The sequence below is a fragment of the Pyrgilauda ruficollis genome, unplaced genomic scaffold (assembly GCF_017590135.1).
Source record: "Pyrgilauda ruficollis isolate IOZ18807 unplaced genomic scaffold, ASM1759013v1 scaffold5, whole genome shotgun sequence".
Lineage (NCBI taxonomy): Eukaryota > Metazoa > Chordata > Aves > Passeriformes > Passeridae > Pyrgilauda > Pyrgilauda ruficollis.
Genome location: NW_024526599.1, coordinates 15195107 through 15475009, shown reverse-complemented (window position 1 = coordinate 15475009; position 279903 = coordinate 15195107). Strand labels below are relative to the sequence as shown.

Sequence of the window (279903 nt, the reverse complement as noted above, 5' to 3'; positions counted from 1 at the left end):
TTGCAACCTCAAACTTTGGAGTCATCCAACTCAAACTCCTCAACTTTGGAGTCATCATCCCTGCAGATGTTTGAGATAAGATTGAACAAGGTGTTTAGCGCTGCGATCTAGTTGACAAGATGGTAATCAGTCAAGAATTGGTCTTGATAATCTTAAAATTCTGTTCCACCCTAAATTATTCAGTGACTTCACAAGCAAAGGAAGCAGCAGACAGGGCCAGTGAACCTCCAGAAAAGGAGGCAAGGAAATAATGCCAGGCAGTGTAGAAAGAGACCGGCTGTGGGTTTTTCTAAAGTATAGAGGAATTTTAAGGAGTAACTGGAGAGATGCCAGGAGATTTGCAGGATTCTGCCCTAGAACATCATCCAAATGGGAGTGGCAGCTGGGAAGAAAGTGGAGGAGCACCTGCTGGGCAGTGGGGAAAGGATGGCTTTGGTGGGCATGGGGTCCAGGAAAGGCCTTGAAAACAGACAAGCAAGCTGTGTCAAAAAGCTGTGTTTGGAAGAGAACAATGAAGCAGCAGAGAGATGCAAGAGGAATAGAGCAATGACCAGTGGTGGGCTGGGAACACCACCAGCACAGCCACCTCCAGAAAGCTGTTCGTGGGAAAACCAGCTGCGGGAGGCCCAGCCCAGCACTGGCGGCAGCCGGGATGTGGAGCTCTTGAGCAGGAGCTGTAGCTGCGAGGATGCCCTGCAAACGCCGCTCACGGACCCTCTGCAGGCAAGTGTGTAGGGAAGGTGAGCTCTGCTGGTGCCCAGCACAGGCTGCTCCCACCTTAGGAAAGGTGCTAAGGTCTCCCCGTGCTGTTTCCCTGCCAGCTCACGGTGCAGGCAGACCGATAGAGACAGAGATTATTCAGGACAGACTGACCTGGAAGCTTCAGCTATCACTCTGTCCTGCCTCTAAGTACAGCCTGGGCTTCAGTTTGACAGGATCATGGATCAGCAGCACATGGTTTGTGTCTGTGAATGAAGAAATCCCTGAGGAGAGGTGAGTCAGGACTAAAGGAGAAAAGTATGGAGTGTTCCTCATTCACTGCTGAAAGTTGGGAGTATTTGGGAGTAAAACAGCTCATCTATGAGATTCATAGATTGGAGAATTTTGCTGAGAGAAGCAGAAGTAAAGGATTAGAAAGAGCGCTCTGAGACATGCTACAAAGCACATATCTTTTCCCCCCTTACTTCAAAACAAAATAGTAGTTATCAGCCTTGTCCTAGTGAATGAAACAAAACCTGCAACTGAAGGCTGTCTCATTACTGACACTGAGTGCATGCACCAGTGACAGCAGCAACATTCACAGGTGCTGAATGTTAAAACCCATTTAAATCAATACGACATTCCCATTGATACAGTCTTCACAAGTTCTGGCTGAAGCTGTGTCCCTGTGGCTGGGTTTCAGCATTCCCTGGTGTGAATCTTTAGAGCTTGGTAATACCAGGTTGTAACACTACAGGAGGCAGAACAAAAAGCAATCCAAAACCTAAAGGGATAATACCTTGGATATGTTTCTTACCCAATGTCTAAACAGAGTGAGAAAGCAAATACTCTTTACTGACACAAGACATAGCAATAGAACTAGAAAAAACCCAAACCCTATGAACAGAGAAACTTCAGTTGTCAAATTTCCTGTGGTTTTACTTCCTGTTTATGATCCATTCATGGCACACATACGAAGGGTTGAGGTCTCATCACGGTTTTTTGGGTGCCTGTGACTGTGGCAAAGGACTCTTATGCATGTTTCTTCACCAGGGAAAAGGTGAGGGGCAGCTGCTGAAGGTGATTTGTTCTTGCACTGATCATCACAGGCATCTACAGTGGCCCAGAGACTAACAGGATGTTGAAACCTGTGTGCAGCTGAGCAGAATGAAAGCAGTGCAAAGACATTGTGACCTTCTACTATTCCTTCATTTTAATGATGGTGGTGATTTTAAAAGAATATACATTTCACAGGACTAATAATTACCCCACTAAACTTGCCACTACCTTGCATTTAGGTTACAAGTATGAAGCTTTGGGGAAATTTGCTGGGAGCCAGTACACTCATTGGCCTTACTCTGGATTTGAGTAAACCATGTCCCTTGGAATCACACCTGCAGTTGAATCATGATAGCAAGGAAAAAAAAAAAAAATCAAAAAAAAAACCCCCATGGTGGTATCACACTTAAGCTGGGAAACAAGATTCCAGCATGGATGTACATGTAGATGTGGCACTGAGCAACAAGATATTTCTGGGCAAGGGCCCTGCAAAAGATTGGAGCAAAATGCCATGAACCTCTGCAACTCAAAGAGCTGAAAAAGTGTAAAAATACAGAGGCAAGTTTCCTCTACTTCAGGCTTCTTTTTTCTACTGTGTCCTGGTCACTCCATAACTGCAAGAGATAAGGTATCTGTGGTGGAGTTCATAATTTACCTCCTTTCTAAAACAGAGGGTCATTTGTTTTGCCATCTTGAAAAATATTGCAAAACACTCCAAACACTGATTGCAGCCATAAGTCAACAGCATTACAGGTGCCACCCATTTCCAGGCTGATTTTGCTCCACATCTCTCAGGCATATATGGGAGAGAGTAGCACAGCCACAGCCAAACTCTGCAACTCAGCTCACTGAGGTCTTGTGGGGATTTTGGTTGGGAAATGGGAAAACTGAAACTCGGATCTAATGAGATAAAGTGAGATCCTGAGTGGGGGCTGGGAGGGGATGGGGATTTTAAGGCACAGGCAGCCCTGCCAGCCTCAAAGGCACAGTGTTGGGCAGCAAGGAGAGGACTTACCTGAGCTCTTACCTGTGTGCCCCCATTTACTGCTGCGGTACCTGGCAGTGCATCAAGCCCTGCTGTCTTACAGAAATTTAACTTCCAGCAGGGATTAGCTGGCTTTGGCCTGGTAAAATCCAGGCAGCCATGTTGGGTCAGGTGGGCTGGGGGCTGTGCATCCGCTATTCCCAGTTTTCCACAATCACAGAATAATAAAGGCAGGTGGACAGCAGTCCTGTGATAATGGACACACAGTGAGCCCTCCAAGTCCTGTGGGTTTTGTCCTTTATGCATTTCCTTTAAGTTGATAAAATAACCAGCCTTAGTGTGCGAGCAGCAGCATTGAAGTTCTGGCACAAAGTGGAAGATGAGGATCTGAAGAGCATGGGCTTTTAGGGAGAGATCATGTTTTCACCAGAACCATGGACAAAGGGGCATTTTGAGCAACCTTTCTTTTTTTACCTTCCTCATATCTTCAGCTCATCAGGGCTATCACAGCTACTGCATCAAAAGCAGTGTGGCCAACAGAGCAGGGGAGATCACTCTGCCCCCCTATTCCACTCTGGTGACACCCCACACGGAGTATTGAGTCCAGCTCTGGGATCCTCAGCACAGGAAGGACATGGACCTGTTGGAATGACTCTATAAGAGAGACACCAGGATGTTTAGAAGGACCAAACACTTCTCCTATGAGGAAATGCTGAGAGAATTTGGGTTGTTCAACCTGGAGAAGAGAAGGCTTCAGGGTGACCTATCTGAGGCCTTCCAGTATGTGAAGGGTACCCACAGGACAGATGGAGAGAGGCTTTTTACAAGGACATGTAGTGACAGGACAAGAAGGACTGGCTTCAAACTGAAAGAGGGCAGGTTTAGATGAGATGGTATGAAGAGATTCTTTACAGTGACGGTGGTGAGGCACTGGAACAGGTTGCCCTAAGCAGTTGTGGATGCCCCATCCCTGGAAGTGTTCAAGGCCAGATTGTATAAAGCTCTGAGCAATCTGGTGTAATGAAAGATCTCCCTGCCCATGGCAAGTGTGTTGGAACTAGATGATCTTTAAGGTCCCTTCCAACCCAAGCCATTCTATTGATTCTATGAATCCTGACCCTGTGACTTCAGGAGAAAAAAACAATAGTGCATCTTGATGGGCTTTTTTTGGTGTTATAGTTCAGCTGTGCTGTCAGGTTGAGGGACAGGAAAGCAACAGTATAGCTGAAGTTCTTGACATGAGTAATCAGATGTGATGATAGGCCATGTAGTGAAGCTCTTCTCAGAGATATCTTCCATGTCTCCTCCCTTTTGCACATGAAACCATTTAATGCACTGGTATTTGGCTCTGGCCAAGGAAGAGAAGTCTTTGACTGGACAGGCTGTGACTTCTCAACTGGTGAAGTGAAATAATGTTGCTGAGAGTGCCAGGTGCTAAAAGTCACACTGCTTTGGACAACTGGTGATGAACCAGTACCAGCAGATGAGCAAGTACTTGCAGATGAGCTGAAATGCTCTTCTTTCAAGAAGAACAAGATTCCCCAGGTTGGGAAGAAAGGGGAGAGAATGTGATGAAAACCTTAAATGTGCAGTTCAGTTGGAAAAGAGTGGGGAAGTCTGCACAGACACTACCAGCAGATCTTCTAACAGCTTTTGTGTAAATGTTCTCTGTAACTACTCCACAAACTATTTACAACAGGTTTATGTGCATTAAGATTTGGCTTGCCAAGCAGTGAAACACTACCCTTTCTTTGAAGCTGATTGGGAACTATTAACACCTGCTTATCAGACTTTTACGAATCCAGCCCAAGGTATATTTTATAAGGCTTTCCCATAAAGAGAACTCTTGGCTCTTCAGCCAGATCCACTCCACAAGTGAAATGGCAGTGCGGGAGGAAAAGAAAGGCGTTGAAATCATACATAATTGCTTTTTTTCTCCAACTCTATTATACAGGGAGCAGGTGAGTCAGCATTCCCATGGAACTACCTTACTATGAAAGAAGGAACTCTGCCTCAGCCTGGTGGCTGTTCACTCTTGCCTCTCCTTTTGGTATCTGCATACTAAAACTTTCCTGCAGGGTTGGTCACTGCTTATAAGCATCATAACATGCACACCTGTGGAGTACTCCTTTCTTGAGAAGGAGGATTTGCCACCCCACATGTAATTACTGAAAGCAAGGTGCAAACAGTGACCACAAGCACCTGAGTTATGTTTTTCAAAGCAGTCCCACTATCATAATGTACTACTGAAATCCAGTTGGGTTCATGGGTCCAGGTGTCATGCCATGACTTACAGAGCTAAGGAAGCAACCCTTCTCCTAGGTTTAAATTGCCTAAATTGTTGCTTATGATTGTTGTTGGTTTATTTGAAATTCTAAAAACACAAGCACAAATTAACTGTGCTACTGGAGAACCACCATACAAAGCAACATTATTTCTTGTAGCACGGCAGGAGAGCAGGGCTCCTGAGACAGACACTTTTGTATAAGATACTGTAACACTGAGTAAGAAGAGACAGCTGTTATCTCTGGGAACTTATCGTCCACATAGTCTGAGAGAAATAAAGGTAATGAGGAAAACTCACAGCAGACAGGTAAGACTGGGAAGGCAACTTAAATTTCCTGAGTCTGAGCTGGCACTGACTCCACTAGCCTACCTTAAGAGACAGTCCCTCTGAAGATCAAGGCTGATTGATGTCCTGGTTATTTTTTAATTTGGGCATTTTATCTTGGCCTATTCAAAACTCCCCTGCATGGCAATGGTCTTTTATCTGTCTGCCTCTCTCTGATCTGCGCTTGGGAAGTCAGCAGGTAGAGTGCATCATGAGCCTTGCTTCTGTATTGCATGTCACTAATTAAAGAAGCCTTTCAAAATAAAGCTCCTACTCATGTTCTCTATTAATAGGCAGGAGTTTTCCTCCACCCTACCCTCCCATGACCTCTTTCTTTTAAAGTGATAAAGCAGTCCTGTCCATGGTTTTGAGATCCCTTGCACTCGGATACCAACTCAGCATTTTCCCAGCTGCATTACAGCAGTTCTCTGCAGAACTCAAGGCAGTTTTCTCAAAAATATGCCACAAAATGCCCCTGTAACCCTCTCAAGATACCAATGTATCTTGACGGCAAGATTCTGACAAGATGCTTCCATTGAGTAGCAATGGAAGATTCTGGGAATAGATTACTTAAAATTGATGTCAGCTTTTACTGTGCCATGAAAGGTTTTGTATTCAGACCCTGACACTGTTTATCCACTCACTTCTGAAAGCCTCGGTTATGTGGGCTTAGCAAACCTGAGAGCAGGGCAACGGCCAGAGTGGCAGAAATGACTTGTCAAAAAAGAAGTGCAGCAAGATGGGCTGCAGGAGACATGAGTCATGGATGAGCTGCACTCCAGAAACAGCTCAGCAGGGCCAGCTGCTGCCTTTCAGAAAATTAACTTGCTGGACTTGACAAGCCAACACTGAAGGTGCAGCAGAGGAGCTCAGCTTCAGCTAGTACAGTGCATCCAAAAGATGCTACATCTGCTCTTGCTTTGAGAGGATGGTCAGTTGGATGTGCAGAGGGTATGGAGAAGCACTCTGGAGATCAGTGTTGCCAGGCCACATACATGAAGGCAGTCAGCAGACAGGACTTGTTATCCAAAAATTACTCTTTTGTTAATAATTAAACACTGATTAGGAAAGGTAAAAGAGCCAAAGCTTTAAAGAGAGTGGTGAGTTGGAAACAGATTTGTAACTTGTAGCGACCATTTTAACTTCAGATAGAAAAGCCTTAAATTAACTGCTTGTAACTGGGTCCCTCTTTTTTCTCTCTTTCTGTGGTTGGGTGGTGTTGCAGTATGAGCTGGAGAGTGCACCAAGGAGGAAAGGCTGGAGCTGTATTTAAATAGCCCCCCAAAGTTAAGAGGCTGCTGCAGGGTCAGACAAGCTGGGGGGCACACAGAGAATTTCCTGTTTTGTCAGCAGGAAACCTCCTGAGGAGGACCCCCCTTTTTGACACCCCTATGCCTCCCTCACCATTGAGAGATCAGTGAGGTGGCCACATCCCAGCACCTCTTGCCTCTCCTTCTGACATGGGCAATGGTCCCTGACAGCCCCCATCGCCCAGCAAAGGGGTGCAGTGGCATGGACCATGACAAGTGGGGATGGGAGTTGGGATGCTGCTTTGTCCATGTGGGCAAACATGAACAAACCTGTCCAAGTCAGGGGGTGCCCAGCAGAGTCTGGGGTAAGTCCAATGAGTGGGTTGGCTCCCTTTGTCCTCCCGTCCTCCAGTTTTGTAGGGGAAGAAAGCACGCCCATCATGGGGTGGAACTTTTCTCCCCACAAAGCCATGGGACCATGGCAGGATTTAAGGAAGAATATAATCTCTTTGGGAAAGTGATTGATGGGGCAATGTGCCTGGTGAACATTTCTGCAACTGATATCTCTGGAAAGTCTTCTTTTAATATGAAAATCCACTACAAACAGGAAGGTGAAAAGAGAAAAGTGTCTTTCCCCTCTACAAAGAGAATCGAGCTATTTCTAACAATAAATAAGTTTTGAATTAATAAATCAAAGGATGTGTTCATACGTAACATGAAGCAAAGCTCCTAATACCTGATTATTATCCTGAAGAAACATATTTATTCTGCTTTGTCAAGCCAATAGGCAACATATCACTTTTCTTTGTATTCTACCTCAGTTTCACTGGGAAAATTGCCATAAAAGCTTCCACTTCTGTGAAACACTCTATTGCAGCAGGGCTAAGCAGGATCACTTTCAGGTGTGATCTGCTGAAGAGGCCTGCCTCCCATCCAGGCTTTCTCTGCCAAACTCCTCTCCAGCCCTGAAATGTCAACATGCTGTATGTGTTTTTAAATGACTTCTTTTGTCCCTAAATTTTGCTTTGTGGGTCAAGAGATGTGAGTAACCAAAACTATCTCACAGTGCTGTTAAGCAAATTCCTGGTTCCCTTTCTTCTCTCCTATTAAATAAAGGGAATTGTGTACAGCAGCTGACCTGGCAGAGCCATGGGCTGAAGTGCTGCAGCCAAATAAAAGCAGTGACAAGTAAAATGAACAGGCTCTCTAGTCCTCAATAGTGTTCTGCTACGTCATGTGTTTGGTTTGGGCTCAGGAGACTGGCTTTTCCCAGTTACCTGTCCTCCTGCAGCACCTGGATGCAACAAGACAATATGATTGGGAAGGCATAACATTTCTTAGTAGAATAATGTCTGTCACAGGTTATTGTTTCATCTCTTGGCCCTTTGTGAACAAATTTGCTAAGGGCTGGATAGAACAACACCTTCACCTTTGTGAAGACACTTAGCTTTCCTGAAAGTACAAGAGGCTTTGAATTGCAATGTAAAAGTTTTACTTTGCAGTTTAGAGAAGCTACTCTTTAGAGATCTGGTCTGAGCAAATAGATTTTTCCATCTGGAACAGTTTTCTGTAATTATTACCAATAAAAACAAAGCCACACTCCCACCATCTCATTTCTTAGCAATCAGAAGAACAGCACAGCCGGAATACAGAGCTGAGAAGTACTCGTAGGTACTCGTAGGTAGGTGTCCCTGCTGGCGCAGCCCAACCAAAAACCAAAGGAAATATCCCAGGATGGATCTGCTGCGAAAGGCGTGCAGGGAATTCCCTTTGTGCCGTGTGAGCAGCCCCGGGGCGGTGCTGCCGGCGCTCAGTCCCGCTGCCCCGCGGCTCCCTGCTGCAGCCGGCCAGCGGGGCTCAGCCGCGCCCTGCCGGGAACGGCATCCCCGGGAGCAGCCCCAGCGGGCTGCACTCTTTCCTGCAGCCATTAGAGTGGAGCGAAAAGGGGGGGAAACACCACAAAAAGTTTGAGTTGAGGAACCTGGATTAAATGAAGCAAAGAAGGAGGGGTGGGTGGCTCTCCCCATCCACACTCCTGGGGGCACATTAACTTCAGATGCGCTAAGGCTCTCGCTGTACTCCAGAGGAATTGCTCATGTCCTTGTATTTAAGGGCCTATTTGCACAATTGGGACTGAAGTGAGTTATTTTTTTTTTCCCTCCAGAGGCTGGGTAAGAGACTTAGCTGTATCTCCAGGGTTCTAGCAACAAGCCTTAGTTTCTGTGAATTTTAACATGAGCATAAATACTTTTAGAACACTGCAGAAACACCAAAGCCTTTTATTCACAACAGTATACACACAAAGTAAATGAAACAAAAAATCCCAAACAACCAACCCTCCAACAAGTGAAACTGATATCAGAGGACAAATTAATTAGAACTTCTTAAAAGGTTAGTCCACACTTTTCCATCATACTTCGAGTGATTATTTGTGTTACAGTAATATGCAAATACTTAAACTTCTTAGCCCTAAAAATCTCATGGCTTTTTTGTTTGTCTATTTTTTGCTTTTTTAGTAAAAAGGTGTCATTACTATCTAGTATCTAAAAATGTCAGTGCAAAAGGTTACATCAGCATCGGAATATTTTTCACAGGACAAATTAAAACTGAAAATAAATTTAACTGTGCATCATGTTTAAAAATGGATGTAGGCACTCAGGAAGATGTGGGTAATATTATTAAAGTAAGAATTATGACTCTTGCAATTTATTTATTTTCTTGATACTGGCCTGTAACATAAGTTAACTTTCCCACTTTAATGTAACAGAAAAATAAACAGGTCAGCTGTAGGTGGGTAGGTAAGCTTGAGTCCCAGCTCCATGAGAAAATTCATCTTCTCCAATTCTACATACGAATAGTCCCAATGCCTGTGACAGTGATTTTAAGAACCAAAATGATGGTATAGTCAGCTCCACATAAAGACAGGGTAAAACCCACAAGAAAAGCAGCAAAAAGGGAAGATGTAATAAATGTTATTTAACTTTTCAAAAACATTATTAAACTTACAAAACAAAACAACCAAAGAAAACAAAACAAATACAAACTAAAAAAATACACACCAAAATGGCTGGCATATTGCATATTTATTTACCTTCTGGAACTTAAGGGATTCCCAGTCTGAAGTTTTTTCTCACAGAAATGAACTCCAGGCTAGAAAAAGAGACTTATTTGTGAAGGAAAGGCAGGATGCTAATGGAAGCAACTAATTCCAGTAGCCAGATCCCTAAAGAAGGTGGTTAAAAGAATAAGTCGCAAACTCTGGCAGTTCTGCAGGGGAAAGGCAGTGGATATGTGATGCTTCTGGGTTAAATTCTCTGATTTTAAAGCTGCCATATCTCACTGAAACAGTAAAGTCACAAGAGGTTAAAGTCTCTTTTTGGAGAGAATGAGTCACTGCTGAAAGTTTAGAAAACTAAAGCTGCCCATTCCCATTACTTTTCAGCATTAAAAAAAGGAATCACAACAGAAGATTTAACTTCTGGTATAACTTCTGATTTTTTAGTGCCAGGAGCTGTGTAGGGAAAGACCTTTGTCAATACACAGAATGCATCAAGGTCCTTGAATGTGCTCCACTGAGATCAGGTGAAGGTGGTAGGAGGCAATGGCAAGGGCAAGCTGCAAATTCTGCTCAATGGCTTGGCCAGTGCTTCTCAGGGAAGCCCACTGTTTCCTGTGACCAAAACCAACTCATGTAATCCATAGCAATGCCACTTAATGAATAGTGTCCTCTGAATGAGACATCAAAGTATTAAAATGATGGTATTTTTTCTACACAATATTTACTGATACATAAACTACAGTATTTTTCACAGCTGGCTCATTCTGCAAACAATTTAAAAGCACATACTAGAAAAAATAACAGCTACTGAGTATCGCAAAAGCCAGCCCAAGTCACTCTACTCTTTGCTTGGAGGGAGGTGTTGGAGTAGCATTCCTGCCCTGAACCATCTGCAGGCATTTCTATTCAGGACTTTTTGAAGGGTACCAAAGAGGTTCTAGCCCCTAGAAATGTGGGGCTTTGGGGGCTGTTTGAGGCAGAGTTGGTGTCTTTACATTTAATAGACCTCATGGTGGTTTTTTGCTTCTGTGAATGTGTACAGGTGCTTTTTTGGGATCCCCAGAGAACTACTGGCACCTCAAAGGAAGATGTCCTACTGTTTAATTACCTGCTGCATGAAGATCCACCTCCTTCTGTTTGCTTTAAATTGGACACCTGCTAGTTTCGCTTGATGCTCTCTAGTTCTTATATTAGAAAAGAAAGCAAATAATCCACCCCTACTCCTCTCTACTCATTATTCTCTCTGGTCTGACTGTTTTCTGTTGTTTATCACTTCTCCATCCTGTATAATCTCAGTTACTCAAATCCTTGTGTCCCTCTAACATCAGGGTGGCTCCATATTTTTCTTTATGTTTGTTGCTTTTCTCTGGATCTTTGCTCTTCCTGTTACACATGGGCCAGAGCAATCCTCAGGAGGCATTGCAGCCCTCCCCATTCTGTTCTTAGTGTTTCATCCTGCCATCTTCCACCAGCTTTGGGACAGTTTCTGAGTGCTGAAACAATTCTTCCATGAGTTATTGCAACTGTTAGACCTTATTTCTGAGTGGGAGCAAGATGGTTAGAAATTTCTCATTTTCAATCAGTTTACTCCTCTGTAATCCAACCTGGCCATAGTAACCACCTCCAACCTGCTCAGAAGGCACTAATACTCTACAGTTATCCTAGTTAGACCTTCAGTCTGTGAAAATTTGGCTTTAGTTATTGGAGTTTGCTGATTTTGCTGTTCTTTTGTCATAGAGTTCATAGCCCCTTTCCCTATAGCCACGGCCTAGTCTGACCCTCCTACATAAGCCGTGGTCTGTCACTACCATGTCTTGCTGAATATTTCCTTTTTCTGCACATCTATTCAGTCAAAATGCCAGTTTGAGCCAGGTGTCCCATATCCCTCATTCTCCTTTCACTGTGGCTTCATGGAAATCAGTCTCTTCTGGAAGTATCTGGAGTATCAATCATGTGAGTAGGACTTTCCTTGCTTCTCTTGTGCAGCTGCTCTGGGAACCTGTGTCCCTCCACACAAATGTGGACCTCTCCTTACTGCTGGGAATGTTTCTAGAGAAGTTTAGAAGGAGATACTTGATTTTACTGTCCTGCCTGGCACCCTATGTCTTGCTTCCTCTTCCTTGATCTTTCCTACTTCACTGGACCACAGCCATCTTCTAGACCTCAGTGATTTTTTTGGAGGGGGTAGATTGCTGACATCCGTGGTCTCTGCCAACCTAATTTGTTTTGTGATTGTGTTCTCAGTGCAAGGAAAGCCTTTTCACGGCAGGAGGTCTTGTCACCCACAAGGCTGGACTCCCTATCTCATTGCTAGCTCGGTGTCCTCTGCACGTCCAGGGATGCTGCCACAAAGGATCCTCAGAGCCCACAGCACCTGGAGAACAGCTTCCCCTCCATCTGCTGTACAGCTGGAGAGCTCCTTAACCACTCCCCCGTGCCACTCCTTGCACAACCCCCGGTGGCCCGGCACTTCTCCCACCGCTGCCGGCCGTGCATCATGTGTCTGCACAGGGACACATTGGCTACCCCAATACCTCGTATGCATGTGCATACAGCACATATATAGATAGATATGTGTGCGAGGGAGATGTACACACCTATCTGTCCCCATATACAGCCCTTTGAAACGACTACATTTCATATCTCCTCCAGCCTCCAAGTGCTCTTTTCCTTTCTCATTTATGGCTAGGGCTAGGAATGGCACATTGCAACCTCAGTGAATTTTATTTACTGTAGTTTGAATCGGGATTATCAAAATCCCGTAGAAAGCTTTGGTCTCTACAGTGACTCCATAACTAAAGGCAGTTTGTAAAATCTGTTGAAATCCAAGAGCTCTCTCTTGAAGTAAGCCAGCCGCTCGAGCCTCGCTGGGTTCAAAGGATCTGATCTGTAATTGTCCTCGTTGTGGAACTACGACATTGTACTTTTCCAAAGGCAATGACAGCTCTGGCATGCGCGTGTGCCAGACCGAAACCAAGACTCCCACCTCAGCAGGGGGGCTAGAGACGCAAGGAGCGATTCAGTCCGTGCTGGTGGAGCTGAGCGGCAGGGATTCCTCCCTGGTCTCCGTGAAAACCTGCTTTGAGCGCTGTGTTTGTGCGTCCCAGAACAGTGCTCCCTCGCTCCTCGCTCCCCGGGGCTGGCTCCAGCTCTCGCTGCAGCCCTGCGGGCCCAGCGCGTGTTGCGGGAGGCGGGGGATCAGCGGGAGCCGGTGCCGGGCGGGGGTCGGTGGCGGAGCCCCGGGCTGTGCTGTGCCCCTGCGCTGTGCTGTGCCGTGCCGTGCCCCGGCGCTCTGCCGTGCTGTGCCGAGCCGTGCTGTGTCGTGTCCCGGCGCTGTGCTGTGCCGTGCCCCGGCGCTGTGCTGTGCCGTGCCGTGCCGTGCCCCGGCGCTGTGCTGTGCCGTGCCGTGCCCCGGCGCGGCGGTGACGGGCTCAGCGCTTCCGCGCCCGCCGCCGCAGCCCTGCCCCCGCCGCCTGCGCGGCCGGCCCGGCCCGGCGGAGAGGCGGGGGGATTTCCAAGCGCCGGCGGCCTCGCCGCTTCCTCTCCTTGTTTTGCTTTCGATCTGGCCCTCTCTCCGCCCGGGCGGAGGCACTGAACTTTTAGTTTTGCTCCCGCGATTATTCAGCGCCTGTTTTCATTTCCATTTCGTGTCCCCTGGCAACGGCGGTAACCTTGAGGAATTATATAAGGGCCGCGAAAACGGGCCGGCAAGGTAATTTTGAATTATTTTCTAATTTTTTTTCCTATTTATTCTTTTCTTCGTGTTTAATTTTCATTTTATTTTTCCGCATTGCTGCCGTTTCCGTGTGCGGGGCAGCGGGGGCTCCCGGGCAGATGCGCATCTGTTTTAAAAACAAAAGGTCGGGCTGCAGCGACCGGGGCCGAGCCCGATTCCGCCGCTACATTTGAGAAGGGGCGGGGGGGAAGGGAAGACGCGGCCGCGGCGGAGATGGAGCGGACGGGGGGTCCCCGCCGCTTCCCGGGTGCGGAGGGAGCTCGGGCGCACAGACAAAGGCGGGGGCGTTGGGTCGGGAGGGCCGCGGCGCGGGCCGGGCCGGGCCGGGCCCGGGCGGTGGGGCCCCGCACTTGTTGCGGGTCTGGCGGCTGCGGTGGCTCCGATAAGGGAAGGGAAGGGAAGGGGAGGGGAGGGAGCGGCGGCGGCGCGGGCGGAGGGGCCGCGGGCCGGGGGCGGGAAGGGGCGGGGCCCGGCCCGCCTCGCGCAGGGCCCGTTACACAAGCGGCGGGGCGGGGCCGCCCCCCGGCCCTCAGCGCCGCCACCCGCCGGGCCGGGGGCGAGCCCCGGGGTCCCGCCCTCTGAGGGCACGGCAGCGGCTGTGCGGAGGGGCAGATGCGGAGGGGCCGCGGTGCGCGGGCGGGTTCCGCGGGAGCGGCGGAAGGAGGAAGTGGCGCGGCCGCTCGGTTCCCTGCGGGAACGGCCTCCCGTGCGGGCACGGCGGCGCGGCCGCCCTTGCAGGCGCTGTCCTGCCCCGCGGCAGGCAGCAGAGAGCCCAGCGCTGCACGGCTAACCCCAGAGGGAAGTTAGGAACAAGGATTTCCTTTGTGCGCAGTACGCCGGGTCAAATTCCCAGCGTCTTGCGATGGCTGGGATCGAATTTGCAAGTGCCTGAAGGGTTGGATCCCTCGGCCCAGAGGTACTTAGGTCTTTAACTCTCGTTTTGATTAGTGTGAGCTCCTAAGCAGCAGAATCTGTATCTTAACATTAATTCTTTAGACACAGAGCTGAGATAAAGGAATTCCGGAGTGCAGGACTTTCCTTCCGGTAAGTGTACGGCTGTAATTTATAGCCCATCTTACCATGCTAAGGTCTTGCTGACAGCATTTTCTTGAAGGTATGAACAGTTGTAAATGAAAACCTCCGTTTCTGGAGATGAAATACAACATGTTTAAGTTTACAGTTATTTTATTTAAGTCTTAACAATCTTTGCAGAATGCCTGTGTTAGTACCATAAAAAGAGAGTGGAGCAGCAACATTTAGATTCACCCCAACACAGAGACAGCCACACAAAAGTAGCAGAATTGATCTGTGAGGCAGATGGTATCAGTCTGAAGCACAGTCTTTCTTTGCCGCCAGCCCCTTCAGATGTATCGGTATTCTTCTTTGGCCCTGTCGGTAAAATGCTGCCAGGGAATTCCTTCATGAGTCCCTTTCTTTTTGCTGGCAAACAATGATGAAAGGTGTGAGAGCTCCAACTCCTTAGGCACAGTATCACTTCATGTGCCACTGCAGCTCTTCAGTGAGGTACAGGCACGGCAGGGTGTCAGCCTGCTGAGCCCTGTGTTGTCTCCCTGAGGCTGGGGGTCCCAGCAGGTTGGCAGATGCAGGTAGAGCAGTCAGTCACTATTACTGTTTGGCACATATATTAGCACTGCTACCCACTTACTTGCTGATGACAGAAGTGACAGATTTTAGGAGCTGTCAAGTCAGTCTCTAGAGGAGAGCTGTTCATCACAGGCCACGCTGTGTGGAAATGGGTAGCCAAGAGGTATGAGAAGCAACATGCAGGCTGTTAGGAAGGGGGGGGTTAAAGGCCCCTTTCTCCATTGAGAAAGGTCTTTAATGTATGGGACCAAGTGGAGTTAGGGGCAGTTTTAATGCACAGTTGAGAAAATTATGAAGAAAAAACGGTGCTGAGATTCAAGAGAAAATAAAAATCTTTTTTTTGAGTAAACACAGTCTACATTAGAAGAATAGGCTTTTATGTAAATGAATTTGCAGCCAGTTTATGTATGCCTTCAATGAAAACACATGCTTATATATACTGTATATATAATAATATGTATTTAAAAACCAAACAGTAGGGAAAAGCTGATGGATAAGGATTGTAAGGTTTGCCATGACACTCTCTCTCTTGAAGTAGTGCATCACCTTCATGGTGTTAAAATATCTCCATTATAGAATACTTGGAATATCAAAAACTTTGTGAATGCATAGAGACTGAGTAGCTTGTACATGCATAATGTGGGAAACTTTTTGTTAAAGAGGAAATAACTATTTGGGGAAGTAACAGAGGGTCCCATGTCTTGATGTTCTAGGCCTGTGTAGGAAGAGTAGAGAGATTAGGGCTATGTGACTGCCCAACCTAGATGTTGACAATAGCTGTCATATATTAAGGGAGCATAGTGAGACTCCAAAGTAGGAAATACGATTGTTAATGAGAGGCCTCAGTTGCCCCCGTGTAGATTTTGTCATGGCCCAACATGAAATACGCCCAGGTGCCAAAACCCCTGCTTTCTGTGTGTAGCTTGTACAGATACACTGGGGGAAACAACTCTGGACAAGGTACAGGCCAGCAAGAATTAAGTTCAGAATTTTGCATTCAAAATCCAAGCCAGTTCTGACATGACACTGGTCATAATGTCCTTAAACTCAATGTTGTTTCAGGAGCTGCAAAGGCAAGAGTTGTTGTGGCAGTGTTTACTCTTCCAAAGTAGTTCTTCATACAGGGAGGAAAGAAGTTAATCAAATGGTGAGAGGCAGCCAAAAGTGTAAAATAGTTGCAAGTAGCATGTAATTCTTCAAAGACACTAATAGTAAAGGCTCAAAGCAATTGTATGTCATCTGTCAAAAATACCAGAAAAGCTGGGCAGGCTGACAAGCAAAGCAAATCAGCTCAGTATAAGTAAAAAGACCTCTTTCAAACCTTAAGGTTTTGTCTTCAGATGGGAAAGGTGGAAAAGAACATAAAAAAATGTCAAACACAATTAGGTAAGCCAAAGAGTCATGCTGCTAAAGGCATGAGAACAATTAGAATATACTCTTTGCAGCTCATCAAACCCAGGAAGCTTGCTGATAAGTTATCCATGCGTAGAAGGAGTGCCCAAGGAAGATAAAGTCAGTGGAAGAGTGAAACAAATTCTCTGAGCCTTGCTTCACCAAGAAAGAGTTTAAAGAGATTCTTTTGCAAGAGGCTTTCTATTTTTTTTAAAGGAGAGAACATGTCAGGGAGTTTTCCAAAGTGAAATGTCGGTGAGAGACAGTATAAGACCAAACCATTGGGAAGATGAAGTATAAGGCAGGAGGTGATACTTGTTGCAGAGTTTTGAAACAACCTAAATGGAAAGTTGCTGATATGTTGCCTCTTGTGTGTAACTCCTTGAGTAGGCCTGCTTTGGTGCTCCAGAAATAGAATGTAACAAATGAGCTGTCCGTTTTTCAGGGTTTCTGTGGAGACTCAGAGCTCGAGGATGGGCATTTTTGTTTGGTTGGTTGGTTGGTTGCCAAGGGTTAGTGAATGGGACTAGTGAACATGGGTATAAATGTGAAACAGTGACTAAGACTAGGCCTGACTTTTGTTGCCAGGGAGTTGAGTGTCATGACTCTTCTGGCGTTCTCTAAAGGTATTGCTGAGCTGTTGTCTGGTTGATGCAGTCCTTACTAAAGCAGGGCCAGTTTCAAGGTGGGAGCAGTTTGCTTTGGGCTGTGTAGTCATGGCCAGTTTGCTCGGTGAAAAGAGGTTGTACCCTTCACCCCAAGTCTGCCCAGGGCCTACGCCATTCAAGGGATGGAGGAAGGGATAGGTGGGAATGTGACAAGTTTGCTGGTTGTATTAACTTATTTGGAGCATGAAAATCCCAAAGGCTGAACCACAGAGTCTGCAAAAAAATCTTATTTTGAAAGTGTGGATGTAAGTTTGCAGATGAAGTTCAGTACAGACCAATTTCAGTGTAATATGCATGGAAGGGATTGCAATCCTAATTTTCTGTACACAAAAATAAAGCATGAACTGACTTTCTACTCAGGAAAAAAATGTTACAGCTTGTATAATCCAATGAAAAGACAAATTCTGTGCCAAGATGTGCCTAATAAAGGACAGGACAGATTAGGAATTATTAGGAAGGAGTTAAAAAAAGAAATCAAAAGCACCATCATGCCACTACAAATCTGTGTTGCTCCCCTCTCCTGATTCAGGGAGTAGTGAAATTTGCTGAGCTACAGAGGAAAATGTCAAAGATGATGAAGGGTAGGAAGTAGCTTGGAAAAGAAGTGACTGAAGGGACCATGGGGATATTCTTTAAAATCATTAGTGTCATGAAGAAAGTGAAGAGGCAAGATAAATGAGACCCAAATAAAACAATTGGGAGGCTACTTCAAAAAACCAGATGCTTGTCCTGCAGTACGCAAATTGTGGTGCTCACAGCCACTGTGTGTATGTCAGGAGTTTACTCGGGTTCACGAGTGATTAGTCAGTCTTTTGGAGAGAAACTTGCTGTGCAACTTTGCAGTCAGGACAGTTCAGTATCAAATTTTGGGCACTGACTGCTGACAGAGAATTACTGCAGATGCTGATCAAGAATCATTGCTGAAAACTGCTAGTAGAAATTTCCACTGAGAAGCATAAGCTACCATCCATTTGCAGATAACAGAGAGAAGCAAGGCCACTTATTGTCCTTTGTTATATGAAACTTGTAGCATAAGATTTTATCAAACTTCCAGGAAAAAAAATAGCCTATGATAATCCTGTTTAATTTGGGCTTGCTACCCCAGCCCTCGTTAACCTGATAGCAGTTACAGTCAGGTTCAGTGTATCCTGTATGCATTTAACACTGCATTGGAGCGGTACCCCTGCAAAATTCCTCTGACATTTGCAGGATTAGAACTTCAGCTTGTATTTTGTGCATCATATATTAAAAGTCATGGTCTGTTTCTAGGTAAAGATACAAAACTAATCACGTATTACTCTTGCTTATCTCTGTGTCTCATTTGTTAAGATTGCTCTTTTGAAACCTGATTCTTCAAAGGCCTGCAATTATTGTGATATTGAGGGCATAAAGCATGAGGCAGTGTTTACAGAAGTTTTATTGTAGCTAGTGCTGCTACAAACTGTGGTTAGTGCAAAACATTTTCTGGTTTGTCCTTTGAGATCTCAAGTGCAAAACAAAACAAGTAAGCTTAAAAGATTCTGGATACAGTGAATGAGAGGAACAGATTTGTTAAGTTGCATATTCCTCGCGAATGAATAGCGTTATGCAAAATATGATTCAGTTTAATTAAATACGTTCCTCTTGGGTTTTTTTGGTTTTGTTTTGGTTTCATATTTTTTCAGAAGTTTTATTGGTATGTATAAAGGTTCTTCTTTGTATTGACTGTGTGTAAACTCTTGTGTTAAGATTAAAATAGCCACTAAAAAAAAGTGAACTCAACAATTAACAGTTAGTGGAATGGAATCCATGAGAACAGTTTAGAGTTTAATATCAGCCTATGTGTATGTAAATATATATATACAGATGTACATATCTACGTATCTACGTATATATAAAATTAAGATATTTTGTATACAGCATAGATAATACATTATACAGTACATACTTTTTATTAATAAACTGTGAAAAGGTTTTAAAACTTGCTCTTACAGTTAGTGCTGGATATGTTTGCAATTCCTTGGAAGTTCATGTAAAATTTCTGGTTTTTTGGAATGACCTAGAGAAGAAAGAAAAAAGTGGTAAGCAGTACAGTAATGTCTGATTTCTTAATTTGTAATATATTGCAAGCCCAACTTTCTGTATGCCGGAAATCTTCTGATCCCTTTGTTTGCTTGGGAGTAGATTGCGTTAAATCAAGTACAGCAGTCTTTAGGACAAAGCAAACATTTTATCTTGTTGCAGCTTGGACACACATCCAGGAGCAAATCTGCCTGCATGTGGCATATTGTTTCACCCCAGGTGCAGAATTTAAATTTTAACTCTTAAGTTATTTTAACATTCCGTTGTTGCTATATAGGTTGCTATCTTTCAGGATAAGCTTGGAAGAAATAATTTCCATATTCCTGTCTGTTAAAGAGTAGGGCAGATTTCTGTTTGACGGTTTTTCAGCTAATGTTGACAGGTTTGGTGTGTAGCTCTGAGAATATTTCTGGTGTTAGAAATGGCATTAAGGTGTGTCAAAACTGGTTAAATTTGTCCTTTGTTCTGAACTGCATGTGACAGTGGATGTTGTCCAACCATTTCCCTTTTACTGTAAAATTATTTTAAGTACTTTTAAAAGACTTAGATACTTAAGATTAATGCAGCACAAAAGAAGGAAGGGTTGCTTACGCATTTGGTTTTGAAAAGTGTGACCTGTGGTTAAGTTCTGCTTTTTGATACGTATGGAGGGATATATGCAACTTGAAGGGCCTGATAAGTGCACAGAAGACAAAGCGTGGACTGTAGTATTTCTATTGATGCATGTTGCTTAACAGCATTCCAGACAAGCCTCTTACAGCTTTATCTAAGCAAGATACTGCCTTTGTCGGTTAATAAATTAAGGTAGCAATAAAGGTAGCTCTTTATGTGCATTTTATGTGTATATGTATAACACATTTGGTGCATGGTGTGGGCTTTTGTGCATTTGGTGTGCTGACTGCTTTTTTAAGGTGTTTTGTTGAATCTTGTATTCAGGATTTATATGCCACTGAGACATTAATCAAGTGGAAAATAGTGAAGTATTGAATTTAATTGGATGAGGCATATAAATCTGTAAATTCAAAACTAAACAGCTCCACCCCAAAACACTTTCTAAAATTGTGACAGCATCTTAAAAAGTTTATCTAAGATAAAAATAATTCTGCAATAAGAAAACAGGCAGGATAGGAGAATAATGTTTTTAAATTACTGAGAGCTTGCCTGCAGTATTTGAAATCCCAACAGTGTTACATGAAAAAGATGAAAGCAAAACTTGAGGATAAAATTGAAACCAAATATAAACAAAAGTGAAACTGACTCCGTTGGTTTTCATTTCCCAGTTGGCAAAAATGAAATAAGCACAGAGGAAAGAAGCATGGGAGCTTGAAAAATTAATTCAGTTTTACCATTTATTTAATCTGTCATCTAAATTAGACTGCTGCATGGCAGCACTCCTTTAGCAAACTACACAATAGAGGGTAGGGGCTGCACTCCTGGTTTATCCAGGTATCACTTCTCACAGGCAGAGGTCTGGGCAAAGGCCCTGCAATATGGGAAGTGGTGTCTTCTTCAGTCACAGAAGTGCTGTTCTGAAATGCTGTGGCAAACATGTACACGGAGTACAGTGGAAGTGATGGCATCCAGGATGATGAAAGGGAGTCAGTAACTCAGCTGGCCAGAGCGCTCGAGCTTTAGTCATGTTGACGTTCGACTTGCTAATAGAATTGGGTATAAATACATGGTTGGCTTTTTTTTTTTTTTTTTTTTTTTTTTTTTTTTTTTTTCCCTTCCACTTTTGGGGTCCTCCACTTAGACTGGGGGCAGATCAACGGTAACCAAAAGATGTAATCCAGTATCAGCTTTTCTGATGGCATGAAATGACTGTGAATGGTTTCACTCAGTTTCCACAGATCAGTCAACAGCTAGAATGTGCTTTGTGAACTTGAGAACTGCCTGGTGAATTAGTCAAAAGATGATCAAACATTGGATGGCTGTCTAATCTCAAATATATTCATTTCTCCTTCTTCTATTTGGATTTGAGATTTCATTTGCCCTTCTCCTATTTAGAGATGCATGCTCCTGGGCTGTATTGAAAAAACGGTTGGATGTTAACAAGAAGCTTGGACAATTTCTGCTCTGCTAATGCTGTTCTGGGGTGAAATGAAAAACTTTAATTCCAGAGGTCCAATTCTCACACATATGAACACATTGCATTCAGGCATATAAAAACTAAATTTTTTGGATGCCAAAACAATTCTGAGATTTGAGATTGTTGAGAGAATATGAAGAAGTCTAACTTTGTTTAGTATAATAATATTTATGCAGCTTAGATGAGAAATGAAGATGAGTTGAGTTGTCTCACTCTAGTTCAGTAGTATTTTAGGAAGCTTCTGAGATAGAAGTAGTTGCTGCAGATCACAAAGTGAGGCTAATTGCTGTTGGCCTGTGGTCAACACAAAAACTTTAAATTAAAAGCACATTTTGTAACCAATCCTATTAACTATTCATATCCTGTATGTCCTGTGGCCTAGGAAAGAGTAGCATTTTTAGAAACAGGAGCATTAGATCATATCATTTCAACAAGCATAAGTACAAGCATTTAATACGAAGTACACTTTTAAGTGCACATATTTCAATTGCGTGTACAAGAGAAAGATATTTCTTTCTTAAATTCTCCAGTGTCAAGCGGTATCTCTGTAATAACTAATTCAATTTCTTTTTTTGTGCTCAACACATCTGTGTCTTCCATGGTGCTATTTTTGTAACTGTAAATAAGTTCATGTGACAGACATGTTACCAGTTCACAGGGGGTGATTCAGAGGATCCCAGTCTCCAAGTCTGTGCCTGCCATGATCTGTCTGTAAAGAAAGTGTCTATGTAATCATAAGAGTGTTTTTTACAAATCTGAAATAGTGTATACTTTTCTTAGAAGTATAGGAGAAATTGCTTTGCTGAAAGGGCTACTTTTGCTTCTCTTGGTGAGGTCAGGCAGAGGTAGTTTATGTCTTTTGCTGCTGGAGCTGGGTGCTGCGCTAACAATTACAACTTTGGGTACCAAAGGTGTAGTTGTGGGTTAGCTATTAACTTCAGTGGTAGAAACTGCCCTTGCCCAGACAATAAAATGAAAGCTTTAAGCAAATATTAAATCACACTTTAGTGTAGTGTGCAAATAGTTCTTGCTGTGTGTTGCAGAACATTATGTTATACAAACAAAGGTAGCTGTGGGAAACAAGCCCAATCCAAGCAAGGTGGATTATATCAGGTGCAGGTCATGGCCAGTGAATGTGAAAACTCTTCCTTGAACACATTTCTCAGTGTTTGCTATCTGGAATAATTTTTCTTTGCATCCCTGAGTGCCTCTAAAATATCACTGACTTCTTGCAATCCTGTCTGAGCCTCACAAGCCATCAGTGTGGGAACAATGAGATTAAGCACTTTTCTTTTACAATGGCTATTTTCTAATATATAGCACCCTATAAAGCACTCACCCTGCACTTAGGCAAAGGAATGTTAGGCAGGACACTGAGATAAAGACTGCCCAGGCTCTAAAAGGTACTCTCACAGTTTAGGATTCTGATCCTGCAGGTACGTGCATGCATAATTTCCCACTGCTTTCAGAGGGATCCATGTAGTAAAAGTGCTTGTTAAAAGTTTTAGGGATGTCTCCTGTAAACCTAGTCATGGAGCTCATGAGAATGTAGTGGTCTAACAGAACCAGGCCTTGAGTTGCAGTAGTGAAGTGATTGTTTATAATTGTTTGAACATTAATAGCCTTCTAGTTTTCACCTTGGTGGAAAATTCTTTATGAATCAGGTGTCAAATGCTGAGTTTTCCTGGCAACTTTAAAGAACACACAGAGTTTGGCTTCCATGGATTCCAAATGACACAGCTAAACAGCAGCAGCAATTATGTGTGGGTATTCAAGAGTGGATTTGCATGTGAGTGCTTCCTTCCAGAATAAAATTGATTATTTTGAGGATAACTGCTCCCCAATGCAAGGAATTAATTACTCCCTGACAACCATGACAACAAATCTCTTGTTGTAAACAAGCCCCTCCCAGACTTGTCTGAGTGAAGTACAGGAAAGTCACCACTTCTCTTTTAGGCAGCATTTGAGAGAAAAATAATTAGAAATCCCAGATACTGAGGACAAATCATGGTCAGTCATCATATGTAACAAAAAGTTTAAGAAGAAACCAAATCAGATATTGGACTGATTATAAATAATCGATTTATGGTTGCTTTTGAGACTCCTGGAGGAGGTGGCAAGATGTGTTGTCATCCTGATGCCAGCAGATTCTGGCATCTCCCATCTTTACTCCCTGCAAGACCTGAGAAGCAAAAGGAAAGAAACCACCAGGAAACAAAGTATTCTTTTAAAGCTGAAACTGAAGTAATCATTTTGTATTGTCACCAGACTAGCAGACATCCATGCATGTGCAGATGAGCATTGTGGCAAGGCTGCTGTGGAGATGATCTTTAGCAATCTGTTAAAAGCCTGGCCCAAATTCCCAGCTGATGTAGGTTGCTGCAATGCCAGAGAAGTGGATGTGCTCATCCACAGACATTGTATTCTTCAGGTGTTGTAATGAAGTTCCTCAAGTGTTGTGATAGACAGAGCCATCACAAGGGAAATTTCAGTGTGGGTATTGAGAGGCTTAAGCCTAATTATGGCTAAGTCCAGAAGCAAAAAAAGGGCAACCTTCTGGGTTTATTGTAAGATGGATTTTTTTTCAGTGAACTTCTAGTGTACAAATCCAAGGGCTAACTTTAATGAGGCCTGAGATCACTGCGAAATAACAACTCATGTTTTTGCTGCTGCGGGAGAATAAGCTCTACATGGAAACCAAAGGAAAGAGTGTGTTTTGATGTGTAACGTCTGAATCCCAGCCAGGGCCTGTTAACACCCTTTGGGTGGAACAGAGATGCTATAGGGCTGATGAAACACACTCCATATACAGTATGAGTTCTCACAGCACATTTTCCTGGGCGTGTTTAACATGCAGTCTGTAATGCTGATTTCAGTACATGTTTGAGTTACTTTTGCCTTTGTTTTCTTTGGGTTTTGTTATGTTTTCAGGGAAAGACAAGTTCGTTGTTTTTTGCCCTCTGTTGCTTGAGGATAAAAGAGCTTCTCTTCATTCTACTTTGTGTATCATTCTTGGGTACAGCAGCAGGAGAGGAGTGCATACCATCTGCCTTGCAATGAGGTGGGCACAACCTGGACACTGCATTGCAGGGCTTTGTAAGGTTGGGTAGTTGTTGCTAGCATGAATCTATCATGCAGCAGTTTGATTTCCCAGGTTTTTCACCCCACAAAGCTTTCCCCTTAGCAGCTATAGTCCTGTTGTAGCCCTGCCACATTTTGTTTGGGAACCTAGGGAAGCAGGTGAAGTATTGCCCGGTGCTTGCCTGTACAGGTTCTTCTTAATGGCCAGGGCATGCCTTACACCACTCTGCCCAGGACCTGTGCTCTCCCACCCCGCCTGCTCTCCAATTCTTGCCTTTCTGACCTTTCTTGATGAAGTTCCCTCCTTCCTGCAGGCACCAGAGTAAATAAGGTACCACCTTTGCTGGCTGCAGTGAATTCTTTCTTGGGGAAGGACAGGAAGGACATAGTCTTTTCTGCTGCCACCAAAACATTAGGAAAGAGCAGGAAAGATACTGCTGTTGCTACAATGTGGATCAAAATGTTACAGCTAACACAGGAGCTGGGTCTGTGGAACGGTGGTGAGTACTTTAGCGGAGCTCACAGTAAGAGGTGCTTAGTGAGAAACAAATCTGCCAGTGATGTCTCCCCCATCCCTCCCTGTTAACAGGGCATCACTGAAAGAATAAGGAAATGGTAAGGAAAAGGAGGCACCATTACATGCAATTGAAAGACCAGAGAGCATTTGCTTTCTAACTAGCTATAAGTCCAGAAAGTCTGTTGCTGGTTTTTATGGGTTTTCTTGCGTGGTATTTAAGTGAGGATTTCACTTTGAATCTGTAACCCTTATACCTCTAAGAATGGCAGTGACCACTTTTCATCATTTACTACTCTTTAATGAAGTGTTTTGCTGTTGATTCCAAAAAAAGATGTGGGATAATTTGGGATTATGAGAAAGAAGGCATGTTCTGCAGCACCTGTGGTAAGATCCTCCTCTACCTCATGGCAGATAGGAAAGGTACCAGGCACACACTGTGGGCAGGGGGAATTCAGGTGTCCACAGTCAAAGCAGCTGAGTAAAGAGCACTTCTGTTTTCCTTTCAGTGTCAATCTCACATTTCTGAAGTATTTCTGGGCAGATGAGTCTAATAGGTTTTTTTACCTGAGAGAACGCTCTATCCCTCTGATGAGTTTGACCTCTAAGCAGGGCTTTTCTCAGAGTATAGATGGTGAAATCTTTGAAAGTGGTATTTACAGCAGAACAGCTGAAAAAGGTGGTCATACTGCAAAATCCTGTGTGAAGACAGAGTTCAGTCTGTGACCAAAGAGCAGAATTTTGCTCCAAGTACTGTTCTTTAAAAAAAGATCATGTTTCCGTATATGCTGGAACAGTCTTGGCACAGATGCAAATACAGAACCCAGTTCTCTGAATCCTAAATTTAGCATATGGTCTCATTTCAGCATATCTCTTTGGTCACACAGGATGATTGATGCTTTTCTTAACTGCATCAGCCTTAGTAAACAAAGAGAGTAGTTTAAAAGTTTATCAGCAAAGCACAGGTAAAGATAACTTCTCAAAAAAATAATATTGCCCATTCTGTATTTGCAGAGAAAACATAAATTGATACTGTGCAATATTCTGCACATATCCTCTGAGGAACATATGTTTTTCCACAGCTTTGAGCAAAGGCTGTGACCTACTTCAGAAATGTGCCTCCAAGATCTTATCCCACCTTAACTTTTCACAACCAATATTTCCATATACTGGCAAATCTTTTAACTAGGTATTTTGTGACAGGGAAAAAAAGAATTGCTTTTCCAGAGGTGTTTTTTTTGGTTCCATAGGAATATACTTTTAAGAAAGTACCCACAGACACAGAGTAGCTTGTGGTTTTGGGATAACCTTTGTGCCTTTTCAGTTATCCAGATGCTGCCAGAGTGAAACTGAAGGAAAGAGAACATCGTGTACTGCTCAGATGTAATGCCTGCCATGCCATTGCTTTCACTTTCTGTCTACAGCTGCTGTAATTCTAGTGAAGAGCTCTTCATTCTCAAAGGTTACACTTTCTGTATGGCAGGAGTGTAATCTCTGTGAAGGAAAAAAACAAGTCAGACTTACTAGAATGTTCTTGTGGCGAGTAGGGAGGGACTACAAGCTCTTTATCAATCATGGAGTGAAAATATATGTATATGCATATTGCAACCAGTTTATACCTTGTTGGGGAGTAGCCTTCACCATGTTCTTGAAGTTTCTCATTGCAAAAAATAGGCTGAACTAACCACAGGACTAGCATGAATAGTGCAGTAATTAAAGTTTCAAAGGAGATCAAAATAATCCCTCCATAAACTGTGGTGGCAGCCAGTCCATGGGCCATGCTTCTTGTGTGGGAATGGCTCTTCACAGGCTCCCCCTCTATGCAAATCCCAGTGAGCTGGGGCTGATGTCTTGCCCACTCACCACTGGTTTGGGAATAATTTTATTGATGTCTTCATGTCCATCAATATATTTAAGCTCCTACCTCTGAAACAGCAAATGCCCCAGACTGTGCTCCCCTCTAATATTAAGACAGGTGGTAAAAATAGAGCTAGAAAGTGGAGCTACCAGTCTTAATACATTTGTAGGAGGCATGATAAAAATAGTGATTGTTGAAAACTAGCTGTATTACTAAGAATGCCTTACTAAGAATCATAGAGTGATATCCTAGCAGGTAGTCCTACTTATGGCATCTAAATGAGCTCCTTTTCTGATAGGGTGGAAAAATGCTTTCTGAGGTCCCCTCTGCACTGACTGTGTTTCTTGGTGATTAGTCTTCCTTTCCTCCACCATGAGAAACCAAAAGAAAACACAAAAAGGAATTATTTTCAACATGATGCCAGAAAGCATTCAGCTTTGGATCTCTGGGAATATGAATCATTTTCCTGTGAAGCCTGCTAAGTTCCTGGACTTCTTCAGAAAGCTGACTATGCGAAGAGTAGTGTTAGCATGCAGCAAAACTGGGATGTGACTGAAGGGTGATGGAGTGGTGGAGTACCATGTGCTTCTTTGCCACTGGTGGAGCTGCTGCTGCTCCTTCCGTCTGCTCCTTCCTTTCTCCCAGCTGGCTCTATTCCTCTCCCTGGCTCCATCCATTGTCTCTGCAGTGTGGAGGAAAATGGTGTCAAGTGACCCAAGGCAGGCATTAAGCCATTTTTCTCCTGATTAATCAGAGTGTGAAGGTTCAGGCAGCCAAAAGTAACCAGGCTTCTGGAGAGGTTTCCTTAGGCCAGCAGATGGGTACCTACAGCTCAGGAGATCATGGTAGCAGCGAAGCCAGTGGGACCTGGATGCCTTGGCAGCTCTGAAAATACTGTTACCTGCCCCAGCTACAAAACATACCAACAGCTGCGTGTAGCTTCTTCTAGGTGCTAATATGCAGGGGAAGTGCAACATTGAGGCTGACCAGGAGTAGGAGATAGGTGGGTAAGTGCTTCTAGTTTTACAGCCAGCTCCACATTATAAATGTTGATATTTTGTTGTCCTTAAAAGGATTGACTGTTTCTACTTTTTTTCTTTCAGCTGGGTAAACACTGGAGAGAGGCTGGCAAGAAACTTGGCATACCTAGGGCTCACCTTAGTTTCTGACTTTGTAGGTTTGTTTTATAATTGATATATTCTGATGAATGGTGAAGCTGGTGTGGTATTAGGCAATGGCCCCTGAAACTTTACATGTGTTTGCTGCCTATTTTGGAGCATTTCAAATGTCTTTACAAAGTGGAATGATTCTTAAAGTCAGGTGATTTAATCTGTACTCACTGATGGACAGACTCCAGATCCTCCCACCTGGAGCCAGTGGAATAAGGCTTCAAGTGCGCCCAGTAATGCCATTTATGGACAGACAGGAACTACTTTTAAGGCACTGTAGATGCTGATGTTTCTTTCTGTAAAAATAAATCATGCATTTGACAGCTCTGGATGGAGATATGGCACCTTCATTTCTCACAGGCAATTACTTGGTAGAGTTGACTTGGTATTTTCATCCAAAGAATGTTGCTGACATGCAACTGACAAAAAACCCTGCTACATTTTAGTACCATTGTGGTCATTGCTGTCCTGAGGCAGACAGGTCTGGGAATGTCTTCTGAAGACATCCAGCTTTATTTTCATCAGCATGTGCTCTAAAAGGAGCATGGGGTAGGGGTTGTGTTTTGATGAGCAAAAGCACGGCTGTGCTTGCTCCTTTGTGAAGGACATAACTCCGGGAGATTCCCACTGTTCCCTCCAGCTGAACATCATTAGGATTTGAATTTACTGGGTCTGAATTTACTTTCAGATGAACAGGTCTTGGGAGCCACTCCTCTTTTCTCACAAGCCAAACTTCTCTCTTGATTACCTTGGATTAATTTGTCTTGGTGTGGGTGATGGATGGGAAGGTGTGTGCTGACAGCTGCAGTTGCTAATCCCAGAGGAATCCCATGGTGCCAAAAAGGAGATGAGCACATCACAGCAGCATCTACAGGGGAGCAGCTGGGGAAGCCCCCAGGGATGTGGGAGGGAAAAGACAGGTTGGCTCAACTCTGCTGTTTTGGGCTAGACTGGCTTCCTTGTAGTAGCAATTGTTGACAGCTTTCTTGTTTCCTAGATGTATTACTTTTGTACAAAGGCAGCTTCTGTTTCTTCCATGTTGCCTGTCCCAAGTGGGATTCATTGCTGCTGCTTTCAATATGACTTTTTTGCCTTCTGTCTAAGTTGTTCATTCAGATGGGCTTGAAATTTGTCTTAGGGGCTCATTACCCAGAAGATAAGGCGAGTCCGACTGCTAAATGGGAACGCTCATATTGAGTGTTGAACCTAATGCACAGTGTTTCCAAGAATTGTCTCAAAGTGCATGCATACTCAAAGATGCCTTACAAAGATATGCATCTGTTGTACATAATTGTTTCTTCATTGTCAGACAAATAAAAATTTGCTCATGTTTTTAGTACATTGCCATTTGCATTTTTCAGCTTTGACTCAAACTGTAGTAGGGGAAGATGGTAGAGATCTCCTGTACACATTCTGCAACCCGGAGAGGATTGTTGGTTCCAAGGGGAGGGAAACTGGCAGCTAAAAAATTGAACCCACATCACCCTTGCCCAGAAAACAGCTTTCCTCTTACACAGAGAGGGGATATGCACAAGGGCTTGTCTGCTCTTGGATTCCTGGGGTTGGCTGTTTTTTCATATCTGAAGTGAACTTGAAAGGGAGCTGGGCAGTTGCAGCCGTTTTCTGAGCTATTTTAGAAATTCGTAGTTTACTGTAAGAGGCTGCAGCTGAAGCACGAGTGACCAGCTTCACACAGTAGTGAACAAAATACTAATATGTATGCTAAGAGATTAGTGTGAGCATGGCTGCTGGTAAATTCTCTGAACACATCAAAGAACCTTATTGTTACATTCAGATTTTAATTCCTTATTAGTTTCAAGGAAATACATGTCCTCAGAGCAATGAGAGGAAACTTTGAACGTTTTTCTTCCTCTTGTGTTGGGTGTGGGCTTGGTACTGCCTAATTGTTAGTCTGTCCCGTGCCTGTACTCCCATAGGAAGCGAGAACAAACCCATTTACATTTGTGCCATTCCTGTGTGCTTTCAAATTTTTCTTTCTCTTTTTTATTTTTAAGATCAAAGGTGACAAGAATAGTGGAGCAGAGAAGTTAAGAATGATGCAGAGAACACAGATGTGAAGAGCAAAAGAGAGAGAAAGGAGCTGAGCCCGGTGCAGAAGGGACAAGGAGAAGCAGCAGCCTAAATGCAAGTACTTGAATGTGGAAATGATGGGTTCTAGGGTACTTAACAGGCATTTAATGTGGTGCTTTAATCTGCATCTAGTGCCAGTTGGTTAATGTTTTTAAAATTTTCTGCCTCAGGTTCAAGACTTTGGACTCTTATGTCAATAATTTACAGCTCTAAACAGGGAAGTGGCATCAAGGTCATGTGTGCGTGTGTGTGAGAGAGAGAGACAGAAAAAGAAGTCAGTTTAAGTCTTAACTGGATAATAGAAGGTGGCATGGTGTAGAGGGGTGTGTGAAGCACTCACTTCATAGCTGAACAGCATTGAAATGTAAAATAACAGCTAAAAAATCAGTGAGTGGATTGATCAGAGAAAGCTGGACAGAGGGGGTCAATCTACTCAGCCAGAATCAAAGTGGTCTGCTAAATTGCTGTGATGTAAAATGTACTTTTATTAATTCTAGTCAAGTTCATGGTACTGAAACTGCCATTTGAAAGCCCTTTCATTAGCAGAGGCATCATTTTAGCTAATACAATGATGCCTCCTGCATGTGTTATTTTTTCATTACATATTTTTGTCTTGGCAAAGTAAGGTCTTCTGCAAATGCAGGTATGTGGACTGAAAAGAGGTGTCTCCAAGAGTGTAAGTGTTTTTCTATGTGACTTCCGTTATCCCACCTGTATCAGCAGACAAACTTTTGCTGATATCCTATGTCATCTTTAGACGAAGGTTTTCCTAGTACAAGTGTACCAGAAGAATATTTTCTGCCATAAAGAAGACTTTATCTCAGTTGCATTTAGGGGAGGCTCGCACGCTGTTCTAAAATAATGTTTATATTTATAATCATTCAGTGCCTGCAAAGCTTTAATAAGTGCACTGTGTAGAGGTGGAGGAGCTGCCTGGGAGTTCTGCCTGGCAAACAAGTAACCTTGTCCCTTGTTCCCTGCAGCTCCTTCCCAGGTGGGTGACAATGCCTGTCGAAAGGATGCGGATGCGGCCCTGGCTGGAAGAACAAATCAACTCTAACAGAATACCGGGGTTGAAATGGCTAAATAAGGTAAGGGGGGTGTGCATGCATGTGCTGAAGGGGAACTCGATAGCAGTGGCTGTGGTCTGCATAGGTAAATCAGCTCATTCCTGGCTTTCAAAGGGGGTGACAGGGAGGAAGGGCAAAGCTGAATGCTTCCTGCTGAACCTGTTCCTCCGGTCTCACCTGCCAGATCTGAAGCGTTCTGCTTTGGCCTGGTGGATTCATGGCTCATTTAAAAGCATTTTCCAGCTCTTTGTTGTTGAAGTGAGTGTTTCTGGAGACTCTGCTTGGACTTATTTTTTACCTGGGAGCACACTGTTCAATAAGTAGCATCAGAGGGATGTGTTCAAAATACTCTCTTGAGGAGGAAGACTATATTTTGTGTTAGACTCTGAGTTGAAGCAACAATCTGCTGTTTCAGACTTGTGTGACTTCTCTGACACTTCTCAACTCTGGAGAAAATAGGGTGACTTTTCCCCTGCCAGACTCAAACCTAATATCCCTGGTCCTGAGCTCTTACTAAGTGCTCAAGACACTTTGAGAGCACAATCGTGAGCTCAAAAACATCAGTGCCCAATTTGAATTTAAATTGATTGGTTGAGTAAAATCTAGGAGTGTGTTTGAGACTTTGAATAGTAATGAACTGTGGAAATGTGGCATGCTTTCTGCACTATGCAGGAGAGTAATTCACCACACTGAAAAGCATGAAGCTGTTTTTGCTACAGAGGCTACTGTATTATCAGAATGGGTGCAAAATGCAAAAAATCAGGGACAGAAACCTGCCTGTCTGGTTAAGTCACTAAGACAAATAGTCTGGTATCCTCCCTATAGCAGTAGTAGTTGTGGTACTCAGGTGCTCATTTTTAAAGTCGAAGAATGACAATTGAAATTACTACCTTTTCTTTCAGTTCCAAAAGCTAGAAATGCTCATGACTATGAAATTATCAGGAGCACTTTAAATTTCATCTATGAACCTTGTTTCTCAGTAGCTTCCTGCATCAGTGACTCTCATGCTGTGGCTGGGTAAATAAATATTGCTTTATCCATTCCCTTGTTAGTTGCACTGTGAATTTGAGTAGGTCCTTGTTCTTGCATAATGGGGTCACAGCTGAAGAGGAGACTGGTTTTTACTGTTGTCTTTGTAATTTGAGTCCCATGTTCAGGTCCTTCTTCTTGAATATCTCTATTTTGGTGTTAGGTTTCCTACTGACAGTCTATGTCTGCTGTCCTTTGCTGGGTGTTCCTGCCTAATCCTGAAATAATTTCTCTGCCTTGACATTTATTAAACTCTGATTCCCCATTTCTACCCTCTGATTTGGCATCAACCTGGATTGCCTTTCCTCCAAAAGAAATATGCAAGAAAATTGCACTCCTGAGCATTTCTGTGTAAAAGTGTTTGCACATTCATTCCAACAATGGATCATTAAACCAAAAATATTTATATTTTTACTGTAAATCCTGACCATAAACAAAGCCATGCATGGAATTAATGAAGTGTCATGTGTATCACAGCTTGTTCTATACCCACAGAATCAACGTTATAGGCTGTAGTATTTTAATCAGAGTTTGGTAAAGGATAGTTCACAGTTTAGATAAGAAGGTGTGTCAGATTATCAAGGGAATGAAACTCATGTGTATGCACAGCTCTTAAGGAAATAAGGTTTAAATATTAAGGAAATTATTACCATTCTGGGTTGTCATTGGCTCTCTGTTCTTGGGGATGGGACTTTTTCTGAACTGAAGAAAGAATTAAATTTCTCTCAATGAGAAATGACAAATCAGGTACAGGTGACACATAATTCTTTCCCCTACTGTCAGTTCATCATTATACCTCCAGAACGAACCCCTCCTTATAAGGCTTAAAGCATAAATACTTGTGTACCTCTTTGGTGAAAATGTTGTCCTCCTGAGTGGCATGAAGGAGAAAGGGAATTTCTTTACCTTCCCAGAGAGACAAAATTGGGAGGTGTTAACGAAACAACATAGTTCGGATGTGAGGAGTATGAGAGGTCAGTGTTCCTCATGGATCTGGAAAAGGAAACATTCCGAGCTGTAACAGAGAGGCAACCTACTGCTTTGATGGATGCTTGGAGTATTGCCTTGGAGATGGATGCTGCTGTTTAAGATTTGTCCTATGACTTTCTAGCTAATATAAGGTCTCACACTCAAGCATTGCTCCAAGCATTTTGCAGTGCCAGAGTTCCAAGTGATCAGAGAATATTTTGAGTTGGAAGGGATCCAGGAGGATCACCAAGTCTTACTCTTAAGTGAATGGCCCCATCACAACCTTGGCATTAGTAGTACCATGCTGCTGTAACCAGCTGAGGTTTGATCTAGTTTACTTTTCATGCCTCTTTCTAAGAATGTCACAGCTTTTCCCTTTTGGTATTCCCACTGGAGTTTGGTAGCAATTCCTGTTACAGTGCAAAATTTTTGTGGGTTGTGTTTTTGACTTTAGGTAAGGCTAATTTTTTAACAGAAACACAAGATTCCTACACCAAAGTCCTGTGATGGAATGCTGGACCAGTCAGCACATGGCTTTCCAAGTCTAAGAGAAAGCACTAATGACCTCTTACTGTTAAGGGTCATTATTAGACAGCACTGGCTGAAGAAGAATATAGGTAAGGTTTGATAATGTGTGAAATATAGAAGTATTATTTAAATAGAAAATACCCAGGTAAACTAGAGCAGAGCACTCAACTACATTGTATTGATGTAATCAGCTATCTTTGCAGGATTTCAGGGAAGATTAGATATTTTGTAGTTGATGAGAAAATCTATAATTTCTGTATAGGTGTGCAAACTTATATATGTATTATAAAATTATTATACACATAGCTTCTATGATTTTGTTATTTGTGTTATAATTTGGTATAATTCTTGTGCTTCAAGACATCTGGGATTGGGAAGAACTTTCTGTAATGAACAGAAGCACTGTAATGACCACTTAGACTGCTGTTGAGTGTTCTTGCTGCTTCTTTTGAGGCAGTAAGTACAGTTGATGATGACAGGATGCTATGTCTGGAGTCTTGTTCAGTCTGCTAAGCTTTGAATTATCATATGGTCTATTTTAATCTGGTCTATTCTTAAAGTTCTTGTTGATAGAAACTGTTTTCCGTTGAAGTGATGATTTTTTTCCCATGCTTATTATAGTCTATGAAAGAGTAAAGGCAGAGAAGCTTATTCTAGGTCTGATGAATACAGTGGTGTTGTGGACCACAAATAGTGGCTTTGAGGCTTTCTTTTAATTGCTTTGAGTTGGGGAAAGTGTTGATGATTTACTTATATGTAGAGGGAAGAATAAAGAGGCAAAAGACATGTGACAGAAGTGATGTAACTGCATTAAGAGGAATATTGAGTGTGAGGTCTTGAGGGGAATGAGGAACATGTTAAATAACTGCTTGCACCAAATTAAAGATGAAGCCAAGCAAGAAGGGAAGAATGCAGTTCTGAACAAGCAAATATGACAGAAAAGATTAAAGATAAATTGAAGGACAAAATGCAGGCTCAGAAGAAGAAAAGATCACATGGAAGGAAGGGAAATAAACCTAACCTTGGCATGAGTGAAATATTAACCAGACAGTCGGGAAAGAAAAGTGATTGTTGGGGGAAGGGGAAAAAGGATTCATCTCACCCGGCCAGATATCTACAATGCAGTCGTTTAAATGAGAGCTGCCTGTCTAGGGTTGTAGGTAGTCAGTAGAGAGAAACAGGCTCTTTTAGGGTGAAATTCAGGCAGCACAGCTCAGGTGGCTGCTGCAGGAGGAGGGTGCATTTTGCCCTGGAAGTACTTTTCTCTTCATAGACTGATAATTGGATGTGAACCTGCAGTGACAGAGTTTATAGTGCAAGATATCTGCATGTGAAGCCAGATAAGTATTCTTCCTAACAGGGGAGAAAAAACAAGTGTTGTGGAATGAGCTTGGTTTGTATGGCTTTGCAGAAAACAGCATGAAGAGTTCTGAAGCAGCCCTCTAGGTCAGGACAAAGGAATTCATTACCATGTTGTATGACATAAAAGCACATCTGATCCAGCATCCTGTGTGCTAAGTGCTTGTGGAAGGGGTGTAGGAAACATGTTATTCAAGCTCTGAAAGTCATTTGGCCCCCAGAGCTGGAGCTACATCCTAAAACTATATCTTTAGTAGTTGCCAGGGATCTTCCATGATCCCTTGGGGAATCCTTTTATACTGACACCATGTAAGGCATGATTTAGCTGTGTGTTAAAAAACCAAATTTTTAAAAAACCTTCCTTTGCATTTCTTTAAGTGCACTTTTCTTTAGTCGAAAGTTTTGGAACTAAAATGTGTTTAGGTATCTTCAATGCACTTCTTCATATGAGTGTCTGGGGTTTTTTTATCCTCACTGGAGAGATGTCTACTGCTGATATATTCTTTAGCTTGGCATACAAATTAGCAAGATCTCTTTTCCTTACCATGCTAGTATTTATTGCCTGAATTCTAAATCCCTTGATTTTGCTCTGTTCCTATGGTTGTTTAGTTTCAGATATATTTTTGTTAACCATAAAAGTGTCTGTGCTGACAAAACTACCCTTTGTATGAAAGCTCAGAAATATGTAGTACTGCATGTTTTTTCCATGTGTCAGCTCAGAAAGCTGCCAGGCTCATCTTCCATGAAGTGGCTTCTGAGTATTTCATACACTTGGACTGTGTTCTGCTTTGGTGATGCCAGTGGATATTTTCCTGCTGATTTCATTGATAGTGACAGTGGGCTAGAAGGGAGCAAAACACTTGGAGATGCTGAAACTGTGCTTATAAATTAGTGACTTAAAATCATCAGAAGACTCCTCAAGTCTTTCAGTGTTGGCATTTCCTGTTTGTTTTCCCTTCCAGGAGAAGAAGATTTTTCAGATTCCCTGGATGCATGCCGCAAGACATGGTTGGGATGTTGAAAAAGATGCTCCCTTATTTAGAAACTGGGCAATTCACACAGGTATTGGAACTCTCTTTTTGCAGGACAGATTTTCACATTGTTTTCCCTTTTAAAGTTACATTTTCCTTCTTTCTTGTCTTTGCTTTTACTAACACAGGGTGAGCTTAAGTTTCCAGATTTGTGGGATGCTAAGTGTTTTTTCAAGGCCTATGATACTCTCTAGCTTAATTGAAGTGCCATAACTCTTTTACATTGAGGAACACAGTAAAACTTAATTGATTTAAATGTTAGCAATTGGGTTCAAAACTGTCAGGAGTAGAACACACTCAGCACTTTGTAGACATAGACCCTTAGGCTTTTTATGCCTTTCTATGGATTTGAGCCAGACATAATAAAGGTAAATACTGTGCAAGCTTTTCCATGTTGTTATGGAGTCACATCAGATCTGCAGTGCCCTGGGTCTTCTTGAGCACAAACCATTCATCATCTGTTCTAGAAATGTGCCTGAGAATGAGATCACAGCACTCTCTTGCAACCTCAGCTATTGTTAGAACATTTGTCATGGGAACCAAAGGCTGATACCTTGAAGCTAACCTACGCTGTTATTAATTTGCCTTGAATCTTCAATCACATGTCATATGTGCCTAACTTTTCTTTTCTTGCTCAGGAAAATACCAGTCAGGAGTAGATAAACCTGATCCAAAGACATGGAAGGCAAACTTCCGTTGTGCTATGAACTCCCTGCCTGACATAGAAGAAGTGAAGGACAAAAGTATAAAGAAAGGAAACAATGCCTTCAGGGTGTACCGGATGCTGCCCTTATCTGAAAGACCTTCCAAAAAAGGTAGAGGGGAGAGCTTGTCAACATGAAATGCTGTTGAGGGCATTGTGTTGAGAAAAATACCTACTGCAGGTAGCTCAGTATGCAACAAGCCACCAATGCAAGCTGCCCATGGTGCCCTGGCTGGGAAATGACTGGAATTTAGGAACAGCTGAATGAAAAATGGGCTGCATTCAGAAGAGAGGATCAATGAGATGTGATACCCCCAAGCTGTTGATATTTGTCTGTTAAAGCTGATGGAGTTGTGTTCAGATTCTAGTCCCGGGTCTCCTTCAGTCAAGGAATATGATTAGGCGGTATTACAGCTCAACACATTTAACTCAGTAGGGGTCATTCAGAATATGGTGGTAGACATTTTGGTATATTTTTTCAAGCAAGGCTACAATTAAACTGGCTCTGTCTTGAGCTGAGTGAGAGCAGTACACTCACTCAGAACACTAAGCCACGAAACCACATTGTTAGTTACAAAGAGCATGAAAAACCAACCCACAGAGCACAATAACGGTGAAATGGGAAAGCATCAGAATCCCTAAATTTAGGAATTAATTCTCCTGCCTGCCAGAAACTACCAAGTCAATCTCATGAGTATTTGGTTTCTTTCAAAGTAGAAACATTGCCTTATTTGGGGCTCATTAACTTTCATATGGCTTCCTTACTGGTTTATGCAGCAGAACAATGGTTTCCTTAGTCCTCTGGTATCCTGTGTTGTCTAGAATTTTGGATTAAAAGATAACCTGCAAACCAAAAACACAGTGTTCCAATAAAATCCAATTCAATTCACCTGTAGCTACAGTTTGCTGCTTTCTTAGATTGAGAAGCAAAAGGCAGATTTTCAGTTTAAGGTCAGTGTGACTGGAAATGATGAACCATGGCATTTTTGGGGCAGAATCATACTGTGAAAGGAAGATCAATGTGCAAAAGGTAGAACACTTAATTTGAAACTCTTTCCAGTCTCTTGTCAATAGTGTATTCTGTATGTTTAGACACATTCCCCTGGACCATAACATGCCCCTTGGCAGTAGATTCGTGTAGGAGCAACAAAAGTTCATCTTTGAAGCTGAGAGTCTGGGAACAGGGGCTGTAGCAGGAGAAGATTCTGCAGAAAGTCCAGTTACCGTAAAACCCTGTAAAACACATAGTTTGGGCCTCATATATATTTTCACATGCCCTTTTTTTGTGTCATGTGGCTAAACATATGTGGGAGCAAAATAATCTGGTTGCAAACATTTCTAATTTTCTGTGGTATCATGTAGTAGAGATGGGAAAAGCTCCTGGGACACGTCTGTGTTGACACTGGGGCAGAGCTGAGCTTGCACCAGCAAGTCTGAGCTTCTACATCAGGTCAGAGCAGGGGCAGCAGCATTGGGGTCTGCCAAGGTGCATGACATTTTGTGAGGGTCACACTTTGGGATTCCCAAGCCAATCATGATTGCATAAACCACTTTTGCATGAATTATAATATGTATTTCCCTACCAGGTTGCAACTATTTACAAAAAATACCGGTTGAAGTTTATTGTGATCTCTTTTCACATTAAATCAATTAACAATCTCCCTTTTCCTGTAGCTACAGAGAAAGCATCAGAAATGTGATGAGGAATATATTTTGATTTTTCTTCCCTTTAGGAATATTTTTCTCCCCCTTTCTTTTTTTTAACAGGTCTTGTTTTTTAATTTGTCATTCTTCCATATTTTCACTTTGATTTTTTGACTGTGGTTGCTTTCCTTGGTCCCAAAGTGGTTCTCTTTTGTAGCCTTTTAAAAAAGAAACACAAAGCCAGAGCATTCAAGGTGAATTTTTTGCTGCCCAGGCCTTAAGGGAAGGGTAAAATTAAGCAAAATGTGTTCTCCCTTAACTGAAAAGTCCTGCCATTTTGAGGCTCATTTTGGGGCTATTTGTTGGTGAATATAGAAAGTGTGATGGATAGCTCATGGCACACAGGGCTTTATGAAATCTTCCTTCTGTTGTTGCAGGAAAAAAGACAAAATCTGAGAAGGATGACAAATTCAAACAAATTAAGGTAAGAAGTGTCTGTTTAATGGTGCAAGAGCTTGTGAATACAATCTGTTGCAAATATTTTTTAACAGCCCCAACAGTATATTGTGGTGGTACTTGCAAATGCTTGTGGTTTGGTTAAGTAACTACAGTTACCCGGGATGTTCGGGGTTGTTTTTTTTGAAAAGGCTGTTAAAGCCCTGACTTACGTCATCAATGGACACAGCCCTTGTGTTACAATGCCTGGAGGTTGGAAAACTGGCAGTCTCAGCAATACATTAGCCATTTGTTTGTCTCTGTAAGGAGAAATACAGTAATTAGGGAAGGAATGCTTCTGAACAATAGAGTTACCTTTTGGAGCAATTAATTTCTGTGTGTAAAGCACTGGAAATTCATTTTCATTTAGGCAGGAGTCAGAGCTGCACCTTGTTCTCATGTTTTGTCAGTCAGAAGGCCTCAGCTGTAAAGCTCTTCAGTTGCAACCTGAGATTTGTGCTCGTTCAGAGCATGGGCCCAGACTGATGTCTGCTGTCCCTGCGAGGCATGGTGTTTCCTTAGCTGTCACACCTCTGCCAAGGGCCTCTGCAAGGCGGTCAGTATTACACACCTGCAGGAGTTAGTCCACCTTCAATTTTTTTAACAAAAAAGCAAATCTCAGAGATTTCAGACTCTCAGCTTTCAGTAAAATTGATGTCCCTGGGCTGTGTGTAGCAGCTGTGTCTACAATGCAAAGGCAGCTTGGTCCCCTGCTGCTCACCTGTGAAGGACTGTGCCACCCGTGCCTGGGCTCAGGCTCTGCAGCCTCTGGCCAGGAGATTCCCTGGGCCAGGTGAACCCAGAAATGTGGGAAAAATTGGAATGGTTTGGAAAGCGGGTGCTGCTGCAGCACTTGTGACTTGTGCAGTTACACATCAGAATGCTATGACTTTTAAATTGTCTTAAAAGAACCACTTGGTAACTATCCTGTGTGGCTCATACAGCCACGTGTGCTTGTTAGCAAGTGACTCTGATGGTAGCTGATGTTCAGAGGGAGCCAGTAAAACTGCTTTGGTCAGAGCAGAGCAGTGTGCCAGCACATACACCTACTACCAGTGATACCTGCTGTTAGTTCTTGTGGCTCTGAGCTGGGGCCAGGTAGTATTCTTGTCTGTTCCCCCATCTGACAGATGTGTGCAGTGGCTAGCCTGGATTTGAAGAGGTGCTCTTCCTGTACTCTTAGGCTGACTGTTGAATGTTGAAGGCTGTAGTAATGAAGAAGGGTAGTAGGTGAATTAAAGCAAATGCACATTTCTGGGCATGAAAGCTTCTTATAATTGCTTTGCTTGGTGATGAGAATTCCTGAGATCCAAGTTGCATATTTTGAATTGAATGCCTTACAATTACCCTGAAAAATGTCTTATAGTGGAGCCCAGTGGGAGGTTACTTCACGATTTGCCTGGTAACTGCAGTGGGGTGATAGCAGCAGGGGGAGAAGCTGAGAATCTGAGCAGATCTGCAAAGGGACTTCAGCACAGCAAGAGCCTTGCAGTGAGCTTCCCATTGTTGGCACTGCTGGACCCTGTGGGCACCCACAGCAATTGCTGGTGGGCTGAGCTTGAGCATGGTGCTCAGGGCAGTCACTGTTTGTCCCTGTGCACGTGAGAGTCTTGGACCTTACCAAATCCCTGCTCCACCTTAGCAAAAGGGCAAGGAAGTCTCCCACCCCACAGGTAGGTCTCTTATCACTGGGCTTTTGGGCAAACAGAGTCTGTCATTACAATTCATTAAATTCTTTAAAAAGGAATTCTCAATAATGGGAAGGAAACGGAAATGTCAGAGCAGTCTAGATAAAACCACTCTCTTTTGAAACAAAGGACTGAACTGAGGCTTAATTTCTACCTTATCCTAGATGTATCCTTTAGACCATGCAGTTCCACATTGAGAGTTATTTTTAAAATCCTAGTGACAGCTTTCTCCATGCATTTAGCTTAGGCTAGACATCTGAACACTGACAATTTAAGCGATTTAACACCAACTGTGCCAGTATCCAAGTCTCTTTGTGGATCTGGCATCATCACCTGAGTTCTAAGATGCATATTTGTTTCTGAAGCTTGAAATGGGCTACTAAATAAACTTCTCTGTAATCAAGCCTCAGTAAAGTCGAGCAAGTGCTGCATGCACAGTGTTTCCATGGGGGCTGCTGTGTTTGCTGTGAATTAAAGCAAACAGCACCAGATACTCAGGGCTCCAGTGTGCAGTTCCAACCTATCTCTGCAGTTGTGACCCTCAGTGGATCAATAGCGGCTAATTTTATCTTTTCAAGCTCTCCAAGTCTTTGGCCTATGGGGCCAGCATAACTGGTGCATCTCATCAAAGACCTGGTTGCCATTAACACTTAACTCTCCATCCTTCTGATGTGCCAGGAATGTTGCGACAGGATGCTTGTTTGCCTTGCTTTAGTGTCTGGGGAGGTGCTTGTGTTGAAGTGACAATTCTTTTTGAGTAGATCACAATCACAGCATGTGACATCCAGAAAAAAACCTATCACAGTGCCCCCAGTATTTTGTCCCAAAGATAACAGTTCAACAGTACTGGGATGGGCTGGCACTGCAGGTCCTGAGGCTTACCTTTGCCTGCCTTTGATGAGATGCTTTAGAGCAGTGAAAATGAGCATGGTGTGGACAGCTCTGCACCTCTCTGTGGGCGTCTCTGGCTCAGCAAGCAGGGGACAGATTGCAGCCTTGCAGGGCTGGTAGAATAGGAACAAAAGACTTTAGACATTGCAACCAATAAACAGGGCTGGAAAAACTAAACTGGGAGGAAGTTGCATGTGTAGAACAATCCTTTTAAAGAAATCCTGAGTTAATGGAATTAATTTTTTGGTGTCTACTCTGAAGGGATTTTTTTTAGATTCCCACTCGAGTATATGAAGCTTACAGAGAGGCATCTTGTGGAAAGCTCAGTCTGTGTAGAACAGGTGGTGTTTTCCAAATGCTGTTGCCCTGTGGTAATGTTTATAATGTGATCTAAAAGGCTGTATTTAGTGTAAACACTTTGGTTTGCTTTCAGGCTTGCTGTAGAGAAAAATTAAGGCTAGAATTTAGTAATTGCTGTACAGAAACTAAGACTTCCTTTTAGAGAGTGCAGAGATAGAGCATATTTGGAAGGGACTGAGGATGAATACTAAATAGAGTACTGTTTTAAAGCAATGTTTCTTCCTTGTTTGTTTCAAATGTTAATCTTTTGTAGTAAATAGCTTACTGCTTCTTTGCTCTCTGAAGGCTTACTCTAAATTTGAAAATTAAAAATAGTTTTCCTTTCAAAGCACAAGATTTGGAAATTAATTAGGCTTGGGCTTCTCCTCAGAGAGATATTTGTTCTAAGACATTGTCTTGCAGAGAGCAGGGGGTATATGGCAGGCAGAAGTGATGGGATTTATTACCACCTCAGAACAGAGAGATGAACTATCTCCTAAAATAAAGTAATCCTGACCCAACTGTACTGTTTTCATTTTAGCAAGAGCCAGTCGAATCATCTTTTGGGATGAATGGGCTAAATGCTGTCACTTCTGACTATTTCCTGTCCTCCAGTATAAAAAATGAAGTTGACAGTACAGTGAACTTTGTAGGTAAGTACTCCTATACTTTTTTTTTACATACTAAGTACACAGGTGACTTCTAAAACCCTTCTGGTCTGCCAGACTTATCTTTCCATCAGCACTTTGCACTTCAGGGAATGCCATATTTGCAGTCAGGTAGCCCCATTTCTCAGTAGCCTAGGCCATGAAAGATTGTGGATGCAGGCCAGCCCCACCACCTTGCAGAGACAGTGAGCAGTACTGTGCCACTGGGGTGGCTCCCTTGAGAGTAAAGCACTTACAGGCACTCTTAGCTGGCTTCTCATGGTGGGGATTTATTCCACAGGATAGTCCTCAGCCTTGAAGAGACTGTAACCAATGTCACATGGGAGTTAAACTGCAGTCAGATGGCAGTTTGCTATTGCTTAAAGCAGAGGTTTGTATAGAATACCATTTTATTTGGGAGTTCAAACCAGCAGGCAAACTGTAGAAACTTGGTTCTTTTCACTGACACCTCAGTAGCAGAGGCACTTTTTAACATCACTGAGCTAACAAAAAGGATCATCAAAGACTGCATTAGAAACCAGTACATTAGAAATTAGCTGTCATCTCAGCATGTGAATAATTGGTCCTCAGTAGAATTGGACTGGGTTTTTGACAGCTCCTTTTTGGCTAAGGTTGTCATTGCAGCAAGAGCTCCTAGTAATATGACCCACATACCATTTTGTCTAGAATTCCACTTTTAAATATGACAAATATGTTAATATTCTGCTTGGAGAGATGGCAGAAATCATGTGCAGTGACTATTTTTGATCCCCATTTCTTAGGTCACAGGGCTTTGCATAGTCATTCCCCTGAAGTACTTGTGTGGCTGAGGAGTTTATGAGTAGTTTTGCTCTCTTTATGGCAGTTCATTTAATCAGCTGTTTCTTTGTAAGAGTATTAGAACATGCTCCTACTGTTAAAGCTTGAAGGAGTAGCACCATAGTGCTATTATTGCTTCCTGTTCACTGACTGAGGATCAGTAGGTAGGAAACTGTCATCCAGTGTTGTTTAATTATTGAGATGTGAGGTGTGCTGCTTATCCAGACTGGAGAAAGAAGCTGTTACTTAGGATTGCAGGAAGAATTTTAATGTAAACAGGGAGGAAAAGGTAAAATAGAATTGTTCTGCAGAAAGACAGGAAATCAGCTGGAGGAGATGAAAGACAAACAGCACCTGCAGAGTTCCTGACATACATGCAGCTCACTGGAAACTGTGGCATATTGCTCAAGTGAGCAGTAGTTTTTGCTGTGCATTTTATCTCTCAGGGTGGGTAAGAATTTGTCAGGTATTGAGGAAAGAGATAAAACAGTGCAGATGGCCTGCTCATTCCCTGAGTGGGTTGCGCAATATTCGTCTCTCCCAGATAAAAAATTAACTGTGTGTGCTCTTGCGCCACTCTCACCACACTCAATAAAAGCTGGTTGTTTCAGAACCAGGAAAGGGGAAATAAAGGGGAAACAAAATATCTGAAACATAATTGTAGTAATTGTAGTGATCAACTTTAAGAAAGTCTATCTGGTATGTATGTAATTTTCTTTATGCTGGCATTGTTTCTTAAAATACACATCTAAGTTTTGAAGATTTTCCAGTGGTTACCTGGCACTTCATGAAGCAAAATAAAATGCAGCTTTTCCCTGGGAAAAATACTTGCCACTTTTCTTTTTCAAAAAGCTCTGTGTAAAGATAGAATGCAGGAGTGGATTGTGTGTACAGACATGTGCATTCATGTTTATCTTAGTTCATGCAGGAATAGATGCTATCTTTTGACTTTTTCAAATTTAATAATTAGTATATTCAGGTTACTTTACTGGAAAATTGCAAGATCTGTTGTATTTCATTGCCTACATGTTTTCCCCTCATGGGTCAAGAAAAAAATGGACTGTTAGAACAACGCAGCATTGTGTTTGTACAGAATTTAGCCTTTTGTTCCTTGTGAAGCTTTATGTTCAGTGAAAAAATATCTTTAGTCTTTCTCTTGGGTAACCGTGGTTTCTGGTTATCCATCCTCTGAGATGGCTCCATCCCTGTGCATTCTTCTGATCTAACTCATTGGCTTTCAGTTCTGTGCTGGATTAATGCATTTGTCATGTGTTCATACAGCTGGGATTAAAGGAGGAGTTGTACAAGACAGAGGAAATTCTGTCAAGCAGCCTCAGATGAGTGAGATTCTGGCTTTTACCATACTTTTGCTTTGCTCAGTAACTTCTTGGTACCTTGGTTTTTCAACCTTTTTCAAAAGGTTGTAGTGTAGAACAACTAATATCTGCAAAGCATTTCAGGACATTTGGAAAGCATCCATGGTTTCTTCACTTTATAGAAATAAGTAACACTCCTCTGATATTAAATTTCATGTGCTCTTTTGGTATTAAATGTCATGTGCCTGGGGGAATAGGAAACCCCTCTGTTAATAACTAACCAAACTGTAGCTTTCTGTCACAGACCATGGGGATTGCAGGTACAAATTTATTTTCTGCATACCATCGATGGCATTGCGAGGGTCAGTGACAATAACCATCTAACTGAAGCAGAAATTTTTCTTAGATTCATATCATATGTACATCAGAGTCCCACAGTGTTTTGCTTGACCCCATGGCCAGGTTTTTGCATGCTGGTTCTGGTCTTCTGTTGTATAGTTTACATTATAGCATTCAGAGACCATGGGGTGGTTTACAGCTTGCTTGTTGAGGATCACAGATTTCCTTTAGAACTCTCACTGAAACTTATATCCCCTGAAAGCAGGTGGTGGGCATGGAAAAAAGTGCTGAGTCTATTGAAGACTCAGATACCAAGCAGGCTCTTAGGGGTTCAACAGGGTTGAGATGTTATCAATAATCAATTTTTTTGTTTCTAATCCCAAGTTGTAGGACAGCCACACCTTGATGGCAGCAGTGAGGAGCAGGTGATAGTTGCCAACCCTCCTGATGTTTGTCAGGTGGTAGAGGTGACAACAGAAAGTGATGAACAGCCCCTCAGCATGAGCCAGCTGTACCCTCTACAGATCTCCCCTGTCTCATCCTATGCAGGTAAGCAACTTTGTGTTTCTTTACACTTCTTTTTCTGGAAATGTTGGGAAGACGCTGGGGGAAAGAGGGCTCTTCCAGGCTAGCTAACAGAGATTCAGAAATGCGTACCCATCTGCCTTCTGAATTGTTAATGTAACTCAAAAATGCGCAGTCCTCTGCTCATTTCCTTGGGAAACAACTTGACCGATCTGAGTTTGGAAATGTTAGCTGCAGGTTTTATCTTGTGAGTAGTGGAAAAAGAACTTTTTAGGTATAATGCAGAGATCTCTTAAAGGGGGATTTTCAGTGGTACAAATGACATGCCTCCTGCCTTACTAAAGATCAAAGGTCTTTTTTGATCTATGTTTACTCAGTGTCTAGCACAGTGTGCAGTGCTAAGGGCTGCACTAATGGTAAATATGCAGATATGGAGCTGAGGGCCTGTGGGGAGTGGATCTGTCTTGCTGCAGACTAGAAGAACCATGTAGTGACTGATAACAAGTGATCTTTCAAACAGCAGAGCTGTGGACATCTGGCTTCCAACGTCTGCCTGCCATCTGGATTCTGTGATACCTAAAAAGAGGATGAGATAACAGGCTTCCCCCTACTCCCTGTCAGGGTGGTTATGGTTTCCCTTTTCATCTGGCCCCTTATTTTCGTATAACTGTTAGGAAGTCTTTGGCACTCTTTTATCCCTTATCCAAGTCTAACAGTGTGTTCAGAAGTTTCTACGGGTGAACAGACAGAAATGTACGTGTGGACATGCTATATAGAGTTCCCACAATCATATGTCTTATTTCATAGGAAGCGGGACAAAGCACACATTTGAAAGTAGAAAAAGTTTCAGATCCAGTCTGTCCTTTCTGTTTTAACATGGTGCTAATTTGCAAGCCTTAGGAGACTGTGTAGAAACACAAATGTCACCTTTTAAGGTGAATTTAAGTATAAATAGTTCTCCATGCATTTTATTATTTTACACATGGTTTTGCCTTGACTTATTAGGCTGAAATTTCTTCCAGACACATTTTTATAAAGTATGTATTTAGTAATTTTTATCTTTGGGCCCAAGTGAATAGTGTGATGTTCCTTTGGATTATCTCCACTGTTAGTCTCACACATGTTGATAAATGATTATGCTTCCCAATGTGTTTAGTCTGCAATGACCAAAGCATTTAGAAGACCTTTGCAAAGCATAAGGCAGGGAGATAGGAGAGTATAAAATCTATTAGCAGAAGGGAGACAAGGGCCTTTGAAACATCTTTCCTCTTTACAAATGTGTCTTGGAAAACTTTTCCATCTATGTAAACGTGACAATGATGCAATCATTTATCTTCAACTATAGGATGTAAATTCTTGAAATGCAAACAGAAGTCACTGTCTTGGTTTGGAAGTTGTGGTGGTTTCTTGGACTGGAATGATAGAGAAGGGTGGTCTGGTGACCACCTTGACATGAGCAAATCATGACCTACCTGCCCTAAGGCATTGCAACCAGCCTGCATAAGGAAAATTATTGAAGTACTTCTGCTATCCCCTTATGCTGTCTTAGTACCTTGGTGGCCTTCAGTTGTCTTAACTTATACCTGGACCTGCTAGCCCAAAACTCAGATAAGAGTTTCATGCCACTGGCATGCTTTTGCACACATCTCAAGGCAGCTCTTGATGATCCTCGCTACTGTAGCTAGAGGCCAGTAAGAAGTGAAGTACTGCAAGAGTCTGTCCTGGGAAAAGTCTTATTTAATATATCGATGAGCAGAAGGTATGTTGGAGACATGTTTGTGAGCTTCACAGGTGACATCAAATAGGGCACACCAGTCAATATGTCTGAGGGCAGAGCCATCATCCAGAGAGTCCTGGAGAAATTGCAGGAATGGGTCAGCAGAAACCTTATGAAATTTAGCAAGGGCACATGTGAAGTCCTGTACGTTGGAAGGAAGAGATCTTTACAGCAATAGCAGCGGGGGCCAATGGTATGGAGAGTAGCTCTGCAGAAAGCTGGGTAGGCAGTGAGCTGAGTGCGAGACACCAGAGCACCTCAGCCACAGAGAAGGCCACCAGTTTTCAGGAGCATGGCCAGTAGATCTAGGGAAGTGATTATCCCCCTCTACTCCATGCTAGTTGTGCTACTGTAAAAGTACTGCATCCAGTCTTGAGCTCCCCAGTCCAAGAAACTTACAAACTGGGGAAAGTGCAGAGAAGAGCTACACAGGGCATGGCCTTTCACTCTGTGAGAAGATAGAGGGACTGGGACTTGTTCAGCCTGGAGAAGAGATGGTTTTGAGGACTTCATAGCAGCTGCCTCTACCACAGGGATGTTCCCGAGAAGGCAGAGCCAGGCTCTTCACAGCAGTGCATGGTAGGAGGATGAGAAACAGCAGGCTAAATTGAAGCCAAAAAATACAGTCCAGCTGGATATAAGAAAAAGTATCACCTGTTTCACTATGAGGACAGTCAGGCAGTGGAGCAGGATACCCAAAAAGATTGTGCTGCCTCCATCCTCACATGCAGGGAAGGAGACCCCAAGCAACCTAATCTAGTCCTGTAGCTGGCCCTGCTTTGAGCAAGAGCTTGGGCTGTAGACTTCCTGAGGCCCCTTCCAACCTGAATTGTTCCATGAACCACTTTGTTTTTTTTAAGGATATATTTGCTCTTGAAGCTGGAGTGAGGACAGAAGTCTGTTTGTTAGAACCCTGAAATTTCTAGAACATTCTTGTGACTATTTCTGCTTTGCCTTGCTCCACACAGACCTGTATAGAACCACAGGAACTTTGGCCCTGTGCTTGTGGGTTTGCTCTGTCAGGTGCTACTGGCTGAATGGCAGGAAAGAGGATGACCATAACAGCTGTGCAGGAACAGTTAGTTGAGCTCTTCTAAAACAACAACCAAAAAAAGTAGCCAGATATGTCAGCTGTCCTACATAAATCTGGTTTATTTCAAAACACCTCTGGTTCCTTTCTGAGGTTACTCAGGCAAATGACGTGAGTCGCCCACGTGAGGTTTTTCATATATCTGCTGATGTCTATGAAATCCTTTTGGTTTTTATTACCAAGGCTGTTGTCAATCGCATGTTGTGTTTGACACTGATTCAAATACCCTTCTTGATAGAAATAACCTCTAACTTTCCATGCCTGTGTGGCCAGCCTCCCTGGCTTTGCTAACTATAGTGCTATCTCTTACTCAGCATTTTGTTATGTATAAACACCAAGGATGGATTCCTTTTCAGCTGCATCACTCTGTTTTTGTTGTGACATGCTTCTTCATGTCAAAGAATATCTGTTACTTGTCTCTGTGTGGATTCCTTCAATTGATTCTGTCTTCAGGGCTGTTTCTCCTTTGTGTGAATTAATTTTTCCTCTCCTCCCCCCAGTAAGGCTTAATTAGCCAGCTTAGTCACATTGGCACATCTTTCTCTGCCTGGGTCAGTGAAGGAGAAGGCCTGCAGTGCATTAGCTTCACAGGGCATTGCAGTTAGATTTAATGTTTTGGATTGTTCCTCTGCTTACTGCACACTGTGGTGGAGACTCTGGCACAGGAGAGGTGCTGGCTTTGGCAGCAGCAGTCTGGAGTAAAAGGACTTTGGGTACAGTTTAGATCCTGGAGGCTGAAACAGTGGTTCAGCCCATTGGTTTACAGTCTTCTGCCTAAACCTAATGCCTAGTGAAGCCTTGAGAGGATGGCAAGGTACTGCCAGTCTCTCTGAAGATGTGCAGGGGCACGATCCACAAGGCGTGATCCATGCGCTTATGTTATGTCCAGTGCAGAGCATGAGACCGGTCTCTGGGAAGGCAGAGTTGCAGGGGCTGTGCAAAGCAGTTTGCATGGACTAAAATGCATAACACAGAGCTGAGAGTGAAAACTGGGGCTTCAGAGCTCTCTTGTCTGCTATAATAATTCATCACATCATTCCCTGAATTGTGTGATTTCTATGTTCCTTGTGGATAAGCTCTGTCTGTGCAGCCCTGCTGTGGGGGTTGGAGTGTTGGTATCCTGATAGATGCCTAGGATTATCCTCCCAGGAAACAGGACACAGTGGTTCAAAACCCCAAAAGCTGAAAGAAACCTGCAGTCCAGGCCTCCACTGCATCCACTGTCTGGGGACCCAGTGGCTGTGCTGAAGGCAGCAGCCATCACTGCAGACTGAAAAGAGGGGTTTCTGCCCTGTCTCAGAGGTGTCTGAGGCACAACCACTCATGGGCCAGGAGCCTGACCCTCAGACAGTAGGAGATGTGTCTTCAGGCACATGTAGGCTTGAAAATACAGTAAAAATTCCTGGATTTCAGGCTCTTCTGCAAGGGGGGGCTGCAGCTGCAGGGGGGTGGCTGTTCCACTGGAACTGTGCCCCTGTATTTGTGCTTTGGATCAAGTGATGAGGGTGAGGGAGGCCATGTGCAGTGGGGAGAGGTGCTGGGGCTGGAGGAGACTGTGGTATTGCCACTTGTCAAGTGAGGGGTGAAGGGCTGAGAAACAGGCTAGGGAGTGGTGGCAAAAGCAAAACCATACCAACTGTACCAGAATATATCAACAGTAATAAAGCCCCAGAAGCGACAACAAGCCCTTGAGGTAGCAGACTGAGATAACAGTTCATGAAACAAAACCACATTTATCTCCTCTAGGATGGAGTTGTTACTGATTTTGCCAGGAGATAAAGATTTGGACAGAACTTTGTCTGTTGCAGGGCCTGAAGTGGCTGTGGAGGAGCAAGGGAGAGGGGGCATCCCCTGCTTGCTGGGATTCTTCCCAGAAAGCACAAATCTACTTATTCGTTCTCTATTGCTGTCTTTTCCATAATGTAGACATGTTAACTGTGATAACCATGTGAATTTACCCCAGATGTTCAAGGCAGCTGTGCTCTCTAGCCCTGATGTGGCAGGGTCTCCATGCTTCTCCATTGTTTTCTGGTTGTTTGACTTGACTCTGTTTGTTTCCACTTGTTGGACATACATCAGGCCTCTTGAGCTGGAATTTGTTACTATAGCTAGAACATCATGAGTTTCATTTTTGGTTCTATTTTGTTTGACAGAAAGTGAAACAACTGACAGCGTTCCAAGCGATGAAGAAAATGCAGAGGTAAGTGCTTTCTGGATTTTTAGCAGTTTGGACCAAGGTCTCAAGCTCCATGCCCTGAGATATTTTTGCCCCTTCTCTACTGCAACTCTGTCTACCAGTGGAATATTCATTTTGGTAATAGTTAGGGGAGAAAAGCAGACCAGGAAGGTTCAGGGGATACAGACATTTGGATGATTGTCACAGAATTAATATCTCTACAAATTAACTTCTTCTCATCTGTCCAAACAACAAGATTAGTTTGCATAATAAGGTGTTCTGCAGTGCCATCACCAGTGCCAGCTAGTATGTTAACAAGATGCATTGACGTTGCTGGGTAGAGTGAGTATTTTATCTTAGTTGAAAGCTCGCTCACTTCGTTTTCCTTAAATGGCATCTGAACTCATATAACTGGAGGAAATGCTTACACTTATGACTGAAATGAAGCTAGAATGTTTGAGGTAGGTGGGGCAGAAAGCTTTCCTGAGCAGTCACTTGGGTATTGCTGGCTGAAAAGGAATCCATGGGGAAAATAACCTAAGCTGCACGTATAAAAAACACCGCTTGCCTTTTATTTTGGGGCTGCCATCAAGGTACCGATCTCCATGTGTACTTAAAGGCCAAGTGAAGTTCATTGAGGGCTCTTGGATACCCTGTGCTCCAGCTGTATTTTTGCATAAGGCCTTTTGCAAAGCTCTCTCCTGCTGTGTCCTCCACCAAAGGCTCTCTGAATCCTCCTTGGAGGACCACCAGTTGTATAACAACACAGCTAACCCACCTGGTCTCTGGTGCCTTGGCTGGGGTGGTGCCCATATGCAGACTGCCAGTCGTGACTCCACAGAACTCCTTCACCAGAACATGCCATTGCAGCATCTGTGGTGGGCAAACAAGTGGATGCTTGTCTTCCCTTGATGAACTTTGTCCCTGTGATGAGGGAGGCACTGTCAAGTGACGGTGGTTTCCCAACAGCCTCACCTGTACTGCTGGCTTGGGCAGTGTTGGGTCTCTGTGCCTGCCTCTTGGCAGGAAGATGCTCTCTCTGGTAACAGAGGAGACACGACCATTTGGAGTTCTAAATGCCTGTATCCATTTTTGTCTCTGGCATCCTGGGAATAAGGTCTTTATTTTCCATTCAGAAGAGCAGATAATGCCTCTTGAGTGCTGGAGAGCCAATAAAAATTTAAGCACATGGCTTCAGAAAAGGAGAAATGGCTGAGAGACATCCTAAGCCAGTGGCTAGAGGCTCAGGCTCCTAGAGGCAGGATAATTCCTGTGCAATATGTGGACATTTCTATCTTCATCTTGTTACTTGGAGTACTTCACGAAGTTGTGTTCACTTACACAGTCTTCCTTTCTTTCTTTCTTCCCCCATTTCTAGGGACGGCTTCATTGGCAGAAAAAAAACATTGAAGGCAAACAGTATCTCAGCAATCTAGGAATGAGGAACACTTCTCATATGCTTCCCAGCATGGCAACTTTTGTAGCCAACAAGCCTGACCTCCAAGTCACCGTCAAAGAAGAAAGCTGCCCACTGCCTTACAACAGCTCCTGGCCTCCTTTCCCAGACATCCCTCTGCCACAAGTAGTGTCCACAGCCTCCACGAGCAGCAGCCAGCCAGACCGTGAGACACGGGCCAGCGTCATCAAGAAAACATCAGACATCACTCAGTCAAGAGTCAAGAGCTGCTAAGCCTTTGACAGTGTGGTTTTTTAGCTTTGTTTTGTTTGGTTTTGTATTTTACGTTTCTCTAAGAGAGGTTCATCCCTTGACGCACACGAGACAAACCCTAAGGTAAAGCCTTGGCAATATAAAACTTTGCAGTGTCTGACTCCAGTGCCGGAGTGTTTTTAACTCAGGACTCCAGCAGTCAGTGTGTATACCTGAACCCATATTTCCAAGGTTGCTACATAGGAAAAGAACCCAAGAACTTTGGCCCACTCACAGGTTCCAGTGTTTCATAAGAGGACCAACCGACCACAAGGGAAGTGGTGCTGCTGCGCTTCTTGCTGTCAAGGCTGTGATGGAACTGAAAGCCTCAGAATGGGAGAGAAAATGTGAACTAGCTGGAATATTTTTAAATAAAGAAAAATCTATTGTGAATATTGTACATAGTGCAGTACTAGCAAAGTTGCAGTCTGCTTCTGCACCTTATTAAGAAAGCACTTACAAAAGGCCTTTTATTACCTTGCTCTACTTAATGGCACATTGAAGGTCCCTCTCCACCTGTATTCTTTTCCAAGGCTATTCTTGCTAAAGTGTCTTTAAAGAATAGAGGAAGGGAAAGGAAACTAAAACTTTCCATGTGGATTTCATATGTTCTGAGACTGCTTTCATCATGTTTGTTTCTAATCTGCTATGCTTGAATGCCGCGTGGTACAATAGAAAAAAGAAAAGAAACTTATTACAGAGATATTATGCAAATTCCCAGATTTAAAAAAGAAGAAAAATACTCTAATTCTAACCAGAGCAAGCTTTTTTATTTTTTATACAGGGGAATATTTTATTCAAAGTAAAATTCTAAAGTGAATATAATTTTTTTTAATCTTTTCTACAGCAAAATTTATAATTTTAAGATTCAGTCCTTGGTTATCAGCAGTTATGACATCCTTGTGGCACATTTTTTTTTAATTTTGTAAAGGTGAAATAGCTTTTATGAGCTCATGTAGCAATCAGATTATCCTGTGGATTGATAATAAATATGGTATATAGTTAAATTTTTAATAATCCTCTTGTTTGTCTCATTTTTAATCTTTCAGAAGCCCCAGATGGCATGGGTTTGATAGGTGAATGTGACCTCTCAGAGTGAGCAATTAGTGTAAGCTGCCTTTGCAATTTCTGGAGCACCCATCCAACAGGATGGGAAGTGCTGTGCTTGAGGCAGCTCAAGGTGGAAAGAGCAACTAGAACTCAAAGGTGACTTCTTCAAGCCTCAGAAGTAGAGGTTGGAGCTGGGGCACCTTTTCAGCTGTTACTCCATGGCTGTTCTTTGAACAAGTTACCTCATGGAAGGGATCATGGCAGAATCCATCCCCCACCCAATGCAAGCTCAGCTGTACTTCCACCGCTCCTGAGAGATCCCCATGTGGCTTGCTTGCAGCTTCCTTGTCTGGAAAAATCTCATTTTGCAGTTTCAACCAATTAATGGAATGAATGAGAAATCAAGTTGGCATTGTCCAGGGCTTTCAACATTAGTGCATGATGGCAAGCTGTGATTCCTGGAAAGCTGCAGTGTATCTCAGTAAGGGTGCACGATGACTTGCATGGTTCTGGCAGTGGGCAGGCTGTGTCCATTGCAAAGCACTGGGCACTTTGGGCTGGCATGGACAGAAGTTGAGAGCACTCACCCTTTTGCAGTTTTTTAAGCTGTTGGGTGTGACACAGATTGGTTCAGGTATATAAAATGTGTGGACAGAGTGCCCTTCAGATGTGATTACCATTCTCTACAGCCTGACAGGTGTGTGAGCTGAGAGCAGAGTGTATTGGGCTGATGAGCAATAACATGCACAAAAATGGCTGTGTCACAGGGAGACCTGCTAGCTGGTTATTGAAAAGGGAAAGTAAACAGAAGAATTTTGCTGTGTTCTTAACCTGATCCTACAGTTCCAAGTTTCATCACAGGTCCATGTGAAACTTGTAATTTTGTCACCCACTGCCCGGTGTCCTGGGAAGACAAGGTTAGAGCTTTGGTTAGAGTTGGGAGTAAGAGGAATGCCCAAGCAGTATTTGGAATGGATCTAAAAACTTGCAAGGGTTAAAATTATGTACGTAAACTTCCCAGTTTCTGTCCCTTTCATTTGTTGTGCATTTACCTTTCCAGTTTCTTCGTTTCTAAGGCTGATTCAGCTGCCTACGTAGAGACTGACCCCCAAGAGGGCGGCCAGAGCAGAGTGAGGGCTGAGCTGTCTTTTCTGTGTGTCCTGCCTGACTTGCCTTCAGTAAGCCCAGCTGGTCACTGGGGTGAGAAGATGGTTGCCCAAGGGTTGCCCTGGGGTATACAAAGGCTTGTTTGCAAAGTAAGAGCTACTACTTGCCAGGAGAAGGATTTGCTGCTCTTAGCATCACCTATCTGAAACTTAGGAGTAGGCAGCAGGGAAAGGCAGGCACCCTCAGCTTAACCCGTGAGTTAAGTTTTACATGGCTGAAGAAAGTTATGAGGTCACATCTCTGCTCTGGTCATTCCATGTGGGGGTTGACACCAGCATGCAGATGGCAAGCATGGGATTACAGTATGTATCCAAAACACTGATCCATCAAAGAGGGCATACACCTTGCAAAGACGCCTCTGCAGTGTGCTCAAACCAAATGCACTGTGGGGTGATGTAATGCAACAGAGGATTTCTCTGGGCTGGGACATCAGACATTCATTCTGAAAGCCAGGGTTCAATTGCATTTGTTACCTGTGCTTGCACAAAGTGATAAAAGCCATCTAGCCTTTTAATAGCCGTTAAATTGCTATTTTAACTGCTGGTTCAGCTCTGAAACACTGGGAAGCAGGTGCCTGTCCATTAGCACCACAAGCAATACCAAGTTAATCTTGTGCAATTCTGTGATATGCTCAGCTGACAAGCCTGCAGGAATCTCTGATGGGAGGCTGGTAATGATGCTCTGATGGGAGCACTGACCATGCTCGGGATGCCCACCTCACTTCCTTAAATGCCTCAGGGAAACACTCCCTGCCCCTCTGCCCCTCTGGCATCATCCCACTTGGTAGTGCAGGTGGCAGGCCAGGTTGGCTTCATCCCTGCTGCCTTAGGTTAGCTGCTTTTGCAGTCTGTCTGTTAATTACTTTTGCAGACTGGATTTATTACAAGGGGCTAGTGAGGGGAGTGCTGGCACATGTGTGGGTGTTTCTTAAGCCGGAGAGGGTGCATTGTCTCCCTGCTGGTGCTACAGCAGAAGAAACAGCTCAATGACCTTTCTGGTAAGTGCTTTGAGGGGATTTCCACCTCTGCAGTAACAGCAGCAGGTGTACAATGTTTCTGTCAACAATAATGAAAATAGTAGAGGGGAGGAAGGAAACCATGGGGACCACAAATAGTGCTTTGCCCGGGACCCCAGACTTTCTGAGGAGGCAGAGGCAGTTGCACAAAGGCTTGAGATGCAGGAAATTCAGCTATGGTACATTACAGCTTTTCAAGTGAGCTTTTCTTCTGTGTGTGGCAGTTTTAAATAACTCAGCAAAGGCACAGAAAACCCTATCAAAGTTTGGTGTATTACTTTTTGATGAGCAGCTGATGATAGGTAGCTCCTTTGGGCTAGTTCTGCTTTCAATTACACACCCATGGTCTAAATAATTCAGCAGCAGCTAAAAGGTGTGTTGCCAACTTCTCACCACTGCAACTCCAAGCACTGCCCAGCCTTCTTGGTGAATTTGTGTTCAGAGCTAATTTTGGACTGGTGTCAGAAGGTGAAATGTCGGTGGAAATAGCTCCTTTTTTTATTCGGGCTAATACTGGTGTAGAGACAGTGCAAAGGAATCTGAATCACTGAATTTATTTTAGTTTTGTAAGGAGTGCCTCTGTCAGACCTCTGTGCTGTAGCTGCTCTCTGGAGAACACTCGATAGCGCCTGCTGCGGTACTGCCTTCATTCCCTCTGCTCTTTTGAGGAACGGTTTCTCAGCTGATTTTTACACCTCATCCTGCCCTTCAAAGTTACTGCCTTTGTGTATGTTTCTCCAGACTGTTTCTTAGGAGAAGGTGACCTTTTAAGGTGTCCAAAGCAGGTAGCAGGATGGGGATTTGCCAAGGTGCTGCGTTATTAACCCCTGACAGTTTGTGCCCTGAAACGCGGGGGAGCAGCAGGAAGCTGGGCGGGTGCTATGTGCCCGTTTCGAGATGTTATCTCTCACAGTCAGTGGTGTTAAGTTTCAGTTTTCGGTAGTATTTTTACTCTCAGGCAATTTATTTTTTTTTTTCCTCTGCCCCCCTCCCCTTTTTTTTTTTTTTTTTTTTTTTTTAAAGAACTTTAAAAATTACTGCCACTCAAGTCACTGCAACATTTTAAAGGCCACTTGTTGTTCCTGTTGCACATGACAAGGCACAGGTCTGTCAGATCCAGCAGCTGAGATACGTTTTTAAATACAGTTCTCTTGAGGGCGAGAAAATACAGACATATAAACAGGGGTGTGGGCTTGTTTCTGGTGCAAGCCCTCAAGAGCTGATGGCTGTTAAATGTGTTTCAGTGCCTGGGGTGGGGTCAGTCTCAGTGCCCCGGGAGGCTGTGCCAGGCTTCCAGGTGATCGTGCCATTTGTGTGCACATTCAGCCGCCTGGGTAGGGCTGCTGCAGCCCAGCCCAGCTCCTCCTGCCTTCATTTTTGTTTTCCATTTGGCTTCCCTTCACATCTTTTGGTTCCTTTAGCCGGGTTTCCGCCATTTCACACGTGCACTGTGTGACTCCTGCAGCTGGAGTCTGCCTCATATCCTTTCCAGCGTGGTCCTCCTTTATCCCTCCTCCCCGGCTGCCTTGCTGGCCTCTTCCCCATCAGTCTGTAGGGCCCTGCCAGCCCCCCGAGCGCCACCCTCCAATTTTCCCCAGCAGTATGACTTGGTGCTTTCATCCTCTCCTAAGCAGCTTCCAGCAGTGCTCTGGGCGCCTGTAAGGAATACTTCAATCCTGTACCACCCTTGGGGCAGTGTGCTGGCTTTGGCTGGGGCCAAAGTCTTGGACTAAATGAACTTAATGGACATTCTGTGGACACTTCATGGACATTTTATGGACATTTTGCAGGGGTGGTCCTAAGGGAATTATATATATATATATATATATATATATATATATATATATATTCAAAGGATGGGAAGGGGGTGGTGGTTAATAAGGATTTATTGGATACTGTGGGACCTAAGCATGACATAAATGGTGTGGGATAAGGAGTGGAGAATGTGCTGATTTCAGCTGGGGTAGAGTTGATTTTCTTCACAGTATTAGGAGGAGACTGTTTTTTGGATTTAGAACCAGAATTGCCCACTGTGCCACCTAAGCCTTTTGGCCTCCAGTGGATAGCCACATGATGGAAGGGGATAAACCAATCCACAGGGATTACATAAAGCATGACCTGGAGCAGCCCTGGGTCACCGGTGTGGGGCTTTCCTCTGCCCCAAACTCTGCCCTGCTCCTCGCAGTGCGGCTCATGGAGCACGAGCTGGGGGTGTGCACCCACCCGCACAGCCCAAGTGCCTTTGGGGGGGCTGCATGCTCCGGGGGGGCTGTGGTACCCTCTGTGCACAGGCACATCCCTGCTGGCAGAGGGCAGAGGAGCCTGCGGATGACGCCATTCGAGGTGGCTTTCCCTAAAAGCCGTTTCCCTGAAGGCTTCCGCTGCCCCAGCACACGCGGTGTGACTCGTCCTTGTGTTTGAACTTTTTGCAGCTTCCTTTGGCATTTGCCATACTTTGCTGGAGAAAATGAGATAATTCCTGTTTTGCTGGAAGGCCTTACAGTGCCATGGCTCAGTGTGTTTTGGGAGAATGTTGCTACTCCCATTTGGAGACACAAGTTTCTTGGTATCACAGAGACACTTCGTGAGCATTTGATGTTTATTGGTAGAGGAAAATTTACAGGGAAAATGTAAATGATAAGCATGAGCAAAGCTGATACAAGACCTCTTCATGAGCATTTCAAAGGGTTCTTCTAAAATTAATTATATAAAATTAATTCTATAGAATAATAGAACCTCCTGAGGTTGAAGGGACCCACCAAGATCATCAAAATCCAACTCCTGGCCCTGCACAACCCCAAGAGTCACACCATGTGCCTGAGAGCATTGTACAAACACGTTTTGAACTGTCAGGTTGGTGCTGTGATCACTGCTGTGGGGAGCCTGTTCCAGTTCCCGACCGCCCTCTGGGTGAAGAACCTGATATACAATATAAACCTTGCCTGACACAGCTTCCTGCCTCTCCTGTTAGTCCTGTCACTGGTCACCACAGAGAAAACATCACTGCCTGACTCTGCTTCACCTCACAAAGAAGCTGTAGACCCTGCTAAGGTCTCCCCTCAGTCTCCAGCTGAACACACCAAGTGACCTCAGCCACTCCTCACACGGCTTCCCCTCAAGACCTTTCTAACAGAATGAATAGTTCTAAAATTAATTGTGTGTAGATGTGGCACTTAGAGACTTGTTTTAGTGGTGGGCTTGGTGGTGTTAGGTTAAAGGTTGTACTTGATCTAGGAGTAAATTATTCTATGACTAAAATATAAGCGCAAGCTTTTGGAAAGAAAAAAAAATTGAAATATCAGTTCAGAATCAGTTACCTACAGATCAACAACCCACTCTGCCATGCCTGGCCCCTCAGCTGTTTGGGGGAGTCTGCCTGGGCACCCGCATGCCCTGTGTCAGGCTGAATACACCCTCCCATGGGGAATGCACCCAAATGTCCCAGCCAGCTCCTGCCACAGCTGGAGTCACATGCTCACAACTGGCACAGCAGCTGGTACATGTGAGCTGGGGAGCTCACAACACTGGGTCAGCAGGGCTTCCTTCACACAGCCAGATGCTGAAGTTATCCTCACCTGAGCTTGTTCATTTTAGGGTTTTATACTTTCAGGTTCCAGATGGGATAGAAGAAAAGCAAAACCAGAGCAGCACGATAAATAGTAGGGAATTACATTTACAGCAAGTCTGCATTTATTCATGGAAATCTGGTTAACTGGGTTCTAAATAGTTTTACTTAAATCTCTTAAGTTTCCATCTGAATAAGGTCCTTAAAAGCAGACAGAGGATAATAAATCAAGTTCACTGCAGGCTTAGCTGAAGGGACAAATTATCCCATCCCACCAATCCACTCTGACTGTCTGCAGCAAATGCTAATTTGAGGTAACACAGCCTTGATGAAGGAAAAAAAGGGGATTAGCTAAAGGACCATCCATCCCAGTAACTCAGGGTGATGCGATTTTTATTTAGATGCTTTAATTAACCAAACACCATCTTCTTGTGTAAGGAAGCTTCTCGCTGCTCTGCGGGACTCAGAGCATTCGGGTGCAGGACAGCGCTATCCAAGGCCACTTCATCAGAGTTATTACCCCTCTCACTCTCTGTGCACATAATCACCACAGTCCCGCCAAGCTGAAACAATGTCCCAGCTGGGTCACTTCAGGTGAGGCCCGCAGGATGTGCACTGGCTTCCCTTCCCTTGGCAGCAGCACAAACATCCCCAGTGGAGCGCCGGGAGCTGCTGCCCGTGGCCAGATGCCTGCTGTCCTACAGTGGCTGGCACCCTCTAGAAAAGAGGTGCTTTTTCTTCTCCTGTGCTAAATGACACAGAATGCCAAGCCATTCAATCACCTTACAAAAGAAAGCCTGGTTTCAGCAGGCATGAAGCTGCCTGGGTTCTTTTGGTCCTCCTTTGGATGCTTCTTCATGTGCTAACTTGAAGTAAGTTGTTACAAAGATGAGCTTCATCTTCAAACAGCAGTGTGAAGAAGAGCAAGCTGCCTGCCCTAAGCCAGCTGCCCCCAGTGGAAGAGATGAAGGCATCAGGTATGGCTGTCAGGTCATCAGGTACGACTCCAAAGCCCCCGGATGGATCTGTGCCCAGCTGGAGACCAAGGATGGAGGAAAAGTGTGCTTGAGGGTTTCCAGAGAACTGCTGTCATGGGATCTGGGGAAGGACATCCTGCCCAGCACCTCTGTCACTTTTTCCAATGGCTTTTGTTGTTCTAGAGACAAGAACATTGTTTGTCCCTTAGAGCTACAACATCTGTCATATTGTATATCCCTTAATTTGTGCTAAGTGACCCCTCAAGTTCCTTGTTAGGACAGAGACAGCAAGGACATCCCCAGGATATCCCCACACCAGCTCAGAAGCTGGGGCACCTGGGCTGCACGGCCTGAATGGCCATATCCTGATGTCCAGAGGGCTCAGGCTGTGGGAACTGCTGTAACTCACAAGCCAATTTCATTTTTCCTAGACACCTCTCCTTGCAGCAAACCAGGTCTCTTTGGCCAAAGCTCAGGTTACCCTTCAGAATGCTGTGTCAGTTTGGAAAGAGTGGAAACCCTCTTTTTTGGAAGGGGAAATCATGCTCTTGAATAAAAATTTGTGCCCAATATATGCTGAATTTTATCTGCCTAATAAAATTTATATGCATTGGTTGAAGCCAGTTCTTCTGGATTTTTGGCAGAGGGCAAACTGATGAAGACCTTACTCTTAGTAGTGTCCGTGACCTTCAGCTTCATTTGAAGATCTGTTACATGCTCCTTATTCTAGCAGCAGCACCTTTCACAAAGTTCAGAGTCCTTTGTTCAGGCAGTAATGTCCTTCAGCTGACAATATGCACACCTTCTTAGGCATCCAGAAAATTCCAGTAGCTGCTTTTGCCTCAGTGCTGCCCTGAAAACTCACACCTGATTGTTTCTCCAATGGGAACCCCACACTGTCTATCACCTCTGCTTTCCAGGATCCAGGGAAGAGCCTCCTGACCATCTTGTTCCCAAGCTGCCTACCTTCATGCTCACAAAAAAACACCATAATAAATACTTCAGAAATTCTTTAAAAAAATTAAATATTATTCCGCTCTGATCCCATTTCTATTTAAAATCCTGCCAAACTGGTTGTCTCCTGCAAATATGGGTGCAGTTACTGCCAGATGGGCAGTACTGCCCAACAACATTGAGCTCAGCTCCATTTCTGTCACAATTGGGCTGCAGTTTTGCAAAAGTCCAACCACATCTTCCACTGAGACCGCACTCTCATTCTGCTTTTGTGTATCTCTGATAGGTGTTTCTGCTCTGCTTGGAATCAAACTCCTTTTTTCATTGCTTTCCCTGACTGAGTAAATATGTACTCAGTGCCATGGCATTGTTCTTTGGGCTTGGGCAGTTTCCAGCTGATTAATTATTACAGCCATGCCGTAGTTTTTACAACAGGAGGACAGGGATGTGCGTCAGATTGCTGGCCTGAATGGACTGGTATCCTGTCTCCAAGATTTTGGATAAGTATCTGGACAAGATTATTGGAGCCAGGGCAAGTGAATTTGCCTTGCCAGAGTGAGTTTGTCCTCAGCAAATCCCCCTGCCATTTGCTAATCAGCATTTTGAAGCGTTTGTGAGCTGGAGGTTGTATCCGAATGATTATTTAATCCCAATGGACACACCTTGCATAAATGGGCACTCTGATATTCCCTGGCAATGAGTTTCTTCATCCAGACATATGTCGTGTAAAAAAGTACTGATCTTCAGCTGCTTCAGAGCAATTGCCTGATAACTTAACCATAAAACAAGCATTCTGATTTTGTCAGATACACAGGCTAGGAAAATGATGACATGCTCTACATGTTCACATTACCCAGAATCATGCATTCACATTGTTTGGGCACAGGTAACATCTCAGTTACCTGGACAAACACATTAGCAAGTGACAGCGTTCAGTGACATTCTCTGGGCACACAGTGCTGGAGCTACCCCTGCAGGAGCCCAGGTGACACCTCCAACAACTGGGCTTGCCGGGCCACTGGGCTGCCCAGCGGAGACAAGCCTTTCTCAGCGGTGTTCCCAGGAGAAGGGCAGTCAGAGAGCATGAGCTGGCATGTGCAGCTTTCAAACTTGAGTAGCTGAGCATGAGCCACTGTTCAACTTCCATCCCTGCTGCTTCTGGAAGCATTCTGGAGCTGCCTGCCATGGTGGTCCCTGCCTGACCATGGGCTATGGCACTCTGCAAAGAGACAGTGCATGCAAATGTCTTGCACATCTGCATTTCCAACCATGCAAAGAAAATAGCCCATTGTGTGCAATCAACAAACATGAATTTGAGGTTTTTTAAAAAACTTTTCTTTCAGACCTTTCAAAGAGGAAGCAGGTGCTTAGAAAGGATTTGTTTTTGCGGTGAGAGGGAACTGCAGGACACTTGGCCGTAGCTCAGCCCCCCTTTGCCTGATTCAGAAAGCCCCATGCTCAGCAGAGCTGTGTGTGCTGAGCATCCCTGCCAGCCTGCGGGGTGGCAGCAGGCAGCAGCCCCTTCCCCTGGCACCGGGGGCACACGGGCTCGTGCCTGCACACAGGCTGTCCCTGCAGCGTGAAGGGCAGCAGGCTCTCCTCGCCTTTCACTGCTTGAGAGAAAGCAGAGATAAAAGAGAAATTTCTGTGGTGACAAAACAGGCCTGGAAGCAAGTGTCGCTGTCAGTCACGGGCTGTACATGGCACTCTGTACTTGGGGAGTCTCATGAGCTTTAGACTTGACAGGGATGGGAAGAGGGAGGAGAGGAAGATAACACCAACTTGTTTCTCTGTCCTTCTCTTTGGCTACCCTTTCTTTCCTACTTAAGTGAAAGTGGCCACTGGGTTGAGAAGCTTTTGAGCAGGATTTACTAACTGCTATGCCACCTGCTTCTCCACAAACCTGGCAGAATCCATTTTTTTTCTTCTTATTCACGGGCTTTTCAAAGAAATAAACCCAGGTCATCAGTTTTAACCAGAGATTTACTTCATCTCACTGCCTCACCAATACTGTGACCATTTCAGAGCAGTTGTGGATGAAATGCTGCTTCATTACATGGGAATTACTCCTAAATGTGGGGAGAGTTCCCACTTCCCACCCTCCCCTTCCGTGGCAGGGTTTGTGTGTGTGCTGAGCCAGGGTGGCGGCGGTGTCTGTGCCCAGACAGATGCTCCCTGTGCCCTTGGGGACTGGCAGTGAGAAGGAGCACGCCGAACAGCAGCTGATTCCCAGGCTGTCTGCTGACAAGTGACTCTCAGGGTAAGGCCATGGTTGAGGAGCAGGGCTCATCTCCCTCTCAACGCCCCACGTCTGGAATTGCTCAATGCCGGGGCTGCCCGGGCATGGCACGGGACAGGCGCAGCGTGCTCGCCCTCCTTCCCCTCCAGCAGCCCTTTGCACGGGCCTGCTGAATGCAAGGGAGGAGAGAAGAGAAACAGGAACTTCTCTTTGGAATCACATCAGCCCAAAACTGAGAGAAGAAGCGAAAGTTAAATTAAGGGACTGTTTTTAGCAAAGGCTGTTGAACTTCCTACCCTCACAGTGAGCAGTTCCTGTGCTACAGCCTGTGGAGACAAGGCTTGATTCAGTGCAAGCTCCATATTTCCCATCACTAATTTGTATTTATTACCAGCTTGCATTATATGAAACATTCTCTTGGTGTTTTCTAATTCAGAGGGAAATCTCAGACTACCTCTAGAGTGAAATTTAGCAAAAAAGTATTAAAGTCTCAGTTTCTGAGTTAGTAGGGAAACATTGGATGAAAGTAAGAGCAGCTTTCTACACCCACTGTGGTTAGTATGACATAGCACATCCTAGCCCAAAAAAGAAACAGCACCTTGACTATTCTTCGGTGCCTGCATCTCTCAAGAAACTCTGGCACAGTAGAAGTGTGGGCCTGATCTTCAGATGAATGGTCCATACAATTTTCAGTTGTGAAGGCTGAGAGCAGCATAGTGGGAACTCACACCCAGGAGGACTTTCAAAAGTGGGTGGTGGTGAGGTTGAATGGCAAGTCAGGAAGATTTTAGCATTAACTCTAATGCAAATCTAGCTTGTAATCCTATTAAACTCTAGGAAGACAACAAGTTAGCAGGTACCAGTGACCTCACAGATATCACCAGGCACTTGCCAACTCTACTCCAGTGTGAAAAGGACCCTGATATTTCTTGTTTCATCATTGCATGTCCCAGATGTGGTCAAAACCAATTTTGATCAAAAGAGGCAACCTTTTTTTTTTTTTTTTCAGATTACAAAAGGGAAAAAAATGGAGTAACTACAAGCATGTTCTGTAGTGTACAGACTAATACATGAAAGATGCACAGATTTATAATTTCCATGGGAAAATAAATGAAAACTATGGCATGATCCCCCATAGCTTTTGTAAAGTAAAACTTCATTGTGATCCAGGATCAAAAAGCAGTGTCTCCATTCAGAGAGACTCAGGAAAAAGAGTTTATTGAAATATCATTGAAAAATACTGTACTGGGCTCTTGGTAAGCTTCCCATCCTCAGGATGGTATTTGCATCTGTTGCTCTAGGAATAAGAAAACATTTCATATTTCTTAGACAAAACTAGGGTAAGATGGAATTATAGGTGGGAGCAGATTAATAAACTCCAAAAGTAAAATATATTACAGGACTGTGGCAATTATCTGTCAAAACAAAGTATGTTAAAAATCTAGAAAAATCAGACCTGCAGGTAAATTTAAATGGAAATGTAAACTCATGAACACAGAGAGACATAGGCAGCCAAGCATGGCAGGGATGATGGTGCCTCTGTGAGCATGGTGTCAGTCCAACCCCACAATTTTGGGGTAGAATCTGCTTCATCTGATGTGCTCAGCTGAGGGTCCTGGGCCTTGTTTTACACAGCTTTACTTCCATTTAAATGAAAGTATACATGAAAAATGCTGCTTATTTGTTTTCATCAGGTCTAGACATTATCCTGGAACACTTACCCCTTAGTTGGTGTAGACATTAGAGTATGTCAGTCCAAAACCCCAGTTTTATTATTAGTTCTATGAAAGGTCATACCACCATAAGACCCTGCCTTACCCCATCTGTAGCTTTCCAAGCATGCTGCCTCATTGACTTTTTATGTATTTTTAAAGCAGTTATATCACCTCTTCATTTTAAAAAGCAGCTATATCCCCCTGGCATCCATGGGAAGATAAGACACCAAATCTCATATTTTCTGATGTCCAGACCCAGCTTATGATTGGTTAGATGGCATGCCTAGTTATAGCTCCCTCACCCAAATATTTACTCTTGGCTCTAGTTACCAACAGCAATCCCACCTAATTATACCTAAGGAGCCAGAACCATCTGCCATCCCCCAGCTCCAGTTCTGCCTGCTGGCTGAGGAATAACCTCTCCCCCTCACACAGAGATTTCTTTAAACCCAAGCCTGTAAATAAACTACTTTGAGGTCGGAGTTTCATGTCATTTTTAGGGCAGACTGAAAAGTGCTTCTAGTAGCAATAAAAAACTCCCCACCCTCCTTTCATTTCAGCTAAGTTTAAAAGAGATCTCATCCAAGTGGTTCATGTAAAAAGCCTCTCACTCCCTCTCTCAAGTGGTTTGATGGAGTTTTACATCTCTATCTGATCTGCAGAGATTTTTTCTGGGCACGTACATAGCGCCTGCTGTCCGGGGCAAGTAAGCAGAGCTGCTGCTTGACTCTTAGGCTTCGCTTCAGCTCCTTTCTTAGAAAGTACAAGCCATGCAGAAAACCTTGCTGAAAAGTGCCTGAGAAAGTGAAAAACCTGCTCTTGGGCAGGGCCTGAAAGTCTGACTGTGTAGCACTGTGTTCGGAAAGCTCGGAGGCGCTGGAGCTCCCACAGCCCTTGGGAGGCAGCGGGCGGATGCAGGGGTGGCAGAACACCCCAGTCCCACCCCTGGGGCCTCCCGTGGCATCACTCTAAGCAATTAGGGAGTAACCATCATGCAGTTTAATCTCATGTTGCGTTATACAGCAGAGACAGTTTAAAAATAGGTTTCTTGGTGCCAGCCCAAACTTCCCACCCCCTGGCATGTGTCTGAGTCTGGCTGTGACGGTCATGGAGGCAAGAGCTTTGCTCACTACAACAGGAACTGAGCAACTTTTTCTAGCTAGTTTCTGCAGGTACTTTGAAGGGTGCCAGTGAAGCTGCTGCTGTGGTTTTGTTTTGCCTATATTCTTGAACTGAAATCTCTAACAAAAGTGTAGAGGGAAGAAGAAACACTGGGATCTGCACCACTGCAAGCTCTTTGACAAAGCACATTTAGATGCAAAGTAGGTGTGCCACGGCCTGGACCAGAGTATACAGAAATGAATGTGACACTGATGAGCAGAGACAGCCCCAGCAGCAACCACTCCTCTACAGGAGTCCTCAGATGAGCTGTAAGGAAGAATCAGGTATGGCTGCCCTGAGGTGGGGGCATTTCCATCCAAAAGCATTTTTGCCATTTCTGTTTTCAGGCTGTGCTGCTCAGACTTTTGCAGAAACCAAGTTACTGTCCCATAACCCAAGGTTGTCTTACTGCTCCCTAGCAGGCTGAGAGTGTTAAGATCATTCTTGCAATGCATGTTCCCATGGGAAGGTTATCAGAGAGTACTTGTTTTGCCATGCAAGCGTGAGACTACCCCATGACCCACTGGCATACACCAAAACCAGTACACACTTTGGAAAAACTGAACTTTGCATCAGACTGACTTGAATTGGATGTTTTAATGAGAACAACTCACAGACATTGCCTGTTCTTTCTATCTTCCATATCACATAAAGGTTTGCAGATGGTTTATGAGATGTTACAGTCTGTGGTCTGGCAGCTGCAAGATGTTCAGGTTGTTTATAGAGACTAGAAGAGAACAAATTCAGCCTTGGCCCTTTCCCCACCTACATGTGAAGCTATATGTGGAACAAAGTGTCTAATGCTTGCACTGAACCTCGCTTTCACTTGCAGAGCTGAAGACAGGAGGAAACAAGAGCAGAAGACTGCAGGACCTGAATACAATCACAGACGTTCACTTGAGGCTTCTTTCAACGCCCCACTCTGCAATACAGCTTTAATCTTTTCACTGTATTCTGATTGATACTTCTTTCTGATATGATCTTTCTGGAGAGAAAAGGTGCTTTCTGAAGGGATCTACAGCTGTGCATCCAGAACAGACACACTAAAGTATCTGTAACCTCACCATGACAGGAAAAACTTTGCTCTGCCAACACCAGCCCTTCTCGGGCTTGTCATCACTTGGCAATTTTGGGTGTTCAGACATGCTGCTGACAGAAATTGTGTGAGTTGCTTAAACAGGAGAATCTGTGCTCTGGATAATGCCAGTGAATCATCATCAAACTTCTGGGAAAAGGTTTTTACCAAGGTTAGCCAACAGAGCTGTAAAGACACCTACCTCAGAGAAAAATGTCACACTTAAAGCAGCAGAGGGGGAAAGTCCTGGCTAAGTGAAAGAAAGGCTTAAGAATCTACATTACTTTCTGAGGGAATGGATAACTATCATGTACACTTTTATTTGCTGTGAAATAAATTAGACACAGCAAACAGTAGCATTTACAGAGAATTCTGTCTTGTCCTGCAAAAGCTATGAAACCCAAGACTACCAGAAAAGCAAAATCTGGAGCTTTTGCTCAGTGTGTCTTGAAGGGACTGCTCCAAGCTGCTGTCCCTGATGGGTCAGCCTTTCCCTGCCACAAAGTGTGCCAAAAGCTGACACTGCATTGTGGAGGTTGGTGTGGCTGAGGAGCTTCATCACAGCTGAGAATATGACCTAGCTGACTGAAGTAAGAGCAGTGACGTCTGAAGGCTTGTGTTTCATGCTCCCAGAAAAGGTGCTGTGGTGACCAGGAGCCTGCCAACAGGCTGTCTTGCTCTGAAGCAGGTTTCTCACAACACAATGGGACATGTGATTAGGCAGAAAGCCTGGGGAGAATTCTCACTCATGGATTAAAATAAAAATTTATTTTCACAATGTCCAGGAATTAATGGTGAATGGCAAGATCAGCTAGGTTGATTTTCATGAACATTATGTTAAGGACATCTGAGAAGAGCAAAATGTGATTGAAGACATGTCAAAAGAGTGGCTTGCTCAGGATTTTATAAGGGGCACAGCTTTTCTTGGGACTCTGACAGCAAAATAAATACGAAATGTAACAAACCAGGTCCCCATCTGACTCCAGAACAACTGAAAGGTCCACGTGGGATTTTGAACCACAGAGGTCAGAGACAGATTTCAGGGCACTGTATGGCTGAAGCCATGAAAAAGTGTTACATTTAAGAGACTGCAGAGCACAATATCTGCCCAAGTAAGGGATCCTGCTGCAGAGATCAGGAATAACATAACAGGCAATGAGCTAAGGCCGAAGGCTTTGCCTTTGTGGGTTCTTAACTCAAAACAAGTGCAACTCCTGGATTCCGGAAAAAGAATGGGTGGGAAGGAAGGGGAGGGGAAGGGGGAGGGGAAGGGGAGGGGAGGATTTAAAATCTAACCGAAGGAAACCCTATGTACTTGTAAGTTAAAAGCACAAAAAGGTACAGTCACTATAGCCACAAAGGCACTAATATTTATGCTGTTTGACTGGGGAGGCACAGAAATTCTGATGCACAAGGCTCCTGTTTCTGTGTCATAGTGAATATTGCTATGAACCATGAATATTTTGTTCATTTTGGCACTGAGCAGATGGCAAGAAACTGGAAGGGATTCAAACAACAGTAGACATGATTTAGGAGACACTGGAAGAACTGGCTTGAGAAACAAGCAAACAAATGTAAAATGGGATGAGAAATGTGCTAGAGCTCTTTAGAGACGATAAAACCACTAAGAGAGGAACTATTTAGTTTTATAGAACACAATATAAACAAAATGAATGTGCCATGAGTAACAAAGAGCTCTGCAAAATTAACTCTAGCTGGTCTCACTGCACTGATTTAAGTTACCAGTTCTTTTTCTTGCATCTCAGCTACAACAGGGGAAGCAGCAAGACAGGCAGTGCAGCCTCCCCTCCACTGGCAGCCCCCTGCATGGTGGATTTAAATCCTCACTTCTTCCAGGCTAGAAAAGCATGCCAAGAAAAGTGGGTGAGCTTGGGTGGCCAGTGCAGGTCTGCTGCCGTTGTTCCTGCCCCAGTATCTCCAGTAGTGCAGAGATGAAGAGGAAACAGTGGTTGGCAATTTCCACAGCTACCCCAGCAAGAGCTTCTTGTTAGTGTGAGTAACCTCCAGCAGCAGCTTCTCTGTGGGGGTCTTCAATAAGTCTGTATGGAGGTGAGGTAATAAAAGCAAACACCTTGATCTGGTGCCCCTCAGCAGAACCCCTCTTTTGAGGGCTGTCAGCTCCGGTATGCACTGTACACAACTTCACCTGCTCCTTACAGCTCCTGACCAGCAGCTGCTGGGCACTGCTTTCCTCTTTGGCCACATTACCTGCAGTGCATCAAGAGAGCAGTGAGCCCCAACAGTTTCAGATGATCTCTCCCAGTCCTTCACAAGCCCTGTGCACAGCAGGAGAGAGGACCAACAGGAGGGGTGCTCTTCAGAGTAGCCCACCTCTTGAACTCCTGAGTGCCTACTTGTGTTTTATCACCTTCATGACTCACACATGCACAGAGAGCTGGCAGTGTGTCGAGCATCCTTGCAGCTCCACCCCCTCCCTTTCCAGCACTCATCCCTATTTCTAAAGCAGGCATGAAGCTGCAGATGCCCATACTGAGCCCATGCAAAATATATCATCCCATTCACATCAGACCTTTGCTGTGAGGCATGGCTTGCTCCCAGCTGGTGGCCCTTTGTGGGATGCTCATGCCTGCAGGTGACCAGAGGGGTGCTGTGCCCCCAGTGGGATGTCTGCCCTTGCACCCATGCACTCCCACCCCCATGCACTCATGCACCAGTGCATTCATGCACCTGCACACCCATGCACCCACCTTCCCATGCTCCAGGGATCCGTGTGCCCGGGAAGCTGCAGCAGCTCCTGCCAGCACTGCAGCAGCGCTGTTTGCTGCCTCCACCTCAGTGGCCATGGCAACTGTTGTTGTGTAATGAAGTGTTGCCAGGATCCAGGCCAGGAGCAGAGCTTTGTAAAGGAAATGCAAAATAAAAAATCAAACCATGGAAAGGCATGATGTCAAGCCAATGAAATCCAAGCACCCTCTCTACCTGGTGTCACATGCGCTTTTCCACGCTGGCTGCCTGCAATTCAGCCTTGCCACGGCTGACCCAAGGCCCAGCAGCTGAAGAGTCACTGCTCAAACCACTGCATGTGGTTGTTTGTGCTACTGTGTTCTTTCTTTCTCCCAGCAATAATCAAGAACAAATTGTATCCACCACTCATCTAGTTGTTCTTTAAGGAAGTGGTTCAGACAATGAAACACACCTTACCGAGCAGCTGAGCCAACAGAACAGGCTACCTACTGCAGGACACCAGGCTGGAGCAGCTTAAATACTTGTTCTTTTGACCCAGAGTTGTTTGCATTTGCTTTGCTGAAAATCCCTTCATTGAGAGAAGAGGTGTTTTTAGAAGTGCAAGAGCTTGAAGGTCTCTCTACGTTTGTGTCCATGAGGGGCAAATTCACCAAGGAAGCAGGAGGCCTGGGTGCAGGGATGGCTGAGCCCTTCCTGTGCCAGCCAGTTCAGATGCAGGAACCCAATCCCTGCTGTGCTGAGCCCTTGCTGGGTCAGGGGTGTCCCAAACAAGCATGTGGGAAGTACACTGCACCCTACGGAGCTGTAACTCTGCTGGGTTTTGCCTGGGTGATTCCTGAATGCCTCTCATTGCATAACAGGACAGAAGGAAAGACAGGCACTGGGCAGGGAAACTCTCACACATTAAAAAAAAACCCAAAAACCAAAACAGAGGGTGAAAAAGCAGGAACAGAGGTGAAGGAGCCAGCCTTTAATCCCTGGATTCCACAAGGGCATCTCACCTCTGTAGTCTGTAGCCCTTGCCAGGCTGGCCTGCCAGAGAGTGAGTTTGGGAGAATGAGAGGGAAATGGGGAAGGAAGGCTGTTTTCTAAACAAGGGAAAGCGAAATTGCTTCTGTCTCTGGAGTGGAAATATGAGGAAATGCTACGTTTTCACTGGGCAGTTTCTGTTTTTCTCTCAGGGTTTTCAATCAACGCTAACCTTGGTAACTGGTGTCTGTGAGCTAAACAGTCTGGGACAACAGTGCTGTGAGGAGAAAAATGGAGCTTTAAATTACTTGCAAAAAGTACCCTGGTGAGTGCTGTTTCCCTGCCACTGTAAAACCCAAGGTGTCCCATCTCAGTCTGAGCCCGGGAGAGCCCACAGCTCGGAGTTTCTCCAAGGCAGCAGCGGCAGCTGCTTTCCCTCTCAGTGACCATGAAAGCTGCACAGCCTTCCCTGGCGGGCGGATCCTCCCGGACAGCCTCGGCCTGCGGGCTCGGGGAGCAGGGACGGTGCGGGCAATGGTCGCCAGGAGGTGTTAGCCGCCTTCTGGCACGCCTGGGACAAGGGCAGGAACTTCGGCTGAAAGTTTTCACCCCTTAAAATGCATGTTTATTTAAAAAAGAGGCTTTGCGCAAGGACGCGGGAGCGCGCACCCTTCCTTTCCCCCTCATTGCCGAGGCAGCGGTGCAGCCCCTCCGTGCAGGGTGAAGGATGCCTGGGGCAGCCTCTCCGTGCAGGGTGAAGGATGCCTGGGGCAGCCTCTCCGTGCAGGGTGAAGGATGCCTGGGGCAGCCCCTCCGTGCAGGGTGAAGGATGCCTGGGGCAGCCCCTCCGTGCAGGGTGAAGGATGCCCCAGCAGCCCCTCCGTGCAGGGTGAAGGATGTCTGGGGCAGCCTCTCCGTGCAGGGTGAAGGATGCCTGGGGCAGCCCCTCCGTGCAGCTGCAGAAGGCGTTTGCGGCTCCGGGCAGAAGCTCTGGCGTGTGTGGGCTGACATCTAGTGTCGGCATGGACGGCGCCTTCCCTCCCAACGTGATCTGAAAGGAAGAATGAAGAGGAGTTTTCTTTTCGTGAAAAATGCGTATTTTAGGATTGGCTTTTCGCAACCATAACTCCTTGTTTCTATTGTCTCATATTGTCCTAATCCAAACTGTCCAAATTATTATTACTCGAATTATATTACTATTTTTATAACCATTTTATTACTATTAAACTTTTAAAATTTTAAAAACAAGTGATTGGCGTTTTTCACATTTGGATTAGTACTTTTAATCTGGTTAGAGACCTGACCCATAACCCTGCGAGTATCTTTGCTCCATTAAAGACCAAATAATAATAACAGAATCAATAACCACAGAATGCTCAGAAGTGGAAATAAATATTGTTAAGGAAATTTCTCTACCCCAGATTTCCTGGTACAGCAATAGGAGCAGCTCAGCCTGGTGGCTGCAGGGAGGGACCACAAACGAAGGAATGCCTGGGCTTTTATACCCTTGCAGTCTGTTCCAGTGGTTATTTTGGGGTCGGTGGTCTTTCAGTTGTTCACTGGCTGGACAGTTATCACCCTCTGTCACCTTTCACCTGTGTTTTTCTAGTTTTGCCTTAGATCTGTTCTGACCTTTCCACATGGTACAGTCAGGAAGAAAAAAAAAATGTAACAGGCATTTTGTCTGAAGCTTCAGAAACAGACTTCAGGCTTATAAATATGTGAAGGGAGAGGAAAACGTGTTTGTGCTCTACTTTCTCCGGAAAACTGGGATGGATTCTTGTGCAAGAGGGTCCCTAGGTGCTGTTGGTCAAAGTCTATAGTGTTGTGCAGGAGTTGGCTCTGCTAAAATGGTCAGATGGAGTCAGGGAGCAGATCTTATCATCCTGACAGAGCAGGCATCCTGCCATTGAAGTTTCCCCAGGAAGTTTCCTGTTGCTGTTTAACCTTTAAATATGTGGTCTTTCTTGTCAGATTTCCCATCAGATAATCCCATTTCAGACAACCAGGGAATTCATACTTAAGTTCAGATGGTGCAGGGAATCTTGTGGAACCATAAACTGTTTGCTCTGTATACACATTTGAACTTCAGAATGTACACAGAGATACTTTATATTAAACTCTGGCCCATTTAAGGACAAAATAGTCCCTCATATTGTTTTAGTTATAGTATATTTTACTTTGTGAAATATATGCATATATGCATTTATGGCTATTGTTTGTGTTTCATACAGACTCTCTCTTTATCTTCATGGCCACATTGCTGCCATCACCCCACATGCAATCTGCCTCCCCAGCACAACAACAAAATAGCAGAGAGTTAATCTTGGCATGTAGAAACAGCCACTGAAAACAAACCTCTGGAGTGGAACAAGCCTGTTACCAACCCCTGCAGTTACTGAAAGCATCCTTTAGTGGCGGGTTTCCTCCTGGCTCAGCACGCTGCTAAGGGGTTTGGATGGTGCATCCCCTAGGGACAAAATGGTCTGACATGGCACAAACAAGATACATCAAGGGTAGTAGCAAAGGCTGGGGTTTCATAACCTTCTTCTATGATACCAAGGCCATCATAGCACTTGAAGAATAAGAGTTTTCTTCCAGAAGCTTTATTCCTGAGCCAACTGCTGCTGGAGATACCCACTTGGGCAAACACTGCTTCTCCCTTGGCAAACTGCAGCAGAAGGGGCTGTTTTGAGACCACACCACACCTCAATTATTAAATCTGACGTGTTGGCTCAAAAGAAGACAAAACCCACTTCTCTTTTACAATGTAGACTTTTAGAGTGAGTGCTGTAAAGCATTAGTGGTTTCACATTTCATAAAGCCATGTAATGCTCTTGTTTTGAGGAAAGGCATACTAGCAGCTGCACAAGGGCCACATAAAAAACAATGACTTTGGATGAGTAATCATGAGTTTCTGCCTATGGGCTATCCAGCATGAAACTTGGTTCAGAGACTGATGCTTCTGTTTTCTTCAGAAGAGCTTTTCCAAGCTCCTCTGATCAGTATCCCACAGATGAAGTTGCTCAGTCCAGTGTTTTGGCTGCTTGGAAGTGCTGACCTGCTTCCAGGGCACTTTTGAGTCTCGCCTTTTGGCTGGTGGCAACAATGCTGTGCCACCCACAGAGTTTTCTAAGGAAAATATCTCACACGGGAGTATGAGCAGCATTTACCTTTCAGTTTCTTTGGCTTCAGATGTGCTTCAAGTGTCACCAGTAGGAAAACATTTAATGGCTCATGCAACGTATCTTTCATTACTGTTCATCCAGTGTCTTGCTGATGGATGCTCATGTCACACATTTTAAAATAACATGCTTGTAATTCATGTTTAGAATGTCCAATCTACCACTTGTAGAAGATTCCTGTGGCGTATTCCACCATGGCAGCAGTGCTATGCTGATGAGGACTGAATGAGCAGGGGATGGTACCCCACAGCACTCCCAAGGATGTGCCTGACCTCTGTGCAATACTAGTTCCCAAAGGAGAACAGAAATTGGAAATCACCTTCCCAGGCTACCAGAGCCACGAGGGATGCTGGAGATGCTGGGCACAAGGAGGTGCCAGGGAATGGCACAGTGACTGGCACGTGGCAGAGTGAGCTGCCAGCACCCAGATGAGAGGAAACCACATCAGAGAGACTCAAGCTGGTGTCAGCCACAGTGACACTGATTCTTTCCCCAGGAAAGGGAGTGGATAACTCCAGCACTGTGCACAAAGCATGGACAGCATGCTTTACAGCATGCACAGGCTGTGCTCCCACAGCAAAGGACTGTCTCCTGGATTTGGGCTTCACACCCAGCCATGGGGACCTCAATACTTCTTCCAGTCCAGCCAGGGTGGACACAGTTTGAGATGCTCCCTTAAAGCCTGTTGTAAATCCTTGCCTGCAGTACTGGAAATATTCCTGTTTTTCCTGAGACTCTGCTGCCTCTGGTGCAACCATTTCCAGCTTGTGGAGGAAAGTGCAGCTGTGGGGAAGTATAACAAAACAAGTCAAACTCCAAACAAGCAGAGCAAACAAGCTCTTAACTTTATTTCTTGGAAAAAAAGATATCCATTTCTTGCACCTCCTAAATGCATTAGCAGTGGTGTTGTATCCTGAACGAGCAGTCCTGATGAAAGAAAAATAGCTTCTTTGTTGTGATCTGGTGTGCTTGTGACAGCCATTCAGGAGATGATTTACAACTCTGTGCTGGAAGCTGGACAGCCACACTCAGTGCTCACATGGTTGCTCTCCATCGTTTCCAAACATCCTTGAAAGAACTAAGCACTTGGCCACCTATTTTCTCTTTCAAAAAAAACCTCAGAATGAGGTTTTGCACGTGTTGGCCATGCCAAGGAAAATAAGTCCTTATTGGGAATTGGAGGCAGAGGGCCACTGGCCCTGGAGGTTATTATGGGGTGTCCAGTTCCAGGAGCTGACAGCACTGCAGGAAATCTCAGACGTTTTTTGCTGCCATGCTGTGGATTAGCACATCAGCATAATGTCAGGAGGAAAAACACAGAAAATATGAGCCACGTGCTATTAAAACAGGCTGAGCAAAGAGCCTGGTTGGCATCAGGCTGCTCCAGTGGGCTGGTGCTGGAGGAACTGCCCATGTTTTCCACCTCGGGGCCCAGCTGCCTCTGTTCTGCCTGTGTGGCCTTAGCCATGCTTTTCCACTCCTCTGCACGGGAGGTGGCCAGGGACATGCCCAGCAGGGTGCAGCCCAGAACCCAGTGCCACAGTGCTGGGCAGCCCTGACCTGTGGCTAACGAGAAGCCATTTTTTCAAATAGGTTTTCACTCAAAAAGCATGGTGGGGCCGGGGGGCTGACTACTTCTCACACAATATATCAGAGGAAACAGTTGTGGCCTCCAGCACTCGCAGGCACAGCACAGGGTTCCCTGGAAGCAAGGTGAAAATGAACTTTGGGAACATGAACTACTTTGCCATGGCTTTCTGCGGTGCCTACTTAAAGTGGCAGTGAGAGCACGTAATTTTGTCAAGATGCCTGTGCTGTTTTGTGTGCTTTTTGTTCTGGTGATAAAAAAGGAAGGATGAAAAGAATCATTTTTACTGGTTATCCTGAGCTGGGGAAAGGGCACATTTTCACCTGCTTCTCTGTCGATGGTCAGTGTGGTTCTTTCCAGCCCATCCCACTCCTCCCTGCCCTGCGTCAGCCCCAGTAACAGCTACAGGGAACAGTATGGGGAAACAAGAGCCTGAAATGGTTTGGCTTCATGACAACCTTCCTTGCCCCCTGAACAGGTGATGGATCAGGCAGCTGATGCTGGAGGGCCACCAGAAGAAAATCACCTCTCAGAAAGAACGCAAAGCACTGTGACTTCTGGGATCCCCTGGGATGATGGTTGCCCAAGAAGAAGTAAACCTTCCTACTGTTTATTTCTCTTCAGGTAATCAGAGCTTTGTTTAGCTTCTTCTCCAAGAAAACAATAAAACTACAGCTTTAACTTCTCTGAGTAATTCCAGCTGAAGGGAGCACTCAAGAGCAGCCCAGTGCAGTGGCCAGTCACAAAAGGGGCAAAAGGGGCAACAGTGTGCACTGTACAGATGTTCTTCACACGTGCTCCCCCTTTGCTTGTTTGCCAGTGTCCAGATGAGCTTATCTAGAGGAAAAGCTGTGCCAGAGGATGTATAAAACAGCAGGACAAGCAGGATCCCCTTGGCTGGAGGCAGGGAGGTCTCTCCACAGGCAGGAGATGGCCGCTGGAGTCCAGAGTCATTGATGAAAGAAGAAGAAAAGGAAAGGGGGGGGTCTCTTCAGGTTTTCAGCTTCTCCTGGCAGCATGAACTGTTGCTTTCTAGAAATGGTGATATTGATTGAAAACATACTGACTTCAGGATGTCCATACAAAGATAAAAGCATTTTTACATAGCACTAAATAGGAGCCTCCACACTGGGGGAATATTTCAGGGAAAAGAAAGGTATGATTTCACTCAAGTCTACGATAAGGGCCTTGACAGAGAGCAGAAGAATGTCAATGACAGACTGTCTTCAATACTGGAATTGAAAGATGTGATTATAAATCTCAGTATTGTGGAGAAGAGCAGCAATACAAAGCCACAAAGCCAAGGTAACAGAAATAGGATGCAGATGTGGCATCGTGAATTCAGAGCAGACTAAACATCCCATCTGCAACATCCAGATCACACTGAAATCCTGCTGAAGTCTGCTTTGACTTGCAGTAAGACATAATTAGGACAGAAATCAAGGGAATTTGTCTCAGACTTCTGAGTACTCAGATGGAAAAATCAGATCACATACCCCAGGACTGAGGGCTGTTCTAGCTCCTGTCCTCAGATAAAAGATTCCTGCCATCCCTGAAACCAGCTCCAGCCATAATTGATATGTTAGGATTTCCCAACCTGAGCACACAGCTGGTGAGAGAAAGTAATGCTGATCCTGATGTCCAGATATGACCGTGCTTTCCTGTAGGGAAGGACGTCATCCACGGTGCTTAGACAGGGATGGGACTTCACCTGTAAGAAAATCTGATGCAGATAAGGCTTTGCTTGAGAAGTTGTAACTTGTTGATGGAGAAACACCCAAATATTCATATGATATCTGGGAAATAGATATCATATGGATATTTCTTTACACAGAGCAGTGACTGGGTTGTAAAAACAGCTGTCTCTTCTCTGTGGGAGCAAACTCCCCAGGGGTGACTCAGCAGTCAGCAAGATGAGAACCAGACACTCGTAGTTCCTGAACAATGGGCAAAATTGAGACTTTAATTTGTGTCCTCCAGGTGAGGATTTCAACCTCCAACATAGCCTTACTAATCGATAAGATACAGCAATGAAAAGCCAGGACTGATGAGATCAAAAATAGGAAAGCCAAAATGGACAATTTGCAGTGGCACACCAAAAAAGCAAGGGCAACTGTAGGCAGCAAACTCTCTGCAGCACAGGGCACGCTTGCTGCAGGCAGCCGGTCAGAGGCCAGCCTTTGGCACCTAATTATAAATATTCTCAGGTTAGCTTAAATAACTACTGTCAGAATAAAGGCCTCTTTCTTTGTTAGATCATGATGCAAGCCCAACTCCCTCCGTTCTTAAGCACTAATGTCAAAAGTTAAAGCTGAACTCCCTGTAACCTCTACAAAGGAGGGCTACAAAGGATGCCAAATGCCAAATATTTTTGAGCTTTAAAATGACATTTTATGCTAGACCTGGATAGTTTACTTTGTAGGTATACTAAGTTCAAGCCAATGTTTTAAGTCTCTTTGTGCTCCATGTAGAAATCTAGCAGAAAAATCAAACATAGAATATTTTTTTGTTCTTGGAAAGTAGGCACTGGAATACTTACTTGCCAGATATTTTAACCTCTCAAATTACCCCTCATTTAAAGGGAAAATCTGAAACCCAAATACTTTGCTAAATAGGTCTACATTTGACTAGCACTAGATGGCTGTAAGATTGTGCAAGACTGTTAGACTTTAATCTCACACTTTCATCTTTTAAGGCTGATGCTCCAACAAGAGCATAAACTGGCAGGAACTGCTGTGCAAGGCTCTGGTGGACGTGCAGAATACCCTGTTGTTTTCTTGGAGGAGCCACTGGCATATGAATGGATGTGTTGAGCTCAAGTGCTGAGGAACATGTTAGTGTCATAGCACAGCAGGATTAATAACACCTACTTTATTTGGCTGATTATAGTTTTGTATTTTTATACTAAATAAACTAAATAATCTTGATCAACCTGCTTAGCTTGCCAAATTTTCATCCCCACTCACACCATTACATGTTGACACCAGTTTCTAAAACAGCAGTAACCTTCACCACAGTCCCTCACCATATAAGAAATGACCACACAGCATAGATGAAGTAGAATATAAAGTATCCAGGTGCTTAGGAGTGACTGTCTGGTTTTGCTGTCTAGCAAACTTAACTTCTCTGATTTCAACAGAGAAATGCATTGCACAAGGTTTCCTCAATGAGATAAAAACTCCTGTGTTACAGAACACCAATGTTCAGACAAGCACAGTCTTGGGCTAATTAAGTAGTAATGTTGCAGAGATGTGAGTTATAAATGTTGGAGAAATAGTGGTGGTGGAGATGGGTTGATATCCAAGCAAAATTCAAATTCTTTGGAAGGGTGAAAGACTAGTTTCAGTCCAAGAAAATGACACCCTCCCCTTGAGCTGGACAGTCCTGTGCTCAGGCTGCCACATCATGGGCAGGGGGAGGAGGTGGTCTTGTGTCACATGCAGCCATTGGCTGGTGCAGGCTTCCCAGTGATTTTTGACCTGAGCTCCTACATATCTTTCAGTGACAGAGGTTCCCTGTGTAGTGAGTTTAAGCCCACTGGTGAGTTGTTTATTTTTCTTAATTGCCTTCACGACTGCTAGGAAGTAATTCATAACCCTCCATAGCTCTGCAGGGTTCAGGTCAAAATTGTTCTTCCAACCCACAATAGCTATATGAAACATGTTTTTCCTCAGGGGCCTCTTTCAGGAGCTTATTTGAAGTGATATTTGCATCCTCTCCTTCCCACCTCAGGTGTGCAGAGGTGCAGCCTCTCCTGCTGGGCAGCATTGGCTGCTATAGGGGGCTGACATCAGGCAGCACTGACTGGGTTCAGTCCTGTTGGAAAAACACCCCCCCCTGTTGCTGGCCCCCCAGCCCTTTTCTTCTGTTCTCAGCTATGAATGTCCACTGCAGCAGTTCAGATATCTGTGTAAAGTCGGCAAGAGTGAGCTGCAATTACTGCCCAAGAGAAACCATTAAGAGAAGGTGCTCTTGGAGGTGTAGGGAGCGATCACTTAACACTGGGTTAAGACAGCAAAACACTTGAAAGGTTCTCCCAGTGATTAAATACTCCTGTTCACCCTCTGTAAGAACATAAAGATCTAGGATGGCTGGAGTGTGTGCTGATTGTGTTTACCTGGGTGCATTTTCTTCCTGTGAATTTGTCCCACCTATCCTTTTAGCAGTCAGGATCTCCAGGCAAAAGGGCCTGCACACCCGGACAGTGCTATGGTGCCAAGAGCCACCCTCTTTGTTCATTCTAGTTACACTTAATGAAAGCACAGCCTGTTCCCCAAGGACACCATTGTCAGGGAGCATTCATAGAGCAGTGCTGACAATGATGTACCAAGCCCATGCAGCTCCTTGCAAGGAAACTGGGAGCCATTGAGGCTTCTGCACTAATTCATTAAATTTCTTCATCTCCAAGAGATATTCTTCAACTAGAAAAGTTATTGAAATGACCTGTGACTGTTGTAGTGGACGACAGAGTAAGAGATTTGGAGAGGTGCTCTCTAAACATTACAATTGCCTGAATTGAGGCACTTCAAAGAACATTAAACAGCCCCTGGCTGTCAATCAGGGTGGTCACTCTCCTACTTTGATGTACTCCTTATTCAGCATGTGAATGTTTTCAGTAAAGCAAGTCTCATACCAGATAGTTAGGTTAGAGGAAAACTTTGCCTCAAGAAACAGTGAAAGATCTCTACTTTTCTCCAGGAAAGCTGGAGTTTCTGGCTTTGAAATACTCTGTAGCTAACAAGTGTGTGACTTTATCATACACATCTGTACATGACTGACAGCAAGAGCAACCCGCTTCTCATGCCTTCAATTCCTTGTGGATGAACTACTGCATACCACAAGATCACAGAAACAACTGACTTGACATAAAGTATCATCCAGGAAGATCTGAGGGGGCAGAGATGCCTTGCCTGATGCACACCTCCATGCAGAAGCATTTGTGAGAATGCACACGGCAGGAGCAAAGAAAGTGATACTAAACTGCTGCAGCCAATGACTTCTACCAAGGTAAGACCTTCTGTCAGCTCAGAAGCTGATACTGAACCTCTGATATTGCCAGAGGTTTTCTGTGGAAGTCAGCAGTGGGCCTAGTACCACCTGTGACTTTTGTGTTTTCTTGGGTTTGGTGGGGTTAAGAGGAAGAAGAACATTAGACCACTAGAATTAAAACTTCAGACTGGCACAAACTCTCTTCTTCAAAAAAATAGAAGCAGCTCAAGGCTTTTATATCTGGATGTGGCCTGCATTCTTCTCTAATGATAGAAAAGAAACAACCAAACCAGTCAGGTTGCATTGGCCAAAGTGTTCTACTACTACTGTGTGTGAAGGAGAACAGGAACTGAAAAGGAACTACAACCCGTCAATGAATCATGTTATGATTTCTTTCTTTCAGAAGAGAAAGAAGGACAAGTTTTCCTCTTAGGTTTTCTAGTTCACTGGGGAAAAGGGAAATGATGTTTTATTTTAGCAGCTGTTCTTGCATGTGCTCCTGGACCTAAGAGCACAGGTAGAGTTGCACTGCCAGGAAGGAAGGCTGGTATATCTGACAAGGCAGATTGAGCTATTGGTGTGAGCCCAGAGAATTTTCTTTCATTTCTATTGTTATGTTTGTGATTTCTGTAGGACTGGGGGNGGGCGGGGGGAAGGATAGATTCAAGGACAGTGGAGACAGTTTTTGCCAAGAGGATTTCTTGAACAATCTAAGTGGCTGAGGATTGTTTCTCTAATAATTTTGGATCAATGGGGTATCTCCTTATGTTCAATTTGAGTTGAAGGATTTTCTTTCCTTTATGTATGCTTCTTCCTAAACCCTGTCTAACAGCTAACTAGTGAGGACTGTTGTCCCTAGACACCAGCTCAGGCTCTGTTAGCTTTTGTAAGAGTATTTGTATCAAAATATTGTTGTGCTGGAGTCTCCACGGCCATCTGGGGCTTTGTGCAGACAGGGTGCTTACAAATGAATGTGAACCAAAGCAAGTCAACATTGCTTGGCATGAATGAAATGTATTGCTAGGATCTGTCTCTGCCAAGCTAGAGACTGTTTGGCTCCAGTCCCACTCTTCAGGGGGATTGTCTGTCAAAACACAAGTTGGTATTATACAGCATCATGGTTACATGGCTCACTAGTCCTTTAACCCCTCTCAGGCCTTACTCTTATTTGTTGAGTGGAAACCTGTAAATCCCAATTCTTAAGGCAGATTTCGAGCTCTGGTACCTTGCACCAATTGTCGCTCATGCCACTGTCAGCTCAGATAGACCTTTCTCTTAAGGGGCTATTAAGTAAAAGATTCGTTAAATAAATTTAAATCAATTTTATTTGTTAAATAAAAGCAACCCTTTTGAAAGGAAGGTGCTATTTCTTAATGCCTTAACATGTTAAGAAGACATATATTTTGTACCATCTCATGGTGGAAGCCTGGCTTCTTGGCCTAACCACCTAAAAAACCTGGTCATACTTTCAAGGTGAGAGTCCATCTCAGACACTTTACTGGCTCTCCTCTATTATCCCATTCCTTCATGGGCAGCAGCTGCTGTTGCTGCTGAGCCCTGCTAGTAAGCCCAGAGGCCACACATTAGAGGACAAGCCAAGACATCAATGTGAATGACCTTGTGGGTCTGCCAAGAGGTGCATAATAATATTTTCCTCTCATTTCTGAACATGTTCCTGAGTTCATTCAATATAAGTATGGACATAATAAATTACCACAGCGGCTTGGCCAAGACATGACACTACAAGCTCCAAGCCCACAACATAAAGTTTTTGCTAGAGTGAAAATCCACAGTGAGCACTAGTAGAAGTGCTGTCTCTGAACACAAGTTCTGCAGCAGAAGAAGGATGTGCACATTCTCCTCAGGAGGCGGATGAAGCGGCAGACCCTTGGCTGAGACGCCGTGGAGTGTGGAGATGGCTGAGAAGAGCGGTGACTCTCCGTAGGTGTGACACGCAGCACGTGCCATCCCTGAGGCCAGCAGCTGCCCCCAGCGCTGCCCAGGCTGTCACGTCGTGCACAGCCTGGCGTGCAGCTGCAGCTCGTCCCTGTCCCCGCGGGCAGGGCAGGGGCAGCCTTGCACAGGCTGAGACGCTCTCAGAGCAGGGACCAACTGCCCGGGTCACGCAGTCTCACGGCTTTCCCGGCACGGCAGGATTTGTGTGTTCTCCTTCAACGTCCAGAGCATGCCAGTACCAATGTCTGTTCAGGGGACCAGGACATTTTATCATCCCAGGGGACCACAGTCCAGGTTTCCCTCTCGTGGGCAGGAAGTTTTACGGATGGCCCAGGGCTCAGCTGTCTCTGACACAAGGTGTGGCACAGCTGTGTGACCCCAGGTTGGTTTTTGCTAAGAAAATTGCTGCTGCACTGTGAGAAAATAAATTAACTACAGCCAAGCAAGATAAGAAAAGTCAAAACATAGAATTAAAGTTGTTGAGATGATGATAGCTAGCAATGCAAGGCTTCCAAAGTAAATGTTATGTGAACAGGGATAAAGCTCTGAATGGCTAGGTCCCTATGTTGCTTTAAAGACCCCTGAGCTGGAGCTTAGAAATGCTCCAAGTTCTTGCCTCAGGTTTAACTGATGTGAGGGTATCTCCCAAGTGCTGGACTCCAATATGAGAATGGGAAAAGGGGCACATTAAAAAAAAAAAAGGGGAAAAAGGTGGATGGGCGCATGACAGAGAGGGAGATGTCCATGAAGAGTGCATTTAGTCCTCTGATAGGGAGGAAGCATGAGGAATTTTACTGAGAAGGTGAACAAAAGCACAGGCAGCTGAAGGGCCTGTGCAGTTCTGCTTGGCTGCACTCCTACTCTATCCTCTTCCACCTTCCTGGAATGACTACCTCCTACAGAAAGTCCAGCACCCCTTCCCTGACAGGGCATCTTTTTGAGCTGGAAGCCCTGTGGGAGGAGGGCATGGACGGAACATCTCCAGCGATATCCTGGGACAGTGACCTGCAGGCAGCAGCATTGGCTCACAGGCACCAGCACACAGTACAACATTGTGCAAAAGGCAAGCCAGGACATGAGGGGGGTTTACAAGGGGCTAAATAAGTGCTTGGGACAAATGGGGCTGAAGCCATCTTGCTGAGTTTGCACCAGCCCAGTATTTGGTAAGAGGTAACTGGATGTGCAATGGGGAGCTTTGAAAGGAGCAAGAAGTTCAGATGCCCACACTGGGATGGTGGCCAGCTATTGCAGCCTTCCACAGGTGGAAACATCTGCAAAGGGCATTTCCCACAGTTAGACAATGTTGTCGGTGCTATGAAATTCTTTTATTTGTGAAAAAAGAAAGAAAGTAAAGAAAGTAAAGTGCAGTTGTGGTGTACAACAGGTGCTGGCATTGCTTTAGAGGAGGTATAGTCAGGTTTCTGTGAAGGAGAAGAGCCTGGTAGTGACTTGTGACTAAAAAGTGAGCACTTTTTCATTTTTAATATGAAATTAGGCACTATCCAGCACTGAATATCTAAATAATATCAACAGCCAGAAAATAAATGTATAAATTGTTATCTAGCTGAAGCTAGATTTTTCTGCTGGTACGTCAGGAGCTGGATTAGTCCCAGGGCAGCACAGAGGAAACCGAGAGGACAGGGAGCTTTGCAGGGACTCGCATCCAGATAGAGAGAGGAGAACCTGCTCAGCTGGAGCTCAGCGGTACCGCCATGCCACCGAAATGCTGGACGCCAACTCACACGTACTGCACTTCCCAGCTGGGGAGATGCTTTGTCTTAATCTCACTCTGAGTTCTATCAGAAGCCACTGCCGGAGAGATGCGAATAAAGCCGGCGTTCGCGCTGCTGGAGATGTGAAGCTGTGTTTCAAAGGCTGCCGCCCCTCTCTGCGAGCCCCCTGCGAGCCGCAGCCCCGGCGCGGAGCTGGGCTGGGCGGTGAGCGGGCTCCGCTCCGTGCCGCCGGCGGTGGGGGCGCGGTGGGGGCTCGGCAGGGGAGCGGTGGGGGCTCGCCGGGAGCGGCGGCCCCTCCTGGCCGGGGCCCGCGGGCAGCGTGCCCGCTCTGCCTCGGGAGCGGCTGCGGAGCGTCCTCAGAGGCTCCAGTTACTTTTATGCTGGGTGTTCCCCATCGGCGCGAAGCATTTTTTCCTGCAGCTAGGAAGGACCAAGCTCTTCCCTCAGCTCGAGGTTAATCATCTGCTTGCAATTAACCTGTGACCTCCCCCGCCCGCGGCCGGGGCAGCGCTGCAGCTTTAACGCGGGCGCTGGGAGCGGCAGGGGGACAGCAGCGCCCGCTCCAGCCCCGCCGCCGCCGCCGATCCCGAGCCGCCGCCTGCCATGGGGAGCCGCAGCCTCCTGGCCGCCCTCCTGGCCGCTGCCCTCACCGCCCTCCTGCCGCTTCCCGCCGCCTCTTCGGCCCACCGCAAGCTCCTGGTGTTTCTGCTCGACGGCTTTCGCTTCGACTACATTGATGACAGCGAGCTGGAGGGTCTGCCGGGCTTTCGGGACATTGTGAACATGGGGGTGAAGGTGGATTACATGACCCCAGACTTCCCCAGCCTCTCTTACCCAAATTACTACACACTGATGACGGGTGAGTACTTGTGTTTCTGTGCTGTGATGCTCCTCAGAGCTGCCAGCTCCCCGTGCCAAGGTGGAAGGCAGCTCCCTGTGACTTTTTCTTCCACAGAAGATATAAAAATAACCCAAGTCGTGCTTTTAGCTGCGAGTTTAAAAGCACTGTGGCATTACAGCCCAGAATTGTTTCTCTGAAATGTGTTCCAAATTTGAATATGCCACCTGGAACTAATTGTTTAAGTTCCCTTTTGCTCATCCAAGGTGTAGCTGGGTCCCTACCTGCTGCCACCTCAGCATCATGGCCAGCTTGCCTAGTGCAAGCACCAAGGAGGCTACTGCACGTATACAGAATAGAGGAACAACTGTGACTGTGAACAACATGGGAAATGAATACAGAGACTGCTCAGGGGCTTTAATAAAAATGCACGTGAACCAAGTGTGGCTACACTAAGAACTTACTTTCAGTCAGCAGGTCTGTTTTGGCAAGTTCAGCATTAAATTTCTTTTTAAACTTAGTAGATTTTTTGTTTTCTTAACTTTGCTACAAGTCCTCATATCTGTAATAATTCAAAATAGCCAAATGGAAAAACAGGATTTTTGCTTTTCATCCTCTGCAGTTTTTCAGAATGTCCAGGGGAGGCTTTCAGAAAATTGAGAGGACAGTCATAGTTTTCATGATGCTGATTTGCTTTTAATCTTATGTGGAGGACACATGATTACAGTGACACTAGGAAGGTGCAGAGAGTAGAGCTGGGCCAATTCCTTCAGAGTCAGACACCAATGAAGCAAAAGTTGAATAAAAAAAAACAGATCCCAACAAAACAGGTTTGGTTTTGTTTTGTTTGTTTGTTTTTTGTTGTTGTTGGTTTGGTTGGTTTTTTTTTTTTCCCCTGGAGTTTCTACTTGGATTTTTCTCTGGAGTTAATAAATAAGCAGGAGTTTCCAACCAATGAGGAGGTGTAAGAAAATCTATCCTCTCCTAAGGTATGTGGCATCTTCTGCTATTCTTGGAACAATGCAGTGCCCAGTGATTCATATACTGCTTGCTGGGAAAGCAAATAGCTGCCATTGTAAGACAAAAATCTGACATCAGTTGTGCCCAGTTTGTTTTGAAACTGCTTAACCCCTTCCTCCCTCTCTCTCTCTGAAGAGAAACACTCTTCTCTTGCTCATCTCTGATCAGAGAAGAGTATAAAACCACAACAGGGTTGGTTTTGATTCTTTTTCATTATTTGCTGCAAATATATGAATGCAGTATAAATGTCGTGACAGAAAACAGAGGTGTTCCACTCCAGGACACGTTCTTCAAGTGTACATAGGCAAACCGACCTAACACTTCATAGGTGCGAAAAAAAATTGGATGGAGCTGTTAAAGAAAAAGAGTGAGTGACATTTCACTCCTAACCACATTTAGTCATCATTCCTGTTAAGTGTGATACATAAAGTGAAGTCTATTATCAGTCTTTTGAAGAGTTTTGAAAACCTCCTACTTTGTACTCACAAAGAAGTTTTGTTGTAAGACATGAAACACCACTACTGGACTTTTCATATTTTTAGAAGAGTCCTGCACCTCAATCTGAAGCAATAAGGGAGTCTGTGAGACGAAACTCAATATTCTTGCAAGTCTCCCAGACTTTATGATAGGAATATCAATGCAAATACAATTTTATTGCAAATAGCAATTCACCTCCCTAACGCATGAGTCACAGTAGTATTAAGTAGGTCAGGAGCCAACTGAGGACTACGTTTAGGTGATGAACATTGCCCAGAGAAAGATCTAAGTCTGCCCTTGAGCCCCTGGGGTGTTAGTTAACCCCATGACTGTGTCTTGGCATGACAGCAGGGTAAATCCCATAGCTGCACTGTTCTTACCCTTTGGGGCCATGGTGCCATTTCCACTGAGATTTTATGGGATAGTGGGGTTAGGAGTGCAGAGCATGTGACAGATGTAGTGTTAAGCTGTGTTCAGTCTGCATCCATTAAATTTGCAAAGCTGGGACAGGTTTTGGAGACAATTCAGCATGGCAGGGTGACAAAAGCATCATGCCACAATGACCTGCTTAGGGAGTGGCAAGCTACTGTTTCCCTGGTACTGCTGTAGGAGTATGGGGAAGCTTTCATCACATCTCACCAGCCATGCAGCCCCTCTGCTGCAGGCAGACACAACTGTAACTGCTTTTATTTCTGTTTGTGACTGGGATGTCTGGGAGTTAAATGCTGCCATTTCTTCTGAGAAATCTGGAACAAATTATTATTCGTGTCCTGTCCTACACCACTGTTTCAGGAAATGCTAAGAAAATCACATTTTAACTTCCAAAACATTGTCTTTGTCTTTGTAGTATATTGGAGTCTTTCAAATCAGTTTAAGAAATTGCACATTCCCACCCCTGGCTTGTTCATGATATCCCACTTTGGTTTTTTTGTTTTGTTTTGATAAAGACTTATGTCCCTTCTTTCTCTACTCATTCACAAGGCATTATGGCTCCATGTCCATCCAGGAGCATTCATGGCTGCCAGGTCTTGGACAACATGTGCATAGAAGTGTTGTAGTTTGTGTGTATCCGACTTGCCTCTGTTCATTCTTGTGAGCAAAGCCTTTCCCTTCACCCCACATCCATGCAAGCTTCATGACTCCAGAGCAGTTGAGTTGTTACCAAATGAGAGAAGTTCTCCCTCGTTCCTGTGGCTTTGGAGGAGGACAGGACTCTGCCCCTCAGATACCATCACCACTGGGACAGGTCAGTCTCCTCAGACATGAGCTCACCTCCTCCTCCTGCCCAGACCCGCAGGCAGAGGTTGTGGAGATCAGCAGCACTGGCCCCAGTGCTTCTCAGTGCAGATGCCAAGCAGATGCAATCGTAACTGTTGACCAAAAACCACATATCTAAAAGCAACTAACTCACCTATGCTAATGAGAACCTCACCCCTTTCTGCTGAGACGAGGTGTTGGGTGAAGCACTGACACAGCAGGACAAACAGGGTCCAGCCTGGTGAAATTTTGGAAGGAAAGCATGGGAGGGAGGTGACTTGCTTGTGGTCATGCAGTGCTGCAGGGCTATGGCAGAGCTCTTCATGGGTCCCCCTCCTGCTGCTGTTAACCTGTGAGAAGATACTTGCTGGAGCTTCCCCAAGGCACACAGAAAGCCTCAGCCCAAAGCCCAGAGCCTGCTTAGAGGTCTTTTCCTTTCCTACCCCAACTATGAGAAAGAAAACCAGAGCATAGAAAAATGTAAAATCACAAAGTCATTCAGAGTTTGGGATGAAGCTCCAGTCTTCCTGCACCCAGGGCACAGCATCAGAACTGCTATTTGCTTGAAGAAGTGTCAAACAAGATCCAAATCAGGGCTGGTGCAAAGGGATCTCACTGACAAGCAACCAGAGAAGCTGTTTTGTTGCAAAAACCTGGTGCTGTGCAAGGTAGCTCAAAGATGTGCTAGCTTAAAACCCAAATCTTTGAAAAGCAGTCTTCTCTAGCAACTTCCAGTATGCCGTGTTTCTTAGTATTGGCTTCTACTGTGGCAGAAAGACTTGTTTTTAGGTGGTTGGGTTGCTCTCTGAGCTGCTAGACTGAATCCTACCTGGTGTGCTGGCTCTCCATGGTGCAGTTACAATATTGCAATTGTTGACCTGAAAAACATGAAATGGAGAATTAGGTAAAAGGAGATGTTGCAGCTGTGACAGAGCTTTTGCAGGACTCTTTGTGGGCTTGGCAAGGGAGGTAAGAAGGAGTCCAAATACATCTGTTCTAAAAGGCTCCCTCAATCATACCATGTGCTGTTTGTTTTGGAAAGGAAGGAATTAAGACCACAAACCATCTTGGGTTATTGTCCTGTGGGGAGTTTTTAATTTTGCCCTTTCCCTGCTGTGGCCTGGCTCTGCAGGGAGCTCTCATGCCAAGTTCAGTGGAAAGTCTGAGGTCTCCCCTGTAAGCACTGCAAGCAGGAGTTACTGCTTCAGAGCACTTCATGCCACATCTGTCAAGAAAAGCTGCTCATGCTCTGGTTGGGTCTCCCTTACCTGACAACCTGCAGGTGTTGGAGGGGTGATGAAGGACTCCCTGCAGCCCAGCTCTCCTGGAGTCTCCAGCTGAGAGCACTCAGTGGTACCTCACACTTCCAGCCAGCATAAACATGAACAGAGAGTATCATATCTGAGATAGAAATCCAGAAAGGATTTCTTTTCCAAGATCATAACTAGAAATGAAGTCTTTCTGGCAGGTCTTCCATGTGGATGTGCCAGCTGCCTGGTCAGCTGTGCAGCCCCACATCCAAGAGTCATATTTCACTTGGCCTCCATGGAAAGCAAAGGGAGCCCCTGATTGCAGAGATGGGTGGGAAACTGTTTAGAGAGGAGCCAGCAAGGAGCCTCCATGTGCCTCTTTGGACAGGACCTGATCTTAAATAAGTGGGAGAGGGGCTGTGAGGTCCCCTGAAGCTTGAGGGGTGAAGGAAAAGGTAGACTAGAGGACATTTCAGTCTCCCACACCCAGAGTGAGGGCTGTGGCCTTTGCAGGTGTGCCCAGACTCACTCTAACACAGTGATGACACATTTGGGCGTTGTCTAAAATACAGGGGTGGTGTGTGGTGTTTTCTCAGCCACTGCAGCTCACCCCTACATTTGCCATGACCTCTTCCTCTGCATAGCAGTAGGGAATGGGGTGACATGGCAGAGCTCCCACGGAGAGATGACATCAAGGACTCTGCCAGACTGAAGATTTCACCCGTCTTCCATGTTTCAGCAATCTTCCCTTCACTCCTCAGTCCTGATGTTGGCACACTTAAGTGCTGAGGGGCTTTGGTGGGTGATGCCAAAGTCTAATAAATAATCTACATCTATTCTCCCCTGAGCACAGCAAATCAGCATATACTGCACCCCATTTACTCCATGTTTTCTGGGAGAAAATACCCTTTGGGCTCCCAGCCCTGGAATCCCTTGCAGTCTGGCTGATGTGCACACATAGTCGTATATTCACTGTTTACTGTGAGAGGTTTCCTGATTAGAAGTACAGCAGCTCCAGGCTCCTTCCACCCAGCACCTGAAAGAGCCCAGCCTGGTGATGGTTCTAGTGGATGCCTCTTTTCTGCTGCACAGTTAATGGCATCTTGACTCCAGCCTTGTCCAGAAAAGGATGCTGACAATTTCTGTTCAGCAGTTAAGCAAGTTCTTAATTATGTAAGCGATACCTGCATGTTTTCTGAGGCATAAAAAATGGAAGGATAGGAGTACAACAGGGTAGTTTGTTACATACACATGAACTAAAACTATCTTTACTTCACTGTCCAAGCTTAGAAAAAATCCAGAAGGACACAAAGTGCACAATGAGTGACAAGGGAAAATGACTTTTTCTTCTTGGTCCTCTCAAACAGCTACAGATGCCAGCAGCAGCAGAGATTTAAAAAATTCTGTTTGTGACATAAAGCTCTGAAATCAAGTCTCTTCCTGTTCTTGGATTCGTTAGCTTTACATTTCTAAATTTCTGTGTTGGGAAGCAAAAGAGCATGAGCTGTGGTAATTCTGTTAACTGACAGAGAAAGAGTACTATCCCAGCAAGAACAGGCTGGAAAAGATAGTAGGAATCAGGAGGATTTTCTTTTTCACATTCTTCCTCACTTTGTTTACTCACCAGCTGCAGAAAGGCTGCTATGCCAAGTGTCAAGATTTTTCTCTTTCTCACACAAAATATTGCAAAATTTGGTGTTTGCTTTCTACCAGTTAAAAAATGGAAACACTTCTAAAATGTAGAATAGAAAGTTTTTTTCTAACTCAAGTTCACGATGCTACAAATTAAAATACAGAGTTATTTCCTCCTTATTAGCTACAATCTCACAGCTCACAACTAGTGTACCTACTGCCAGCTGTTAGCTAAGTAGACATTCACATATCAAGATATCTGTTAGCCCAAAGCTGAAGTCACTGCCAGAGGCTCATCCTCTGTCTAACAATGCAGGCAGCAGCTTTGTCTATCGTTCTGCCCAGTGCTTGGAGCTTCAGTGCCCTCCAGCCACACCCAGCTCTGGGGGTTCAGGGGGTCTCAGAGTGGTCCTTGAGCCCACCACAATTCAGAAGAATAATCAACAGCCTGGAGTCCTGGCTCTCCAGAGACACAAGACCTGACTTCCCACACAAGAAAGCATCTGCAAATCCTCAGCTGGATGATTTATTAGCAATTTTTGTGCACCCCAGCCCTGGCCCCATGAAGAAAGCATTGAATTAAGAGTTTCAAGCTGTACTAAATGAATCCCCTTTAGGGGAAAAAAATCGTGCTGTGCATAGCAGAGTTTTTTGGTTGTTTTTTTTTTTTCTGTGATTTTTGATGTGATTCTGGTTGAATTGCAAAGTTTTGCCTGACACAGGCTAAGGTATTCATGCTTTGGCTTTGTCTGATGTTAGAGGTCATAAAAATTTGGAAAGACTTTACCAGCAAACTCCTTTGGAACATTAATTGTCCATGCAAGTACTGTTTTTACTTGGGGGTCTGCAGATGGCAGGGCCACTTTGCCCAGGGCAGCATTCCCCTGAGACTTCTCATGAGCTCTGGCCTTCTCCAGGCTACTTAGGGTTTAGCGCATGGGTATAGTTTTTACCCTGTTGTCTTTCTTGTCAAAGCAGACCAAGTGAGACCCATCAGGGGAGCAGCAGAGCAGTGCATATATCAAAGCTTCCTGGGGACAGCAACTGCTATATCTGCTCCAGAACAGGAATATGGTGCTGGTGACTTTTAAGTCCTGCTTTCTTCATCCTTATGGGAGGCAACATGAGCAGAGCAGCGCATTTCCCAAAGCAAGTCATCCAGCTGTTTGCATGGAGGAACTTAACTCTTCCCCAGATTGTATAGCCCTGTGGCAGCCTGTGCTTGCATCTGCCCCCCTGACCCTTGTCCGGGGACATCATGGTGGGACATGAGCGGAAAGGTCTCACCATAGCGGCAAGGCATATTTATAATATTGCATAGTACATTTAGCTAAATGCATGTACTGATGTTCACCATCAGATTGTGGTACCTTTGCTGCACTGGCTAATACACACACTGTGGGTTCTCTGATAAATCCCATTGGCTCAGTGCAGAGATGGCAAATGTCCCAGGAGCACACACACTGGTTTCCAGATCTCACACGCAGCCAGGGCAGGGTGCACAGCACTCAGTGTTACTGTGCTGCTGCTGTGGGTGGCCCAGTGGCTGTGTGTTCTGCTGGCTTTTTAAATTTCGTCTTTCTTTTGCAGAGATTCATTTGAATGCTGACAAAAGTGCCTGGAGACATGGGAATGTGCTTCAGACAAATGCTGTATGAAGTGTAGTGTCCAAGTAAGCTGTAGCATGCAGACTTGCAAATGCTTTTGCTGGCTCTCCTCCAGAAGGATACAGCAGTTATCATATTCTTGGGAACTATACCCTCTTTGTTTTTCTCTGTTGCTTGAGGAAGGAGTTATTTTTACTACAATTACAGTGAGTTTAAATAGTGATATCTGTATGCTGAAATTGCTTTCTGCCCTGTTTCTATTTTTGAAACTCTTAAGATAACGTTTGATTACAGAGGAAAGCTGCAGTAATGGACGAAGTAATACATTCTGAGTGTTATGGTGACTCTCTAACACCATGTTGCTATTTTGATAATGATTCAAAAGAAGTACACCAAGGTAATTCTCTTAGGCTGGAGAAAACAAGTGAAAATGGGATATAAAGAAAAAGTGTTGTATGGGTGACCCAAAAGAAACTTGAGAATTGGCCTTAATTCTGTGTACGAGTATCCTGGGGGGAGGGGGCAGGGGCAGAAATTCCAGTTATTCCAGGGCTTTTCAATCTAGTGAGCAAGGCTTGGAATAGCCAGGGTTGAAGATTAACAAAGGTCAAAAATAAAATTAGATATCAGGCATACTTTTAAACATTGTTAACTGATGACAAATATCAGAAGGAGCAACCAAAGGAAGAGGTTAATTGCTTGATTATTGATGTCTTCCAAGGAGGTCTAGGGTCTTTCTGAGACACAGGCCTCAGGTAAGCAGACAGGAATGGCATTAACTGGTCATGTCTTTTGATGTGTTGCTCACCTGATCTTTTCTGACCCTGTGAACCAGGGATGTCTGCAATGAAAACTGATGCCTTATAATCTTCTAGGCCTCTTTTTCTACAGTAAGAAAAGGGTTTGGAGTCCATAGAAAATTGAGCTAATCTAACATGGAGAACAGAACACTGTCCTCTGTATTAGTTCAAACAGTTAATTAAATTTCCCAGCAATACTACAAAGAACAATCTCCAGTCTCTTCCTTAAAAAAGTGGACAAACAGCAGACCTTAAGTCCTATAGGCTCAGTTGCAGCTAGAGTTCATTAATTCTATATGAAGTCTACACTATACATCATACAGATCCCTAATATGTAGTTTTCACACTGATAGAGCTTCAGCACTGACCTGTAAGTTTCCCAGGTTGGCACAAATTGCCTGCTGCAGTTTATCAGGTTGATAGCTGCTTAGGAATACGTGGACTTCAAGAAGCTGAGGTTGTCCTGTAAATTGCACTGCTGTGCTTTTGATGCACTGTAGAGACCTCCCTTCTATCTCTTTTGAGACTTACAGAAAAGAGAGCACGTGGCAGCCTGAAGGGAACAGATCACTGCCCATCCAATGCACCAGTTCTCCTCTATTAAACCTGTTTGGGTTAGTGTGATAAGTATTGACTACCACAAACTGGGACCACTTTTCTCCTCTGGGAAGGAGGAAATGTTCTGTGTAATTGAAATACTTTTTAGTAGGGAAGGAGAGTTCAAAATCCATTTCAAGATCACATGACCCCAAAGTATACAGAGTCCTCTGCTTGAAATGACATCTTTTCAGAACAAGAATACCAAGGTTATTTCAGGTCTGATCACCGCCCTCAGGCTCAAAATAATCAAAGCCTGTTATCTGGATCCCTGCAATAACATGACTCATCAGGTAATGAGGACAGTGTCTATCATATGCTTCAGTCATTGCTTTTTAAGATATGTAAATAAGGAACTTCAAGTACAACTTATTCTTCAACATTTCTCTTCTCATTTCTGTTAATTCATCTTCAGAATAATTATTAAAATATAGCATCTTATCTTCTGACAATTACAAGAAGTAGACGATATCTCTCAGTTATTATATACTAGTTTCTTGTAATATGAAGTTGCCCAAGAGTCCCTCAGTACAGTAAGAGGCCTGAACATGTCTAATGAAATTATTTCTGTGCCCACAAGCAAGAACAAAGCATGATGATTACAAGAAAAACAAAGAAAAATGAACAAAAATGGAAAGTAAAAGTAACATATAAATGCATTTGCCTAGTTTTTGCCTGTTTGCAGAAAACCAGTGTGCCCTATGGATAAAGGAAGAAGAAATGCAAGTTTCTCAATCTTTGTTCTATGTTTCTAGATTATGCTCTTATCACTTTCTGTTCACAGCTTCCCACAGCCCTCTGGTTGTGAGTGCTGATAGGTACCTTAAAATGGCCTCAGACTTGGCAGGTGTTGGGTGTGTAGAAGGAGCCAGGTGTCAGCCAAACATATGGCACCTGTGGGCTGCTGCTGACAGAGTCTGTGTGTGGGGCTGGGTTTGAAATGTTGAGCAGGACATGGGGTGCAAGGTTTGTTTCTTCTGGCCTCAGCTGTCTAAAATTTGGCTTCCTGAAGCTGAGAAAAGGCTACCAATAACTGAGAGCGTATGCACCTCCAGACACCTGAGATGCCTATCTTAGGGTGGCATGAATTGCTTTCTAGACATGACTCTTCTTATCTGATTGTGAAGGGAACACAGGGGCTGACAAACTTCAGCAACTGACTTTTGGTTGTCTGATCTGGGGGATTTAGTAATCAAACTGGAGCACTTCAGTGAAAGGTAAGAATCAGGGAGATTTTATGAATGGTTGCAAGGTGAGAGATCCTGGAATTCAAGACAGAGCTTTTCAGCTGATTTGCTGGATGATCCAGTAGTAGCAGTGGTGGTGCTGCCAGCATCCTTCTCCTGAGGAGCACCAGTCTGATTGTGCTGCTTTTTTCTCCACTCTCGAAGGTCGCCACTGCGAGGTCCATCAGATGACTGGAAACTACATGTGGGACCAGAAGGCAAATGTATCATTTGATATTGGTGTGAATAAAGAAAGCCTGCTGCCTCTCTGGTGGAATGGATCAGAGCCTTTGTGGGTCACAATGATGAAAGCTAAAAAGAACGTTTCCATGTACTACTGGCCAGGTTAGTATGTGAAGAATTACTACAATGCACCTTGACATCTGAGCACTCCATATGCTGTAGGAATGGCTCTCTAATACAGTTCTGAAGTACAGATAGGAATTTTATGTGTTTTACTAACCAGACATAGAAATGAATTAGCTTTTCTTTGGTCATGATAATTTGCATATGCTGAGAAAGGAGAAGACTGAAGTGTCACTAGAGTCAGCTTTCCACTAAATGCTAACTTCAGGAGGGTGCTTTCTTGAAAAGCATTCCCTCCTCCATCAACTGCTTTTTCTTCTTGCCCACCTGTAACTTCTGCTATGCCGAGTGGTTGCTCTGTGGATGATTCACGGACCAATCAAAGTTAAATAATAACCACCCTCCCTCAATGCTTCTTTAGTTTTAATCTGGAAATTTAGTAGCTGATTGCTGAAGATGATCTTCTCTGTGAGGACAAAAAAATCCAGCTGAAAGCAAAGCATCCTTGTCCTCTGGTCCTCCTTCATTGTTAATTCATCTGTGGTCCCAGTTGGTCTGAGACTGAGACATTCATTTGGAGGGACTTGGCCTTTCTGTTCCTCATTTGTTAGATACTGGACCACTGGAATGACTAGGGATGTGTAATAATGAGTCCTTTTTAACAAACAGAAGTATTGTAACCCCTTTAGGCTATACATTTAGGGACTCACATGGAAATAGGTGTTCCAGCTGAGCAACCAGACCAAATCCCTTGCAAAGCACCCAGATTCTCAACTTTTTTACTTTCTTACTGCTGCCTACCCTAAGCAGTCTGCAGATATCCTCAATGTGCAAGCGCAGGCTGGAGGACCAGAGAGCTGTTAGAAGAGCTGTACTGAACACAGCCAGTGCCAGCAGGGCAGTGGCAGCTGACTCACGCCATGGGCTCCTGGCCAGCTCATCTCTGCATCCCAATGCACGTGTGCCTGGCCACAGTCTTTCCATGCAATGTGGCTAAGGGCGTCCTGGCAAAAAGCCCACGATTCTAAGGGATGGGAAGAAAGAGTGAACCAAGATGAAAAACATTGAAAAGCCATCCAGAGTGTTTCTACAGTACTGAAAGGCAAAAAGGTCTGAGGGTAACAATATTGCCTTATGGACTCAGAGGCAGTCAAAGAGTTTACATCAGCCCTGAAAAAAGGCTGCTTCCTACTGAAGATGCCTCAAGTGATCTAAGAACAAGGCAAATAGTAGGATATAGAAATTATACAAGAATGTAGGAATTCTTCTAAAAATTTACAAAAATATCTCTTTCTGTAGATTATTCATTTTTAACTACTATTGTAATTGCTCTCAATAGGTATAATTATGTACTGAATAGATGTAACAGCCTGCAGAGAGTTGCTGAAATCCAAAAAACCAGTATCACGTTCTATGAAGTGCCTTTGGACTTCGCCTAGATTCTTCATGTTGCTCTTTGAGCAGTGTTTCCCAGGGACAAAACATATGAGGTGGATACATATGTATCCCTATACATATATGTATACTCTTCACTCTGCCTGCAATTTCTAGCAGAAAATTGCAAGGAACAAAAGAGAACCCCTTTCCCCAGTGCTTACACTCCCAAGTGTATGCACTGAACTCTCTTATGACACAGAGGGGAATTTTGCATGGATTTGGCATTTTAGCTGTGGACCGTGACATCTGACTCTGTCTATCCTTAATTATTTATCTGTGATGGCTGACCTTTGGCAAAGCCATCAGTGCTCCAGTTCAGCAAAAGCTTGAAGCACATGTTTATTTTAAGGGTACTCGTGGTCTCAAAGGACACATTGGCCTTAGAGGGTCGGACACAGGAAGCAGAGTGAAATGTGGAACTACTGAACTAAAATACTAGGCTGTTGGGCTGCAGTAGGACTTCACGTATAAATGGGGTGAACAGAAGTCACTTCAAATGCAACAGCATTTCTTGCATTTTCCCCATATGATTTTTTCCCAAGCATTTTCTTGTTCCATAGCAAGGACAAAATCCTTTCTAAAAATTCTATAATTTTAAAGCTTAAATTCTTAACAAGCCATTTGAATGGGGAGCAATACCAAACAAAATGAAAATAAAACCCAAGATTTAATAACAAAGGTGAGTAGAGGTCCCACAGGCATTTGCACTGCATATGATCTGCTATTAGTGATTAGCTTTCCAGTCTAAAGATAGATACACTGCTGCTTAGTAATGAATCATGCAATTATGATAAAGACCCAAACTGGAAAAGTTTGGGAAACTCTTAATAGGAACTGCAATATATAGCCAAATTCATCACACTTTGTTCTGGAAGATGCTATTTTCTCTTTAGCTATCAGTAAAGACAAACAAGATCAATGAACCATAGCAGGAATGCATTGGAAATGCCAGAGTGCTGATTGCCAGGATTAACTTTTACCAGTGTCATTTCCTCCTCAGAGCCAGTTCCAAGATTTGCAAAGTCGGAACCCAAAATCTGCTGCTTCATTTTCTTCCCTATGTTCCTCTCTCATGTGCAGTCACTGCCTAAAGAAATAAAATCCAGACCCCAGCACACAGGAACACAGAACAGGAGAGCTCTCGGATGCAAACAATCACACAGCTTTATCTGTGAGCCTAACATAAACCCAGCAAAGACAACTTATGGACAGAATGCATCTGAGATCTCATTATTCTAGAAGCAGAGGAGCCAAACTATCGCCATGCTGGGAGTCCCAAACACCACTTCTGCCAAAACATAAGGCCTTGCCTTGTAGGGATGTTTTTCTCCTTTCTTCATGCTCTGTGTGGGGTGAAAGGCACAGCCTCACACCCAGGTTGCCTGTCCAAAGCATTGCAGGTGGAGAATGCCCAGAAGAGTGCAAGAGCATCCTGGTCAAAACCTGACCAGGACCACTGTCCTCACCCTCAGCCCAGTAAGTGGCATCATCCCAGATGCTCAAGCTCCTTCATTTTCCAGCAGCCCCTGCAACTACTTCAGCTGAAGTGCAGTGAGAACTTCTCTAAATACTGAAATGAGGGACAGAGGGGGGAAGAAAAAAGACTCTAAACTCAACTTTTTCCATTTAAACATAATATTTATCAGACCATGCAGCTAGTCTGGAAAGTTTTCAAAATCTTCTGTTATGACGTGAAGTGTCCAACTGTTAAATAAATGTTTAGAAATGTAATTTAAAGCTGGCAGAGATTCAGGTCTCCATGTCAGATAGATAAAGAGGGGTTTATCACTCTGAAAGAAGTCCTTATTCCTGCTCCAGTAGTTCAGGTTTTTAAATAAAAGTTTAGCATCATACAAAACTATGCAAAGGTATCTAGCATTACATCTTAGTAAATACAGCTTAACTATTTGTAGTTTAACCGAGAAAAACTTAGCATTCCCTTTGGCTGCCTCCAAATCTGTTAAAATTTTTTTTCCCATAATATCTAAAAGAGAAAATTTACCATCTATCCTGGCCTCTTCCAAAATGAAATTTAAATATTAAAGGGTCATCATAGCCAGTATTTTGGACTTGTAATAAGCCTTAACATTGAAAACCCTAATTTAAGTTCTATCCATCATAGAAGCTAAAAAAAAAAAAAAAAAAAAGGAAAAGGAAGCTCTTGGTGTCTAAATGTCTTGGATTTCAAATGGTACTGTCAGTGAACTGCACACTTGAAGACTACTATTTCATGGCCAAAATGATTAAATTATTTCTAATTGTTGCTACCCTGTAGTATTTTACGTCATGCTCATCATTTGACAATCTAGAAATAGCAAAGATAGCTCAGAAACTAAAATATCCAGATTCCCAAGAGGTTAATGCTCCCAGTTAAAATTATCTCATGAGTAATTCTGAGGAAAGTTATTTGAGAAAATTACAATCTGATGTCAGTATCTGAAGAAAAAATAGGCAAAATGATCATATTAGTCACTGGCTATGAGCAGTTATCCAGCTGAAGTTAAACACAAGGTATTTTAACAACTTTGCAAAAGCATTCTTAACTTCTTTCCTGGTTTTGGAGACAATATTGAACCAGACTCAAGTATGAAAAGAGAAATTGGTTCCAAAGTTTCAGTTCAGTCCTGAAATGCTAGCAAAGCCCACAGAGGACAACTGCATCCCCGCTAGCATCTGAGGTAGCTGAAAGCCCTTGTTTTGCTGCTGGTAGCACTCAGGACATCCTACAAAAGACTGGATCTCTGTGCCCTCAGGGTAGGGGACTTGCTGGGTATGACTTTAGGCCATTCATGGAATACATTTTTCTGATGATTTGGTTCAGTATCAGCATGGACCTATCTCTGCTGCACAGTGTAATTTCTTGGGGATGCTGTTTGCAGATGTATAGGAGTTTTATTGTGGGGTGATCTAGACAGTCAGTTCTTGTCACGTAATCTGCTGGCTGTTTATCCAGGCTGCAAACAACTGTCATGGTGGATCATGGTGGAGAGGTGAACACTGAGGTATTTTCATGCAAAAAGTGGAAGATTAAATCATACGTTTGGGGCAACAGGGGAAGAATGAAAAGTAAGCACCATCCCACAATTTTAATAGAAATAAAAATTAGATATAGCTTCAAGAGTAGGCAAATGTGTTTTTACAGGAAAATAAATCCGTTGACTACATTTGATGTTTATTATTGCAAATAATTAATTAATCATAACAGATGGGGTTCCTTGAAACACACAAAGCATGTGCAGACCTGGAAGCTGCTACCACAGGCGAAGAGACTGAATCTGTCATGTGTGCTATGGCCCTTTAACTTTTAGAAAGGATAATTTCCATCTGATTTATCTGGCTTTCTGCAAATAATTTTTTAAGGTTTTAAAAATTTCCTAAGCTTAAACATGTAAGTTTTTCTAATTTTTCACTCCTGAACTATCACGTCAGAAGACTCCTAGCCAGCTTGGCCTGTGAGCAGTGTGCTTTTCCCCTGCATCCCAGTACTGCACCTGAGTGATGTGAGCTCATGGGAGCTGAGATGCAAGACTGACAGACTCACTTTATGGAGTGTCCCAGTAAGCAAACCTCTGTAAATCACCTCTGATAGTAGCTCCGCTTGCTCTAGGGCCCTCTCTGTACTTACACCTTCGTCTCACACTCCAAGCAACAAGTCAACATATGACAATCCTTAATGCATTTCACTTTCCTCCCAAAGGAGAAGCAGAGGGACCCAGATGTACAGATTCAGGCTTTGGCTTAGAGTTGCCTTTTTGACCAGACTGTGTTGCTGTATACAGAGACCATTTTGCAAAAGCTGTTTTGTTTTTTTTTTTTTTTTTGTTGTTGTTTTGTTTTGATTCCTCCTTGTGCCCCTTGTTTTCTGATGTATTTCTGAATACACCAGAAAACATCTAACTGTGATGGGAGGACTCTGGGGTTCTGGAATGATAATTTGCATTGATCCAGTGTGTCTGGAAGCATACTTCTTTTAAATATTAATATTATTCAGCAGCATAGTAACTGGAGAGCAAAAGGGCAAAGAAACCTCACAAAAACATGTTTTTCTATGTTCAGGGCCATGTTCTCCTGTAGGATTTGTTGCCATAAATTTTTAGGCCACAAAACAGACTTTATTTTGCAAGAAAGGCTGCAAGTTACCAAGAGAGTTAATTGGTTTACACTGTTTTAATAAGACCTCCTGGGAAACAGATGTAATAGTGGAGAGCCAGTATCACATAATAAAATACAGTTTATAGAGGATATTGCAATATGATACAATGTGCCTAACTGGAAAGTATTTGCTGATGTTTCAGAGAACAATATCTAAATCTATTATGTTGGAAGCCTGGAAATGAGGCTACATGGCTGCAAAAGTTAAAATATAAACAAGCTGGTGATTTAGGTGGAAATGGTCTGCCACAAGGGAATCAAGCATTTTATTATGGGCAGGTCACACAGAGACCTTCCTTTTAGAGAGGGAAATAAAAGGGTCCAATGTACAGTTTGCTACAAGCACTTGTCAAACCAACCTCTCTCCCCTTTTCCCTTGCCAACCACATGGTTTCCTGCAAGGAAGGCATAAGGTAAGTAATGTCACAGGGAATTTACAGACCTGAACTTGCACACCAGAGTGTGAGGTCTGTGATCAAGGTGAAATAGCAGAGCTTACCACATTTTTTGCTCGTAGGTTGCGAGGTGGAAATCCTTGGAGTCAGACCAAGTTACTGCCGCGAGTACTTCAGTGTCCCAACAGACAAAAACTTTGCAGATGCCATCAGCGATGCCCTCGAGTCTCTGTGGTATGTCACTAGATTTTTGCAGTGTGGGGTTTCTTCTCTCTAGGACAAATCTTTGGATTTACTATCAGGGAAATTTTCAGGAATGAGCTTCCAGGTATGAAAATGAGGGCCAAGAGTGCTTTATAGTATCATCATAGAAACAACACTGTAACAGAAATAGGTCCTTACATTAAGAGTAGAGGGAAAGATGTGCTCCTCTGTTTCTGTGTAGGCTGCAACAGGAGGAGACATCCTGACTTAACTGCTTGTAATTTGCTGTTTCAAACAACTTCAGGATGAGCCTGTGCATGTCTATTCCTGCAAGAAAAGGCTTTGAAATGCTTGTATTAGAGAGAGAATTTGGAAATTCTGAAATTCAGCTCCAGTCACTTGTTTATGAGACTGATGCTTTGGCTTTTTCTTCATTTTAGAACATCTCAGGCCAAATATTTTTGGAGAGGGCATTAATTTTGTGCAAATATGGGAATAGAATAGAATAGAATAGTTCCATTGGAAGGGACCTACAACAGCCATATAGTCCAACTGATGGGAATATATCTCTCAGACAACTCCTAGAAAAAATGTATGCTCTAGATCCAGCTTTCAAGTTCCGCCATCTCTCATTCAAACATTTACAAGAGACAATTCCACACAGGGTGTAAAATCAGGGAAGACTGCATCATCACATGCAGCACCAATGCCTTACTTTGGCTATAACTAAGCTCCTCCTTTTAAAGCCTTGTTGGTTCCATAATGAATCCAATCCTAGGAAACCCTTCTACTTCAATATTTGCAACTGCCATAGCAATTTGAATCCAAAAAGTTTTGTATTCAGGTGCTGAGTGTTGATTGCTCTTGAAATAAAGGCTCCAATATTATGAGAGTGCTGTTGGGGAAGTTGCTCCCCATTGCACACTGGGTCCTGCTGCACAGATGCTCACAAGGAAGTGTTGTTTGCAGCATGGGCTTAGACATCAGGTTTCTGAGACCATGTGAGAGGTTTTATCCTGAAATTATTTAGCTTAGATTTAAGGAAAGTTACCTGCATGGGACATGAGGAAGACATATGTGTCATAGGAGACTTTCTTGAGCTTTTGCAATGCTTTTAATTCAGTGAATAAAAAAGGGAATGGAAGATGTAATACAGACATGGGCTCTGACTTTTGGTGGAAACCCAGAATTACTGTAGAAAGATTTTTGTTCTGGTATCATATTGGGATGGGTCAAGATATACTTGAAGCTTCTTGCCTGATTTCTGTGAAGCACAGTGTATAAGCGTGCTCAGTGATTTTTTTTTTCAGCTCTATAATTGTAAACATGGTTAAAATGAGGCACAAACTGTTAAAAGTACCAGACCTTCAAGCTGTTATTTTGGGTAGCTGGAGAGTTTCAATAGCTAATTCTGTCCAAGCCACAAGGCTGCCTGTTGCTGTCTGTGGTGGAAAAGGAAAGGGACACAACAATGTTAGTGGAACAACTTTCAAGAGGTGAAAGCTGATGATTTCAAGAAAAGTGTAAATCCCTGCCACCAAGATGTCACAAATAACAGCTACAGTCTTCTGAAGTGCCCAAATCCTACAGATCATCCCAGTGCAGCAGGAGGTCCTGTTGCTGGTGTCTGTTTACACACCATCCCTGGTGAATTTCTTCCTGAGTTCTTTTCCTTTAAATGAAGTGCCCTGTCTCCAACAAGGCGGGAAAGAGGAAAAATGAATGATCTTAGATAAAATTAATAATCAGTTTGGGTGTAAATACTGCAGGGACTTAAAGAAAGAAGGAAGAGTAGAGAATTAACAGATTAAAAATCTGGTAGGTTTTCCTTATTCTTTCTCTCATCCTTCCTCTTTGTTTATTTCTTTAAGATTTAGAAGAAGAAGTTCCATGCTGCTGTGCCAGCCCATAAGAAGTAAAGCCTCTGAAATGCTTGTATTGCAGTCATATTCATTTAGCAGGATTTAGCATCTCTGAGTAGAAGAATCCTCAGCTTGTCATCTATATCTTTCACAAGTGCTTTTGACTTTTGAAGCTGTTCAAAAGCTGGCAAATGCAGTGTGTTTCCTTTCCACACCCTAGGTAATTGGAAAAGCTCATTAGGCTGAGTCTGTCCTTAGCTGTATGTGAGAAAACAGCCTGTGGCAAGGGCAGTCTGCTGTCTGGAGCAGTGCCTTGCTCAGTAGCCCTAATGGCAGGTAATAGTAGTTAAAGAACTGCACTTGGACTCCCACCATTAGCAAACCTTGCAGGGACTCCAGGGTAGAGAAGTACCTAACTCATCAGGGAGCCACTGAGCTTTTCTTGCAACCAAAGGAAATCATCCTTCAGCAATATTCTCCAGTCTTTTCAAACAGGTGCTTCAAGACCACTATTTGGACCAAGAATATTCAAAACAAAGTCAAGCATCTGTTTTTAGCAAGTGAAACTAAAACCTCCCTTGAATCTTTTCAACAGCCGTAACTTATGGGCTGTTGTAATCTACCTACCTTCCTGGAGAGGTGTCATGAGGTCTGCATTGTACTTGCAAAGTATGCTGGTCGAATATAAAATACTTTTTGGTGTTGCCATCAATGCTGTCCAACTTTCTTCAGCATTCTTTTTATTTATTTGGAAAGTTACTGGTGATGGAAGGAGACAGGACTAATAGAATACCTCTGTCTAAAGACTTCTGTCTTTACTTCTCCCATGTAAGCCATGAAAAGGGTTTTCTTAGAAAACTTAGAAAACCCTTTTTTCCATAGAAAAACAGGCAAAAATGGAAACAAAGTCATGCCCCAGACATGCTGTACCAAATCCTGCAAACTCATAAGCATACTGCATTACCGGAGCTTGTCCCATTGAAGTAATTAAATATTCTTCCTTACAGCACTGAGCCCTCACGGAGAAATCTCACCACAACCTAAATGAGATAACTTGTTTTATGCAATAAATCTCTGTCTTAGCTTCTATCTTGATCAAAATGATAATTTACTTACAGGTGAGAAGACATAAATTAGTTTAAGTAGCTTATAATACAGGTACTGCAACAGAATAGAACTATTTCAGTAGGTTCAATGACTGTGTATGCAATAGAGAAATTACAGGGTTAAATTTTAGAAAATAATTTATGCCTAATACAGATGGAAAGTAATGCTTAAAATGAAACTGGGGAGAGGGGAGCGCCATGTCATTTAAATTATTTTAAAATCTTGAAGAGTGAGGAACAACACTGTTCTGCAGGGCCAGCAGTGGAGAAGTTCCCACCCCACCAGACATCTTCATCTTCTCACAGGACTGCTCCTCTGAGGCCTGCTACAAACTGAGAAATGCAAATGACAGACCCTAATTCATTCACTCAGTCCCTCATCTCTGATTTGCTTCTTCTGTCCCACTCATTACACCAGACTACCCAGGTGTCTTTAATCAGAGGTGCTGGACTAACAAGTCTTTCTGTAGGGATCTTCATATGGATGAGAGCATGTAATATGGATGGCATACTCTGCCATATATTAAGTACAGCACAAAAAGACTGGGTTTGGGTTCAGGAGTATAGGTTTGTGATTTTATCCACACAACTTCTCTCAGGGAGATTTACAGTGAATAGTAAAGTGGTCATGAAAATTAAATTAAGCACTGATGTGTGTGCTATTCCCACTAATGAGGTTGAGAGCAGTCAATACAGAGAAGTGCGATCAGCTAAACTTGTGCAATTCTGAGATTACCTTAGTTTCCCTTGCTCATGTTCCTGAATAAAACCCCCTTCTAAAATCTCATCCCAGTTCATACTGCTTGGTGTTTTGTAAGGCAGAGCACATCCTGAGTTGACCTCTGTGGTTTGGAAGACCTCACACAGGAGAAAGCCAGAAGTGCCAAACTTTAATTAAAGCACATTTGACTGGTAATTCCCATAATCCTTTTAATAGGGGCATTCAGCAAAGAAACCAGAATTTCTTTGTTGTTAAAGGAAAAACTGCCTTCCTAATTCAAAGAGGTTAGTAGAGGACTGCCAGGCCAGCCTGCACATGGCAGTTTCCACCCGCTGCCTCTGATGGGAGTCTCAGGCAAACTCAGGAGACTCTGGGTGTGAATAATGAGCCCAGCAGTGCAATAAGTGGTAGGACAGCACAGGCTGGAAGCAGAAAACGGGGTTTTGTGGCTCTACATGCTTGTGAAGAAAACAATGCCAGCAGCCATGAGGTCTCCATGTGTGTCAGCTTTCACTCCTTGCCCTCTCTCCTGCACCCAGCAACAACAGTGCCGAGATGGCCGCAGTGTACTACGAGCGCATCGATGTGGAGGGCCACCACTACGGCCCTTCGTCCCAGCAGCGCAAGAACGCTTTGAAGGAAGTGGACAAAGCCTTGAGCAACATGATCTCACTCATCAAGGTGAGTGGCATCCATAAACCCAGCTCCTGGGTGCCTTTGGAAAAGGCTTTTAAAACTGGTCTTTGTGGCCTATGTAACACCTGTAACTGAATGCAGTGGCTGTAAATTTTTATTTCCTGAGAAACAGGCTACTGAGTTCATGTGAAAGTCAAGGCACCATTACCCTGATTATTATTTTCATTGATGGCATTATAACCCTCCTGGTGGATTCATACCAGTAGCCTCAGGAAGCCACAAACCAATATACATGTTGCTCTGTTTACAACTTGTGTTGCCAGCTGAACTTCACTGTAGGAAAAGGAATCAAAACTGTGTTTCCTAAGGTTTGTGGAATCAGACAATTCACTTTTATAGTGGTTTTAGACAGCATTCAGAACTTTGTACTTTAAACACGGTTTTAAAAAAGCATTATTAAAATGATTTTGTAGCAAGAAAATCTTTTGGGTAAATGGCAATTCAATTATGAATATTTCTAACAATGACAAATGCATGTTGGAGTTTTTATGTGTTTCAGTGAAGAGAGAAATATGCATCTTCAATATCACTAAATATTAAAAGCTCTAATGCTAAGTGCTCATGTTTGGGAAGGAAAGAGAGAAACACCCCTTCCACAAGTGGTATCATGGCAATATTGCTGCATGGGCTTGTTTTGGAAAAACTCTGGTGCTAACCTCTCAGACTCTTCCAGAGCAGCAAGTAAAAGTGGATGTCCACCATTGTGGGTGGGTGGCAAAGCACATTGCAGGACATTCATGGACATGATCCTTCTGGTTAACTTCCACAGAAACAGTGGAGTTCAAAAGGTGATTTACATTTTCCAGCAGGCACAGACAGTGCAAAGCTCTTATATGGCCTTAAAAGTTGTCATGCACTTTCTTCACAGAGCAAAGGCCTTCAGAATGATATCAACGTCCTCCTCTTCTCTGATCATGGCATGACAGACATCTCTTGGGCAAATAAAGTGATTGAGCTGAAAAACTATATCAATATGAGTGATACCATACAAATGAAAGACCGAGGTCCTGTTGTGAGCCTCTGGCCAGTTCCAGAGAAGCATGCAGAGGTGAGTACCACCTAGTTGTACCCCTCAGTTTTGTGTTTTCTCAGTTTTTATGCCAATTGTGTCTTCTGTTTTCTCTTAACATCCAAATACTGCTCTCAGAGATGTGTGCAAAAATCAGCTCTTATCAGGAGTCACACTTGGATCCTGTGACATCCTTGTGATGCTGGTTTCCAAAGAAAAGTCACACCAGGCAAACTAAGAAGCATGAACTTTCACTGTTACATGGCAGGGACGTGCTTTTAAACCCCACCCCTATTAGCTTCTGATAAGTAGCTAAAAGATGTTAGTTCAAAATGCACTTTTGGGATTTTATATATATTAATCAATTTATTGGCACTCTACTCTAGGATGTCCAAATCATCTGAAGCAGGTTCAGGCATTCATACTCCAGTAAACTCCCACTGAGGAACCAACTCCATTAGACCAGAATTGCAAAAAAAATTTTTTTTACAATATCGTCCTTGGAGGAATTTTTGATGAAGCATGTTGGATTGAATCAACCATAAAAGCTCAATGCTAGAACTTCAGGGTTTTGAGGGATAAATTAAAACAATAGAGAAAAGATTTGAAAATCACTTGAGAAGAATGAAAATGTAATTTCTCTGACTAATAGACAAGTACATTATAGTTTAACCCGAAACTAATGCATGAGAAGTCATTACTGCTGTCCTCAGAATATAGATGAGTGGATGTACAAAATGGGCAAGCTGTTCCCCAGGCAAATAGTTTTGGTTTCTACATCATATTTTATCCAGTTACAGTATATTTTAGCCTGTGCAATTTTTTTTAAAGGGAATATTTGCTGATCTTTGCACCCAAACGGTCTCTGCAGGAATTGTGTCTGTGATATTGTGAGCATTTCAAATTAGTGCCAGAACTGAAAGTTGTCTTAGGGGTATGCATGAGCAATTCACTGGCAAGTGCATCACAGGGGATCGCAGCATTGATATGCTTAACCCAGAGCTCCCTATTTTTGTAGGCCAGACCTTCAAACAAGGGCAAGTTGCAACTTCACACAGCCATGGGGTTTCATCTGACAAAGCTCTTCAGCACATGCTTCTCTCTCGTTAAACAGCCCAATATTCCAAGGAGAATAAAGTACAATGCCTTATACTATGGATTTGTTTCCTTCCTTCGTTTCTTTTTAGGATTTCTTACTGGAGGGCTGCTTTTTAAGCAAAATAAAGTTGATTTTCAGTTTCCCAATAACTAGATTCTCTATTTCTAATGAATTTTATAGAGCTATGTTTATGAGTTGGAGTGTATTATAACATAGTGGTTATCATCTCTAAGAATTACCCCATTTCAAAGCACCAGAAGTACTTGTGACCACTCTCTAGTTCTAGTCATGGTGGAAGGGATTGTGCCATCACACCCTGGTACTGTCTTTATGGTCACTGCACATCAGTGCACATATTTGGCACACGTATACACACAAGGGTGACTTAACTGAAAGGCTAGTGAAGAACCTTTCATTCTTTGAAGAATTGAGCTATTTATTCCTGAAGATTATTTATATTTAACTTGTTCAAGAACAATATAGAGTCTGGGGGCTCCAATAGCTGCCTTCTCTGTGGAATATTAACATATTTTTCAGGCATTTAAAATCTATTTTCTGAATAATTTGTGGTGTAATGACATTTGTGTGATTATATTCCAGACAGTATAATTAATATTAATAAACCACTTGCATGGCATTGTGCAGATTCAAAGCTGCAGGCTTTGGCTAATTAATCTCACATCAGAGAACTAACAAAGCAGATAACTGAGCACTATCAATCTCTTGATAGTGATTGACTGGGTAAGGGCAAGAAACACAGGTGAGGTGACATTAATTCTCCACTCAAGAGCACAAAGAGGGAATGAGTGGCAGATGCTAAAGACAATATCTCTTTTTCACACCTGTCCACAGTCCACATGGTGCCTTTGAGTGTCTCACCACTTCACTCACTGCCTCCTGTGGAGGTGTGGTTTCTCCTGGTCTGTTTCTGTAGACTGGTACACTCACATGTATACATTTTTGAACATGTGTATTATAAATATACATAATACATGAATTCACACATTCCTATGTGTTTATGATCCGAGTTTTTAGAATCCCCTAAACCACACAGGCAGGTTTTGTCCAGCCATGATCTCTGGACAGGCAAAGTCCTGGTGTGAACGTGCTGATGATTAGCCATTACAGGGGATTAGCCATTCTGCAAATCCAGGTGTTTCCATGTATCCATTAGTGTATTTATGATCTTTACAGCCGTATGGTGTCCTAATATTCATTTATTTTACAGATATATCAAAAGTTGAAAGCTGTGGAACACATGGATGTTTATAACATACAGGATATTCCAAACAGGTTTTTCTACAAAAAAGGAAAATTTGTGTCTCCACTAACTCTCGTGGCTGAAGAAGGATGGTTCATAGTAGAGGTAAAGTATAGAAGCAAAATGCTTAGACAGGAGCGTGAAAAGGTGCAATATATTGCTGATCATTGAGTTAAAGTCAAAGGGCTGACTGCAAAACTAATGTTAAATTCTGCTGTGTGCTTAAAAGAACTCAAAGGTATTGCAGCTATCCTAAAGGCAGACATTTAAATGGTCAAGATGCCTCTTTTTTACTGTCATAAAGCAGTAGTTCTTGTAGAAAACATTCTTGTTTCTTGTGAAAACATTCCAGTTTTGTTGCCTTACTCCTCTTCCCCCCCTTGCCATCTACCTTCATTTCAGGCACAAAAAGAGTGTTTCCATTTCAAGTCCTTATTATCCCTCCATTCAGCAGTACCTTGTGGCAATTTTTCCTTTTGCCTGGCTTTCCTCCCATCAGACTGTCCTAAAAATGCCCCATTTCTCCCAAGTCCACCAGTCTCAAAAGGGTCAGACTGGAGATTTACTGCTCAGAGATTCCCGGTGCACAGACTGAAAACCTGGGAACTTGTTAAGCAGAGAACCCAAACATGAAGAGATTTTTTTTATACTAACTTATTTTCGCATTATGAATTGTTGTTACTTTGTCCTTGTGTCACTACCGGGCACCTCCACATTACAGATACTAATTGCAGCTCAGCACAGCTCAGAGGGTGAGACAACTGTGTATCTTCTAAGGAGGTAAACTGAGCAGTGGTATTAAGTGATTTGCCCAAGGCCACACATGAAGCCAGTAAGTTGGCAACAGAACCATGGAGTCCTGAGTTTCTTTTGTGTCCCAGCATAGTCAGTGCACTTCATTGCCTTTCAGGTTATTGTAACTCAGCTGAGCATCTTCTTTCATGGCCTTCAGAGCTACTGCTCACCGAGCTTTGCTCAGTCCACACTACAACATTTCTCACTAGCCAACATGAATTTAGCATAGTATACAGCTATTATACAGCTGAATAAAAATACACCTCTAAAAAAACCTGATGGCTTTTGAATACAGCTGGGTGAGTACCACATTTCTGATCTAAAAAAAAAAAATTTAAAAAAAACAAAAAAAAGCATATAAAAAGCCAGAGTTAAGATTTAGACAGGTAAAGTAGGAATCTGAAACATTTTCTCCAAAATTATTTTTAAAAAATACAACTAAACTCTCTTGCACAAAAGTTCAAAATAGAACGTTTTTACATATTCTGTAGAAAATAAAAAAGCACTTCAAAAATCATTGAAAGTCTGACAAACCTTAATAACAGTGCAGCAAACACTGCTGCTATGATAATTATTTCTGTCTCTCTGCCCATTCCTTCCCATTGTTTCCGATTTTCAAGAATGTCCTCTCATTAATGCTGTCAGATTTTCCTTCTCTTTGGTACATTTTCATTATCTGTGAATGGGATATGAAAATGAAAGTTTCCTGTCATATTTTTAAAGAAATTATTGAGCCTTCTATTATACTTCCTGCCCAAACCACTGAAGAGAGGATGTACAGCTCTTCCCGGTCATGCTCCCAGGTTTTTTTAATTCTCTGTTAGTTAGTGGATAGCTAAAAGCTGTTTGAAAAAAGGGGATTTTGTTGGTGGTGTGGTTTTTGAAAGAGACAAAGGGGATGTATCTGGAAAGTTGTTTTCCTCATCATGGAGCATAGGAACTGAAGCCCATCTACGTTTTGGTTAAAGCAGGATGAGGAGGGATTTTGTGCTGTATCAAAGCTGATCTGCTCATATGACCTTGTTCCCTTCACACAGGTGAGCAGTCCCCATCCTTTGGGCCTAAGATCCCCCTGCTGCTCTCCAGTGTGCATCAATGGTGTTAGCCCTCAGAGCTGCATGCTCACTCTGTACCCATCCCAGTGTACTTTCCCAACATTGAGAGATCAGTTGCAGCACATTTTCTAAACATGCACATGCAGGGAAAACTCCATCGTTTGCAGTCTCAGATATGTCTGTTTCATCTTTGACAAGGATTGCCAGCCAGGCTTAGTCTGAGTATGAAAAATTACATCTCGGATGAGTTCTCCATCCCATTTGGCCTTGCCAGGCAGGCACACTAGTGTGCTGCCAGTGTCCTGGCCCCAAAGAAGCCCCAGGAGTTTTTGGGGTTTGCTGTAAGGCGGAGCCTGATGTTCCAGAAGGGCAGTGCTGGGATGCTTGCACAGTCCTGTCCCTCAAGCTACTGCCATTAGTGGTTCCATTTCATGAACTCTCACTTCAGATGCAGTTATGAAAGTTAGTAGTATGTTTTCTGACTCAGCTGGCACCAAAAGTAATGGTAACCACTGTGCCTTTGACTGCACATTCTGTTGCAAGTAGGTGCCTCCTGATGTCTGGGTGGGTTATGGAAAGCACACTATCTCCTGCATTTGATATTTCTGGGGAAGCAGCAGTGTCCAGGACATCTGCTAGGACCATGGAGGGGTGTAGGTATGGCAATGTCATTATGCTGCCAAAGAACCACCAGAAATTTAAAGTGACTTCACTTGTCTGAAGCTGATGCTGGCAAATGCTGTGCAGGTTGCCTGATGGCGAGCAACACACTAAATCCCCAGGAATCCCCAGGAAGCTACAGCATAAGGAGGTGCTATGGCAGGAAGAGGAGAAGGAGCTGGCTTTCTTCTTGGCTTGCTCAGAGCAGGGAAATACATGGGGGCAGGAAAAGAAATTTGTTAGCTAAAATAGTTTCATTTAATCTGGAACAGATTACCCAGAGAAGCTGTGAACATCTCTCACTGGAGTTGTTCAAGAACTGTCTGGATGCAATCCAGTGCAATGTGATCTAGAACAACCCTGCTTGAGCAGGGAGGTTGGACCAGATTATCTACTGTGATCTCTTCTAACCTGACCCATTCTGTATTATTCTGCAATTATCTGGTACATCTGCCAAGTATTACATATGAAGAAAAAGGGGGGTCCTCTGGAAAATAGTTGGAAGAGCTATACCTCTCAGTCATCACTACTGCTGTCCTCAGTGCACAGTCAATTTTATTTCTTAAGGAAGAAGATAAAAATCAGACAAAATAAATGTTTATAAAAGGAAAGGGATCCTCATTTAATCTGCATCACCATCTGCAGGAGCTGCAGAACTTGCCCAAAGTGGCAGTGTGGGAAACTCTTTTGGGGCATCTTCTGTCCTTCTGTGCCCAAGTGAGAAGGCTAGACCTGGACACTCTAGAGGGCTGTGCAGCTCCTTCTCTGTAATTATCAGAGAAATTAATGTCATGGGTCTGATAAACTGTCAGTTGATGTTCTTTGTTTAAGTGAAATTCCTGTCACAGTTTTGGGGCAATGTGGAGTGCCAATCTGTCTGCTGCTATCGCTAAGGAGCATGGGACAGGAGAAACTCATGGACAGGTTGGTCCAGCATTTTGATCAGCCCCTAGGGCCTGCTGCTCTGACAGATATGGCACTGTTGTAGGTAAGAGCTGTTAATACAAAGCAGGAGAAAGTAAGGAAGGAATTTGAAAGTACATCTTAAGTGCAATATGGGCTAGGAAGAACAAGATTTATAATGACAAATCAATAAAGCATAGATCCACTGAGCAAAGAAATAAAACAGAGCACAGGCCACAGAGAGTGGGACTGTCTCAGGTCAGAGCCAGTGTTCCCTGGAACAAATCTCATTGCTTTAATACCAAAACAGGTAGGGAGAAGAAATATTAATTAGAAAATATCTAGTAGGGGTGATATTTGTATTATTAGGCTGACTAGTCAAATGGAACAAAAAATTACTTATTTTTTTAAGGTGTCAATGGCATGTGGGGCAGAACAACACCCCAGTAATCCCACAGAAGCGCATGGCACTGGGTGGGAGAGCAGTGCTGCAGGCATGGGGAGACGGCCAGCACCTTTCTTACACATACCACTGCAGTACTTTGTGCTTGTGGCAGAAATCTACGTGAGTTGTCCTCCCCTCCCTGTGGAGGGGGAAATGGTTACTCTGAGACAGCAAAGCCTGTCACGAGGAGTCACCCCTGTGCAGGGGTCACAGGTTGGTGCTGAAGGGTTGGTACAGCACATGGAGACACAACATGGCACCCCACAATGCCCCAGCACAGCCCAGCAGGCAGGCACTAACCATGTTCTGCTGTTGTCACCCAGAGCAGGGACAAGCTGCCCTACTGGGAGAACGGGACGGGGAGGAAGGAGGCCTGGCAGAATGGCTGGCATGGCTACGACAACGAGCTCATGGACATGAGAGGATTCTTCCTTGCATATGGCCCAGGTACAGTGACACTATCCCTGGTGTTCCACTTCCCCTGCAGCCCCATGGTCCTCACCCCTGCATCCCTGCAGCCCCTGGCACATCAGGACCCCGATACAGCACTCTGCGACACCTAAAAATTACAAATAGATGGTAGGATTTCCTCACTATGGAGAGTTTGTTGCACTGCATCTATTTTATAGCTGAAGAAACAGGGCAGAGAGATGTGAAGGGATTTGGTCAGCCTCTCTCTGATATCCCAGTGCAGTTACTAACTCTTTGCCCTGTTTTCCTAAATTTTGGCCTAAACTTTCAATTCTATTTGAAACACATGAATCCTGCTTTTGTTGGGGGAATTCAGACTTGCTACAGCAGGGCACTTTCTTTGGGAAGGCTGCAGCATAACTCACCCACCTGTCTGATGGGCAGACACATAACTCCTGGTTTCCACTTCATCAGGCCCTTTAAACAGGGCAGAGCACCAGGCAGACTCCCAGGCTAATTGTATTGCACCAGTGAAAGCAGAATGTGCAATACAGTTATGTGAGGCTATTAAGTCTATCAAGCACATGCAGTAAAGTAGCTCCTGTACTTAAAAATTCAGGGCTTTTTTAGCTTTTAGAATAAAAATGGTCTAGAATAAAAATAATGAATAAAATTGTTTAAATTAATGTTTTTGCTGAGCTATGCTCTAAATTGTATAGCATGCCACAACCCAGCCTGATGGGTAAGTCCCAAGAAAGGTGAAGGAGCCCTTGCCCCACAGCACCCCACATTCCAGGGGCTGAGGCCCAAGTTGCATGATGCCATCTCCTCTCTTTTGCCTGCAGATTTCCGATCCAACTACCGAGCGCCTCCCATCAGATCTGTGGATGTTTACAACATCATGTGCAGCCTGGCAGGAGTACAGCCACTGCCCAACAATGGCTCCTGGTCCAGGGTGGAGTGCATGCTCCGAAACACAGCCCCCTTGGCACCACTCCCCCCGCGCAGCAGCTGTGTCCTGGCACTAGCTCTGCTCTCCCTGTTCTCCAGGCAGATCTCCTTCCTGTGATCCCTGAACAATGTCAGTCAGTGTCACCAGCAACTCCATCCTTCTCTGTTTGTTTTTTTAAAGTTTTTCATTTGAATAATAGCTTCATTAATAGAGTGCTGTCCCCCACTCTTCCATGGTGCTCCACCAGGCATGAATCTGACCAATCCTGCATTTACAATGGTTTTAATATGAAGCCAGGTTTTGTGCTGCTCCAAACACAGCTAGGGACAATGGTGTCACTCACCTAGATTTACAGCACTGCCAGTGAGGGCAGAATCCTGGCTGGGTATCCACAAAGTTTTCTGGTGGGTGCATATGGGGATCTCTGAGCATCAAACACATCTCACCCCAGCATCTTTCACTGAGGAGCTCACTCTGGTTGACCACACTGAGACGTTCAGGAGTGGAGACCAACCTCCCTGCATTTAGCTGGGTTCATCCTGATTCACCCCTTCATCTCCAGCTCCAGCAGCAGCAGAGCCCCATCATCTCCTTACAGCACCAGCCAAGCCCTGTCTATACAGACACAGTCTTTAGAGAGCCAAGAGCTTTGCTGAGGGACCATAATGCTGAGAGAGGTGGGTCAGCAGGAAAGCAGTGAGAGCATCCTACTTCTCTCAGCCTTTCCTTATTTTCACAGCATGAGTACTGGCTCTGCCCATTTCCAGGGGCAGGCTTTCCTCACAGGCCACAGCAGAGGGGAAGAAGAAAGTGACAGAAATCCTCCACTTCAAAGCCAGTGGGAAAATGAATAGACATCTGGACACACAAGGGTCAGGAGAACATAGGATGAGGAAGTCTGGCATTTAACAGCCTCTCTGCTTTGCCTGGTGAAGATAATATAATCTGATCACATTTTGATGTTTTATACCCAATTGCATTTCTGAAGTTTTTTCAACATTTACTGCTCTTCTATCAGCTTTTGCTCTCTATACCTCCACCTAGTGATCAGCACATTTCCCTTTATTCTGCAGCAGGGAGAGAGGTCTACACTGATACATCTCCCATCCTCCCAGCTAATCCTGGGGATTTTTTCCACCATGGGCTATCAAGCACAAGCAAAGTTGTAACAACAAAGTTAAATGAAACAGCAGGAGTGGACAGAGCTATTGCCAGAGGTGCCTTCGGGAGTGCACAGCACTTTATCTGATATACCTCTGAACCAGGAGCTTTCAGCAACAACTGCCTTTGGAAGGACTGAGGTCCCTCCCCATGTAAAACAAACCTCTAGCACTTACTACTTTTCTGGATCCAGAGACAAGCACGATCCTGGTATGTGTGCTACAGTGCATTTAAGGCTGAATGATTACACTGTGGGGAAAAAAAACCAAACACCAAATTAAACTTGACAAAAGACTTCTGTACTAGCTGTAAAGATTTATGTAATGTGTTATTAAAGCTCAAGTGAACCATCAAATCAATTGGGAGAAAAATTGAAAAAATCAGGCTTTGTTATTAGACTGTTGAGTATAAAAGGCAATTTAGTGCTTTCGAAGCATTTGCAGTAGCTGTAAAACAAGCACCTATTGTTCAGAGTTCCCTGTTGCTCTTTAACGGACCAGGCTTAATGAAATCACTGGAGCACATTTTTAAAGGAAAAAAAAAAAAAAGAAGAAGAAGAAGAAAAAAAAGTCAGCATACAAGATAACCAAATGACCAAGTTTTGTCTGAAAATCATCAGGATAAGACACCATCAGTGCCTGCTAACCCCTCCACAACATACTATTTTAGGTCTTACCAGAGAGCAGAAGCCAAGATCTTCTTACAGAAGAAATGTTTCTAAAGGTGTAAGGGTATATTCGGCTCCTCAGTTATACAAACAGAAATTGAAAATAACAAATTGGGTCCCTTGAGTAGTTCCACAGATGGGCCATGACACATGAAACCAACACCGATCCTCGTGAGTACTTTGTGTAACTCATATTTGTCAGTGTCCACGTGCAAATACTGGAGGGTAAATCCAATTGCAATATGATTTGTTTGACCTTAATGCAAGCATTGTGTGTTTGGTAAAAGATCTTGATCTGTAAAAGCAAAATTTGATGGCAGACCTTTAAGAAGCTCACTAGCTTCAGGAGAACTTCAGCTCATTATCTTTTGAAAAGTGCATCTTTCTTCCTCAGAAATGTCATACCTCTGAATCAATTCACATTCTCATTCAAAAATCAAGTGTCTTAACTCTCACCTATTTTTCTGTATACTATGCAATGGAGGTGGGTGCATTTTAAAACCTATTTCTGAATGATGTTTTTATACAATGACTGATTGTGAATGAGTGAATAATTCTAAAATGGTGTTAGAAAAAGCACTTCTTTGTAAATACTGTAAGATTTTTGAAGAAAAAAATAGCCCAAAACTTTCCCTTCAACACTTTGCCTTTCTTGACTAATTGCTGCATCAAAGTGTGATAAACAGTGTTTGAAGCTTGTGCTGATTAATTATCAGAAAGACGAATGATAACATTGTTTAGAAATGGCAAAGTTGTCAGCATGTAAATTAAGGACATTAAATGCATCACATGACATGCTGTAGCTCGTATATACAGTCCTTTTTTCCAGATGTGTTTCATTATTTAACCTTTTGAACATCCATTCAGGAACATGTCATTCCTACTAGGCAATGGACATGACAAAACATTTTGCACTTCTAAGAAGAGAGGTGAGCCTTGGATGCCCTCTCCAGACCCACTTCTCTAAGCCTACTGTGTCACCATCACATCAGCTGCTTGCCCAGAAATTAAGAGCATTGTCTCTGCTATGAGGGTGCATTAGGCTCAGGCTGTCCAGAGCCGCCCTTTCCCAGTGGGAGATGGTGCAAATGTCAACAAGGCCTCAAAATCCAATTCTACAGGCCTCAAGGACAAAGGGTCCTTACTCCACTCTAAGCTCCACAAACCAACAATGTCCGTGGAAGAGACTAATTTAACAGAAACAAGTCTCCAAGCCTACTCAGTAGAATTTATCTCCTTTTCCTAATATTAACTGACCACAGAGCAGGGAGCGGATGATGGAGGTGCAGATGTGCCAATGAGTCCTTTAATTCCCAGCAACACTGCCAAGGTCTGCCAGAGATGCTCCCCTCATGTTCCATGAACATGGGTCCTCAGAAAAGGGAGGTGCTGAGGGCTACCTGCACAGGAATAAGTCTCAGTCAGCTCCCCATAATAGTGCCAAAAATGGCAATTTCACAGCTAAAGAAGAAGAGCCCTTTTTACCAATGACCTTGGTGGCCATGCAAGTGGCATGGCTGGCTAAGGCTCAGCGGGTGAGCCTTCCAGCATGCCCCTGGATGCAGCCTGCATTGCCTGCACAGACTGCAGCCCTGTGGAAACACTTTTTCATTGGCCCAGACACCAGCCTGCACCCTTCACAAGTACAGAGACTTTGCAAATAAGGGGTGAATGAGAGGGTTTTGCAGTGCTGGTCATCTTCCTTGTCTCCTAACTAATACATCACAATACATCACAAAGTCACAGAGTATTCTGAGTTGGAAGGAACCCGCAAAGATCATCAAGTCCAATTCCTGGCCCTTCACAGGACCATCCTCAAGAATCACACCATGTACCCGAGAGTATTGTCCAAATGCTTCTTGAATTCTATCAGGCTTGCTGCTGTGGCATCTGTCAGATGTTAACCCACACACCTCAGGGGAGGTGCAGACCAAATGAGCTCTGGCCACAGGGAAGTGAAAGGCATTGGAAAAGCTCCTTGTAACACTTCCTCACCTTCTCTTCCCTGTAGGGCCCTAGCAGAGAGAGCAGGTTGCACCAAATCCAACTGGAATTTTTTAAGAAAACATGGCCTGGTTGAAGAGGAAGGTTTGAAACCCTACATTTTAGCACAAGAATTATTTAACACATGTTTTAAAAGACAACTTTCACATACAGAGAAAAACATTTTTTGTGTAAGTATCGAAACACATCTAAGTTAAGGCAAGGTTCAAAAATAAGAACATTTCAGAATTACAGTTGACTGGACACAGTAATTCTCAAGCTTCATAGAGATGGACTACATGGATTATATGGACTGTATGGATAATTCCGATATTTGAAATACATGAAAATTGCTATGGACTTAAAAACCAGCATGACATTGTCCCAGATCCGTATCAATTACAGCAGTTCAGCTCTGCCAGCCCAGTTTCACCAGGAAACCGCTGTGAGCTGCCAGCGGCCTGCCCTGCTCTGTCCCCAGCCCAGCCAGGTGTTTGTCCGAGACGCGCAACGCCTCGTGCAGCCGCAGCACCGCCCCAGGGCTGCTGCCGGTCTGTTGCCCTCCGCTGGGCCCGCTCCCGGAGCTCCACGTCTCTCACGTACCGAGGAGCCCAGAACGGGACACAGGTTTCCCCGCACGCCGCCTCTCCCGCTCGCTCCCCATTTTCCGCCCGCCAGGCGGGGGCGAGGCCGCGGCCCTGAGGAGTCCCGAGCGGGCCCGGGCGCGCCCCCTGCCGGCCGGCCCGCAAACCGCGCCTCGGGCCCGACGCGCTCCCGGCCTTCCGTGAGGAGAGGCGGGATCGGGATTGCTCCTTCCTTCTGCGGCTCTCATCGCAGCTTCTCCTCTTTCTCCCCTTTAACTCTCCCCGTACCCTTTGCGCTAGGGCCGATTACTGCTCACCCCAAACCTGCTGCCTCCATGTAGCACTCCGAGCAAGCTTCCCACCTGCTCCTGCTCCTGTTTCCACAGGAGGATGAGTGGGCAGAGCAGCACCTTCCTGGGTACGTGGCCCTAAATGATCCGAGGGGAACCAGCTGGATGTAATCCCCTCTCTCAGGACTTGGGCTGCATCTCAGGCTGCCTTTGTTGTCATTATAGCCGGATCCCACGGGTGGGGAACAAAACACACAAAAGCAGGGAGGGGAGGGGAGCAGGGGTGTGACTCACCTGTGGCTCTTCTACTTGTGTCCACTTGAAGCTTGGCTCGAGGCTGAATGCAGAATCCTTGGGTCACAGGGGAACTCCGACAAGAATAGTCACAGGTAGCAAAGAAATGGTGAGGAGGGATATGAAGAGTGGGCTGAGGAAGGGGAAATTCAGTGCCCGCTTTCCACACCAGCACAGATCAGGGCTTAGCTGAGTTCCTGGGAGTTGATTTTGATCCTCCCTTGGCTGCAGCAAATGAGGCATTTTAGTACCACGATTGTATCTGTGTTCAGGAGCAAGGGACACCAATGCATGCATAGAGGGGATGTTCCTCTGTTCCTCGCCAAGGGGCTGCAGGGAGCCAGCCAGCCCCAAAATGTCAGCATTCTCTGCTGGCATCATGACCAACCAATTTTCTGTGGCTGCCAGAGTGGGCATTGACTGCTCTTGAGCTGCCTTCTGTTTTTCCCAATAAATTAATAATACACTAAAACATTACTCATCACTTAGATACATTGTTCAATGACTATTAATTAAGCCTCAAAATTGGCTGGAGACTGTCATTGCTTCCTTGCCAGAGAGAAAAAGGGAGGCTGAGGTGACATCAGCTGTTGCAAAGTCTTTAGAACACAGGTCAGGCTTGCTGGGTATCATCCACAATCCCTACTGAACGCTCACTCAGCCTGCTGCTCTCACTGGGCTGCCTCCATGCAAAGGCTCCACATAAATGTATATAACTATACTGTATATAAGGGGCCATGTGTCCATTAGAGGCAGTTTTAACCTTTCTTCAGCAGTCCCATGTGCTGCTCATCCTACATCCCTAAAACAACCAGTGCACTGGCATTCACTGTACCCCCTATGCAGGTTAGTTTTAGCCCTGCAAGGACATGACCATACCAAGTGACTCAGCAGGAGCCTGCTTCTGATTTCCAGGACGTGGTTCACACCCTCTACATGATCTCAGGTCAGAGGGAGGCTCTGACAAATTAAAAAAATTTTTTTAAAGAGCTTATTTGCCTCCCAATGTATCCATCCATCCATCCATCCATCCATCTGTAAATTGCACTCTCCCTTGATATTTCTTCCATGTATTCCATACTGGTGGAGCTTTGGAGTGCAAGACTTTGTGTCCTTGCTTTCCAGAGTAGGCAGCAATGTGGTTCTCATCTTACAACTCATTCATTGTCCATGAGAAGCGAGGGCTGAGAGAGGGGTAACCCTGCTGACCACATCCCAACTGAGTAGATTCTGTAAGAGAGGGAAAGCAGCCCTTGCCCATCCATGGAGGGATTCTCCAAGTACAGCTATAACAAGGAAATAATTTTGGGCTTAAAAACTATGATTTTGTAGTAGTCTTCAAATAGCAGCTGTGAAAGAAGACAAAAAAAAAGAGCTGAATGTTTTATAAGGTAGAATTCAAGCAGTTTATGAGCTGGATTATACAAACTGCTTGCTTACACTGCTGCAGAGGCTGGGTGAAAATCCTGAAACATCCCCTCCTGCCTTAACCTCAAGTGGTTCCTTATAAGAACACTTCTAACAAAGAAAAATAACTATTTTTCCTCCTCTAAACAGAATAAAATTGTGAAGGCACTGAGCTTTCTTTGCGTTTCATAGAACTTCTTTCATCAAGAACAAATGGGATGAACAAACCAGGTCGTACGGAGAAGAAGATATTTAATATCCATAATATGGGGAGCTTTCCAGCAGAAGAAACTCTTTTATGCAGAAATAGCTGAGTGCAGCCTGTAAAGGCCTAGCAATTAATCACGCACTTGAAGAAATACAACATGCTCATAGAGGCTGCATTTTAAATGCTTGCTGCTCCAGTTTGGACAGTGACAAATTAAGGCCCCCACAAAAGCAGGTGTTGCTCTTGAAGAAGCCCTCTGAGGTCAATTAAAAATGGGAAACCAGCTGGTAGCTGTGCAGATGTGACAGCCAGGGCAGCTCAGGAAATTAATACAAAGGAGGAGGATGGAGGAATAAATGGGGTAGGAGCTGAGGCAATAGAACCAGGACCTGCTTTCCACAGCGGGTTGTTCCATGGCAGGTGAAGTGCCTCATCATGTGGGATGTGCAAAGTGGTGACAGCACATATCCCCGTTGCCCTGGAGAGCTGCCAGAGACAGGCTTCAAATGAATCTCTCACTGAAGGACCCCAAAAACCAGAGGAGCTGCTGCTTTGTGTGTCACACAGTTTTCCCTGGTGCCCAGGGGATGGCTGCATTCAAGGATGTCTGAAGCAGATGGCCTGGGCACATCTGAGATTGTCTGTGGTACCCTGTGATGGAAAAGGCAAGGGATGAGGTCAAGCGTGGATTTTCCCAAATCAGCTTCAATGAGCTCCAATCCAACAGGTAATATCCAGCCAGGTTTCACATACAGAGTTTCATTGTTCCTAGTCAGTTCATTGTCTCCAGTGTTCACTTTTCTGAATCAGTCAAGAAAATGGCAGTTTGTCCCATTGAAAATACAGCAAACAATTCAGATACATGACAGATTATAAGGAAATCATAATTTTTCATTAGGGGTACCATTTAGGAAGTGTGAGCAAAATTATAAACAGTGCCATGCAAACAACCTATGTATCAGTACAAGCCAGAGCTCCTCATCCCATTTGGAAAATGATGTTCCCATGATTTTCATCACAATTTCTCAGTGCTGTTCCTCACATATCTACTCCTACTCTGCCTTTCTCCACACATCCAGTGTGTGTGAGGCATCACTGGGACAGAATTTACCTTCTACCAAAGTGCAGGCTGGGAGGACTGTTCCCATCAGTCTGTTCTTCTAAAGTAGTTTGTTGATAAAAATATCTTTCCTGTTGTGAATTACATGGACTATTTATTAGAAAAAGCTGTCAGCACAGATCATTATACATTACTTTTTTGGTTGGTTTTTTTCACTCCTTGTCCATAGGAAAGGTGTATTCCTGTTAATGTTAAGCTTTGACATCCTTCCAGGAAGCTGAGCAAACAGCATTTCATTTGAGACTGCTGAAAAAAGGGCAGAGTGGACAGGTTCTTACCAGTTTCAACCTCTAAATAAAAAGATCTCTCTAGTGAAGAGCTGCTCAGCCACTTGCTTCGCTCTGTGAAGCTGAGTATTCTCTTCTCTCTTGAAAAAAAAAAATAAAATCTTGTTTTGTTGGACCTATTTCCAGCACAGTGTTGAAGCATAGGAAATTTTCTGTGTAAAAGAAGCTCTCTTTCTGTGTTCCCCTTCAACACTTGCTGGTTGTCACCAGTGTGGGTCAGGACAGTCCTGACAGTGCCATCCTAGCCAGAATGCCAGACAATAAGGGAGGTGGGCAGCTTCACTGTGAGAAAGTACCATCCACAGTACCTGGGCACAGGTAGTCATTGCAGCACAGAGACCCTCTCTGGCCTAGCAGCTTTCATATGATAAACACACCCTAAAACAGAATAAATTATTTTATAACAAGCTCAGCATCCAGGATCTCAGCCAGGGACAAGGGCCCCAGCTGGCCAGGCACAAACCCAGCCTCAAAAAGCAGGAATTTTTTGCCAAAAATCCTGCAAGGGTAGCAGAAAGGATGCAACCAGAGAGAGCCACGAATACAGCCTGAGGCTGAACTGAGAACACCACCAGCAGCCACAGGGTGGAGACGATCTCTGCCAGCACTTTTCCTCTCTTTGAAGGGATGGTAATGGGCTAATTTGGAACTGGAAAAAGGTAAACAAACAGAAGATACAAGATGAATCTTATAGAATGATGTAAACCTGTTCTGCATCCCCCTTCCAGTTCCCCTGACAATCACAGCTAGAAATGGAGAAGCTTTCAAGTGATGTTTAAAAGGTTTCATGTACCAGCATGGCAAACAGAACCAACAGCAAAACTTCCCTGCCTCCAAGGGACAGGAGGAGAAGAAATTGTTTGGTGCTCATCCATCTCCCTTCTGTAATCTGTTGTGTTTGGTGACTGCAGCCATGTGCAAACATCTGGGATGCATCACAGACCTTCTGCAGGAGAGAGGAGATGTTTTTTTGGACAGAAAATAAGTTTGCAGGCCTTGCAAGGGAATGAACAGCAAGCTATTGCATGTATGATAGGAATGGGGGAAAAAAGGAGAAGATTTCATTCTAAGACAAATGTGGGCACCTTGAGGGTGACCAAAACTTTCAGGAGCAGAAACCTCCTGCACACATGAAGAGGAGAAGGCTCACAGGTTCAGACAAGCAATTCTGACTTGTGTTTTAGGGGCCTGCCTGAGCAGAGGGGATACCTCACCAGCTTTGCAAGATGTGCCTAGTTCCTACCTACTGGGTGAAGGGTGGCAAGTTGTTCTTCAGGGCAGGAGTTAACCAGGAGTAAGGAGGGCTGCTGAATTTGGGCAGCAGGGAGGAGGAGTCCGCATGGCAAGGCAGATGGGCCCTGCTAGGATCTCTCTCCGTCCCTTCCCACAGGGCTTTTTCCAGGACCCCACTCTGCCTACAAACAGGGCACCTCCAGGAAAGCCAACCTCTGCTGGCCTCAGGGGCTGCACCATCTCCTGGCCCCAGCTGGGCATCGCTCAGGGGCACCACATGCTTACAGTACAACCACAGACACACCAGAACATTCCAGTGTCAGCTGCTATTTATTTTAAATCTGTGTAAACTATGAAGGCAGGCACATGTAGTTCCCCACCTCAGCTGGCTTTTGGGAGTTCAGGACCCTCCAGCCTCCCAATAATGCAAAAATTTTTTTATTCTGTCTTGAACTGATATTCCTTCTCCAGCTGCTGGTCCTAACTTTGAATCCCCTGCTACTGAAGTATATCCTCACATTCCTCCGTCCTCAAGTTTTCCTCTTTATTTTGGTGAATTCTCTCAGGATTTTAAAACCTGATATTCCAATTCCCTCATCTTCCTTATGGAGAACAGTATCCACTCTCCTTCTCTTCCCCTTGAGTTGCAGAGATCCCAATTGGAAGAAATCTGGGCAGAAGTTGGTTTCTTCTACCTGTTGACCCGTCTGATCATGGTGCCAGAGTTGCACCCCTGACTGCATTATCCATGGCACAAGGCAGCAGTCAGGAGACACAGAATTCACATAATACATGCCACTATAGTCTAGAGATTATACTATTCTTTTTCAAGAAAGAAAGAGAAAGAAAGAAAGAAAGAAAGAAAGAAAGAAAGAAAGAAAGAAAGAAAGAAAGAAAGAAAGAAAGCAAGCCTGCAGGTGAGACTGACTTGCTCTTCTCTGTCTTGAGACTTAACCTGGTGGTCTCAACTGGCTGGACCTGATGACCTGCTACTAATCCAGTGTCAAAAAAGGCAGCTTCCTCTTCCACAGCATCCCAAGCAACTAATTTTTAGAAAGACAAACGGTTCTGAAATCTACAATGGTCTAAATATTTTAAGGCAATAGTCTTTCATTAGTTTCTGGATCAAAAAAGATCCACCCATCTGGCAAGTGTTTTAAATGCAGTGAAAGAGCTTTTCAAAGCTATTTGTCATTCTGTAAAGCTTTAGCTTTCTAGGATTTTTTTTTCCTTACTTCTGTGTGCAAAAATGAGTGGGTTTCTCACTTTGGTTTTTTTCCTGTAATTTGGTGAAACTTGTTTGCTGCCTAACAGCAAAGCACAATAGGTAATTGTCTCTTGATATTGGCTTACAGATAACAATAAAACCATAAAGGCAAAGAGATCTAGCTTTAAGGAGGAGCAACAAATATATTGCCTGCCTTAGGTCTGAGGACTCCTGAGTTGCTTCATAATGAATCAATAATAAATCTCCAGGGTCCACTGGCACCTACTTGCAAATAAAGCACTGTGGTTACAAGATAGAATGACTTTCTTCGTAAGTAAGAAGTAAGTGGGGAGGAGAAGATGGGACACAGCCCTTGATGCCGGGAGGGCTCTGGGGAGCTGCCAGCCTGCCAGGCACAGGACCCATGGGACAGCAGAGCAACAGAGCTGAGGAGCTTTTTAGGTTTCCTCTTCTACTTCATGGCCTGGAGGTGTCCTCCTCCTGCACAGGGCATGACAAGTGGAGAGGGCTCCAGCTGAGGACTTGGCACCTCTGTTCCTCAGGCTGGTCACCAGGGTGGCCTTGTGCACTTGCGTCATGAGGGACAAAATAGTTCCTGCCCCTCTCCTCCTGCCTGCCCTGGTGCCTGTGCCACAGACTTCATCTGACTTCTGCCTCAACAGAGAGTGCCCTGGGAATTTTCAGCACTCCTTTAGAAGAAAAGAAGAAAACGTACTGCTTTGTCCAGGTTAAAAAATAAAAGGAAAAAAAATTAGGTGGTTACTGTTTTACTGAGCTGTGCCAGGGTCATGCTTTAGGTGAGTTTTACAGCTGGACCAGTTACCAGTATCTTAAAGTCATCATCATAATGTGCTTGTGTCACAAAGAAGCACATTAAACTGCAGCAGCTGGATGCACAATAGGGCTACTCTGAAAGCTTCACCTTGGGCCCAAGCCAAAGGCTTGCACTAAACTGGACAGAGAAGAGCCTCTCCCTCAGCACAGCCTCCCCATGATGGGGATGAGTGGCAGCAAGGGGCTGGGGCCCCACAGCTCTTCAGGGAGGAAGCTGAGAATGGGGATTTGCTTCAAGGCTACTGAGCAAGGAAGAGCAGTGCAGAGGGAAGGGGAGACCTCACTGTGGAGGCAGGGGCACCTACCATCTGCCATAACCAGAAAGTCAAATGTCCCTCTGCTGTCCTTGTCCCTGTCACTGCCCACAATCCTAAGACACCTAGCCCAAAGGTTTGCACTTCCAAGTCCTTAAGTTTGCAGTCTTGATGGCCACTGGCAGTCACTCCCAGTGGCACATGCTCAGTGTGTGCATGGTGGTACACAGGTCAGGGGTGGGGTACATGGGTCACGGGTGGGGTTTGCATTCAAACCCTTCCAGTGCACAAGCTGCCCTGTAAAGTTAATTACTTAGGTCCTCATTTTCCAAAACCCAGCTAATAGGACCCAAAAAGGCTGTAGTGCCGTGGCTCTGCTCCTGGTGCTCATCCTCTGGTACCGAAGTTTCATCAGCAAGTGGTGCCGCCATTTGTGCTGAGGCTGCAGCTGGAACCACAGCACGGTGTGTGCGGGCACCCAGGACAGCCCTTGCTGGAGCACAGCCCTGCCTGCATCTGAAGTGCCAGTGCTGGTGTACCTTTTGACCTCTGCATGAGGAAAGCCTATATCCACAGGAGAGGCCCCTGGCTCTTGCTTGTCCTCTCACTGCTGGTACACTACTGAACACACTGGAAGCTGCTGCTTTGCAGCTTCCTGCCATAGTAACCCTCTTTGGTACTTAAAAGGCAACTGGCCTAATTTTACCGGCAACAAGCACAAGGACAAGAAGAGATTGAAAGAACTCAAAAGAAAAGGCTTCAGGTTTCCCTAAGCAAGCAAGCAACCAAAGTATATAACTATTTCAGTGTATGCACAGCCATGTTGGTAAATTTATTTACTGTCTTTGCTTACTTTCACATAGCTGGCAGAACAGGGTTAGGTTTTATGTGCTTATTAGGATGAGAGAGAAGAAAAAAGATGTTAAATAAAAGTACTTGGGATTTCCTGTTCCTTGTCCTCATTCATCGCTTCTGTGACAGCTGGGCTAAAAATACTTTGCTAAACATCAGGACCTATGGGTATAGAAGGAAGTTGCTTATAAATGCAAGCTCAGCCATCTCCACACAAAACCACAGGCAATTATCAAAGCCCCAGCATCACTGAATGCTCAAAATCCTTCTCTCTTTAAGTACCAGCTACAGTGAACAGGAGTGTCAGAGCCACGGGCTCCTTCCCTGCAGTTTAGGATAGTCTAGTAAGTAGAGGCCATTTTCTTCATATCCATTCTGCAAAGCACAGCTGAATGAATTGCTTTTTTAAGCATTTACCTGAGGTCTTGCTTGATGCCCTGAGGAAGACAGATGTGACCTGGTGTTCCAGTACAGTTAGGGGGTTTGTGTCATCTCTTTGAGCCCTCAAATCAGAGATGCTGGACAGACTAGCACATAGTCTTTAAAAAAACCAGGAGCAGCAGACAAAAGAAGGAAGAGAACAGAAAGGACTAAAATATGGGGTAATATTTACATTCCTAAACATTTTTAAAATTAAAAACTGCAACAGCATGGCTTGAAGGGAAGCGCTGACAGGAGCACTGCACCTATCCTGAAGCAGCTGACCACCATTTCTTCTCTAAATTCTTTCTGATGAGCAGGGAAAGTGAAAAAGGGAAAGTAATAGAAAAGTGGAAGACACTCTAAGATTAGAATGACGTTTTGAGAGGGCAGGATGAGAAATGGGCCAGAAGAATTCTCATGTCAAGTAACATGTAGGGAAAAAAAACCCCAACCTGAAGGAAAGTAAATGTCAAAAAGAAGCAGAAGATAAGGGGATTCATTAGAAGGAAGATATTATAGAAAGTAAGTTATGAAGAAAACAACGGATTAAAGAAACAGCTGAGAGGCTGATGGAGAAAAAATCTGGAGAGATCTTAAAAAGTTATCTTACAGATGTAAGATATCCATAGATATCTTAATATCTATGAGGGATGTAAATCCACTCAGTGCTCTCAGCAGAAACGTGTGACCTAATGGCAAGAGTACTTCTTCAGCCAAGCAGTGGCCCAAGACATTTTCAGTATGTTACAGGCTATGTTTGACCAAAAAGATGTCACTTGATCTTCAGTTCACCTGTCAGCAGAGTAAGTATACAGAGAATTCAAGCCAGGCTTGCAAGCAAGTTTTAAAGTGCACGGTGTGGTAAATTTGGACAACAGTAGTTTCTTTCTAATTAATGATTAGGCTAATTTAGCACCTAAAATACCATAAGGAGCACACCATAAGGAGAGAAACAAAAACAAAGTGCTCTTTGTGGGGGAAATAGTGCTTGCAAACTTCTTCACTAATACTGAAAAGGCCTTGAAAGTCTGAGTCTACCAAAACCCGAAAGTGACTTTGGCTGTGCAAAGCACTAGTGCTGGCATAAAGCCCTAACCAAACCTTGTCTGGTTTTGGGATTTTTTTGCCCCTGTAATTCAAAATGCACAATTTCATGAGTATGGATTACAGTGGAAGCAGATGGATGAAGGGGAATGAGCTAAGACTAGGAACAGTGTGTCACTAGCAGGTGACAAGCCAAGGTGCTTAAGACAGCACCTATTTTCAAGAGATGCTGCTCTGTTTTTTGTCTTATAAATCTTGTAAATTCTCACAGCTGACCTTGGCAAACAACAGTTCTCATGGCACAGCTCTAGCAAATCTCCTGGACCCTAAACTTTCCCCAAACCTTCTTCCAGGTGGTGGTAGAAGGTTGGAAAATGGCACTTGCATGTTACATTGTCCACTTGGGCTTTTCCAATTAGCAGCTATCAGTTTTCTTGAAGAATGTTAAAAAACCTCCTTGCTACAACCCTTTCTCTTGGGTGCACCAGGCCCTCTTTAGCTCATGAGGATGGAGAGGAGAGGAAAAGAGGGACCTGACACCTGTTGCCCTTGGCATCAGGAGGTCCTAATGGACTTCTCATTTCTTGGAGCTTGGGTGCATGTCAGCTGGACACTCACATTCAGTGGAGATCACACTCCCCCTGCAGCTGTCAACTTCATGTCAAGTCCAAGCCAGAAAAACAGATGTATTTTCTCCCTTGCACTCTTAATGGCCCAAAGAGCTTTTATAAAGCATAGGGGAACACAGCGCGTTGTTACAGTGTTTGTTTATCTGCGATTTCTGGTTTGCTGAGCAAGGTTTTAAGTGAGGGAGAGAAACAGCATGTTAAATGGAAATATAAGTATACTCTCTAAAAATCACCGATGAGGGCAAAGAATCCACTTAGAACATATAACCAAATGTTATTTAATATCTTAAAAAGTAACACAATCCAAAATGGATATTTCACACAACACTACATAAACAACATGAACACAATATTACCATATGGAGGGACTTTCAAATATAGACTTACAAAAATCCCTGTCCTTTTTTTTCCTTTAAATTATTATACTAAGCATGACAAGTAATCATCATTTACAATATGGTACACTGACACAATAAAAACCATGTTACAAATGTGCTGTTATAAATCAGTAACGTTAGGGAAGACATTTCATGAACTGCAATTATTTCATATGAAATACTATACAATATAAACAGAACATCCATCTTGGATGACCTTTACAGCAACCAGAGACCAAGTAATTTTTAAATTTTTTTTTTTCAGTGCAAACACATTTATACAAGGCAGTCTTGGCTGCAAAACTCCCTTCTAACATACAGTAAGTCCCACTTGCATTTATTTACTCATTTAAACCTAATGCAACAGCCACATTCAGTCACTCACGGAAAATTACCTGCAGAATTATGATCCCTTTAAACTTAAAATCTCCTCCACACACAAAAGTAACATCTGTGCCAATTACTCCAAGGGCCCTTTCATACATCTGGGTGGGTATCCTTTGGGTGGCTCTAACCGATATACAACCCGAGGGCAGTGCACCACGTGCAAAATCACCCTTGCGAGGCGGGGCACGCTGGCGGCTGCCCGGATCCCGGCCGGGTGGCTGTGCATTCCAGCAGGGATTCAGCCCAGGCTGCCCTTCCAAAGCCAGGGGCGGATCCCGGCCGGGTGGCTGTGCATTCCAGCAGGGATTCAGCCCAGGCTGCCCTTCCAAAGCCAGGTGCGTGGCCTTCTGCTCCTTCTCTGCGTTGAGTGTCTCGGGGCGGGGGGAGGAACACGGAAACCCTCAGCTCAGAACTGAGCTTCAATGGAGTTAACGACCCATTCCCATCTCTCAGATCCTCAGAGATCAGGGGAGTTATGCCAGATTTACACTCGCATAACTGGAACCAATGTTTAGAGCGCCACTATAAAAGACGTGTGATAGTCCCGTTTTCTTCTAGCACCAGCTTGGCTTTTGGTGGGTCCACTGCATGTGTCTCATGCAGTAATGATGCACTTTACTTATGCTGGGGGGAACATTTTAGATATATAGCCTTTCTTTTAAAGAATTTTGTAAAAAATAGAACTTTTCTCTCTAATACTGTACAGCTTTCTTCAGAAGAGCAAAGAGAATTGTAAACTGTGGGTATGTCACCAGATTAGGAGTGCTACTTGCTTTCTCAGCACAACAATTTGAACAATTGCGTTGGGAAAAGCACTACAAAATGTATTTGAAAAACAAATCTTAAATTAACATGACTGTTTCTAAAACCACTGCTGCCAGTACTCGTATGACTGCAAAATTCTTTTTGGAACTGCTAATCCAAGAGTGTCTACAGGGCTGTAAAGTAGTTTCCTGCTTAAACAAATGGAATGTGTCAAAAGAATAATTTCAGAATATAAACATTAAACACTTTGGTTAACTGTTAAACTTGCTTCAGTAACTTTAAAAAAGCAACTAGTTAATAAGTTAGTCGGCAGACTCTTAGCCTTTGCTTTTTCCAATGGGCCCTGACAAAAAGTAGGGTCAGTGAACTCTGCCTACCTCACAGGCAAGTGCTTCAAGACCCTTAGGCAAAAAGGTGTGATTTAAGTGCAAAGTATTATCTGTGTTCATGATGGCCTCTGAATACCGGTTTGTTTGTTCTCTTTCCTAACAATGACTACTGCTGGCAAGCACTTCAGCCATGGTTTTCATTAAAATATTTGTTTTCCAATACATTTTTATTTTTAAAGTTGAATGAATGTTGTTTCACATATAACAGTCATTTTACAGTGGTGCTGGGAGTCAAACGGCTAATGATTTCTTCTAAATTTTAACTGAAATACTTAAAATGGCAAAATTAGCTCAACTGATGATTGTATATCAATTTGCATCAAGATAATGGTACTAGGTTTGCTGAAAGGTGTTCATAAATCGGGATTTGTATATAATGTGATCTGGTAAGGTTCAACTGCCACTTTCTTCCTTTGGTTTTTGGAAAAATCTTTCTTTCTTCCCTCTTGAAAGGTGGCTTGTTGCAGGCTGGCTTCTTTTCAAAAGCCAGCTTAATTTCTCTTGGAAACTTGCCCATGTTCTTTGAACAATAGGCACATACCTCGAGCAGGGACCCTAATACTGCTGCCAGCAACGTCAGTGAAAGGCTGTTGGTAATTTCTATAGGAGCAAATGTTTTAGATGCACCCAATCTAGAGACCAGAGTGTGCATCATTAAAGGAAGAACTGTTTTAACACCCTTGCCAGTTCAGAGAAACCATGACGTACTAATGTTGACAAAGATGGAGGCAGAATAGGGCCCTAAGTATCTGAAGGCTGCCAAGAAAATACCCAGAGTGTCTTCTGTTAAACCCCAAACTGTCAATCATATTTCACAGACGGTAGATGTTTCTAATTTGCTAAATTACAAATACATTTTCAAGTTCTACCAGGCAGAAATTTTAGCAGTAACTGGGGAGAGGATGGAAGGTTTCAACCTCCCTTTCACTTTTATCCCAATTATGCAGCCATGTCAAAGTCTTTAAGTGACTCATCTGAAAGCCATCTTTTTAACACTGTAGAAGGAAATTGTGGCAATGGAAACATGATGACTTCATAAGCAAGCTTTGACACACAAGAGAACGCCATGACCTAATGCTTCAAAGTTTCTAACCTTGCTTTGTACAATACACTTTTCATGTTGCTGCATTTCATCAAATTCATGGAGGTAGTTATATGTGTAAAAAAAATTACCATAAAAGTAACATGTTGTATTATAATAATACATATTAAGTGTGCAAAATGCCGACAGATTTGTGTTGACCCTTTACAGTTGAACACAACACAGATTCAACCTAATCTAACTCTGTAAACCTTTAAATTGATACATTAGAATGATAGATAAGCAACCACATAATACAAGGCTATGATTTCATCAAAGGATTAGGGTGACATAAAGCACTCAAGCTCCACTCTCGTGGTTTTGTTACCAGAACCTCAAGATGGAATTTTCTTATTTTCCATTGCTGATTTTAAAAGGAAAAAAAAAAATCAAGATTAGAACGTTTCTATTTGAAACTTCTGTTTACATTCCATATTCCAAGAGTCACATTAATATTGGTACAATGCCATGTCAACATTAATATGACATTTATGTTGTCTGCTGGTCTCTGGGAACTTTAGGAAATAACATACTATACAGTTTATAGGTATGTACTATCACATTTTGTTGGAATTATGTCTTCTGTACAACCAGCTGCCTGCACAAAATCTGACTGGCTTATGACAAACAATTATTTCTCCAAAGGTGAAACCTGTTTCTGCTCTTCACATTTTAATACTGCCATTAGTACTTCAGATCATCACTGTAAATTTTTTTACCATTTTGCCATTTCTATTTACTGAATTGATACATGCTACTGATGTCAGAGCTCATCTCAGCAACAAAATCACAGTCAGCCACTGCATAGTATATGACAATTCCCCACAAGAACTCTGACTCTACAGTTCGCATGGAATAAGTACGGCTGGAGTTACATCGCGAATAATCAGATGCGTCATGCAAAGCATTATATGGTAATTAGAGCACATCTTGGAAGGTATGATAAGGCAGAAGGCTAAAGGCCAAGTGACTTTGATAACCAACCAAAAGCACAATAATTTCCTTTATGTGCACTGAAAGGTCTTATTGCTCCTATGAAATGGAAATTATACACTGAAATCAATGAAAACAGACCTGTGCATTGACTGTGTATTCTTGATAGAACTGATTGTGTCCAGAGTTAGAAAGCTGTTTCATAAGTAAATGATCTCTATCCGATGGTGTAACATAAGGCTGAATTGTCAGTAAAGACTTCCAATCACAACAGAGAACATAAGTGAAGCTCAAATGACTTTGTATACAGAGTAATAAATGTCACCAGAACCTGATGAAAATACTGGGTTTTAATATGTACAGTTGGGTTTCATACCTGTGTACTACAAGAGCTAGACAGGGTAAATGTCCCTTTTCTATGAAACAGTTTGGGCTGTTGCACATTTTAGTATCTTTGTTATTATTCCACCAATTTGCCTGTTCTGATAAAAAAGTCAGTTTGTTGCACTACCAGGTTGCATGAGTAACAGAGCAGAATGTGACCCTATACCTAAAATTACTCTTGGAGTTTAACTATCTGTAGAATTTACTCGGCAGTAATTAGCATAGTACTAATTACACTGGAGTAACAGTTTAGGGAGAGCAATTAGGATGTACTGTGCCTGCAGGACTCAGATTTCTACTGCAAACCAAGTGGACACATTGAATTTCTAGAAACCAGACATGTCCATAAAATGGTAAATTACAAATAACATCCACTGAATTAAAAGGCCAGAAGTTTATAATTCTCTAAATTTTGTTCTCTGATAATCATTACACTGTATGCTATTTTTAATAGCCTAATTTAGGCACTCTATTTAATAAGCTACATAAAATAGATTTACGTCCTTCCACTAGAAAGAAATCAATTCTTCAGGCCATACTTGTCATTTATATCATAAAGGATATTTTAGTTCCAAGGAATTAGTTATCCTGATTTCTATATTAATGGCAAGTTGCAATACCAGAAGTGACACAAGAATTAGATTATCTTTTTAAAATAAGTGAATTATACTGAAGACATTTAATATATTTCGTGTCACTCCACATTGTGGCTCCATGACAGTAACATCTTTCCCTTCCCCCCCCCTCCCCCCTCTCTGCAAAGGCCCACCTCCTCACGGGTGACTATGGAAGGTCAAGTAGCAAGTCTCATTAAGTAAACACCTCTCGTATTTTTGAAACAAAAGGAGGAGCTGCCTCCTTCCTACCCTCCATACCTAGAAAAAAAGCAAATGAAAACAAACCCCAAACCTCCTTTTACTTGCTTAACTAGGTATTTGTAAAATTGTGTCACAAAAATGCACAGTGAAAATGACTGATTAGTATTAATAATTCACATATAGAGCTGAGGTCATGACTTGTCATGTTTGGCATTGTTTTTCCTCATGGTGATCCTGGCTGGTTACTTTCAGCAGTGGCTCAGTTTTTGAAGAAAAAAATGATGAACTCTGCAGCAGAGTTTAGCCTCTGACCAGGGGCATCACACATCTGTGGCATTTTTTAAATGAAGCTGGCAACTGCATGGACATTGAAAATGCAGATTACACTTACAGTGTCTAGACTTTCATATATGTGCTCAGTTACAATTAAGTGAAGCAAAAAGTGTACATATTATCCCTACTGCTATTCTGTTGCTACAGAGCCGCAAATGTGAAAAGCAATACCTTGAAATAAAGACTTCTTTGTTGCCCCTAGTCTACATAGCAGCACAGTTTAAGTGAACACTAAAACTGTGGTTGAGATGCTCGTTTTATTTTTCCCCAAAGATGTAAACATCAGTCCCAGTGTCGTAAACTTTGCTGTATAGGATGAGACAGACGATCTGAGGCAGGCTGACTATCAGACACTAGTGACAGAAGCTTGCAGGCAGTTACCAGGTTTCTGCAGTTTCTCAGCTTCACTCGTGGGTGGGTCTGCAGTGGCTCGGAAGCTGAATGCCGGGCCTGCGCCACCATGTGCAGGGCTCAGAGCGGGGTTCTGACGTCTGTTGCTTTCAACAATACTTGAAGTGTTGGATGCCAGGCTCTCACGAGTACTGGAATGGAAAAGAAATATATATACACACTCATATATGACATGCCTATATATCTATCGACCAGACAGGAAAGGAGAACAGAGTGTTTTATAATAGGTTTCCTGTGTTTGTATGTAATGTCACATCAATGAAACATCTCATTTTGACAGTACACATATGTTACTCCTAAAACACATCCCAGAGGTGCTCAGCAGTCATCATACCATAACACAGGTATAGCACTCAGCACGGCTGAACCTGTCACACAAACTGTAAGCTGAACCAGTATCAAGCATCTGGATTTTTCACTCAAGGAAATAGCTTCCATCTTGAACCTGGAATGTGCTAGTTTTCCTTCCTGACTGGTGCAGTTTTGCACAAAGTAGCTTCATCAAATCAGCTCTGTGACTAAGCAGGGTTAGGACAGCAATCATATAACACAGTATCCTCTGTTGTCTCCTCTACTACCTATGTTTTTGTACACAAAATATTAAATAAAAGTTTTACCTTACATTAAACCCACAATGCTTCTAAACACAACACTTCAATTATGCTTTGCAGCTGAGAGATTGCAACTTACCAAGATAATGAGAAATCTTAACTGCCTGGTCTGTGATCTTGCCCTGGACAACAACTACTGCTGCTATTTCATTCACAAAATGGACAATGTTCCTTTAGTTCTAACATATCATTTAACCACAAGAGTAACAGGACACTTAACACTTTTGAAGATTAGGCCTTTTAATGATACATCTAATTATGAATGCAGAGAAGCTTGTATTTTAGTCTACAGCTTTTAAAAAGCTCAGCCATGACATGCTAAGGGTACTTTTATCAGTACTGCTGTTTCTGTTCTCCTTACACTATTAAATAATTTTTGATCTCTAAATAATGTGTGCCTGTTCAGGAACAGATTTGTTTTCAAACATCCATGTGGCCGCCCGGTCATGTATCCTTCACCTGTATCCCTACTTCTTTGTAAAATGACATCACCACTTGCTATGGAGATGTTTACAGAATACATTTAGAGGACTGAATGCAGTTATTAAATAAGCACTAGGAACAAGGATACTAATGACAAAAGTTTCATAGTCAGTTTAAAGTCAACCTAAATTTACCTGCTACTGAAAGGGGTAGCTCTTGCCTGCCTTGTGTGGACCTGACCCTGCCACATGTTTCTGCTGCATCCCTGACTAAGCCTTGCAGGCAGCCAGACAGATCAGGGACTGCACTCAGTTAAATACTAGCCCTAAGAAAAAAAAAAAAAAAAAAAAAAAAAGAGATTAGTCCTAGCATCAAGGGAAGAGTAGGAATGCACAGCTTTAAATGTGGCAGGGGAGAAATGTGTCAGTGCATGGCATAAGGGAAGGAAAAAACACTGTTCCTAGTCGTCAGGACAGATTTAAATAATCTTAAACTGAGTCTGGAAAATCAATGAGGCTTTTAGGAGAACTCTCATAGATCTTTTAAACTGGTCAAAATGGATGGTACCGATATTCTTCTGCCAGTGATTGCTTTATTGTCCATAGTTCCAAAGAGCTGTGATGGGTGACACACAGACTAAATGATTCCTGTGAGCTGCAATGAGGTATGGTGCACTTCTCTTGCTCATTTTTTTATTTCTCTCCCTCTGCTTTTTAATGAAAATAGATGCAAATCTTAGTTTTCAGAGATGATTTAGTATTGTATCATTCTTTTTGGGACCACCAATTCCAGATCTTCAGACATGCTCAAGTCTGATATTACAAAGTGACCATTACAACATGTATACACAAAAACTGCATTGAAAATTTTGCATGCAGAGTAATGTCAAAATTAGCTTTCTTTAGGTGACAAAGGAGCAACAGTATTATATAAGCACTAAAAATAAAGGAATAAAATTAATCATGACAGCTAACGTTTACTATATATAACTTGCATAAAAGCAATGCATGAAAAATTGTGAGGCCTTTTTTCCCCTGTGATGATTAATATCTTCACACAGTTTGCACACAAATACTTTGGAAGTCAAATGACCATTACAAATCTCTTTAACTGCAGCCATTTCTTTCTGATTTTTTTTCACTGTCCTTTTTTCAATTTATCAGACTTTAAAAATATTTTTTTTTCTTTTATAGTGTGAAATTGGTAATTTTGATTCCCCAAACAATGTTGCATACTTCAGTTTGAATGAAAAGATACCACCCCACCTCAGGAAGCAGAGTTACATAACCAGTGGAAGCTAGAAGACTATACATCACTATATGCACAACCTGTTCTTATATTCTTCCCATGGCACCTTTTGAAGGACAGTGTCACACCTGGCTGAATCTTACCAGATGGATGCTGGATGGCTACTCTGTATTTCCTGGAAAAGGGCTGTCGAGTACATTTTTTATTATAAGGTGGGATAATAATAACAACATGGTACATTTAGCCAAAGGGCTGTATTCATCCTCAGTTCAATTTATTTTTGGCGACTTATGTAAAGAAGTGACCCAAACTCAGCAAAATCACCACATTTAATAATTTTCATGCAAAGCTTATGAAAAAGCTTTGAAATATCCTATCCTATCCTATCCTGACTATATGCCACTCTCCCAAAACAAAGTACCCAGAGTACAAAGTACTAAAACAGAATGCTTTGGCTTGTTTTTTTAAAGCTTATTTTATGTGACCTTGCCAAAAAATGGCATTTGTTAATAAGTAAACAGTAAATTTAAAAAAAAAAAAAGGATTTGTGGAACACAAATGTAATTGAAAGTTGCTCATCTGTTTCCCTTATGATTTAAACAAGGTGGTAGAGCAGCACTAAATCCAGTATGCTCACCACATCCTGTTCTCTTGCTAGCTAAGTTTAACATAAACAGAAATTTTAGCTTTTGTGTAAATAATTAGGGAAGAAAATGCCTACCATTGCATTAATCAGAAACACAAGTTTGATATGCAGATAGCATACAAAACAGTAGTACAAGAACTGCTTTTTAATCCAGCTGATACCCTGTCCTGGAGGTGACTCTCATACTCTGGAGTGAGACCAGCTGAGCAAGAAGCAAACACCACAACATACTCCCCCACAAAAACTGACTGCAAGTATAGCACTTCGACTACTGGAAGACATCGCATTTAAAAAAGAAAAGTGCAAACAGTTTCATACAACAGATCTATGTGAGAAAGATGTCAGGCATCTGCAGAACAATCAATAACATAAATTCAAAGCCTTCTCAAGCTTCTTTTTTAGAGTGGACTCAGTGTTAATGGTATGATTTACTCAAATAATTTTTCAGGTTTTTTTGCTCAGAAAAAAATATACATTTGTTAGAATCCTGCTCTAGTTTGATACATCATTGCAAGCTGCATTAGGCTCTCTAATTTCTCTCTTGTCATTAACATAAGTGGGAGTAACCATCAAATCCAAAGGAATTTCTTCCAGAGTGACAGGACTTCAACTGAAATTGAAATTTAGTCCTGTGTAGAAACAGGAAATCCTTCACATGCCTGAGAGCGTTTGCTATTGATATAAAAAATATATAAACTTCTAAGGAACAAGAACACCATTTACAGGGGAAAATTAAAAAGTGACAAAAAAACCCAAAAAACCCCAGTTTTTTCACATAATACAAAATCATTCTTGGAGGTTTTATTTTTAAACACAGGCAATAAATAATTTAAGCTTAAGTAAGCCACTCTAAGAGAACTACTACTGTAAATTATTTCTGTGTTCTTAGAGTCATTGTTCTGAACTCTGATGAGTTGCTATGCAGGCCAAACAAAACAGGTCATGCTCCATTCCATCAAGGACTGCCAAAGGTCAGACAGACAAGGAAGAAGGCTAGCATAAAGGATTCTTAACCTGGAAATGAACTTTTGAAATCTCCAGGGCAGGGAATGCAACAACTCTCTCCTCCCTACATTTATAAGACTTGTAGCACACTGAGACTTCCATGATGCCTGAAATCCCTGGAATAGTAATTACTAGCCAGCACCACCACATGCAAACATCTGGACTCCCTTTCCAAGTATCTTAGACAAGGCACCTCTCTCTCAACAGTGGTAAGTCACATCTGAAGTTCAAACATCCTGAGCACTTTTAATTTGTAGTGGCTATTCCAGTCTCACCAGTTTGAAATGGTGACTAGATACACTTCCAAAATTTTTGAAGAAAACAAACAAGATTATGCCACCTGGTCATGCCTAGTCTTTCCATTAGTCTTGTTGATGGTGTCTTAAAGGGAAAGGGAAGAGTATGCAGGAGCTCATCCCTTTTATTCTAAAAGCAAACACAAGTTTAATACAGAAAAAAAAGGATACAGGGAGATTTTCAGCAAACAGAAAATGAACTAATACAGAGTCAATGCCACAAATGGCCATTGGTTTCTTACTGTATGGTAGGAAACCCACACATCTGAATAGAGGATTCCAGAGCTGTAGAAAAAACACTGTCTGAAAATGTGTGAAATTTTTAAATACAGCCCCACATTCTGTCACCAATATCACATACCCATAAAAGCATAAATGGAACTTCCTAGTCTGTAAAGCTGCAATGAATGTGACAGTCCTACCGTGGAGAGTTGAACCCGCTGTCCACTGTAATGCTGCTGCTGTCCATGCTGTCCAGGCGGGCCGAGTGGGTGGCTCTCTGGTTGTTGCTGTTTTCTGTTTCCTTCGGGGCGAGAAGAGTAAGATTCTTCTCAAACTTTCGCTGTAGATCCCTTTCCTTTTCTCTCTCTAGGAGCCATTGCATCGTACCAACGTCATCCCTGTTCTTTTCTTCCTCAGCATTTTTGTTGGTTCCTTCCTCTGAGTCATCATCATCAGATACGTTGTAGTAGTCAAAGGAGGCCTCCTGGTTCCCGGTTGTCTCTTGCTGTCTCTGAGAAACAGGCATGACTTGTGTGACTGAGGTTACCATCGCTTGTTCAAGTTTCTCACATCTGACGGGCAATGTGTCAGAGGGGGTCTTTTGATGGGGCTTTAGCAGAGGGGTGTTAGACTTATGATAACTATTCACAGAAAGAGTGTTGTGCAGAGGCTTAAAGAGTGTATCCTTGCTAAATATTTCTTTCCTTTTATCAAGGCTGCTTGATTCAGTGCTATGGTGTTGAACCAGCCGCCCATTAGCAATCACCTCTGGAGTTTGGCCAGCAATCACTGTACCACTGCTTGGGCCCTTTGGGGACTCCTCCTTGTGCACCCCAGGCTCCCTAGCAATATGTTGAGACTGTCTTTCTGTGGGAGTCATTTTTTTTAGCCCATCTGTCCCTGTTAGTGTATCGTGATCCTCTTTATTCTTTCCCAGTGGTGATGGAGCAGTAAGCACAGTCTCACTGGATGTGTTGCACTGAAAATAGTCATCAACTGCAGATTTTGTTGTGCAGGAGTTGAGCTCACTATATGATGGCAAATTCTCCGTAGGCTTGCCTTGTTCCAATAGGCTACAAGAACTGGGGGTTTCTACACTGCCACCGGCTTTTTCAGGGATGCAAGTCTCTTTGTAGCTTGCGGATGAAATTAGAGCCCTTTGATGACTGAGCGACTGAGATGGCCTTAAGGTACTATCATCAATGTAGGTTTGGCTAGTTGTTTGGTCATCTGGGCTACAGCCTTCACCTATATCTTCAGGTGTGCCTAAAGCAGCTGAGCCCAGAGGTCCCTTGGAGTTATCCATGGATCTAGACCTTTCTTTAGCCTTACTGGACCGCTCATTCCTTGATCTTCTATCCTGTGTATGGCTGTGGCTCCGATGGACCTTGGAGTGGGAGCTTCCCCTGGAAGGTTCAGGGAAAGGCATTTCAGTTCTTCTTTTGGCCAGTTCACCAGACACATCCCACTCTGGTGTCATGGGAAAGTGAGATTCAATCATATTAGGATTGCTGTGCATTATATAATTATCTCCCTTGTGTTCTATTATAAAACAGCCTTCCCGTGGGGATCGAGTCAAGGGATCATAGAACTCATACTCCCTTTCAGCAGGTATATCCAAATGAGAGCCATCTGATGGGTCTCCTTTGGACACCCGGGTCTTGCTGTGTGACCTCGATTTCCCATGAGACTTCCTGTGATTCCTGCTCTTTTTACTTCGTCCACTGTGGTGAGCTGAAGACCCTGCTTTGCTTCGTTGAGCTTTTTCTTCTTCAAGTTTCTTCATTAGTGCAGTGTGTCTCATGACATTTTCCACAGTCAAGTCTGGGTTAATGCGCCTAATAATCTCCATTTCTACCTCTCTAGGTATAGTGGTAGGGGTGTCCTCGTCCCTTAGCGGCCACTCCTCTGGAGGAAACTGGGCAGAGAAATTTGCCAACTGTTTGGTCTTATCCTTCTTAAAACTTAATCGGAATAATTTGAGTCCAAATTTCTTAGACTGCTTTTCTACATCCTTAGGTTTTGTGAGTGTCTCTGATTTATATGAAAAATTGACAGTACTTTTACTTTTCTCAGTAGGTGGGACCTGACATAATGAAGGAGGACAGTATGAGTCTTTACAGTCTTTTGCTGATTTCCTCTGTAGGGTAGATGCATGCATGCTGTGCATGTCTTCTCTGCAACAATGGCAGGAGTCGCAGTGGTTTTTGGGTAGTGTTCGGTCCCTGACACACCCTGAGGTGGAGGGAGTTATAGTTCCTTGTTGTGGAGAGGTACATTGAGACCTGTCAGGTATCCTCTCATCCAAATGGTACCATTTACTGTTAGTTCTTATGAGAGATGGTGTTATAAAGTAAGTCTGTGGGGTTACAATGAAATAACCATCCGGAGTTGGGTATATTTTCCTCTCCCGTACAAGCATATTCAAAGTATGTCGAAGGATTTCTGGACTGGGTGTTGGAACTCCTAGAAATAACAGTAAACACGTATCAGGAAATGCATAAAACTGTGTAGGACTCTCTGGTTTCCCCCTCCCAACAAAAAGCTAGTTTTCCCAATGTGCAAGCTGGAATATGCTGAACAAACATAAAGCATTTTATTAGGCATACTCTTCTCCGTTTATTTCTCCACCTATCTCCTACATTTCAGACATATCAATTGTTAATTAAATAGTAGGCCATTAATAAAGTGCTAAAAAAAAACCCCAAGAGAACTTCTAGTCACTTCCAGTGTGCAGGTGACCTTAAGCTACAAGATGGAATCACCGAAAATCAGAGTGTCAAGGGAAATATTCTACTTTTATTCTTCTTCCAACAAAACATTTATATCCAAATTCACCAGAACTATTCTTATAATGCCTTGTCACATATAAAGCAGTAGGTATTTGTTACTTTAGATGCCTAAACTGCTTTTCCCACAAAATACTACACAGAAAAAAAAAAAAAAAAGCAGTTCCTCAAACTGTCCCTTTATCACAAACCTGATTTAACTGATTTGCTCTCCCATTAAAATGTTTCAACTACATCAGCTGCTTCAAAACAGAGACATCCTGAATGATACAGTTCATCTTACCCAGAAAGTCTTTTCCATTAGGCTGGAAGTTAGAGATTTAGCTCCTAAAAATTTGCTTCTCAGAGATCCCTATCTTTCAGGTGAGACGTGTGGGACACTATCTAAGGGCATGTACTGCATACCGAGAGAAGGACAAGTACGACTACCCCACATCAATGGCATATGGGAGACTTGGCACTGTGAGCCAGATCCTTCCCATTACCAGTGCACCTGCTGGATTCAGTGGTGCTTGACCAAGTCTTCAATACTTCATTAGATAAAACACTAAGCAGCATGTTGTATATAGGAGTAAGTTCCATCTACAGCTAAGGAAAAAAGAACTTTAGTTCACAAGCTAGTTTTAAAAAGTTTGTTTATGCTTAAGAAAAAACTTAAATTCTTCCATGTTACAAGTGGAAAAAGCTATCTTCAATCAATAAATTTTGTTTAACTAAAATGCATTTTAATTCTGAGTACTAGTCTGATTTACATTTTTAGAATTAAAGACTTTTTTTTTTTTCAAACACTTGGATGCCCTATTTTAGAAAAAGTTATAATTATTTATTCTGGGTCTTAGTTTTAAACAAAAGTAATTTAGGAAAAATAAAAGACTCAGAGAGCAACTTAGTCTGGAAGAGAAGTAATCTGGTTAGCACCTCTACTCAAATCCTGGCCAATTTAGATGAGGGTGGTCAGGACCTTGTCAAGTCAAACTCTGTCTTGAAGAACAGAATTTCAATGCATGCAAAAACATTTCAGTGAAGCATACACTTTTTACAAAAACACTTCACTGAGAAATCTCAGCTGGGGTACCTCCCCCAAACACAGTATCTCCAGGAGCACACAGTGTCTGCTCACCAACTCTTCTCCAAAACGTCAAAGGTTGGAGACTCTGATTTCTTTGTGACAGCAACACCCATTAAAAACAACAAGAAAAAGAGAATTTGGACTAATTCCTTAACTCATCCTGTTTCTCACAAGTGGGTTGGAGGCAACATATTCTTATGTCTGACTTTGAGTGTTGTTTGAACTTAGAGACATGACCATACTACTCATATCCATCACTAAAATCTTAAAATGGAAACAGCAAAAGGTTAGGAACAACATGGACACGAGTGAAATCAGTTACAACACAAAAGGCACCAGGAAGAAGTACACAAGGACGTGCTAATTTTGACTGGGGTAGAGTTAATACAGTTCATAGGGCTGAAATATTGGGGCATCTGTGGACACAGGAAGTGAGAGGCCAAGATATGTTATAATTTGAGAGCATAAATGAGAATGAAAATTAGAAAAAGAAATGGAGAATCAGGAACTTGCATTTTCTTCCCTTTACATGCAGGTGTCCACAATTTCTGAAATAATCTGAGTGAGAGTAACAAAGATCCCCAGAACCTCCAGATGAGTTAACATGACAGAAACAACAACAGGTGGGAAAAGTTAAAATCCAGAGAGCTGGGGGAAAAAAAGGACTATTTGTCCCTAGCCAGAATTCTGAATCTCTCTGGACTAAGTAAACAATGGCTGGGTTTCCTGTGGATTATGAAGCAAAGCAGGCTGTCCTCTGCATGAGCTTTTGATAGCACACAGGAACATGAAGAGTGATTTCAATCCCTGTAACAACCAGTGGTCACCTAACTCTTCATTCCTGCAGTGGAGCTGCTGTGTCTGCTTGGGCAAGGCCACCCCTTTGACATTATGATGTGCATCACAACAAGATGAGGATGACTGCAAAACTCAAGCTCATTTGTTTCTCCATCCCATGCTGAATATGCACTGCAGGGTCCAACCATGGTCCAAGTCAGGTGCACCTGCTCTCCAGCAGCCACCCTCTCTTCCCCCACACCAACAACCTGCCCCACCCACTGCACTTTTCAGCTTACAAGTAAAGACTCCAACACGTACTTACCTTTGTGAGAACCTTGATTTTTATCCTTATTTTACTAAAAAGACTTTTCTTAACATACTGTTTTGAAAACATCACAACACAAATAAAAGGGATGAAAGTACTTCTCCTGGGAGCTTAGAGAAAAGTTAGGGAAAGAGATTGAAATGGATGTACTGATGTTTTACAACAATTTAGGCAAAAATGCACTGCAAATACATGGTAAAAATAATAGTATGTATTTTTCACCCAGTAAACCATAAGGGCTACAATGTGTTGGGTGAGTCCCTAAACACTGGATGCACAGTAGTTACATTAACTGAGTAACTCCTGTGAATGGAGAATGTGCAGATAAACACCAAGGAAAAAAAATCAGCATGCCTGGCAGTCAATGATGCTGTAAAGTTAATTGTCAGCCTTTTCTCTGGAGTTGAAGCCTATCACTTTTTATCACTCCCAGCATACAGTCCATGCTGTGGTTCACTAAGCCAGCAGGGATGACAGCAGATGCAGATCTTGGAAGCTCAGCACTGTCAGCTAAGGGTAGCTATGGGTTTTATTCCAGGCTCTTTTAGGTACTTACAAAAGCAGAAACAGACCCAAACTCAGCTTAGGCTTTCCTGCATGGCAGACAGGAGCAATGACATTAAAAAAGGAACAATGGGATCCAGAGTGAATACAGATTTCTTGGCTTTCTCAAGACTTTCCTCTTTAAAGTGGTCTGCCCACATACTGTCTATACACAGCCTACCCCCCCCGCCCCCCGCATTCAAAGGTCTCCTCATGGTCTCCCTTCCTCCATTAAATAGGAACAAGGGAAAAACCCCAGTGACTTACAGATTCTAGCCCATAAAATACTGCATGACAGCAGTGGTGTTATTTAAGATTATGTAGTGGTTTAATAATTCAAAAGCAGAAACTGTCTGGACACTGAATCATCAGACATGTACATTTTCTGTATCTCAAGAGAGTCTACTATGCCATCCACTGAGCTTCCAGACAGAAGATTATGTCTTGTTTGCTGCTCACAAAGAACACTGACCTAGAGTGAACTCAGTTAATGTAAGACACTTCTTTTAAGTGCTAAACATATAATTCATATATTTAAAGAGTGAAGTTATAAAGGTGATTGTCAGAGGAATTTGCCCGTTTTCAGAAATCTGCTTGCTTCAAAAGTAACCTAGGCCAATACACAAGTATTTTCTACACCAAAATTTTGAAAGTCTTAAAATTATTTAAACATGTATGTGGACAGAACTGGTGAGGAAAAAAAAAAAAAGACAAATAGCCTTATTAAAGGCAGCACAGACTAAGGTTTGATGTTGTCTTCATCCAGGTTCATACAAATAAGAGGTCTGGTTGCCAAACACAGAACAGGGGTCACATTCTTAGCTCCTTATACTGGATTTCAAAGATTTACATTTAATGTATGGGATTTAAACCATGGTCAATAAATTACAAAGCAGGGCTATACAAACATCTCATTGTTTAATTCTAAGTTAGAATTATGGAAGCACATGCAGGAACAGCCCTCTTGCTTTTTTAAAAACCCAACAAATAACAAAAATAAGATGTGCATTATCAATACAAACTTCTTGAATAAAATAAATTGATGAAAAATACATCTGAAGTAGTACTTAAATGGTGTTAAATCTGCTAAAATGATTTTCTCCTGAGCTGATGCTAAGGCTTAACAAGGGATAAAAGAAATACTCTGATTGGCTCATGAAATACTAGTTAAAGATGTGGAGTGGTTGCTATGTGATGTTATAAATAATTAGCATACCTTATTTCAGATAGAGCCATGGCCCAGATTTATGCCTGCACAATGGCTCAGCAAACTAGAGGGCCAGACAGCAACTGTAAGACCCTGCACTGAGGAAAAAGGTTTATTATTCTTAGGCACTTTTGAGAATAGCATCTGGGGTCTTAGGAAATTTATCTTCACCATGAAACGCAGTGAAGCATCTGTTCATTAAAGCACAAACAACACAGGCAAACAAGGGCTGCTACAGGAAGAGATACAGAGAGGTTATGTGATAATAACAGACACACCTACAGTGGTAATGCTCTTCTCTCCCTCAGAGCATCAGCACCTAGTTAGGAGAAATAGACTATCAGAATATGAGAGCACATCAGATATTTCACAATAGCCACAAAGAATACAAAGGCTCAAAAGGCTACAGCTGATTTATTACAGGGGTTTGGGCAGAAAAGTGAAAAGTGTCAGCACAAGAAGTTCTTTTTATTGGAGGAGAAAATTTTTGGATAATCCTCATACACTGAGAGAACGTGTATGCTTGCTATATTAAATATGTCGTGGCTGAGAGAGAAACGCATTTCTCTAGTGAAGGGGAAAAACTGGACAATAAAGGGTGGATTTTTTTTCTTCAAATACCTTTCTCTACATTTTGGGAAGTCAGGCTCTCCAGGTTTTTTTTGGGCTTTTTTTTTTTTTTTTTTAAATCTCAGACTTCAGAAATTCACATGTTAATGGCTAGTGGAAAAAAAAAGGCAGCAAGAGACTATGTGCTAACTTGCCTCAGGCTTCGTCTGAGCAACGTCTACAAAATAATCCAGCCAGTTGAATTGTTTTTCATGTTTGGCTCTGTCTAACAAGAATAGCATAACACACCAAGTGAACTGATAATTATGCTCCCAAGGAAACTCAAGGGATGTCACCAATATATCATTTCCACCATGCAACGTTTATATAAAAATATTGATAGAATAATTGAAAAAATACTTGCAATCTATGACATTCTTCTAGTACACAGCATACATAGAAAAGATAACTTGGGAAAAAATCATCAAAATTAATTAAGAGAATTACAACTGTGAACTTTGCCTTCTTCACATTCTAACCCTTACAATTTTTACCACTATTTTCAAAATCAGCCTGAAAAACAAAACTACAAATAGGGAGAGAAAGCCAGTATTTACAAAAGATGCTTGCAGTATTTTTTCAAAGTGCAATTATTAAATGTCAGACAACTGTTTATTCCAAACACAGCACTCAATTGAGAATGATATTTTAAATTCTCAGAACTCAGCATCAGTTATAGGAAAACACATGTAAATTTCAAGGCTTTAAGTAACTCTTGTTCTAAAATGTAAGCAAAAAAATTCCAGACATCAAAACACGGCTATGGTTAGGTTGCCTAGATGAGACTGATGCATCAGTAGTTTTTCTACTGAGGCATTTCTAATTAGCTACTTTTTGCAGCTATAAACAGGTACAATGGAGAAGTTTCTCAACTGCTTTAGAGAACTGTAAACTCAAGACACAGAATAGATAAACATCTTGCCCAGGATCACACAAAGCACAAATGAAAAAGTTCTGCTCTCTTGAGCAGTAAACCTCTGCCCAGCGCCTTAGCGCCTCAATGCAAAATGTCTCTACAAGATGCATTCTGCATGATTCACCCACTCCAGATACAGCCAGCCAGCAGAAAAGCAGCATGTTCAAGAGTATAGTCTTGTTAAACAATTCCCTTTTTGTGGTGTTACAGTATCTCTAATCCAAGACAATTTCCATTTACCATTTGATAAATATCAAATGCTGACAAGAATACCTTCTGAACAGTACACCAGCATTTGTGAACACAGCAAGTGTTCACAAAGCTCTCCAAAAACTTTCAGTTTAGTTATGGAGAGAGATGTCTTTTTTTTTGGTTGTTTTTCAAGCAAGGGTGGTGCAGAAGCAAAAGCCAGAACTGTGTCCAAGAAGGATCTGAGAACTCCTGGAAAGCAGGCTGACACAGTCCTTTCACTTTAAATATAACCTCCCCCTGAAACAGGCACATCATTGTTACTGTACTCTACTACTTGCATCAGGCCACACATTGAGAGCCTGTTGTAGGTGAAGGAAGACATGCAATTGTGTGGGAAACCTGGTCTTTAGAAGGGAGGTCTCTACAGAGACCTCCATGAGGTTACCCCTTTGGAGGCTGGACAATAACACTTGAACTGGTTGAATGATGTCAGCAGAGCCCTTATGAGTTAGCTACAACCTGCTTGAAAGCCACAAGGTGAAATGAGTTTGCTCTGGCTATGACACGTCATGCTTTGTTCTCCATAGTTACTAAAGAAGCCCTGCATTCCTTTGGCTATGATGATAAAAAAGGTTATTTTGTGAGAAAAATCACAAACAAGCTTATTCTGATACTGTCTGAAAAAAGAAACAAGCCAGTATCTTGTTGTTTAGTACACCAAGTAATTTTTATTACTTATATAAAGTCAGGAATTTGCTATGCAAAATTCACTTGAATGGTCTTATCAAAGAGAACTCAGTTCTCTATATGTTTAAGGATAAAGAACAAGTTCCAAGATTAGAACTCTAATGTCTCCTTTTACTTTTGGTTAGAATGTCAGATTAGTCAATATTCCCATCCAGAAGGTAGTGAGGATTCTTTAACTGCCTTTTTGCAGACATGTGCTCATCTGACTGATGATTTATTAATGACAGGTTACCTGGGAAGCAGGTGGTTAGGTGCTCCATTAGTGCTTCTTGTGTGACTTGTTTTCGGGCAGAGTTCATTGCTGAGATGGCCAGGCAAAGGATTTCCCCAAGTGGAATAAACTGTGACTGAGTGATGGGAGACATGCTGATGGGTGATACATCACCTGTAAAAAGACAAAAGATGTGCAATGAAGGGTTTTGTTAAAAAATCTGCTCATAGGACAAAGAGGCAGAGATACAGCTGGTGAAAATTCAGAGATCTCTAGTTTTTGTATTGAGCTGGGGATAAAATTCTTACAATGGAGAACCATCAATCACTTTATTTCAAAACTTAAGTTTATTTCAAAACTTAACAGAGAACCACGGCAAATGGGAGATGTACACTATGCAGACATAGTTTCTTGAAGGGTACAACTGACAGACTCAGAAAAATGCCAATAAATTAGCACTCATGGTTGCAAAATCTCCTCTTAACATCCTACTAGGTAACTGCACAAACAAAACAGTCACATATATTTCTCTGGACATAAAAGGGGAAATTTCACTCCCCTTTCAAAGTATAGATCACCCACCATTTCCAGTTGATATAGTATTTTTTATTAATAGTAATAAAGATAAAAAAATGTTGCTAAATTAATGAATGTCATTTTAACTCAGCTGATAAAGCACGGAACTCTTTAGAGGCCCAAAAGCATCAAAATACCTTAAGACTGATACCCTGAATAAACTTCTCCTGGATCTACATGCCAAATGTCTTTGTACAAACTATATATTTTTTAGAAGAGAAGTTTTAATGGTTTCAGGGTGGCCTGAAAATTAAGTTTGTTGTAACTTTTCTCATGTTGTCTTACAAACCATTCATTAACATACAGTTTAAAAAAATCATTGAAAGATCTTAAAGTTATGGGAGAAATTACAATTTGATAATACTAGCACGACTACACATATACAAGCCTATTTTAATATACTTTATCCAAGTACATAAATCTTTGATTCTGCTCTGTAAATCTTCAAGTGGTAACAGCTCCCCAGTGATCTCAAAGAGAGGAAAGCAACAGGCTAAAATATTTTTCTTGCCCGTGGAAAAGGAGTAATAAAGAGTAACAGACAGAACAAAGGGTGCTTAAGTATGAATCCTGTTCTGGCCACAGGTCAGCCAATAGCCAGGGATTAAGTTCTACCTAAATGGCTTTGAAATGTCACAAAAATCACCCTATTTCTGTCACAGAGGAACACCTTGTAATCAAATCATGAATCAAATTACTAGAAATTAATTCAAGTTTTCATTCTCAATTCAAAAGATCTAATATCTGCCCCATTGATTCTATATTCCTATTATGTCTACTAAACAAGAGCAGCAGCTTCTAAAATTGATTATCAAAATGCATTTACTCTGGCATTATACTCAGCACTTTGGTGGGAAAATACTGGTGAGAGTAGTAAACTGCATAGCTGTCTCAGCAAGACTTATGAGCAATATTTTTCAATCACAAGCTCTACAATCTGCTCTGCAGCAGTGATACACATTATTCATGACACAAGAATGATTTAAAGCAGCACATTTGTGCTATGCTATCTCCTGATTGCTTTTGCTTAATCAGGGCTGACCAGATCAATGCTGCATTCCCTTCCCAGCACAGCAGCATTCCTCTCTCTTCAACAGAGTGAAGCCCAAGATCCTACTCATTCTTATCTCACCACAGAATTATGACCTTAAAATCTAACATCCTCTGAACATTCTTTACTCAAATACACCCAAAGTTCCTGCCACATGCATTACAGAGAACAGCAAAGAAGATGACACACAGCTTACAGGGAAACATGAGAGATATGCTTCCATATGACATGGGAGCAACACCATTTGTTCCCTCATCATTTGAGTATGGATAAAGAATGTCACAGTTATTATATTGCTATTTACTAATTATTATGTGTGCTGTCAGTTTAAACTGGTTCAGAGACAAATCTTTGTAATCAGCCAGACACATAAGTTTACCAACTTTGATCACCAGTCACCATACACTTTGTATAGAGGATCAGTTTCTTTAACGATTAGTTTCATGTCTAAGAAGCATCAGAATTAAGGTAGGAATTATGCAGATTTAGCTAAGCAATTTAAGAAACTACTGTCTTTAACACAAAGATTATGTGTCATGGGTGTCCTTGGGAGAACTACTAAATTAAGATCAGTGCAATGTCAGATTGGCATATAGTGGCCACAGCTGAGGTTTAATCTTACCAAGTTCATGGGGCACTGAATGGGCTCTCTGGTGTCCTGGTTTTGCTGGGATAGAGCAGCTTTAAGGGCATCCAGGTAAAGGGCAGCAACTCCTTAATTGTTCTATCTGTATCATCAAAAACCTGGCAATTTCTCAAACCGAAGCAGCCTGGCAGGAGGATGCCGGTTCCTGTTCCCAGCCATGCACTCTCACTGCCACCTACAAAGGTGCCAGGATGGGAAAGCAGGAGGAAGACCTCTTTCTTTCCCTTGCATGGGAATGATCCATTCACAGCTAACCAGAATGATACTCAGGATGTAGAGAAGGGGCCATAACACCATAACCAGCTTCCTGAAGTGGTAAAGGCACTCAAGGAATTTTATATATGAAGCTTTGCTCTGCAGCCCACAGATGATCGGACAAGAACTCAGAAACCAGTTGCTCTGCTCATGCCCAGGAGCAGCCTATCCCTCTTCCTTGACTGCCAGGAGCCTGCAGAAATCCACCTCTGATATCACTTCCAGTCGGGACATGTTAACTTAAAACTGGCTAAGTACAAGCTAAGAAATAATAAAATTTGCCAGATTTTAGTAACTTCACACAATTCTTCCTTTTAAAGAGGCCTTCAGCATGGAATTGCTTTCTAGGTTAGTGAACAGAAAACATTCCGTCTGCACTGAATTTGAGCCCCTGCCAGTAGGACTCTTGTCACCAGGAACAAGACAGGAATTTCCACTGAAATACCAACTATACTTCACATAACTCCTCAATACAAAACATTCAGTATTGGTTCCTCAATGTTAACACAATTTCTAGCACAGCATGTTATAGTTAGTATACCAGGGTAACACACACCCTGCTTGCAAATATTTGGGAGCTTGACAACCATTTAATAAACTACAAAGATTACTATAATTGCCCATTAAATAATAACTTAAGTGGCTTTAAATGAAATAGAGATGCTTAAAAAATATTGGTTTATGTGAGGGCCTTTCTGGTTTGTAAGGGAATATCGTGAGTTAAGCCTTATTCTTTTCCACTGAGTGCTCTTCAACCTTCTTCATTATGACCAGGAAACTGTCATTTCACCTCTGCTGTGATAGAATGATCTCCATAGCTTGCTGCTCATAACTAACTGCTGGAGATTGTTACTAGCTCTTGTTTAAAAAGGCTAGCACATATTTTAAGCAGACCTAGTGATAGAAAGCCAAACTCCCCTCACTCAGGGAAGCTCTAATTTGCCAAATTTTATCTTGTCTGTCCTGTGGCTCTGGGAAATTACACACATTCTGTGGTTATAGTTAAGTCAATGAACTTCTTTGATGCACAGTAACAGCAAATATCTTGCATCTACGAGATAATATAATACATTAACATCAATTACACACATAAATACTGTTAGACTGTTGAACAGAAGGTTTACTAGAACTTCTTTAGGAAAGATCTGCTCAAAAAAAAAAAAAAAAGCAACTATGCTTTTCCTACTTTTTTTGAAGACCACATCACTTACATAAAACATCTAGCATATGGCTCCTGTTAGCTCTGACTGATGCTTGTCTCAAGCAGCTTTCTTTTGAAATCAAATTACTAGCCTCAACTTTCACATGTTTGTGTTCCCAATTAAATGAAAACTGGAGCTCAGAGAGCAGTTTTCACCAGCTGACTGCATGTTTTGTTTAAATATGAGATATATATACATGTATATATAGCTTCAGCTCTGTTTCTGCAATGTATTTCCAAAACTCTCTCTAAATAATTTTTTTAAAAAAAAGTTTTCTAGACTTCTTGTATTAAGTGACATTCAATTTTAAAGAATGTCTAAGCACATAAGAAACAGTGAACAGGAATTGTACTCATTTATGCCTTGGGGATTTGTATCACTAGCCTGGGGGAAAAATTATTTTTATTACTTAGAACAAAAGATAATGTAGCACATAAAATAAATACTTAGCTCTTACATAGCATTTTTCTTCAGTGGTTTTCATACACTCTGAAAAACTGGGAACCATAACTATCCTTAACATACAGATGAGATATTGATGGTCTAACATAGCTGGGAATAAAAATTCCCACATCCTGAACCCATACCAGCCAGAACTTTTCCTGTGCCGGTGTATCTAGTGTGTCTTTTCTCTGCAAGTCTGGGTAACACCATTTTGAGAGAAAATGAGGCAGACTACATTCTGTACCATGTATCAGCAATTAACAACTACATACCAATGACAGACTTTTTCTTAGTGATTCTGCTGCTGGAAAGAAGTGACCTGGAAGTCAAACTCTTTGTCTCATGAACTTTGCATAAAGATTACTTGAAAAATCACCTCTTGACATACAAATGGAACCAATTCAGTACAACAATTGTAAATGAATTAAAGAAATTACAGTGCAAAATCATATTATATTAGAATTTATACATCCTATTTCTCTGAAATAGGGAGGAGACCCTCTGATTTACACTCTGCATCCTGTAAAGTACAGGAAGTCAAAGCTCAGTTTCACTTCTTCAGACTCTCAACACCTTTTTAATCTTTTGTTTCTTATGGATCAAGACAACCTTTAAACATAATTTTTAGCCTGGTTTACATAGAAAATGAGGCTTGCACAATCACAATCTGTGTGTTTGTATGTGTTAGGGAGATTGAGCCTCACTAGACAAGAGTAGCAATTCTAAAACAAGTGTTTGCTACACATTACATCTATACAGAGCTTCAGGCATAGCAACCTCCCACTACATAGGACAGAATCCAGTCAAAAAACACTTGACAAAGGAAATCTGACTTCACTTCTTTTGCTGTTTATAGAACTACATTATTAATCAGAAAACATCAAGCTAGAGCATAGTAACTTCACGGCATCTCATGATTATAGTGGTGGTTGCAACAGAAATCCCCTACAAAAATTTTCTTGCCAACAGCCTGTTCTCATCAACGCTTGCCTATGATTTCACCCTGGGAAGAACTACGGGTATTTGTTTTCTAACAAAACTACCTGTAATGGGCAAAGGAGGGCCTAGAATATTATAATTTTTTATCAATAATACTGAAAGTAAAAAGTCTATTCTAGAAAAAGAAGAGTCTCTTCCTCAGATTTATTTAATGAAGGGACAGATGCTGAAGAAGTTACATGTCTGGCCTGGGTTACACAATTACCCCTTTTTGCCTCAAACCCCAGCTTGACTGAATTATGCTAATTAAAGAATACTTTGTAAGTAGATGTAGCAAACCTATTCTGATGTGAATTGACAATAAGGAATTGCCATTTAAAGTTAGACATTCCCATTTGACTGAACAAATGAAGGGAAAAGGAAGAATATACTGATTTCTTTGGTATTAACCAGACTACTGGGAAGTACCTTGAATCTGCACTAGCATGCTAACACAGAAGAGATCACATTTCACTGACAAAATCAGAAACAAAGAAAATTAGAAGAAATGTTGCTTGTGCTGTTTCCAGACATAGCCTAAATCCTCCTTTTAAGCTACATTTCCTGGAGTATTTTATGAAAAAAACTGCAGGTTGTGTTTACTGGACAGATACACATATTAGGGGATGGATAACAATAAAAAATACATTAAAGATTTTTCCATTTATTCCTGTTTAAGAGCAGCTTAAACAAAGGCTCAACAAATGCAGTAATACATTCATTCACTAACCAGCATGTCTTCATCTCTGAAATGCACACCCACCAAAATAAATAATGAACACTTTCAAGAATGTGACCACTCCAAATCTACACAGCCTGAAGAAAACACATCAAACTTACCATAACCAATATAACAAACCTAAACAGAGTTCTAGTTCCTTACTAGTTATTAACTTCAACTGTGTAAACTGATCTTTCTAATCATTCAGACCCAGCTAAAATCATGATCTCCAGCTTCACCAAGTGGCACCAACTTTCAGAAACAGGTGCTAAATTACCCACAGTCAGCAGGCTCGTCTTACATGCATTCATCCTGTGTATTTCCTGTGATTCAGTTTTCCTTTTCTTTGTTCATGTCCTGTGGCCAGCTGCCTCCTGATCCAAAGTGATATCCCAGCACGTGTTACAACTATGATCATAAAGTTTCTGCTGGAGCACGGAACTTTCCCAGAGGATTCAGTTGAGGAGATTTCTGTAGCGCTGCTTATCCTGGGAAGGAGGTGTGGGGGGAGTGTGGTTTTTTAATATATTGTGTGCTTTAGAATGTGTCTCCCCAAACAATATTTTTCAAATGCATTTTTTAATAAATGTCCACGTCTGTATTCCTGGCACACAATATGTTAAAAAAGGGGGACTTACCTGAACCCCTATGGTCTGGTTCCGTGCTCCAGTATAGTATCCAGAGAAGCTGTGATGTAACAACAATGTGCATATTGGGGCTTTATATCACTGTGGAAGCTGGCTGAATGCAGCATAGGTCAGTGCCACAGGACCTGAAAGAAGAAAAACAAAGCATGCTTTAAGGCATTAACATGCTGAACACCCACCTCTTGAAGCAGGAAATAGGGGCATACTGAAGAAAAAAATGCAGTTATCTATGCAGGTCCACTGAAAGGAACACTATTTCATGCAATTCTCACATAAGCATGAGAAATAAATGGTTAAGAAATTACAGAGGAGGTGGAGAAGAATCTAAAAGGGACTACAAATATAACTCCCACACAGTGTTTTGAAAACATCTCTCTCTTTGCCCTGTTTCCATGGAATGGCTGAAATCACGTTCTGATACCACCCCCTGTTCCGAAGGCACTCACAGTCTTTGCAAAGCACCTCTCCACTGCAGTGCCTCAGGATTCTGCAGTGTCACTCCTCTTCTCTCTGGCTCTCTGCAAAGTGAAGTCATAGGAATGGATCAGCCAACCTGACTTCTCACTACCCTGCCCAGAATCCTTTGTGAACTGAAATGAGTCATCGCTCTGAAAAAATCCACAGCGCAATGTTCCAGGTTTCTCCCTGTGTCTGCGCTGGCTTCTTTGTCTTTGAAATGAAGTGCCTATGCTTCTGGAACAGTGCCCAGCTGCATTGTACAGGATAACAAGCCAGCCTTCTCATTAAGTGGACAAGAAAGCTATTTACATGCATTAGCACAGACAAGTTAAAGCTTTAACCCTCTAGCCAGATAAAAAAATCACCCCTAACATATCTTCTTGATGTAATGCACAACTCCCCCTATACACAGAAACATAAATGCACAGACATACGTGGGCATACAGATACTTACACAGAGCAGTATTTTCTTTAAATATTCAATATTTTTCATTACACCAGTTTTAGGTCTATTAATTAAAAAGAAAGATTTACTCTCTTTTGTCAGTCCTGAAGAATGCTGCAGATCTAAATGTAACAAACAGCTCTGCTGTACACTAGATCAAAGTTGTGCGGCTGTGAACTGTTAATCAAAAAATTAGAAGCAGTGGACAAGTTCTTGTAAGCTTTTTTTTTCATTATCCCATTCACCATTTGGGCTTAAAACAAAGTGAGCCCTGAAACCATGCCAGACAGAAAATGTCAAACCGTTCCAAGTGCCGAGGGCCAGCAGAGCTGCTTCAGCTTCTGCTACCACTGACAAAGAAGGTAATGCTCAGAATGAGGTCACTGTGTCAGGATCTCACTCCCAGTGCTAGGTTTTCCTTTACTTGGTGAGGATATGCTAAGGTAAATATCAGGAAGACACAGAAGAAATAGGAATAGTGTATGAGATGAGAGATGCTGCTGTTTCAGAGGAACATTTTTAGTTGTTCTGAGATATTCTTTTAAAAGAAGGAAACACTTAAAATTGCCTCTACTGAAAAGGAACTATTTCTAGTCATGACCTAATCATCAAAATCAGACCAATATGCTAAAATGGAGGTGCAAAAGGAAAAAGGAAGTTTTCAAACTTCCTTTAAGCACAAAGCACTTATTTAAGGGTTCTTACATTCCATGCATTCTGAAATGGTTTGAAGCATAGAAGGCACATAATCCATAAAATTTTGAAACACAGCACTTTAGGACTCACCTGTGCTATGCTGGAACAGGCAGTTCTCCTATGTGTTTCACCAAATGAACATACCAGGTGCTTAGGACTGAACGAAATACAAAAGTCACTACCTCCCTGGCCCTACAACAACCCTGGCAGTGAAAGAGTCCAACCAAGCCTTAAACAGGTCTGTGTGTTTCAAGAGGACAAGTAAATAGACACAGCAAAGCCGTACAGCAGATCGATTTACAAGTGTAAGGTTAACAGCATGCTTTGCCACACCGGTAGTCACACAGTAGCCATAATCTCAACATTAAAAGCTGGGGGCTTGCTATACACGCAGTCAACAATTTTTGTGTTCCCTGAAAGGCCTCCTTCCAGGAAATTTTTCTTCAGCTTTACAGAATTTTTGCCTTCCCTGGAGCTGCAGCATCAGCCACAACACCTCTAATGAATCCAACTTGACATTTACAACATTCTGGGTCCCATAGGATTGTCCTTCAGAAACTCTGGTTGTCTGCTACACACCCACTTTACAGCAACAAAACCTACTCCATGAAGAAAAATTTAAAAGTGAATTAGAACAAGCACTTACTGAAAGTAAAAACAACAGTTCCAATCTTCTTCCCCTTTGCACCAGACAACTGTCATGCAAAGCTAAATGGGCCTGTGCATGCAGCATTGTTTTCACAGACATGCACAAGTTCTTGCTGCAGTAGCTTTGCACCTAACACCAAAGTTAAAACACTGGCAAAAGAAAGCTAAAGGTAATACTGCAGCCTAAATAGCTTTTCTCTCTACCAAATTTCTATAGCACTTATATGCTCAGGACCAACTCAAGTATTCTGAACAGACTGATACAACCGCAAGCTCTTTCAGTGAGACAATTCCTCTTGTATGTGTGATGCCTGTGGATACCTGGAATGCACCAAGCATGCAGACATCTTGTGTGCATGCACCTAGGCATCTCTTTATTCAAATTCATCACCTTACAGCACCATTACACAGCCCTTCTAGCAGTATTAACGACAGCAAGAAATACCTGATACCTCAAGCATAGCAGAGAGCAAAAGTGAGAGACCAGCAGCGGGGAAAATATAAATGAGAATGTTTAGGAGAGTTGAAGTTTATGGACACCAGTGCTGCCATCATCAGTGATGTCACATGACAGGCCTCACAGGAGGAAGGCCTAGCCAAAATACCACATGCACTCCCCAACCAGGGCAGATGCTCTGTTCCTCCATTCCACATCTCCCCCCGCAGCACAACAGAGACTGGTACTAAAACAAAAGCTGCCTTATTGATAGATAGTATATAGTAAAAACACACCACATACTTCTCTCTGTATAACTCCATGCATGCACATGCATCCAAATAGACCAGTACAATATAAAGTATAGCCTAACATCAATCTTCATCACACACTGAGCCAGCAGATGATGTAAAAATCCCAATTTCTTTGCTTGCACACACTCCTTTGACAAACTCTCCATTAGCTTGCATATATCTTTCAGTCCTCCCAAGCTGGAGCCTGGGATTCCCCTCCTTTGCCACAGCCTTTTCCCAATCACTAGAGGGAAGCTCAAGAGAAGGAAAGGAATATGCTAAAATGGGGGCACACACACAGAGACCCACACACATGATAACACAGAGAGAAAACAAAAAAAACTTTAAAAAGAACAATGTCAAAAGAAGCCAAGAAGGTTACCAAGAGTGCAAGTCCATCTTGCCTCTACCAGTTACCCAAATTTCAGAGGCTAAAATCAGCTACCAGTGCTCAGCCACTGTAGCTGCAGACCATAGTTATCTACCACGGGATCATAGAATATTCTGAGTTGCAAGAGACCATAAGGATCCAAAGTCCAACAATACTAAACAGCTCATAAAGAGACCAAACCTGCAACCTTGGTGTTATTAGAACCATGTTCCAACCAACTGAGCTAATTTCAGTGTTGGTTATCATGATCAGCTCTACAAGAATGAACTTCACAAAGCAGGAACCACTCAGTCACTACACTAGGAACACAGCCCAGGGACCCTGTGGCGTCAGAAGAAACCAGATTAAGGAACATCAGAAAGATACCAACTTACACTTTCATTTCTTTAGGAAATCTCTTAATACAAGAAAATTTGACATATTAGTGCTCCACTAGTGCTCCACTAACAACAACTTACTTGCAGTATGCTAATAAGTTCTGCTTGACTTACCTGAACAAATCTCCTGGTTCTTTAAGAAATCACAAGAGGAAACATGATCAGGGTATTAAGTTCACTAAAACCTCAACAAGTAATGCCCATCTGTTTCTGTGCTAATGTTGTCTAGGAGCTAAATATCCTTCCTCTTTTTTTTTTTTTTCTTACTCCTGCTTCTTACACCCCAGTTTATTAGCAGAGAACAGTATGTCTGCCCTTCCTGTCCCTTTATTCCTGTTAGACGACTCCTCTACATTTACTCTAACTTATGTAACTTTCCTCTAAAAGCAACAACCAGAATTCTGCACCATATTCTTGTGTTCCAGCTAACCTCCCACCTGCATCGGAAATTGGAATTTCCTTACTCCTAGTAGAAATACCCTACCTTATACCCTGCTTTCTTCCCCACAGCTGTATTTTACTGGGGGCTCACTGCCACCCTACAACTGAGCAAGCAGTTCCATTTAACCTTTTTATGCTGACTGCAAGTGAGCTTGAAGCAAATATTGCTAGGTTTGACTCCCATGACTATGATCTTCAACAGCTCACTCTGTGCATATGATGAAGGATCTTTGATCATCCAATTCTTCTCTGCTGTTACCCATTTTTAAGCATCTCTGCTTACCACAATCTAAAAAAGAATCTAAAAAAGACCAAAACCAAACAATGCTTTAAGTGTTACCTAATGCAGGACATAATCATTATCCAGTGTGACACTTGCTAATACAACCACCCAGGAAACAGCATTTGAATGAAAACATCAAGTCTTAACGGGAGAACCAAGGCAACCAACTCAACTCCCTCCCTCAAAAAGCCCACTAGGTAAAACAATTGTGTCTTTTTAGAATTCAACTGCTAAATGAGGCTTCTTTAAATTATAGCTCACTGGAAAGTATGTGATATTTTAAACCACACAGAAGAATTCTGTAAGATATTTTGTTGCTAGGACCACAAAATGAGAAGGGAGGAGGATTTGGGGCTTTTTCACAGAAATCTGCTATTATTATATTAATTTGACTCATGTTAATGCTATATTGTAATCAACCACACCAACACCCCACCCCCTCATAAACAAAGCTGGCCTGTCCTCTGGCAGCAAACAGCAAATGCAAGGAAAGATAGAAGCATTTTAAAAATCTGACACTAGAGGAGGTTTGGCAAGAGAGAGTAAGCAAATGAGAAACAAAAGAAAGAAAACCCAACCAACAAAGATAAACCTAGGTGTTTTCTTATAGAAATTTTAAAAACACAGATAAAAATACTCCTTTCCAAACACTTCTGAAAGCCGAAAATACGGCTGTTGAAGGTCTTAACAACATGTTCTTCACTATCCTCTTCAGTTTAGCCAGAACACATGCACTGTGGCTGAAGATGCTGCAGCAAACATTCAGTAAGAAACTAGTCAGCAGAAAAAAATTCTTGAAAGGTGAAGTAATAATTAGCAACATAACCCAAAGACATAGTGCACTCTCTCATTTATATTGACTGCTGTAACCATTAAAAGGTTTTCAGCCCAAAGAGAGTACTGCAGTGGTTACAGCTTTTCAAACCAATAGTGATGACTGGCAGATAACATCAGGTTAAAATAAGAACCTGCAACACTGAACACAAGTCCCATGGTACTGCAGCAGCCTTTAACAGCCCAGTTTTTCCTGGCTAGGAGAGAACTGATGAAAAGGCCAGGCATGGAATCAATTAAATTAGTGCCAAAGTGCTTTTAAAAAGAAAAGGTTAGATGCTCCAAAGACTTAGCAGTTGAGAGTTTACTGGGTCATTTTTTTCCCTGTGGTCGAGAGCAGAGTTTTCAATATGGCTGGAGTATCTTTAAGAAGATGTACTTTAAAGTGAAATTGAAATATTTTACACCTCAATACATGAAGAAGCTGTATTAGTATATTCTGCCCCTATGCTCTACCTGCATGAGGTAGATGCAATGACTCCTGCTTCCTACAGTGGTTCAAAATTCTTTCAAATTCTGTCCTTTGGTCTCACCTGTGTGGGGAATTAGCTATGTGGATGGGAACAAAGGAAATGCCATGGCACAACAGTACAGCAACTCACCAAATCTGCTGCCTCCCTCATGCTCATCAGTCATCTTATAGAGGAAGCATTAGAAATCCAACTGCACACATTACCACTAGTGTATACTGCACCTTAAAGGGAAATGCCCTTGCTCCAGACAGAAACAATTCTTTAAAGATCCTCAGGGACTGGCATATTTTGACTTTTTATCCCAATGAGTATAACTGTCAGCAAATGCAGCAACCAAAACCTACCTTTCCAAATAAATGACAGTACCTGGAACCAGGGGTTTCCACAATTAAACACCCCACTGGATGAAATATTTCCTCCTGTCCATTTCACAAATCTTTTACTTTTGAATCTTACTGAGCACTTATTTACAGGAAGCACTAAACTAAAACCTATAACAGACATTCTACTACTGTTAAAACAGTAATACCTCTCTACCAGTTGCTGTACCATTTTTAAATGAAATCTCAGAAATCTGAAAATTGCCTTGTACATGAACCATAAAACCAAACACAGTATCCAAAAGGATAAAATTACCAATTTCACAGAGCAACCTCTCTTGCATGACTTCTTACATACCTCCTCATTTATAGTCTTAAGTTTAGACTTTTAATTACCACTCCTGACTCATCTAACGCATTCACCACTGACTCCAGCAACACGCAGAGACCATGCTCCCAAAAAAGCACAAAACTTAACCAATTTAAGCACTATTTGCCAATGCCCACTGCATTGCTTTATACTACAGTGCTGATGTCACTACTCTGCAGAATTGCTCAGCTGTTTCACTCAGCTGTCGCTAGTCCCTTCTGAAATCCTCCTCAGCAGTCTTAATGAACCTGAACAACTGTGATCTGACAGACAGGGTTACCTCTTCATTATCCATTCCATCCTTCAGATTTTTTGTATAGCTATTAAACCCCAAACATTTGGTATTGATCCCTGCTGCACAAAGCCCTGTTAACCATTTACAGGGCCCAGAAGTGGCCATCCTTTTTTCTCTCTCTATACTAAACAAAGCTTGACAAGACTTTTCTTTTGGACTTTAACCAAGCATTTATAAAGCACTAGAGCGTGGAGTTCTTGTGCTCCCTGAGTGTCGCTATGACCCAGTTTTCTGAAAGATGAGAGCACATAAAAATAGTTGTCTCTTTGCCCTCTTATTCAGTATAGAGAGACCTAAACTAGGATATCAAGGCTAAATTCCTGAGATGATCTCAGGAGCTGATGATGATCTCACCTTCAACTGAACTAAACCAAAAGGCTAGAAAAGGAGAATCAATATAATTTCTTTAACAAATTTCACAAGTAACCACAGGACACAGTGAGAAAAAAATAATGTATCAAAAAAACGTTGAGATCAAAGCATAGAGGATATAAAAACCCAAACTCTGAATTACTGCATTTTACGCCATAGCAAGATAGTTATTTTCTAACACACATTAAAACAACAAAGTAAGTAATTCCTTATATCTTGTCACCATGTTGTAACTCCTTACTCTTGGCCATAAGAAACAAGTCCTTATAGTTACCATCGTATTCTTTCAGCAAGCAATCTCCACAGGCAGTACTTTAACTCACCAAGATCTTACGGGCCTGAGGGCACCTCCTACTTTGGTAAAAAACGTCTCAGTCAGAAACAGGGCTTGAGAAGGCTCCCTGCTGCAAAAGCATTTCTGATTATCAGTAAACATGGCACTGCACATGATGAAGGGATGGTACATGCCCCTCTCTCACCTGGCCACCCCCTTTGGGAGGCTGGAACTTCGGCACAGATCAGCCCTCAGAAACTTCTACAGGAAGGCAAGTAATTCTGAATGCACTTTTTTGAGACCCCTGCTGTTCTTCCTATCTGACTAGCTACAAACTTTAAAGAGTTGATACAGAGGTTACCTAAAGAAAAACCTAGGCTATAAAGATTAATTTAGCAGCAGAAGAAGACAGGAGAGAAAAACAAGAAATAATATAAGAAAGAAAGAACACAGGAAAGGTTAAAAGGAAATGTGAGGAAAGAGCTGATTTTTGTTTGATTCTTAAAGCAGGCAATGCAGCATCTGAGATGCTACTTCTGAAAGAAGACTTGTTAAGGCAGGGCTAAATGGAAGCAGAAATAATAACCAAATGGTAAGAAATAAAATTAGTACCTCCAGCTGCAGGAAGGCTGGGGAAAAAGTAAGGATCTACAGGATTGCTGGAATAAGCAAAGTGGGAATGGCTGCGTGTATCAGTGAAGAAATAAGTGAACCAAGGACAGTTGTTTTGTGACAGCTGATCTGCATGTGCTTTGCATCCACTTGGTGCTTGCCTTTGTTTTGTTTTCTGGGCTGACCTTCACCCCCTGTCACACAAAGGATTCAGTGAGAGCCTCCACTCAAAGTCTCAATTAAAAGCCCGAAAGAACAAATATATCTCATGCTGCAGAGCCAAGCCGGAGCCCAGGTGCCAGTGACCCAGCAAAGGCAGCACCCCCAGCAGAGCACCAAGCTCCTGCCAAGGGTACCTACACATTACTACACTGCCTTGGAAAGAGCCCTCCTCCCCTCCCAGTGCCTGAAACAGGCAGAATAGCTAAAAAGAAACATTTAGCTTCATATCCAAAAGGCTGCTTCTAAGCTTTTATGATGAAAGATCGAAGCTAGGGGAAGGGTGGGAGCTTACAGGACAGTAAAGAAAGTTGAGAGTAAATTAGTAGTATGCATGCTAATAAGACACACATACATCATCACTAAGGAAGCATGTTAATGGTTTGAACAGAAACATGTGAAAGCAGTTAAGCATGTCATCACCAATAGTGTCTTTAGAAGTGTTCTGCTGCTTTATGAGCAGCTCTGAAAACACACATGCACGTGTAGTTTCATACAAAGATGGTGTAATCCACAAGAACTTGAAAATGTGAGGCTACCCAAAGGGTGTCCTGCATGGTCTGCAAAGCCTATGCATAATGCCTGTGAATTTTTGCTTTAAACTGTGGTATTTCATTTCTGGTACTGCATTTAACTGAGTTATTCCAACACGGATTTGTTATGCAGTATCCAGTTTGATACATGCTCGGAACATAATTTGGAGAACATCTGTGTAACAGGGATAAGATGGAAACTGGCCTCAGGATTCTGGTCTAAAAGACTAATTTACTGTCAGAACTATCTCGGTGTAACTATACCTACGTAAATAGCCATTTGTTCTGGAGTAAGAGTGTTTTGTTTAATTTGATTTAGTTTGTACAACTTCCAGAAGTTTTATTGACAGGGTTGGTAGTACATGCACAATCCCGCTAAATTCATCTGCCTTACCTTTTGTATCATGCACAAAACGGTGAAAGTTAAAAATGGAATATACAATAGTAAAAATAAAATACTAATTTTTTACAGGCAAGCATATGTCTTCCTGTTGTTCAATCATATGATCATGATGCATTCAAAAACTAAATGTTTAAACAAAGGAATTAACTGTCTACTAGTATTTTTTTCTGGGTTCTGATAGCTTCAGTCTTCAAGAGTACATAACCATTGACATTTAGGGTTGCAAGTACTATTTCTGTAAAATCTTCCTGTTATGGGAAAAGGCAGAGATAGTAAAGAAGCCAAATGTGGCTTCTTTTGCCATATGTTGTTTCTAATAGTCGCAGCTTGAGTTTCAAACCTGATGTGGGTTTTCATTTCCCTTTATCTTCATTGAGTGCTGCTGCACTATCAGTACTTCTTAAAATCAAGACTTACTAAGAAGCCTAATTTTAGGCACTCATTTCTGGAACATGGCACAGAAGCTCACACTCAAATGTAAAAAGAATCCAGGCACATAAGATATCTGGAAATACCTGAAAGTCTTGGACACTTCTCCTTCATACTTCAGTTTACAAACAAGAGCCTAAAAGTCTACTTTAGGGCATAGAGGTTTGGATGTGATTTACGTGTCTTTTGCCTTGCTCCTGACAAACATTTTTTGATGGAAGTTTTGATGTAATTAGTGTTTCCAAGAAAAGTTTGGGGGTTACAAAATTATATTCTTAAGGTATACAGGGTAAGAAGTTCTTGCTTTTAGAGAGTACAATTCTGGTATTCTTCATATCTTTGGAGACTGAGGACACAAAAGTTAAGTGTAGCTTCCCAGCGACAGGTTTCTTCCAGATAACGTCTTTCAAGGGCAAAAATTACCCTGAAAACATAATCACCACATATTTTCCCCTCACACGCAGCCTTTGATTGTCTCATTCATCACCTAGGTAGACAAACATTATGCAATTCTGTTTGCCAGATACTGCTCCTTAAGGAGCACTTGCAGAATACCAAAAGGATATAAACTGCCCCCCAGATCTCCAGAGTGGGACATCTTCAACTATGGCTTCCACCAACAGTGAAGTCACAGTGTTGGCCTTCTGGTATCACAGCATTCTCTGCAGAAACAGTTTATGAGGTCACAAATAAAGGATTATCACTTTGTTGCAGGATTAAGGGAACTAAGAAGCTGGTCTGTCAGAAGATGGGTTTTACTCCAAATAATGGGCATTAAGAGAATGCTGAAAATAAATGGGTTGTAAATTGTCTTTGGTATGCACCCTTTTTTGGATAATACTGTAAAATAAGGTATTGCTTTCATTAACAGCTCTTGAGTAATGGAATGAACTGCAGGCTACCTCCTGAGCTATTACACGGGAGATGAATTCTGAAACAACTTTCTTACCTTTGGACTCCTCAGTCATTTGATTCTGCAAGTGCAGACATCAGTCAGACCACTCTCCTCAAGGGTCTGCTTGGTTAGTTTATTCACAAGTGTTCAAAGCTAGTAATAAGTTTCAGAAAGTGACTAGAAAAAAAATACAAAAGGAAGTCTGGAAATACCTGCTGGGGGAAGGAGGAATAAAAGGAAGAGTGATACTGGGTGACAACAGACTTACCTACATTATTCACAGAAATCCTATGGCCCATGTATGCTTACAGATGCAGACTTTCCCCATATTTTTGAATTACCCACTTTTCTAGATGCCTGGAAACTCAGGCCTGATGTCTGGAAACTAGCCACTATATGCATATAGTCTTATCTCACATGTGCAGCAGGTTCAACACATCAGGTGTACTATGTATGCATAATTTATCCCTCAGGGACTGTCCCAGATTTTAAGATTAAGATCTAAAAGTCCTAAAACAGACTGGCTCATAATGTTCAGCCTGACCTGCGATGCAACCAGTACAACTCGCACAGTGTGAGAGTATCTTGCAACTTCAGGAAGATTCTTTACTAATGCCCTACAGGAGCTGGAAGGAGATACTTCCAGCACTATGAGTGTAGGCACTAATACCAATTTCTGTTCTAGAACTGGAAGAAAACATTGGACAGATTTGCAGCAGCTGATGATCAAGGCTTCACCTGGAGTCTTACCCACCAGTATGGAAAATTTGTATTTCTATTTTGCAGCAGGACAACTGTTAAAAACGTTGAGAAAAAACAACACAGACGGACTGACGAGATGTTTCAGTGTGCTTTAAATAGGCTTTGAAATTTTGCAACCTATTTAAAAACGTTGTTGCTTTTGCCCTCCAGCACTAGCAATAAAGAACCTCAAAGGAAGTGCTTAGATAGACTAGACTTACTCGCTTTGCCACTAAGCTCTGCAGTTTCCTCGGGCTGTCAGGAGCGCCGGGCCGAGCCGTGCCGTGCCACATGAACCACCGCGCTCAGCCGCGCCGTGCGCTGCCTGCGCCGGGGCCCCGGCCGCCTCCGTGCACCCGAAACGCTGCAGAGACGCTCGGCCTCCACCAGCACCGTCACCTGCCAGCGGCCCGCCGCAGCCAGCCCAAGCTAATGCCGAGCACCCAGGGCAAGGCACCATCCGCGCCTCCCGGGGAAGCGCTGCCCCGCCGCTACAACCCGCCCGCCGGCGAGGCGGGAGCGCAGCGCAGCCTCCCAGCGCGCCGCGCTGCTGACGGAGCTTTTATCGCGCAGCCAGGCGGGCAAGCGAGCCAAACGGGGAAGGACCGCCCATGCCAGCTCGGCGGCTCCGCGGTATCGGGACGCGGCACCTACCGAACGGCAGCTCCGGCAGCGCCGAGGCGCGACAGCCCGCCCTCCGCCATGGCAACGCGGGGCCGGTCCCTACACCTCCCATCCCGAACCCATCACGGAAAGCTGCCAACGCTTTAGGGCCCCGAAACAGGGAGAAAAAGCAATATGCGCCCAGTCGGAAGATGGGACGCTACTCCCACCCTTGCACGACATTTTCAACCAAAACCCAGCAGAGTGTTCTCTTCTAGCAAAGACCACCCACGCCCCAGCCATTTTGGATGCATGAGCAACTCCCACAGGACATGCACCCCTGTGTGCGGCTGCTGCTGCTGCTTCAGGAGCGGCCAAAATCCCAGACAGGGAGAACCCAGAAACAAAAATAACAGAAGGGGGGTTTTGTTGATTGGTTTCTTTGGCCTGGAGGTTGTGGGGCTTTGTGGTTTTTTTAGAGGTTGATGATTTTACAAGATGGTAAAACAGATTTCCATCCCATTCATCTACGAGCACTCTGTCCTCACAAGAAACCCTGAGGTAGGTACTCCAAAAAAGCAGTACAGGCACAAAAACCCCTCTGCTTCCCTGAGGGCAGTGGTGTGATGGGGATGTGTGCTGCAGGTGCCAGAAATAAATCTGAACACCCACGGTAACTAAACCCACCTCCCACTTCAAAAGTACTTCAAATCAAGTATTTTATGCAACTTTCCAATTCAACGTGGCTTCAGGATTGACCCAAGGTTTTTGCTGTTTTGTTTTTGGAGTTTAAGGGGGTCAAAGGACCAAGAGCAAAATGCTCCTCTCTGGCTGCTATTGAGTAGAATTTGAACTTGCGCAAAAGCTTCAGCTGATTAGCCACTTATATTTAGAAGGCAGTTATTGTCTGAAAGGGCAACCATAATGGAAATGTTTTTGCACAAGAAGTGTAGAAAGACCCACTGCCTCTATTTTTAATGCATGCAGAAGGTTCTATGACCAAAATATGGTTTGTCAAAACAGTGATCAGCATACATGCTGAAAACCACAGCTACCGAGCAAATAGAAAGCTAAACCAAACCACATCGTCCATCTCCCTTGGTTTCATCCAAAGCAAGCAGGAGAATAAGTTTATGAAGGCAAATCACAGGGTAACAGTAGGTGCCTGCTGTGGATCCTGAGGATGAATTTGAACTTTGCTCTGACCCTGGGCTGAGGGCTTTCTTCACAAGTGTAAATGCACACCTTGGTTTTTAGGGCTGGTGTCTCTCATGGTCCTCAGGCATCAGCAACACGCACAGCCTAACCACACCGAGCTGATGGATATTTACAAGAAAGCTGAAACGGTACTACAGTCACAGTAATTTGGTGTTTGGGACACAACTGGGCAAATGCTGGTAAGACACAGGATGTGGCTGCAGTGTGCCGTTGTCAAGAATCAGCACCATGACCTCATCTTCCTTCAGCACTCGGGCACAGAGGGACCTGAGATTGGACTAGCAGCCAATTAACCACTCACTCAGCCTGAATTTCAATATTCCTCTCTTTATAAGCTCATCCATTGTTTTAATTACTTAAGGAAGATGCACAACTTGTGCTTTAATGCCCACATTAAAGCACAAATGCTTTAATTCCAAACTTTGGCATACAAACCATTACTGGAGATGAGGTGAACTAAATAGAAACTTTCCACTTGAACAATGGATAAAAAAGATCAAGAAGGTAACCCAGCAGAGTAATATCAGTTTTGAAAGGCAATTCCCAACCCCTCCAAGCAAGACTGAGAACTACTGAATAGCAGCGTAAGTGCTAGGATCTCCCTCACCTTGCAACTACACACTGGAAATGCACACACAATATCCACAGCACCACTGGCACTGTCCTTTCATAATGAATGAAGAGCTGAGTGGAAAAAAAAAAACAACCAAACAACCAACTCCCCTATAAATCAAATTCACCCATGCCAGGCAGTATAAAAAAGCAAGAGCGGGTGATTCCTATGATCATGCAAGCTCTGGCATACAGGAAATCCAGGCCAAGACTCAGCATAGAAGCTACAAGCGAAGACAGTGCAAAGTTGTTTTAAAAAGCCACATGACCATACTGTGCTGAAACATTTTCTAGCCTATACATCAATTTCACATAGTATTTGCCAATAATCTCCAAGACCTTTACATGCTGGCAATTATATTTCCTTCATTAATGCCACTGACATCCATTTCTTTCTTTACAAGTCAAATATGAGGAAATGGTTCTTTTGTGGATGACAACAGCTCTGTCTGGCATTTTACAAGATCTGGATGACTGGCACTGCCTGAAAGGCTTCACAACTGAGTTCAGACACAGCCAACATATTTCAGATACAGTGGTTATCTGTGAGGCCATGGAAGCAGTAAGATCACTTCCTCCTTGCAAGCTTCACCTTAACATACTCATCAGTTACTGCTATTTTGAAATTTCCTTTGGAAAAAGGAAAAAAAAGGCTCAAAATTATTTTAGCAGTTTTGGTGTTTGACTTTGGGACCAACCATCTACCTTCAGTTATTAAACATTTATGATTCCCTTTTCCCTCAAGTACTGGAGGAAAAATTTGGCAATCAACTAGGGAGGACAAGCTGACTGACAGTAGCATATAGCTAAACTAGCAACTGCTCAACCGAACTGTACCATCCATAGAAGATGTGCCATGAATATTAGCTTGAGGATGATAAGCCTATAATCAATAGCCATAATTTTTATTGGCATATCTTGTTTGCATTTCAAGAAAATAATGAAATAATCTGATTCTCAATCTGATATTTCTGCAGTGTCTGAAATCAAAGAATCCCTTAGCTTTTCCCACATAATTTCTGTTAACTGAAACTCTGGAATTATCCAATTACTACCTCCGTATGTAGGATTTGCCCAGATACTAAAATTCTGAAGCTGTAAGCTTACAGGTGTTTTTGCTCTTTTCTTCTTCACTGCTAAATAGGAAAGATTATGGCAAAGATTAACTAGACTAGGCATTCAATTTGTTCCAACTTCTTACCCTTCTCAGATGCTGGTTTAAAAATGTCAACCTGAACTGAACCAATGATCATCAAGTAAGTCAGTTACAGCAAGAACCAAATTTGAGATCCCACACTTACCAGTAAGAACTCCAGAAGTTTCTCAAACAGCAGACCTGGATTCTTCCAACCACCAGGAAAAGCTCCAGGACAGATCTAGCACACTCTACACTACTAACTCCTGCAGGCTAGTTTAGTTCCTAAGCAGCACCAGGAAAACAGCTTTGATTCAAAAGCAAGGGATGGTCAAGATGTTGGAAAGCTACTCAAGACATCTGTGCTGCATTCAGTGCTGTGAGTGAAATTAACAGAAATGTATCTGCATCAGATTCATGCTGCCCATGTGGGAAAGCTCACTGACACAGTTTTTGTGGTCTGTGTTAAACACTTTGGTTCAGCAGTTACTCGGCTCACATTAACAGAGCTGACCAGTTCAGAGAGACCTCTGGCCTGCCTATACAGCTCCTAGTACATGCCATATCCTAGATATATGTTTGGCCCCCTTAGACTTAATTTATTTTGAAATCTAAGTGTCTAGAAAAACTTACTGAATAGTTTATGCAAAATGGTATCTCCCAAGCCAGAAATCTTTTATCTATAAGAGAGTAATAGGGTTAAACAGGAAATAAAAAGACCAAACACACCCCAAAACACTCACATCAGATGTATGATGGAAATTACATACTCATCTGTGCTAAAATTTGACAAGAAAATCTGGATCATAATCACTACTTCAGATGGCCTAAGGAATCCACCACCACGCTGGTACTTCTGTGGTACTTCTCCTTTGTTCACAGGAAAATGGGAGTCCTTGCACAGACAAGTCATCATTTGTCAAAGCATTCATCACAGATGCCTAACTGCACAACAGAGCTACCCAGCCTAAAGGCTATCTATCCATTGCTGTCCTTATCCAAGCCAGGACAACCCACATTTATGCTTGATCTGCTCTCATGAGTTAGTTTAGGGAGCTAACCTAGCAGAAGGCTACTCCTGCCAAAAAAAAAAAAAAAAAAAAAAAAAGAAAGAAGAAAGAATGAATGAAAATAATATTGTAATATTGTATGCCAAACTCTGACTGGGTGCCCTGTTAAGACAGAGGAGATCCTGTCTCAGGGCAAAGTAGGAGGCAGTCTGCCACAGGAAGCAGGACCTCCTGCTCTGGGAGCTGGCAGTTATAGGTAAGAATTGCTCAGTTACCACAAAACCACACGGTAATATGGCCACTCACCACTAAAATGACTGACACAGTCACCATCCTGACAGCAGGTCCATGTGACGGCTGGAATTTTCAAAGGACTTTAAAAAGGCTTACAAAATTCCATTCATTTTCATGGCATCCAGGTTCAGGTCTATCAGCACTGGTTTAAACTACAAAGGGCAAGTTTTGCAAAAGCAAGCTTTGCTTGTCATAGCCAACAGACCATCAAGACTTAAACAATGTAAGGACATGCAGCTGGAATAAACAAGGATATAAGTAGCAAGCACACATTTCAAGAATATGTTTAAAAATAGTGCTGTTCTTACAGAGACAGCATGTACCCATTTTCATCAGCAGTTGCAAAGATGTGGTAAAAACCATCACTTGCAATAACTGAGCTTCCCAAGGAATATGGTCTATTAGACATCGGATATTGATCATTCTAGTTGAAAATAACATGCAGAAGACAGGAAGGATCCTGCATTTCTCCACCCACTGCTGCAGTATTTCCCCAAAACACAGATGACATAGTCACAAAGAATGGCAGACATCCTACTGTGTAGAATACAATTCCACTGATATGAAATTGTATTAGAAACCATACTTTTTTACATATTAATTTTAGAAAGAGGGAGAAATATTTTGACAAATGTCAGAACTTCCTGTTATGGCATTCCTGCACCAAGTGTTTCTTTCTCTCCCTTCAAATTAGTTTGTTCTAAAAGACTGCATTAGGTAGAGCAATATTTAAAACATTTAAACAGTCACATTTGAAACAAACCAGTCTGATTCTGCTGGAATTAAGTGTTCTATGTGATCTAAAAATACTGGGTTTTGGATTTTCTTACACATGAAATCTGCCTACTTTGGAGCTCTGTTTCAAATCAGAAAACAATTTCCTTAGAATCCCAAAACCTCCACAAAATAGAGCTTCTGTCTACTATTCAACTGTACACAATATTCAAATTTTTCAAAACAAATCTCAACATATGTCCTTACAAGAATATCGAGTATCATGTATTTCCTCATGTGAAACTTGAGAATCTTAACACATTAGTTTAAAATGAAAACTTTCATTTAGTCTGAGCTGGATTGAAGCGTTTTTGCCTTGCTCTGTATCTCAATCTGTGTGAGATTAATTTATCTTGTGAACACAAGTCTTGGTTGACTTGCATGTGTTTATAAATATGTATGTACAACTCAGAGTAGGAAAGCAGCAACAGCATTACATCAGCCTCAACACCTGCACCATGTTGACTGAAGCAGAGAAGACTGTCTATTGTTTCTCCTCCTTATTAATGTCTGCCTTCCCAGCCTTACAAACGCCTTACTGCTCTGCCAGTAACATAAATCATGCTGACTCTCTCTGACTTGCAATTTCCACTGTGACTGGAGAGGCAGGTCTTGAAAGCTAAAAAAAAAACCAAAAAAACAAAACCCCAACAATAAACTGTGAAAATATCTAACAAATATTCTTATGATTTTTATAATGACATTTGCCCCAAGTGCCCATTTGTGAGGAAAATGTTTAAATTGCTTCATTTAAAAAAGTCTACAGTCCTAAGGGAGCTTTTAGAATTATATACAAAACATTTTCATGCAGATGGAGGGCATTAAGTACTTCATGCATGCAAGAAGGAAAAAAAAAGCTTGAAGAAATGTTACAAGAAGGAAGCAGGAATATTTTAAGTCTGAGACAGAGATCTTGTTCATCATACTCACAGAGAAAACAAACTGAAAAGAAACCAAAAGGAAACAGCTGATATACTATAGAACAGATTCTCTCCAAAAACTTACTCAGCATCTAACGTGACCATCTCAACAATCCTTCTTCTAAGCTAAAATGTAAACCTTAAAAAAAACCCTAATTTTACACCACAGAAGTTTACTACTCCTTAAGCTGAGCTATACATTTAGGCAGAACAAATGGTAAGGATCCAAGTCAGCCAGCACTGGGGGAGACACTCACCATACGTCACCCAGAAAACAGCAGTTTCAGCAAACAGGAAATCCAGACTGGAACTGAGACCAAGACTGCCAGCCATGACAGCACTGAGTAATGGCAGACCTTTTTAAGAGGAACAGTGGGGACAAAATCTGGTTTAAAAATTGATCACTTATGGAAAGGTTTAATGGTCACCTGCAGCAGTTGCAAGAGGTGGGACTCAAAGACCACAATGCATCTATCTTCAGAATCAGGCCCCTACCAGAAGGCAGCTGTGGGAAGGATGTTAGCTGGAAAAGCATCTGAATACCTGGAAAACAGGCTACAAAGGAGCAAGCATTAAGACAAACCCCTGCAGGGCAGCAGAACTGCTTTGAAAATGTTTTTTTATAATTTCCATCTTGATTCTGAAGTGATAACATCATGCCACAAGCAAAGGAACCAGAATGGCTATGTTGTCTAGAGCATGATTTCATCCTCCCCACCTTTCAAGTCGCTTATCAGCTCAAAAGGACACTGACAAGCTTAGCAGCACAGGCTTGCTGCTGGAAGAATGTGAAGCTAGCAGGGTTTTTCAGGTCAGGCTGGACCTAGTACAATGCTGCAGATTAAGCAACTTCAATGAATGAGGTGGGAGTCTTGGGAGCAAACAATTTGCTCCTGGGAATAAGATTCAGAGCACCTAACAAGCATTTAGGTAGGAAGGGACTGCCAGCTCTCAGTTTGTTCCTACTTTGATGCTCAAGGGATCCAAAAGGGTAACCTTTCTGGAAGTGAACAAATCATACTAAGCAAAGCATTCCGTATCGCCCATTTCTAAAGTATACAAAAATACCCTGGAAAAACAAGTTTTGGTTGCTGCATGGCAAAAGTTCCCAAACTGTTTTCAAGATCTGCTGTGGTTTTGTCTTAAAGCTCATCAATGCTCAAAGCCCATGAAAAGCTGCCATTTTCTCACTGCTTGTGAACATATCAAATAGCAATTATAAACAAGCATTGTGAAAAGAGGATCCAACTGATGGACAGGTTCTTGAAACCTGGACACAACATTCAGACATTTTTCTGCAATTTCTGTGATCTTATGCCTGAAGTCTGCTGTCAACTGTAGGTTATCTGGAAGTCTTTCTACTGCCTCTTATTGGAGCCCAGATCCTTAATAGCATCATTTCATATTCATTATCTGTTACCAAGATTTAAAAGAGACAAGTCCTGTGACACAATTCCTGTCTCTCACAAAGTGAAGCACCTACACCAGCTGTTTTAAATGTCAATTTAATGATAAATAGTGTCTCACAAAACAAGGCAGACATACCACTGGAAATGTCCCCATGTTCCAAATGCCTCTCTTGTATTGGATGCATCATTCTTGTAACCTTGCAACAGTCAGGGCTATTCATTAACCAGCTATTAGCTGAAAAAAATAAAATGTCCATTAAAAAGTAGCATCAACTTTCTAAAAGTGCAGTAAACTGAGACAGAGGTAAACTTTCAGAAGCAGAAAGGGATTTTAGCCAGCAACTTCATCCTGAACACCTCTACTTTATCTAATAGGATTTTGTACTTTTGTAGAAAGCTGCCACAATAATCCAGGTAAATTCTGAGCATGTGAAAAGGAAAAAAAAAGAGGAAAAAAAAAAAAAGAAAAAAAATTATGATCTTTCAGGAATACCCCAGATGCTGCCTCTTCCGAAAGAGAATTCCTTATATCGGGAGTTGATTTTGTGCCACTTTCTAATATAAACTCAAAGGATGCACAAAATAATATATGGGTGAAAGTGATTTAAAATGAGTTTCTAATAGTACGCTTGAGTAAGGACCTGCTTCTGGAATTATTCACACAAACTATTTCCGTTTGTTAAAGCCATTATCCCTATTCTCTGACTAACCCCCTGCAACCCTTTCAAAAGAAGAAAAAAAAAAAAGAACAAAGCAAAACCCAACAAAAAAACAGAGAACAATTTAAATGTTTTGATGTGACAAATGCCAGACTCCAAAGCTCATAAATGTGCTCGAACAATGCATTTGAAACTCTCATCCCAGCACCTTGCATCTTCAAATAATCTCCTGAGCTCATTCAAAATGCAAGCACTTTAAATGTACAAACATGGAAAGAACCTTCCAGCTCTTGTAAAGAAGATAATGCATCACAAAGTTAACTTTTTACTTTCAAGATGACTCTCAATCATTGCTTCCGTGATTTTACTTTCAGCCTCACCCTGTCCTGATCTTGGCATGTTCTGCTCCAGAACACACAGAGAGATCACAAAAGCTCTGCTTAAGATTCAGAAAGAAGATAAAAAGTACAGGTAGCTAGAACTGTGCCCTATCCTGCCTGAAAGGATGGGGGGAGGGCTGATAGTGATGGGGGACAGCAGAAGAGCACAAAAGAGCACACACTATAAAATAAAGGGAAATGCTCTTCCAGAATGAGATGGAAAATGAAGGGAGCGGGGGTGAAGGGGGAGCAGGAAGGGATCTAAACAGTTACGAAGAAAAAATAGAGACAGTTTTTAAACTCATGAGACAAAAAGTATCTACAGTTTTACAGAAATGGATGTAATTTTTACAATTTAAGCTAAAAGGCAAACAAACTAAAGATTTAAAGTAAAAGGTGAGAGAGGGACCTATCCTGAGCAGGTTTCCAGTAAATGCTGACACCATGCATTATGAAGCCCTGGATTTTTAAGGGGATGGTGTCTGGAAAATTATTTTAATTCAGAGCAAACTGAGTCTATGACCAGGGCAGACCTACAAGCAAACAAGCATCAGCACCCTTGGCTGCCCAGACCAAAGAGACAGAACTAACAAGCTCTTCAGCTGGCTATGGGAATGAAGGGATGGCCCTTTATGGATGGCACATGTAAACCACTGCTAAATAGGCATCCTGAACACATTTTCCAAGCATCTGTTTGGACACAGGCCTCTGCTGCTGGCCTGGAAAATGGCAGGACTGGAAGCAGAGTGGAAACCACAGAATCCAAATGCTGCTCAGGATTCTAACTTCTAATCACAGGATAACCCGGTGGTGTGGAAGGGAAGAATTTCTGCTCAGTTTACAGCAGAAGTCAGAACTCCTCCCAGGCAGCAGCACCTTCACTTCATTCCCACAACCCACTACCCAAAGCTGATTCTCAAAAACTTTTTTGGGAGTTGGAGATTTGGTAATTTTCAGGTTTTTGTTTGTTGGTTTGGAGGGGGTGGGTGAGGTTTGGGGGCTGTAGGATTGTTTTGAGGGGGTTTTTATATTTTATTTTTCTTTCTTGGTCCACTATCAGGGTGTAATTAAGGTTCAAAGTCAAGAAAGAAAGGGAATCAGCTCTGTGTCAGCAATTAGCTCAACATCCTGTTAATATCTACCCATAATCTTTCCCAGTCTAGGCGTGTAATCTACCTGAGAGGTAAATTAATTTTCCAGTGTTTGCCTCCACGGGTTACCAATCTCTGCTGCTTGTTACACATTTAGTTACACAGGCATAATGTCTCCTAAGAATACATAACCAGGTATTACACTTTACTTCCATGAATCCCATTCTCTTCATAGTAGAGCTTGTACCTCCACACGAGGAATATAAGCTTAGTTAGAAATGAGAAGCCCTATTTCCCCATGCACTAGGACATCCCTTACTTTACATATTTGAAGAAAAATACAACTGAATACAAGCAGCTAGAATTAACCTCAAAAGGTTTTGGGGTTTTTTTTTCCCCTTCCAGTGTTTTAACTTGTTAACAAATGAAGCTGCTTTCACAGTCTCTAGGTGTCGGTTCTCAGGAAAAAAAAAGATTAGCAAGTTATAGTCTTAGCTTTTAACAAGTTCTCAAAGTTCCATAATACCTCATAAAACAAGTATCACTTACATCCCCATCACCCAGCACAGTGATCCATATTGAACATGTGCCACCACAGCAAATGCACACCATTTCCCTTACAGCAGTGTTCAGTCAAGTCAAACTGACATGCAAGAATATGGTAGGTACCCCATATTTCCATTTTTTCCCTTTTCCCATCCTTAGTGATGACAGGTACCAGGTCTGTAAACCAGCTTTGTCTTGAATGACCCTCAGGCAAACATTAGCGAGTCTCGCCTTGCAGACGTCATGAGGGACTTCACCTGCCACTGTGGTAGGACCCTTGTGGCCATGCTGGCCATCATGGCCACAATGATTGGGAGGCAGATAGGCAACTGCTCTCCCAACATCTTGGAAAACAGGGATTAACATCAAATCACTAGAAAGAGGTGACCTAAATGCTAAACAACATCCTACATCCTCACTGCTGACCGGACTATTCATTTCAGAGAGGACAGGCTCTATTTTACCAACAGTTTTCTCCATTTATATACACACACTCCCTAAAACACACGCATGCACACACACAGGTTCTCATTATCAGACAATTGTTGACTGATTGAAGGTTAAGAATTACTCCTATCTCCTTTTGCTTTGTTGATAGTTTAAAACAAAAATCAATTCAATGTATATACAATTTACAGAAATTGTTTTTAACTCAGCTGTTCCACACAGGGATTGGGAAGGTAATGGCTCTGCTGCAAAAAGAGGGAATAAAAGCTCCCAGGCTCCCAAAGGATGATTTATTCCACACTACCCAAATTTCAAAGTGAGGTTTCTCTTGCACACAATAGTTAATAACCTGGATTCTTCTTTGCGGCACTATCATTTCACTGACAGAATTTACTGGCAGTATAAAATGTAGAAGAATATTTTATTCTGCATATATTTTGCACCTCCATCTCTTTTGCATCTTATTTCTCTTTCAGTACCTAGAGTTTAAGGCTTTGCAGCATTTACAATCCCTTTTTTTATGTGCCCAACACAACAGGTACCCAAGTGCAATAAAAAATAAGTAAGTACAATAAGAATAGAAGGGAATTTTCTCCTCAGCTACACATCAGGCACCTGAATTTGGGTGAAGTCTCTGTGCTTGTAGAGTCAAGACTTGAATTGCTGGTCATGGACAGGTCACTGACAATATGGAGAGCAGTGCTGTGTTGGGATAGTGAGGAAGAGCCAAGTCCAAGACTTACCCAGCAGAGGTCAGGCTAAACCAAAATTTCAGTGTCATTATGGGTCCTAAGAAATTGTCTCTCGGGTCCTTCCCACTGTTTCCCCTCAGAATCAAACAACAAGTATTTTTACAAGTATTTTTAGATACCTAAGAATTACTCTGAAAATAAATTTAAAAGAGCAAAGACTTAAGTTTGTTGGACAAAATACCCTTGAAAAAGACTAAGACAAAAGCATCTGACACCAAACAACTGAAAAACTCAATATTATTGTTGGGCAAAAATGTATTAATTAAATGAAATAAGAATGAAAATCCACTGTAGCAACATAAAGAAAACATTATGCATGCTCTCCAGGAGTATTTCAAGTGAATTTTGTGCTGATACACAAGGCATAGTAAATGCTTCTAAAAATACACATTGATATAAGTATTCATAATGACAAGGGGAATCACCAAGGGTCTCAACAGTTTGGGAGTTACCTGTCCACAAAATGAAAACAAAAGCATCATGCATGTGATTTAGCATTTAGCACAAAAAGCAGAAGACACTTAAAAAAGCAGAAAACACTTAAAACACAACTCATGGAGATAGAATAAAGTAAGCCTGCATAATGTGCTCATATGCATGACAAAGAATCTACATAGGCCCCCACAGCTTTCAAATAAAAATGTGAAAATACTATAAAAACACAACAAAGAAGATGCAGTGTTCAGTATCCCAGTGAGTTGCATTGAAACAAACTAAATAGTAGAGAATGTACAAAAAATGCACAGAAAAGTTAAAAAGTGCAGCATCAAACATGTCTGTGTACTTATGGTATGTACACATACACAAAAACATAGTTTACTTGTTAAGTAAACATTTCTTCTACAGTCAACATAAGTGTTGGGGGGGAGGTCTGAAGCACGTGAATAAGATTTTAGCACAGGTAAGATGTTCACGAACCTTTCTTATGACAGTTAATACTAGAACACTGAAAACAATGCTAATTACACTCTGAATATTGTTTGAATCAAGAGGTTTCACACATCATCCAAGACTGAGTATGGCAAGCAGCAACACTGCGTTTCACAGGGGAAGACATCAGAGCTGTTATGCAGTCATTACCTTAAGGAAGGCAAGCGCCCTAAGTGTGACCTAAGCAGTTGGTAGGCAGTGAGCGGTTTATGCTTAAAATGCCTAAGTTTACAATCCAAGGCAATGGATTTTACAGTCTTTCTTGTTGCAGCACAGACACCCGCACTCTAGGTTATGCTCTAGTCTCCTTTTGTTGCTGATTACGAGAATGTCAAGATTGGTAGAGGTAACTTTGGATCGCCTCTGGGCCTCTCCCCCTGCCCTGCTCTGTGGTCTCAGAAAGGTTTGATTACAACTGTCTCCCTGAAGATGCATGCAGAAGTCTTATCCCAGAACACACCTTTTTTTTCCTAACACCCAACTCAGAGCTTGTGCACTGTCCTCTAAAGGCACACCTAAAACTGCTTTATGGTCTCTGCGCTGAGGACAGTTTATTTTAAAGCAGATCACAGGCTTTGAGATGCAGCTCTTTTCCTCTTGCTCCACATTAAGCGGACACATGCAGTTCAAAGGTTTTCAATTACAATATTTACAGCACAGCTAGAATTGGCTTGATATTTACACTTTTCTGAAGGGCTGCTTTCAAGTCTTGGCTGCACAGAAAGTTTAAAAGAAAATGTTCCACCTCAAGGGAAATACCAAGTTTCTAAATCACTGCTCTATTTTTGTAGGACACAGAGTTTTATCCACATAACACATGCACAAACCTTTCAGCTCCGATTAATAAAGAAAATATGGTCACATAAAAGGTACTGCAGGGATGCCAGAAACTGTTGTTTTCTAAGCAGAATCCGCATTAAACGTGATTTCTTTAGCATGCAGCTTCTGCAAGGATTTAAAAGACTACACCTGATATCCTAGAGAAGTAACTTAGTGTTATATTTATTAATTCATCAACAGTTTCAACTGAGGATGAAATGAAATACAAATGACTACTAAATGCTACCATCACTCTTTAAATACCTCTCTGCAAAGCCAGAATCAATTACAGTGATTGCAAAAGCTGGAGCAGCCTCCCTCATTACTTGAAAACTACTCAAACTTGGGATGAAGTCAAAAGAGAGACACAATTCATGTAATGAAAACAAGACAGACAACACCAGCGCTCCTCCCGACATGGCCCATACATCTGTGCATCCTGCAGACAATTTTTCTTCTATCTGCTATGCCACCCACCCTTGTTCCATCTCACAGCTAGTGATTAATTACACTTCACTGCAGCAATTCATCCAAGTCGGACATTTGAAACAAGAAAGACACTGTGGAAATCTTCTGCTTTGCTTTTTAAGCAAAAAAAAAGTTTTACCACTGGTAAAACTGAAAGTAATAAAGCCACATGGTATCAGAAGGTAGTATTTTGGTATTTTTGACTGCCTTGTGGTACAGAGAAAAAACCCCAACCTGCTATGCATCTTCACATTAAGGACTTAGCTGTCATTTATCACATCAACGTTCAATGAAAGTTTCTTCGACACAAGGGAAACACTTTTCAAATCCAAACCTATAACACGCATGTTGTATCATATGTGTTATAGGTTTGGATTTGAAAAGTGTTTCCCTTCCATCAAAGAAGCAACACTGTTCTCCAGCAATGTGTGCTGATATCCCAGCTTAGTACTCACTGCACTTTGCCAGCCACGGAAATGTCTAATTGCATTCTGCTTTTCCAGTCCAGAACTCCTTGTACTGCTGCTATCACCATTTTGCTGTGTCCCTCCATGCTCGTTTTGACAGCTCTTGTTAAAGACTAGCCAAAATGTAAGCCTGGTTTAGACAGGCAAATCACCTCACTCATACAAAGGCAATCTTCAAGTCTGCCTCAGTAAATTAAACTTACAGTTATAAGAAAATAATGAGAAGCATTCCCATGGGCTCATCTGAAATGTGGTGCTAGCTATGAGATGCAGCCCTGAATAAATCCAGCAGAAGTCCACCTTCAGAGACAAAATACACAGGATTTGAGAACAAGGTAGTGTTTTCCCCTTCTGCTTTGTTTATTCTTGCCAATGTAACTACATACTTTCTTGGGTCAAGAAACTTCAACAAGTCTCAAAACTGCATTAAAAATGCCAACAAAGACACAGAAGTGTTATGCAATCAATAATATTATTTTTTGCAACTAAGGCAATAAATGGCTAGGTTTAACAAAATACTCTTCGAGGTAAGATCATTAATGACAAAATGAGTAGCCCTTGAATTAAGAGTGCAATTTACTTTATCATGGGCTTCAAACTTTCACTTGAAGCCAGTATGATTTGCATGTAGTACTCCCCAAGTAAATTAATACAATTTACTTTGATTTAAAAAGCATTGTTTGAGGACAAAGATTTAACTCCTCTTGAGAGTTATGGTGTGGCCTCACACAGAAGAGAGTGGACTACAATCACCTGGGATCCAATCTGAATTTTTCCTATGATTTTGATACTCAAGGTGTTCAGTCAGATGCCAGTCTGTACAGGCTATTGGGATGACAGGAGACAGGGTCTGGAAGAGCCTGCGTACTCTTACTGAATGCATTAAAAGTTCTCATGCCAAACTTCTTATGCATGTCATACAACACCCAACAGCAACCAGTATCAGTCTCAAATTTGCCATTTCAGATATACCTGTATCCTATGACGCATGCTATCATCTTGGATGTATTAGCAACAGCTGTTCAAGTAACAAAAGTGTAAAATGTGGCCTTAATGCCATTTACCTATGTATATTTTGAACAGAGTATTTATAATGAAAAATCGTAAGTCAGATCTAAGTAGTGTTGTTCTTTCCTAATGCATTGTTAGATTTTGCTAGTGGTGCTACAGTTTGTGCATGTTTGGGATTTTCTCCTTTGTTTTGCTGGCAGGACCAGGGAAGTCCCAGGGCTGAGACTGGTGGAGAGGCAGTGTTCCCAAGGACTGTACAATAGAGCAGTGTTTCCTAAAGTAGGTTATGTGAAGGACGAGCAGAAAGGCATCAGAGGGAGGGGTGACTGTGGAAAATATGGATGATGTCATCCTCAGCATTAGCAGATCTTTGAAAATACATGGCAGTGATATATTGTCCTGGTAGAGGATAAGGAGCTATGCTTCCAAAAGTTGGAAAAGTGCAGACCTATCCCAGTGTTTCCTTGTTTCACTGAATCCTTTTAACCAACTAGTTCTGGAAACATGGACAACTTGGTTATAAATGGCCACGTGCTCAGCCTTTGTCTTAAGCCTATGCCCAGATGACCCATTTTGCACATTTCAACCAAGAATAAAGTGACCTCATTTTCAAAAGTGCTGAGCACCAGCTGTTCCTATTGTATTCACAAACCACGCTATAGGTTCCTGTTTTCAAATTCTTCACCTCAAAAGAATTTTGAGGCAGCAGAGTGGTTATATGTTCTTCCACTTGCCGTATGCCTATTTATTTTAGTTCAAATATAAAAGTCTGGGTCAACTACTTTAAAATCCTGAATGCACTAAATCCTGAACAAGTACTCTTGCCACTAGAACTTAAGTGCAACCTAGGTGAGCCATGTGAACAAAAAAAAAAAAATTTTTTGCACAGAAGAATGACCAGATTGAAAGAGTATTTTGGCTTTCACTCCTGGTTTCTTTTTTATTTTCTTGCTTTCTAATGAATGGCCTAAAAATGGGGGAACAATAGCATCCCAGATGCTACACCTGAATTTGTATTTCTGGGATTAAGTTTCTTTGTTACCTGCTACATAAAAGTTAGGTTAAAAAATTCAAGACCATTTTGCTATAGCTTTTGGCTAGTGGCTTTTCCCTAACAAACAGGTATTTTGTAGTTTTAAACTGTTACTTAAGTAGTTTTAAACTGTTAATTGAACATACCACTGTCACCTCCAGACAAAATATCACACTGCTTGTGCAAACATTAATACAACTACCTTATCTCTCCCTCAAACCATAAAGCTTCAAATCAGCAAAATCACCTTACCCACAAATCACAAAATGAGCCAAACTGATGATCAGTGCACAATATTTGTTTTTGATTTTTAAATTAAGCTGGGTTTTAATAAAAAGATAGCAAGAAAACCTCAAAATAGATTGAACTTGCTATGATTTCTTGTTGATCTCTACTGAGAAGACACTGATTTGCACTGCATTGCATCCCAGTAAAAAAGATCCTGACTATGTGTGAGGAAAGCAATACTGCATTTGGGCGTAGGTAAATGAATCCATATAAAGACAATACATAAATGCACACCATCTAGTAATAAAAAAATCTTAAATATTCTCTCTCCAAATACAGTATTTTATTATTCACAGTATTATTCTCTTCACCTTGAAGAGAAATTGATTGTACTCCCAAATCCAATAGATCTTGATACCTTGCTTATGTTGACCAGTCTATTAGAGTTCTATTTTGATTCCCCTGTAAAAGTAAACCGGGTCTTGCTTTGTCCTTCTAGCTCTGCCTGTGTTTTACAACAGCAAAAAGCAAAGTTGTGGGAAGGAAGCTTTTCTGAAAGCAGGGTCATTGGGTGGGACCAAGCACCCAGAAGAGGGGAGGGTGAGATAAAAGCAGGAGGGTTCAGGTAAAGGCCTTCAAGGTAAAGGCCAGGAGCAATAATGTATTGCTGTTCCACAGATGGACTCTCATCTCTGAGAACCAGAAGCCAAGAAGATATACCCGTAGCTCAAAATCAGTGGTTTGATTTGGTTTTCTGAAATTCTGCTCATACTTGCTGACATTTTACAGATCACACTGTCTACAAATGCAACAGGAAACTATCTGAAAGTTGCTGGTAAAGTGCATATGAGGAGGTAAAACTTTTATTTTATTTTTACAGTAATTCAGAATAGAGACACTGTCAGATCACCAAAAGTCCTGAGATGTATGAAGGTGTTTGAGCAGACACCAAAAGATAAGAGCAAAGGAAACAAATAAAAATGGTCTCTTTCTCTTGGTGACACAGTCTTTGAAATACATCTTGTTTCCTTGGTCTGAGAAAGATTTGTCAGTGACCTTTTGAGAAAAAATGGCTATAAATCCTGCCAAAAACAGCTTATAAATCCCTTCACACATCAGGACTTCTGGCTTCACTGGTTCCATACTCCTGATGCTCTGAGAATCACTGAGAAAGCACTGAGAATCTCTGAGAAAGCACATCCCACCCTTGACCTCCAAAGCCAGACCACAGTACTTCCAAGCTTTGCACTACTGGCAAGGCACAGAGATTTGCTAATATCACAAGAAGAGCTAGCTGGTCTTTTTGGTGAACTATCCTAAGAACAGCTATCAATTCAATATTAATTTGATCCTTAATGCTATTATTCCGTGTAAATTATAGCTGCAAACACAATGAGGTCATCTTCTATAATCATGAATGCATGACAAGCAACATAAGACTCCAACTTTTGTGATTCACACACTAAAAGAAAAAACTATGTAGCAAACATGAATTTCTTATCTACAAAAGCAGGTTATGTCTCTTCCTTTTCGAAGAACACAACCAATACAACAAACCCACCCATACCAAGAAATAGCTGAGCATAAGTATGATTTCTAGATCACTTTAAATAGCTGAGCATAACTATGATTTCTAGATCTCTTTAAACAAGCCATATATATACTCTTTATATAATCTCACTGCTGCTCTGAACTGGTTTCAGGCAGCCTTCACAATTTTTCAACACAGTAATAGCCATGATATATTCAACAAATTAGCTTGCACTACACCTACCCTTTCACAAATGCTTGGTCAGACAGACTTGGTGGCAGGCCATCAGCTCCTTGTGCAAGGGGTCTCAGAGTCCCACCTACCCGTGACTATATCATACAAACCCTTTTTGGCCGTGAAAGAGGTGACAAGAGGGCTGGCAGAGGATTTACACTCATATTAGCATTTCTATACAAAAGACATCCAAAATGGCAAAGTTGAGATGCAAGTACTAAAGAGAAGATTTAAATGCAACTACCAACATCAGTTCTTGCAATTAAACTCATAAGACTTTGGCCTTTTCCTTCTGACTACATTTGTGTCTTCAAAGATGAATGTAGTCAGGCCAAGAAAAATACCCAAAATGCTCACACATAAAATGCAGCTGCTTAGCATATGTCATTACCACACTCACTTCAAAAATACTGAGCAACTTAAACCTGCAAGCAACTTGGCTTTAGCGAGAGATAAATGCCTGAGATAAGAGAGGTATAATTGTTCAATGTAATACTGTAGCGCGTTTTATATAAACATTTGCTAACACTGCACTTCATATATTTCATTTCAGTGTTGTGAAGTGCTGCTGAATGTTCCAACTTTTTTATGGTCTGCTGCTGTAATATTTACACATCCAATGTTCTTCCTGATGCCGAATTAAATATACTAACCTAGCTCCAAAGTAGAAAGGAGCACTTATGCTTTACAACAGAGAGCATAGCCTACAGGTTTGTAGCAGTTACCTGGCTTATTCCTCTCCAGTGCTGAAAGAGGAAAGGGGAAAATAGGAAAAGAATGTGTTAATTTGTGAAGAGAACATGAAATTAGGATTAAAGATATCTTTTGCATTTAGCTAAATGTTTTGGGTTTAACAGTAATGTGAGAAATAGCTACTCACTTTTCATAGTTTAGGAAGGTTTATTAAACCTTATCAAATATACAACAGAATACTGAATAAAGAAAAAAGGTTACAGCACTGGGAGCAAAAGACTTTCCCTGCCATGTGCTCAGCACCCTCACAATGGAGGTTTTTCCTTTTTAACCCTTTAACCCCTCCCAAAATTCTGTCCATCAACCCCTTCTTCGCTGTCCAGTGGTGGAGATCTCTTCCTCAGATCCTGATCGGAGGTCAGATGTCGCCAGAGTGACAAGCCAGCCCTCCTAGATGTCCCAACTCCAGCTGTCCCTTGATAACCACACTAGGGGGTACAACATAACTATAAATCTATAAAACTTTACTTAACCTATATACACGATATTTGTCTACTAATTGTGAGAGTCAATCATCGCATTACTCATCCATCACAATAATTTTTCTATAACCTAACTATTAAGTAAACATCTGAAATGAGGGTCCCCACAGAAGAGACATGTTTGTAGACGTCTTGGACAGTTTGGTTTCATAATCTCTCTTAGCACTGTTCTTCTACATCATAGCTCTTGGACAGCCTCAAGCAAACTTGACAGAGAGGGGAGCAGCCTTATGTTCCCACAAGTCTTAGTGACCCACCACAAGGTGTTCTGAGGTAAGACTGAAGCCAAAGCCCAGACATACAAAGAGACATCAAACTACCTATGGAAAACACAGCTCACAAAGACTTCCTGGTTTTTTTTTTTTCACTTTAATAGCTGGCTGTAACTAACAGGGAAAAGTCCTGCAGCCTCCACTCAAAGAAATCTCCCTTTGAATACTTCAGTTTTCTGCCTGCTTTTCTGCTGTAAAATGAAGGGGAGGAGGTGCCATATTGCAGTGACAGCAAGGCACATGTCAGAATCGTGGGAAGGAAAGGTAAACTTCGTGATGTCACACCAGCACACATTTCAGCAAGGCATGACATCTCATCACAAAACCAGGCATCTTGCCCTGATTTTAGAACAGTCTGCAAGTAATACTCAGCAGTAACCACTTCTGGCTCCAGGTCTTCCCCTTCTGTCACCTACATACTGCTGACGTAAGTGCCTCAGGGTCCTCCCTTCTACCTGAGCACCCAGAGCTGTACATCCTCCCTTTCACCATTGTGCAAGCAGGGGATTGCCAGCCTACAATGCACATGGGAGACCACACTGAGGGCACCACTGCCACAGCAGTGACAGCACTTGTGTGTGTCAGTGATAACTACTGCAAAGGTAGATAGGGTATTATTCCATAGCAGTGTGATGATCCTCCTTTAAATCAGACAGTTAGGAATAAACCAACACCACTAATAAATGCAGGACTAAAGCCTGATGGTTTTCATACTGCAAATGATCCTTGGTCTTCCGTGAGCACCATCAACTGAAGTCCAATTTTGTTGCCTGGGTCAGTCTACAGAAACCATTCTACTGCTGCCAGCAATGAATTCAATGGCCTTGCTTTTGATGTCATGCTACAATAAACTAGCAATAATTCAGGTAAAAATCAATAGAATTGTACTGGTATACAAAGAAGAATCTGATCCCGTGGTCTATTAGGTGATTTTTAATGATCCTACAATTAGAGAAACCAAATTAAACATTTAACATTTGACCTTTGCTGCTGCTTCTAAATTAGCTAACAGAGATTAAAAGCACATACTTTTTTCAAAAATTTACAAAACACAGGTTTCAAATCCTGCAAATGACATTTGATACGTTTTCTTTGTGCACTAGAGTTTAAAACGGTGTTTTTAAATGTGGAATAGTAGCTTCATTCTCTAAAATCATGGACTTTGGAGGTACTCTGATTAAGCACCCACTAGACAGATTGGATCATGGACTGAAGCGGACAAAAGTCAATGTCCTGTGAGAATCTCAGTGCTACAAAGGTGTTTAAGAACACTTCTGCAAATACAACAAGAAGTGACAAATTCAGAGAGTGCTGAGAGGAAATTCTTCAATTTTTTTTTTTTTAAACTGAAGTCTATTATGAAAATTCCATCACTTGCTATATTTACTGTTTTATATCCTACATTTTCTACCATTTGCATTGTTTTTTCAATGTTTATATTTTACTCTTGTCAGAAAACACATCTCCAACATCAATTACAATTACTAACAGCATGCACATCTAAATAAACACCTGCAGATGTACACAAAATACACTCATATTGGTATAAAACCCAGCCTCCTCAAGTAAAACATATTAAATGGATGTGCTCTGATGTTACATTGACAAGTAATATATAGGAACCTTCAGAAGAAGGGTGGAGATTAAAAAGAGCAATCTTAAAAAAAAAATACATATAAATATACATGTATAAAGTAAAATTATATAAACATGTATGAATATATTATGGCACTCAGTACATGCAGCAAAGTTATTTTGTACATACACAGCAAAAGATGATGCCTGTGAGCATCACTGAATGTGTACAGTGGATCTCTTGGGAGGGCCAGACCATGGGCAGTGCATACACAGACAATCTCTGGAAGAATCACCACACACAGTTGTCTCCATCCACTTCTACACAATACACCTGAAATTTATTTCAGAAAGTATATTTCTGTTATGCTGGTCTATGAATTGACAGGGCTTGGGGACATAATGTTGATGGATGCTGAGGCAGCTCTGCATAGAGAATGGTGACTGTGTTCAGCTCTACACTCCATCAGTGTTTCCAAAGGCAACCCACTGAGCACATGGATAGAGTTAGTTCAGGCCCATATGAAAATCCACGTATGTGAATTTTGAAATCCCTGCAGCCCGTCATCTTTTAGAGGTGTTGAACATTTGCCTTCTGAAAAAAACCAGCACTTTTACAGAGACACCCAATGTGTCATAAGCTCAGGAAGCCATGCTGGAAAGTTATGGCCTTTAGCTATTAGCTGAATCAAGATTAATCTTGTGAGCCAGCCAATGCCTCCAAAATAAGGAAAAGGGATACCTTGGAGACATGAAATATTAGGACCCCCTTCTGCATCCTTTTCTCAGGTCAACAGCTGTCTTGAAACAGCAGTTCTGCTTTACCAATAAGCAGAAGACTTGGAAACAACTAATGCCTTGGCATCAGATCCTTGCAATTTGAATCAGGAGTTGACATTTTTGGAATGTCAAGAGTTGATACAACAAGAAATTCCCGCCTAATGCAAGCCTTTCATCTAGGCATGCCACCTTCAATATAAGATGGCTCTCAAGGCCCAGAATTCAGAGGGAAAGGAAGGAACTAAGAGAAGAAAACTATGTGAAAGGAGTAAACAGAATTACAGAAATAATTAACAAATGCTTCTTTCATGACTTCAAAAGAGAATGTGTGATGACATGAATCCTATTAATATCCTTGTTATAGGAATCTGCAATGTCTGTGCTGTTTGGAGACAGGGGATTAATGTTGCTTCTTGACCTAACAGCTGATCTGTTGTTTTTTGTTTTTCTACCGCCAAAAATACCAAGAAGCTCAAAACCTCCTTCTCAAGTGCATATATTTCTCATTATCAGGAAAAGCAGCAAAACAGGATGAAAACTACTGCTATTTTAGTATTGACAATGCACACAACTCAGGGCTGCCACAGTGCAGCTCCCCTCATGCAAGGTGTGCAGCTGTCACTCCCCTAACACTGCCTGGCATCACAGAGTGTACCTGCAAGCAAAACTGCATGAGGAGTGCTAAACAAACTGCATTGCCTGAACCAACAGCAAAGGATGGGAAGCATACCGGGGGGAGCACCAGACGCACTTGCTTTCTCCTTCCACTTCCTGAGACACCTGTTTGTGATTATAGTTGGACACAGCAGAGTGGGCAAGACAGACCAGGGTCTTAACTGGCACAGCCACTCTCAGGTTCTTACTTGTTTCTGGAAAAACATAATCCAAAACTGCTATTGAATGGCAACATATACCAGAGCAGGTTTTAGATGGTTTTTTTTCTCCTTGCTGGTCCTCCACAGCAAAATAGCCCTCCCAAAGATATGCACAGCAATGACATACATGCATCCATCCATTCAGGAGTACATAAGAGGTCAAATGCTCTGATCTGAAAAGCAGGTTTGAAGCTAATTTGCTATTAGAGATAAAATGACACTTCCCATGGGTAGCTGTGCTGTCAGACAATTTTGACACGCCTAGTACTGACAAAGCTTGGCTGGTTGACACCAACACACTAGTAAAATTCAGTGTCAACACCTTTTTGTATGCTTTCTCACTGCTTGATCCACACTATCTTATTCAACTGCAACATTAATTAGTGAATGAATTATGATGACACAGGCATGTTGAGCTTCTTACCTCAACTCTTTTAACTTACCTTTTCATGATTTAACTCTAAATGTAATCTACAGTGAAACACTTCACTGTACTTAGGTACGCTGCTGTGGGTGTGAAAAAGGGATCACTGTTAAGATAAAAAAGAATAACCATAAAAAGCCAAGTGTACTGTATTGTAGAGCCTATTGGTCTGTTTGGAACAATCAGCACTGCAATGAAAACCAAACGAGCTTATCATTTGGTAGGCAGAAAAAATATTGTATCAATTTTGAAATTAACTCAGAGACATGCAAATGAAGGACCAATGGTCCTGATTTAAATACAGCCAGTTTAATGACTTAAATTGAAATCTAAAGGCGAGCTGGTAAAAGTGAAGCATACTTCTAACAACCAGAACACAACAACATCAGCCTTCTCTGGCAGAAAAGCAACTCTGCCCATGGCTCCTCTTTTTGTGCTCTGCCATCATACCTGCCCTTGTTTCTGGTAAACCTGCCCCAGTTTCTCTAGCTGTCCAATCTGTGGCCCTAATTCAAAGGCAGACTCCAATAAAAAGGGAGAATTACTCAGCAGTTACAGCTACATCCTCGCTGGCCCTTCCAATTCTCCTATGGAGGCAAAGAATACATGCAAGAGAGATGGGTATATGCATTGTTCATGGAAGGATCACTGCTGTGTGTTATGGTTTCCTATCTAAACAGTCAGCCAAAACTTTGTGCACTTTTCCCACTAAAGGACAGAGTCAGACCCCTGTGGCCTTAAGGTACATTCTCATGTAGAGCCATCAGCACACACACACGGAGCACAGGCTTGCCACGTATCCAATTAAATAAACTTACATAAATCATATTTTACTGTGCTGCACAACAGGCAATATGGCTGACCACATCTGTGAAAAGTTATTGTATGTGGCTCTAATATAAACAATACCTCACGTAGCTACTCCAGCCTCTCGTGAAAAGAGGTAGTTAAGAATGTGATTTTTAAAGCAAGGTGTCTAAAACATGCCTGAATTTTACACCCATGGTTACTGAAGAATATTTCTGCAATTAAAATAATTACACAGACTGAACACAAGATTGATTCAAAGGAAAATGCCTCATGATTTTAGCAACAAGCAAAAAATGCAAAATGTTTCATTTAGGGATGGCTATATATTTTTCCAACAAAACTGGAAGAAGTTGTTCAGAAACTGAGATTTCATTAAAGCTGGAAGGAAAAAAATACAGAAAACCATTTCTTGTTTCTCTACTCTGTGAAAACATTTCAGTCAAATCCACTCCTATGCAGACATCCCATGCAAATACAATTTTAAGATTTCACTCTTGAAATTCAATGCTTATGGAACATTTGTATCTAAAGAGAAAGAAAAGTAACTACATCCATCCATAATGAAAGCAGAGACTAAAGAACTATTTGTAACATACTACAAACCCCTAAATATTCCCTTAAGATAGACTTCCTTTATTCATAATTTTTGACTGGACTAGTGCAAGGGGAGGAGGTCAGTGCACGGACAAACAGCCAGCCAGTCTGCTCCCACCTGTAATCCCATCTCCTCATCCATGAAACTGCCCTGGAACCAGAGGCTGAGGGATTGCTCGGGCTTTGGGTGAACTTTCTATGGCCACTGGTATTTGTCCTCCATCTCTCAAAAGAGATGTACTGCAGACACACCCAATTTACAAGTGGAGGTTGAAGCTGTTCCAAACTTTATGTTACAGGCAATAAACTTCTCTGAAGTTTCTGGCCACTCTACTCACCCAGCCAGCAACGCAGTAATTACACCTAAAAGCACAAATCTGAAGAAAACCTTGCAAAAAAAGATTTCCGCTTCACTCTGCTTAAAACAATATTTAATTTAAGGCTCACATTTTGTGAAACAGGCCACAGTATGGTCCAAGAATGCAAATTCTCACAAGAGCAGAATTTAGAATGTCCTATGAAAATGAAAAAGGGTACTTCACTCTAAAATGCTGTGAAAATTTAAGAGGCAAAGTTAAGTATCATAATGAAATTTAGTACATCATCTTTACTGGCTTACAGGATAAACAGTCCAATTTATAGCATTTACAACATTATCAGATATGGTCAGAAGTTCATCTACAAAGTTCATCTACAAAGTTCATCTACAAACTAAGTCACAGGTCATCAACAGGAAATTCATAGGAAATTATGCAGGAAATTAAAAGAACACAAATGTGCAAAGAAACTAATTTATACCATCTAGGTTCTCCCAGCACAGCTTCCTGTGTTATGATAAACTCAGCTTTCATACTGAACTTTGCCTTTTCCAGGCCACATTAAGTAAGTATTTCTGAACTATCTATTATACTCTCTAAGTCTCAAAATGTGGAGGTCAGATTCACTGAAAAGAGCCATTCCAGTTTTTTTCTTTATACAATGTATCTGGGAAAGGAAATGGTAACTAGAAAAGGTGTTTTGAGATCACTAAATGCAGATTTATCACTATTGGCACCTCAACAATGGGTGTACAAGATCCTTCATTGACACAATACCACAGTGAGGACAGACACCATCCAAACACAAGACATTCTCATATTCCTTCAGTTCCAGCATCCCAGTCAAACTGCTCCTGCACTCTTGATCATGTTTGAGAAGATGACAAGTAGCATCTGTGGGCCTCTTTTACTCTCACATTAGACATGCTTTTCAAAATAAAACCTCTGGTCACTAAGGCACAGGAATAGAGAGAGCTAAAGTTCATCTAGGTTATCTGGACAACTTTTGAAAAGAAAAACTGCTAAACAGAAGCAGCTACTGCTTAATTGTTTAGAGCTGAAAGCTGAATGCACTGTACTGCCTATACCTGTAATGCATCACACAGAAACAAAAGCTAGGAGTAACTTTGCAAGACAGATACAAAATGAAAGACTGGCAAGATGCCTCAGCTGTCTCTCTTCTTGCTCCTTTAGTTAAATAAAAAGACCTAGTATAAATGTGATCACCTTTTCCTTCATTCTTTTTCACAGCACCCAAACACCCACATAAGGTCCACAAATAAAAGCAGTTCAAGTTCATTCTTACTCTGGTGCTTTTACACCTTATGAAATTCAATAAAACATTGAGATGTGTTTTTTCAATATCCCAACTTGAAATTTCTAGTGAATTGTGCATTTGTAGCTATGTTCTGCAGACAGTATTTCCCACTGAAGCAACAAGAAAACACACATATACTTTAAAAATTATAGGAATCACATAATCTACAATTTGATGAGAAACAGAACTATTTTTTGGATTGTGAGGAGTTGGTTGACAAGGTAGTAGTGATAGCAGTACCGAATAGCACTCACGCCACATCATTTACTGCTGCTATTATAAACAGGCTCTCTCTTTTGGCTTGCAGGAAGTGAGATGGAAAATTCTAAGAACACAGTGTTGATCTGAACACAGGATTTCACTTGCAGAACGAGACTGCTAGGTTCACACTGAACACACCTATTACTGGATGTCTGTTCCTACCCACCACTACCAAATCAAAGCCTGGGTTGAGAAAGGATCCTTTCTTTGTGATGGGCAATATTACAGTATAAAACAAAGGAGAAGATTCTCCTACTGAACCGATTAAAACAGAAGTGCAGAGAACTGCAGAAACAGAAGTACCCAGGAAAACAAAGTCAGTGACTGATACAATTGGGAATACTCCCTCACCTACTAACTTTCAAACCCAGTGATTTTAATCTCCCTTTGAGGGACAGAAAAGGGAAAGTTGCTATCCTCTTTGTAATGAATTCAAGCCTGTTGAAGATCAAGTTTTCTTGTTCCAGTTACCTTTTGCAGCCTGTTTAAAAGCTGCCAATACAGATCAGGATTCTGTCTAAACTAGACTGCTCTACCCACTCCATCATGCTGCACACCCAAATATACTTATGGTAAAGCCAGGTCTTCCTTTTTCCCCACCCCCCTCCACAGGCAATTTGAGCAAGATAATTCCAGCACCTATATGTCATCCAAGAGTGAGATACAAAACAGCATCAGTAGAGCAGCCAACTCAATAAAATATGCTGAAAAAAGGAAGCCAGTAGCTATAAACAACTTTCATACCCTTTCATAGCTACAGGCAGTCACTAGGGAGCAACAAATACTGGTTTGGGAAATTTTTGCAACTTCAATATTCAAGCATTTTCCCTAGAACTACTCTGGTTACTACTGGAGTTGATACCAAAAATTCTGCAAGAACAAGTACAGAAGAAAAATTTCCTGAGACTCTTAGAAAAGCTTTTAACCTTTGTTTCTGCTTCCTGTCCGAGCTAACTAATCTGGAAAAAAAAGATCTATAAATGAAAGTGTTCAGTTTAAGTTCAGGCACTCAGGTCTCAGTTTTAATAGTCACTATCCTTTTTCCCCTCTTCTTATAAAAACTAAACCCAATGGTTGGACAGAATTGCATGAAGCATTAATTAGTTACTTCTTACAAGGGGCAATCTATATTTCTAAGCAAAGATTTACATCTACACCACCAAACCCATCAGATATCCAGTTTTGGAAATTTAATGGTAGTTTTGTCATTTACACTAATGGGAAGTATAATGTTTTTCAAGGAAAAAACCAAATACCATTGTGTTATTTAGCAATTCTTACACAAGCTCTAACTTACCTGACAATTTTTGGTCATGACTGATACTGTCTGGCCACCTCCACCTATGTAAAAGCATGCTTAGAGGGATCCAAGAGTAACTGTACCTGCAATTTTTTTCAGCACTGCATTACTTGAGTCATGGCCCAGAATTTGGATTTGATTCTGTTTTAATGCTGTTCACAGAGATATTTTACAACCTGCTATGGGATATAGAGCAGAGTCATGCTAAAGAACCTTCCAGAAAACTGAAAAGAAACCCCCAATTTTTGGAGGATTTCTACAACATGCTTAGCAAAATAGAATCTTTCTGGCCTTATGATGGTACTTAAATGTCTTCAAACCGTGCAAAGAATGTTACAAAGATAGTAGTTTACTCTGGGATGAACTCTCCAGCATGCAAATGAAGGCCTATTGTTGCTCACAGCTGAACAGGTCATCAAGCTAACCCAAGGTGATCTGCAGAATCCTCACATTTCAGTCCCCTCCAACAAATAATGCATTTTGCAAAGATGTGGCTGCTATTTAATTCCAAAATGTCAAGATATTCAACACCCTTTAGGTTCATCAAGTGTTGCCAACAGGGTATAACCTCTACACCTGTGAGACTGGGAGCTATTTGTGATGAATCAGTACTGTGTTTGTTCTGAATCCTTGTCTACTCTTCAAAGAGGAGCTTCCTGTAACTTCAGTGGTCTGTCATGATACCTAGTGTGCATATAGAAAAATTACTTCAGTCACAGGATTATGAGAAAACACAACTAGAAATGTATCCAGATGCAGACTGACACTCCAATACAAATGTCAATGACAGCCTTTGGTGACTTGATCCTGGAGTACCTGGAGTGGCCCCCCAACCTGGCCAAAGGTCCAAGCAAACCAGCAGACAGAACATGGAGACTTTGAATGCAAGCAAGAGCAAGGGGCTAGGAAGGAAATTAACCTGGAACTTAGCCCTGCAGAGATGAGTGCTTTGAACTGAGATAGAAACATGAACAGGTCTAGGTAAGATAGGCAGACACACAGTCTTCTCTTTCTTTGTTATATTCATTCCTCTTGATTTTACTTCTAATGCCATGAAGAAAAGAGACACTCTGGATCCCCACACTCATAGGTCACAACAGCCAGGAAGAGCAACAGGTACTCAACTGCAGTTTGGTCACACAAGCAGTGCTCAGAACACTGCCCACAGCTCGGTCTAAAAGTGAGCTCACGGGTATGCAGAAAATGTCTTGGTACCTGGTGGGCAAGGACCAGGCGTACACAGGTTCTGTCACATGTGTGACAAAACACACAGGCATGGGCACAGTACTGTATGTGAGTTAATACCACACATACAACCGCAGGAATGAAAACCAGGGCTCCACAGGAGAGAAGAGCCTGTCTTTTGTATTCTTTTAGGCAAGAAACTGGGGAGAAAACAAAATTAAGTAGAAACTATGCAAAAATGACTGGCCCATGAACTTGAACCAAGTTTGTGGTCTGAACACACACCACACTTAGATCCTTCCCCTATATCAGGATGCAGTGAAAGTTCCTAATTCTCTGTCACGGTAAGTAGATGCCACAGAGACCAAAAGGGACTGGAAAAACACAGTGAGCCCAGTAGTAACCTCCCAAGCAATAAAGCAGGCACAGCCCCTGAACTAACTGAACAGAGTGACCCTCTCAGAGTTCACCAGTTCACCACAGACTGCAGCAAAAGAGACAGAGCAGGATCCAGGAGGTAAAGCTGGTCCTACTGGCCACTGACACCCATAAACTCTCAGGTTTAATTGTCCCAGCAATGGGTCTGGCCTAAAACAACATAAAACTACTCAGAATTCAGGGAAGCAAAGAGATCACATTACTGTTAAGAAGATATATGGGAAGCTGTTTCTTAATACCACATTTTAAAAAAAGAAGGTGATGCAATACTGATTATTCCATTAAATATTAATTACCACACAGCTGCTTTCAAGCTACAACATATTCCTTTAGATAACTGAATTAAGGGACATGAGAACTGAATAAGCTTTGTGTGTATCTGGCGCTTCTCAATTACATTAAACTGAGTTCTTCAGCTCATGTGTAATCATCTCTAAATATTAATCTTTAGACTTAGAGGTTCAAGATTTAAAAAAAAAAAAAACAAAAAACCAAAAACTTAGGACTCTCAGATTTGCTCAGATGACTCCCAAGATACTTCTTACTGTTCAAGGAGCTTGAAGAGCTTGTCCTAGACCTTTCATCAAACATTCCTGAAAGAGAGAATGAGGTTACCTTTTCCTCCTACAAATTTTAATTTGCATAGAGATACCATCAGTTGGACAGCAGGGTTGCATACTTCTCTTCTTTCTCTTCTACTTGAACTTGGTAATCAAACTCCAGTAACAGCAGACAACACTGAGACTGGATTTTACTCTTCAGCTTTGAAGGACTGAAACCTCTGCAACAAAAATGTAAAGCAAAGAGCAGTAAAGTAACTGCACACTTTTCAAAGGTAACCTCCAAACAACCATGCTCTGGAATTAGTTTTTACCATTGCAGAAAGCTCTTCAGACATCCCTCCGTGCTGTGACTGTTACCCTAGACCACCTCTATCCATCTCAAACTGACATATTACCTCCAACACCAAAACTGTCAATTAAAGTAAATGAAGAAGGCTGCAGGAAAAGTTTTCAAGAGCATTACTCAGTTCCAGGAATATTAAATGGCTGGGTTGACCACAGGGTGCAGCTCCTCTCTCTGCTAAAACAAAATCCAGGACTTGCTTTTGTATTTAGAAGGAAAAAAGGAAAAAATAAAAAAAAAAAAAAAAAAAGGCAAGAAGCTTCCAATATTTGAAAAGCTATATATATACTTTCATTTAACTGTTTGGAGACCTCCAAAGTTGCATTAAATTTTATCCTGCTTGGCAGCTGCATATGATTTCTTTCTTTTCCCTTGAATTAAGCAGCAATGTATCACAAACTTCAAGTGTATTTCCCCCTTTTCAGCAAGAGGTACTGTATACATGTATATGAATTGCATTGGATTCAAACTTTCAGTCTCTCTTCTCACACAAGGTCGAAGCTCTACATTGTTGTAATTTTCTTTTTCAGTGTTTTTTCTCCAAGACAGTCCTCCACTGGGAAATTAATATTCTGCATGAACAATGAACTCCTTGCATGGCCTTTGAACCTAGTGGTTGCTAGGAGGCCTAAAGAAACCCTGGAGTACAGCCTATTTAATAGCACGTATCAAGAGATTATTCAGAAGCAAAAATGTGTGATTTTCTAAATTGTCTGCCTTTTTCTCTCCTTACTTCCATCTCCATTCATCTGTCAAACAATCTTTAGATTTCATATGAATTGCATCTGCATCAATTTTCTATAATTATGGGCAGTTTGTTCCCCAAGTATTGAAAATGTGACTGGCCAGCCACCAATGCTGCTTAAAATCAAGCAAATATCAAACTGCTCCTTACTCAGTTTTACTGAAAAGGCTGCTTAAAATCAGATGTGCTTCACCACTGTAGCATGAGGTTTGCACTCCCATTACAAACATGGTTCTGTTAGGGACTGTATTTTCCTCACACAAAACACCACGGCATTGACGGCAGCACCATTACTCAGTATTTCTCTGTGCTGAAAGAAATATATATAGCTTCTCCATTCAATTCAAGCATACTTGAATATTAACATTTCAAGCTTTTTAGCATCTCGTTGAAGGTTGTTTGATTGTATGCATTTCCGTATTTTCCCCCAGCATAGCAATTGAGGCAAAATCCCAAGGTTTCTTTCCCACCCTCCACCCCATTCCAAACAATGAGGCATTTAATTAAAAGATAACCACAACAATGTTAATGGTGATGAGGTTAAATGGTTGGATAAACAGAGTGCAGCCCTCTGAAAAGCCCATGTGTTTCAGGACACTTTCTCCCCTACAACACTCTGGGTGACAAAGAAAGTATTTGTATTCCTGATCCTCACAATTTTTACACCAGTGGACTTCCTACAAATTTCCTGCAAGGAAGAGAGTTTCCTTTAAACAGTGAGAAGTGTTTAGACACAGTAGCTATACCTCCCAAAACTAATATCTGGAAAGGCAGTCAACAAGAATCCTTTAAAAAAAAAATGAATGTGGCAACTATCCATTATGAGAGAACAATTAAATTTCCAGATAAAAGCCTAACAAGCTGTTGTTAGGGATGAAAAAAAACCAACAACAACAACAAAAAACAAACAAACAAAAAAAAAAACCAAAAAAAAAAACCAAAACAACAAAAGCGAACGGACACAAGCGAGGGAAGGTTTCAATGAAGTCTCCCTCCAAAAACTTTAGCAAATTAGTAAAACTTAACATGACATTTGTTCTTATCTTCAGTTGTTGCAATTGAAATCAGTACCCTCTATATTCATAAACAAGTATTCCTGGTCTGGAGATTACTTTAAAATATCTATAGCAGACTAAAATTCTGTGTCCCCTCCTACCTCTCAAGGACACAGGTATCTGCCAACAAATGCAGGGTGACATATCTGATTCTGCAGATTGCTGGTGTTCAACTGTTTGGTTGGTTTGTACCAATCTTGCCAACAAAAAGCTTTCACAGAGACAGAGCACTTCGTTGAAGAGTTAAAAACAAGCAAGAACCACACCACTTGGCACAAAATGCTCACGTGAGCTCCTTCTCTTTTAAATATAGGCTTTCACACTGAAAGAAGGGCCTAAAAACTACTGACTTCAACAGATCTGACACAGGGTATTTCACATTGGGAATACCAGGACATTCACCCAGAATAAGAAAAATCTTTGCAGTATTGTCAGATTCAGCTTTCCAGACACTTTCAAGTCCTGCAGCACCAACGGAGCAAGTCAACCACTCCACCAACACAACCATTCTCCTCTTCAGTTGTTCAAGCACAAATTTTCCCTGTTGTTTCCACCCACTATGTGACTTCCCAGGAACCAGAGCACCAATTGCCAAAATGGCACAACACTCTTACACGAGCAGATTTTTCAATAAAATGCATATTATTCCTCTTGTACTTGGGCATTAAAGAAAAAACAGTCACAAGGCACTTTTAAAACATGAAAAACCAATCCTGACTAAAGAGATATGTTTATTCGGGCCAGAGACAGGAAAGTGAGCATATAACTGAAAACCACAATCTGTGGCTCAACCTTCGCAGCAGAAATGGGGCGGGAGGGGACAGCAGTACAGGGCTGGAGACGTTTTCAGTAATGCATTATAAATACCTTAGTTTTCTCCTTTAAAGGAATCTGCCTACTCAACCTAAATTGTGCCTCAGAGGGAGAAACGTGCCTTTGTGATAAATTGGAATTTGCCATCATAATAATGAAACATTATGTCCTATCATCACAATAAACAGGCAGCAGAACAACAAAGGAGGTTTCCAGGATTTTCTGCCCCCGGCCCCCTCCCCATCAGCATTTTCCCAAGTCTTCTTCTGGGCGTTTAAGAAATGCCTTAATTCCAAGGCCATTAAGATGCATTTCTGGATGGAGCAGATTCTACAAATAGTACTGAAGCTTTCCAAAATCCCACCAGCACTCCATCGGAGGCCAAGCCTCTCCCTGATGTCTGCCTTTCCCTGCGCTGTTTTTTGTTTTGCTTGTGCTTTCTCTTTCCCATGCACAAACATGTTGGTGCAGTGTCCATTATTTCCCTACGGCCTTCCTTGAAAACCACTGACAAATGAATATACATGCACGTGTGTGTTCCATCACATACATAGGTCTGGTCTTCTCTACACCTCAAAAAACAAATGCAAATGTGTTTACAGTCATTTTCACGAACACATGCCTTGCAATTGCAGAAACATGCAGCTGAAAGCCTGAGAGTCTGTAACAAGACAACTGCATTTGCAACCCTTTTCCTTTCCAAAATGGAAAAACACGAAAACCTGATGAGTTTAGAACTAGAGTTCACTGCATTTAAAGCAGAATGTGTGGGAGAGCGGTAAATATCCAGCACATGCTTTTACGCACAAAAGGCGCAAAGGGCTCCATGCTCTGCACATCCAGTCATTTTTGTCTGCTCTTCCGCAACACAGATGCAATCGTTTTTCTCACACATTTTATTTCACTAGACTAATAGATTTTAAACACCATATTGCGAGGACACCACTGTGAATCTTGCAGAGGTACAAAATGGTGGATGTATGCTATTTTTTTTTTCATTATTCCTAACAACTCAGCCTCCCCGATCGCAGGCTCCCCTCCGTACCCACCAACACATCCTTCCCAGCCAGACACACATCCCGAATCAGGCTCGCAATAAAGCTCTCTCGCATACACAAATTATGTTACAAACCTGATGTCATGTAGCCCCGTGATGCCTGGGAAATAAAAGCTGGGGGGAAGTGCTTGTGCAGTCGGTAGTCCTTCTCGCTGCGGGACCTCATGCGGTCTGAGGCCCGGTCGGAGAAGTCGGAGCTAGGCCAGGCCCGCCGCAAGGTCGTACTCCGCGTCTTCTTCATCCTGAGGATGCCCGAGCCTACTCCTCCCGCCGCAGCATGGGTCAGGGGTGCGCGCTGCCGGGCATCAGCCTAGCGCGGGCACCGCCGGAGCGCAACCTGCGCGCATCTCTCCGCTCCCTCTTCTAGGGCGCCAGCCGCAGGTCCCTTCCTTTTTTTTTTTTTTCTCCCTCGAATGATCCAATTTTACACACGTCCCACAATGCATTACACTTCATTTGCAATCGGTCCGGCTTATAGCTCCCAGATTTGCGCGGAGGAAAGGCACGTTATGTGGCTTCTCAGGCAAAAAAAGGAATGGGGGGGGGAGCCGAAGGGGGGCTGGGGACGAGAGATGTGCAGCGTGGGAGCTCGGGGGTCCCGAACAATGGCCCAATTCAGCCCGGCCGTGCTTAGCCAACTGTGAGCCCCGACACAAAAGGCCCAAACAAACGAGGAAAATCCCGCGGCCGCCGGCTGCGACCCCGACCGCGGCGCGCCCGGCGCTAGGGAGGAGGCGGCAGCTCCCGGCACGGCGGGAGGAGCGGCGGGAGGAGAAGGAGGAGGGAGAGGAGAGGAGGGAGGGCCCACAGACGCCTCTCTCGGCCGCGGGACGAGCGGATGCAGCCGCGACCCCCCCACCCGCCGCCACCTTCCTCCTCAGGCCCGCGGCGCCCGGGCGGCCGGCAGCGGCCCACGGCCCCCGGCAGCGCCGCGCCTCGCCATGGTCGGCGTCGACTCCCGCCCGCCTGTCCCCGGGGCTGGATCGCCGCCGGCTCCGCGCTAGGGAGGGCCGGCGCGGGAGAGGAGGCCGCCGGCCGCTCCGCCCCCGCCTGCCCGGCCCGCCCGCCGCCTGCCCTCCGCCTCGCCGCGCAAAGAGCAGCCGCTGCCGGAGCGCCGGGCACCGCGCCGCCGCCCGGGCTCATGCCACTCCCGCCGGAGCCGTGCTAGTCCCGCCGGGCTCCGCGCTCCCCCGCGCGGCACCGGCTCGCAGGCGCCCGCGTACAAAACCCCGTGCACGGCAGGGACCCGGCCCCCTCCCGCCCGCTCCCGCTCCGCCTCCTTTCCGTCCGTCCGTCCTTCCTTCCTTCCTGGTGGTGGCAGTGACGGCGGAGCGCCGGGGCCGGGTGCGCAGCGCTGGGCACGCCGCACCGCCGGGCTGCGGCCAGCGGGCAGGGAGAGCGGCGGGCAGGGCGGCCTTGCGGGCCGGGCCTGGCCATCGGCCCCTTCGGGCGCCGCTGCCGCCCCGGGCCAGCCGCGGGGCGAACGGACACAAGCGAGGGAAGGGCGCCGGGACAGATGTGCATCCCCGGGGCACCCCTGCGCACAGCCTGCGGGGCTCACCCACGCATCCTCCGCCGCCTTTCCCCATCGGTGCCTCAAGAACCGGCTCTCCCCAGGAGGGCCCAGTCAGCCACACCGCCACATTGACAACCCACCACACGCCACAAGGGTATCCAGGACACCCGGGCTGCCCCCTCACTGGCGGGAAGGGGGCTGCCCACCCTCTCACAGTAGCTCACACATCTACTCCCAGGGCACCCTCTTGAGTGGGGCCTGGCCACCCGGGCATTATATGAACTCCAGTTAACCAGAACCGTGCAAAGGGACTCAGTTCCTCCTCTGCAAGACAGCTCTGAGCACGCCCGGTGTCAGGTGCTGCCACCGTTATCAGTGGGGACAACTGCAATGCAGGGATGTGAAAATGTTGCTTTTGCAGCTTCGTTAAATTACTTATATATTTACATTTTTATAATTAATCCTTCTTACAGTGGTTTGTGTCACATTTCTAAGAGCATGGAAAAACTGAGGAGTGTAATTTTGTAACTGGCAATTTTCAATAGTGGTGAACCAGTCAAAGGATGACCATCAGTGAATTAACTTACTTCCAAAGCCAGAGGGCCATGAGATATTATCCCTTAGCTGCCTTGCTGCATGGCTATGGGTTAGTCACTTCAGCAGCCACCTCAGCCCATCTGGCTGTGCTCCTGCGGACACACACATACACACCACAGAATTATTCAGAGGCTCGTATACGGCAGTCCCTTTCGTATGAGTAGAATATCTGCCAATGAAACTCAGCAAGAAAGTTAAAAGCTAAATGCTACGGGGTTCTTTCTCATTCAGCCTCATCTTTTTCCAACTGTGAAAAACTATCAGGAAAGACATGTTTCCACTGATGCTTTGTATACTGGTAGCAACAGGAAAAAGTTAAGATGAGAAAAAAGATGGCCTAGAGCTCCTTTAATAAAAACATAAGATTTTCCATCATAAAACTTACTCATCTAGCAATTTACTCATCAACCTACGCAAAGCTTATAATAGAGCATGTTTTCACCCTCAGACCAGAAAAACCATAAGAACTTTTAGAATCATTCCATTTTTCTTCTTGAAGGCTGAGCTTGGGGTAGATTGGTTAGCACTACCTAGATAAGTCAAACCTAAAAAATGTACCTATTTTACCAGATGTAGAAGCAAATTAAATTCTATCTAGGAGCATAAATTCACATTGCACTATCTGAACATTGAATGAACGATGGCTTTGCCTTTCCAGCAGTCAAGAAGTGGTTGAATATAGTTGGCCAGCTAACTTCAACTTATTGCTGAACTAAACTCAACTTTTCTCCTAGTCTAGACACAGCCCTAGATATCAATCTGTTCCATTAAAAGACGACATGAGACAAGAGACAAATAGGAATCAGCAATGAGGAAGAAAAATGAGGTCAAGAAGTAGAAAGACAGAACAAAGCAGGACACACACACAAACACTCACAACAACAAACAAGGCCACAGTGATCTTTACACTGGCTTTTTGTATAATTATTCCCAACTAAAATATTCTAATAAGTATCAAATAAAAAAAGATGGGATGGCTCTGCAACTGTCAGATAAAGCACACACCCCAATTCTTTTCAAGCAATTTGCTGTGCACTAATGAATTGGTGACAATGCACAGAAGTCTTTCAAGTGGCTTTAATTGACTTAATTTGTACACTTCCATGAATTGTCACAAGGGTAATACAGTACATATAATTAACACATGGTATTGTCTGCTTATCAGTTGTAGGAATTAGACTGGTTCATAGTTCTGGGTACAGCTAATGACCCATTTTCCTTGTGTGGTAATTTTAAATTAATAATAATTTGCTCCTACAACTATGAAAGGAGGAGGGAATGAGAGAAATAAGCAACTATAGTGGTTTGACCATCTGGCAAGATCAATTTTCCCTTCCCACATGTGGGGAGATCTGTTTAAAAACAATTTAAAAACATCTCAGTATTGAGACGTTGTTCCTGTGGTCACCTGAAGTTCCTTTTATCAAGTCTTCTCACAGTTATCTTGTTTGGTTTCAGCTTAAAATCTTCTGACATGGTATCTTTGAAGAGAGGAATTCAGAGCAAGTTTCCTCCTGCTCTTGAATTGTTTGAAGTCAAGTGTTGTTACTGGGATGAATCAAATATATAATTAAAGACCAAGTTTAAGTTTTGGCTGTTTTCTTTGGAATAAGAGCTAGAACTGTGAGTGTAATTGATTTTTTTTTTTTTTTTTTTTTTTTTTTTTTGCTTCAGTGGCCAAACTGAAATAAAACTATTTTATTCATGTGATCTGAAAGCTAAAATTTGAGAACTTTAAAAAAATCCACAACATTTTATTCTGACACATTTAAGTTCACTTTTTTTTCAATGAAGGAAAATAAGTTTTTGGATTCATATGGCTATGTCAGAGCAGAGTAAAGAAAAGATTCTCAGCTATGGAAATTGTCTAATAGAGCTTGCTAGAAGTAAGGAAAAGTTCTTCTTCCAGGCATGAATTATACTAATGGGAATAAGAACACTTATTGGTAGTGATGAGAAAAATTGAGATGGTGGCAAAGCTTGTTTTTTTGGGGTTTTTTTATTCATCCATAATTGTTTTGAGGGGGTTTTGTTTTGGGGTTTTATTTTTTTGTTTGTTTTTTTTGGGGAGATTTTTTGTTTAATAAGGGAAAGGTTAAATTCAGAAGCTTTTTATTGAGAATCAGATAAAGCATTCATTTTTATAATTTGGCATTGACAATCCAACAGGAACCATCTCTATCTTGCATTACTAGGGGGAGAGGTGATACTTGGATAAATAAACCATAGGGGTCTTGGGGAAAAGGTCTGAACTAAACCAAAATTAGGCATCATGCCTGCCTCATAACCTAACAATTCCTTATCAGGAATTGGCAATATAATAGTAGCCACTTCCAAAGTATAGATTTAACATTATGAATTTCAAAAAAGCAGCTTTGTTCCATATCAGATGTTACAAAGGATTCTTATATGTTCAATCACAACCCTTCTTCAGTCCAAGCTCATAAGGAGCCTGAAATATTTTGGAGAAACAATTAAAAATCTTTGCTTCTGAAAATCTGCTTTATCTTTTAAAAAGTGAGAAAACAAATATTACTAAGACTATCTATTGCATGTGATCTTCACAAACAATTACTAGTTGCTGAGCAGACCTGTTCCCATTTTGTAGATGGAAAACCTATAAAAGAAAAGGACATAACTTGCCCAGAAAACTGTAGGAAATCAGTGGCAAATGCACTCTTAAAACTTTGGGATCTCAGCTCCTATTTCAATGTTTATTTTTCCTTATCCGAAAAACAATAATGTAGCAGAGTACAATATGGTGAGCTGTATATACATTTCTCTGCATGTGTATGTATGCTTGTACATATATGGTAATTGCTCTCACGTAATGTGGTATTTCAAGTTTCACCTGGGACTACTTTTTTTTTTCCTCCCTATGACAAACAAGTTTCCATAGGGATAGCAGCAGGCTTCAGTAAGATGGTGGGCTGGTGTTACTGCCTTAGCTACTTCCTTGGCTTGGGGACTGACTGCATGAGGTTTTCAAAATTAAATAAGCACACAAGCCAAATACTAAAATAAAAAAGGCAAAATAATAGGACATGCAAGGAGGAAAGCAATCCCCCTCTTCACTAAGACAAGCTACACCTCTAAAATAATTTTCTCTCAAACTATGCATTCAAAGCCTGGGTTCTCGCTTACCCTGTCACTACCTTGCCTGTTGCACACAGCCTGATGTGGCTGCCTCATGGAGGAAATTAGAAGGGCTTCACTTTATTACTGTCAGCTGAGCTGGTGCCTCACAAGCACCCAACACCACTGGGAGAGCTAAGACTCACAAGATGGCAAGTGCCACAGAGAGTTTTGTGGCATCACACTGCAGGTCTGTGATAGGGGTTCCTTTCCCATGCCCAGCTTCAGAAACAAACAGTACAAATAACATTGGTAATACTGGCACACACAGGAGACTTTGCACTAAGGAAGGCCACAGTCACAGGCACCCAGGTAAAACAGGGAGCAGAGGGTCCTTCTGTGCCCTATGAAAACAAAACCATCACATTCTGTAACACTTTAAAAGGGGGAGATAGGATGCTGTGTGATTCTGGGAAGGAATTGCAAGGTTTTTGAAAGTAGGAGAGAGAGAGCAGAAAGGAATAAACAAAAAATAAAGTGGGGAAAAAATCCTGTAGTACAAACAGTTGTAAAGCAGAGGAGGAAAAATTGAGTGTGAGAAGAGGTGGGAAAAACGTAATTATGAACTTGTGAAAAACCCCAAGCTCATGTATAACATCACAGGCCTTGGTAATCTATGGGTTTATTAGATTTACAGCTCTGCATAATAGAGTTCCTGAGAAAATACATTGCCAGCATCTCTAACATTATAAATCCATGGAGGAGAAAGTTTTCCACGTCATAAACTCACAATTTTCATGTGTGGATCCTTTCGTCTCTCTATTAACAAAGGTTAAGAATTCAAACTCTAAAAGACATGTTTTTAAGCAATCTTTTATGGGTTAAGGAGGTCTGACAATACACCATAGTTGTCTTTGTCTGTAGGAAGCGCTCCTGTTCTCTTCCAGATATTTGCAATCAGATATACTAGCAAGAACAAGCCAGAAAACTCACTCACACCCTTTCTCATCAGTCCTTCGACTTCTGACACTAACACTGTTAATTTGTAACCTCTCACTAGTACTTGTTACTCAAATATGCAAGAGAAACTAAGTAATTGTAATCCATGCTTGTGGTCCAGGTCACAAAAAGAGGCGCCTTCCTTGATGGATTTATTGGCAAGGGAAAAGTTGGGCTTGCCAGACAACTCTCTTCTTGAAAGAGGATTTGAGAAACTCCACCAAAAAGGGTACCACCAAGGCCAAAGGTATAAGTGAAAAAATTTCCAAATAGAAAAAACCAAAAATGTTTCAAAGCCTATCACAAGCAAGTCTTCAGTCTTGCTATCAGGTTGTGTTATAGCATGGTAGTAATCCTGGCTTACTTACAGCACCTCTTAAACTAGTTTCAGATCATATTTCTCTCAATGTTATGCTTTGGGAATGTGTGATGACAGGAATGCAGCGCTGCTGCTGCACACGTGCTGTAGTTCACCGATTCATTTTTCTGTGTGCTGCCTTATGTGCTGTGGTATTTATTTTAACTTGCATGACTTTTAAGAAAAACCTGTCTGTGTAATGAGAAGAAAGGCTCCCCTGTTTTCATTCTTTGTTTTTCATGCCAGACCTTCAGATTGCATTTGTGCTTCCTCTGTACAGAAGACAATTGATGCAGAAGGTTTTTCAGTCTGGATACCCAAATCTATCTAAAAGCTAGCGTACAAGCAGAAACACTTGTAGGATACAGCTTTTGTTTTGATGCATGCTTTTCCTCTCCTATTATCACTGACTCAATGCGAGTTAGACAAAATGGGTGGAAGCTGGGCTTGTAACTCCTCAGTGTATAACACTAACGAGGGACGGAGACAAGCCATGAATCCTGCACAAATTTTCTCTCACACATAACAGAATTCTAAAACTTGGAGATGTGGACTTACAGCAATTCAAATCACAAGTCAATTCATTCACCGGCTGTTCTTCCAAAGGATACAGTAGCAAAAGATATGCCAAAAATGTTGGCCTCAACTTTCTTGTTTTCCACTGGTGTCACATATCATTAGTACCCTGGTATTTAAGTAACACACTGATATATGGGGACCAGCTGTACTGTAAATTAGAATAACAGCCTAACCTTCTGCTTTGGGAGTTGAAAAATGGAGACCAAGAAGTCAACAGCCAGTGTAGGTGCCACCAGCAATAAAAGCCATCACAAATTATCTTCCTAGAGATTAATTCCCACATCTCTGTGTCTATCTATTCCCATTCCTCCACAGAGCCTATGTTGCAAAGATGGCACCATGCACATGCAGGCCTTGGGCTCTTGTAAAACTTCTGGGCACTACATCAATACAAACAAGGAGATTCTGTGCGTCAGGCAGGTACTTTTTGAAGAAAAAAATCCACTAAGAAAAAAGGCCCTTGGCAGTAAGAAATGGGCAGTGTTTTGCATCTTGCGTGGCTCGCATTGTCCTGCAAAGAGGACAATGAACGTATTTGATGGGCAGTCCTAAAAGCAGCATACCAAGGGAACTAAATCCCAGCAGCTGCTGTAACACTGCAGAACATTTGCTGAATAACCCACTACTAAGGGCCCTCTCAAAATTCTTGCTTACACAGCTGTGCAATATAGTGAGTATATTTTATAGTTGCATATATATAGTATGTACAAGAGGCAGAGATCTTTAAAACTTTAGAAATATTTGGAGTAGCCTCTTAAAAAGAGGCTACTCCACCCTTTGTAAACAACCTCTTGTCATTCAGTTACTTCCATATGTGCACAAAGCTCTGCCTAAATTAAACAGGCTTTCAAAATAATGGTTTAGTACTGAAAATGTATGGTTTCTACCAATAAGTTTGAAAAAAATGTAAGCAAAAGACAAACTTGCAAATGAAAAAGCACCAATTTCTCACCTCACAGAAAAGTAATTAAATCATTTCTTGGATATTTTATTATAGTCTCAGATTCAGAGGTTGTCCCATTGGCACATACATTTGGGCATGAAAAAAACTCTAGAGAGGAATCAAAAGAACAGACAAAAATTACATGACTACACATGCCTGACTTTTTCTGGAAAATCAATGCAAAATCATTAGTCTGCTTGTTCTCTGGACCAGACTGCAGCACTGCAGAGTCAGTTTGTTCCTGTGAAGGCAGTACTCTTTCGTCATTGGTTTTCAGTGAGACCCTGGAGTTTGTCCCTTCTCTTCTGATTGTGCAGTAGCACCCATCAGAAGGATAACTCCACTCCTGGAACACCTACCCTGACTATCCCTGGTTACCACAGCTTCTTGCCATCCTCCACTTGGCTTTTGAAGCTCTGATGATATTACCCACCTGTGTGCAACCAGAGACAATTTCCCATTGCCCTGTTCAGGTGAAGGTTTATGCAGGCACTACTTGCACTTCCCTCTCTGTAGAAGCTGTTCTTAGCACTTCTCCTGAATGCAGAGATTTTTGTATTCTAGTAGAGGAACAAGAAAAAGACATTTTATAGCACTGGATCTCAAACTTCTCCCACCACCTTGTAAGAAAGTTCAATTCTTCCTCAGGGGTCTAGTGCAACAAAATAATTTTTGTCTTACTAAGTGACACCCTACACAACAGTCGCAATCTGCTAAAGCTAATGTATCAACCCCAGGGAGTCTACTACTTTCTTTTTCTATAAATCCTTCTACATTACTGCGCAGGTGTCAGTTGCTTTGTCATTAATTAATATGGTTTAAATTAAACAGAAAGAAAGGCTTAAATCTAGGAGAGCACTGTTGCTTCCCAGATTTCTGCAGGTCAGTGCAAGATCTTTGACTCGTCTGTGGAGCTAAGCCGAAGGCAGCAGCATCCAAAGCCTCACCTTAGCAAAATGTTTCTAGCACAACACTGCAGTGTCACACCGGATACAAGAACAATCTCTGATGTGAATGTTTCAGCCTATAACTTTCTGACCAGGTCAAGGATAAGAACAAGTGAAACATGTAGATGTTATGAAGAAAAAAAAAATCCCTTATGACAAAGGAATATCATTGTGATAATCAAAATAAAATTGTGAAATTAGGAGAAGTAAATTAATATCAAATTAGAAAATTTAATAAGAAAATTCCTTTGTAATTCTGAAAAGGGTACTCCTCACTTCTACCACAATCTACCACAATACTGTACTTACATCCTTTAAAGCACCTGAATGACAGTAGCATAGGATAAAATTTCTTTCAAAATGCTTTATGTATTAAAATGAACTTTTGCAAGGCACAGAGAACCACTGACATTTAAAATTTCCAGAAACCCAAAAATATCTTTCTCAAAAGAAACAAACATCTTAAGTGAGACCATTTACACGAAATTAAAATTTCCTAGCACTAGAATTCTATTTGAAAGAATCATGTACAAAATTAAGAGCTAGAAACTCTTTAGTCTTCATTAAAACTGATCACTATTGAGCTGAACTCAATACCTATACAACCCAACTGTGGTAAATCTTGTTAGTTATGGTGATCATCTCAGAAACTTTAGCAAGGAGTCACCATGTTCCCATACATAAAAATTTTGAATGCTTTGTATCCCAAGCTGTTCCAGGAATCAGCAAATACTCAGGACAAATGTTTCACAGATTGTTGTATAAAGTAAAAGAAACTCCAAATGCAAGGTGCTCAGCGACTTGCCTTTGATCTTTTTCTTAATGGGGGAGATGTTTAGTAACCTTTCCATCTCTCAGACAGTCTCAAGTAGACCAGACAATCTGCCTTCACAACTGGCAGGGTTCAGATTTGTCAGAGCATGATGCTAGTGTCAAATTGTTTTTGTCTTCCTTCCTCTCTAAAGATGGATCTTACTATTATCCCAGTTGATGGAACCAAGACAAAATAAACACAGACATCAGGACTGAAACAATGACAGACTATCAGAAAAGGCATTTAAGTGCCCACAGTCATCCAAGGAGTAAAAAGTTATAAAAACAAGTACTTTTTTTAATTGCCCGTATCCCCATGTCATTGCTGAAGTACTTAAGAAAACCACAAACCCTCTGGATTTCTACCCACCGCATAGTAATTACTGAAATAACAAAGAATTGGAAAAAAAGTCTTTCCAAAGCCTGATGCTATTACTGAACCGCCAGTGAAAAAATTCTCAGTAACACCCCTTAAGTCTATCCTCCTGCACTCCCTAATCTGAACACAAAAGGTTGGGTTTAAACACCCACCCCCCACCCTGAGATTAAAACCGCCTGCAGTTTTCAGCTTCGGGCCAGCACTGACAATAATCTAAATCCTTGGCTACTGGCTTCATGAAGACACAGCCTACAGAGAGTCCCCCAAAGTTCTTTGAAATGTTAAATACAAAGCAGGAGGAGGTCATAAAGGAAATATTCTTCACAAAAGGAATGGATATCATGTGCAGGCTTTTCAAATACATTTCTCAGTTGATTTGCTTCCCACCACCATTTTCTCAATCCTGCATTGTCTGAAGCTTTTGAAATAAAATTCAGGTATTAAATAAAGCACAAAAATTAGTATTATAAACAGCTGCCAATATATGAATTTGTTACCTTTTAGCTCTCATAAATCTCTCCAATATATATTGTATCTTAATTCTTCTCTGGAAAAACGAATTATTTACCTAGTAAATGGTCCTATAGCAATTACGAAAAGCCCAATATGCAGAAGTAACATACAGGTTTTATTGCATCATCTTCTGTAGCATCTCCCCAGTTACTGCAATAGAGGCCAGTGTGGTTCCCTGCTGCCCTGAAAATCCAGCTATCTTTCTGCCAAGAGCCTTCTAGCATGCACAAAAGGAAGAGGGATTGAGAAACCTGTTTCATCCACTCTTATCCCATAAACTAACAAGCCTTTTCTCCACTGCAGCTTTTCTCAACAAAACCAGGTAATTATGCAGGATGGGATTTTCAAGGTAGGCAAAAGGAAAAAAACGCAGTCAGTTCAGCATGCCAGCTTTGCGAAGTACTGTCACCTCAAACTCTGAGGGACTTGCTTGCTGTGTGGGGGAGCAGGCAAACACAATCATGCCCTGCAACTGACACAGGGCCCAGCTGTAAGCAATGAGCTTTGTGGTTCAAAACTGTTGGTAGGCAGTAACATTTTCCTGTCCACTTCCATTCTTTTGGAGGCAAACAGGATGGTAGGAGCCTTATTTCTGTCCCTTGTCTCACCCTGAACACTCAGTGTCTCTCTTTTCTCACATTTGGGTATCATTTATGATACCCAAATGAGAAATCATACTCAATGATAAAATCTTTTACATTCATTTTTACATTAATTTTGAAGAACTTGTGTTTGGCTTGCTTTCCTCATAAGGTCTTGTGAGCCCTATTTGTACTAGCTTCTGACAAGATGTTCCACCAGACATCCATAAAAACATCCCTGCCCAAATTTACAAATTGTGTACTTGAGGAGAAAAGTAACTGGTTGTCATAGTGATGTTCACAGTCTGAGGAGCCTTTGGACTTCAGTGTCATGAAAGGTACCAGGAGTTTAAAACCTCCAACTAGATGAAGTGGTTAATGGAAGCAAGTACTCCAGCCAGCAGCAAATGCATGCTTAAATGACTGGTGATCCTGAAGACTGAGGCTGCTGCACTTTGAAATTATTTAAGCGGTTTAATTTTGAGTTATTTGCAAATTATTATAGCCCAGCTCACAGACACTGCCACTGCTGTGACTTACATGCATGTCTGACAAACTGCTGTCCTCTGCTTTTGACATCAGTACAATATTGGGGTACCCTCACAGGAGGGAAAGCCTGTTGACAGAAATGTTCCAGCCACAAAAAAACCCTGAAAGTTACAGCAAGCTCAGGAACATCGCATGCTTTTGGCAAGTGAGACAGAGGAGGATGAAAGGCAAAGGAGGGTGAGCAGAATTATTGTTCCTAGATGATTAAACAAGCACAGAAACTATGATTACAGATCACAGACATCTTTTATAACATGCCAAACTAGCACACAAAGAAACATGCCTCAGTATTTCAGTCATCCAGGCAGTATTGGCTCTCCACAGTTTGAAAGAAGATGAGGGTCTTCTGAAACAGAGGCTCTGCCCTGACTCCCTGCTTGAGGCCAGTGAAGTGGCACAAAGCCTTTGAAGTATCTGGAGAACAGGCACTGCTGGCTGTAGCCCTGGCAGCCAAAAATGTTTCTTGCTTTCAATCCTCACTCTTCATGGCAGGCATCAACTCAAGATGCACGGTGGTATCTGCCTGTCTGTTGGACTCCTTACCCCTATAAAACAAGTAAGAACAAACTCCAGGCAGTTGTAACCTGAACCTAGGCTTCAGCAAAGCATACAGCTAAAAAAGCATCCCTAAAGAAACTCTAACAGGAAGGCAATTTATTGTTGGAGGAGATCAGGTCCATAGAACTTCCTAGGAATGAGAAGCAATGATTTAACAGACACAGCTCAGTCTTGCCTTGCCTCACATTGCACATAGTATCAACTACCATCAGTATGCCTGGTTTATCCAAGAAGAAAAGATAATATTTCAGTATGAAATTAAATTCCTGGTTCTCTATGTGCTCAACTAAAGTAATCAACCATGCATTACTTGCAAAAGAATGTTGATGACTCAACCGTATTTGGGGTTTTTTAAAATCACATCTTTCTGATACGACTTGTCCACCTTAATGAGACCTATACCATGAACATTATAAAAGTAAGATTTTTTTCATAACTGCATGAAATTGTATTCTTGTTTCTGTGTTACCAGTCAAAGCAATTTCCAACACATTTTATTCTGTTCCTATTTAAAGAAAAAAAAAAAAAAAAAAACTAAACCATGCAAGAACACTGATCTCTGAGCATGTGACTACAACAACACATTTCTCTTTTAGTGAACTGTGGTGTTGAGCAGGCCACTTCAAAAGTGGCAAGATCTTGGTTCGGAGGATGTCTAAACATATTCCTGTTTATCTTTACCACTTCAGAAAACTGCATTCTCTGTGACTGCTACACCTTGAAAATCAGTGCAAACCTTGGTGATTTCAGAACCAATAGATTTCAGTCCAAGAGCTAGAAACAAAATTTCATCATATCCAACTTCTGATAACAGTATTCCACCACCCAGAACAATCAGGTAAGAAATGAAATCTTATAACTCATATAATAATGTATAAGAGACTTAAGCATATCAGCTGTTAGTAAATTCAGTGGTCAAAACAAAAAACAAATTCAGAAAACATTCTGTCTCTGCCTTCTTGAAGAAAAAATATGATACTCTATACCTTTGATGGCAAGAAGTGCCCAATCCCTTTTCAAAGCAGAGGCATAGAGTCAGTTATAGAGATGTATACAGCAATGTGAATGTAAGTCACAAGAACTACAAGCAGCAACACCTCCTGAATAGTGGAGACAAGTTATCAGATACTTAATGCTCCTATTAATTATGTTTACACAAGTTTCAAGATATTCCTGCAAAAGGTAGGGTTTCGCATTTACTGAAAAGGGGATTACTCATTCTGGATGAGAACTCCAGCAACAAAATAGTTACTCAGACAAACTGGTTAAATCATGTTCATAATCTGTATATAAGTTCATATATTGCTTGGCAGTTTTGAAGTCAATTTTTTTCTGGATATCATGATTTTCACAGTCAGAAATAAAACACAGACACTCAACAAGACATCCCAAGGATGTCTGCAACAAAAGAATTATGTGAAGATGGCAAGCTGAAGCGCCTTCATTTGGATACATTTTTGTATCCAAAGAGCAAGCAACAAAAACAGAGTCACAGAGAGAAACAGATGGCCAGTGAGTTATCACTCCTGATCTGATGACTTATGTGGGCTCAACTTGTTTATTTACTCACATATTTGCAAAAAAGTAACTTTCCTTATGTTAGCAGCAGCAATATTGTATATTATGTATATTATATACACAGTACATACTTCGACCTACACACAACACAAGGGCATCAGGTATTTACCCTCTAATTATGGAGTCTCCCACAACCATAAAGGTCACACTTGACCCTTCCCAGGGCCAGGGAGTTAAATGACTGATGTATAACAGCAGAGCTCAAGAAAAGAAAGGGTTAAAAGAGGGTCAGCGTTACAGCTGCCCTGCTCACTGGCTTGGAGACAGGACGGAAGTGCTCAGGTCCTCAGGGGCAGGGAAGTGAGTCTGTAATCACTGGCTACACCCTTTACACCATCTAGTCTGTGATTACTGCCTATATCCTTTACACTCTCCAGGAACTGCTACCTCTCTCTGTTCACTACTCCCTGTTGCTGCAACCCCCATGCTAACCTTGCGTGATGCATGACAAAAATACTGTCATATGGTCCTGAAGCAACAGGCACCATTTGTGTGTCATTGAGTCCTGTCAAATGAACCATCCTTGAAAATACAGATTCTTCTTAGATCATCTCACTCCCTCTTTAGGACTGATCTCATTATCTTCACTTTAATTGTTCTCATTATCTTCTGGGCATAGAAAAATAATGCAGCCTTTCTAAGGACATTAAATCCAATTATGTAAAAACACAGTGCTGGGAAAAAGAGTTAAAATATTTTAGCTAACAAATTGCTGAAAATCAGGAAAGATCAGTGTGTGACCATTTAACCCCCCTGAAAATCACCAGGAAGTATTTTCTAGCTGCAATTACAAGAATGCTACTGCCCTCAGCTATGGTTAACCATCAGCCTTACAATTGTAAAGGCAACTGATAACCACCTCCTAGCCTGCAAAGAGCAGGCAATGGACAAAGAGCTGCTGCGTTATTTTCCCATAAGACAAGTTTCACTGTGTTCTTGTGGTGCAACTAAAGAAAGTAAAGGATTCAAAGTAGTCAGTGTAATTTTATATACTGGAAGAGTACTGAAAGTAGAGCAAGATATTTTTCAGTAGATTCTTCAAATTGCCAGGATGTAAATGTGATGAGGAATGTGTTTATAGGCACCCTCACAGAGCAGTGTGTGCTGATAACATTGACGTAGGATGGTTGCATTGACTAGCTGGTTAAGGATCAGATCCTCTTCACAGGTATATTGCCATGGGGATAGACAGGGGAGTGTCTTTGAATAAACTACTGAGCTCCAAACAACTCCAGCAACTATACCTCTGCAGTCCGGAGGACTTGAGTGGGACCACAGGTACAGCAGATCCCACAGCAGCAGTCTGGAGACTGAAATCCGGAAGAAGGAATCAGGTACAGCGAAAGAAAGCTGAACTCCAAGCAGGATGCTCCCTTCTGACCCACCAACATCTGGTGCAAGACAGCCTGGTGCTGTATCTGGTGCAGCATCTGAGCTGTGTGACAGTGCAGAGAATTCTACTCCCATCATTCCACCCACTCCGTGGTGTAGGAAGTGCTGCACAGACAGACTCATGAACACCATCTGCTTCAACTGTGGCATTTGACTCCTTTCCTCCAGCATGAAATATTCTGAGATGGTCTAAGCACACTAATACAATCCTACATTTTACATGTCTATATGTTGAGAATCAAAAAACAAAATCAAAAAATACTTTTCTTCTCCCATAACATTGCTTCTAGTTATTCTAACTGGATTTGCTTGCAGCGTTTCTTAAAAAAACCCAAAACATAAAACTCTGGGGGAGCATGAAACTCTTATTTCAATAAAAATTAATAGGCATAAACTCATGCAATACTTGTATCTGCACAGGAAAGTCTACAGAGGAAACAATTTTTTTTTTTCCCATGGTACCTTTATTCATTCTGCTACAAAGAAAGAACACTAAATTTCATACATTAATGGAAACACAACTAAAACATCCATCCAGATCAGGGAAAAAACCTTTTTCCTAAATATGTGAAATCACTAACTATTGTTTTCCTATTCACATCTGCACTTCAAAATGAAAAGAAAAAAAAAATTCCAAGTACTTGGTTTGTCATGTCACTGGGATTTATTAATCACACAGAACTGAATGGTCTATTAATTACAGAAAATATATATATATCACTCACAGCATTTCTGTAGCTTGAATTGCAAGTAACTGAAATAGCCCCCCAGTGCTCTTGGAAATATGACAGCCAGTTAGACAGAGGCACACAATATGGCACACTCTCTTTTTAAAAGCTATTCAGTGATTTGCAGTGTCCTTAAGGATGATATTTTAAAATTTATTTTTCAAATAGAAGTCCAAAGTCCCACAACTGCTAAAGTGACCACTTGGCTCTTACTAGGCTTTAGAACCCCAGGTTAAAAAAACAAGGAGAAAATCAGTTCCCAGCAGGTTCCAACTGAGAGTCCTAAAGGGAAACACCCCAGCACACTGCTTGCTCTTCCAAGTGTCCCAGGGAACTCACCCAGCACCACGCTGGGAGCAGAGTAATAAAAAGTCCTCACATCTTCTAGTGCCAACCCTACATCTTAACAGGAGATTAAAAACATGTTCCTCATGCATCTACTGTCTGTGGGCTACATATCAGCTTTCCCTAAAAGGACAAGCACAGATAGAAGGACAAGACAGAAGGTAGCTTTTGACACACAGAGATACTAATGATCTCAGTATTTCCAAACAGTATCTTTAATGGTAAAGTACCTGTACAATGCTTTTTCAAAAATAATTTAAAGTATTTAAATTTTTGCTCAACTTAATGATAAAACTGTTTTGTTTGACATGGGGAAGAACGGGATAGGAAAATAAGGAACATACTTTTAACACAGCAGTATTTAAGGCAGGAAGAAGAATGAAGACTGCTCACTGAGCTCATCACCACACAAAAACCTTTCACCTGTCAGAGGAAGCCCCACCAGCCCCACGCTCAAGCTGCCATCAGCTTACATCTGAAAACTGGTTCTGCCCCACCTCAGCCCCCTTCCCAGTGGGCATGCTTGCATGTCTCTAGACCATCCCAGCAGGCCCAGCATGGGCACTTTCTGCTCAGGGCTAGAAAGAAGGAGAAAGCAGAATGAGATACTGATGCTGATCTGAAATTGTATATGCAAATAAGCAAAAGGGCCAACTCCAAGCAAAGGGATTGTTTCTGATTCTCATAAGACACAGAAGTTGCCAAAATAAGAAAAATACAAAACTGTTACATGAAACGCAAAAGGATTACACAGTTTGAGTATTTGCATGTGGACAGGACTGGCTTGTTTGGGATGATTAAAGCAATGCAGATCAAACCTCGAATATACACTTCTGAGCACCCTCCAAACCCAGGCAGGCCAGCCAGCCATGGAAAAGCCCAGCCAAGCAAAAAGATGTTCCCCCAGAGGCTGGCAAAAGTATGGCATCCACCACCCATCAGCCCCTAGTGCCTGCTTGCTCCAAGCATCCACAGCATTATGGCACCCCTGGCATCTCCACACTCTGCCCAGCACGGGCACTGGCTGGCAGAGGTGGGAAGATGAGCGCTGCTCGGGCAGGGGAACAGCCCACGAACAGGCTGGAGTCCCGTTCCTCCTGTGCAAACCCCTGCAGGCTGTGGTAAGATGGGCTCCTGCCTTGGTAACAGCCCGGGCAGGGCAGGGGAGATCACAGGAGACAGAGTGCAAGGCTCCCTTCAAAGGTGCCGGGCCGTGCCTTTGACAGCAGCACTGCCCTGCTGGACAGAGATGCAGCGAGTGTGGGACGTGCAGCTCTAACTCCCTGCCAGGACTAGCTGCCTTTCTGCTAGAACACAAGACTGGACTTACTACTGTGGCCACAAGACTTGTGCAATGAATGCACATTAATTTAGTCCAGAATTCTGTTTTGGTCATTTGAATAGCAGGTGGCATTTGTAACCAGCTCAAATAGCATGATTGTCAGGATAAGACATTAAAGAAAGCAGCTATTCACCTCACTAATCAAACATTCTGCATGCTAGAGATATATTAGTGAACCAACTGAATACAGGAGATCAGGGATGAAACACAAATAGCACAATTATTTGGCTCAAACCATTCTAGAAAGTTCTTCAACAACAAAAAAAGTACAAGAAGGTAGCATTTGGAAACATTCGGAGAAACACATTCTTAAGTGAGGCTTGAAAGCCATCTGAAATAAATGCAGCAGAACTCTTCCAGAGGCAGAGGTTTATAAATAGGATTTATAGTCTGATAGCAAAGCAATGAATGTAGTCTGTCATGCACCTGAAATTGCTTTACATTTGTGATTCATTTGCACAAGAACTGCTTTCAATAGCCTGATTTTTTTAAAAGATTTTAAGTCCATTAAAATAGAGGAAACTCCCCAGCGATCCCCAGTACAATCTAGTCCAATATTTAGTCTACTAAAGAGGCCAGCAGTACACAGCCAGGGAAGAATAAGGTGGCACTTACACCTTCTTATAAGAGTCTCCCTCCATTTTCAGCTCAGAGGATTTGCTGTGCCTGCTCTGATTCCTCTATTGAGTAGTCTCTGAGGCTTCTCTACCAAAGGACTGCCCAGTCTTTCCATCAGCCTGTGGAAACTTTTTCCACTCACAGCATCACCTGAAGTCCTGTAGATCCTACCTCTGGCATGAAGAATCACCTCTTTTTGCTCTAAATCCATCTCCCTCTAGTTTTATTTCCCCAAATATTTCAAATTATTTTAACTGAAGAAGCAGTTCACCTCCTCATCTCTTACCATCAAAAATGTTTTCATCCCTGACACATTGTACGTAAATGCAATGAACTATTGCCTTATTTTAATTTATTTTTTAACCAGGCAAATTGAATGTAGTTAAAAGATGGTAGTGATATAAAGTACTTTCTAGTGTAGGGCTATGAAACTTGGAGTGAACCATCACACACACTTTTTACATCATACAGGTTCCAGAAAAGTTTAGGTTATTTTGATATTGAGAGAAGTAGTTACGTCATTGTGCAAAATATCATTGCTGTTGAAATCATCAAAATACTTCTGTCTCCAGTCTTGTGGTGGTTGGCAAATTCTTGACTTTAGCCCTGATTTTCTGTGAGTTCACCTACGCCATCATTGTGGGATGAGAACAGGATGAGAAATCTGTCTAGGTCTTCCCCAGTTTCACCATGGCTGTGCCTGGAAACTTATGAGGAATCACAATGGCAGTGATGACTGCAATCAACTCAGAAAATGAGTTGACATAACATTTGATTTCTTTTTTTCCTCAAAATGTAAACCTGCTGACAGACTGCCCTTGGATGAGCCATCTCTCTAAATTTTATAAGGACAAAATGTAACAAATGTGACAAAGACACACAAAAAAGTTGTAGCGAGTAACTGAGACCTGTGAGAAGTACTCTTAAGGCAGCAATCTGGGTAATGAAAAAAAAAATGCAGAATTTTCCCGTACTTTAAAAGCTAAGCACCACTTAGTGCCCTCTGCTGCATACAGAGGTAATATGCAAAGCATCACTGAACAATGACATCATCTGATATTAACACAATATGTTGCATCTATGACAAATATTTATTTCCTTAATTGCCCTTGTTTTCTAAAAATACTAATAAATTATGCAAATATCTTCAGTACCAGCTTAAAGCAGGTGTTTTTTACATTCTCTCTTCCCATGTAGTATCCTGTGCTCTGCCTGCAAGCAAGCTGTCACCTCGTCTCCCACATCTTATATAGTGGGAAACTGATGCTGAGCGAGTGGAGGTGCTGGGTGGGGGGAGTGTACGCACCCTCAGCATGAGATTTAATCATGAGATGCTGATGACAGCTGAACAGCTCAGTGGGACGTGGTCTACACACCGCCCCTGCCACTCCTACGAAACTCAAGGGAGTGGGAAGTGCCCATCTCTCCCTGCTCTCAGCTAAAAGAAACAAAACAAAAACAAACATAGGGGAAGGTCAAGCCTCCAATGGAATTTTCAACTTCCAAATAAATGTGCATTAAGAGTCTATAAAAGGTCCTTCATGCACAACATGAAAGAGGTAAATGCAGACCAGAGCAACTGTGACCCTGAAGGGGATTAATTGTCAGACAGAATCGAGGAGCTCTCCTAATGTGGAACACAAATATTTAATCTGATTCTGAAATCTGATCTCCCGCCTTTAAGAAGATTAATGGAAATTCTTTTGCAGCAGACTATTATTTCTATTAGTTCTGATCCATTTCATGAACTAAGAGTATTTTCCAGAAGGAAAGTTTGAGCATTTTAAATAGTTTATTAGCATGCTACTCAAAATCAAATCAACAGTTGATCACGATTAAAACCTGTTCAAGGAAGTGAGGACATAAAAAAATGTCATTTGCATGCATTCAAATTGCATTAAACAAGCATGTCACACATGTGCACAGACATGAAAATGTAGGATGTGAAAACATAAGGTATCTACTTTTGCATGAGACATGAAGCATTCAAGGTCTCCACACTGTACTTGAACTAAAACTGGTTATGAAGATGTTATGGCAGTACAGTTTTTCTAAAAAACCTTTTTCCAAACTAATAATCCTTGTTGTAGCTTGGTTAAGGGAGATTTCATAGAAGGAGGAAGAATTAATTCATACATCCTTTTTCTATCTTACACAGACTGAGTATAGGCAGACAGTCAATATCATTGCTTGCTTGGTTCTGCCCAAGGAATCTATGTAACTGGCCAAGTTTCAGGCTTGTCCTTAATTTTTCCTTTGAATAAACTGAAAAGAAAAGGGAAGTACAGCCAGCTGGCTTCCTTTGTCCAGCTTCCTTCCCCCTGGAGGAAAGCAAGGGAGCTGTCCTTCCCACTCCTCTCATTCCTGCCCAGGAGCTAAGCCAGCATTGTGCCAGATAGTCCAGTCCTAAGCTTTTGGTATATATTCTCCTAGAAATCCAGGGGTTCCAGTAGGGTTTCTCTGAAGCAAGAAGAGCATGGTAGGCACTACAGTGGACAAAAGGAAAGATCACTGCCACCACTCCTGCCTCCTACAAGTCCCCCTGGTGATCTAAAGTGAGACAAGAAGCTTGGGGCTCTGCTCCACAGCCACAAGCCACTCCATCCAGCTCGTTCTGCAGCCCTGCTGAATGCATGACATCTCTGCTGGGTGACAGGAGTAGAGCAATGGTGATGCCAAACATCTATTTAAATCAGGGCTGAGAAACATCACACATCAGGCAAGCCTCAAGAATTCTGCAAGCCTGCTTTAGATCTGTGTTGGCTGGCCAAATTCAGCCTGTTCCTGTTTAAAACGAGCAAACCTGCACTGCATTGCTAAGTAAGGCTTTACCTGGGAGTTGTCAGCACAGTGAAACCAACCCCGCAGCATACAAACTGACACTCCTGCTTTTTTCTCAACAGTCAATTCATAATGAAGCTACCAGGCATCAGCTGAACATTCTCTACACTATTAACCGCAGGGCTTTTACTTGAGATGCCAAATAATTCAAATAACTTTACATTTGTCATGAGCAAAGAGTATGCATGCAGTTGGAGCACCACACATGACTCAATTTGAGCCTTTAATCTAGACAGGATCTTGATCCAAGGGCAACTCAAATCCATCCTCAAGTAGAACACTGCGTGGGCTTCTGCCTGCTACCTGAGAAGGTAATGTAATGCTCCACTTGTACACATGAATGTCTGCATCTTTCCTGTAGTCAAGGAAACATTTTTATTATGCTTAATTTTTAAAAAATCCAAAGGACATTGTTCTTCTAAAGCCTCTTGATAATTCTTTCTATTATCTAGAGCAGAAATACTTCTCTTTAACACTGAACAGTACAGAATCACAAAGACATGGGCACAATGCCTCCTGAGCCCATGGGAAACCCGCCCCCCCACCAAAACCATCCTCTTCAGCAGAGTTTAATGAGTGCTTCACAACCATTATTTTTGCACATAATAACGACAGTCACGAAGCAAGTCTCCCCTACAGCAAAAAGAAAGCATTTAATAAGGATCCTTGCATAATTTCAGGTAAAGCATGTTTCCAGTTTCCAGTTCTCCCTGTACCTTCTTATGAAAATATCCAGTCGGTGGGAAGATGTACGAGTCCCTGAGGTGATGCAATGATGCCACAAGTGCATTGCCTTGTGGACAAGGACGCCCTTCCCAGTACAAAAGCCCAGATTCAAGCATCCCTCACTTGAATCCCCAGGTATTTTCCCTCATATACCTGTGTACCTGGTATGAAACAGAAGCCCTGGAGAAAAACATATTATGCGGTCACGTATTTTGTCATGCTCTCAGCTTTAAAATGGCAACTGTAACATATCCCTCCCTAAAGGACTTCGGTTATCACAGAGACAGAAAAATGTCACATACATTCTGGTACAGAGATATCAAAGTCCATATACATACTCCAAAAGAGGTTTTGTCCATCATAACCCACAGGCAGGAGAGCATCAGAACTTAGGTTGTACCAGAAATTAAATACCTGCCATTTCTTAAGCTGAAAGCAGTTGCCCTCAGAGATTTTAACTTTAGGTTTCAGCACATAAATTTCCAAGGTATCTTAAGAAAAACAGAAAGACTGTTAATTATATGCACATCCTGCACTACATGCATACAACCCTAAATATCTGCTTTCTTACATTGTGGAAAGTCATTATCCGAGAACATACTGCCCTGATGGGCCTCGTGTTGCTTCTTACCATTTTTGCCCCCAAGAGTGATTTGTGCCAAGTTTACAGACTTTAAAAGTTATTCTTTCCTCTTTCCTGATCTTGAAACACAAATTTTCTGTGCAATATACTCAGTAATATATATGCAAAATACCTACTGGCACCAGCAACCACTACATGACATAAAACTTAAACTAAATTTTAAAAAAATTTCAGATTAGACAGATGATATTGGATGTTGCCCATGGAACTTGCTCCTGAACTTCAGCATACATGTTCTCATCTTGAGCAACATGAGATGATAGGAAAAGGCTGTGGTTACTTTATGAGGAAGCAGGAGCAAGAGAGAGCTGCATGCCCAGCACTAAAGGCCTGGAAGGTGCTCCTGGGCAGCTCCCAGCTGGAACTGATGGCTTTATCAACTGGTGCCCTTCAGCAAAGTACCTGAGGTATACACTGCCTGCTGGGAAGTTCTCCTTAGTCTTGCAATTTCTTAGGCAATCCCAGCACCTTTCTCGCTGCTGCTGCTGCTTTAAAGGCTGTGTGGTCAGACAGAGCACATATTTCCCAACACAACTAAAGTTTCTCAAGGAATGTAGGCCATGGTGAGAAAAATTTCATTTTCTAGCTCTCTCTTAGTAAAAGCAGAACTTACCAAGTCAAAGAAAAGATACTCCCTTAAGCCAAAGGCAAGTTATATGCTGCTGCAAACAAAACCAGTTTTAGAGTTCCACTCTCTCACCTCCTGCTTCCCCTAAAAAAAGGAAAAGCCCCACATGCTCATAATGCAGTGCATCTGGTGGCCTAAATATGGGTGTTACCAGATTCTCCACTGACATAAAGAGGTCAGAATTTGAGAAGCTGAGAAAATGACTTAAGCTTCCACAAGAAAACTTGACCTGGAACAATTAACCTGAGAACAACACCAGAACAATGTCCCAGAAAGCTAATTTCCAAGACCAGTTTCTGCTGGGAAAAGTTTAGTACTTCAGGACTGCTGAGAGTAAGTTCTCATATTTACACCTCACACAATGAATTCATTTGGACATGTAATATTCTTAGAACACATGTGAAAAAACAACCACCTTTTGCTATGTCATTTCCTAACCTCCTTACAAAAATTCTAGGTGTAACATGCCACCATATCTAGTACTTTTAGTATCTGCCTACAGTAAAAGGAAATTTTTTTATGCAGTTGCAAAACCATCAAGCTCCTTTGAGAAACGTCCTTGTCTTCCAGGATGTTTCTCACCCTGAAATTACCAAGGATCACTCCTGATCACCTTTACAAGTTTCGATACACTTAAAAATGTTTTCAACTATAGTCAGCATTTTTAACTTTTTTTTTTCCTCAAATGCGAGAAACAAAATAAAATACTGTGTTCTGTCTTTAAATAAAATTGCCTACACAGCTACTTTTGATCCACAAGTGCATGTTCTCCCTCCCAATTTTCTCTGCCAACCACCCCCCACAAGACACACTCAGATATTTCATTGGGGGTTTTTTATTAGCCATCTGCTGTGCAGACAAACACACGAAAAAATTACAAATGAAAAAAAGAGAGGCAGATAAATGGGCTTTCACTAACCTTTTGCCAGGGTGGGGAGGCTGAAACGACCTGTGAAGGCCCAGCCAAAGGGAACTAAAGCAGGCAGCAGGTTTGCTCCAGTCGGCCGGTGAGCAAGTGAACAAGCAGGGAGAGCTGGCGGCTTGGGAGGGAAGGAGGAGCACACCAGGGCAGATGAGTCATTAGCTACTAAATTAGAGAATAAGCAGCTTGGAATTGCAAATAACTGTATGCAGTCTGGGAAGTGGAGAGGAAGAGACACTTTCTGTCAAACTGCCCTGAACAGACAAACATCTGCATTTTTCACTCTGTGGAGAGTCTGCCCCTGCCTCCTCTGCGTGCCAGCAGGAGGCTTCTCCCCAGCAGCTGCAGACCTTGATTTTCATTGGGAACACCAGGCTGGTTTGCAAGAAAGCACGGAGAGCTGGCATGTGGTACACACACCTGGGAAGGAGTGCTGGAGAGCCCAAACCGCTCCTGGGCATCCCTCATTCCTGCAAACCTTCCATTGTGGGAGGTGCTCTCTGCACCACTCACAAGTCTTTTTATGGTCAAGACAGTTGCAATGTTGCCAAAATGCTGAGATTGCTGAAGCTACTTTGCTGGCCTAAGAAGGCCTGAAAACGCTTGAAGCAAGGGAGACGTGATTAGTCTCCACAATAAAATTTTCAAATACTCTGGTGAGGAAAAGTCAACGAATAAAAAGCAAACCACAACCTCTGACCTACACCTTTGCTACCTAATTTTCTGTTAGAACATACCTCTGCTGACTGTAAAACCTAAAACTTATAATTATGAAGCTGAATACATTTTTAATATGGTTGGATGGTTATGGGTGAAGTAACTTTTAAAAGCAAAATGACTAGAGACCTTTCACAACCAGAATCTCAGATGTCATTTGAAAAGCAAGAGGCTTCAGATTCAAACCCAACCATTTCAAACCTGATCAAGACTGTGCTGAAGCCAAAACACCACAGACCTTAATTTTCCAGACAACATTTATATAGGAGAAGGGATTGGGGGTTATTCAGTGGGGCCAACAAACTCCTCATTGTACTCAAAACATTTCTGATCTAATATAACCAAAAATTTGTGAGAATAATCAGATAATATTTATATATTATTATAGCTTCATTTATTTTCTTTCATATTATGTTTTATTTATAGGTGATATATATTTATGTTTTACAAAATCTTTCAGGATGTGCTCAGAAGATTTCAATGTCATTGCTGCAGATTAATCAGGGTCTAACCCTCAGCCCACATGAAAATAACACCTCCTCACACCCCCTCTGAATAAAATTATTAGCTTTAAAGCACCCCATCGTATTTTGACTGCTTTTTTGTTCACATTTCCACTCACAAAATAATTCCTGATCCCTCTTTTTGAGCAAGTTGTTTCTGCTTTGTTTTCTGTAATCATCCTAACAAGGCATGACAAGGGAACAGGTCACAGCATCCCCGTGCCTCACTGCCCTCTCCAGCAGCACCCTCTGCCCTGTGTTGTGAGAGTCCTTGCTTAGTGGTTAGCATTAAGCTTTCATGTTAGTGACTAACCTACACTTCTGAGAGTCTGTGCTGCCTTGCCCAGGTTTGGCAAATAATTATGCTTTTAGTGTTTCTGCTTTAGTTAATGCTAAGACTTGAGTTCTTTTCTCCTGCTAGCAGGAATGCAAATACATATTAAAGTAAAATGCATATTTTCCATTACGATTTCTAGCTTTGCAATCTTCTACCAGTTAGTTCCACATATTTCTGTTTCTTGGGCTCTTTGTAGTTGATATTTCTCTTTAGACACCTACAGCTATATAGCACAGGAACACCAAATTTATTTCTATACCCCTCTCAGATCACTTTTTGATGACAGAAATGTTACAAACAGTCTGGCACACCTTCAGTCTACAGCACATCTATTCTGTGAATATTAAGGGAGACTTTGCTTTCCAGTCCAGTCAAACCAACATATTTAAATGGGTAAAGGGAAGGAGTGGGAAAAAAAAAAAGGAATACTTCTATAACATAATTGCATACTTATAAATAGCATGCTTTCCATGTGTGTCAGATATCAAATAGCTTAATGACAACTGATAACTGGCTGATTTCTGCAATCTGCCATCAGCTGCTATTTTCAAGAGAACATGATCTATTCCTAATACCGTAGTTCAACTCCACTTAGTTGTGTAGGAAGCTTACATTTTTCAACCAGATGGCAGGTATGTGCTATTTTAACCAAAATCCTGTTTTAAGAACAGCGGTTGGTATAATGACAGTGCTTGACAAGCCAAGAATAAAAAAAAAAAAAAAAAAAAAAAAAGAAGTAGATAACTACATAATGCCATTTAATATTGGCCTTTAAAAATATAACACACTTATGAACAGCAACAGATGGGCCAGGCAATCAGGCTGCATGACCTCATTTGCTGGGAAAAACAAGGTGTTTTGTTTAGTTTTTTTAAATTAAACTTCAGCTTTTATTCTCAAAATATACTTTGTACAACTAGGATGTGATTTTCCTCATGTTTGTATCAAACCAAAAAGCCTCTTCTCCCTGAGTCAAGCAGGGATGAGCTGTTTGGCTGCATTATAGTGTGATTAATCCATGCAACTGCTTTAACACCCAACAGAGGGAAAAAGCCATCTCTAGAATACAGGGTTTGATATGATACAAATAACTTGTTGTTAAACATCTCTATCATTAGAGCAATGTCTACTAATTAGGAAATAATTTCCACTGGCATTTCTACGGTAGCAGAAGACATTATCCTGCTCTTTTTCACTGACGCTTCCTAAATAGCAACAGAAACAGTAGCTGTGAAATCCACTTTACATCTCACAGAAGCAAAGTAATTCTGCATTTTTCAGAAGTGCCATAACCTGAACATTTTTTTTTTTCCTGCACCCCAGTAACAAACATCACTGCCTTTTGGGTATCTCACTCACTGCAGTCTGATTTTGCTGCCGTAACATCGGACATGGTTTCCCCCTCTGTACTTACATTATGTCTGGAATCCTCTCTTCAAGCACAAATGGAGAATCAAGGAGTGAAGTAGAGCCTGGGTGACTGAGCAGTGCACTAAAACACCCCAGGTGATCTGTGGCTTCTCCTCTCGGCTGTGTCAGAGATTTCCCTTGTATTCAAAGCTCATTTCAGTGGGGAAGATCCGACGTCCTACCAGTCAAGCACACGGAGCTTTTAGATCCTTTAAAGCCCTACCGAAGCGTTTAGCAGTAGATGTCTCTATATTTACTGTTGTCTTTTTTTGGATATACGCCTATGCAAGAAGGAAGCAAACTCTCTTTATATTTCACACCCATTTGCACTACTTTTTTTTCAGGGTGTTGCTGAAAGAAAAAATTCCCAAGCTAGCTCAGCTCCAAATGGCCAACTACACAACCATTTATTTTCCTCTGGTTATCCTGACTGAGTTATTTTCCCACACGTTCCTGATGTGGTGAATGACTTGTCTGAGCAAGCAAGACAATGCTTTAGGCAGCAGATTAGAAAATGCAAAAGTGCAGTGAGTCCTATAGGCACCTCCTGGGATGCATCCTGCCAGTGAGGCTTGGTTTTCTATCCCCAGCTGAAGCTGCAGGAGGTGCCCATCTCTCTGAAGGCTTACACTGGGGATCTCAGGCCCTGAGTGAGGTGCTACAATATCCCCATATCCCAGCCCTGTGTCTAAACATAAATAGAGAGAATTATTTCTGCCAGCAGTGGATACCAGGGTTCGGCCCTGCTATTAACTGCAGTGACAGCTACCAGGCTGCCAATTCAGGGCAGACTATTTCAGCCAGGACAGATGTATCACTTTCTGGGGAGAAAAGAGGACAGCCCAGGAGCACCACCATTCCTACTGCATCACTCATACATAGCTGTAGCAAAAAGGTCAAGGAAAACCAGGGATAGAAGGGGTTGGACTGGTTTTCACCCCCTGGATCGGTAGGATGGCTTTGCTTGCCCCATGCCTACCCCCAGAAAAGGACAAAGCAGGTCCTCATCCCTTGCACTAACCCATTCATGGCAGGGAGCACTTGTGGGGGTCATTACTTACACTGCCTCCTAAACTAAGAGTCTCAGGAATATCATCTACAGAGAGAACAGTGCCACATATTTACCTCTGACCACTCTAAGTGCCACGTGGTAACAAACATCAAAGTATGAAGAGTTTCCTGGAACAGGCTGCCCAGCAAGGATGTGCTATCCACATCTCTGGAGAAGACTTTCCAGTCTCACCTGACTGGATCAAGCCTTGAACAACCTTGCCTGATCTCACAGCTGACACTGCTCTGAGAAGGAGCTTCTGGAATCCTATTCTGTTTGACTGCACTCCAACAAATGCATTGCTGACCACTGACTCTCCAGCCAGCAAGTCCTCACAAGCTCAGCACCCTCACAACGATTTTGGAGCAAATTACCTACATAAAGCACAGCAAGGTACCTTCCTCCAGCAAGGAAGGTCTCCAGACTAGGGTTCTCATAATGCCTAATAACTCACAGTGAAGAGTTTCTAACACATACAGGGTTGGGACTCAAAAAGTGCAGAAATAAACTATGTCTCAGTTATAAAGAAGGATTTTCTAGATCTTTCCATAAGCTTTTACTTCTACTACTTTATCTGTAAGCTTTTACTGTAGAGTTTACTTGTTTTTGTTTTCGCACTGATAGAAAAATCTATATGGAACTATCAAGAATAAAAATATCACTTTTTAATATTTAGAATAACTGAAAATTTTTTGTCACATTAAAACTTTACTTGAATTGGGAGTGAATTTTACACATGGCAACAATGAAACAATGCTGAGAAGGAACACCCTGACACCTCTTTTCACAGGCTCTTCACTTGAAATTGCAATTACAGTGATCTAAGTAGGAAAACAATTCTGACATTTAAAAAAAAGCTGTAATAAAAGAAAACACTGTTCTAAGCTTGCAGGGAGATCTTGAATCACAGGTGTGCCTGATCCATGGAGTACATCCCAGATGGTAGCAGGGTGGGTCTGTCAGCTGCACCTCACCGTCCTCCCCCAGTTACTGCCTCAGACAGTGCTCAAGAGCATGGCTGAGACACCCAGGGTCACATCCCCACTGCCCAGCAGTGCAGAGTGGCATGACAACTTCTCCCAGGCAGGAGCATGGTTTGGGGCAATTGCAAGGCAGTTGCAATCTATTCTTGCTGCAAAGACATCCCAAGAGCTTCAGCATCTCACAATGCCAATCAGTCTGGCTCCCTTCCATGTGACTCATGCCCACGTACCAACACAGCTGGCACATGGCTGTGCAGCAAGGGAAGCCACATTTCTCCCCTGAGGGGAAGCTTGATTCATGCCAAAAGGTATTCCAGCCTGGATCTCAGGAGCAGTATCCACCTGTCCTCCCTAACACCAAGGCTTTTTAGCTCATTCCCTGTGCTCAGCCCAAGAGCCTCAGCAGTTTGGGCTCACCACACCTGAGCAGCAGTGGTCCCCCGAGGGGCAGAAGGGTTTATGGATGGAGTGATGTACTTCAGATACCCAGAGTGCCCAGATCCCATTTAAAGTTTCACAGTAGGAGAGGAAAGGGAAAAAGAGAAGAAGAAAAAAACACATTTAAAAAGATAGAATAGATGTGTCCACAGAAACCTGAAACACAGACAGAGAGCAGCCCTGTTATCATTGCTGCAGCTGGTATAAAGACAGCACGTTTTCACACTGCAATCACATTTCCAGTTTCTTCTCAGACCTACCTGGAGGGACTGAATAATTTGCATCTCTCTTTTTCCCATATTATTTGCACATTCCACATATTATTTGCATTTATCGTGAAAGGGTGGAGAATAATAGTGCTTACTGCAAGAAATAAATACATTTAAAAAACAAATCAGTCAGTGCTGCCAGTCAGACAGATGCAAAAGTTGACAAAATACAGCCTTTCATTATTTTTTCATTCCAACCAATGCACAAAATACATGAAATATAAAAGAGTGCCTCACATAGATTTTTTCCAGCTGAATGGAGCTTTGACAGTAAAGAACACTGCATTTTTCACATAATAAAGTGTGATTTTCCATCAATTTTACCAGTAATGAAAATGTAACATACAGCACAATCGCTTGAAAGCGAAGAAGTTGAAGCCAAGGGTGAGGTTAGAAGTTGCAAAACTGGGAGCCTCAAGGGAAGAAAAGTGGTGGATAGACAAGAACTGGTTCTCTGCCATTCACTGAGTTTTCTATAAATGTTCCCCCTACCCCCCAAAAGGGCTCCCCCTCCTCCTGTTCCTGGTGCTCAGTGGGAGGGGCAGCCAGAGCAAAACCATCCATCTGGTTCCCATCACAGGAAGGACTGCCTAGGCTAGCTCCTGCCAAAGCCTGTCATTAGCAATCAGCATGAGAGAGAACATGAGAAAACACAGCACAGCTAAGACAACAAACCTAATACTTTTAATACACTAATCATAACAGCAGTACTCAATTTTGTTCTTTACAGAAATATCGCAGGAGTCAGATGGGTCATCCTGGTAGCCTCGTTTTATCTGGGAAATTAATGTAACAAGCAACACAAATGTTATTTTCTTATGCCACTGTAGATCCATCAGCATCTATTAGAAGCATCTACAGGAGAGAAAATATGGCAAAGAAGGATAATTTGATTAAGCAGGTGCAAAACCTTGCTACCTATTAAGACTCTTTGTCTTCTTTTAGCTACAGCATAATAGACACAGCATTTAAATCCTAATGCTGCCACTGTAGCCCAAGATCCAGTATTTTATGAAAGCTTGGAAAGATGACCATCAAACTGCTAATGTTCTCTTGCCACAAAAGTTCAGCACAACCCTTCCCACCTCCCTTAGCCTTGCCAACCATGCAGAGCAATGCCAGCATTTCCACAGTTTCCACAAACTGCTTGTCTTGCATATCATCCTTTAAAATCTATATTATCACTCTTTCATTTCAGATGGCCAGGGGCGAAAAAAAAAAAGCCAAACCTACATCCAAGCAGCCTATAGCAATACCTCCTACAGCTGCTGCCATGGGAATGAAGATCTGCAGGGATATGAGGACCTTGTGCCACTGGGTACTGCACACAAATGAAAGCAGAACTGCCAGCTGGACTTTGCAGGCACAACTTTCCCCCCACCTCGGCAATATAATCACACACTCCCCTAATTACTGAGTAAGAGTGGCTGCTAATTACCTATCCACAATAATGAAATCTGACTAGGGTCAAAAGTGATCTGACAGTAGGGAACAGAGAGAGGCAGCAAGCTCTAATCCTTTGCTGTTCTCCTAACATGCCTCAAACTTTAAACCAGTTCCCTCAGGAGTTTGTTCTCCTCCCCACAGGGTACACAAACTCCTTGTGTAGAGTGCTTCTCCAGGTCTCCAAAAGACACATTTTCCCCATCACTTTGACAAGAACTGCCCCTGCTCCTCTGGCACAATCCTGCCATCCTGGAAGAGCACACTGGAGCAGTTGAACACTTTGGGATCTCCAGGAGGGCAATCTGAGATCAGCTTTGCATTGCAGTGCCTCCCTGGAGCTCCTTGCACCACAGTAACAACAACAGCACAACTAACACTCACACAGCAGCAACCAAAACCGATGAGTTTCTTCATAAACACCTCCCCTTCCTACAGTTTCCTGTACTGCAAGAAGGGGACTGAGATGGGAAATAAAGAAGAAACCTCCTTCAGGAAGAATTACCAGGTCTCTGCCTAAGGATGACATGGCTCAAACTCCCTCAGGACTGTCCCAGGCACATCACCTGGCTTGCCTCTCTCTATCTCCTTGCTTTTATTAGGTTGTTCCCACGCACATCTAAGAATATTCTGGTGAGTGAATATGAATAACAGCTCTTTCTTCCTCCTTTCAGGAAACTACATCCCCATTTGTTTCTCTCTTCTCCCGGCTTCAGTATTTAGCCGCAAATGTTAATAACCCATTTAAGAAGAGGAAAGCACCTTCTAGGAATGACTTGCCCCAGGCTATTCCATGGGCTGCTCAGAAGTAAATCCCATAATTTATACCTCTTTGGTCAAAGAGGAACATTCCCAGGACCAAAGAAAAGCACTGACAGAGAGAAAGATGGAAATGGAGAGGAGATTGTCATGTTCTCTCTTGCACACTTCGCTGTTTGTTATTCTAGTGCTTTAAAAAGTAAAGACTACTGGGATACCAGGGCTGAGCCCCAGGCCAAGTCTGCTCTGACTTGCTGCCATGTAATCAATGAGAAACTTTTCAAATTGTCTTCCTTCTTCCCCTTTGTGCATTTATGTTCCAGCCTGCTACACTGAAGCTAAGACAAGCATCCATATGCTCAGACAGGCATCAGTGCCACATCCCAGGAAGGGACCACAGCTGAGGGTAAGGCAGCAGATCCTGCAGGAACCTGGCAGTCCTTACCCCTGACCTGGCTGCCTTCATCACACCTCCTGCCCTTCACTCCTGCTGTCTTGGCTTGACACTGCACGCTCACCTGCAGGGTGGTAAAGGGCTGTGTGCTGGTTGGACTCCTTCGGGTTGCTTGATGGATCCTGGCAACCCTTCCCCCTGACAGGAACAAGATGCAGAACTACAGGATACGTGCAGGAACAAGCCATAGAGCACTGCACATCCAAGAGAGCTGCAGAGCAGGACAAGATGCAGAATGAGGACAGACAGCTATGTGAAAACCAGCTTTGAAAGAAGAGATATAGTGGAAACAGAAGTTGACCCCTAAAAAATGGAAAAAGAACAAAGAAGGTTGCGGAAGGGCAAGCCATCTGCTGTAGACTGAGCAACTGGAATTGTGAAAGAAACAACCAGGTTCCTGCTGATGGATTGCTGAATGAGCAGGTCAGTTTTTATCCTAGAGCTCCTATGATAAGAAGATGGGAAATGGTGTGTTAAAATCTTCATGAGGTAGAACTAATAGAATGTATCTCCCATTTATCCCTTAAAAGTCATGGATCACAAAGGGTTTTCCTCCCTTTCACCATTCTTCTCACCTCTGAAGCATTTCCCCTGTCTTTCTGTACTGTAAATCTACACTTTAAAATAGCAGAAGATACTGTGTATAGGTAGCCAGCCTGCAGTTTAGACACAGTCAAACCTAAACAATATAAAGAAGAAAAAAAGCAAAGGGGAAGAGACAGGCAGATGGGGTGAGCTGTGTAGACAGGCACTGCAGCCCAAGTGTTATTGAAACATTCTGAAGCACCATTTGCACAACTTTTAACTCCCTAGTTTTTACAAGCTTAAAAATGCAAATACAAAATCTGACTGCAAGGCAGAAAGTTGGGAGCTCAAGTTTCAGCTCAGAACTACATTCCCAGAGCTGTTGTACATAAGGTTATAAAAACAATGCATCTATACTGAAAAAGCCGATTTGGCATGCCTCTAAACTAAAAAATAAATAAATAAAAAGTTATATCATTTGGAGATGTAGAAAAGGACCAACATTGGAAAACATGCTTTTCATCAGTTGATAGCATATCACTTGTTTTTAAGTGGCTACATGTACACCATTTTCACAGAAGTGTTTGCCAAAAATTCAATAAAGCTTCTGAAAGTGAAAGAGTACCTCAATACTATTCGTTATCCTACACTGGAAAAACAATTTTGGACAGATTTTAAATGCATAATGCTTGCTATTGTATAAACTATGTACACTACACTTAGCAGAACAGCACCCAAAACCAGTAAAAATTTATCCAGGAGGATTCATGTTGGGAAAAAAACCATACTTCCCGTCCTTTCCACTTGCAATTACTGCAAGGCCAAATGGAGCAGGCTGCAAGGAGAGGGCAAGCACCCAGCAACACCTTGCTTGAGAACACACCAAGCACTCAGGTTCTGCTCTCTGCACCCTTCCAAGAGCCCATCTGAGATCCCTGAGTCTCAAACTACGTCAGGCAGCTGAGCTGTGATTAACTACCCTCATTAATGCTGAACTTCTTTGTTTTGATGAGGTAAATGAAAAATTATGTTTGTGCCCTAAGTGGACTATAAATCATCAAAGCATTTAGCTTCTTACCTTAGTGCTGTCAAACATACTTTGCAATGGCCAAACACAATCCATATGATGAATTTATGTAGCTGAAGTCTTCAGACCACCAGTAATTTCTGCCTTAAAACCCTCAAGACTAAGAAGAGAGGCAGGACAAGAAGGAAAATAGAGAATAAGTACCAGTGACGTGACATGGCACAGATTTCCCAGAGAATATGATAAGCGGAGGCAGAATAAAATAACCCAGAGCTGAAAAGGCAGAGGTGAATACTTTCAACTTTGCATTTCTGCGATCTCACATTGTGCATCAGCAGAAAGATGGGTGCTTGCAGAAACTGGTGCAAAACATGGGATCTGTGGAGGCTGAGCCACAGATCAGATTTGGAAAGGAATCTGCCTTGGTCCACTGCTGGGGCAGACGTGCACCCATTGACTGTTTCAGCTCAGCTCACCTCCTACGGGGTTTGTCTGGGGATCCACTAAGCAGACTGCAGGCAAAGATCCCAAAAAATAGACAGCCAAAATGCACTGCCTTCCTTTTCTCAGAATCATAGACTGCTTTGTGTTGGAAGGGACCTTTATAGGTCCAAACCCCAGCCATGCACAGTGACATCTTCAACTGGACCATGTTGCTCAGAGCACCAACCAGCCTGACCTTGAATGTTCCCAGAAATGGGGCATCTACTTCCTCTCTGGGCAACCTGTTCCAGTGCCTCACCACCCTCATACAAATTTCCTTGTATCCAGTCTAAATCCCTCTTTTCTTTTAAAACCATAACTGCATGTGCTATCAATAAATGCCCCTGCTAAAAAGTCCATCTTTCATAGGTTAGATATTAGAAAAAAGGGTTTTCACCCATTGCTAAAAAGTCTGTCTCCATCTTTCATAGGTTAGATATTAGAAAAAAGGGTTTTCACCTATAGGGTATTGGGAAGTCTCAGCACCATGCCTGACAGTGTTCAGGAAACCCTTAAACAATATTCTCCGGCACCTGGTGTGACTCTTGGGATGGTTCTGCTCAGGGCCACGAGTTGGGCTCGATGATCCTTGTGGATCCCTTCTAACTCAGCTTATTCTGTCATTCTTAGAAGTCTCCTTTAGGTACTGGAAGGTTGCTCGAAGATATCCTCAGAGCCTTCTGTCCCCCAGGCTGAACAACCCCAACTCTCTGAGCCTGTCACCACAGAAATGCTCTAGCTCTCCAATCATTTTTATGGCCGTCCTCTGGACCCGCTCCAACATGTCTACGGCTCTACTGAGCTGGATGCAGCACTCCAGGTGGAGGCCTCACGGAAACGGAGTAGAGGGGCAGAATCCCCTCCCCAGCTCCCTTCTGCTGAGACCATCTTTACCTTTAAAGAGGCCGGATCCGAGTGCGGGACCCTCCCCCGGCGCCGCCCGCCGAGGCCGCGCCATGGCCGCGCCTGGAGGGGCCTCTAGCGGCTCCCGCGGCACGCAGCCGTCCGCAGCACCCACACGGCAACGCGTGCCCCGGCAGCCCTGCCGCCGACAGCCGGGGCCTTCGCTTCCCACACTCGGCTGCCGGCGCTGGTGAAAGCGCAGCAGCAGAACCAGGCGGTGCTGGCGAGGATGCCGAGCGACCCGCGGCTGTCACCCACCTGCTGCCATCAGCCCCGCGCCCCCCGGACACCGGCTGTGCTGCTTGCCAAGGGATTGCCGTCCCCAGCTACGCGTGCCTCCCTGACCTCCGGAAGAGGCACCCCAACAACTGGACGGCCAGCATGCTTGGGGTGAGCAAGCTCCAGACAGCCCAGAAAACTTCAATCTTATTTTTCTTCCCGTTTCCTGCCATGAAACCTGGATTTGCAGCATTATCTGGGTCAACTCATACAGTGCATCAACATTCACCCATCAATTTGGAAAAAGGGGATAACGGCGAGGCTGAAGGCTCGGATGACTTCATGGTATTTGCTGCATCAGAGACAAACACCCCACTCACCCTGCCAGTGTTCCCCCACGGAGATACACTTGGGCAGCAGTCAAATGCTCATGGAAACATTTGGGTGACAGAATTTCCCACTAACACCAAGTTCAGCAATCGCATTAGAGTCACTTTTTTAACCCCATTTAGAAGTGGAATACCAAAGAGAATGCAAGCACAGGCCCCCTGCATTCCACTCACTTCCAAGCCCTGTATTTATGGATAATGTCACTAAACAAGACTGTTCCGGTCTGCAGCTTCCTACTCAAAGTAGGGCCAACCCTGACTTCATGTGATGTTGCACAGGGCTTGGTTTACCTGGGCCTTGAAAACCTCTGAGAACAAAGCTCCTAGAGTCTCTTTAGGCGAGTTATCAATGCACAATTTTCCCTATGGAGATATTCTTACCTTAATATTTTCTCAGAAAATCCCACTCCAGTTTGCAATCCTTGTTCCTTGGAGCTGGCTACATCTTTTCATCAACTTTCCCATAGATAGGGGCAGGCTGCAGTAAGGTCTCCTCCAAAACCACCTCCTCAGGGCTGAACAAAGCTTGTCCCTCAGTGTCTTCTTCCAGAGCACATGCTCCAGGCCCCTGGTCATCAGAAGCCCAGCCATTTGACTGTTTCACACAATGTGCACTCATATTTTATAGAAAGTAACAAAAACGCTTAAAATACATGTGTGAAGCCACAGGTCCAAATTTCAATAATTCTCCAACAAAAAGGCAACAAACCTACCAGCTATTCTTTTATTTAAAGGAAAGGCAGACAGGCCATCAAGGTTTAAAAAAAAAATAAAAGCAACCCTCCTTCAAGGCAGCAGAGGGAACCTATTTACCATTTTTCACTTAGCTCTCTGTGAAATACACATTAACATACTTAACTCCTTGAAAACTTAATGCCTTCAAGAGAAGTCATGCTCCAAAATGCTAGCATGCTTTATACCAAAAGAGTCTTCTGATTCACACACCAACAGGAGTATAATGATCATGTGTTGTAGGTAAATTATTTGCAGGAAGGTCATATTAGAAAAGAACACATTGCAGTCCCAGAGACCGTGCTGAGTGCCCAGCACTTGGGGAACACTACAAGAATGATCAGGACCTTTGTATTTGTTAATGGGAAGAACAACAATTAAGTATTATGAGCTCTGAATATAACTCCCAGGTGAAGAAAGCACAGGAGGCGTATCTGGCCAGCCTGGGAGATTACTCTCGCAGCAGTCCTCCTCCTCTGCTACAGCCACAAGCCACATCCTTGGGCAGAGCTGCTAGAAGTGCCAGTCAGAGCAAGTACTGAACCCAAGCCCAGCTCCTGTACATGTTCAGGGGCCCTGGCAAGTCACTGCTGCATAAGTAGGAAACCCAGCCTCTGTGCAAAATGACATTTGTACACACATTTGAGTTGACACTGTCAAGAGCAGCCACCTAAATGCTGGCACAAACACCTCACCCCAGCTCAGGGACACCAAATAAAACAGATTCAGCTGCCTTTTTGAAATCTGGGAAGCTGACACCAAAACCACCCAGCTAGACTGGTTAGCTGGCTATTCCACCTCTCTGCATCACAATCAGGATTTCCAGCCTCCTCCCCAAGTGAGCTGGAAAGATGAGCTGTCACCATGACAGAGCTGCAAGGGGATATGATGAAATCACCAGGAAGGCTCCTGTTGACCTCAGGTAAACTCTAGAACACACCACAACAGGCTCCAGAGAAACTTGACAAAGACAAAAATGAATATCACTACCCTTTTGGATGAGAAAAAAAAAGTTATTTCTTGTTCTTTTCCCCTACATTTCTGGGGACATCACTTGGAAGCTTCTCTCCTACTAATGGCTAATGACTTCTTTTTCCCCATTGGTTATCTTTAAAAGGTAAAACCATCACACTTATTTAGACCAAGAAGGTATCAGAACAGTCAGTGAACAGTGCAGACTCTTTGAGAACTACAGTTGATCTGGAAGACACATCTTTATTGTTTCAGCTGCAATCAGTCGTTATTTTTTGAACTAACCAACACAAAAAAAAATCTCCATTACTACTCAGCCTGCCAAAGCATACTTGAACTGCTTCAACACGCTACTCTGGAATTAAAACAAAGAGTTATTTCAGGTTTGTTTTAATTCATTACTAATGTGTCGACTGTTTTAGGATCCTTTGCCAAAAGCTGCTACCTTTTGCCGAGAGCTAATGAAGTTAAGATCAAAAGCACTGAGTCCTGGACCAGACCAATGTCAGGGATCAGGTGGAACTGCAGGGCTGAGCAGTGCAGTGCATGGTGCCTGGCAGAAAATTGATGTTTAAAGTAAGGACCAGAAGTGAATTAAAGTTTAGAATGGTTGCTTACTGTACAAGATCAACTTCCCAGGTTAGCTACTTCCTGTTGGCTACCCAGGAGGGTGTACAAGATCAACAGCTGCATCTATTGGCAGCAGGTCATCTCCAAACTGATGTTAACCACTACCTCTCTCTTTATTTTTGATGCTTGCAGGGGAGGTCAGCTAAGGATCAAGTATGGTTACAAACAGAGAGTGCATGATATGGATATGAATGAATGTTGTGTCCTGGGTCTGCAAGAGTGAGCTGCAGTGCTGGGGAGCAGCAGGGAGCTCTCCTCCCTTCTGATTTCAGAGATCTCTACACCCAACATCACACAGGCTGGACAGCAGATACAGCTTGCTGATCCCCTGTCACTCCTGCAGCTCTGTACTCTTGGAGTGCTTTGGGAATAGGCTATGAGCTGCTGATGCCTTGCCAGTGTTGAAGGGAACAGCCAGGAGGTAACGAATTCAGTGTCAAAGCAGCACAGGGCTGGAGCAAGCAAAGATGAATCGCACCCTGTGTGCAAGAGGCTACCAAAATGCTTTGAGAATGTCTCCCTGTCACGGTGCACTGGGTCAATCTGAACACAAACACAACAGATCAGTGGAGAGACTCCCACCTGCACAAGCATGTTCACAGCACGAGAGGTGTCACAGCACCCAGCCAGAGTTGAGACCTGGCTACAAAGGGCTGGCAACCATAGTGCTAATTCACAATGCATCCGTAAACACCTTTATTTCTCTGGAGCTACATCAAGGTCTGGAAGCAGAAAAAACAGTTACTCCAAACCAAAACTTGGCACAGTGCCTCTGCTTGTGATTATTTAAGAGCCAACACATTCCCAGAACAGTTAATAGCTCTGTGCTCCGCTCAGAAAGGAGGACTCCACAGAAACAAAAGTGGAATAAAAAGAGAGGCAGCAATGCCACCAAAACACCAAAGTTATAAACGGGTTTGGAAACAGGTCAGGCATCAATGACACACAGCTTCTGCAAGGACCCCAAAGCACAGATTTGGAGGGTATCACAGGCACAATTCAAAAGGCAGCTATTTCTTTCTGCTGTCAGCTGTGAGGCTTCAGATGGAGACTTTGCCCATTCTGGGAAATAACCCTTTAAACAAAAGGCAGGCACCTTTGGCCTAGACTCCAAGAAGCACGCAACAAGAGCCAAAAAACATTTGGAATCACGATCTATAGGGGAAAACTCAGATGGTTAAGAGGTTACAGAGGTAGCAAACACATCCTGAGAATATAGAGACCTGAAGTCAGGTAACTGTTTGAAAAGGCTGGTCAGCAATTGCTTTACTGCAAAAAGAAGAACAGAACCTTACTATACACCTAATAATTTTTGAGGGTACCGTGAAAACATGGAGAGTAAAGGCCTAACATAGGATTTGTTGATGGGTTGTGAAATCACCCCCATCAGAGGTTTTGAAGATAAACATCTAGCCTTCTAGGGGGCAAGGAGATGGATTAGAAGATCTCTTTAAGTCGCTTCCGGCTCTGAATTTCTAAGAGTATTCCATTTCCACTGGTATACCCTTTCTTCTCAGTAGGCTTTGATTATTAACCTTAAAACAAAAAAAAACCTTGTCCTTCACTGACTTCTATGATGCCAATTCTCATTTTCTCCCTTCTTATTTTATTTAGTCAACAGATTGTACACCTCTGTATCAAACTACAGGGAACAAAACTTCTTGTGTTCATGTATATATTGAATATGATGGACACAGAAGACACCAGCCCTGCCAGCTTTAAAACAAAATACATTGATTTACTCCATGGTTGAGTCTTGCACAACACCCCCAGACACTAGCTTATCAAAAATAAATAGTGAATTTTGCTGAGCAGCAGAAACTCAAAGGTGATGGGCAGCAGGGGATAACTGAAAGATTTAAAACTAATATGTAATAGTCAGATCTGTTTCCTGTTTCCAGAGGTAAAGGAATTTCCTGTTTCCAGAACTGGCTATTTAAAGAAAATCCTGACAACAGAGGGTTTGGGGTTGGGTCGTTTTCCTAATAATGCCAATGAAAATAAATTAATAGGGCTGGTGTTCCTGAGCTCAATCTTTGAAGAGGAGTGGCCTCTCATTTGCAAGCCACACAGATCACCACATTGCCAGGTGCCTTGGTGATGGAGGATGAAGAGGAGGCTGTGGCACTGGAAGGCCCAGCAAGCACCCACAGCCTCTGCAAGAGGGCTCTGCCATCAGCCTCTTTTTTCAGTTCATGCCATAAATACTGAAGTCAATCCAGACTGACTAGTAGGAACACAGGAATAGCAAAGGGCCCTACAGCCAGCTAAAAATCTTAGCTGCCACAATTATTTTATGAAATACACAAAGACTTCTTTTCTCCAAACATGAAGCTGGATTCTTTTTGTTCCAGCTGTTTTTGCAGTCAGTCAAAGAGGGGAAAATAAAATGTTTTAAAAAATCCTAGATTGTTCACTTGTGGAGTATTTCTGTCATGCTGTCATTTTAATGGTTTTCATCTCTGCTCCAGGGCAGTTCAAACAGCTAAAAAAATGGGATGGAAAAATGTGTACTGAAAGGTGCAGCCCTGCTGGAAACTGTAGGAGAGCTCTGACCTCCTCAGTATAAAAAAGGTTTGACATTGGAAGTGCATCTGTGTTGTACACTGTGCATTTTGAAAATGGGAAGATTTCATAGATTTTAAGTAACTAAAATTGCTTTTTAATTTTTCTTTATTTATTTAAGTTATATTTGCAGGTTTTCAACACTTAAGAAGCAAAATTCTGTCCAGATTCTGTCTTGAAGAAAAAAAAAGCTGTGTGGCCGTTTGTATTGTGTTGCAATCAGGATTTCACAGTAATTTGTGAAGGAACACCAAACTGATTGGTTTGCTGGGGTTTGCTGGGCCCAGGACTTTCATGCAGGAGGTCATGAAGGTAGAGGGAAGCTGGTGCTACTTGGGGACAGAGCCAGGCAGTGTGACATCCACCACTCTGCTCAGCTCACAAGTGCAGATGCTTGCAGCCAGGGACCCTTGCACGGTAGTAGAGGTAAAAAATACACAACAAGGTATTTCTAGGGATGGAAGCAAGGCAGCCTGTGACCAGTGTTCTGCTTCCTGCTCTCCAGGGGTCCACTTTATTCTTCCATACATAAAATGACACAGGGCTCAAAGTTGCACACTCCACGTTTTCATTTTAATCAATTAATAAAAACACCATGACTCTGAAACTGACCTGATCTACAAGTAGAGAGCAGAACCTGAGAAGTTCCACCAGTCTTCATACACAGGAGTTTCCTGATGCTCTTCTTATTCCTGACTCCACAGGAACACACAGTCTTGCCCACCTGCCAGTTAGGCAAAGCACATTTAAGCAGGCACAAGTTTCAGGGAGAGAAAGGGAGTGGAACAGGACTGCCACTAATTACTCTCCCTTACAACTCCCTTGTATCACTTCTGTGATTAAGGCAACTGGAAAGATTTGTTATGGGGAAACATGAGGGATGCCCAAATCCAAACAGGGGAGCAGGTGGCAAAGACAAATGGGTAGAGGAGAGGAGATAAGGCTTTTTCTAGCTACCACTTCACATGATGCCTACATATAGCACTGGTTTTGCAATACTTGTTCTGGATGGAGGCAATTAAAAAAAATTGCTTCAGATATTTGCAACATTGAAATTAAGCATAATTTTGTTATTGGCATTATCTCAGCTGTGAAATATTTGAGGCATTTGAATCAATGCATAGACAAGTGTAAAAAGGATTGAAAAAACAGATTTCCTGCCATTTTTCACATTGAAACAGATGCTCAATGGAAACTGGCCTTCTCACCCCAACTACCAAAACCCAAATTGCCTATTGCAAAAGTCTGGTCTATTTTTCCTGGACAATTTTTCCACCTGTTTCCTGCTAGGTAATGACACCCAAGAGCAAGGAAACAGCAACGTTTAAGGGTCATGGTCACAGCATTACCCACATGGATCTGTGCAAAGTCTGTACTCCAGATCCATTCCCATGGCAGATGCTTTTACCCCATCACACTCCCAGTTTGGATTTTTGGAGACTCAAAAAAACCCCATCCTCACCGCCAGCAATCTGCCAGGGATGGCCTTCCTGCTGCTGCCACCAAGGAGGGCTGACATGGAAATCAGCAAAACACTCACACTTTGGCAACATCAGCTTGCTGAGTCGGCTGAGAGGTGGCTCCTCCATGGCATGGGCTACAGAAGGGCTGCCCTGGGCAATCCCAAACACAGAAACCCCTGGGTTAACATGACACTTTCTTTCTAGCATCCTCAACAGCTCAGTGCTTTTTTCTGCTCTGGAATTTCAGAGTAGGCCAGGCACAGGTAAGCTAACGACACACAGGAAGGTTCACAAAAGATTTTCACAGTGGCATTTGATTTTCTTCCCACAAGTTACAAAACCTACTTGCAGCCAGCAGCTATCATAGAGCTTGCCAGAGTTGTCATGATCAGAGCATGCAGAAGCTGCAAGCATTACTGCATGCATTTCTCAGAGACTATGGTATTTGCCATGATGCCATAGGACTCCCAGTGTGCAACCACAGCAGCGTTCCCAGGATCTCAGGACTTGAAAAGGCATAGAGCTTGGGGTGTGTTCACTCAGCTCCAAACCACTAAAAATGCTAAAAGGCAAATTCTTACTTCCTCTCTCACTCTCCCCATAGAGGAATACCAAGATGGTCACTCCAAGCCCCCAACAGCATCACCAAGAGCAATGTGAGACATTTCCTACCAGAGAAGGACCAAAGCTGCCTCCTGAGTGACTGACCTCCAGAAACAGAGCAGACATTGAAACAAGGCTGCAGAATCATGACCAAAAGTCATGGTTAATACAGCACAAGTAGCAGTAAGTTATTCAGTAATGTGAAGCATCAAACCTCCAAGACCTGCAGTCATTCAGAAAGTCTGTAAAAAGGCAAAATCAGCTCAGATTTCAAAAGCAGCAAAGCAAGTGCAAGCTTGACAGCAAGCATTCTACAGTTCCTGACCTTTGGAAAATATTGGAAAAGGTATTAAGCAGGGGGAAAAAATTAAAAATTAGTACATGCCTAGACTGCCTCTACCCTACTGTTTTACAACTTCCCCAACATACCTCTCCCATGAGGTGGAGGTGGCTGGCAGGGATAAGAAAAGAGAGCTCCTGAGGTCAGCAGTAATAACCTCAGTGACATGACTAATGAGAGCAGAAATCAGTAAGCCTGGCTTACATGCTCACCTTTATCACTGCTAACACCAGTGGGAAGCATTTGCCAAGACTAATCTGGTCTAGACCACAGCAAGGCACGGAGCTGCCACCAGACTCGCTTCACTGGGAGAAATGCATGCAGAGGAACCAGAAATGATGTTTTCTTTTCAATGGCAAAATCACAGACCAGAGCGAGTTGCTCCAGTTCTTGGCATGTAAAGTGTCTCCCACATAACACAAATGAGGACATCAGGTATTAAACTGAGGGCTTGCTGAATGGGAAATTTTAGGTGTGGGGTGATGCAGGGTTTTCCTCCCTCATCATGTACAACTAGTGGCCTGGATCCTGCATATTTCTGGCTTTTTGCACTGTGATTTAATGCTACAATGACTTTAGTCAGAATTAGTAAGACAGCTTGCACACCAAGAAAATATTTAGGCAGTATTTAAAAACAAATTCTGGGATTGGGGTTTAGGCATAACTGCAAAAAAAAATCACAGTATGTAGGCTAGGTGCTTGAAAAAGTTAGTGAGAGATGTTCTAACACCATTCCTGCAAAAACTTTGTGATCATCATGAACTTCTTGGTGCACAAATAATTCTCAAAACCTAGGTACCTGGAGACCACATCCAGAATCTAAGTTATTCAGGCCACTCAGATAAAAAAAGCAATTGCTTATGGCATAAAACCAAATACAGGGTCATTTCCATCTCATTCTTTTAAAGCTAAAGAAATTTCATTGTATGTACTTAAACTTTTAATTGCTGTTGAGATACTACTTACATTTAGTGACTTCCATTTCACATAAAAGCTGTGGCAGTCAATGGAAGAGACAACAGCTCCGTGGAGCAGGAGGAGGAAAGATAGTGGCTTACACACAGAGAAAGGTATCATTAGCATCATCTCACAAAACAGGAGAAACAGCAATGAAACTAGAAAAGAACAAAAAAGCAGAAGGGGAAAAGCAAATAGTATGTCTGGTAGGTCACACTACACAGGAAAATGGCTAGGCTGAAACTAGCTCACAGACAGCTGGAATGCTCCAATAGTCAGACTTTTTTCAGATCGCATCAAAAAATTTATATTCAGCTGTTTAAAAGAGAAATCTGTGTTCTCCATTCTATCTGGAGGCCATAACTTTCTTACTGGAAGATACTGCTATTGGCAGAAACTGGATAAGAACTAGGAAATCAAATATTTATTTGCTTGTAAATTCAGGGGCACTAAGAACCACTTACACTTAAATATTTGTTTTACCTTTGTGCTTGTATCTGTATCTGTGCAAAACTTTTGGACCACTATTATCTCCCCAAAATTTTTATGGAGTATCCTGTGACTCTGCAGTCAGGTTGTTCCTTAAAAACATTATAAAAATCCCATGACTTTGAAGATCAGCTCCAAAACCCCTTCAAGTGATTGCCAGCCGCTTTCAGGTGGAGCAGCCTTACAGTCAGGAGACTGAGGAACAACTAATGACAGCAAGTCTTGCATTTTGAAACTGTCTCCTCCTACATGTGGTTTCTACACTGAGACCAGGACATACTGAATACTCTTTAAATCCAAGGCATAAGCCTTTGCCTATAGGCTTGGTAGACTTAGTGTAATGCTATAGCACAATACAATTCTTAATACAATTGCCCCATATTACACTTTTATCTAAACTACTGGTTTATTTTCAAGGTTTAAACCTTTTCTTTTTAAATGGGAAGATTTAAAACAAGCATTGATATTGTAGATATATTGGCTATTACATGTCCGTCTGTCTATCTGTCTATCTATCTATATATACACACCTGTTCTCAGAAGGTCAGGACACCTCTGGACAGCACACACATTGCTATCAGCCCTCTGGGGCTGGTTTAGCCTGCCCCCAAATTTTAAAGTCTACTCCAGAGCAGATTCCTCCTGGGATAAGTTTAATCCTGTAAAGAGCAGTAACAACATGCTATCCACACTCACAGAGTGTGCCTCAAGACCCCAGATCTGAAGAGTCATTCACCAGTAATTTGCCAGAGAAGGAGAAATTGGTATTCCCACACCCTTTGACCTTGCTTCCCATACCACCCAGGGAAACAGGGGCACTAATATGCCTTGACCCAGACCCACACTGCAATTGCTCAGGGCTGACAGATGTGTATTTCACATACCTATGACAACAGTTTACATGGATTAGCTGGTTTGACTCAGTTCTCTTTTGAAATATGAATACATCTTAAAATTACCTAGGAAGTGGCACTGCCTGTGTATCCAGGCTCCCTGGTGAGAGAAAGGTTCCTTTATTCAGGTTTGAAGCATGGTTTCCTCCTGCAAGTTTTCATTCCCTTCTCCCCCTCACCTTTTGAAGTGGCCAGCTGACTAATGCCAGTTATATCCGCCATGCTGTAGGTCACAGTCCAACTGGGCAGGCTGGCAGCACTGCCCAGATACATATGGGAAGTCCAGGTTTCCCAAACATGGGTGTTCCTACAGCATGGTCAGACAAACTGGGTACCTTATATATTTGACCTGAGTAGGCCAAATAATTAAATAGCAAGCTTGTATTTGGTGCTTTTCATCCATACACTCCAAACACATTAAAAGAGAAGCAGTGTATTATTACCATTATTGCTGTTTGCTGTATGGGGAAACTGAGGCATGGAGAGATGAATTTCTCTATTAGGTTCACCTAGTGGGTTGGAACAAAGCTTGGGAGGGGACCTGTTAGCACAAGTTTGAACCTAAATAGCAAAGAAAACGAAGTTATTATCTGCATTCCATCAACTGCTGTACCATATGGTTAGATGTGGGCACGAGTCCAAGCAAAGCACCCGAATGACTCCTTGAGCTCTAATGCAACAAACAAAACCCAAAACTTACATCCACTTATTAATCAGTGTAATCCCTTAAGCTTTGCCTGCGTTTCTGCTGACACTATGTTATGAGGATCTATGCTGAAAATTTAATGAAGAATAAACCCAGCAGATGAGCACTGTCTCTAGCACATACCTGATCCCACCTTCCCAAAGCTCTCAGCTTCCAAAAGACTTTTTTTTCCTTTGACTACAGGCTCTTTCCATTCCTGGTAAGATGGTGCTTTACAGTGTACTTTAACAAAGCATTTGCTAAGAGCACCTTGGTTCCTGATTACATCTCAAGCACGTGTCAGGAAGATACTGCACACACTAATTACTCTTTATCTGAATCAGAGATTCTGAGATTTAATAATTCAGAGTCTGAGACACAAGAATGAGCAAGTCTTCTGTTATTAAATATTGTACAGTTTACCAAATAGAAGAAAAAGGAAATGAAAACCAGATATAAATTACCCTTGTTTCCTTTGAAAACTGCTTTGTTCTGCTGCCCCACTGCTTGAAGCAGATGAACTCATGTACACCAAGAAATGAGGAAAATTAATCAAGAGATAAAGGGCAGAAGAGGGAAGCCTTTACATGGGTGCCCTGTGCTGATGGGCTGGATACACAGAGATTTTTTGTATGTTTAAAATGACATTTTCTTGGGCTTCTGCTCTCAAATCTTGAATCAAGCAATCCTGGACTGCAAGTTCTGCCCTTGAAGACCTGCCAGAGGGCCTCCAAGGAGAAGCAGGGAAAAGACAAAAGAACATACCATGACTGCTCCACTGATTCTGAAATCAGACAAGCATGCCCAAACCAGAGTGGATGCAGCAACACTACTTCATGTCTCACATCCACAGGCTTCTGCTCCTCTGTATTTTAAAGGTTTGGGCATTTTACCCAAGAAACGAGTGGTGACAATGTTCACCATGCATCCGGGGTAAAAAAAAGCAGGCACATTGACAAAAGGCTGTTTCACCATGAAAGCTTACTTTTTATGTTGTCCATAAATTTGCAGACATCTTGCAATTAATTTCTGAAGTGGTTGGGGTTCTTTTTCATTTCTTACAAAGGTCAGCATAAGAATTTAACCTCACTGACAGGCAATGTCACACTAGGTATAAGTTCACCAGCGCTGTTAAAAAACATTTCAGTACCCAGTTAGGATGCTGTTTATTTCCTAGGCTAGACTAAAATATGGAAGCACCCTTATGTAGAAAGGTGCCCACCTGCCTTAGACCAGGAGGGTAAGACAAGGAGAACTAGGGGGAAAAACAAAATCAGAGCAGTTGTGTCAAGGCTGGGCATTGACAGGGGTCGGGACGTGCTACAGAAATGGCACCTCCACACCAAGGTATGCAGGTATCCAGTGGAGGCAACCACTGGGGGTATTTCAATATAGCAAAAGTAAGGCCCAGCCAACCCAGAAAGACACTGCAGACACAAACAAGCGAGCCCTTCCTCACCAGCTTGATGGGCAAGGGTAACACAGGGAACAATACCTGGCAGACAGGAGGAAAATGACGTAGAGCCTGGAGGAGCTGAAAGAGCTGTGCCAAGGGGCAGTGACAGCAAGTATCCAGCACAGGTGAGCCGATACTGCACAGGCTGAAGAGCCGGGGGAAGCAGGGCCGTGGTATATGTACACGTGTGTGCGTGCCTGCGTCAGGTGAGCCGGCAGCAAAGAGGTCTCAGTGCTGATGGCAAGAGGTAATTACAGCCTGCAAAGGTTGGAGCTCGTAAAAATGGAATTAGATTTCCTCGAAAGTTTGCAGCCGCCGATTTTGCACGTAGTCTGGACGCAAGGGATGAGCAAGAGACTGAACAACTACTCACTTTGTGTCCAAATGGGATAGGCAGGCAAAAATTGTGAAGGGATCAAGAAAAGGTGTTTGGGAGGGAGGGTAAAGAAATGGCTCATACCACCAGTAAGCTACTGAGAGGAGCGTCAAGAGAAAGGCAATGAAAGGCTAAGTGGGAAGCAATGAACAAGGGAGAGCAGATGAGCAGTGTGGAAGGGGTAGCCAAGACCATGGAGCAGGCTGGAGTACAGCAGGCAAGGGACTGGACTGGTGAGAGCCAACAGGAATCTGCAGGACACCCCAGAAAAGGGGCAGGGTGAACTGAACCAAGGGCCAGCAAATATCCGGAGAGCTCAGTGAGGATCAGGGGATAAGGAAGGAGAGTTGAAAGCAAAGCAGTCAAACACAGATGGCAAAAGGTCACAGTGGCCTGGCCAAGAAAGGGTGTTGAGACACAAAAGATGTGAAGATAAATCAAAGTTCAGGGAGAAAAGTCTCCTCATGCACAGCAGAAAGACTTGTAGGGAAGACAGAGAAAAAAACCCCAGAACTTTTATATATCACCGATACCAGAACCCCAAACAGACATAACCCACAGGCACAAGTCAGGAGTTTATACAGGTGTTTTACCTTCTGCCTGAGCCTGAAATACTTCAGAACAAACATACACATTTTACAGGGTACGATTAAACTCTGCTCTGCTTCCCACCCCTCTGCAGAGGAAAACCAAAGCCTGCCAGGTTCCCTTTTACTTCATAATTTCCTTTCTTACTACACCACAAAACTAAACAAGCACAGTAACAAGATTCAGAGAGATCCATGTTTATTTCCCTTTGCTGTGCAGGGCACAGTCCAGCCAGAACAACGATGACAATTATTTCCTACAATTATTACCACATTTCACACCCTTTCCTCTGGGTTATGAGAAGCAGCACCCCCTTCCTTGACAACACCTACAGCGAGGTTCCTTCCTCACCACAGACCTGCTGATGGTCTCCTCTTTATGGGTTTTTCACTCTCTCCCCTCCCTCTCCATAAAGAAATAGGGTTTCATTTTCTACCAGAAACAACTCAGTCCTCAATTTCATAAAAAGAATTCACATGGCACTCGTTAAAACAATTTTAAAAACAACCGAAAATCTCATTTACACAATTATTGCCCCATTCAGAAGCAAAATCTGGTTCTTTAAACCATCACTAATTTCTGGCACAAGGCCCTGTCTGGCCCGTCACAAGTAACACAAGGCTGTCTGTTTTTCTGCACAGCAAAGGGGACTGTTCTGCATGTTCTCTGCAAGGACGGCTTTGATTTATCTTCCTCATCACTACCGGATGCTACAACACCATTCCCTTGATGACACTACCAGTTACTTTATGTAACTGTGGTCATTTTACCTCTACAAACTTCTATCGCTCCAAATGCACTAATTTAGACAGAAGGGATTTCCCAGTCTCTTGGTGCAATTCTGAACTGGCTTAGTTGCAGATCCTGCAGGGGTGTATCAACAGCAAGCCAGAAAGCACCAGCCAATTTTAAGAGCTCTCCATCAACATCCCTGTCAAATTCACTCCAAGGGAATGCCATAACAGTAGAAAGACATGCAACAAGGTCTTCAACTTTATTTTCATTTTGAAGATGAAGAAGATTGAAACAAAAACACGGTTTGTTTTCCCAAGACTTGAAGAGTCAGTCGCAACTCACAAGGGAAAATATGGTCTGTGTGAGATGCTAAAACAAAATACTTCAAATCAAATAGACACGCTTTGGAGATCACATTTAAATTCCATGCACCTTGTCATCTCTCTATATGGGAAAAGAAATAATTTTATAGGAGGAAAATGCTTTCTCTCAGTTTGACCTAACCACCCTGTGCATTAATGGGGGTGATTTGAGAAGAGTTATGCAGAAGTTTTCACCAAGGGGCAAGAAACCTCTTCAAATCAGAGTGCAAAATGAATGTTTTGGAATAAAAAAAATCTCCTTTTTCAGTACAAATGTAGTCTGATAGCTAGAAGACACTTGCAGGCACATCTTTGCCAGACGCTGCCCATCCACAGGCCCAAACACATCCTGCCTTGGATCCACCTTCAGCTTCCTGACCCACCTCCTCTTCCTCCTTTCCTGGTAACACTCTTTTAATTATAACTGAGATAAAATAGCTAAACGGTCACTAGCAGGCTAATAAGCACAACACACCTACATGCCTAATTTCAGAAGATTACATCAAGCATTCCTTGTCAAGCTGAAACTGCTCATAGGACTGTGGGATCAGCACTTGAGCAAACTATGTGTATTTTGCAGGAGAGAAAAAGCAAGAGGAGTAAGGTCCTGTATCACCTTTAAACAAGGTCATGGGAGAAAATACAGCTATTTCTTAGTCTTCTTTACCTGTCAGATAGGTCTAAAACACAGCCCAGCTTGACAGCAGCACTCAACCAGCCTGCATTCTTCACTGGGATAATTACACCTGTAATAGCTGACCCTCTGTTCTGCGCTGCGTCAAAGGGGTTTGCCTTTTGTAACATAAACCCAAGAAATGGCTTAGAGCAAAATGAGTTAGGCTTTACCAGTCATCCAGCAAGTCACACATACCTTCGCTTCCACAAGGCTACTAATAAGCTGGACAAAGCCATTACAGAATCACAGAATCAATTAAGTAGGAAAAGACCTCCAAGATCAAGTCTAACCTATGAGACAAGTAAGAGAGAGGGTGAAACCAGTATGTCTATGTAGGTCAATGCAAGTGAAGATGCAGGCTGGAGTGCTGCTCTGTAATAAAGTTTATCCACAGCAAAGATAAAAGCCTGGTTTTACAACATTCTGCCTCTATTTTAGAAGTGGAGAGCAAGTACCATAATGCCAACAGAGCACCACAGGGATAAATCTTCCAAAATACGCAGCAAAGCAACCTTCACCAATGGCAAGGAAACCCACTGGATTCCACACTAATACATCTTACCTCATCTGGTAGAATAGTTTGGAAGAATAGTTTGGAAGAATGAGAAATCTGGAATCCGAAATGCAGTGATAAAACTCACCTCCTCAAGAAGCCACTCTTGCATATTCTGTTCACATTTTGATCGATACATTCTCTACATCCAATATCACATTATGCTTAAAGCCCTAAAACCCCAGCCACAATGAGGACATACTGCCACCACCACAGCACTATATATACACATGTACAAGACCCACAGGATGACTTACATGGGATTTCCTCTCCAAATGAATCTATAACCCAGATGTTTTCTTCACTTTTTTTATTTCTGACCAATTTTTTTCTTCCCATTCTCTCTTCCCTCTGCTCTCCGTAACACTGACACCAGACATAACCCATACAGTGATGATGTCTCTTGGCCACCAATCTGGTTGGCTGGGCCAGCCAGATAATGAAAAAAGACTAAACTCTGATATTAGGATTCGCCTCTGAAAGTTTTCATTTTCTTAAGCTTGAAGACCAGATTCCTTTGCATGCAGTTGCAGCATAAATCCTCCTTAATATACAATCTTATTTCATGTTTGCAGGTATCAGTGCAATAAATGTTCTGTCAACAGTCTGTTTGGTGCACTGCCCAGCAGGCTGAAGCATAAGGGAGTGGTTATCCCAAAGCACACAGGGGATTTAAAGATTTCTCCTAGGATCTAGTATTTCACAAGGGGCTTTGCCACTGTAGGACTTGGTCTGGCTGAGCTGCACTAGCAGGTACAAGTAAAGACTTTTAGAAAAATATTCAATAATGCTGAAGCCATTGTAGCAAGGAAAAACTACTGCAAAGGAGCAAACATTCCAAAATTTCTCCCTTTCCTCAGTCTGCCACACCAACATCTGCCAGCCTTCTTTCTAAAGCTGTCATAAGTCTGTCTTACACACAAGCACAGCAACTAAGAGTGCAGTCCCTAACATGCTCAGCTTCCCCTCTCACTATCCCAACAAATTGCCAACACCCAACATAGGCTGGACCTTGCTCCCCAACCTGTGGAAGTGAGCCCTTCCTCTGTCTCCACCACACCTGGCACTTTTGGATACGCATGGCTCAGCTGTTTGTTTGCTCTAGGGCTGGCAAAGCAAAGCAGTTTTTGGGGGCACACCATTATAGGCTGTGTCTGCTCTAGGTAAATCCCAGGAGCACACGGAAAAGCTCTTGCTTCAGCTCAGCACATCCTGTTCAACCAGTCCTTGAGCAGATTTGGGCAGAGGAAGATTTCCAAGTAACTGCTTCTCAAACCATCACATGAGATGGTGTAAGAAAGGCCTCTCTCAAGTCAGCATCTTGGTACTTGGAAATACATTACTTATAGAGGGCCCAGCTACTTCTGCCCTTCCCAATACCCGTTGCATACAGTGCTATACAACAAACCAAAACTGGGAAGTCTTTCTGGCTGACTCAATCTTAAGGACTGACACCAACAGAAAAAAGCCCACTATGACTGTTGTATACTGTGTCATTTGCCACGCTGAATTATTCCAGCAGGAAAAACTTTTAAAAATAAAAAATAAAGAAAAACAGAACAAAAAACCAAACACACCAACAAAGCAACAATCAGAAATTATCAAAAATCCTAAATGAGACCCTGTATTCCACAGAAGTTCAGCAAGTATATTAATTGTCAAATACACATCACACAGGCAGCAATAAAGCATTTTTTTCTTTTATTGGAGGTGTTAATGAACTGTTATCCCTGTCTTGCTCATGCTATTCAACAGACGTGACAAAAGAATTCCCTACACTTCCCTAGATTTGCATGTTGTTCCAAATGGTACTTCATGGTCACGTTATGGAAAATACTCACATGAGTAAACACGACAGTCATTTTAAGTATCCCTATGAAGAGGCATTTCATCTCCTCTGCTGGCATTTAAAGAGACCAAAAACCACTCATGTGCTGAACTCAGTTTGTTCCGAGCTCAGCATTTTTAAATAAAACATCCCATTCTGAAATCAATACTGTAGCAAATACCTCCTTTTGTAAGGAGCCCCTGACACCAAGAACTCCCGGCTTCATGTGCGTCCTTACAACTCTATAATGAGCTCCTGGGAGGTCCCCAGGTTTTTCTTTCAGCAGTGGGAGCAAATTCCTTAAACTCACTTTTCTGGTCCTTGAAGCAAATTATCAGATGAAGAAAACGATGCGTCTGTAAAAGTAGAAGGAAGATCGTATAATAGGCGGCATACCAGTGCACTGACCCCCTTCAACCCACAATGGGAATTCAAATCAGCGCTTCCAGGCTGGCATCTTCTGCTCCATGCAGCCGTGCTTTGCTTTCCATCGAGGAGGGGCCCCTGTCTCCTGTGCCTGCTGCCCACCTCGCACAGCTCTGAGGCTGCAGGCCAGGTACTCCCCTGGCCCTGGAGACTCAGCAGCCACTGGCACAGCACAGAGCAGAAAAAGGAGCATCTCCACACACAGTGAACTCTGCTGGGAGCCACCTGTGGCTACAAAAGCCAGCTCCAAATTAGTCACAGGGAGCCAGGAATGGTCTGGCAGCACACAAAGAAGTTCTTGTGTATGCCAAATTTTTCTTCTGTCAATGTATCCATTTACTTTTGAAGAGAAAAGTTTCAGGTTTGGGGGGGAAAGGCTGTTCTGTTGTTTGGGGTTTTTTTATGAGAAATCTTTCATGTAAGATATGGAGGATACAACAAGTCTAAGACATTATTTATTCATTGCTTTATTATGTTTTCTGAAAATACAGCTCTTTTGTTTGTTTCAGATTTACCTCCTAACATTTTCATTTGATACTCCCAAATCCTTACATCAGAAAAAAAAAAAAACAAACGTCATTGGTCAACTTCTTTTCTCCCAGGACTTATGATTCAGTTGGTTTCCACAATATAGCTGCTACATGCAAAAATTATTCTCCAAACCTTAAGAATACCTGTCCTCACATGTTTTCTAGTTTTCTGGCTTTTTAAAAGTGATATTTTACCACCTTCCATTTTATTACCTAGTTCTTAAACCATCACAGTTTATTGGAAAAAACTCCTAAGCATACATTAAGTGCAAACCACAGTGGCAAAACACTAAGTTTCAAAAAAATCAAAGAGGAAGCTTAAGTTCCTGCCTTTGTTCTATTTATTTCTATTCAATTTATCTTTTTGTTATCAACTTGAGTATGTTCTCAAATATTTTCCTGTTCTTTAGACAGAAAATGTCTAAGTACTTTGCTGCCTAAAGAAGGCTGATCAAAAAACCTTTGGCCCAGTTGTCTGGTCAGCCAGAAAAAATATTAGAACTCCTGCAATGGAAAAGCTGTGAACTTCAAAGCAAAAAATAAACCTAACCATAGTTATGAAAGTGATTCATACCCTTGCCTTTAAATATACCTAACAAACATGTTCTTGAAAGGAAAAAAGACATTTTAATTGCATTTGTTGTGCATCTGCATTCTCAGCATTGTCCAGTCATCAGCATGAACTGCTGGTCATGAATGCCAGGAGTGTGGGTGCCCAGGCCACCACCACAAACACTAAGAGACAGCCTGACACCCAACACAAACATGGGACGAGGAAGGAAGTTATTTAAATGAGTGGCAAGTGGACTGAAGGAAATACAAACTGCATCAACAATATACCTTTTAATGTACCATCTTTATTTTCCCCTCCTTGTTTAAAATGTACAATAATAAATTTTGCAAATTTCCAAAGGAACAGAATGATGCTTTTACTTTCAAGATGTCAGGAGCTAACAGCTTGAGACAGCTTGCCCAGACACTACTAGCTAGTCAGAAAAAAAAAAAAAAAAAAAAAAAAAAAAAAAAAAAAAGTGCCATCTAATAAAGCCAAAACACAGACTCCTATCTAATATAAAGTCAGACATGCCCTTACCAATGTATTAGTCAGATAGGCAGCTCTGGATTCTACATTTAGAAATGTAGAAAATCTTGTATATATTTGCCTGGGCTTGCAAATGCCACTATATCACATTTCTAGCAATGCTTTGGGCAGTGTATTTTGTATGAGTTACACCATCAGAAAAGGTTTATAAACTTGCTCAGTTGGCAGCACACTTTGCTTGCACATATAAACTTCTCAATTGTTTAAATGTAAAACAGAGTAACTAGGACACCTGAGCAGAGAATTGCTTGATTTTATTCCATTGTCCCTTCTACAATTCACTGAAAACAGCCACTTGCAGCACCACAAATAAAGCTACTGCTTGTGCAAAAGCGACTAGAAAAGTGAGGAAAAGGATATTGAAGAAAGAATCAGACAAAGTACAAAGTCTATATTTCATATATTCTTTTTCCCCTGCGTTCCTCTTAGTTCGAGGCACCTCTACTTCTCATTTCACTGAAAATACCTTCTAACTCCTACTATCAGTAGGAAATTCCCACCAATGGAAGTAAAAGTTGGATCTCTCATGTAAGAAGGGATGGGAGGGTCTACAGTTCCCAAGCCTGCCTCTTCCAGTAACCCACCACAGTTTAAGTAACAGCTCCTACAAGTACTTTGTTTTTTCCTTTAGCAAGACCCTTTTCAAATCTGCTGTGGTACAGATGCCCAAATCCACTGACCAGGCACAGAGAACACATCCAATCTCACCAGGAGCAGATTAACAGATATGTTGTATTCGAAATTGTAGCAGATGAGCCAAAATGCTGACAAACTTTGAATGTTTCCTGTGGGTTTACTGACATCACCATGAAAAAACATATATCCAGGGTACTTTTCTTTCTTTTCTTTTTTTGTAAGTCATTTATTCAGACAATTAATTCTGGGCAAGTCAATGAACCACGCTTTCACAGTCCAAAGGCTGTCTGTCAGACTGCAAAAACACTAAGAAAAGCATGACTGGTCAATGTCTCCTCCTCCCCCTCTATTCTGAGGCCAACTTCAAGGCCTGCAGCCTCCATAAGTGCCTTCTGCCACAGCTGAGGAAAGAACAAAGTAAGAAGATAAGAAGGAAATATTGTCTAAGAGTAGTTTGAGAACCTAAACTCTGATGAAGCACAGGATTTAATGATCTGAGTAAAAAGACCATGGTTGAACAAGGAGCAGGTCAACTGCAGTCAGAAAAGTGACAAAAGAAGTGGGAAAATGAGGTTATGGGAGGAAGAAAAAGCACTTGATTTGTTTTCCCTAACTTCCAGTCACCAAGTCATTACAACCTAATTTCTCAGCATTTAAAATTAAAGAAAGGGCAGGGTTACTGGACATTTCAAAAAGGTCTATCAAGACTACATAAAGGAGCTATTGCTGGGACTCTAAAAAAAATTAAGTTGTGGATTAAGTGGTTAAAAAAAAAAAATCTTTCCCAAGACAAGCATGGTAAGAAAAGCTCCTATAAAAAGCTGCTGGCAACTATCGGTCTGACAATCACCTTAAGGATCTGTCAAAACACAGAAATACATCTGAGGCAGGCTGGGGAAGGAGTTACACTTCTTTTTTTTAGACAGACACATTTCAACTGAAAGCAACAGCTGCCTAATCTCATTCAGAGCTGTACATTCGAAAAGGTATTCCATTTGCCTCGAGAAAGCCAGTGTCCAAACAGTGTGGGTGGAAGAGACAACCAGACAGCACTGGGTGCTCCTGGGTCCCCCATTACGCTGAGCAGAAAGACCAGGAGAACCTGTTAGGCAGGAGCCAAGGTTCCAAAAGGACCTGTCCACCGCAAAACGTGGGAATTGGGGAAATCATCCACAAGATCCATCAGAGCTGCTGTTAGCTGCTGCTTTCTTCAGCAGGGCATTACAGGTTAGATTATGGGAACAATTTACCTAATGCCATGACTGTAAGCAGGAGGTCAGACCAGAGATCCATGGAGGTCTCTTCCTACAAAAATTATGTTATGATTCCACACATTTTTTGAGGACTATAATGCAGAGAAGATAAGGCAGCAGGTTCACAGTAATTTATCCTGAACTCTCTTTTCCTCTCTCTTCAGGTTAGGTTTTTGCCTTTGAGATGGCTCATTGTGGACTCCCATGTCAGAGCAAAGGCTGTGTGACCTCCTCGTTGCTGACCCACACCAGCTCAAATCACTGTGGCAGTGCAGCTACAGAGGGAAGTTCAGTTCTTGCTAAGTATAAGGAGGGCTATAGACTGCAATTAAACATCTGGAAATGGACCTGTGCCTTCCTCAATGAAGTGTAAACAGAAAGAAAAAAGGCAGGTTAGGGATAGCGCTGACACAGATCAACTCCAGCACTTCCCACATCTACCTAGTACGTCCCAGTGGTTGGTTTCTCAACCCCACTTTTCCCACACTGCTTGGCATCATGCCTTGCCTTAACCATCTCATGTTTTTAAGGATCAAAAAACATGCCCTTTACAAACACTGACTTCAAAGCACAGTATCACCATATCCATTCCAAGAGCCAACTTTTGAAGGCTCAGCCCCAGATAGCACCAAATGCAGCCAGAGGAATTTCTGGAGCCATCAGGAAAGACGAGATGTCTCCGAAGAAGGTGGATTTTGTAGAAGCAGGTAGAGCAGAGCCAACAGAAGAATGATGATGCTGCAAGCAGTGAGGCAGGTAGGCTGCGAAGGGACAGGCTGTTCAGGGCATTTATCAGACTGGTGTGATCCTGGCACAAAGCCATTGCTGGAGAAGATGACAAGAGCTTACATGCTGGCATGAGCTTTTAAGCAGAGATATAACATTGAGAAAAGGTCAGTCATGGATAAAGGTAAAAGCCACACTTGCTAAGTTCACAGAAAAAGAAATTCAAAAGGCAGGAAGCAAAAAGCCCTAAGGAATTCACTGCACAGGCTCAGTTTGTAAAGGAGAGTTACTGTATCCCAGCACTGCAGTCTGGATAAGGCCAAGCTGGCTTTAATCTAGGAACTCAAGTCTCTTACTGCAGCAGCTCATCACAGGCACCCTGAGCAGCAAGGGGAGTTAGACACTGCTGAAAACCATAATTATTGCTGGAGTTGAAGAATGCAAACCACACTTGAGCTGGCTACTTCAAAACTAATTCAGATATATTTATGTTCAGCTGAAACACATGCAGGAAAAATCAAGGAGCCCAAGGCTGAAAGAAACCTTAGTCATCATGCAGAAGCAATGAGACCTGTGGTTTCAGGAAGGGAAAGGAAAGATAACCCCACAAGATACCACTTCTCTTTCCACCTCTGCTTTTCCAGGACAGGAGTAGGTCACTTCCACAGATGTACTTCTGAGCATTGCCACAGAGAGAAGAGACCCTACCGATAAACCTTAAAAGGACTGCACTGACAAACTGCTTCGGTAGAAGATGCAGAGATGCCTTGAGGGGAAATTCATATTTTCTTACCACAATTAGGAAAGAAAAGAACAAGCCTGCAAGAAGCCATATACAGTAATAAAAGCTACAGGTAATGTCACATAAGAATCACTATCTTGCAGTTTATTAAAAGAAACATATAAAGCATGAGAGGCTCCAGTTCCCTTCTGTGCAATCACCATATTATATGGTATATTGGTCACATACCAAAAGTACAAGACCACAGACTGGGACAGTATGACATGTCTCCTCTTACACCTATTGACCCATTGGGCCCTGCTCTCATTTTCTTAGTTAATAACCAGAGCAAATAAAGCAAGGATAGCCCATTTATGAGCTATTACACATTTACGGCTCCAGATTCAAGTCAAACACATATCTACTTATCTGCAATTGCAAACTCACCACAGCTCTACTAAAGCCTTCAAGACTTATGCATGCAACTCATTCATGGAGCAGGCTGAGGACTGCTACAAAAAGTAATTACTATTGCCCAAGTGGTGAGAAAACGGGTAGAGCAAATCCAGCAAGAATTCTTTGCCTAGCTGCCTATTTACAGATTACCTCTCATTCACTAATAACCTCATATGTAGTATTACTGTATAAGGTTTTGCACTGTGAGAGCACCTAAGGGCTTTAGGCCCAGCTCAGCACTGCAGTGCCCAGCACATCAACGTGACAGCCACCAAGTTCTCTGCCCCAAGACTTGTGTTTTCAAACACAAGGCAAGGAACAGTGCTTGGACCAAGCTTTCCAGCCTGCAGTCATCAAACTCCCAGCCATCCCTGCTGCTCCAAAAGTTACACCACAGGTGTCCTTGAAGAAAAGACAATGAGGAAAAGGTTCAGAGGCTCAGAGTAGCTGTCATAGATGATAAATTATGAATTATTGAAGGGAAAGTTTGGTAAGTCTGCAGCATACTGGTAGGGGAGCACAAACTTCAGCTGTGTAGGTACCTGCACATTCAGGTGTAAAATGGTGGGGTGGGCGAGGTCAGGAGTTTTCAGCTTGGGGTCTGCAGGTCCCCAAGTCATTTGTACTCTTCTCCAAATGGTCCACAAAAAGTTAAAAGTGAAAAGCACCATTTACATTTGCTGGAAACTCAGCAATCTGCAAACTAAAGAAAAGTGAGGATCATCACACTAGTGGATTGTTACTCATCAGAATAGGAGGCAGCATAAATGACCCAAATGGGTGTGCAAGGCAACAAGCTAAAGCGCTCCCATCACAAAAAGAAAGGAAAAATTGAAATAACACATCCCAGTCATTAAATATTGTCCTAAGCAGTGGGAAAAGTTCTGTCAATTTTTTTTTTCCTCAGTCACTCATCACAAAAATCCACACTGAAGACTGCACTCTCTTTTCTTCCATCTCACCAGATGACTGGTGTCTAGTGGTTCCCAACAGACAGGATAAGTTTCGGCCTTTCTCTCAACACAAACACTGAAGAGACTGGAAAGACATCACTGGGATTAATTTAAGTAACCACTGAAACCTGAAGCCCAATGATTATCTGAGCAGAAAAATTGAAAAGACTCATGTGCTGGCACATAGATGAATCTGCTTTCCCCCTTTAAGAACAAATATGTCATTGAATGAGAGCAGTTATTGACAGAGAAAAGCAGAACAATGATAGATGTAGTGATTCTGACACTGAAACATTTTACAGCCAGACTGCACTTGAAAAGCAGCCAAAAAGCAAGTCCCTACAGACCTTCCAACAGCTATTTGGCATCAGCTTCACTGAGGAGCTCTATCTCTACACCTCTAGCAAAGACAAACTAACAATAAAAAATACCTTGGAAACAAAACCAAATACCTTGAATTAATAAGAAATCTATAAGCTAAAGGCTACAAGCTACTGCCATAAATAAAAAACGACGAGATGATAGTCACTAATTCCTACACAAGGAAAGAAATCAGAATGATTGTAGGTCAAGTTGCCTACTTTTTATGACTTTTTCTCTATTGACAGAGTATTAATTAAGACTTCCTCTTCACACTTTTATTGAAGTATTAATTAATACTTCCTCTTCATATTTTCCTGAAGTCACCTACAAAAGCTGAGTAAGCTCTTCTGCTATTTAGTTCTCAGAGTACTGTATACATCGAAATACAAATGCAAAGAATACCAGTCTTGGATTCTCAAGCTAAATTCTTAAAGGACTCCTGGTTTAGACACAGATGACTCACTCTGGGATTAACCAGGAAGAGATTCCTCTGGCAAATCTCTTAAAAACAGGTAAATGCAAGAATATATGACATACCCATATTAAAAAACTGTGACTCCACTACCAGACTCACACTTAACTTACTGTAAGCACATGTGGGGATCTGTACCTTGTTGAATCAAGACCACTCAAAGTAATGGAAAACCTCTGTTCATACAGCACTTAAAGCAATACATACAACCTCACACACATGTCTATATGAAACAAGCCCAGCTGAAAATTGCGCTAAGCTTCCAGCAGGGAATACTTAAGCACACAAAATTTCTTCAAGAAGCACTGCAAAGCTTCATGGCCCTATGTTCTTCCATCCCCATGTTGCAGACACATCCTGATCTCCCGAAAGATGGAGATATAATGTTGCTAGACCCCCTAAGAGAATGGATCAAGTACAATTAAAGTCTCCATTTTTCATAAAAACAGAGCAGAACTGACACCTATCTACCTTGCTTCCCTACCACAGTATGTCCAAGATGATCTCATTTCACTAAAAGGCTGGCTGGCCTCCCTTCTCTTTCGGTCTCCCGCTCTTTCCAGACACTCATTTTCATAAAGGAGGATTCCCTACAAGGCTGACATCTGGTCTGAAGATGACTGTTTGAAAAACAAACTTTTTTCTACAACATCTAAGATTGCAGAGCTTTGGAGTTATTTTTCTTCACCCTGTTTTTATCCACTGTTTAGCCCTATGTGACTTTTCCTCTCTGCAGCTTCTCACAAAACTGTAATTTTTCCCTCAAGCTACCTAGGATTTTTCAATCAGTAACACCAGTAAGATTTTTTTTTTATCCAATAGGATAATTGTGATACCAGCAATGATGGCAGTGAAGTTTAGTGTCCTCAAAGCTTTTTCCCTCCCCACTTCAAGGAGAGTGGGTGAATGTGCCCACCAGGGAGAAAATTCCTTCTCCCTTTCATTTATTTTCAATAACCCCTTCTGCTAATAATGTCTACTATGTTGGATACTGTATCTGCTTTAAAATAGTTCTTAACATCCTGGTTTTCACCTGGTTAAACCACCTTGTGAACATGTGACTAACTAGGACATCCCTATAGCCCAGGTGAGTTGCTGCCTTCCCCCAGCTGGACCAGGGCCACTCAGGTGATACCAGGCACCCATAAATATCTGCTCAGGTTCATCCAGCTGTCCACAACTTTCTCCTCCTTTGAGCCATATAAACACTGAGTAAGGCACAGTCCACCAGGACCTCCTTCCTCTACTCTCCTTCCCGGTGCTGTGGCTATTCCACCCTCTGCTTTGAGATCACAAGATTGCCCACATCAGCCTGGACCACCCCACTGGACAGGGACTGCTTGCAAAGCCTTACCAGGAGTAAGGCTTTGCAGACCAAGTGGATGGAAATCTTCCCATGGGTGCTGACCTACTCCTGACTTCAGCAGCCAGAGCATCTCAACAGCACCCTCAGCTTTAGCAATGTGTGCATGTTGCCCTGGGCAGAGACAGTGGAGACAAAGGAGGCCCTTCAGGGAAACCCAAAGAAAACACTCGGCTTTCTCTTAATGCCAGGTATTGTTATTTCATCTGTCAGTGAAAAGGGAACTTGTTTGGGCATAGCCCAAATAGCCATAGCCCATATAGCCCTGCAATATGCACAAGCAGGAGAACAAACAATTCCAGTCTGCCAGACTGGGAGTCAAGGGCATGGTCCAGTTCTACAAACGCTGAAGACTGGCTGAAAGGCTCAGGGGCAGGCTAAGGACTACTGGCACCCAGAAACCACAACATGAATCCTGTGAGTAAAACTCTCCTGAAAGAAAAGCAATTAAAAAAAGAGAAAAAAAAAAAAAAAAAAAAAACCCTCCCAAAAACCCAACTCCCACCCCCAAAACTATAAAAAAGCCCCACCAAACACACAGAAGTTCACTGCAGCATCACATGGAACTTACAGGACTTCAGTCACTTCTTTAGAACTCAAACACAATAAATTAACAGGCAATGATAGACCTTATTTAGTTGAACTCTTTGTAAAGGGACATAAACAGTAAATTGTTTGCCCTGCTACTGGCACAGTAGCAGGACTCTGTAACCTCATGCACCCAAGGATACTGTTAACACAAGGTAAGTAGACATGATATATTTATTAGCCCATTAAGCCTTTTTCCCAATGACCTGGAGAAAGGCTGCTGCATCCAGAAATCTATTTCTTCCATATTCTTTGCATATAGAAAGATATTAATGGATATTATGACCAGAGTGGAAAATATAACTATAATCTGAAGAAGTGAATATTAATTTTTCTTCTTTAGCTAAAAGTTTTGCTAGACTTGTGATAAGGCTTTTTAAAGAACAATAAAAAAATTCCATTTTTAAAAAATACTCATTTTATAGCCCCTCAATAATACCTAAGACTCTGCTGGCAAATCTCAAATACACTGGCAGCACGCAGCTTGTTCTAATGCTAATAATACATTGCAAGTTTTACAGCTCCAGTGTAAACACAGTCCTTGCAGTTTCACTCCTTCCCAGGAGCCTCTGAACACCCAATGACAGAAGACACTGCAGCACTCGCAACTGCAAGGCAGCTGATAAGCAGGAGTTACTGGAGCTGCAGTTACTGCTGAGGATGGACACAGCAATGCAACTGCCCTGCTACCAGTGCAGGGGAACAGAGACACTTGCTCAGCCACAAGACCAGCCCCAGTGCATACCTTTATTCCCCTTCTGCTGGCACCAATCAGCCTGCCTCGTGGCCAGCCCAGTCCCGGAGGCCACTGTGGTTTTAGGCCACGTCATTGTGAAAGCCATTGGGTGACCATCCAAGAGCCCATTCTGCTCTCTCAGTGGGATTCCCCATACTGGGGCCAGCAATGGGTTCTTCAGCACTCTCATCCTCCTCTAAAGACATGCATGAGCCAGCATATGTACCCTCTGAAGCACTAACAGTTACCAAAAATTGCTTTAAAACTAAAGCTTCTGGAATATACCCAAACCAAGCTCTTTGGGTAGAAGCATTTTACACAGTCACAGTATACAGATTCTGTAAAGAGCCAAATTTGGAGTTGTTTCTCAGAGCTTAAGTGAATTGGTTTGCACTTCTAAAAGAGCAATCTTTGGTACACCTGCACCTCTCTTTATCAATTATCTGATGGTGGAATTCAAGGTTAAGCTTAAAGGCTGCTGTGTTTTACTCCAACTTCTGCTATTTTGGTACCCCATCCTGTCCACATGTGCAAGAACAACAACGAAGTCTCGTATTACTTGATTAGAATTCTATCCAGCTCCAGAAAATACACTACAGAAGTCACTACTCTGTGCATTAATTCAGTGCATAGAATACTAACTTGCTTTCATAAGAAAACCAAATATAGCTTAACAAGTGTTGATAGTAATATTACACCATTGCTTTTCTGTTACAGGGGAAAAAAATGCAACTAGAAGAACGCCTATTCAGATTCAGGGTAGTTACTGACCTTTGAATGTATGCTCAAATGCTACTGTGGCTCAGAGCAGGACCCCAATTTAAAAAGGAGGCCTGAAGTCCTGCTCAAATATCAATATGAAAGTACTTTGTTTCATCAAAATATATGTGTTTGTACATTCTTTACACTCAGATACTTCTCATCACGGGTCTCAGGTGAAATCCCAAGTAATGAACAGAGGGATCAAGCACAGCAGACAGAAGAAAGCATGTTTACATATTAGGTGAAGGGATTTTATTTCAAGAATGTAATAGCCTTAAAAATCTTTCCAGAACTGGCCCACCCAGGGAGCAGTTTCAATATCAGAAACCAGAGACTGCAATAACATTCCCAGCAGTCAACATCATTAGAAAATAATCAAAATATTTATGTTTTTGTATTTAAAACAAAGAAGAAAAAGTTTGGAGACAGCTTGAATTTTCAGAACCCTGTTAAATTTCTGTTATTGCAGAAAACTATTAAGAAGTTCCTTCCATCATCACATTTCACAGGCTCAGTGATTTCTGCAGAGGAAATCACCATCTGGTTGCAGTTTTCCTTTTCTCTGAACACTTTAGGCTTTCCTTGACTACTAAATGAAAAGAGAAGCCTGCCTATCATGTTTGCCATAGCCAAAGGAAGGAGTGATGTTGCTTGGGAGGCAGCTTTTGATGCCAGGAGTTTTGGAGGGCACCCCATGCACCTGGGTTGCACCTCTTCTGCTACACTCTCCAAAAGAGTGTCTAAAATGCAGACAAGAATGTGCTAATGCTTTGGTACATCCTGTTGGGGGGCAAGCTGTGATTCTCCTGGCCTGCAGAAAGGAGGAGAGACTTACCATCCAAAATCATGGCCTGAGGAAACAGCACCAGAATTGCTGGGAGAGAGCGCCAACTTTGTTATCATTGCCTTTACAAAAGAGCTGAAACAAAAACCTGCCAGTCAAGCCCAGGGACAGCAGTGTTTTCAGACACAGATGACCCTTCCTAATGCCTTTCTCTGTGCACATTTCTCTAGGCTCGGGGGCTAGAGCACCTCTCTCATAGGGACAGACTGAGAAGACTCTGGGGAGGCCTCCTAGTACCTTTCAGTACCTAAAGGAGGCCTGCAAGGGAGCTGGAGAAGACTTTTCACAGGAGCATGTAGTGATAGGACAAGGGAAATGGCCTTAAACTGAAAGAGAGAAGGTTTAGTATAGATATTAGGACAAAATTCTTTACTGTGAGGGTGGTGATGTGCTGCAAAAGAAGCTGTGGGTGCCCCATCTCTAGAAGTGCTTAAAGCCAGGCTGGATGGAGCTCTGAGCAACCTATTCTACTGCAAGGTTCCCTGGCCACGGCACAGGGGTTGGAATGAGATTATTGTTAAGGTCCCTTCCAACCCAAGCCATTCTATGAATCAAAACTCATTTAAAGGAAAATTTTAAACTGTGGCAAGACACATAGAAGGTCTGTACTTTGTCAACTAAAATCATTCGTTTGATAAGTAGAGTACTGAACAACATGACTCTTATTAGCAAATTACAAAGACAGACAAAAGGGGACACACAACTGAGTTTTCATACCACAAGAAGGTAAAAATGAGTGGGCAGGATGGAGGCGCCTGTGACTAGCAGCTCCATGGTTATCCATTGCGTGGCCCCTGGACACCTCATTCACCTCAGTCTTCTTAAATCCAAAATTGACTATGTAAAAAAGAAGAGTGGGACAGATGGAAAGGTGATTTAGTGACTGGTCTGGTGGCACATGATGCTGGCAGCCCAGGAGCCCACTTAAGTGCTGGGAGTAACACCTGACAAGGGCTTCATTCAGTGCACATCCACTGTGCTGCTCCCTGGCAAAGACAAGGGCCCTTTGAGGAAGGGAATGAGGAGCACTTAATTAAAGACCAGACCCTCATGCACAAACAAAGAGATGGAGAGAGTGAGAGATCTCTTGCTTTGTCAAAGCCCCATGGCCAAGGGCTGCTCTGGCCACCACGGCTCCCTTACAGCATTGCTTTTCACACAGAGCATGCACTTAACTTGCAAGGCTGGGTGACTTATCTGCCACCGGAAAAGATGCTTTGCTATACAAAGCTGCTCTTTGTGGGGAGGAAGGAGGTGGGGAGACAGTACTAGCTGGCTATTAACCTTATAAACCCTTCCCTTGAGTTGCACAATGAAGAGCACAGATCTGTGTATTTGACTTTGATTGTTCAAGAGAAGCTGCTTTGAGTGAAAAAATGAAATTACATAGGCCATATTTTTCCTTCCCTTGTGTTATTTTTACTTTCACAGTACATTTTTTGATGACTAGCACTAGCCTCGCAGGCCATCCACAGCTTTCTTTAAAGAGCAGAAAGCAATTCTGACTCTAAGACTCCATTCCCACAACACAAGCACAAACCACATACTGAGAAATCAGGCACTTTATATGCAGTCCATACTCATTTAGCTCTTGTCTCTGTCTCCCCAGCCTCTGAAAGCTGCTTTTACAAATTACATTAAAGGCCCAACCTAACACTTGTGAGGAGTGAAGTTCTTTACTCAGAGTTGGGAGTAAATTCATAAGCACTTCAGCCTGGCCAAAAGCTTAAGTTTACCCTTTATTTTCAGGCTGCAATAACCACCTTACAGATATAAAAAGTGCTTAGTGAATCTCTAACTGGCTCTAGGTTGGAGTGGTAGAGAAGAAGAAGAAAATTTGTAGTTTAAATCCACTGAATTTCCCATGGTAGGAATACAATCCCATGTCAGGCATACAAAAGGTGTAGTTGAGTGTGTGTGGTAAAGTCATTGGAGGTTTTATTACTATGAAACCTAATGCTCCCTCACTGAGAAGAAATTTTCATTATATGAAAGAGATAATTTGGAGGGGAAAAATGAATTCATGATTTATAAATGTCTGTAGATGAATAACAGTTAATGTCCAACAGTCTACACTTCACCATAATCATCCACTAATGACTGCAAAACTTATTGTGAAAATTACCGAACCTAAACTGGTGGGGTGTTAATTTAATTTTTTGGTGGCATGAGAGGATATAGCAGGGAGAAAAAAGAATGGGAGCACTTAGCTCCAACTCCCAGCGTGGCAAAAAAAGTTTTCCCCCTACGCTTGGCCAAGCAGGAACAATGCACAACAGCCCAGCCCTGCCGACTTTGCTGAATTATAACTCCAGCTAGTTAGTTTAATTATTGCACATACATTTCTTAAAAACTCCATCTGAACATCAGCTTCTAATTGGAGAAATTGCTCTGGGCATGGCCAAAGGGTTATTATAAAGTTTGGTCACTTCTTTTCAAGCAATCTTTACAGAAGGGCATGGCCCTTCTGCGAAGCATATGAAAACCTGTCAAAGATGCCCATTGTCCATGACACAGAAATCAACAGCAAGAGATACAGAAGGAAGTCTCATCTGGGAACACAAAAGGCGATGAAGACATGAAAATGAGGTGGAACATCCTGCTACACTGACAGCACTTAGCACAGAAGAGCTGAAAGGTTAAAAAAAAAAAAAAATCAATTCTCAGGATGACAAATATTTGTGAGTGCAAACAGAAGGTGTGTCAAAAAAAAAAGAAATCTTATTAAAATACTAACGCTCATTAAAGACTTAAGTTGCAGAAGTCTTGCAAAGTTACAAGAGAGCTTCCGAAGACAATGAATTTCATCACTGGACCTATAGATTTGCATAAGGCTTCCTTGACCCCCTAAATCAGCATATTAAGTAAGCGCTGGTTTGGGGATTCTGTTTATTCAAAGACTACTTGTGTTTCCCAAGTTTCCCATCTGCCAACTTAAAAACCTCGATACATCCAACAATTTCCTAATATCCAAATAACTTTGATCACTGCAAAACTGGTAACTGAGCAAGCTTTTATGGCGTAACCATTTAGCTCAAGAAAACTGCCAGAGGAGTAAGTTTAAAAGTCACACATGAATCATTTCATCCGCCGTACCCTCCAGCCCTAAGATGTCAGTGCTATAAGCAAATTTCTCATGTGCTTCATATTCCTGCTGTATTTAATTCTCAGGTCTAATTTTATAATGCAAATCTTCAGAGACTGGAATCTCATGTGGATTTTAATCCATTCACTTCGTGGCTCAGGTACGCCTGCACTGAGCACAATAGGACTGTCCAGTCCCTGATAACTACATGCATACTTTCATGAACTTTTCATTATCAAGCCAGGATGACTTAAAGGTGGGAAGACTATTCAGCAGTGAGTCTCTCCTGGTTTACATTTTACAATTCCAGCAGCAGAAAACATGCTATCCACACTAGAGATTTAGCATTCCCTCAACCTTACCAGCTATATTTTCCTCCAGTTATTATCTCCACAGCCACCACAACCCACCAGAGCCAAGGCACCGAACCACAATGAAAAAAAAACACCAGCAACATCAGCAGAGGTTTGAAAGTTGCAGTTCTGATTTCTGGGTCATGTTAGCACTTAACATAATACAGGGGAAGTATTGCTCAAGGCTCTCTACAACCTGTGCATGGAGGTTGTGCAGCTGAGTCTCGTTCTGCACCTTGTCCCATGCTAGAGAGCATCAGGAGGTTGGGATGCTGCCCCCACACCCACCCTGGGGCAGCCGGTCATCCAGCTACTCCATCCCAGCTGGACTCCAGGGGCAGGTGAGGCAGAAATCTCAGCCAGCTGAGAAATGAGACAAGAACCAACCCAACAACTTATCACAGCATTGTCCAGGTACTCCAGTGGCCCTGGGGTGCAGAGAAAGACCCTCTGGTCAGTTCCCCCATGCACACCCCCCATTGCCCAGGCATGGCAATCCCTACTCCCACCACAGCATGGGGACTACCAGCTGGACCCAGAGCAAGAGAAAACAACAATGTCATCTTCATCAAAAACACTGTGCCACTTTTCCCCCTTGACCCTACCAGTTATTTATTAACAGGAGTAAAATATTACTATTCTGTAACTCCCAGCAGGCAGGTTTTCCTATCAGCCTAAGATACCAACCACATTTTTTAAAGCTGAAAAGCATTGGAACTTTTTCTATGTGTTGTTTGCTGCTTTAATGAAACAAAGTAGATAATAAAGTGTGAGAGAGTCCTTCAATAAGTCACAGCCACTTACACATTAGCTACCTAATTATGCTGAAAATACAATTACATGCATTTAAGCAGATGCTTATGCCCACAGGCCAAACCCATTATTTTGACAATTCTTTAACTTTATAGTAAGTGCAAGTTGAATCTACTTAGATACAAGACCTGAATTATCAGTCTGGGAGTGGAAAAAAAAAACAGTGGAAAAAAAAAAAGTCAATCAGTTCCTTCCATGATATTTAGCACAGCTAAGGCACTACACAATAGGCAAGACTCCAACAGGTCCCTGCTCTTCTTTCATAGCCTTTAATCAAATGCTGAGAGGCATTTGATATTTTTAAAGCCAAATGAAAAACTCTGGCTCCAGTCTTTTGCAAATTTGTGGCATAGATAACCCTCCAAAGGAATGTATATTATTTGCACACCAGTGAGCTTACTTATTAACGTGAACTTCTAGCAAAAGTTTTGTTTCCGTATTTTAAGATAGGCCACAAAGATCTGTTTACATTCCTCAGGTGGCTTTAGTAAAGTCAAGGTCAGAATGCACCTTTCCACAGCCCTCCTGGGCAGCAGGCTGAGGAATGTCACCCAGTCAGCAAGGTCCAGGAACACCCCAAAAACCAAACACTGACCCTGATACTCCATCAGGTGACAGGGCCAATTCAAAAGCTCTTCATCCTCCATCAAACTGCAGCCAAAAATCCCAGATGAGCTAGGCTGAGCAGCGAGCACTAACCACTACCCAACTTCTTCCCTTCTCCAGATACTGGTGGACCACACAAAAATTTTCTATCACCAGAACAGGATTAACCACCTGCTCTGCAACACTGTCTCGTCATCCGAGGTTCAAAGGAAAATTTGCTATTATGAGGAAAAAAGGTCCATCAGTTCATTTTTAACAGGGCAACCTGTCTTGACCTTCCCTCTCAACACAGAAAACATGGTAATATTCAAGTAAGTCTGATGGGGAAATAGTGAGTGACAGACAAGTGTCTGACAACTCTGCAAGAGACAAGACTGCTAATAACTAGAAATTATTAATGAGTCAGCATTGCTTGTTCAAAAGGACAAAGGCAGCTAAAAACATTCAAAAACCAGATTAAAACAGGAAACTGGGAAACCTCGAATATTTATGTTCCATTTGTTTCAGGAACCTTACTCAGCTATTTTTTTTTTTTTTAAGAAATGCATGGAAGCATCCTGTTTTAAGGGTCTGAAACTCCCAGCACAGAGAGAGCATGTCTAGCTTTGTGACCTGCTCATGGTGCCTGCTGCATAGGACACAGATAATATAAATTGTACACAAGGAAAATACAGTTTGCCTCACCATCACTGAAGCAGCCACAGCAAGTAATTAAGCCAGCAATAAACCAAATTCTCACCATTTTCCTTCTCTCTACAAGAGAAGCTGCATGTTTCAAGCTGTGATGAATGTTGAGCTGCACTAAATCTTAAGAAAAACTTCTCTGTTGTTCTTCACAACTCTCCTATATACCCACCAAATAGCCACAGCTTTGTATCTTAGGGTTTGGGGATAATGGTGGAGGGGTTGGGTTGTTTTTTTGGACATGTTTGCTGGGGTTTTTTTTTCATGTCAAAATAAGTGCTGAAACATTTTTGCTCTCCATGCTAGGATTTTTTCGTTTCCCAGAGAAAATTCAGGATGAGGTGTGCTTTGTCCTAGGCCACTGCTCACTGATGGGATTCCCTTAGGGAATCACACTGTAACTTGAAACTTCAGCCCACCACGGCATAACAGACTTGTCGTTTATAGCCTCAAAAGCCACCTGCCTTGCACCACAAAAAAACAGGTTACTCATCTCCTACTACTGCTTCTCGCTGGGAAAGACACCTTCACAGCAACGCTGGGATACAAGTTTGATATAGCACATAGAGCCGAGTATAAAGTAAAAATATTATTTCAACACACCTGGAAATATTAAACAAAACTTTTGACTCCCGAGCCAAGCAGCCCCGGGAGCACGCTGCGGGCGGAGCCGGCCCATAGGAGGCCAGCGGGCATTTCATCCTGCAGGGGGTATATTCCAGCTCTCCCAGTTTATGTTTTTACCCTCGCCCGCTGAAGGGAGCGGGGGAACGCGCCTCTCACCGTACAGCCGTGGCCGGCAGCTCTCCCGCAGAACACCGCACAGCCGCATCCCCGTGGCTGCCACCGCTCCCACCGCGGCTCACCCCCTTCCGCACAGCCACTTTTGGGAGCTAAAACCCCGCGGCGGGGAGGGCTCCCCGTTCCTCCCCCGCTCCCTGGCCCCGCCGGGCACCTGCGGCGGGTGTCCCGGGCGCTGGGCCCGGCCCGGCGGCACCTACCCAGGCACTTGATGTGGAAGCCGCTGGGGGGCTTGAGGGAGCGGCGCGCCCAGCCCTGCCGCAGCACCTCCAGGTGCTCCTCCTTGCCCTGCACCAGCAGCACCTGCTCGTCGATCCAGCCCAGGAAGAAGGTCTCGGCCACCGCCGCCGTGGCCCGCCGGTCCCAGAAGTGCTGCATGTTCTCCCGCTTGAAGTCCGCGAAGATCTCGTAGCCGATGCGGTGGCGGCCCAGCTCCGCCGCCGGCCCCGCACGGGCACCGGCACCGTCGGTCCCCGGCCGCCCCCCGGCCGCGGCGTCCAGGACGATGGCCAGGGAGTGCGGGGCGATCTGCAGGCACTTCTCCACCCTGCGCGGCATGGCCGCTCACCGCCCGCCGCCGGGCTCGGGCACAGACATACCGCCCCGCGGCCGCGCTGCCTGCCCGGCCGGCTGTCCGCGCTCCGCCCCGGCCCGGCCCGGCCCGGTCGGCCCCGCAGCGGCTGGCGGCCGCTGTCTCCCGGCCGGGAAGTCCGCACGCCCTGGAACCCACGGCTCCCCGCCTCACGCTTCCCTGTCCCAGCACGGGAGCACCGTCTCTAGAAAGGAAACGAGCCCGGTCACTGTCCCGGCCGGTAGTTTAGGCTTCCCGGCACCATCCCCCCGCTCCCCATCTTCGGGACACCCTCACCCTTCCCTTCCACGAGTGAAGCATTCTCCAGCCACAGCCAGATTATTCCAGCAAGTCTTATAATTCCTTATGGATTTATTTCTTCCAGTGGCTACTCGTCTGTAAGTAACATACACAGTGAGCAGCACGGACCCTGCCGTGTCCAAACGCCTCTCTTCATTCGGTGTAGTCCTGACTCACTTTGTGTCTTTGTGGTACTGAAATATGGAGTAAGTGTAAGGCTCATTCCCAGCTTCTGTAGCTTTTTTTTGCAGAAATTTAAAATTTTGCATCCTCTGCGTCCTGGATCACCAGCTGCCTGTGAGGCTCAAGGGAGAGCTCAGCAAAACTGAGCAAGGTGCAAGCAGAACTGGAGGGGTCCTTGCTGGCAGTGCCAGGCTGGCAGCAGGGTTGTGCATCAAGGTGGTAGTGGCTGCTGAGCTGCAGATGCAGGCAGCAAGGTGCTTGTGAGACTTGTGAGAGGGCAGATTTAGGAATTTCACTCCTATCTTCTACAGGAACCCTCAAACCCACAGCAAAATTGAGTCTCAATTCTGAAAAGATTCTTGAGTTTCTGAATGGTCTGTAGCTTTTGTGCACCTTGGTGGTTTGTGAGCTGTGGGTGGCCTCAGCAGCAACTTTCACCTTGCCCCAGGGCGCCGTGGCACTTGGGTCAGGGGCATCGAAGCATGAGTATGCACCAGAAAAACAAATGACACAAAGAAGAAATCTACTGTAGAGAAGCGGGGGCAAGAGTGGAGGCAGAAGAGAGGTGAGTGAGAGGAGGGAGCAGGCAGCAGCTGCTCTGCCGGGCAGCAGTATGAGAGCTGCTACAGCCACAACACTCCATGCTGTGCACAAATGAAAATATTTAACCTGTTGCTTCTGAGTTCGCTCACATCAACATCCCTTGACATATTTGGCCCCCTTAAACCATCGCCCCTTTCGTTGTAATCTCATTCAAATCCTCTGCCACTTGCCAGCTGGCTTCATCCAATTCCTTCTCAGGGTTTCATTCAGTGCTGTCACTGTACTGTGGAAGGTCAAATTTACCAGTATCCTAGAGTTTTACAAGGAAACAAGTTGTATGAAACCCATATTTCAAAAGGGGAATTCAGAGGTTAAATAAATTGTCCAGAAACACTGTGAGTCATTTTGAGCCAGGAGCAGAGGGTATTAATACTCAGTTTGCAAGTCTCTGTCCCTTCTCAAGTCTCCAGCACAGCAAGATCTCAAGAGGCCCCTCACCACAGCCAGGAATAGTTTTAATGTTTTAATGTTGCTGCTGTCAGGATTTCAAAGGAGATCTTTTATTAAGCTTTGCAAAAGGACCCCTGGCACCCTCAATGTCCTCCAAAATGCTTCCCAAAGTTCAACTGAACCACTGGTTATCTGTTGAAAGACCTAGTCTTAGTGTGTTGAAACTACTGTCATGATCTTGTCATATTCATGTTATTCTTACCTTGTGCCTTTCTCCTCTGCATTATATCAGCCTTTTATCTTGCCCATCATACTTGCATTTCAGTTCTCTGGGCAGGGCTCACCTTTGTGTAGCTTTTATGTGGAGCACGTCACATTGACATCTCAGCTGCTGAGCAGAGTCACCAGGTAACGTCAGGGCTCAGATGAGTTTTCATTTTTATTCCAACCTGCAGAACAAAGGAGGCAAATGAAGCCCTTTAACTGTGTTTAGGCTTTTGCACCAGATACATTCTGAATGCTTAGATGTGGAGCCCCACACTTTCCTACAGCCAGCAGATTCCAAGTGCTAGCCAAATCCGTGATCCCTCTGCTGCCTCTGACATATACGCATGTTCAGTGTGGCGTGCCCATCAGCCATTGGCCATGGCATCAGTGTAGCTCTCTCCATTAGCTGAGCTCCTTTTCCCTTCAACACTGACTTCTGAAGCAGTTGGTGTGGTGAAACATGCCACACAATCATTTTCCTTCTCCTTGCACTAGTGTTTGTGGGCTGTCACCTCCTGTGAAGGCTAGTCCCCAGCCTGCTAGTCATCTCCCACCCTGCTTTCAACACCTATTCCTTCATGCCACTTCAGGCCTCTGTGCTCACAGGCTGGACCTCCCTCCTCCCTCCTTCCCTCCCTCCCTTCCACCCTCCCTCTCCTTTTCAGCATGCTGCCCCTCTCTGCTGTTTGCGCACATGTAGTGTCACACACGAGTGTGATGACAAGGCAATGAAAGAGGGCATGCAGTAATTTGTCCAACACTTGTCAGATGAAGCTGTGGCACAAACCAAAATACACTGTGTGCTGGGGGTTAGGTACTGTCCCCGCAGAAGCCAGTGCCAGGATTGCCTAGGCAAGATCTTGAGGGCCTGGTTAAGAAACGCCCAGGGCCAGGGGATAGGCTGTGGACAACAAATATGTCACTGAGTAAACAGTCCTTCATTCATTACTTCCCTTTTCTTCCCACCTCCTTATCTCCAAATATTTTTTATCCTCAGAATTTGGGGTGTTTGGTTTATTTTTGTTTATTTACATTTTTTGCTTGTGGGTTTGGTGTTGAATAGCATCTCTTCCCTTTTTATTCACTCACTTCAAGGGACTTGTTCCAAGATAGCAACATCTATAGCCAGACTAAAGCCCATCTGGTATTTCCCAGTAGAAATATAAGAGAGAAGACAGCCTACAATCTTCTTATGGCCAAATTATGAAAGCAGGTGAAGTGGAACTCCTAAGTGCCTCTGAAGTGTTTGGAAAGGCAGAAGTTTATGTTGCTAGCAGGACAAAACCCCTGAAGATTTAGACATGTCTCTTTGAAATGTGTCAGTGGTGCAGGAGCTCTGCAGCAAATGGCATTGTCTGTTCTGGGTGGGAGCAGAAAGCCAAACAAACCTGACAGAGCTGTGTTCTCTGACTGTCTGTACTGATCCATAGCTCAGGAGTGGCATATCTGTCTGCTGCAAACACTGCCTCATTAAAAACTTCCTGGCAAAAAGGTATTCCCCCAGAATTCATCCAAGGCCACAGAATGGAAAAGCCAGGCTGAGGTGGAATACATAGTTATTGTGCATCCCTGAACTGTACATAACAAGGTAAGTTACAGAATTTCATAGCCTTCGCAGTATGTCAGCAAGTGATCTGCTTCAGATGCAGTACTCAGGCAGTACAACAGCAAGTGCCTTCCAGAAAAATATTTTTTAAATCTCTCTAGTCATTTTATACAAGTAGAAATTATACCTTCCCTCCCACTGTCCATCCAGTGTTGCCACCTGTCAAGACAGTCCTGGATACTCCCCAGCCCAGTCATCTCACTCCCGGGAAGAAGCTTCTCTTATCATTGTGTGGGTCTTCAGGTGGTTGAAACGTGTTTGGCACAAAACTGCCAGCTACAGGATGGTCTTTTAAGATATTTCTGACAGGATATTTTTTTGAACACACCTGCATGTATTCCCATGTGGAAGACTGACTGAAGCTTGAGACTCGCACTGGTGGTGCAGTCGCACAGCTCCGTGCAACTGCTGTTGTCAGAAATGGCATTGACTGCAGACCTAATGAGAGCAGAGCATGCAGATGTCAATAATAAATTTTGAGAAGTGTCCTGCCCTTCTCCTGCCCCATTTGAGATGCACGTGAGCCTGGTTAGACTTTCCTGGACATGGAGTCAATGTGAACTGGGTCTGGCTGTGCTGCTGCAGCTGTGCAGGAGAAGGGCCAGCAGCAGGTCTGCTGGTAACACATGGGCTGGATGCTGCTCTTCTTGTCATACTGTGAGAAAAACCAGGAGAAATCTTAGAAGAGTAAATGCTCTAAAACAGCAGATCATGAACAGTGGTGGGGACTTGCGCCTAAGGAAAGCAAAATCGTGGAAGGGGCATACTGGTAGTTGCTCCTTAAAACTCTTCCCAGAAATGTGGCATCCTTTTTAGGTGACTGTAGCTCTACATTCACCTGTCATCACTTGATGACACTTATTTGCCACCAAGAATTTCTAAAACAATACCATGTTTAGCTTCACCCTTTTGTTTTGGTAACCAGCTTTTGCAATACAGGGATAATAATACTTCTCACATTTGTGAAGTCCCTTGAGTCCCTGGCTATTAAAAATCAGGAATGGCTGTTTCACTGTCTCTGCTCTGTTAGGGGCCAAGTACTTCTGTGCTCAGCCCTGTCCTGCCATCCTCCATCAGAAAGCCCTGCTCAGGAATCCTTGCTCAGTATTCCCAGTGAAGTCAATGGGAGTTTCCTGGTGAAGAGTGATGAGCTGGGTCCAAACTAAACACCCAACTAATAAACAGAGCAGGAAATAGCTGACTGCGTCATTTTTAAGCTCTGTGCTTTTACCTGACTCAGACACGCTGGCATCAAGAAGGATCCTGGGGGCAGGATGCGACCCAAGGGAGGAGAGGAGATTCCAGGTTATGGGCAGGCGTGTCTATCTCCTTCTTCAGGAAAGTCTTTGGCAACAGTGTTAAACCTTTGCAGCTAGGTGAGTGCTGCTTGCACAGGTGAGCTGGTAGGTAGGCTATTATCTATTGTCTGCTTAACAATAGCCTACACATACTGGGGAAGCTACAACTTACTAGGAGGAAAATCACTTCCTAGCAGACGCTGAAAACAAATTCCCACTTTACTCACAATACAGAGCACAGGTTTCTCACATAGAAACTCAGGTGCCTATGTTTAGACATGTAAATAATACAGCACTAAAACACCTGGATTGGAAAGCCCTTTAATTTTATTTATGTATGAATTTGCAAAGAGGGAAACAAGACTTGCAGATGTTTTTGAAGCAAAAAAAAAAAAAAAAAAAAAAACAGCAGTCTGGGTTAAAGGGGCCAGAATAGATTTTCTGCACAGGAAATTCTTGACTCTAAAATAATAGAGGCAAGAGAAGGGTTTGTTTATATCTTGACTTTCTAAATTTTTTTCTAGAGATGTTTTTAATATATCTTCCAACCTATATTTGTCTCTTACCTGCTAGTATTGGTAACTGCTTTTGACCAGAGTAGTCAGACACTAAGGTGGGGGCTTAGGTGATGTGTTTGACCAAGGCAGAATTTATTTCAAACTCTGCAATTGTACTCTCCTGAAGCCATGAAGGACTCAATACTTGGAGGAAACGTACAATTTTAATTATGGAAATGGCACACCAGTTTGCCTTCAAAAATATGTGCTTGTCATGTTGCCTTGGAAGAACTACTGAAACATTGAGGCAGCTCAGGCACTGACATGCAAAAAGAACTAGGGTTTGTTTTTATGATTCCCCTACCAGTAATAGAAAGAGCTTGTGAATGAAATGGCCATTAATTTTCATGAGTGCTTTGGAAGAAAGAACAATAAAATCTATTTCTCCACCATTTTTCATATTTCCTTTTACAGCTTGTGGCTTGAGCCAGCCTAGCAAAGGCATGTGGTTGATCCCTGGCAGATCTCGTATTGCCAAATTAATGACACCAAAGTCAGACCAAGGAGATCAGAAGTTCTTCCCCAGCCTTGGCATTTTAATCTGGAATTTCTCTGCTTTGAATAGAATGCTTTCCTCCTACAGTTCCTTCCCATGTAGTACAAGGCAAGTCCTGTAGGTGCTGGGGGTAGTGCAAAATTGCAGGAAACAAAATTCCAGTGAGATACCTATACCCTAAGAGTATGCAAATGTAAATGGCATACATAGGCAAAGTGAGATAAAGGGAAATCCTTGTTCATGTAACATGCACAGCCAAGAGCTCCAACACATACTGGCTCAGTTTTCCTGTAGGAAGCCCATGAGACTGTGGGCCAAAATGAGAGAATGATGACCTGTGACTCCACACTTTCATTTGGGAAGTATATTTTGTGCATAAGCAAGAAAGCAAGGTAGGCAGAGCTGACCACTTCTAAGTGAACAATTAAATAAACTCTTCTACCTTCCAGAAGAATTTAATAATGGGCTGCTGTTACAATGCTCACCTGGAGTAAAAATGAAATTTAAAACATGATTCTGCACCACAAGGCACCCTGCAGGCAGGCTGATCAGCACATAGGGTGAGAGGACCAGAGCTGGGCATGGCTTTGTAAGCAGCCTTTGCTCTGCCCTGGTGGCAGAGCTGTGGGTGACAAGTAGACATTGGTCTGAGCTGAACAGCTCTGATGTGAGCTTGAAAAGGGTTGGAATATCACATCTCTAACTCAAACTGCAGCTATAAAGAACTGCATTGTTGGGAACCATGCAGTCCATCCCTCAGGCAGAGCTGAGGGACTTTCATTGGTGCCCACTGGCATGGGGGGAGCTGGTACAAGGTGCTTGAAGGACAAGTTGGTGCATGTTGGCTTCTCTGAGAATCCTGTGGTGGCACAAACATGGGGAGGCTTTCCCAGATCACAGGGTGGGAAAGCTCTATGATCATTTGTCTTGCCAATTTTTGAATGGCAGCATCTCCTTTCTGACTGGGCAAAGGGAAAGCGACCGGTGTTGCTGGTTTCAGGTAAAAGCTCCTTGAGATTTTACCCTGCTCTTCAGACAGACAGGCAGACAACCATACTGATACGCAGCACAGGGATACAATATATCAAGATACAAGGAGGCTCTACCTGTGCCACTGCATTCTTGCTCTTCCTGATGGGAAGCACAGGCCGAATGATGGGCTTGTTCTCTGTACCCAGCCTGTGACATCTTCCCACTTCCCGTGTACTGATCCAGCAACGGTGACCAAGTTCAGAAAATGTGACCCAGCCTTACAGCCTCCCTCTGGGCCTCCCCAAACCAAGGGCTTGTCTTTCCCACCCACAGAGCTTTGCAGGAAGAGGATTTCTACAATCAGGCATAGGAAAATGCCTGTGGGAAGCGGAACTAACCCCTATCACAGTACCTATTGAAGGTAGGGAAAGGCTGGAGGAAGCAAAAAATGTTGGATAACATGCACACCACGGGTTTTGATTCTCTGCTCTTCTTGCTGCTTCTCCAGCCACTACCAACCCACCAGTGTGCTTTTAACTCAACTATGCCTTTTCTTGATCAAAATTCAATTTTTGGTGTTTCCTCACTTGAT

General features: G+C 42.7%; 3 protein-coding genes and 1 long non-coding RNA gene across 12 annotated transcripts; 2 read left to right on the top strand and 2 right to left on the bottom strand.

Moving 5' to 3' along the window:
* The first annotated feature begins 8886 nt into the window (after positions 1–8886).
* IRF2 (interferon regulatory factor 2) lies at positions 8887–53076 on the top strand. Of its 6 annotated transcripts, none has more exons than XM_041479744.1 (10): positions 12391–13374; positions 29851–29984; positions 30910–31017; positions 35844–35943; positions 36551–36727; positions 38697–38743; positions 42214–42325; positions 45178–45342; positions 50339–50385; positions 51740–53076. In XM_041479744.1, exons 2-10 carry the CDS (start codon positions 29979–29981, stop codon positions 52049–52051), a joined length of 1074 nt encoding a protein of 357 aa, XP_041335678.1. In that variant the 5' UTR covers positions 12391–13374; positions 29851–29978; the 3' UTR covers positions 52052–53076. The 6 variants fall into 6 exon arrangements, 5 of the variants coding, with proteins under 5 accessions (XP_041335678.1, XP_041335683.1, XP_041335680.1 ...); XM_041479749.1 differs by having other exon boundaries at positions 12428–13374; positions 29851–29980; XM_041479746.1 differs by lacking the exon at positions 12391–13374 and adding an exon at positions 13972–14314.
* A 31661-nt stretch (positions 53077–84737) lies between these two features.
* On the top strand, positions 84738–114424 carry ENPP6 (ectonucleotide pyrophosphatase/phosphodiesterase 6). Its single transcript, XM_041479977.1, has 8 exons — positions 84738–84993; positions 95004–95183; positions 101251–101362; positions 105561–105702; positions 106586–106765; positions 109054–109191; positions 113268–113391; positions 114201–114424. The coding sequence occupies exons 1-8, from the start codon at positions 84738–84740 to the stop codon at positions 114422–114424; spliced, it is 1356 nt and encodes a 451-aa protein (XP_041335911.1).
* Positions 88558–118770, bottom strand: LOC121360266. The gene is made up of 3 exons (XR_005956179.1): positions 118722–118770; positions 115645–115717; positions 88558–88604 (listed from the first exon to the last, which is right to left on the bottom strand). It is a non-coding gene; the product is annotated as an uncharacterized LOC121360266 (long non-coding RNA).
* A 15144-nt stretch (positions 118771–133914) lies between these two features.
* On the bottom strand, positions 133915–272668 carry STOX2 (storkhead box 2). Of its 4 annotated transcripts, none has more exons than XM_041480014.1 (4): positions 272269–272668; positions 148544–148696; positions 139335–141600; positions 133915–134814 (listed from the first exon to the last, which is right to left on the bottom strand). In XM_041480014.1, exons 1-4 carry the CDS (start codon positions 272624–272626, stop codon positions 134619–134621), a joined length of 2973 nt encoding a protein of 990 aa, XP_041335948.1. In that variant the 5' UTR covers positions 272627–272668; the 3' UTR covers positions 133915–134618. The 4 variants fall into 4 exon arrangements, with proteins under 4 accessions (XP_041335948.1, XP_041335949.1, XP_041335950.1 ...); XM_041480015.1 differs by lacking the exon at positions 272269–272668 and adding an exon at positions 200888–201056; XM_041480016.1 differs by lacking the exon at positions 272269–272668 and adding an exon at positions 154673–154687.
* Between the last annotated feature and the right edge of the window lie 7235 nt (positions 272669–279903).

Excerpts from the sequence above, each read along its gene's own strand:
- STOX2 (XM_041480014.1), bottom strand. The coding sequence starts at position 272,626 with ATGCCGCGCAGGGTGGAGAAGTGCCTGCAGATCGCCCCGCACTCCCTG. Across the intron at positions 148,697-272,268 it reads CTTCCACATCAAGTGCCTGG|GTGATGTATCACCCATCAGC; the intron begins GTAGGTGCCGCC and ends GTCTTTTTACAG. Across the intron at positions 134,815-139,334 it reads AGCGGGTTCAACTCTCCACG|TACTCGTGAGAGCCTGGCAT; the intron begins GTAGGACTGTCA and ends TTTCCATTCCAG.
- ENPP6 (XM_041479977.1), top strand. The coding sequence starts at position 84,738 with ATGGGGAGCCGCAGCCTCCTGGCCGCCCTCCTGGCCGCTGCCCTCACC. Across the intron at positions 95,184-101,250 it reads TTCCATGTACTACTGGCCAG|GTTGCGAGGTGGAAATCCTT; the intron begins GTTAGTATGTGA and ends TTTTGCTCGTAG. Across the intron at positions 113,392-114,200 it reads CTTCCTTGCATATGGCCCAG|ATTTCCGATCCAACTACCGA; the intron begins GTACAGTGACAC and ends TTTTGCCTGCAG.
- IRF2 (XM_041479744.1), top strand. Across the intron at positions 35,944-36,550 it reads AAACTGGGCAATTCACACAG|GAAAATACCAGTCAGGAGTA; the intron begins GTATTGGAACTC and ends TTTCTTGCTCAG. Across the intron at positions 38,744-42,213 it reads ACAAATTCAAACAAATTAAG|CAAGAGCCAGTCGAATCATC; the intron begins GTAAGAAGTGTC and ends TTTTCATTTTAG.